Genomic DNA, 288358 nt, shown 5'->3' with positions numbered 1-288358 from the left:
TGAAAAAGAATAAAGACTTTTCCTCCTCTCCATCCTACAAAGTTAGCAAGAGAGTAGCATCTAACAAGAAAACAGTCTTTGCAGTGCTAGGTGACACAGAGATCTCCAGGCTACAGCCCATGCTTTTCTTTGAAGCGAACATAAGTGCTGCAATTCATACTGGCTGAAGGGCTGCATTTCACTCAGGCCAAGTAGCTCAGGAACCTACATTACAACAAAATCTAAGTGGAATCATGCTTCTTCCAGAGTTAAATGTGAGATATCTGGTTTGGGGAATCTTCTACTTTTGAAGTAGATGTGGAATGGGAGGCAAAAGCAGAGCTTCTGAAGCAGAATTGTGTGTCCAGCGAGCTGCTTGAGAAATTAAAGGATAATTAAATTAAGCTTAGCTCTGCTTCATATTATATACAGGCAATTTGGATAATGCAAATATGTACGAATGACTCTTCCATTGCATGCTGCATTGAGATATTGCTTCTCAAACATTTTCTTCATTGCATTTTGCTTAGTGTGCTGTCACTTGCGTTAATAATAATATCACATCAGGAGATTTTTTACTTCATAATGAACAATTGCATAAAAATGTTTATAAAAGACATCTGAAGGGTTCACAATGACCAAATATCTCTGGAAATAGCATGACATGATTTTGAATGAAACCTGCTTAGAGCTGAAATGAAATACATTATATCATACTACACCATACTATAAATATTTGCATTGGGAATGCTATTTTTGCCATTCTATCTTTACTACATGAAGCATCCATAGAATCACAGAATGATTTGGGTTGGAAGGGACCTTAAAGATCATCTTGTTTCAAACCCCTTGCCGGGCCAGAGACACCTTCCACTAGACCAGATTGCTTAAGGATACATCCCACCTGGCCTGGAACATTTGCAGGGATGGGGCATCCACAGCTCCTCTTGGCAAGCTGTGCCAGGGCTTCATCATCCTCACAGTAAAGAATTTCTTTCAAATATCTAATCTAAACCTACCCTCTTCCAGGTGAATGCCATTATTCCTTGTCCTGACACTGTATACCCTTTTAGAAAGGGTACCCTGTGCAGCTCTCTTGAAGGCTCCCTTTAGGTACTGGAAAATGCTAAAAGGTCTTCCCAGAGCCTTTTCTTCTCCTGGCCTAAATGACCCAGATTTCCCAGGTATCTACATTAGAGAGGTGCTCCAGTCCTCTGATCATCTTACCAGCTCTCATCTGGACTCCCTCCAACAATTCCATTCAAAATTGTTTTCACGCTTAAATGAATTACCTCAAAATAAAGATTATATTACACAACAACTAAATTCATGTATCTTTTTCCTGAGGTTCTATTTATGCTTTAAAAGTATGCCTCTGTACAAACACAGAAACACATGCTTTCCTATTAACAGCTTTAAGTGAAGTTTGCTTCTAATTAATGTACTGTTGAATGTGATTTAATGAATCGTGACTTAAATGAAAAGCAGACTTCCGGGGATATGTCATTGTCAACACATTCTGTCTCTCTGACATGTTGTCATCAGTGATCATGCTTACCCTGCATGAATGGTCTTATGTTCTTTTGTAACACATAATTATTGATATGACATGCAAACTTTAAAGAAAAAATGAACACATAACAAGTAACAAATGATGGGACTTGTGTTAGCTCCTGCCATGCCATGCCGTGCACTCCAGTTCCTTTTCCTGACTACTCATTTGTCAGCACTGCTGATTTCCTCTAAATTAAATTATGAGGTATTTGACATGGGAAATATGAGCCTACTGTCTGGAATTAACTGAAGTCCTTTATAAATTATAGATCTGATCTGAAGTAGGAAGACATCAAATAGTTGAGGATAGTAATGCATTTCTGTGGTTTATTAGATTGCTGGGTGTGTATCCACATGGGAATTGTTAGAGCTAGAAAGCATCTGTTGAAGTCGAAGGCAAATATCCTTTTTTTTTCCCCAAGTGAAATCAACTTTATATCTACTATGGAAATGGTTTCACATTCTAAGATACACTGTGCTATCCTTTCTCTAGGGAGCAAAGCCACTGACCACATCATCTGGAATATAGTCACATTGAAGTTTGAAGGGAAAAAAAGCTCGCCCAGTTTCAGTGATAATATTTGACCACAAAATTTTCAGATTTCCATGGTTTCTTTTCTCATTTATTCACTAGTGCATCTTTAAGAGTAAAAATGGCAGTTTTCTACAGTGATGCCCCCAACTCAAATAGACCTAGATTCCATAAGGATGACACCCACAATTGCTTAAATATTAGGAAATCCTTACAGTTCTTATCTAGAACTATGTTTCTCAAAACCTAAAAATTATTTAAGAAAAAAAATTGGTAAATATACCAGAGTGTAATCATTCTGACTGTCACAATTAGTCTTTCCTTAAGACAATCATATCTTTGGCAAAAAGTAAAATAGAATTTTGTAATTATTTCTAATTACCAAAGCTGTTTAGCTCTGAGGAAAGAGAATCTATAAAACTTGCTTTTCCAGTCCTGTCAAAACCAGCAGCTCAGCTCCAGGGTTTTGATCAATCATTATTCCATTATTTTCAATCCTTCAAAGCAAAATTTGCATTTTTAAGTCAATATTTAAGTTCCTAGTGGACTGAATTCTAGTAATAGAAACTGAACTTTCACAAACATGTCAGATTAGTTAGATTTTCAGAGAAATTAATCGATTTATCTGAAAAAATTATTTGGAAAGAAATTATGGTGGGGTTTTTTTTCAACACTTGTTTACATGTGTTTTACAAACCCAGAAGATGATATGGTAGAGAACAAACTGATCTCATGCTGATTTCAGTGAGACTGCTTCATCACCTGCAGTGAAATATCCCTGATATGTGCCAAAGCAAGACATGAACCTGAATTTTCAAAGTCCATCACTGCTCATCATTGGCCTCTCAGTGCTTCGGTTCCTTCTTGTCTATTTGAGCATCTGTTACCAGCACAAGCTCAAAAACCTTAATGAATCATGAATATATTTTTGCATTATATCCAAGATGTTCACCTACAAGTTTATGACTTGATCATCTCTGTATGCTTGTTTTTATTTCCCCTTATTGTTTAACACACTCTTGCTGCTTTTGTCTGTAAAGGGCAATAAGAAAAAATGATGAAGAAAAGGCTACAAGACAAGTCAAACTGGTGAAGAAAATTAGAAAGAAGTCCTGGGATTTAAAGCTAATGCATCTGTGAAAAATCAGAACAGCTATTATAAAGAAAAAAAAAAAAAAAAAGAAAAAAGAAAAATGAGGGGAAAAGAAAGGGAAAAAATCAGCCCCAAAGTACAAAATCCTCTAGATTTTACTTTACCCTAACCTTGAGTCTGATCCAAAAGACTAGTCTTTCAGTGCATGTCTATGCACCCAGAAGCAGAAACAACGTAGCCAGTAAGTGAATGTTCATACCCCTTCTGTTTGATTTCTGGTGTGATGCTCTGGAAATCAAATGGCAGTGGTGGGCAGTTTTCATTCTGTGTGACCCTATTTGCACACGTGGCTGTCTGGGCATGGCCTGGGGGTATAAGACCTAATGTGTACTCAGGTCCTTTTGTTTCTGTGAGAAATAATAAACACTTTTTGAGGAAAACTGAAAAATAAAATAATGTAAGAATATATTTTGCAAATATTGATTTAACTTTTTTTTAATTAATTGTTATTTGGGTTTTTTTTTAAGATTGACCCTTTATGTTTTGCTGTATATTTTAAGATGTAGGAGTTTAAAATATTTAGTTCACGTGAATGTTCAGCACAACTCTACTATAAACCCAAATATTTTGATTTCTAAGGTTTTTTTCTGGTTTGGTTTTGAATATTAAAAAGCTCTGTGATTTAGATAGTGGTAAGTTCTGTTTACGGAGAGAGCATGAGAGCAAGTGTTCTGCATGACTGTGCAAAAACTAGGAATCACAGGACAAAGGTTTGTGTCTTAAATTATGTGGAATGTGTCCTGGAATTTCTTTTTCATCATCTGCCCACCTGACCCAGAACAAGATAAGCAAAGGGATTTTGCAAATTGTAACACACACCCTTATTGCATATTTTGATGCACCAAGAGAAGAATGATTTTTTTTTGTTGTTGTTGTTGTTGTTTTTTTAATACCTGATTATTAATGTATCAGTAGATATTTTTACCAAAATCTAATTAATATTATAAAATTTATATTGAATGCATATGGAAATGTGCCACTTGGCAGTATGGAATCTGAATCACAATCCTGAATTTAGAAACCCCAGAAATCACAGAAATTACCTGCCATTAATAAATTAAGTGTAGTATTTTGATTCTTGAACTTATGTCCCTTATAAATAGCAAAGTGTTTGGGCTTCCTTAATGTGACTGAAATAGAAATGAGTGTAATATGCAGTAATGCATGTACTATATAGTAACATCTGAATATTTCTTTGACACGCACTTTGATTTAAAATATCTTAGTGAGAAATGGGTGTTTAAATAAATCCACCCGCATGAGGAAAAGAATCTGTAAATAGCCTGTAGAAATAAAATCAATGTATATAAATAGAAGTACTATGTAATAGTTTAAACAAATATTACTTTAAAAAATAATTGTACTGACTGGATCGTGAATGTTTGTAGTTCATGACTGGCTGTTGTTAACTCTATGCTTGTGGTTTCAGTGGACTTTTCATCCCCTCTGTCTTATATCTTGAAGGTACAATCCATTGTTTATTCTGGATATACTATATGATAAAATATTTTTTGACATGTAATCCAAACATCGCATGAAAGATAATCTTTTTAGATTGTGGGAGGTCCTTTTACTGCTATGTGTTGTGATTCAGACTTATAAATGAAGGACATGTAGCAGTGTGTGGGAATGCACTGAGAATACAAAGAAGTATCTTTGTAATAACATACCTGATAGAAGGTTCCATGGAGCTTCAGAAATTGTCTGGACACAGTTGTCTTCATTATTTTTGGATTAGAGGGGTGAGGTTTGAGATATAGGAGAAATATGTTTCCAGAAATAAAATTTATCTATTTTCTTTAACATCTGTGTTTTCAGGACAGTGTATTAAAAAGAAAAACAAAACCAACCAACCAACCAAACAAACACAAAAAACCCCAAACAAATAAAAAACCAAACCAAACCAAAACCAAAACCAAAAAAACCCACAAAAACCCACAAAAAACCCCAAAACCAAACCAAAAAACAAAACAAAACAAAACAAAAAACCAAAAAAACCCAAACCAAACCAAAACAAACAACAAAAAAACAAACAAACAAGCAACCCTGAGGTTAAAATTTTCGCAGGTGGCTTTTTTCGTCCAGTATTTTTTCCCTCTGTATTCTAAAATAAACGCTTTAGCATTGATCACAAAGAGTGCTTAATCAAATAATATATGTATGCTTTTGAATATTGGTTTTTAGCTAATTCAAGAAATGAACATTTCTCATTTTTTTTGTGCTAGAAGCAACTTAGAGGACAGAAAACTCCTATTAAATAATGTGGTCCATCTAGAAAAATCATAGATCAGTGAAATCAAGAGAAACCGATGGTCATGGGGTGTTGGTAGATGAGAAACTTGATGTGACCTGGCTAGGTGAAGGGGGAATGGCTTTAAACAGACAGAGGGTAGATTTAGATATATGAAAGGAATTGCTTACTGTGAAGGTGGTGAGATACTGCCACAGGTTACCCAGAGAAGCTGTGGATGCTCCATCCCTGGAAGTGTTCATGGTCAGGATAGATAGTGCTTTGAGAGACCTGGTGTAGTGGAAGATGTTGCTGCCTACATCAGAGAGATTGGAATTAGATGATCTTTAAGCTCCCTTCTAACACAAACAATTCTGTGATTCTATGATGATCTAGACATGGATATTTTATTTCTTAAGAGTAAAAGTAAAGATTTTAATAACTGCCGCAGTAAAATTTTCAGATGAATATATAAGAAGTTCAAGGAAATTGAAGCTATATTGCAATTACAAGATCTATATTTCATCTGTGAAAAGAGCTGCTGAGAGTGGGCTGCTGTGCAGTTAGTTACCAGGGAAGAGTGGGTGGAAAAACCAGCACAGAACAGAATGTCTATGAGGTTGCAAAAACCTATTGTGCCATAAGAATGATCACTGGAGGAAAAGACTACGAACTGTGAGGAAGTTGAAGGAGATCACTGTGAAACTGTGAGGCTCAAATAAACAATACATAAGGCAGAAAATTAAATGGAAAATATCTGCCATTTATTCAAGCTCATGATGATATTTTCAGTAGTTTCTTTTATACAAATAATTTCTCTTCCATACATTCCATTGTTTAATCTGAATATTTATTTCAAAGTGGTATTAACTTCTCTGTGTAGCTTAATAGCATTCCAGCTTTGTAGTGGCATTATCCTGATCACCTCTCAGTCTGTGATCACTTCAGGATGTGTTTGAATATTCTGGAAAATAAAGGGTTAAGACTATGCAAGAGAAAGAGCATATACCATATATGGAGACAGTCTGAAAAAGAGTCTGGCAATTATTTCAAAATAAGCATCTCCTGAAAAAAAATGTGAAATGAATTTGTAATTTTGAATCTTGATTTTCAATCCGTATTCTAAATCTGAGGTTAAAAATTTGTTGACTTACAGGATGCACTCCACCAGGGTTTTGGGAGGAAGTGAGGAAAAGATTTTTTTTATGGACGAGATCCTTCTTGTCCCATGAAAAATCTAGTAGGCATAATATTTATCTGGATTTATTATAAAGAAGAAAAATGTGTTAAAGCTGAAAATATGGCATCCATATAATCACAATTAGCTATAATTTCTATACATTTTCATTTTTAAAGTATTAGTTTCAAAAATAAACTACTCCTTTTCAACTATAAACACTAGCTCTGCCATGAGCCATTATATTATTGCACAGTTCTTGGTATTAATAGCATGAGGAATATTTGAAGCAGCAAGATAAAACACTTTATTATAACAAAGGGTAAAAAAGCAACAGTAACCTACTGTTCCACATTACAGACCTGAATATATTACTGTGACTATTTTTAAGCTCACTATTCTTCAAATTTATATAAAACTATTTTTTTAACATTCAAAACTTAATTCATGGGAAGAATTCCCAAGGAACAGGCAATAGACTAATTCTCTCAAAATAGACTCTTGAAGTGTATGGAAGGAACAAACCACCAGGAGTTTTGCCTGCACATCACATGAATTTTACTTTGTCTACAACATTTATAAACTTCTAGTACACTTTGTGTCCCTCTCTCCTCTCCAAGTCAAAGTGGAAAAATATGTAGTGTATGTCCATCTGGACAAATTGATATTTAAGCACTATGTTATATACCATAATGGACAGCTATAAATAAATGGATTTTGAAAGAAATCTGGATGAAGCTATGGGTCACATCCAAAAATGGATTTATGTGCCTTAAGGAGTACTTGGAAGAATTTTGTGCCTTATTGAACCTGAGAACTGCTAAGCTGCATCTGTTTAACTCCAGAGATTGTTTAAAAACTATATTATCATTTATTTTTGAACACTGCATGTCACTAGATACCATGAGTTCGTTCTACATGTGCCCAGATCTGCCTCAATTTGACATAGTGATTGTGCTACTGAGTGTTTAATTCATGCCCAGTACATGGTGTCTGATCATAAAATGTCTTTGGACCCTTCAAGATAGGAAAAGAGCTGTGACTGTTTCTCATGGGAATCAGCTGAATCAGAGGACAATATTCTCTCATAGGATTATAAAACCATAGAATTCTTTAATGGTTTTGCTTGGAAGGGGCCTTAAAGCTCATCTAGTTTGAATCTCCCTTGGTGTCCCAGGGACTCATTCCACTTGACCCGGTCACACCAAGCCAAATCCAACCTGGCCTTGAACACTTCCAGAGATGGGGCATCCACAACTTCTCTAGGCAACCTGTGCCAGTGTCTCCCCATTTCACAGTAAAGAATTTCTTTCTAATATTTAATCTTAACCCATCTTCTGTTCATTTAAAGCCATTACTCCTTGTTTTATCACTATACGCCCTACATGTAAAAAGTTCCTGTACAGCTCTCTTGAAGGTCCCTTTTAGGTGCTCAAAGGATGCCATAAAGTCTTCCCAGAACCTTCTCTGGGCTGAACAATTCTCTCAGCCTATCTACATAAGAGAGCTGTTACATCCCTCTCATAAGTTCTGGGCCCCTCCTTGGATCTCACTCCAGCAGGTCTATGTACTTATATCATGATTTCTTCTCTGTCCATAGTAATATTTATAAATGTCTCAGTTTCAGAGGAAAGTAAGGAAAATCCTCCTGGGCCAGCTATCCTGGTGAGGAGATCAGACACTAAGGAGAAAACAGAAGTGCCTTAGAAATAACTCAGAGAGCAGAGAAAATCAATGCTGCTCTGCCCATCTTCTCAAAGTGCTGCAACACCCAAGCTACTGTGGAAAAGGCAGCTGCAACATTTCAGATAAAGTTTTAAGAGAGCAACAATTGATTCATCTGAGAAGGAAAGGACTGCACTTTAAACTCCACAAGAAAGGCCCATGGGTGAATATCTAGGCAAATAAAATATTTTCTTACAGTCCTGACTATCACATATTGTGTGGGAAAATTAGTGTTCCACCCACCACATGTGGCACATGTGGCAGTCAGATCTGATTAACTGTAGAGAGCACCCTATTGCCCATGTGGGTGCAAGACCCTACTTTATTGCTTAGAAACCCTCGTTTTTTTGTCATTGAAAAGATCTGCATTTCAGTTTTTTACTCCATTTTCATCTACAATCTCATGACAATTGCTGATTTAGAGTTTTGTCTTGGCTCACCTCTGGTTGGTTCTTTAACAGATCCTGTAAAAGCATGGTGCTGTTCCATGATAACCTTTTTCTCAATGGCATTGTTTCTCCCTTAGTCACAATGACACCCCAAAGAATATTCTGTTTCTGTTGGATTTTAATCATAAATTAAGAACAAGAAATTTGATATATTGTGTTTGAGGACTTTTATTCAGGCTGCCAATTCTGGCAGTGCCTAACAATCTTCAAGGGTATCAGTGAATGTGTATAAGATGGCTGAACTGTTTCCTGAGGAAATACGTACAGAGGGAAACATGCAGAAATGGGCATTTTTGTTGTATTTGTGTTGAAGTTTTGTTCTTTGGTCCTTGAAAATCTAAACTGTATGCCAGATAACTTCAAAATGATCCCATGTCACAGCAAAAGATATATCAGAAACAAATCAGCCTGATTTTGAAATGTTTTTTCCTATTCTTCTGTGTCCCTGCATTAATGGAGCTCTTTCCAGCCTCTACAACTTACTACATTTGAAAAATTTACTTACAACATAATTATCTATTTTAATCAACATAATGCTTCTGATATTGAAACAGTGTCATGAAGACCTATTTTAAACTCTTAATTTGACATGAAATTGCTGCATCTTCTGTTGCTATACTGGGAATTCAGGCAATTTAGAAAGACTGAGATTTTAGTGTCTTCATCACAGAAATTTTTAAAAAAACAGTTCTGCACTCATAAAAAAGACATGCCCAAATTCCAACCTGGGCATAGCACACCCATGAACACTGGACTGCTTGCATTAACAGAAAAGTATAAAATGTCAAAAAGACCATAAAAAGCTTTATTTGGTCCGAAATGTGTCCTTCTGTTAATCCAGTTTAAGAGCCTTTTTTGAATTTTGTGGAAGCAACAATTAGATTTAGAAAACAGGAGCTTTCACCTCTGAAGTGCATATAATTAATCACTTCATTTCCTTCTTCCTCTCCTCTGTTGCCACTTTATGTGAATATTGCAATATATCAATTCCAAAAGTATTTTCAATGCTGTTTATTATTTAAGCATACAGCCTACCAAACATCTGGACAGAAGAGGGCATTTCACAGAACACTACAGATGCAAAGGTGAAAAAAGATGATCACAGATAAGTATGAAGAATGTAATTTTAATATTTGAATTACCTCTAAAGTGTAGCTGCCTTTTCCTGATGGTGGACTGGTATGCAGGGAAGTCAACGAGATAAATTTATTTCTGAGTGCTAATAAAGTTTTGCTGCAAATCTAAGTAATATTAAATAAAATCTTTACAGAATGTCTCATAATACAAAACATAAATATTTTATGTGAGCATGCCATGAAAATTTATGCAAAAAAATTCAGATTTATAATTCATTTTGTCGAAAGCAATAATTTCTTTTTCGCACAAAAGAAATTGATTAATTCAGAGTACTAGTTCACAAATAGAGAATAAAGATCTCTTTACAGATAAAAAAAAATACACTCTAGTAAAATAAAAAGAGTTAATTAGGCAGTTTCCCATTACTTTTTCTCATGCCTGGAGAAAAAAGAGGGGAGACTTTACTGCTCTCTATAACTACCTAAAAGGAGAGTGTAGTGAGGCAGGGGTCTGTCTCTTCTCCCAGGTAACAAGTAATAGAAGAAGTATATACTTGGATACTTGTGTATCCGAATATCCATGCTTCTAGTTTTACTGTTTTTTTCATTGTAAAGTCAATTGGAGTATATATAATGTAAAGGCTTTGTATATTTTAAGGGGTTCGGAGCTTTCATTAGCTTAGCCAGATCTGAGGGGTATTTTGGGCGAATGAACTCTTCGGCAAAAACAGAAAACCCTGCCAATGAGATAAAGCAATAAAACATTTCTAAGCTGGCAAGTTGGTTCATTTGTCTAAAGAAAAGGCTGCTGAATTATCTCCTACTCACTGCTAGCCAATCTATTCTATTTCTGTTGTCTGGAAGTGTATTATCTTCAGGTTACAAACAGATTTGTTTGAAAATATGCTCAGGTGGGTTTGATTAGGTCTTCAAGGTCTACTGGAATAAAGATGTCCTATATGCAGATGATGGGTATATTTTAATGGTAGGCATTAATCATTAAGCTTTCCCACTGCACTGTTCTCTAGAACATCTTTTTTCATGTAAGGCAGTATCTTTACTCACTTCTGTGATATATCACAGGGTAACTGTCTCAACAGGTTGTTAATGCTAAATCTATCCTAAAAGAGTTTAATTAAAAACCATATTCTGCATCTTTAGTTAAAAGCAAACACAATGGTGCTTGAAAACTTGACTAGCCCATTAAAGTATACAAGCCATAATAGGTTCTTTTTCAAACAACTATGATGTTTTAGTTTGATATATAATTTATTTACATGGGTTAGAAAATACTTGTTACACTATAACCAGAACTCAGTAAGATACCCAAAAGTAAAGAAGAAAAAAATGAAATACAGTTCTCAAAAGTATTTTTTTCTTATCTTCAAAGTGGGTGTACTACAAAATATAATTAATGGGAAAAAAAGTCAATTGTTATTTTTTGAGAATAAATAAATCACTTCTTCCTTAAAATCCCTTTCAATTGCCTAAATGGAATATTTCATAAGAAATACATGTCAAATAAGAAAGTACAAAAGAATATTTCTAAAGGTTTTACATATATTCATGCATACTTAGAAATAGATTGAAATACATAATACTGAGGAAAATACTGTGCAGTCAACACAATAAATGTTTTGATATAAACTCTACACCATTACACTGCAAAACACGAAATACTAAATAATGAATTTGACAGTAAATCACAAACCTAAATTGTATCTAGGTTAATATAATAAAAACAATTCTAAGAATAAATGTAAAAAATAAATAAATTAAGAATCAGATCTGCTTTAAGTCTTTGTACAAGAAATTCAAACAATAAAGTGAAATCTATTCTAAGACAGAGATATATATTTAGCTTGCTATTCATAGAAACCAAGTTGGGTGTGGCTTTAAGTAGTGGGGATTTTGTCCCTTTTAATTTTTGATCAAATATCCATTCCAGATGCATAGAAGTGGTTCATATCATTCTCATAACATGAGGCTGGAAGAGATTAGTAATGTAATTAGTATTTTTAAGCATTTGAAAAATGCATTTTTCTGAACATAGGTATGTTTAAAATTTTAAAAAAACGCATAGTGAAAATTCAGGAGATAAAACATGCTATTTGTTTCAGAATTGAGGTATATACTGTAATTTAAAAATAATAATTCTTTTTTTATGTTTCCTTGCCAAATGTTTTCTCTCCTACCCCAGTTTCCAGGATTCATAGAATCATAGAACATACTGAGTTTGAAAGGATCCACAATGGTAATTGATTCCCCACAGGGCAACTTAAAAAATTGGGTACATTCTAATATTTTTATATCCATCCTTTATTTTGGAAATCAAGGTGCACACAGTACTTGAGGTGAGGCTGCAACAATGCTGATTGCAGTGTGAAAATCACTTTTTCCAGTTGGTTAGCTGTTCTGGACCTAAGGTACCAGAGGATTACAGTTGGCCCTTCGTCCAGCAGGGCACATTGTTGATTCATACTGAACTTGCCAGAACTTCTCTTTCTGCAGGGTTACACTCCAGTCTTTTGCCTGCAGCTTATACCTACATCCAGGGTTACACCACCCCACATGCAGGATCTGCCATCTGCACTTGTCAAAATTCATATGGTTAGTGACTGATCAGCCCTTTAATCCATGTCTGCCTCTCGGTAAGGGCCTCTCTGTCCTGGAGGAGGTCAATAATAAGTCCTCCTAATTTAGCTTAGTTGACAAGATTAGTGTGCATTAAATTCCAGCATCCAGGTCTGATAAAAAATGTTGATGGGAACTTGACATAAAATTGAGCTCTGGAGAACACCACTAGTGACTGGCCACCAACCAAAAGGTGCCCCATCTACTACAACTCTTTGTGTGAGTCAGCACAGGCAGGCAGTTGGGATAACCACAAACTTGTGGCTAGAATGGATAAGGTAAATTTATTTTCATTATTTTGTTAACCAGGCAAAGCAATATCTGGGCAGAGGCTCACAAGCAGAGACACAGGCAAAGGTTGAAAAGGGTCCAAGCTAGATCTCTGGCCTGCTGTTTACACAGGCTAATCCAGAGTTTTTCCTAATTGCAAAGTCACTTGAGTAATTTCCAATCTCTTTACCAACCTCTGCTTTTTAACCCGCACCTCCCAGCATTTTTCGGGTCCAGCTCTTCTGGCCATTGGTCACACATTGCATTGTATACATGACTGGATAGTTTTATAGAAGGATACTGTAAGAGGGAGTATAAGAAGCCTTCACAGAAAAAAAACCCAAAACACAAAACCAATTATGTCTGGTACCTTCTCTTTGTCCATTAGTCAGGTAACCCTGTCATAAAAGGAAATTAGGTTAGTGAAGCATGATTTTGCCTTCATGAACCTATGCTAACTTTGAGTGATGATTGCATTGTCTTTCAAGTATTTTTCAATATTTTCCCTGACAATCTTCTCCATAATTTCACCAGGCACTGAAGTGAGACTGACAGGTTTATAACTACCACGGTCTTTCTTGCCCTCTTTGAGTAACATTTCTAGTTTCCAGATATCTGGAACCTCTGCATATTCTCAAGACCATTGATAAATAACTGAGAGAGGTACCTCAGCAGCATGAGCCAGATCTTTCAGTATACTGGGATGAAATGTCATTATTTCCAAATTAAACCATTAAATGTTAGAAAACTATTCTAGCTGTGGTACTTAATTTGATCTTGCTGAGGAAATTGGACAATGCTACTCTTATCCCAACCCCAAATGTTCATTCTCTTATCTGTAGAATTATAAAGCTACCAGGAGTACAAGTACCACAGGTAATCCCATCCAACTCATCAGGATATACCTAAATAATTTCTGACAGAAATCCATCTAAAACAAAGTGATCTAGACTCTCCAAGCTCATCAGAAAATCTATACTTGTTCTATGATATCTTTAGAATGTCCTTTCCTTTGTAACACCCACATATTTCTGGTAGAAGTTAAAACCTAAATATAAGTAATGGTTCACAGTCCTCCAACATTTGTTTGAGTAGGCAGATATCATTAATGCAGCTCTTGTAGGCACCAAAGAACATCAGATGCTGAGCATCTCTTAAAATAAGTCCATCCCGTGTTCAAAATTAACACAAATTTCACTACCAATCTGTAATAACCAAATAAGTAGTTTTCATTTTATTAGTAGTAATTTTTCACTCCACATTTCTACAAGTAAGTAATCTCTAGTGAGGCAGTGGAATATTGAAAGAGATCCATTGTACAGATTCAGTTTTGGAAGCCTTGGCTATGGTATCTTATTAATATTTTATTAATGCTGCCTTTTAACTCCTCGGAAGTTACTGAATAGTGAAAAAGTTGGCAAAAACTAAGGAACTGATATAGGTATTGCCCAATCCTTTTTGTGGAAATGCTGGATATTTAAACCTAAATTAGTAGAGTTTGAATAATTTAAATATGCTCCACTGTTAAGTAACGTTCATTTTTGTAACACCAGCTTTTTGGCACTTGCACTGACAGAGAAATTCTTCATACTGAGAAGAACTTATAATGCTTTGTCTCAATTTATTCAGATGGCCTGGTGGATCCTGCTGGTAACAACAATATCTAACTTGTGCGTGGAATCATCTTCCAAAACCATGTATAAATTTCAGAAATTCTTACCTTATACATATGGAAACAAAACTAAGACATTCCACCCCAAACATGTGGAAAATGTTTCTATCATTCCTTTTCTATTCTAGCTTCTCCATTAGGGTAGACCATTAAGGAACAAGGATTTAAGTGGTTTTTTTCCCCCAAACTTCAGAGCTGTGAAGTTAATGAAAGTCTTCCCTAACCTAGGAGCTGCCATTTCCTAGCCCAGGATGCTCAGTTAAGGGGTTGCTCACCCCCTTTCAGTGAGGTATTGGCAATTAATGTAAATGTTAGATGTAATTACTGCTTAGGTCTGCGATTGTGTGAGTTCTGAAATTATTTTGAATAGTGTAATTTGAAAAAAACCAGTATTTTCCTCTGAATGAAGTGCTTAAAACCCAAATACCCTTTCTAGCCTCTATCTGAAACTTAAATAATTATTCTATGACTACACGTTAATTGATGACCAAGTTATTATGACAGATATTGTTTCCTATTAGTCAGATAGTTAGTAGATATTCTGAAAATTTTATGCTTTATAAGCCTTTTAGAAATGTGATCATTTATTTCTTTTTCCTCTTTCTACTCCAAAAGATATAGGGATATTGTATTTATACAAAAAAATTGTGTAGAAGGTCTGTTAATGATTCCTTTGGCAAAGAATTTTAATGTTTCTCTCTCACTGCATTATTCCAACTATCTCAAAAACCATTGGCTACTAAATAGGGCATTTTGCACTACAAATAAGAATAGTCTTTCTTTCTAAGAGAGGACTTGACTATATCACTACAATTCCCATACTGTTTTACACCAAAACTAATGTCTGCATTTTAAAGCAATATGGACAAAATATAGTGAAAATTGATTTTCATGAATATATATTAGTAGTTTTCTGACTGTAGGGCATCACTAGATGATCTTCAAGCTCCAGCCTCTTCAAAAGAATATTTTTTAATTATCAGCTTTACATATAAATATGGTACATTTCCAGTGAGAAAGAAGCTGCCCTACATCACTATTTTGTTTTCAGGAGGTATATTTATGATTACACTTTTGTGATTTGAAATTCTGTAAAAAAGGAAATTTCTTCCAAGTGAATGAAGTGATTTTTTTTTTAATTTCTTTCCCAAAAGGAAAATTTTAAGGTGGAAAAAAAAAGAGATAATTTTGATGTGCTTTCAGTATCAAACAGCTTTTCCTGTCAATGATAATAATAATTTTGAGATACTCATTTGATGGGTGTTTTTTTTCCATAATCCTTTCTCTGTACTTTTCAAATGAGGACATATGTACGAGAAAGTCATGTTTTTAAGGTCATGACGCCAAACTACCTCAGGAGTGCCCTCATAATTTTGTTTCCTTGCACAATTGAAAACCATTTACTATAATAAAATATACATAGATGCATTTTAAAAATTGTGTGAAGTTACCTGGCAGACCTAGGGAGGGAAAGCAAACCCTTGGCTTCTGTGCCATTTCAATGTTCTCTTCCCATTTTGGGGCATGCCTGGTGCATGTTAAAAACATTCCCTGAAGCCCTTGAGATCAGAAAAGCTACAGAACAGGAAATGTCCAAAGGTGAAAAATAAAGAGCAGTTAAAACAGGCCAAAATCTCACTGCTTGATCCAGAAGACAGCATCTATCCATGCTATTCTGAGCCCTCCGATCCACAATTTTTCTGGAGAAATTATGACTAAGTATTTGCTGGATCCAGCTTCTAATTACTTCCCAGCACTGTTGGCTTAGCACAGCCTTCACCTGTGGGATGTTCTGAATTGAGTAGCCTGGATTTCATTTACGTCAGCATTTGGCCTGACTCATTGTATCCGAAGAACTGAAGGAAGAGAATAAATGGGTACATTTTCAAATGCAAATTTACTCAGCACTCAGCTGCCCTCATGCTTTTAAAACACTTTGTCTAAAAATTAATTTTGTCATGGCATTAAAGCTCCTGCCCTGTTTATGCTTTCCTTACTTTGTATACTGCCCTGCTGACACCTGTTGAGAGGTGTGTGGCATGAAGTCTTTTATTACAATATGTGCTTAGCTGTTCCAGGAACTAGGAGGCATGAACAACAGAATATGATTTCCATTAATGAAACAGTTCAAAATGAGACAAATCCACCTAATGTCCACCTAATCCGCCTAAAATGTCTATTCCTCAGATTCAGATAAATGGACTTTATTTTATAGAGAAAACTTCCAGTGGCATACTAAAAAAGACCCAACAATTCAGTCTCCTAGATTGTTTATTTTTGCTTCTTTGTAAAAATTATGTTTTCAATACTTCTTTTTCATCTGTTTAATTTCAAAATTTAGTATGTTTTAGGGATATAATAAGTAAATAGTAAATAGTAAAGGCATTTCAATAGAGAGCTTAGCTGAGTCTCACAGATTAAATAGGTTTTTCTATGAAATGTGTCTCACCTTGTGGGGTATACACCCAGCAAACTCAAGGTCCAAGGTTGGATAGGGACATCTTGAGAAGAGGAAAGATGCACAGTCTGACCATGTAACCCAAATTGTAAAGACACCATTGAACTTGCAGAGAGGTTTCAGTGATTAGAGGAATAAATCAACAAATCTGTGGAAGGCACTGTGTTAGTTCAGGGTGATTGTGTATTAAAAGGGAACTAGATCCTGAGGGTAAGCTACGCCCCAGTGAATGATATAATCTGATTTACAAACTTCCACCATTGACTGATCATTATATTGCCCAAATAATTCAATCTAACTGATAATTGAATAGGTGTCCTAAGAGCATATGTTGCTGAATGATGAGAAATATGACCCCAAGTGAGAAGATGACTGAAAAATCTTGAGTTTTGTGAGAGAAGCTCTTTTTTCTTCATTTGCTCCCCATCAGCCTTGTCCAGCTTTTACAGTGTAAATTTCTGAGTTGATGCATTTAATTCTGCACATACAGGGTAACAAGTATGTTGGCCAGAACAATCCCAGGCAGTGCTACAGGCTGGGGGAAGAGGCACTGGAAAGCTACCCAGCAGAAAAAGATTCAGAGCTGTGGGTCAACAGCAGCTGAACATGAGTCAGCTTTGTGTTCAGGTAGACAAGGAGGCCAGTGGCATCCTGGCCTGGATCAGCAATGGTGTGGCCAGCAGCACCAGGGCAGGAATTGTGCCCCTGTACTTGGCACTGGTGAGGCCACAACTCAAATCCTGCATTCAGGTTTAGGGTCCGCACTACAGGAAGGACATTGAGGGGCTGGAGCAAGTCCAGAGGAGGGCAACAGAGCTGGGGAAGGGCTTGGAGAATACATGTTAAGAGGAGTGACTGAGTGAGCTGTGAGCATTTAGTCTGCAGAAAAGGAATTGTGAAGAGACCTTATTGCTTTCTACAACTGCTTTAAAGGAGGTTGTAGCTAAGTGTGTCTTTGTGTCTTCTCCCAAGTATCAAGCAATAGGACATTGCAGAAATGGCCTCAAGATTCAACAGGGATGGTTTAGATTTTATCAGGAAAGCTTTCTTCATGGAGAGGGTTTTCAAAGGCTCCCCAGGGAAGTGGTAGAGTCACCATCCCCAGTGGTAGTTAAAAGACATGTAGATGTGCCACTGAGGGATGCTGTTTAGTGGTGGACTTGGCAGTGCAGGGTAACAGATGCGTTTGATGATTTAGAAGGTCTTTTGCAACCTAAATATTTTTATGATTCTAAGGATATGGGGATCCTTGCCTAACTTTTTTTGAGCACTATCTCAACATCTTAAGGATCTGCCTACTTATCCTGTCTTAAAAAAAGAGGAGATCTAGAAGTCTGTGCAGCACAGGATTTTGTAATCTAGGGTAAACAGATAAAATAAAATTCTCCTCTCATATATTTTTCTTCATACCTAGTCTGTAAATTCCTTGAAGTGAATAGGGTAATCCTGGTGTAAAGAGAGGAGAAGAGTACTTCTTTAGCTCTTGTAAAGAGCCCTTTTAGAAAATACTTTTAAAGTGTAGAGCTAATTGAGCTTTGAATGCTCAGATGTTTTCATTATGGAAGAAATAGTCTTTGAAAAAGGCTTTTAAACTTTTTCTCTGTAATATTCAAAATGACTCGGTGGGAACTAGCTCTGTAAAAAAACCCAAAACAAAACAAAGGAAACTGAACTCTCTTTCTCCCCCAGAACCTTAGGGGTTCAAATTAAGTCAATCAAAATCAAGACCTTTTGTGGGCTGAGAGTAAATGCTGTTTTCCTCTGCAATCCATGACCTCAAATAGGCCCTTTTCTTTCTAATCACATACTTTACATGCTGTGAAGAATAAAATGCACTTCATTCTTTGCCTCAGCCTTCCTTTATGCCTACGTGAAAGAGCTGCTGAAAACTGCAGGTGAAGTTATGTAGAAAAGAATAAAGCAAAAGTGGTTTCATGCACATTCCCCTATTCCTAGGGTCCTTGTAAGTGTACACACAGCATGTGAGACTATCCACAGTGATAAAATTGAAGGGTTTGAAAGAAATTAAGTTCTGGAATAATAAGGAAGGAAAAGAACTGCATTTTATTTTCTCAGGGTAGAAGAAAATCTTTGCATGACTCTAGGGCTGCCTCTTCAGTGTCCATTACAATAGAATGGTTCACTTGGGAGGGGCCTACAGCAATCATGTAGCTCAGCTGCCTAAACAGCAGCACAGCCTTTACACCAGAGCAGTTGCATCATTTCCCTCTGACATTTGGGAAACTGCAACTCTTTTTTTATGCCATTTGGCAAAGCAGATTGCTGTGTATATGCCATGACTATTTGGGTTTTTCTTAGGGAACTGTCTCCTGGACCCTTTCCTATGTGCCTACCTATGGCTAAATCTAAATTTTTCAGGGTTTTGGAAGAAAAACAATGACTTCCAGTCACTGCTGCTCTTCAGAACAAGATGGATTGGTTATATCTATAGTGGTAAAAGAAATGTGCTCAGGACTGCAATCTGGAACAAAGCACTTCATAAAGACTTGATGAAATATTTTTATCTCCAAAACAGGATGTGTGCATGAAGACAGCTTACTGAGAGCAGTGCTTGATACATGGTAAGCTACTGAACTAGGAAATGCATTAAAGACATTCAAAGGACCATTTAAATTATTTAATATATACAGTAGTATTGCTAGCACCCAGGAAAGTTTCTAGATACTGTTTAATTTACTACTAGAGGTGCAAACCAGAAGACCTGTGGATTACCTATCTGTGACAACTACCTATTTGCAACCTGTATTTTCCTCTTTTATCCTCAACATTTCCATATAAACATCAATCACCTTCCTGTTCATCAACAAAATGCTCAATGCTTGACTCCTCTACTCCCTAATACTAATATCTTTTCCCTGCAGTGCTCTTAGTATAATTCTTTTTCTTCATTTTCTTATCAGTTCACCCTTTTCAGCCATATGCAACTGTTACTGTACTCCCACATATGTATGATCTTTTTCCTCACTTCTGCCATATTTTTCCACAGCCTACAAAGAAGAGGTGGTTTTTTCCATTTTCACACTTTCAATACATGTCTTTGACATTGCTGGCCATTTCTTTATCTCAGTGCACAGCGTCTGAGATGCATAATTGAGAAAATGAAAATGTGTTATAAAATTACTCTAGCTGTCTGCATCATAAAAGATAAAGACTTGACAAGGAATGGAGAAAAATCTGATGGAAAACATCTTTCTAAGATGGTAAAATAAGTGTTTCATGGAACATTATCCACTTTCTTCAGTAAGGTAATGTCAGACATTCTACAGCTGTGTAGAGTTCTGCCCATCACTCCAGCTGACATGGCAGTGGTTCTCTTCATAATGACAAAATTATCTCCCCAGTCTATTTTTCCTTCATTTTCACATTAAGATATCCAGAGAAGCATGAAATGATTTGGGTTTTAAAGGACCTTTAAGGAACACGTAGTCCAACCCCTTACCGTGGATACAGAAATCTTTCACTAGATCAGGTTGCATCAAAGCCCCATCCAACTTACTTTAAACACTTTTAACACTTTCAGGCATCCACAGCTTCTCCAGGGAATCTGTTTCTCTGTTGCACCATCCTCACTATAAAAATTTCTTCATTGTGTTCATCTAAACCTAGCCTTTTCTACTTTAAAACCATTGCCCTTTGTCCTGTCAATTGCAGGTTGCTAAAAAAGTTTGTTCCTACCTTTCCTTACAGGCCCCCTTTGGGTACTGGAAGGCTGCAGTATGGAATCCCTGGAGCCTTCACTTCTTTAGGTTTAACAGCCTCAACTCTCCCAATTTTTTCTCATAGGAGAGGTGTTTCAGCCTTCTGATACTTTTGTGTCTGTCCCTCCTCTGGGCTCACTCCAACATACCTTTGCCATGTCTTTCACCTACTGGGAAACCCACATATGGATGCATACTGCAGGTGTGGTGTCAGCAGAGCAGAGCAGAGCAGAGGGGCAGAATCCCTTCCCTTGACCTGCTGCCCACACTGCTTTGGATGCAGCCCAGGATGTGTTTGACCTCCTGGGCTCAAGCACACATGGGCACCTTTGTCTTCAGCTGGAACCTAATGGAACAGAACTGAACTTTGCACATGGAGGCATGCAATAAGCAGAGAACAGGAAGCACAAAACATCAGAGAGAGATTTTCCATTGCCAACACCAGTCGAGATTTCATTTGAGAGGAATATTTTGTGATATTTCAAGAATAATAAAGGTTGATCACAAGCAATCTTTTTTAACGAAAAAATGAATGACTTTTGTTTTATTCTGCTCTACATGTTAAAAAGGCTTTACTCATCTCTGATTTATTGATTACTTATTTTTCAATATAGTTAGTCCTTCTGTCAAGAAAAAAAAATGTAACATAAACTAAAATTTAAATAAAATTTAAAAGAAGATTTATTGTAGTTATTGATTGAAGAATGAAATGAAGGATTAATAAAACTTAGTGACTGCATATTTTTGTTCTGTACTTTCAAAGCTTGCATTATTCTCGCTGTTTTTTTGTTTTGAGTTTTTTAACATAAGATGAACCTGTACTTCCTATAATTGAAACCCATGAAAAATTTATAAGGTATGGAATACTTTAAACTTTAGGAAAATTAAGGTAAATTAAACAGATGTTTATAATTTCATGATCTTTAAAAACCCAAACAACTATTGCATATGTATTTGAAACCTGTATTGCCTTTCTATGACCTTAGCAAAGTTATTTTAAGTATTTATAATATAGGAGGAATTACTGGCCTTCCTACTGCTAATGCACCCAACCTGCTCTTACATGATTGTCTTCTAGAGTCAAATATGTTTTGCTTAGGACACGTGTCAAGGCACATAATAAGGAGTAAGTGAACAGTTGACAAATGACATGGAAATATTTGTCATTTAGAAAAATAAACCTTTTAATGAATATTTTTTAGTAAAAGCAATATATAATATCTTAATAATAAGCAATCCAGTAATAAAACATGATTATTTTACTTTATGGCACATTCAGCTACCAAGACTTTAGAGCAAGCCCATTCCAGCCTCTGGATAGTGTTACGTATTCAGGCTGCCAGGTCACAATGACAGTTTTCATTCAAAGCTCATTTCACTTAGTTATAGGCATTACAGCAGAGAGAAAATAGAAAACCTTGGGCATATCCAGCAAAAGATTCTGCATTCTTTTGGAGACATCTTGTTGAAGCAGTCAATCTTACTCCAGGATCAGGAAATCCCAGATGACCTTTGGCTAGATGTTTAACCAAACTGCACAAAGCTAAATGCCACACAAAGCTTAGAGAGCAAATAAGAGTGGTGACAGTACACAAGAAGAATCTTACGTATATGTAAGTAATTTAAAGTACATATCTTTGATAAGCAGAAATGGAAGCTTTCAATACAGAGCCCTGAACAATATCCTGAACTTTTATTTACTTATTGTCTTTGTTCCTTTTATGTTTATTCTTTCATCCATTCATTTATTTTAACTTCCAAAACATAGAAAAATCTGCATTCTTTCTTATCAGAAATCAGAAATCAGAATCAGAATAATCTGATTCTCTTCTTATTTATTCATAACTTCCTGTTACTGATGTGATTTGGTGAACACTCACTTTAGTCTAAAAAGAGACTGCAAAATACAAATGGCTTCTTATATGAGCATTAACTTGAAATCAACACAAAACTCTATCTGATCATTACCAATTCTCAGGTAGTCCTAGGTCAATGACAATGAAGCAAATTGTTCCAAATTATTTTCAAATTACTCCCTAATTTATACTCATTTCTATTAACAGCTGCATCTTTTGTTTCAGAAGAATAATAAACTCTGAAGCACTTGGGTCATCCGAGGGTGCAGAATGTAGTAAGCTAGACTAAACCTCCTACCAGGCTGATTCCAGTACCACATTGACAGCAGATGTCAGTATTTCTTAAGGACCATGTGTATTAGAAAGAAAAAGTGTCTTGAGGCTTTGAACAGAATTCGGGTACTTATGAAGACTCCAAGTGATCTAAATTTGTGAGCAACAGATTTTGTTGTCTTCATCACCCTTATTTTTAAAATGTCTTGAAGAAGGTGTTTGCCACTGGAACCAAAAGAATTAGCATTTAACTTATGTGTGGTCTCAGTTCTGAGCAGTGCTGAGTAGCTTGAACTCAAACATCTAGCTGGGGCTGGAGGAAGAAGAGCTCTCATGCCTAAGCAGCTCCATCACAGAACAGCCAGTAGGGACATGATCTTGAGATATGGAGGAAATACTCAGGTCATGATTTAAAAGGAAACTGCTAATCTCAGAGTGAAATGAAAATACTTTGTAATTTTCCATAGCTGGATTTTTGAATGGAGAATAAAAGTTGAATATAAACTTTTCAGAGAATGTGATATAATTATTAAATAATTTCGAACATATAGATGTAAAAAGAGATATTTGCATACAGATTATTTAATCCTTACACCATTTACTCAAACATACAGCTGTTGAACTATTTGGGACTACTCACAAGAGTAGTTGCATATAAATCACTAAAATTCACCATAAAGGTTACAGAATCTTTCCTTATGTCATATAGCCTTGAGCAAAAATTGGAAAAAGAATCCCTCCTATACAAACTAAGGAGTTTGCACAATCCTTGATCTTATCAAAAGAAGACAAATGTTTATTTTGATCATCTTGAAGGTGCCCTAGCAGCTGTTAATATCTTTCTAACAGTAGGGAGTCAAGAACGACAAAGCCTCATGTGACGCATTCAAAGAACAGTTACAGAATGAATGTCGGAAACACTGTGCACTCATGCAAAACATTGTATAATTAGGAGGTTAGCTGTAGAAGCATTGAAGACACATTGTAGAAGCAATGAAGACACAGTTATCACATTGGAGGTCAGTGGTAGAGCAGGTATCCATCTGCCAGCCCATGGTAAGGACTCCACACTGGAGCATGTGGATGCCTGAAGGAGGCTGTGACCCCATGGGAAGCTCACTCTGGAGCAGGTTTGCTGGCAGGTGACTTGTGACTCCATGGGAATCCAAGCTGGAGTAGTTCAGAATAAACTGCAGCCCATGGGAAGGGGCTCATACTGGAGGAGCGCATGGAGGACTGTTTCCCATGGAAAGGACCAGACCCCAGAGCCGAGGAAGAGTGTAGAGAGTCTCTCTGAGGAGGAAGGAGCTGCAAAGACAAAATGTGAAGAACTGATTGGAGTCCTCATTCCCCGTTCTGAGCCACTGACAGGGAAGAGATAGAGAATTCAGGAGCAAAGTTGAGCCTGGGAAAAAGGGAAGGGTGGTGGGGGTGGGATTTTTTTTTAAGATTTTATGCTATTTCTTACTACACTACTCTGATCTGATTAGTGAAAAATGAAACTTATTTCCCCAAGTTAATTTTGTTTTTCCTGTGACAGTAATCTGTGAGTTTTCTCCCTGACCTTATCTTGACCCATGAGCCTTCTCTTATTATTTCTCTCTTCTGTGCAGATGAGAAGTAATTCAGTGAATACGGTGGACACCTGCCATCCAGCCATGGTCAACCCAACACACCAGATAATAAAGCATCCTAAAATCTTCTCTCCGAAATAATTACTTTGAAATATTAAATATAATATTCTGGTGAAGTATGCAACAGAAGTGGGAAAATGAGTCACATTTTACTGTGTTTCGAAGCTGCCTAAACATCTATTGACTGAAATTTTAACTTGAGCTATTGAGGGTAAATGTGCAAAAGAATTCAAAAAATCCAAACAAACAAAAAATGAGCATAAATAGAAGAAGAGTAATATGAGGACACTGTTCAGTAAGCTCTGAAATGAATGCTATCAAGGGCACTCAAAAGTGACACCCTATCTTGATGGCTATATCCTACGCTTAATACATAGACATGGTAAAAAAAAAAAATATTTACTAATCCTAAAACAAAATCAATCTCTAAGTCCCACTGGCTGGTTCTCCTTATCAGGTACAAAGTTCACCATGTGAGTTCAGGTGATAGGAATATTAAGGATTTACACATTTGATTTATTTTTAAAATGCAGCAAAATATTTCCCCATGCCTGCACTTACCTCACCTCCATGAGCTACACTCAGTTCTGCTTACAAACTACTGCTAAGATCCTGCTTCTTTTGTCTGGGAGTAGGATTAAATCTTAGAATATTTAAGGGCATTCCTCTAGGCACTTTTAAAGCAAGTGGTGATAGGGGAATGGTTTTATAAACAATCTGTAGATGTTAATAGGATCAGAATGATTACCTCTACTATCGTACTGAAATGTGCCCTTAGAGAGATTTTTCTTCATCCTATTTATACTTAGGTAAGCCCTCTGCAGGAGTTTCAAACCAACTTTGAAGTACTGTGAGTCTGCACAGGGCAGAGATGTTATAGCCCATACAATCTGCAGTGAAAGAATAACTTTTTACATAATCTCTTTGAAATTTGGTATGGGTTATGCACCATCCCACAAACCCCAGTTCCTCTTTGTATGGAGTGGCAAGAAACAATTTTCAGAGAGCAGAGAGTTCTGAATAATTTGGGGTAGTAGACAGTTATTGATCAAGCAGCCCAACTCTAGTTCTTAAATGCAATAGATGCATTTAAGAGAATATTGTCTTGCTGTTGAGCTATTCTCATTACATTTCATGAAAAAAAAAATCACAGGAAGTCTATGGGACTTGTCCTAACTCTATAGGACTTCAGGTTTCATTACAGCAACATTGAAGGATATGCTAACAGTCAGATGCTTAAATCACTTTAATTCAGGTTTTCAGGTCAGCAGCTCTCAATACTTAAATACTACATTAGAGGGAATGAGAAGCCTGTACAAAACCTGGAATTCAGCAAGAACAAAGAATTGCCAATATCTGGAAGTTATTTCACTTGTTTTTACTGCTAATCTAACCTTGTTAATACATTGATATTTACTTCCTTTTAGGTAGAGAGCAATTGAGGTCTCTTCTGAGCTTTCTTTTCTCTCAACCAAACATCCCCAACTCACTCAGCTACCCCTTACAGAGCTTGTGCTCCAGACCCTCCATCAGCTCAGTTGTCCTTCTCTGGGCAAGCTCCACCACCTCAGTGTCCTTCTTGTAGTCAGGAGCAACAAAACTGAACACAGGATTGAGCTGTGGCCCCACCAGTGCCTAGTATTGGGGACAATCCTGCCCTGGTCCTGCTGGCCACACTATTGCTGGTACAGGCCAGGGTGCACTGGCCTTCTTGGCCACCTGGGCACACTGTGACTCATGTTCAGGCTGCGTTGATCAGCATCCCCCAGGTCCTTTTCCACTGACCAGCTTTCCAGCACCTCTGAGTCCAGCTTGGGGTAGCCCTGCCTGGCGTTGTTATGACCCAAGTGCAGAACCTGGCTTCTTGGCCTTGTTGAACTTCACACAATTGGTTTCAGATGCAGTTCTGTCAAGAACTCTTGCTAGAGCCTGCCTTCCAGAAGATCAACTTTCCCAACCAGCTTGGTGTTCCTCTACAAAGTGACTGAGGATGAATTCCATCCCCCTCATCCAAATCAATCAATAAAGTTGTTAAACTGAACTGTTCCCAGTAACTGAGCCTGGGTCACCAGCTGCAACTGGAAGAAACTCCACTCACCACCACCCTCTTGGGCATGGCCTTCCAGACTGGTTTACCCAGTGCAGAGTGTAGATGTCTAAGCCACAGGCTACCGCTTCTCCAGGAGAATGCTGTGTGAGACGATTGTCAACACCTTTACTGATGTCCAGGTAGACAACATCCACAGCCTGTCCCTCATCTAAGGGGGTCATCCTGCAGAGGAGATCAGGTCGATCAAGCAAGACTTGCCTCTCACTCCTGTGCTGACTGGATCTGATCCTCTGGTTGTCCTGCACATGCCATGTGCTGGCACTTAGGATGATCTGCTACGTGACCTTCCCTGGTACTGAGGTAAGGCTGACAGGTCTGTATTTCCTCCAATCATCCTTTTGACCCTTTTGGTAAAAGCATTGCATTTGGTAATTTCTAGTCAACTGGAGACATCCAATCAAAACTAGATCAAAACATATTTGTTAATGTCATTAATTTAAGAGATATGATGATGATGATGATCTGAAAAAAAGGGTGCTTGGGACATTCAAACACTGAGAGGAAAGGACAAAGAGACAATAAAAGCTTTACATAGGGACATTACAATACCACATTTAATAGAATATTTCAACTGCGTACATCCAAAAAGTACATACAAGTTCTTAGTTTGTTTTCTTAACACTTTGCCTTAGTTTTTATATTCATGGCAAACTGAAATCATGGCTTAAATGGGGTGTAATTGAAAATATTATATGAAATATTTGTAGAGTATTGTAACTTCATAGCTATGTTCTTTTAATTAACTCCAGATATGGAAAGCTTTTCAACACTACAGTTTCACAAAATTGTGAGATACTTCTTGAGTATTCAGGGAAGATAAATTTAATTTCACAGAATTTGCTAAAGTGAACATTTCTTTGTTTGTACACCTGACAAAAATATATGCATCTTCCAGATGGATATTCCAGGTTTGCAGTTGTTGAAATTTGTTCTTCTGAAAGATACTGTCTGGAGGAGAAACTGAGATTTCTCTGAAATACATAAGTGTTGTGCCAATACTTCAAAACATGAGTGAATTGGTCTAGAAATACCTGTCTCCACAATATTTTCATTTATGTCTTTGTAAAAATAGATGAAAAGAAAGCACACACAACTCCCTATATTAAATATGCATGAAAACACGTAAAAGTAGCTACCATGACAGCGAAGACCAAAGCCTGCCTACTGCCTAGTTTACTTGTCTCTCTGTTCCGCCACCATCAATTTTTTGTGAGTGATTTTTACTATTTGCTACAGCACTGGAAAATTTTATCACAGAAAGGGCTGAGACCCAGACTGTCTAAGGCAAAAAGTACACAACCCATGCTGAGCTCTGACAGATCTAAGTGCTATCAAGGATTCAGGACTGAGAAATTTTTCAGCATCTCTGAAAAATTTCCTTATACAGCATGTAGTTTCTTAATGGATCTGCTGAAGCATGAAAAAAGAAAAGTTAGATGGAAACCATCAAGGTGAATGAAACTTCTCTTTATTTAAGCATATAGAACCAGAACAAAAGGAAACACAAAATGTATGTGAATGAATGAGCTCAGTATCTGTAAACTGCACTGTATTAAGCCTGCTGATTAAACAAATTAGATGAGACATTTTCCTAAGATTTTAATTATTCATAGTGAATATATGCTTCAGCAGAGGCAAATCAATATTTTTGGGGGGGCCTGTCGAATCTAAACATTCAGAAAAAGGTATGGATGATACTTATAAAATACTGGCTGTTCTCTGAAGAGAATGTTCTGCTGAGGAGGGAATGCATATTTCTGTGGGCAGATTCTGTCCATTAACATTTTCTATATGGAATTTTACACTGCTTTTCTTCTTGTAGCTAACCTTATACCAGCAAAAAAAGATTCCTAGACATCTAAAGTGGAATGCAAAATCATTTCAATTTTAAGCCTGATCACAATGCAGGGAAAATTACATAAATGTGTTAATTTTGAGTTAATACCAGCTAATTAGCCACACAGAAATCAAATATATCAGAATTAATGAGTCTTTGTATCGTCCCTGTCTTCCATGATGTCATCATTATTTTGAACAAAGTGAAGTATTCTCAGTTTTTTTTCCCACACTCTGGGTTTCTTTGGTTGTACCACATACTGACTTTCATGATGAATGGAAATACCCAAGTCTATAAATCTGAGCACATCTTTATGAAGAAAGCTGACTAAGACCACTACGGAGAGAATCATAACAACTGTAACTAGCATTTGCACTGGTTGTTTTCCCCAGTTCTTCATTCAAAGCTCTGCCTCACATACTTCAGTCCAGCCTTCCATGCACTCACAAGTCACCAAGAGACAGTGCAGTGAAAGGTTCACTGGGAGAGGGATCCTTTTCTAATTAACCAAACCCCGTTTTCTTAAGGTTTCTATGAGAAACCTTCTCATTTGAAAATTCTCATAACTCTGAGTTCCATATTATTATATCCCAGTATACTGACACTGCAGGAGGGTTCTTACCAAAATCAATCGATGGACAATCTGGAAGGAACAAACACCCCTCAATAATAAAACTAAGCCCATAAAAAAGCAGCAAAACTATTCAGGAAGATATTTTGGAAATGTTATCAGTTAGCATTTTCTTGGTGGCCCCTGAGCATACCATAAGCCTCAAAGAATTCATTTCTGTAAGATAAATTGCATGATAATTCTCAAGAAACTTTAGCAAAAGACTTCTCTGTAATGTCTACTCTATCACACAACAATTGTGAGTGCATCTTATTAGTTAAATTAATAGGGAGTGCTCAGCAGTGTGAGGCAGCTTCACTAGTCAGTTACTTTACCTTAAAATCAATTTTGCATTTAAAATAGAATGGGAAGTTTGAGTTAAGTAATTTTTTCTCCTTTGATGAGTTCCCTACTTCAGCATACCTTGAAGATGGTGATCATATTTTAAAGCTGCCCTTCAATAAACTGCTCTTTTCTTGAATCTCCAGCGCTTCTTCTGCCCACCCCAGTTCCTGTTTTAAGTCACCATTTCACAGACATATGAAAATGAAAAATCCTCCTTCTCTGCCCACCTGCTTCTACCAGGAACTGTGAATGCCTCCCACATTCCTTATTTCATGCTATAATTAGAACAAATATTTGAAATACAAATATTCTCTACTTCTTCTCCTGAAGTCTTTGTGGCTCTCCTGTCACTCTCCTGTCATTCTTCTGCACCACCTAGAAAGACTTTGAGTACTGAAAATCAAGCTTTCTGCTTTTTTTATCTAGGGCTTTGATTTAATCAGCACAAGAGGCATTAAATTTCTTAGTTACACATTCTTTCTTGCGGGTCTCTACAGGGCCTGTATTAAATTAATGCAAAGTTTCCAGAAGACCCTTCAGCTCATTCTGCGCTTCACCTTTTTTCTCTGTATTTGCACCTTTGTGAACCCTGGAAAGCAGATATCCATATAGTAATTATTCCCTTTGAAGCAGACAATAGACACTGGGATGCATTTCAGTCTTACTAAAACATGTCTTTTATTGCCCCAGAAAGATCTCTGGAGCTGGGCCATAGAATGGGCCATGGAAAAATGTCCATCACGTTTTTGTTGCTTTTAGCTCATATGGCAGTGCTCTGGATATGTCAGAGGCTATTGCTGAGGGCTGTTCCCTGTAGAGCCCTCCTTTGCTGCCAGACCCACACCAGCATTATGAGCCAAGGGTGGAGCTACAGCCTCTCACAGGCTTGCTCTTTGCTCTGCCCACCCTGTGCAGCAGAACCCAGTACTTCACCACAGGGACAGACTAAAGATGGCAGTTTTAGCAACCTGAAGTAAGCTAAAACGCAGCAACAGAGCTACCAGAAATGAGCAGAGGGATAAGTTTGTATTTTTCCTGTCAGTCATGTTTGCTTGAAAACAAATAGCAATCTAACAGCAACATACCGGGCATCCACTGATGCTTGCTATGTCTTCCCACCCCCATTATGATGACTTTTCTACAGACTACCCAAGTCCCACAAATCTGCCAGACTATGAGCTAGCAATAAGATATTTTAGGACAGCTGGAACTGTTATTGTTAGGTGTGGTTCAGGGAATAAGGCTACTTTTTATTCCCATTATGCCTATAAATGGTTACAATTTTTTTTTTAATGTTTCTTAGACTTTGACACACTTGAAATAGAATTATTGAATATTCTGAATTGGAAAGGACCCACAAGGATCATCGAAGTACAACTCTTGGCTCTGCACAGGACAGTCCCAAAAATCACACCATGAACCTAAGGGCATTCTCTAAAATATCTTGAACTCTCTCAGGTGTGGTGAGGTGTCTACTTCCCTGGGTAGCCTGTTCCAGTGCCCAAACACCCTTGTTATGACCCACCCAGGCTAGCTTGCTTAAAGCTACCTTTGCTATTTCACTGATAACCTTCAGCAGCAGCATCTATTAAGGGAAGAAACATGTATTCATCAGTCACAAAATATAGAAGACAAGTAAAACTTAATGTGTTTCCATTAGTAAATTAGCAGACAACACTAACTAGGAGCGGTGTCATTCTATTGGAAGGTAGGAGGGTTCTGCAAAGAGATCTGGAATGGTTGGAAGGATGAGAAGAGTCCAATAAGATGAAGTGTAATAAGTCCAAGTCCAAAGTCCTGAATTTTGGCCACAATGACCCTCTGCGGTGTTATGGGCTGGGGACAGTGTGGCTGGACAGTGCCGAGGAGGAAAGGGACCTGGGAAAACTGGTCAATAACCGACTGAACATGAGCCAGCAATGTGCCCAGGTGGCCAAGAGGGCCAACGGCATCCTGGCCTGTATCAGCAACAGTATGTCCAGCAGGAGCAGGGAGGTCATTCTTCCCCTGCAGCACTGGGTCAGGCACACCTCAAGTGCTGTGTCCAGTTCTGGCCTCTCGGTTTAGGAAGGACATTGAGATGCTTGAGCTCATCCAGAGGGGGCAACGAGGCTGGTGAGGGGCTTGGAACACAAACCCTGTGAGGAATGGCTGAGGGAGCTGGGGTTGTTTAGCCTGGAGAAAGGGACACTCAGAGGTGACCTTATCACTCTCTACAACCCTCTGAAAGGTGGCTGTAGTCAGGTGGAGTTGGTCTCTTTCTCCAGGCAGCAACTGAGAGAACATGGTCTTAAGAGGACATGGTCTTAAGCTGCACCAAGAGACTGGATATTAGGAACAAGTTTTTCACAGAAAGAGTGATAAAGTACTGGAATGATCTGCCCAGGGAGGTGGTGGATTCACCATCCCTGGATGTGTTTAAAAAAAGACTGGATGTGGCACTCAGTGCCATGATCTAGTTGAGGTGTTAGGGCTGGATTGGACTTGAGGATCTTGAAGGTCTCTTCCAACCTACACATTCTGTGATTCTGTGAAAAAACCTATTACTGTAATAGTGAAGACCAAGCAATTGAGCTGATAGAAAAGGGAAGCAATTTGAGAGTGGCTGGTTGCTGCCAGGGAGACTCATCCTGACCTGCACAGAAGGGCAGAGGCCAATGGCTGTTCTCTGCCTGATTAAGAATGTGCCTGCCCAGCTTGAATTTGATCAAGCATCTCAGACGGCTGCTAAGCATGCCACAGCATGTGCCTTATTTATATGTATAGGGCCTGCAATTCAGTATGGAGGATTGAAGGATAGACAGTGTTAAGAATAGATAAATAGGTATGAAAAAACCCTGAGTGTGTGTGTAGCAAAGATATTCAGAGATACCTGACCTATAGTAAATCAAATAGATTTTTCCCCTGCCGCAGCAGATAGATGCAGAAAAAGGAAATATGCACTAGGTTTCCTGTGCCATGTATATTGCTTTTAGTGATAAGTTCAGAGAGAAAACCTTGTCTCTAAAAACCTGTCTTGCTAATGGGGTGTTCACACAAGAAAGCCTCAAGAAGACTGTTCAGAAGCATAACACTGAGGGCAGAATCGTTATTCTGTTTGTGTAAGAGTGTACTGGCCAAAATTCCCAAGCAGGGCATTTGAGTAGACTACAGGAATTGTGATCAATCTTAAATCGAAGTGCCATAAATTATTACCTCAGCTTAATTCAGTAAATATCTGCTTATTTTACTGTTACTGTCTGGAATAAAATCACATTGTAAAGCTGCTAACCAGCATGTAACATTATACTAGAGGAAGTAGAAAATTTCAACAAAGTCATCCTTAAAAGTTTGAGGTTTCCTGGGAAAACTTTACCACGATAGGAAAGGAAGCTCGTTCAACAAGCTTCAGCTGGTAGATAAAGAAACATCACAATCATTAATTTAATGTACAGGAAAGATGAAATAGTCAGCAATCAGGATCAGTTTTGTAACAGTTGGATTCCAAAGAAGTGTGACTGGTCTGAGTGTGTGATCTGCCAGTTGTTCCTTGTGGTGGTACTCTCAGTTTCACCCAAACCTTGTGAATTAAAACAAACAAATAAGTACAGCACCATAATTTTTTTTATATTCAGAATGTGGTTAGATTTTGACTGCTGAGTGCATCTGTCTGAATGCCTATTTTAACAATAGGCTATGTCTAAAGGATTTTATTCTTTATTCATTCTTATCTCCATAATGCCAATTTCACACTTTAAAACATTAACATATATTTAAAAATTGCACTGTGGGCTTAGGCATTATCTCATACCTCTTCCAAAATTAGTCTAAGGCTGTAAAAATAGTTTTTGCAGTGCTGTAAAATAGCCCAAAAGAGGTAAATAACTATCTGGCTCTACATGGTAATCAAGGATGTCCTGGACTAAAGGGATGTTTTCAGAGATCATAACTCTACTGCAGTTAGAAGTAAAAGAAGTCTTGCCCTTTGGTTTCTCTTTACCATTCATATGCGCCATAGAAATTATGTCACTAATTTCCAATTTTAAAGTTTAGGCCGAGTAACAGGATGGTCAAAGACCTACTTATTAGTTCTCTTGGTGATTTAAATAATCATTACACATCAGGGTGCATATAAAATAGGTTCTTGGGACGATAGAACCCTGAAGACAAATAGCTATACAATTCCCTTATGCTGCCTTCATACTAGTTTTCAAAAAGACAAAACAATAAAATAAATAATGGTAGAGACATCTAAGAGACATTTAGTATAGTAAGTAAATGCATTTGTTTTTCACCTTAATACATTTTTATGAGAGACTGCGAAAGGATTTTAAAAGCTTTGCTTTGAATAGGTGTCCCAACATAGCTGTCTGATACAACCAGGATTTTGACAGGACCCCAAAATGCATCAACCCCCACAGAGGCATACAGAAGCCATTACTAAAATTGTTCAACCATTCAGATCAACAAAAGTATAGAAAAAAGGTGTATTTCAAGAGACAGTGCATGCACTTACAAGAAATTGTTTTGAAGACCAAATTATTGAGTGGCTCTAATGAAGACCATGAATTTTTTTGGGACTGTGGTGCCCATCTTGTTGAGGCAGCTGTACTGATTGACTGAACTAGGATCTCAGTTGTAGCAAATACGTGCTGTCATCTGTGTTAGCAATGTGGCTCATCAGCAGCATGGTTTAGGCACCTGCTCAAACATTGGAAGTATTCCTGGAGGTCTGAGCAACCTTTGAGGATTAGGAAGAGGGTAGCAATAGTCTGGGACAGAAATTAATTTTTAAGGGGCAGAAAGAAAATCTAGAATGTCTATCAAAGAAGACTTTGTATACTTCTGAAGAAATTTATTTTCTCACCTATATCCAGTGAATTCAGTGGGTGCAGATCCAAGTTCATTAAAAAAAGAAAAAAAGAAAAGAACAACAACATTGGAAAGACCTCCTACTAAACTTTTGTGATTTCTAAAAAAAACAGTATGAATAATCTCATCTTTTCTGGAATATATGAATAGGTTTACATAGTTTTCTGATCTTGCTTTGTTTTTAAGTTGATACTGTGTTTCTTATATAAATGATAATTTGAGCATTTTGTATTTATATATATGTATCAATATATACATAATAAATCTAATCGATTTTCTTTAATTTATAAAAATGAAAATCTGCCCCTTAAGCCATTGAGCTCTTATGCAAGTACAAGAAACTGCTTCCAGAAAACTCCTTTGTATTGTTAGTCATCAAGCTTTCTTTCATTATTCTTTCTTCTAGGGTGTCATTACTTGACATTTCAGACAATATTGCTGCCCTAAGTCAAATACAAATAGACAAATAATACAAAGGATGCATTTTCTATTTTGATGTTTTACTTGAGAAATAAATCATAAAATCTCATTATCTCATTGATAGATAGATGAAGCAATGTGTGTATTTTGGATTTTAATTAAATTCAAATACCTCTGAAACAGTTTAAAATTCAGATGCATTCTGGCTAAATATCCACATGTTTTAGGCTAGTTGGCTTGGTACATTTATTCCTAATTCTCTGTACCATACAAGAATTCATGGGTTAATCTGCCTTGTCAAGGAACTGGACATACCTTTTTATTTCTGTGATGGATGGATACAGTCCAGCAGCCCACACTGTGGGTAAGTTTATAGCCAGACACCAACAGCAGCCCTGTACTGTTTCCTCCCTAATCTTACAAGCAGTGGTGAGCACAGATTGGTTTGTGACTAAAAGGTTTGTGATATTGGTAGTGAAGGTCAACCTCTGTCCTCAGAAAAGCTTCACTGATTTAAGCACTACCCTTCATAAATTGCTGGCTCCTCCTAAGCTTACTGGCAGTACACAACTTGTGCAAGCTGCTTCCCCAGGGCCACCGTGTCCACTGGACCTGCAGAGGAAGATGCTGCATTTGCAGCAAAAGAGATTTGCAAATCTCTTGGGACAAAGCTGCGGTGCACACACAGCTGTGACTGTGTGACATTCTTCTGGGCCAGGCACACACTGCCATCCCTGCACCTTCTTTGTCAGTCTTAGCAGAGAAAACTTCAGGTCCATATAGATGTTTAGAAAAAAATATTATTTCAAGGAGCACAACATTTTTTTGTAGACCGGGCTGCCCAGGCAAATTGCTGAAATTCACTCATGTACTGGAATTGGTCTGTCCCTTTTTTTTTTTTTTTTCCCTTCTAAGCATTATCCTTGCTGCCAAGGAAACCTGGTGCAGGGAAAGCAGTTTGGATAGCCCACATATGGCTCCTGTTGCTAAGGAAACGTCTGATGATGCCTGTAGACCTCTGTGCAGAGCTCCTAAGTGCAGGTGAGCACTTGGAGGACTGAGATCCACATGGATGAAGTGACTATGGAGGAATCAAATTCACTGGTTTTTGTTTAGTTTGATATCATTCAGGTCCTAAACATTTAGTGTCTGAGATAATTTTTGAAAAATCATAACGATGAGAGTAATCTCCTGCATTCTGTTAGCACTGCTGCCTGCCTGTGCCTGTAATCATTTGTGCACAAAGCAAATAACCAATTAACTCCTGTAACAGCGATATCCAATTCCCTCACTCTCATATTCAGGGATTCTGAAGAGATGCATATCAAGGAGACATAAAGAGATGTTATCTGTTTGGAAATGCAAATGACTCTTTAAAAGTTTTTGCATATCTGTCTGGCTAATATATAAAAACTTCCTAAGAACAGTGAAAATTATATTAATTTGTTAAAAACCACATGCTGGAAGGATATTAGAATAATTCTCAGGAGTCTCAATGATATTTCAAATGCATCTATTTTGAGCTGAGCTTATATATGCAAAATCACATAACTAATCTGATGACATTTCCAGCCTCCCACAAGGACTGACACTTATCTGTTCATTAGTTGACCTTCATGGGCTTCTCATCAGATATGCATGGGTGCATTTTTAAGGCCCCAGAAAACTCATTCAATGAGACTTTAAAAAGGGCTTGAGGTTGTTCATGTGCTCTGAGTGATATGCAAGAGAGAAATGCTGACAAGATATTCTGAAGAGGTCAAAACAACAAGAAACTTTACTGGAAACTTCAGGAAACTGGACAACTTTGGCAAAAGTTTAAGACATAAAACATTTTTGAATGCATTAACTTTGCTTATTCAAATTAGAAGACTCCAAGGCTTTCCAAATTTAAGTTAGTCAAAACTTGGAGAAGAGGCGATTGGAAGAAGAAAGAGAAAGAGATAAAGACAGAAAAGATATAGAAAAGAACAAGTCTGGTTCCAGCAGTGTTCAGCTGATAGAAATTCCAAGAGGAGGTAGGGTTAAGACGTGCTCACCACATGTCCTGGGTTAAATACATTTTGGTTTCCTGGGTCCTTCCCAGGTAGGACTTCAAGCCATCTGGCCATTCTGGGGCTAGAATGGGATTCCAGAGGTGGGTGTAGAGCATTTCCTCCAGTGTCCCAGTGTCTGGTGGCTATGGCAGGCTGGGATATATCGAAGGCAAGGCCCAACCAGCCCCTTCTCACCACACACACGTATGAAATGTTTTGAGACAGCAATCCTTTCAGTCCCTCACAGCATTCAGATATTTTACTATACTGGTATTTATCTCATTTCAGTTTACACTCCACAGAAATTGTTCACCTTGTAACTTGGTCAGTGATCTCATACTAAGAGAGTAAAGATTCAAAACCGATTACTCAAATTAATTATTTATCAGAAATAAATTGAACACAGAAGGCAAGAAGCAATTTCCAATGTGACATTGACAAAATTTTATAATCAATCCAGTGTGCTCAGTACACACATTGAGTGTAAAAGGTACACAGATCCTTAAGTCATCCCTGCACATTATTTGCAATATATGAACTCTGGGTGTATACACTGTTGTAGCCCCCTCTCTGCCTCAGTCTTTGAAACCCTCAGTAAAAATGCTGACAGGTACACAAGACACTGTGCTCCACATCTTGTGGGTCTGGCCAAAAAAAGGGGATGCATAAATTAATGACTCATATGGAGAGTTTTATGACGTTAGGGATGACATTGACAGCAAAATAGGAAGCAGCAGCAGGAAATAAACTGAAAGACCAACCTTTACCTTACTTATTAAAAATGTAGTTAAGATTACAATAGCAGAATGTTGTTGTTCTTTTGTACATTTCCAGATACCAAAATACTGACCACATCATGAATGATGAGATTAATTAAATTAATCTACATGTTCTCTCTGCTTGCCCAGCAGAATTCTTGAAGTTCCTTGAAGACCTGCACACATGAACTAATCACAGGGCAGGATCTCACTCAATTTTCTGTTGTACCAACCTAAACTATAAAGTTCTCATGATAAGACTTTAGCAGGAGCTGTCACAGTCCAGCAAAAACTCACAGAAATCAATACAAAAGTTCTAAGAAGAAAGAAAATAAAGGTTTGTTGAAAGCAAACCCCAGTTTCTCTGAACCTTTGTAAGTAGAAAATCCTGAGCCACTTCACATTGCATATTGTGAGATACTCCCTTTAGGAGAGAAGGGGCTATATGAGGTTCAAATTAGAGCTAAGATACCTGTGCTTTTCTCTCTTCTTCCATTCCTAATTCTCTTTAAATCACATGTAACTATCAGTTCATAGAGTCAGATGTGCAATACAAAATGATGAAGCATGTGACTAACACAATACAAAGACAGGAAATACAGGAGATTTGGGATGGCACTAGGAACATGATTATGCTCCTGGTGATGTTTTCTGTCTGACAGGATGATGGATACACGGACCAAGTAAGACTGGTCAGAGTGACCAAAGGTTAAACGCCAGAATAAAGTAAAGTGTAATGAAAAAGATACACAGCTCTGCTTAAATATTTGTTGTTGTTGTTTTCCACTATTTCAAACCTCCTCCACTGACTTCAAAGTTAAATCTCTCTCTGTAAAAAGAACCCTCTTTTCCTGCTGAAGGGTGCTTTCCAGAAAAAGATATCATGACCAGTGTACTCAGAGCAAGCCTGTGGAGAAATGACAGCACAGCAAGCCCTTGTCAGCCAGGCTTAGGGGCCGCACACCTACCATAAATGCCAGGAAGACTCCTGGGAAAGCTGTTGTCATCTCTGTCTTTAAAAATCACTTGCTGACTCAGTCTGAGTCTGATGGGGGAGACTTTTATTCAGTTAGTCATTGATTTCTAATTAGTCAGCACTGTGAAATCATAGCAGTGACACTTTTTAACCCCTGGTGACCTGAGAGGTCCAAAAATGCAGTTTCCCACAGCTGTGAATTCATAGGTTTTGAATCTGGCTGGAATTTATAAACAATGAAAATTAAATACTCTTTTTGCTATAGTACAATGATTTCTAACACGGATAAATTTCTCGTGTTTCTTTAGTGGTTTATCCAAAAATTTCTTATTTTCCTGAATTAACAGAAATGGTAGTTCTACTTATCTACAACAACTGATTTTAGTTTTCAAGCACACATCCAAAATAAAATTCCATTTCCACTATAAAACTAGGATCTAGAGAAAAACAAAAATACAACCCAGGAATATTAAAACAGGTGTTTCAGAACTCCTCTGGTTAAAGGTAAATATAGTTATCTAAAATTATGATCAGTTGTGCTCTGTTTATGTTAGAACATGATTAGGAAGCAGTAAAACAGAGCCTATAATGGCAGTGGGGAAGTGTATTTCTCTGACAAAGCCAAACTAAAGTTCTGACTGGGAAAGAAAAAGATGTTACTGTGGTTGAAGTGGAAACAAAAATGAGGAAAATGACTAGCTCATGATAATTTTCTTCCTTGATTTTCAATTAATTCAGTATTTGAAATTTTAGGGGCCTAAAGAGCATTCACATTGAAGCAAATGTGAAGCTGCTTTTATACAAAAATCAATTTACTCATCTTGGAAAATATCCTGAAAGTATAGCTCAAACACACATTATGGAGTCAAAGCTACAGAGAGAACATGTCTCAGAGCCCTCTCTTAACAAAGAATAATCTTGCCACACAATATAAGGTTACTTACATTTTTTTTTTCAGTAATCACATACCACTGATACAGAAATAGTGGCTCTCGGCAGATCAAATCTCAGTAGTTCACAGAATCTCGGAATGGATGAGGTTGGAAGGACACTCTGGAGGTCATCTGGTCCAAGCCACCTGCTCAAATAGGGCTGCTTGGCACAGGACCATGCCTAGATGGTTTCTAAACCTCTCTAAGTCAGAGGCTCCAAAGCATCTCTGGGTAAGCTGTGCCAGAGTTTGATCAACCTCACAGTAAAAAGGCAACAGACAGAGCTTTGGTACTTAAGAACCTTTTATAAAACTCCATGCAACAAAGCAGACTGGGGTCCATCTGAAGAGAAGCAACTTTGCAGAGAAAGACCGGAAAGACCTGCAGAAGCTTGAATCAAAATAATTGCCCTTTCTCCTGCAAGGACTCATTTTCATTGCAAACCAACAGAAAGCCTAAGTGAGGCATATTTCAGTCAGATTTTTTCATTCTCAAATATTTTGCATTTGAAAACACTTACATGTGTACAAAATATGTGGAAATGTTAGTTTAAATTTTTGCTTCATTTTAATTTTGTTTTTATGGGCTGTTGTCAAGTTTTGTCCACTCATATGAAGCAGAGGGAAGTATGACTCTTCTTGTGCTGAAACTATAAGGATTGCAACTGTCAGCAGACAGTAGAAAAAACCAACTGGGAATTAGGTGATAAGCAGGAAAAAGCTAAGAATACCAGCTTTGGCTATGTATAGAAAAGAGCAGACATATCTTCCTGTCGAGATTCCTGAAAGTGTATCAGTGTTTTTACATGCAAGATATAAGGTTTCTCACATCTCATCATGAGATTGAGATAATGAAAAGAGGTACAGAATAAAAGACAATATGTTGTCTTGATTTTATCTCCATTTATATCTTTTTTTTAAACTTTTTGCTCTGAGATTTCATCCACAGGAGTGAAAGTTAGTCCGACAGTTAGTTCTACTTGTGAAATTTGCCTTATGTCAGCACTTCTGTTTGAGAACACATTTCAAAACTGCACCCAGCTGGTTTTACTCAGAGGATTTGACTTCCCTCCCACTGGCATGTAACCACCAATTAGGATATAATGACTATGCAGCTACCCTATTTCTGTACCACTATAAGTTCTCCTTAAGTAGAAACTCAAGCATCTTTGACAGAGGTCAGTTAAGACACCATTTTCAAGGGATCACAGTGATGGGAAACTTGTCTTTTTGGAAACCCTCAGTATTTTCTAAGTATGCTGCACTCTGTCTGTAGATGCACAGGTCTGAACAGTGAGATGATGATAACCAAATTATGGCAATGTTTCCTGGAGAGGAGGATGTGATCAAAACTTATTTATTTCACTAACTCATGATTGTCTCTGTGTACTGGACTTGGCCTTGACTTCCTGCCAGATACCCATCCAGTTGCTATATCCCTTTCCCTGCTCCACAGGTGGAGGAGAGAAAATAAGATAAAAAATCCTGTGGGTTGAGATAAAGACAGAGATCACTTAATAATTACCATCATGGGCAAAACAGACTCCATTATTTATTGCCAATTAAAAACATTGTAGGATAGTGAAAAGTAAACATAAACCTCAAAATCTTCCCTCAAACCCCCCTTTTTCCCAGGCTCAGATTCACTCCTTTGCTCCTTAGCTCTTCCATGCAGTAGGCAGACTGGCACAGTGAGATGAGGAAGGGGAGTTGTGGTCCCAGCATCTCCTCTCTGCTATTTTTCTTCTCATGTCTTTCCCTTGCTTCATGTGAGATCCTTCCCACTGGAGGGAATTCACATATTGCTCTAGTGTGGATTCCCCATGGGCCACAGATCATGACAGTAAACCTGTTTCCTTGTGGACTCCTCTCTATGTTCATGCATGCTGTCATCATGGGATGCACCATTTTTTAGGGCATATGCACCTGCTACAGCATGGGGTCCTCCATGGACTGGAGTGTTGAGATTACCTCCTCCAAAGGCTGTGAGGTAATCTCTGCTCTGGTGCCTGGAGCACCTCCTTCTTCTCCTTCTCTGACCTTGGCATCTGCAGGTTCTTCCTCTCATATTTTTCTCACTCCTGTCTCACAGCTCCTGTGCAGGGTTTTTATGCTTTCTTAAATACTTTCTTGCAGCAGTGCCATCAGCCTCACTGACGGGCTCAGCTGTGTCCTGTGGTGGGTCAGATGGAGTGGGCTGGCACTGGCCGTGTCTGTTCCCACAGGGGGCCACCCCTGCAATGTCTGAGCTAACAAAACCTTGCCACATAAGCCAAATGCTCTGTGACAGTCATTCTGCTATTACAGAAAAGTTCACTCTTCACGTCACCTGAGCCCCCCTTGTCACCCCATTTTCCCAAATATGGAATGCACACAGAATCAAAAAGATCCTGCTGGAAAATTCTGCTCTACAGTGAAGCATATCTAGCACACATAGTAATTTTATTAATACCTTTATGAAATTCTCTTTGATGGTTACATATAATTTCAAGAGCCTGTCCAGCACCTTTTCGTGCACTGCTTGCATCATCCATTTTTGAAGTGTTCTCAGCTTGAGCAATGAAAATTTATATTCTTGATATGAGAAATTTGGCTGACAGAGGAGAATCAAAATCCATGCCTGTCACAATGTGAGAATTTTGCCTGTTTATCATCCACAGTTTGGATAAGGAGGCAGGTGATGGAAGATTGGCAACTGACATTAAGTTATGAAATAAATAAAAAAACTTCAATTTGAAAGACTCAGAACCAGAAGGAAGAGTTTATTTTTTCACTTACATATGATCTGTAGGACTCTAAGAACAGCAGGGTGAAAACCCCAATGTTATTCTTGAAACAGAGAAGTCATGATGACTCCAGCTGCAGAGAAGGCTTTGATCTAGTTCACACCGTAGCGGATATGAGGTATTTAAACTCTAAGTTACAAACCTGCCAGAGCCCCAGCTCTGTTAGTTCTAGTGGCTATCGAGCTAGCTGTTTTTCTCTCTGATATGAATTCTCTAATTCTAAGTTTCACATTCTTCTTTATTCCAGAAAGCAGATCCTTTATAATCAAAGGCTCTCTAAATTTAAAGTAATGAGAAATACATTTCAACTGAGAATGACAGAAAATGTTCCAAAATATCAGCCTTGTGGCAACAGGCTAGCAAAAAAGGGTGTGTCTGCTGGTGTCCCATTAGGGAAGAGTTGTGCAAGCCCAGAATCAGGGGTCATTCAGGCAGAAAAGCTCACCTCTGCATAACAATTTTCTGTGAAACTGGGCTTCTTTGGGTCTGAGTCTCATAGCACCACTTGCAAACCTGATACCATGAAACCCATGAAATGTACACTGTTCTGTGGGAAAAATACTGCTGCTGTGCCCACTTGGTGACACAGGGAGAGACACACACTCCCACATCAAGGTGTGCAGCATAGGATACCACTGAACTGCACCAGAACAGACATTACAGACCCCAATGACATCACTGCTCCAAGAGAGGGGTAGTCACAGAGGCCAAAGGGAACAAGGTTTCACTCTTCATGCCTCAGTTTACCTCAAAGACTTTTCATCTCTGGGACAGTGCAGCCTCTGTAACAACCATGTTTTAGTCTGACCTTTCCCCACACCCATGAATACAGGGTTTAAATAAGGAACTGCTACTGTCTCTAAAGGAAGGTTGCAAGGAAGACATCTGTGCCCCCAGCTCATACTATACTTCTCAAAGCATTCCTAGGATGTAATGTAATTTTTTTTTATTATATATGTTTTATAGCCTTTTAAAAATATTTGCATTGCAGTATCAGCACCAGTAATTTGTTAGGTAGGACATGAGATAAAATGAAACAGAAACATCGCTACAAATAAGTGCTGTCCAGCATTTCACCCTTTCTAAAATATGGTTTTCCAGAGACCACCAGCTTGGCTGACAGGTTCAGCTGTGTCCTGAAGGGGGTCTTTTTAGGAGACATCTGCTCTTGGCTAAATCCATCAAGTGGCAGTCCCTGGCTATTCCTTGCATACGTGTTTTCCCCACCTGCTACCATAGCCATGCCACCAACACCTTACAAGCATGGAAATAGAAGACGGGCACGTCAAACTTCATTTCTTTTTAAACTTTTATTCTTTCTAAAAACCTCCTGAATGCATCTGTGCATTCAGGATTGGGAAAACTAAAAATGAATGAGTTGCTTTAGGTACCTGAAAAATCCAACATGTAGAACCTGAGTACTTTTTAAAGTTAAATGATGAAAGTAAGATGATAAATGCTAATTATTTTTCTTGTCTTTTTATGAATAAAACAAAATGTCACATAATGACCTCACTCAAAATGTAAGATTTAGTTGAGTAGTTTCGTTTTGAAGTCTTTGTTTAAAATAATTTTGAAAATGTTTTTCTTCTTTTAGTGTCAGTTCATCTTTACACAAAACTTACGAAGAAACTTCCTATGAAGAATAAACTAGTCAGAGAAATGACCTGCTTATACAGTCTGTCAACATTTATGTTGGAAGTGAATAGATAGAAGCAGTAAATTTCACCTGTAAAGTCATAGTTACAGCGCTAAATAATGTTCCTTATTGGTGCAATTAGATCCTAAAAATAAATTTTTACAGATTTTCCTTTCTATTTCTAATGCTGGATATCCAATAAAATATGCTATGCTGAAAAATCAGTCCTCAGTTTTCAGCTGAGAATTCCAGTAATATCCAGGCTAGTATTACCACTGAAATAGAAGTTGACATAAAACATCTGTATTTATCTTTGTTTAGATTTTCATAATCATCATCACAATGTAATTTCTCTAAATATAAGAAGGAAAGTCTTTTGTATTTTCTGTGCTCACAGTGAGTAAAATGCTTTTGCAAATACAGCACAGTCAGTTCTAGCACTGCTTTTTCTTTGGGGCTCTATTCTGACATTCCTGTTCTGTTCATTTTACATATGGCATAACCTCATAAGGATTTTTACAGTTTCCGGATGCTCTTTTTCATCATCTAAGACAGTCTTTACAGGCTGGTTGAAACAATCCGTTTTGTTTTCTGGCGAAGTTACCACATCATGTTACAGGGAAGTCAAGGCGGAGGATGGCTGTTGGGAGGTCCTCTGCTCAGGAGAACTAAAAAATGGATCAGGAACGAGTGGTAGCAGGAGCTGATGAAATGATAGCTGATGCTGTTAGGAGACACACAGAGTAGAATGGATGATGGACATGACCTGGAGCATGGATAAATATGCAGATTTTAATTCAGGTACTGTAATGTGAAAGCTTTTTGCATTTTTTGCATTTGTGTTCATGCCTTTGTGAGAAAAAGGCTTTCTTTATTGTTGCTGCTGCTTTTGCAATAGCAAGACATGACATGCTCTTTGCTTATTTCAGTACCTAAGGAGCTTGCTGGGCCAGAAACACTGAATTATTTCTGTGCTGTGTATCTTGAGTGCTGTGACATGACTTCCTGCAAGGTAAATCACCTGCAGCTATCAGTGGTAATACATTGCAGACAGCAAGCAGCCAAGACAAGACAGCAGCACGGTTAGCACAAATCCCACCCACACCCTTGCTCAGTGTCACACCACTCCTGAAGCCCCTGTATTGCTACAGATTCCATGGCAGCACTTAACTTTCAGGTAATTCACAAGTGAAGACCATGCCGTGAAATATTAAGGATATCTCATTAAGGATTTGTTTTACTCAACAAACTAAACACAGTCAAAACAAATTCTATTACTAACAAAAATAATTAACTGCCTCTTAGAAATTGTTCCTCCTCTACTCTAACTCTTGGCTATTTACAGGTATTGTCTGAGAGATCTGAGAGGACTTTATAGAACAGTCTTTGCTTCAATGCAAGACTCCAGTAATTTAGCTGGAATTTGCATGACAACAAAGAAATAGCACTGCAGATGCAGTGGCAGTGTTGGGACCAAGCTGAGAATAAAACCAAAATGACAGTGAGAGATTAAAGAGATTAAGGGCTCCACTAAAGGTACTTGTGTGAAAAAATGGTTCCAGCAGGTCTTTTGGTGTAGTCAAAATTCCAATCAACATCTGAAATTTCAGTAGGTTTGGTTTTTTTTGTTGTTTTTGTTTTTGGTTTGTTTGTTTGTTTGTTTGTTTGGGTTTTTTAAATTAAGGAACTATCAAGTCCAAAATCACATTCAGGGTTTTAACCTGATCATGGGAAAATACTTTGTGAGTTTTTAAAATCTTATATTGTTCTGCAATATGTATGTACTGTTGCAGAGAATTTGTTTTGAATTTTAATATATTGGGACTTAGAGGTTAAAATTTCTTATTATACTCTGCTTTCCGATCATCTCTTCAATTAAACACTAATCAATGGCCGAAAAAAGATGAGTTGGAGAAATAAAAAATCTACTTTCAAGTGTAGTTAGTAGTGCAAAGTTTCAGCTTTTGCTGAATAAAAAATACTTACAATATTAAAGAACCTATGGTGCTGATAAATCTAGTAGTTTAAAACAGTGATTTAAAAAAATCCCAGGATGCAGGCACACATTCGGAAATAAAAGGTTTTTCAAAGAGAACACTACATTTTAAATTATTTTTTGAATCTACACTTTGAGTTTCATTTTGAAGTGATCATTAACTAGGACTGATCAGAAGCTGATGGAATTAACTTATATTTAAATAAATTAGATTTAGTAAAAAACCCCAACTCTTTTCACAGTCAAAATCCCAAAACTGGCTCAAGAAGAAACATAAATATTCAATATAAAGATCAACATTGTTGGTTACCTGTGGATCTAGAAATTATGGGGTTTTAAGCTATAAAATCAAGTTTTTATTTATAACAGAGATGACTTGCATACGACAATATAGCTTCTACTATGCTGCTTCCAGCAGTGAAAGTGACTCCTGAGAACTTAGAAAAATGTCTATATATACATGTTTCAGACCAGATCCTGTTAAAGGCAGTATCTCAAAAACAGCCACAAAGGTAATAAAAGCTTTGAAGTATTGGAACAAAAGGTCTGCAAGGAAAATTATGCAAGGGTAGGTGCCTAGGAAAGGCCTAAAACAGGAGGCCACTTTGGAAGTGCAAAGGTATTTCAGCACTTGTCGCCTGCTGGACATCCACTGCTAACAATTAATTAAATTTAGATGAAACCACACATTCTTTAAAAACCTGTTTCTTAAAAATGCAATCAAAAAAACTAAAGCACCATTTCAACACTGACCAATACAGACAATTCACACACCCTTCACCCCTAATTCCTTCACTACAGCTGCAAATAAAATTCCTAACAATGATTTTGTCCTCTAGCGTTATTCAGTCCATGTTTTGCCCATTACCTTTCCCAATTATTGTTCTTATATTCAATTCCAAAGAGTTCCCTATTGTGAAACACAAATAACTGTGGTGAGTTGACCTTGGCAAGAGCTCATCAAGCTGCTCTGTCACTCATCCTCCATCAACAGGATGGAGGGAAAATAAGACCCAAAAACTCATGGGTCAAGATAGGGACAGGGAGGTCACTCAGTAATTACCATCATGGGCAAAACAACTCAACTTGATGAAATTAATTTAGTTTTGCTAATCAAACAGAACAGGATAATGAGAACAAGAATAATTGTAAAACATCTTCTCTCCTCCTCTTGCTTTTTCCCAGGTTCAACGTCATTCCCAATTCTTCTACCTTCTCCACGTGAAAAGTGCAGGGAGACAAAGAATGGGGATTGTGGTCAGTTTGTAACACCTCATGTCTTCTCTTTTTCCTCCTCCCACTCTTCCCCTCATTTCATGGGAGACAATCCTATGAACTCATCCAGTGTCCTTCCCAAAGGATGTAGTTCTTCATGAACTGCTCCAGCATGGGTCCCTTCCACAGGGTGCAGTCCTTCAGGAACACCTGCTCCAGCATGGACTCCCTCTCTCCACTGATTAACAGGTCCTGCCAGGAGCCTTCTCTAGTGCAGGCTCTCACAAGCTGCAGTTTCTTTTAGGAGAGCTCTACATGCACTGGTAAGAGAAATTCCATGGACTGCTGAGGTGCAGCTGCCTCACCAGGGTCTTCACCATGGTCTGCAGGGGAGTCTCTGCACTGGTGACTGATGCATGTCCTCCTTCTCCCTCTGTGGAGTTGCTTTTTCATGTTTTCTAGCTCCTCTCTTCCAGAATTTTTAATCCTTTCCTAAATACATATCACATACAAGGTTCTGCCAACACCACCAACAAACTCGGCCCTGGCCACAGCCCTGGCCAGCAGCGGGTCCATCTGGGAGCCTCTGGTGCCTTCTCACAGGAGCCACGCACCAAAGCCTTGCAGTGCAGTCACATCTGTGCCGCTGCCCATCCAGAGACAAGGTAAATCAAGGTAAGGATAGATTTCAAACATGCCACTTGTCTGGGGACCATTAGTGAGTTTACACATGAATTTAGAAAAAGGAGTCTTTTAGGAGTCCAAAAGTGGGGCTCTAAACCTTTTCCCCAAATGTAATGCAAAGCACTGAATGCAGCTTGTTTTAAAGAGAACATCATACATTTATAGTAGTCTGTTCAGTTTGTCTATGACACAGGGTTGAACTTGGTGACTCAGAACTTGCTGTGAAATTCTGTGCTTTTATATTTGCCGATGGCAATAGGCTAATGATAAAATCTGAGTTAAAAGTGTTATCAGCAGTACGCTTTCACTAGAAAACAAAAGGAGACCATTTCATTCATATTCATCTTTCTAAAGAAAGCTCTGCTTTGTACAGCTAAACTAACATTTTAAAAATAAATTAAATATCTACCTACTGAAGACAAGATATTTCTAGAGATTTTTTCTTAATAGGCATTTTAATTAAGTTTCAGCACCCACCTCATATCAGAGCTCACAAGGGAGCCTGGTGTACAAAAGAAAGAGGTTGCTGTCCATCATCCAGACATCTCTACCATTTAAATACGTGTGGAAACTTAAATGGTTCTTAACAAAAAGAATAAGTAATTTCCAAGTATACATTTGCATGTAGTACTGGAGAAGAAAAATTTCTTCCAAGATGCATTTCAGGTGTCAGGATGCTGTTTATTCCTTTTACATTAAACTACATATTAAGAAAGATGGATTAAATTTATTTATAATTATAAGTTTTACTTTTGGATCATGAGCCATGTTCATGTCTCTCTCTCACTTTCTAAGGATGATCCCATTCACTAAAAGAGTTAATGGTATGGCCCTCTCCCATGACTGCAGCCTCTCCTACTATTATTTTCAACGCAAAAAATGTCTTGCTTTTCCTCGTATAACAATATATTTCGTAAACTCAAGTAATTTGCACACTAAAAAAATTCTAGGATTCATAGGATCTTCTCTGATAAAGTATTTCATCTTACTACTTTTGATAAAACTAATTTTCTGAAACTGTGAGTGAGAATAATTAGAAGACTTTGGAATAAAGAAGGTTTCAAACAGAAATGCTCATTTAAAAAAATAAAAGGAAGAGAAACAAAAAGGAAGATGATGCACTAAACATTAAATACCATAGCATCATAGAACCCTTTAGGTGGGAAAATCTTTTAAAAACATCAAATCCAACAGTCAACCCAACATTTTCAAGTGATTGTTCATTGAATGAAACCTTGATTTTGTTTTTCTGCCTTATTTCTAGAAATAATAATTGATATTTTATTTGCTTCATCAAGTCAGTATTTAGAAAATACTGACATGATAAAGTTGGTCTTAAGATTAAACTCCTGATCTATAGCTTTTCATAGCAAAGAACTTACACTTCTTGGGCAGTTGAGAGAAAGAGGGAATTCTGTCTTATTACAATTCATATTTACACTTTCTTGATTATATCCTAAAAAAATAAATATATGGATTAAAAAAATAGTATTAATAACTGGGATGTTAATTATACGGTTATACAGTTAGCCAAGGTAAAATAATGTAGCCGTCAGTTCACAGCATATGAGAATGTTACAAACTGTTCATCAAAAATGTCCATCTCAGACTGGTTATGCATTGGTGAGAAAAATCTGTAAATGAAGAGTTGTTTAATGCAACAAATCTGCACCTTGTGCTATGCTGTGTTTGAGATATAGTTTATATAGGCTGAATCAAAAAATTACAATTAAAACTCTTATCTGTCCTGCAGAACATGTATTCCCACTTTGTAAACTCTTTTTGTGTGTGCAAAAGCTCATGAGGCTCATAAATTAGCCCCTTTGAAACTGAGGATATGGAGTTAAGAACACTTTAGGGTGTATTTAAGAGAGCTGGTAGCAACAAAGACAGACAAAAGCCTGCAAAATAGACACATGGCAGTCACTTAGGTCCACATGCAATTTGGGAATTGGGACTATTTTCAATCGCTCATATTCTTGCTCTTCTTTGCTGGCACAGCCACAGCACAAAGCCACGGCCACAAAGCCCCAAGCCCAGCACCAATTTGGAGACAAATTATACCCCAGGCTTGTACAACACTTTGATGTAATGCTGATGTTTACCATGTAGGGTTCTGTCTTTGAAGAAATACAGTCATGTTGGCAGTAGAGAGAAGTCCTAGGAGGGCATTATTTAGCTCTTCCTAAAGCTGACATTTGAAATAGGCCAGTGAAATAGGCACTTCTAAGGAGTGCCCATTTTTTCTCGAGTATGGGATAATAATAAGAGAATTGGCCCACATGTAGATCTCTTCAACTAAAATAGGAGAAATAGATCACAGTTTTGACACACTATTGTAAATCATAATCAGTATGATATAGGAATTGCTGGTGTTTCTCTGAAGCATAACAATCCAAGTTGGCACATTACATATAACACACATATAAAAGGTGGCACACCTAAAAGATGTCTGAAGACATCTCTATATCATTAGCACATCAGATACATAGAAGACTCTACCTCCCTAGTTTAATGTTGAAAAATAAATTTAAGGTATTCACTAGTTACGCAACATTAAAGGAGAGACAAAGAACTTAGGTTCTCTAACCAAAGAAGTAGGTCGACATATTCCCAAATTAGAATGAGAAAACGAACCATAACGAGACAGCTAACTAGAATAAGCCTGATTTTCCTACAGTTTCATAAATTATGGAAATCAAGGGCACTAGAGAATCACTGAAAATTAGCTCTCTCTAGGATGTATCAATCATTGTCATTTCTCACACACAAGCATAACACTGCCCCCCTTTTGGGCTGCAAAATAAGAAAATGAATATAGAACCATGAATTATGAATAAATTAAACTAGTGTCACGAATAACCCTATAAATTTCTCCAGCTAAGAAAAGGAAAGTCTTCACAAAATGCTCTTCATTACTCTTATCAGTCCAATTCTGCTTGCCTTTCCGATGGCAACAGAAGGTCAGTTTCATGGCTTTGAAAGATTCACCAGTGATGACCCATAACCAAACTAAGCATCACACCATTAGCAGTCATTCAGCAGACAATGAGCAGGTGGAAGATGATTTTGTGGTTCAGACTCAGATCCTGTAAATGATCCTTAATTTCCTCTGAACTGCCTGAAAATAACCTGTAGAAGTGTTTGGAAAGAGATTAGGGAGGATAGACACTTGCAAGATACTACCTTACTCATCCATGAATGGACTTCTGTAAAGGCATTCCAAGATGGAGAAGGTGGACAGCCAACATTTAGACCTAGTGTCAAAACAGAGGTGTAGCAACATGATGTACAGTTCCAGAATAAGACCCAACATCTACAGAGAACTCTTATTCATCTAACTCTACTGTCTATCTGTGGCTAAATCAACTTTAATAAATACTGGTTTGCATTGAAATATTGTCAAGCATATTTAATTTACTCCTGTGGACATAACCTTTTCCTGTATCCGGGTGAGACCCTTCATTCTCTACTCCGTTCTTTTTGGATGTCAACACCTTACTTAGAAACTGTAGAGATGTTGCCTCATATGCATGGACACATACTTTGGATAAATATAATGATATAATGATCACTGAAATAAATTTGTAAATTATTTCATCACCTATACATTATTATGTGAATAACTTAAAAAAAAAAAAAAAAAAGGTGGAAGTGCCTATTTAGAACAATGCTATTCTAACCTGTAAAATTAAAATATCATATTGCATGTTTTCTTAAAAAGGTTTTTTGGAGGAAAAAAGGACTAGAAAAATAACTTTCTGTATACTCTGCACCCACTTGTTAAAAAAAAAGAGTGACAATTCTGATCTGAGGGGTAAAAGAGGAGTTGTAATTTTCATACTTAGTCACTTGATTCCCATGAGAAATGACCTCTGTATGATTTTCTGTACTAGAAGACTCAGCTGTAGAAAAGCATCAGTTCCTGCAGGAGATTTCCACGCCAAATATCTGTATTGATTCCCTGTCTTCCTTCAGTGCTAATTATGGATTCTCAGATACCTACCTTTCCACAATAATTAGATTTTTCTGTTTTAAATTAAAAAAAAATTAATAACCCCAAAAGCAGAAAAAACAAAACAGCAACAACAACAACCACCAACAAAAAAAAACCACCCCACCCCCAACAAAAACTTTTCAGAATATTTTGCAGAAGTAACAATTTGCTATAGCATAGCTAAAAGGGGCCAGCAGGCAAAAGTAGCTGCAGTGTTCTGCAGTTTGCAGGGTGTTATTTCAGAAGAAAAACTTGAGGTGTAATATTTATACTGCTCACAATGCTTTTTTTGGAAAATGTATTGCAAATTTATACATGGGAGAAAGCAGCTGTTGGATGGCTGTGATTGACCACAAACCTCCACAGTGGAGGGATGTTCAGAGACGAGGCAAATCCCCAACGAGCTCAGGAAAAAAGCATCATAAAGAAAGCTAAGCTTATCTCAACACGAGGGAGAATGAAGGGTAATGCTTTAGATAAGACAGCTGCATTGTTGAATCATCAGGTTCCCTGAGATAATTAACACACAATTATGTCTTCCTGAGCTACCCAGACCACTGTGCCAGGGCTGAGAGTACATGCACATGCTTCAGCCCAACATAAAGTATAAAATCTGGTCAACTACTAGAGCAAAATTGGAAAACAGCTCGATCTGGCTTTAATCCATGCATGCTTTCCTGGGGACTGGGGATGCTCAGCATCCTGACAGTGAGCACACAGAGACCTAATGAAAAACAGGTTTGTTCTCTGATTCAACCAGTAAGCAAGTGCTGTATTATTTTTCTCTTATGAGTTCAGTACATTGCTGCAGCACTCATTTAAATCAAAATCACAAATACACCAAATTAGTAGATTTGATAATAAACACTGAAGCCTCCTCCTGGTCAGAAAGTATTGAACTCTGACAGGGTAAATGTGGAAATGCTTCTCTCAGGATACAATTAAACAAAAGTTCAATCTGCTGCTGAATTGTGTCAAACGAAATTTCAATTAAATGGTCAGAATCGAAAATTTACAGAAAGCAATGCATAAGAAATGTACAGTACAGGCCTGGTTCTTATCCCAACTTTTAAGCTACAAAATGGATCAAGTCTATCTCTGAACTAGGAATTTCCATGCTCCCCTCTTCCATTGCTTAGCTGTAGGCTGGCAGAGTTACTCCTGAATACACAGTCACCTTGAGAAATGTAGACTAATAATATGGTCCAATTAAAAATCGCATGGCAAGTTTGTCAACAATGCTATTATAGATGAAAAAAGAAAAATCCACAAGGAGAAAAGGAAATAAAAGTAGAAAATAGATAGGGATGCAATGCATATTCGCCTCTGCAAATCAAAGTGATATAAAAATAACTTCTCAAAGCATAAAGAACATGCTTACAAGGACATTTTGGAGTGAATTGTTGGAGAAGATCAGTCACTGGGAAGTTAGTTTCTGAGTTTCTTTAGTTAGGTGTGTACATTTTCTATACAGATTAAGGGATTTTTTTCCTTCGGGGTGTCAGGTCTGGTTTTACAGTGGTCTTTAATTAAGAACTTGTTAGTCACTTCCCATTTTCAACCACTTCCCTTTGTAAAAGTGCAAAGCAAAAGCAAAAATAAACTTGAAATTCTTTCATTCACAGTCTTGGACACCAAAGCTGGTGTATGAAGCCAGCTGAATTTATTGCGTGTAGCACATCTCTTCCCACACTTCAGTGAGTGAGCAAGCCACAGCAGAAACAGGGTGACTCATTAGTGAAAGCAGCAAACTGAAGCACACTTTGACCAGATGAAATTAATGAGAGAGAAACCCATCTCAGTAATGAAGTAAAACTGCTCTGAACAGATAAAACCCTCGATTCTCCGATTTTTGGTCATCAAGACATATCTCACAAAGTGAACTCACAAAGCAGAAGTTTACATTCCATACTGCAGTATGTGGGGTGGGATTCAGGCACACAAACATGTGTCTGCTGTCATTTAGGCACTGGCAACTTCCACCTGAAGCTGGAGAAAGTTGTAACCTGCCTATCATCTTCACTGTGTCTTAAATCAAAGAGGGCATCCAAACCAGCACCAAATGCTTATAGGACAAGTCAGGCTAATCCTTATCTTCCTTCCTTACCTTCTTTGCTGAAGTACCTATGTTGATGTGTTTCCCTGTGTATACATGCACACGAATAAGTGCACATGCAGCCAAGTGCCAGCTGAGTCCAGAGCAAGGCTCTCTCCATCTGCTGCACCACTCACACCTTCTGTAAGTCTGGAGTCTTCCCATGGCAATTAAAAAAAAATGCTTTTTGAAGTTACATAGTAAGCATATTAGGACAAAAATATTCTCTTTTTATATCTAGATGACCTGATGTTCCAAAGGGGCTGACAGGTTCTTCCAGAGAAGTTTCAAGCACCATCTGTTTTCACAGACAAGTTCCCAGTCATCACTTCCCTGTTGTTGAAATATTGTCAATCATTTCCTAAGGTCTAAGATTTTTAATAGCACTGGAGTATTTAAAGATCTGCAATTTCTTCTCTGCCAGAAAGCTTTTTTTTTTTTTTTTAATAGATAGCATTTCGCTGGGGAAAATTCACTCCTCATTACTGGACATGTCTCATTACTGAACAGAGCTTCTTACTCATCATAGATCACATTTTGAAAGTGTGAATGCAATGAATGTGTGCATCAAGTGAGAAACATAAAAGGGTACTCGGCTCCTTGCCACAGGTGCTGCATTGTGTTGATAGCAGCAGGGAGATGGCAATGACTAATCAAGTATGTCAGCTGCCTTCTCCTCTTTACCAGGAGTGAATTGGCCTCAGTCTCGATGTTTTCCTCTGTCTCAGAGTGCTAGACAGTGTGCTTGGTTTGATGAGAGAGAGGAATTTAAAAAGCAAGGGAACTTGTTTTCTTTTGGGATGCAGGACTGCTTCTATTTCATAGAATAAGAAGAAACAGAGTCAAGACTCTACTTTAGAAGTATGGGGGCCTTTTTCCTGAGGGACAATCTCCCATTAAGCACATACAGACTTAAATGTAAATTTGTTCAGTTAACAGTTTCAAATGCACACTACCTTCCTTTTAACAAAACCCCTGACACACAATCATGCAATCAAATAAGCATACACTGATTATAAATATATACTGATTTTATCTAGGAGGGATGATTTGTTCTTATTAGAGAGACATTGTACAATAATTGGCATTTCTGTAAGGGTTACTTTCTGTGAAAAGCCAATTAAAAAACCTAAATGTGGAATGCAGGTTACATTTAAACTGACATTTTATTCTATTTCAGTAAACTCTGGTCTCAATTGGAAAGAATTGGGCAATGATTATATTTTTTTACAAGATATAAGGAATGTTGAAAATTTTGTTTTGTACTGCAGGTTTCCTTGGATCAGCCATGTTGCATGGAGTTTATTTCTACTGTCTTTAGCCAGATAAGTGTTAGTCCCCCTTAACCTAATTTCCTCAGATTGCTAGGAGACAGATGGGCACCCACAAAAGACAGCTGAGCCATCCTCAACTATTCAGCATCTGTGGGATGATTGTACTACAATCATGTCTTGGGAGTAGTTATAAACAAGGCATAAATGGCTATTTTAGAAGATATGTTTAAATTTTACATAACTGAAGTTATGTTATGAGAACCCCAGTTTCTGTCTCAATATGACTCAATTCTTTGTAGCACACTAATTTTGTCATTTCATTCATGTTTTCATTGGGTTTGCCTGACAAGATTTTGATAGTGTTGGGTTTCACATGGGTGGCTTCTGAGAGAAGCTACCAGAAACGTCCTTCATGTCCACAGAGAGAGTGACAGAGGTGTCCAAGGCAGACCTGATGCTGGCCAGTCAGTCCACCAGAGACAGGGGTGTTCACTTATCTAACTGGAGAGGGGAGAAAAGGGGTAATGATGGCCTCACAGTGTTACTCAAACAAATTAAAAATAGACCAATTTGCCTAGCATCAGTAAATACAGGAATGGCTGGCAGTCTGTTAATGAACAATTAAGAAAATGATTAATGCTTCAGGAAAACCCGTTAGATCTTTTCCAAGTAGTTTGTTCTGTTAATGATCCCAGTTTGGTTAATAATGGTAATGGATGGTGGTGTAACCAACCGTCACTTTTGTAAAGATCATGACTCAATACTGCTTGACATTTTGATTAAAAACTAAAATGATATGATATTAATATGAGGCACCAAGACTGTATTAAAAATAGACATGGCATATCTCGAAACTAATGAGAGAATCAGCCAGTGCATTTCTTAGGGACCACAAGGATTCACAGAAGTTGATCCTTGGCTTTATGAGACATGCGGTTCTTTTGAACAACTTAGAATAAAGCCAAACAAAGCAAACTGATAAAGTATGCTGATGGCAGGTATTTCTGAAAAATAATAAGAATGAAGGAGAGGATAAGTTTCCAATTAAAAAAATTGATTGCTTCATCTGATGAGTGGAAGCAGACAACAAACTTTTTTTATTCCATCAGTGGAAGTCAATACCTGGAAAATAGGTGTTATTGAGAAAAAAGGAGAACTTCTGCGGTTGGCAATGTAGAGAACTATTGTCCCTTGAGAGGGCTCTGGAGAGAGCAGGAGCAACAGCTGAACCTCTTGCAGGATATCTGTAAGACCAAGATACAGTACCAAGTAGGATACTGTAACTACATTTCGTTTTTACTGACAGAGCTGCGACTGTCACCATATCCACATTTACTGGTCACAATTTATGAGGTCCGTTTGACAATCTGGAAATTGAGAAATCAAGCTGTGCCTTGTAATGGCATCCTGGAAGCTGAAGCTATTTAGAAAATCAAAGATTCTAGAGTGATAAAGACTTCCCTTAAGTACCTATATTGAGTGTAAAACATGGATAATGGGTATTTCAATCCAAGTGCCAAAGTTATAACTACATCCAACCCATACTGAAAACTGGATTAGAAAAGTGAAGGGTGAAATAAAAGTGTAGCTTTAGAGCTTTCAGCCTAGTTACTCACTGAGGAGAATTTACAATAGCTTTACTGAATGCTTAAAACTAGAATGTGATGCTACTTTTTAAGAGAGAAACTCAATAAAATTTTGTGAGATGTCCCACATGATGTTATACACAGCCAGTATTTTATTCTAGAAACTCTTAGTTGAGTTTTTTAAACAGTAGTGAGTCAATGAAGTTGGACAATGGATGCGGCATATTTACTCTTGAAAATGTTTTAAAATCTTCTTAGTATCCAATGTTCAGTCACTTACCCAAGGTCATGAAGAGGAATCAGAGACTAACTTGTGGTCTGCAGGGCTCTCAATATACTCTCCTTTCTCACAATCTGGGGATCGTTCTAATTCAGCAGCGTCCCCATTCCAAAAATTATGTATTTTGAAAATAAGCAACGGAAATACAAATGCAGTAGCAAAGATTTTGTTTCTGATTCATTCTCAAATCCCTTTTAAACCAATAAAACAGACTTCAATCCACATTGGGTGCTATGCATGATATAGTTAACTCAATTCATGTGGGGTAGAAGAATTTATTACTTGAAAATCAATTAGTTATACCTAGCTTCGAAACCATTAGTTTGCATGCTTTATAGCTCTAATTTTTGTTACAGACTTGCTAAGACATCTTGCCATGTAGGCTATCCTATTTTGTGCAGGAAAGAGTCTACTTAAATTTTGTTGTGCAAAAATTTCCCTGTCATAGCAACAGCCAACACCTCAATCTCCAAAACGGCCCATGAGACCAGGCTCAGAGTAGCACTCTATCTTTTTTATATATATATATTTTTTTTTTTCTGTGTTCTGGCACTATCTCCTTCTCTTAAATATAAGGGATTGTCATTCCTTGAAGGACAGCATGCCTTCATGTTTTATATTTGACTTGGCCTCACATCCAGGCATATGACAAATATAAAATAAAAGAGAATTGCATGTAGAGCCCAGAGCTTGAGATCTGGACTAAACAGGATAGTTCCCAAGGTCCTTGTGGCATACCTGCCAAACACATTGGCTTGGACAGATGGAAACTGAGACAAGTGTCCAAAGACAATAAAATAAATGGAAAATTGAGCTTTAATGCTTTGTTTCCTCAAGTCCACCTACACTACAGATGCTCAAAAAATAAGGTCTCATACACCCTAATTATCTATTTGCGCAGATACAATGATCCATTTCACAGGATCTTCTTGTCACTTTTTAAACCTCAGCTTTACTCTTTTAATCTGTTTAAAAATGAGCTGCTTTTCCTAATTTAACCTGAATGACAACTTGAAACAAAACTTAAGGTATCTATTGTAGGTGTTGAGGGATTTTTCCTCACTTCCTAACAAGCAGTAGTTAAGAAAGAAAGACAGTGGTAAAAGAGAGTGGGACAGCAACATGTTTTTCAGGCATGTATAAAATGCTCATCTGGTGCACTGGTAATGGTGTAGGTGGCTGAAATCTGTTAGGTATGTAATACCCTAGCAAGAAAGGGTTACTCAGTGTCTCTCCTCGTGTGGTGCAAATGTAATTGCTCAGCTCTTTAAAATATTACCTCAAAACATCCCAAATATTTGTTAGTGTGGGTGTTTCCTTCCCCATGAAAGTGGGTTCAAATCAGAACCATTCATCCACAGGCTTCACAGGCTTCCTGACAAGGAAGCTGGAGACATGAGAATCCATGTGTTAGCCAGACTGCAAAACAAATCTGGCTCATTAGGATGGGTCATATACAAAAAAAAAAAAGGTCCTTATTTTTCGCTATCCCAGACCCAATCCACTGAACAATTTTTTATTGTGGTAAGGAGGGCTTTCATAATTTAGGGCTTGTTTTTTTGGTATTTCAATCTAGCACAGCATAATCAAAACATACTGGCCTCATTTATTTTATCTTCAATCTAAGCTATTACATTGCAAAAGCATTACAGAGATATAAAAGTCTTTGGGATCTGAGCATTCTCTAGCATTGTTGGCAGTGCAGGAGACTGATTGTGAACATCCCATAGCAGAGTTCATATCAGTCCATGTTGCTTGTCAGTGTGTATTAGTCAAATAGTGTACTAGTCAAAGCAATGCTTCCAAATGTTCCAAAAATACTCAGTTCAGCCAGGGGCCAAGACTTTGCATCCAGAATAGTCACCTTTAACATTCCGTGAGCTGTGTTACCTGAGGAGTGGGCCTGCCTCTTGTGTGCCCAAGAGGATCTTTTTATAACCAGATCTTCAGAAGCACAGCATGATATGTGAAATAGCAGCTATTTTGTCCTTTTCACAGATTTTTCTATCCTGACAAGTAGCACTGGGGAAGGAGACTGAATATTTCTGTCATGGCAGATGTTTTGAGGGGGATGGGTTTGGTGTTGTCTTATTTTACAAGGTAACAGATAGGATGACAGAAGTATCATATAGTATGGGTACCTTTGCATCCGCTCCTAATGCCCAACTACTTGCAGGGCCCACATCCACTGTACATCTTTAACACTTGAGAAAAGCAGCACTGAAAGAATTAGGGGGAAAAAAAAGGTGTTATTTTCTCTGGGAAACCAAATTTAAATCAAATCCAGGATCTCTTGCACTTGAAGGATCTGATGTTACGTGGGGCTAGGGCTTAGCCCCTTACTCAGATATGCTTTTCTTCATGCCCTTGTACTTTAAGGCTGTCAATCCTGGAATAATCTGTAGCTATCCCAGTGTCAAAACCCTGTCATTCTGTCAGACTAATATAAGTTTAGAAACATACTGATTCCACAGTTTTAAAGCAATTAATTTTCTTTTCCAAAGCAAATGTGCCTAATTGCTTAACACAGTCTAGAAACACTGAAAACACGAAGTTTTTTGTAGAGAAGTTCATTAAGGATCCAGATAAAAATATTTCCAACCTGACATGCTAGAAAGTAAACATTTCAGGCTCAAAGGACTAGAATTTTCTGTCAAAACAGATTTATTCTATTTTTTTTTCCTACTGTCTCTAACATTTTAAGTCATGAACATCGAAGAAATTTGCAACACTGATACGTCAGCTTGAAGCATTTCTGTAGGGCAATTAATTTCTTGGGATGTCTGTTTCAGTGGACAACATGTAACTTGTAAGTAAATATTGGAGTAAGATTTGAATAGCTGAGGCACTAAAGCTTTAGCAGGTTTTAAAATTCTTGTGTTTTTGTCAATTGCATCTGTTTCCCTTGAAATATTGTGGGTTTGGGTTTTCTTTGTTGTTATTTTTTGGTGGGTTTTTGTTTTGTTTTGTTCTGCTGTGTCTGAGAAGTCTGTGACATGCAGCCAACAGTATTTGTGGTTTAAATATCTTCCTTAGGGTAACACACATCCAAACTGGAATAATATGGATCTCTATTACAGCAAAAGGATCACTAATAAGTATTCAACATCTGAACGACAGAGTTTATGCAAGATTTGTTACAGAACCAGACTTCAAAGCAGCCTCTCTGTGTGCCAAATCTCCTAATGAAGACAATTTTTCATGTTACTGTGTACTGTACATGATCCAAAGCCCTGAATGCGCTTCCAGAAGATTAGAAAAAGAGTCAGCCATATCATGTGCTGTGTATAAAGATAGCAGTGCAAAATGACAAATCCCAAACTCATAAGATACATGTGATAGTTCTGACACAGCAGCAAGGATGAGTTACTCTGCGTTTGTAACCTGACCTTTGTGGCACCCCAGTGAAGACAGAGGATTTGTTACTGAAACTGTTCCCTGCCCTGGAGTTGTACAGTACATTTTTAAAGTGAAACGGCATGAATTTTGAAACTACACCCTCCAAACTGTGGCATTTAAAGAGACATTTCACAAGAATCAATATGCATAGTTAAAGCAGCAAGGGGAGCTGAGAGGCAAAGTTGTTCAGCTGCCCCACTGTCAGAACCTCCCGCCCTTCGAAAGCCAGCCTGCAGTGGTCTTAGAATGACCACACACTTCCATACTGGCATATTTAGATTCTAATTCTCACTGGATCTCTTCCCAATCTTTATATTGCTACAGACCAGGTTTTTGTTCCAGATTATCTTAACAACTACAGTACTCAGAGCATTTTCATTCCCAAGTATTTAACAGTACTCTGAAAGTGCCATTTGCCTCAGCACAATTACCAATTGCAAAGTAATGCAGTCAGGACCTGGATTTTCTTTTATTTTAAACTGACAAAGGCTGTGCCTGGCAATAGTCTCCTTTCCACCGACTTACATCCTCCTGTGTCTCAGTGACCATTTTTATGTCAGCTCTTGAGATATTTTATTTGGTCTGGAAATGGTACATTCAGCAGAAATCTATTAGTTATAATTTTTAACTAGCCCACCTGACACTGCCTAAATGGTTAACTCATCCTTGTGAAAATACAAGTTTAAGGAATGACTTCAGAAAAATGGAATCTCTAGATCTTTTAGAAGTCAAAAGTTTATACATTCATGTCTCAGAAGAGGCTCAAACTATCAAAGGAACTCTTAACTGCTTTATTATTGCATATAATTCTTCTGTAAAAAATAGGTAATTTATTGAAAAAGAAAATGGGTTTGTACCTGTGAGTATAAAAGAAGTTTCCAAGGAGACAACAGGTGTAACAAATTTGAACACTTGGACAAGAAAAATCTAGCAGGTAGTGTGGATGATGACCTCTTCCGTAAAACCTAGGCTCAACTTCTGCTAGTTTTTTCTTTTCCTAGTTACTTTTTACATGCATTAGTAAACTGACCTTATGGCTGGCTTTCATGACAACAGGTCACGTTGACTGGAATATCAAGAAAAATTAACATATGAAGTAAATAAATACATAATTCTGATGTTGGCATCTCCAGATTGGTATTCCCTCAGGACTTCAATTCTTTTTAATTACTGTTAAACAGAAAGTATAATTTTCAGGGTCTTGATATTTTATGTCCTTTAAGAAACATTGATTTCTAATTAAAATACCAGTTAACAAAGAGTTTTATAAAATTTTACTGTTTAAAACTGAGTCTAGGATAACTTTTATTTTGAACTCTGCCATTCCTGTAGCACTGGGTGACAGCTGAACTCTTCAACATTTGAAGAGTCGAGCCAATGAAGAATGACCCTATGGATAGGGTAATGTGCACAGAGTGATATCAGATTTGGAGGCAGGTTTTCATGACTTTTCTTCATACTGGAACAGCTGTAGATGTTTCCCAAGGAGTCAGACCTTATGTATCCATCAGCAGAGTAGAACTCACAGACACACACCAGCTGGCCATAAATTCAGTATCCTCCACTGAAACAGTGTTTTTCCCAGTGATAAAATAACAAAATCCAAAGTTGTTTAGGAACTTTTTCATTGCATTTTCTGGCTGTATGTAAGTAATTTTCTAAAATAATGTCCCATTTTAAAGTACAAATTTTAAACTCTGTAACTATAAAAATTATTTTTTATAAAATCAAATTTATTTATTTTTGCCAAAAAATTTAAATAAAACATATTTATGGATTAAATGTCATTTAAATTTGAGCTTTATTGATAGCTAGTGCTCAAACTCTCTCCACAAATTTATGTTGTTTTAATAAAGAGAATTCATCTAGATGAAAATCAAAATATACTGTCAGACAACTTAAATAGAAAGAGAAAAGGAAAGGATTTTGAATTTCTGAAAATAAAAACATATATTGTGCAGACCTCTCCTGTAGTTTCTACAAGCAGTCTGGGTTGTATTTTCTAAGATATCAGTTTTAAATTGAAGAGAGAAAAACCTTAAAAGCAACAAGTTGGAGAATTTTTAGGAATCATGGAAGCATTTGTATTAGAATTTCAAATAAAATTATTTTAAATACTATTCCTGTGGAGTCAAAAAAATCTTTAGGCTGCAATACAATCTTTTTGGTTTTGCTCAGATGATTCTAGAAATTTAATTAATTAAAAAAACTCTCAGAAACACAACACAATATAAATAAGGAAACCAGAGGGAATGAGTATGTCAGAAAAAAATAACTACCATACTTCTAGATGTCTTGAAAAATAAAAACTTCTTTAATGAAAAATGCTACTTCTTTCAAGGTAATGATTTGCTCGTTTTAGAGCAGTATACTTTAAACTTAAGGAAGAAAAGAGAACTGTATTTCTGGCTCATGGGAAATTATCAGTTGGCTTTATTTTTACCTTATTTACAATAAAATAAGACAAAAAATACCACAGCCTTATGAAACTAAATTCTGATGAAAAAAAGCAAAAGTTGCCACTTTGGGCTGATAGCATGGCCTCCCTGCCAATCCTCCCCATCTTTTAAACTTTCTCACTTCAAATTAATTTTTAAAAAAACACTTGCCAGTCTGAATCTTTCATAATGCTCGGCCCCACCATCCAGTGATTCAAAGTGAATGTTGCCTTTTTCAAATTGCTGCCTGAAAAAGAAAATCTTTTGTTAACAAGGATGGAAAGAGAGAGAGAAAAGAAGATCAAAAGGAAAAGACAGACAATAAACAGAAATTTCCAGCAACTCTTTCCAGAAGATTACAGAGTCTTTATTTTTGCTGCTATACCTGGTGGATAAAACCAAAGTTTTTCACTCATCTCAAAGCTGCTTTGCCTTCTACAGAATGATCTGTAATGATGAAAAACCTGTTTTCAAATTCTCAATTTATATTAACCTCCTAAACACCCTTGAAATTAATCTGGTGCTTTCCTAGTAATCTGTCACCTTTACACAACTGCCTGTAATAAATCTTAGCAAACCATTTCTTCACTGAAGTACTCTGGATATTTGTGCTCTGACTTTTATTCTTTCAAATACCAGTGCTTCATGACAAAAATCAGGCTCACAAGCTTGTGGTAGTTCACAGCATATCGCGTCCTCTGTACACAATAACTGGCTCTGTAAAATCTTCCAGAAAAAGAGGCTTTTGCTTTTTCATTTCTCAGCACTCCATGATGCCTTCTTTATCTCTTCTGTCCTCTCCAAGGGATAAAGGCATACAAAACTGAGAGCCCTTAGAATCTTTGCCTATTCTTTAATCTCCAAGGAGTCATTTCTGCTGAATTCCACAGTGTAGAAACATCAGAATTTCAGTGCAAGGCAGCCTGCTGTTTCTCTACCATCTCCCTCCAATACGACCTACCCCTGTCCTCTAGCCAGCTCCACACTGCCACATAGTCACCACCTGACCTGTTGCCCTAGTCAAAGAGGAGGAGGCAGGGGTTGCTGCCTGTGATTCTGATTTCTGATGACAGTCCCTCTCCCCCATCCTTTTCCTTTATCAGAACAAACATATGGGAATACAAAAGTTGTGGGGACCAGTTCCACTGTCTCTTGTCCCCACTGGGCAGCATTTCCCCAGGATGTTCTGAGATGGGCATTTGACAGTGAAGTTGCAACTTGGCAGTGCTTCAGTAGATCAGTGTTTCGGTAGAAACACCAGATGGGTGTTTCCCAGGAATTTTATCATGGAATGTAGAGAAATATAGGGCAAATACCACAGCAGAGGATTTGAGAAGTGGAGATGCAGGATGTGTCAGAGGGATATGGGAATGGGATGGTAAGAGATGGGGCCATGGCTGGCTCTGGAGGCCTTATGGCTATAAATACCCCAGCAGTGGTCACTGACAGAAACACAGGACTGGGTTTCAAGGGAAGGGAGCTACACAGAGAAAAAAAGTAGTCACTAATGAATTCATCTGAGACAGAGAGCTGTAGATCGGGCAAGAAAGATCATGGCATAAAAATGTATTACCAAACATACAAAAATGACCCTGTATGTCCTAGAGTGAGGAAGAAGAAACTGTCAACATGGGCATCCTATTCTTCCCATCAAGGACTCCAGATGCTGAAAATTTCCTGCAATATCCTCACTGTCAGCACCAGGATGAGACCAGCAAGTTTATGACCCATAGGAGCAGAGGAAGAGTGAGCAGAAAATCAGGAAAAGGCGTAGAAAATAAGAAGTATCTTCACAATGATTTTAACTGAATTATAATTACTGGAACTCTTTCTGCACAGGTGTATTCTTTTTCTTTCTGCAACAATTACTCCTGGATTAGCAATGATTCTTGAATTAGACTATAATAAAATATAAATATTTTTGAAATACTAAAAATTAATATTTGACTTAATATTTTCCTCTTAAAAAAAAAAAAAAAAAAAAAAAAAAGTGTTATTCTGGGTCCATATCCCACTAAGGTGAAAAAGTAGAATCACAGTATCACAGAAAATGCTGACTTGGAACGGAACCATGAGGAATATTGTGTCCAACTCCTGGCCCTGTACAGGACACCTCAAGAGTCGCACCATGGGCTTGAGAGCATTGTCCATTGCTCCTTGAATTCTGTCAGGCAGGTACTGTGACCACTTCCCTGGGGAAGTGCCCAGTTCCAGTGCCCAGCCACCTCTGGGTGAAGAACCTTTTCCAGATACCTAATCCAAACCTCTGCTGGCCCAGCTTCATGCCATTAATCCATTAATAATAAGTACTTACTAAGTTTTTTGTTAATGATACTAGTAAATGACATAATTATGAAAAAAAAAAGACATGGCAGTTGTCAGAACAACAAAGCTGCTTGTAAATTCATACAGGGACAGGCCACTACATGAATCCCTCAAACTTTTACTTTGACCTTGTTCCTGAATATTACCTGCTTCAAAATGACAGAACTAGAACAAATGAGCAAAACATATGGTTATATAGAGCTATGTATGAAGCTGTCTGCTGTTTTGCCTTCTGCTGAAAAAGTCTCAGGTGACATTAAAAATCAAAAGTCTCTCTTAGCTTAAAGATCTGCAAGATATGAGCAGTGGATTCAGCTCATTCCTGGATTTCCATGCCTACCTGGATGGAGAGTCGTTTCTTTTCATGGAGAAGAGTTTCAGGACCTGTATTTTGAATTTTGTTACTCTTAAAATTTTCAGAGTTTAATGTTAACAGCAAGGCTCTAATTTAAAATTCTAGTCTTTCTTGAATGTGTAGACTCAAATAAAATGGTTAAATATATCAAAGGATTAGTTTACAGGCTATAATCCATTACCCCTTAGAGTCATCATCTACTAGCCAATGGCAATTTTTAATGTCAGAAAAAAACCTGGCATTTCTGTGTAAAGATGATCATACTTCCCTAAGCATCAAACACTAGTAAACAAAGGGGGAAAATCAATATTTCTTTCTTTAGTCAAATCAAATGAGAAAAAAAAGGCTACATATATTAATTTGGGTCTGCAAGGGACATAGTACACCAGTGGATGTCAAAGTAGTGTGTGTAGCATTTATTCTATTGATCTGTGAGATAGGACACCACCAGAAATTAAGACAACTGGTCTAGTTGCAAATGAGTTACATTGGCTGATTCTCTGAGCCTTCGTGTTTTCAGCCTGGACTGCTGCAGGACCATTACTTTAGATGCCATCATGACACTGAAAATTCATGCTGCAGAAAGTGATCAAGTGATCCTCACTATACTCCCTCTTTTAAGATTTTTTTTACAAGGCTAATTTGTTACCTCCATTCCTTTTTGGGTGGTATTCTGCCTCTGGTTAACCTAATCTTACAGATGTAAAGGACAGACACATTTCCAATGAGAAAAACTAACCCAGTCTCAGAATATGATTTTCACACCAGACTCAATCCATACTCATAGGTTTTACAACCTCCATGAGTAATTATCTCTCTTCACTCCTCACAGGAAAGTAAAAATTAAATCACGTCTTTGATTTTAAGTAGATCTTACTTCAATAAAAGTAGGGGAAGTTTAGACATTTTGGCAACCCATTTGTCAGAATACATGTGAGGACAAGTGTTCTGTTTCCTATGTAGTTCCTTGAGATGGGGGAGAAAAATCTTTCAGAAAGGAACATGATGGGCTGTCCACTCAAAGGTTGGTGCTGGAAGGAAACCACCATCTTATTTTGCACTGAGGAGGATGTTACAACTGGCATTTCTCAAATAAGCTCAATGTCTTGGACTTTAAAATAAAATTTTAAAGAAATTAATTCTGTTTTGCTTAAATCCCTAGCCTGCTTTTTCAGGTCTACCACTGTTCCCACATTGTTTTGCTCATAGGCTCACAGTTTGACTAAGCTGATGAATGGCCATTAGCATACATGACTATTTCAAGGCCTATTATGGCTCTAACTTGGCATATTTATAGGAGGTGGTCATCTTCCTTTCATTGCCTCATATCTCATCTTCACTTGACCTCTCCAGGAGCCAATAAATTCACCATAATATGAGAAAGGATTTAATTTTAGTCTGAAAATGATTTCTTTTCCTACGTATAATGGATAAGCTTTGCTAGAAATTTATTCTGTCAGATGATTTTTGGAAGGAGATGAAAATCAAAGATAAAAATTTTTCAGCTTCTGTAGAGCCATCAGAAATGTTTGTTTAAGGGGGAAGTGTCAAAGGGGACACCTTTTATGAAAAGAGTGAATGAAACATTTCTGGTTTCCCCTTTTCTTTTTTCAGAATTAAACTATACAGAAAGGGACATTGTGAGGTGAAGCAAAGCAATGTCATATTGATAGAAATGGTTTTGCTTTTGATAAGTACAGTAGGAAATCATGTAGCATTTTGAATATTATCCTGTGAGTAAAGCTCACAGAACACCTTGCCTAACTTAAAAGACTTTGTACATTGTAGAAAGCTGTGGCAGAGATGAAGCTTTCTTATTGCAGTACGTCTGTTCTAAAGAAGAGAGAATATTTCATTGATTTAAGGAGTTTGGGATGGTTGTTTCGTTGGGGTTTTTTTTGTTGTTGTTATGATTTGTGTCGTTTTTTAATTTCAAACTCTAAGATGGGACTTTGTGCCAAAAAATTTTTTTTGTTTTTCCAACTGCATTGGTTAGTCTAATAAAAGCCCTCTACAGCAAAAGATTTGGTGGATATAAATACTGAAGGTTACTGATACGTGCATCAAAACTACATTTATGCAACTCAGTAAATAATCAATACATTGGGAGATAAGCTGATATAATATTTTACCATTTTTACCTCTAATTTAAATATTCAGTTCTACAATGCACTCAGAAATGTTAATTAATAACTGAATCTGATATGAATTATCATTTTCAAAAAAAATTGTTCCCATTACTCATTTGCAGACATGAAGACAATCCGCCATATGTCTAAACTACAGCCTTTGATTTTATATTGCTTAAGAATAAACTGTTATCTGAATCAGCCTTTTTAATCCTTCATGTATAATTGAAGATCAAAAAACTGATAAATAATCCTCTGATGTTAAATTTATTCACAATGATAAATAAATGTTCAGCTTCTTTGTCTTTCTGCCAGGAAGTGAGAAAATAAATCTGATATAACCATGAATAATTTGAATTATTTGCATGTTTGGAAAACTATTAAACTTAGAGAAATTGATTTATTTGCACAGTGAAAAGGAAATATTTGCATTCCTTTAGAAGCATGGATCATTTTTATTCCAGAACATAGGAGCTTGCCATTAAATCAGCACTAAAAAGTAATTGAAAAAACTCATTTTGAGAGAAAAAGTATTTCTACAGTTACTGTATTGTAAAATGTAAGAAGCCATCATGTTTAACTAAACTTAAATATTACTGTGGTACAAAAATAGGTCAGCCTCTGAAATGAGATTGCATGATATTATGAATGCATGAAAATGAGTTTGAGGGGTTAATAACTACATTTGGAAGCAAAGTAGTTACATGCTGTAATTGGAGTGTTAAAATACTGGCTTCCTTCAAATGTCTATGAAGGAGAAAAAAGCATGTGTGTTCAGAAGGTTTTTTAAACATTATTATGTCTAGTATTGTCTAATTTGATTAGGGGCTCCATCCTGCTAACCTTCCTAATGTTATTGTATTTATTATAAGGGACTTTTCCAAGATGGATCCTTTCAGCCTGGCTGAAAGCATTAGTTTACATTTTGCAGAGTATTATTATCTAATTTTGTATTTCTCTGTAATGCTCTTTAACATGAAAGCAATGCATTCTTCCATCCATATATTTTTGACATTTTGTATACTATATTATATTTTTACTTATCATTTGATGTTTTGTATTAACATTTAAAATAAGACTATTAGTTATCTGAAAAGTACATTAAGTGCAAATGGAAATACAGATAAATCTAGACAGAAGCTACATTCAAGCTATGCAAAAGATGCAAATACTGGGGGTTTTTAAATCATGGCTGTGTAAGAGGAGTGAGAGCCTTTCCTACTTTTGATGTGCATGCTCTGATAACATCTCACATCTCAGTCTCTGAGGCAGAGCCATCCCATTATTTACTGTAGTCACAGACCACAATTCCAGGGCATGTTGCCATATCCATCAGTCAGTAATACAAGAGCAATCTATGTGACTAGCAGGAGATACTAAATTTCCTTGTGGCAGAAATTAATGTTCTGACATAAAAGCAGCTTTCAAGACAAATTCAGCATTGGATCTAGATGACACCAATTTCCCACAGACAGGAAAGCATATAAATCAGTGAAATTCAGAATTAAGACTGCTGAATACACTGAATTCAGAGCTATCATACTGTCTACCATAGCCATGGTAATAGAACAGCATGATAGTAATAGTATATTGCACTGTGACATCACAGAACAGTTTGGAGAATAGGCCTAAACAAAGCTGTAAATTCTGTAAAGCTCTGGAAAAAAATATAAGGAATGAGAAAAGACAAAATGTTTTGCCCACATCACAGCTTGTCTCTTACAAGCACCATTTCAGCCTACACACCAGCTGTTGAGCTTTTGCCCTTCTGAGGTCTAGAAAATTTCTCCTCATTTGTAGGAGAGGGCTGCCCTCCTTTACCAGGTGGTGGCAGAAATAAGAAGTGAGGATGTGCAGAGCAGAGACAGGAAGGCCCAAATCTGACCTATTCCTGTTATCTATTAGTGGCAGTTGTACCTAATACTTCACACATTTCATCCTCAAAGTGCTTTTTACAACAGATTTTCTTCATTAAGTCAACTTTCTTAGGAAGTTTACCAACCAGAGGATGAAATGAGACACCACTTTACTACTAGGTTCTCAGTCCCCTCCTCTGAGAGGAATTTCTCTCATAAGCTTGAAACAAGTGGGTACCAATACACATGTGCTGGGTAAGAACATCACTGAATCTTCCCTCCCCTTCCTTCCCCTTCTGCTAACAAATATGTAGACAACCAGAAAACTGAACTAAACTTAATGGGACATGGTTGGTTACCTTTTTAACTGGATTTACACTAAAAAAGGTGAGCCAGTATGTTGTGAAAAAATTATGACAGGCTGTGTAACCTCACTTAATCTCTGTTGATGTTCAAGTGCATCCATGTGGAGCAGCTGTCCTGCTTTTACATGCCATTTTCCTCGAACATTTCTCTCCAATGTCTTGCTAAGGCTTTCAGCTTTAGCTATGTGCTATGTGAATCCTGTCTGCAGGAGACTGCCCTGACTAAATCTTTGTTGTCCAGGGTTACCAGGGAAATAGTTGAGACTGAGACAGTGTCAACTGATATGGGATGCCCCCAAAGCAAGGAGCAGGCTGACTCCTGCCCCAGTAAGGTGACCTACAGACAATGTGCAAACCCACACTATGACCCTGCTTGCTTTATGATGCACCTACACTCAGGAATTTCTTTCACTGTTTTCTGCTCCAAGATTTCTGGTGATAAAACAGTGATTGAACAAAAGCTCTATCCATCACATTTGAGATGACAGTTTAAAGCTATAGGGGAGGAAGAGACAGAAGAAAGGAAGGAAAGAAAACCAAGCCCTGAACACCAACAAATCAAATGGTAAAGACAATTATATATGGGAGGCAGAATTCCACAACTACAGAGGTTTGATCACTTAGGACTCAGTTCATACTACTTCTTTCTGGAAAACTAGGAGATAAAGCCTTTTTTTTTTTAACTAATGAGAAATGAGAATGTTTTTGAAGTCTTCAAAGTTTTAATGGGCTGAGAAATACAATCATCTGTGTTCAATAATTTGCCCAGCACAAAGCCGTTAACATATGAATGTTGCCTTAGAAGATATCTTCCTGAAAACTTTTAAGGCCATTCCTTTCATTTTAAAGTTGTAAAACCTCTTGGTTTTATCTCCCAACTCAGATGTAAACAGCGCTTTTAAAGTCAGAACCAGGCCAATTTGAAACATTTTGTTCTCATAGTCAGGACGGACTAAATTTAAAAGTGCTAGTGAGCCAACACCTGCTACAAATAAAGAGAGGCTCAACTTCATGCTCCAAATTTATTTTTCACTGCATATGGGAGATGTGAAAAATCTCCAATAGACTGCTTGACAGTTTGAAGGAGATAACACAGATAAGCAACAATATTAGGAGAACACAGTATCATTATATGGAAAGAGTAATTCTTTCAATGGATTATTGCTGAAGGTCAGTCCAAATTTTCAAACATTTAGAAAAGGAATTTCTTTCTACACAGCCTGATTAAATTGTGGAAATGAAGATCATAAATCTGCTTCAGAAAAACTGAATGTAGAGAAAGAAAAATCAAGAGGCTGTAGCAATGTTTGATTCAGAGACTTAGCTGATGAGATCAGACTTTTATTTGTACTTCTCAGAAATAGCAAGGGATAGAATCATTACTCTCTTCCTTCAATGAAATATACATTTACTTCTATTATATACCCAGAATAAAATTTTTATGTATTGTATATGTTCTCCTGTTTTTCTGCTTGAAAAAGTGAATGTCTCACAGAGAGGACCACTTCTTGTGTCAATAGTCAAAACCCCCATTTTTTGCTTTAGATACAGTTTGAAACATCACTGTTAAAGAAATTATTTTTACATACTCAAATATTTAAGCTTTTCTGTAGTTTTTGGGTTTTTTGTTACCAATTGCTGTATATACCATTGTTGTATACAGGACTCCTACAGAGTGTCATGATCCAAAAAAAAGACAATCTGAATAAAAATACAGCTGCATGCAATCACTGCTTTATTATCCCTCCTAGATCCCTCCCCAAAATACTTTCTGCCAATATGTCTGCCAAAATGAGAAAAACTATTTAACAGGTTTTGTATAATCACTTTCATCATGTTGATGAGTAATTATTTATTCATTCTTGTATTCTCCATATTAATTTGATTTATCTACCTGTGTTCAGGAAGCTGTGCTCCAGTCAATTTTAATACAGGCATGATGGCATAGACATCAGTGAAATCTCTACAAGCATAGCAACAATCCATGCCTACACTACGCTAGTGTATGCTGAAATCAATAGTGAACATGATTTTGCTATTGTTTTGAGTGCTGATTGTATTGACGTGGCCATTGTTATGACAACAAGAAACATAATTGTGTGTTTTGCTCCTGTGAATAAAATCTCTGAGTCAGTCTTCAAGACAGAGGTAATCAATTCCTTAGACATCAGCAGAGAATCTAGTTTTGACCTTCAGGAATCACAATACTACTACCAGTGTCATTACTACAGCTAAGAAGTACATGAAGATGTTGAAATCTGAAATCCACAATCTAACAAGTAATCAAGAAAGGTAACAATGTAAATCCATTCCAAGGGCAGCAAGGTCTGTCAGACTGGAGGGAAATTATCTATACAGATTTTACTTTTATTATAGTCTCCTGACCTCAGTTTCAGAAACCCCTGGAGTTGTCTCTGACAGGGAAGTTTCTGGATGGCATCTGTTTAAGTGGTATTGGAAATAAAACAGATTATTTGTTTTACTGCTATTCTAACAATGGCCTTGACAACACGCAAATTACACAGTTTGCAGAGCTAAAAAGCAAAGCATAGCAAAGCTAAAAAGCAAAGCAAAGCAAATATAGACATATCTGTCCTTTTTCTACTTCCCTGCTGCTTATACTTTGCAGACTGTAGTTAATGATCCTGTGCCACCAATTTTAAATTACAAGGCTCTTTCTTTGTTGGGATCTGTTTTTCATCATTATTACTCTCTTTTGTGGAGGACAACAAACAAAACATATTCAGGCTAATAACTGAAGTGATGCTTAATGTACTAGAAACTTAAAGAGTATTCCCCATCAAAGTAGGGAAAGCCAGACCATGACGCTCCTATTTCACATTCTAAGTCCAAGAGGGACTGTTTATCTTGGCTATCCTTTTCTGCCAATTGTTTTCCATCCATAATTTTGCTATGGCCTGTTTTTTATAAGGTTTCTAAAATCAGGCTTACATAAAGCTCCTCAGTTAGATATTCACAGATCCCCTCTAATGGAATTTTACTGTGTTTTCAACACACTTTAATCACACACATTTTAGGTGCATATTTCACTGTTATCATAAATAGGCAAACATACTGGCTTCATAGGGTCAATAAAAACCTCTTGGCATTGGCTCTTTGGCTGTAATTTTGGTTTATGGGAGCTGTTACACAGTTTTAAAAGTTATATATTATACTTCTCCACCAGACTTCTAAATCTCCTGGCTATGATGAATATGAAGAACAAATTCAAATGGAAAAATCACCTCTCAGCTACCTACAGAAATGTCTGCTTCAACATTCTGCTTTGTAATGCCTGGATTTCAACTTAGATGACAATGACATGCTATCTAAAAGTTCTCATGCCTTCTAAAAAGTATAATTAGAGCAGACTTACCATAGCTGCTATATATTTGGGCTTCATTCATTCCTATATGGATAAAACATTCAAACTTAGGTATTTTGTTTCAGCAGATATTGATGACAGCTGTTTTCCCCCCTCATAACAACTGTTTATGTTTAACTAGAAAATCAAGTGATGAAAATACTTAAAAATTCGAAAACAGACTTTTTTACACAGAAAGACTGTGACAGCTTTTACCCCAGACTGATAGTAAAAGCACTTCAAATGCTTTTTGTTATTGCCATCCTCCATATGACAGATTGGATAGAATAGGTTTTCTGTAATGCACTATTGCTTCCTGCTCCTGGGACTTCTATCTTTAGTGAATCATTGAAGACTGAGTATGACTGGGGAATGCAACCAGAAGGAGAAAGGAGTGATAGCAGGAAATCACACTATAACTTCTAGGACAGAAGCATTTCTAAATGGAAATCTATGTTTTCAGTGATTTTACACCAGATTCCCATGTGTAGAACTCCAGTTTTTCAATTAAAACTTTTCATTGAAGACTTTCTGGTTTTAAGAAAAACACAATCAAAACTCAGTTTCCACTAGGAAGACGTAGGGTTTGGTTGTTCAGGTTTTGTTTTTAACTACAAAATGTCATTGTAGAATTCAAGGAAAAAACACGGCAGAATTGCTTTGAATTCTGTTGAACTCTATATACATTTGCAGAGGCAGAACAAGCATAAACCATTCTTTTTCACACTTACCTGAATCCCCTTTCCATGGCAACTTATTTTCAATACATTCTACATCCTCAGCTGTGCTTCACAAATCCTACAGGGCCTGAAATCCCTTCTTTAACTTCTTCACTCTTCTAAGAGGGATAAAACCTTGCAGGTTTTTATGGTCATAACTTTCAAGCAATCAGAATTTAAAAAAAACCCAAGACATTTCAAATACGTGAAAGAGATGTTCCATATCAATGCTTTCTACTTCCACAAAATAAAACAACAACAACAACAACACAAAACAACATTAACTCTGAATCAATTTAATTTAAGGAAACTATTTTTAGACTCAAATGGTATGATTTTCATTTTTTTATTGATTTAAGAAAACAATTAGGACCCATTTCACACTGTTTTTTCAATTATTTGATATCAGATATTTAGTTATAAGCCAATATTATGGAATTCATACTTATCAAGGATGAGTTCACAGAAAGTATTCTCTTTCTTTTTAACTGCAGCTCTTACCACTGTTGCTTATTCCTCTGACTGTTAGAACATTTATTTTTCTATTAGTTTCTGGATATAAGAAATTTTCACAGAATTGTGCAAAAGCTAATCTGTAGTGTAGTCCTGGATCTACTTCAAGAGCATTTGTGTAAGTAAAAAAAATCTGTTAGTCTCTGTGGTCTTTGTATCAGAGTCTACAGAAAGTATGGCACTGTAGATTTTCCTAGCACAAGAGTAATAGAAAAAAAAAGCTTATTTTAATAAAACCCTTGTACTCAAACCTTTGAAAATACATTATTTTTATTTCAGGATAGGATGGTAGTTGATTTTATATGAACATGAGGTGGCTAAAATACTCGTGACCATCAACACTTGCAAAGAATCAGCAAAAACCTCAAAAGAGCTGGGCAAAACACTTCATACAGAAGCTGGAAAAATGGATCAGTCTTTTGCTGGTTTAGATCTGATTCTGAGGAAGAGATTAAGAATATGAAGATGGAAAGCTATTAATATGAAAGAAGTTCCAACAGAACTGTTTGTGATTGTAAAAGAGGAGAAAGAACCCCTTGAACAACAATTTTCCAAATGCTCAAGAGAAAGGTGAGAGCTCTTGAGAGGCTGTTCCAAAGGACAACATGGTTCAGGTGAGCAAGCAGATTTTAAAGGGACATAATTTCCTTGAACTCTTTATATTTGATATTTGATCAATCTATTGGTGCCCCCAGGGAAGGCAAGACCCTTGCACCCAACCAGTGCCCCGTTATGGGGATCCAAGCTGAACAGCCCAGTGAATCCCAGGGTGGTTGACCTAAATCCCTTCAAGGTCATTCACCAGCAGCATCCCACTGCTCCGTTGATGTATTACCAGTTTTGTCAAGTTTGGTGTCAGTCTATTGAGAGTCCTAAGGCTGCACAGGAAAGCCCTGTTGTGAGAAAATCATGGAAAAATGAAGTACACAATGAATATACAAATAATAATATAAAATTAAAAGGTGAACAAAATACATGAGGAAAGGCAGCTCTTGGTAAGGAAGACAAACGAGACTGAAAGCAAACAAGTATAATAGGTAAAAAGCAAAGAACAAAAAATGGATGGGTTGTAATTTTGTGTGACTTGGAAAAACAACCAGGAGACACAAATTTGTCTTGAAGAGAGGAAAATGACGATGGGTTATTCCATCTGTTGTGTTTCCTTAGGTCAGGATGAGCTGTACCAACTACTTCACAGAAAATCCAATTTGAAGAAAATATTATTAAATTAGTAAAAAAAAATCTTTCTGATTTGATGCTAGCTAAAGTACTTAAGCAAACTACATCACAAGGCCAGCAAATTCTATAAAATTGGTTTTCAAGAACTAATTAAGCAAATATTTTGAAGGGCATCATTGTAGTATGTACTTAACTCTCTCTTACAATCTAAGATGAATTGCAGTGCCTCTTGCAGATCTCTCTAGTCCTCCATTTTTATTGTTATATGTATATATCGAACTTCAACATCCAAACTGTTTTTCCAAGATACAAAACAATGACCTAGTGTCAAATTACTTACATCAATTCATGCTAAAGTAATCAGATAGATAACTGGTGTTGCTCCTGATAAGAACATAACATGGGCGGGAAAAGAACACAATTTTGACTTGGTTTGATACTAATTAAATGCAAAATATATACACTTGTCAGTGTTATGATTATTTATTCTCTGTCTGTAGGTAAACATTCATCTTGGAGATCTGAGAACATTGTTATTCCTTATTCACAGTACTCAGAATGACATGAGGACCCACCTTATTTCATAACAAGAAATAAAATGATTGCAATGATTTAGGATTTGTTTCTGTTATTAGTCATTCTTCCCTGCTGTTTTGTCAACAGCAGAGGGGAGCACAGGAGCAGGGAAGAATCGACACTTCAGCCTTTCACGCACCAAACAAAAGCAAGACTGAATGACAGAGAAGTTCTGAGCGATTATTTTGTTGTGTTTTTCTAAAATTGATTCCTAGGAAAGAACAAATTTCTAATTCGCTATCTGTGGTATTATGATATACTTTGAATTATTATATAATTATGATTATAACTATGATTATAATTATGATTATGATGTAATTTGAATTATCACCAATTCAAATATGTGCTCCTGTCATTTCACTGCAAATTTAGGAATAGAATATTTAATATTATCCATCACAGTCAGGAGATGAAGTCATAATAATTGTTACCAGCATAGTACGAGCTTCTCTGTCAGTAAGTGACAGGATATAACAAGGCATGCTTTGTTGATCTCTATTATAGTGCATTGACTTGCCAATAGTTACTGAGAGACTTCAGGAGGTTTTGGTTTTTTTTTTTTCCTTTCTGTGTATAAGTTGAAATAGCAGTTTTGATAAGTTATTGAAACTCTTTTGGTTCCTTTCTGTGTGCTCATGCTGGCTTCTAACTATAACCTTCCAATGCAATTTAAATAATCCACAAAACATGACACCTGCTGATACCAGGGGAGGATATGCCAGGGAGGCATTGTGGTTTCCACTGGAAACCTTACAAAGCTCTGCAGTTTTACATGGTAACATAAATATTACCCTATGTTTTCCTTTGAGTGTAAAGAGTTTTATGAAGCAAAACTGCCAGAGCGAGTCTGAGGAGCAAATAAAAATTTTACATGAAGCTTAGGAAGCCGTTTGATGATTGTCATACAATTCTGTTAATGACTACTGAAGTTTTCAAGACCTTGGATGGGAATCAATTCCACCAGTTCACGTGTATTTTCCACTGGTATCATTAGTGCTGGAAAGAGGAGTGTGGAATTCCACTTATATTCCAGTATTTTGATACTGCATGTGTGATCTGTTTGTTTTTTTTTTTCCTTTGGATATGTCCTACTTTTCCTTCAGAAACTCAGATGAGCATATTTGGAGATGATTTTTTGAAAGTGAATTTAAATTCATTGGCTTCTGTGTCTTTGGTCACTAGCAAAGAACTCATTTTGTGAAAATTTGAATACCCTAATTTCTAGCCATCATATGAATTCTCTGTCTTTGGGAATATGTAACACTATTGCAGTTTAGAAAACTTTCAGGTGGGGTGAATAAAGCAGCTTTGTCTTCACCGTTCTCCTGGATGAGGAGCACCATCAGTGGATCCTGGATTGTTGCAGGCTTTTTTTTCATCTGCCCCATAATTACCTTCATAAGAACAGATTTAGGTTTTTCTACAATAGCTGCACAATTTATTTCATCTTGCAACAGGCTCCGCCACAGCTCATAGAATACTTTGGAGTATCAGAGATGGGAAAAGGACCCATCACACCATGCAAATGTGAAAATTGATTCCTGCTGGTTTATGGAGAGAAAGCACCATTGTTTGAAAAACAACCAGATGTAGGATGCAGTGCTGTAAAAACTCCCATCAGTGGAACTGTTCATAGCAGTGGGATGATAGACCCTATTCTCGGTGGGAAATGTGTTGGATAATTGCATTCTGCACACCACAAATATCTTTGAGGTTCAGTTGAGTGTGGGATTCTTCTTGTCTTACTCAGTGGCATATTACTGTTATATTCTGTTTAATGACTGCTTCTAGCTCCTGTTTTTAATACAGAAGTTTCTATTTTATTGGTAAGAAATGTTTTTCTCAGTGAATTCTTGTCCAGAAGCGTGAATTTCATTAACATGTGAAGCAGTTTATCTTATGAAAGATAAAAAAGAGTATTTTGTTGCTTTGTTTTGCTTCCCCCCTCCCCCCTGCCCTTGTAAATGAAGGATTGTTATATTAGTTCTGGATTTTTTCACCAAATATAAAATATAAGTAAACTAAAAAAAACCAAAAAACAAAAAAACAACAACAACAACAAAAAAACCCCCAGTGTTCAGTAAGGTCTCTACTTTAAGTAAACAGAGAGGTGATAAGCAAATTCTTTCAAAAGGAAGGATAGAAATCATGCTTACTAAATGAATGTATTTTCCTCAATTCCTTATTTCCATATTTCTTTTAGATTAAAGAAGAAGGCCAAAAAGCAGCTACAGTCATAGATATGTTAAGAAGATTTTTTTTTCTTCAAAGAGGTGCTGAACCAGAAATTAGTTTCTGCAGAGATCCTTGCCCATGGCAATAGCAAAATATGTAGCTCCAATATTTGAGAGATGCAATGGATTTCCAGAAATCTTTTGTAAAATGGCTATGGAGACTATTTGAATATGATCTTTACCAGCAGTCTTGAGGGCTATAGTTCATTGCAGCACCCTGCCTGTACCAGAATGAAAAGCACTGTGCTTCACCAGTCAGCAGACTAGAAACAGAGACTAGAAACAGACTAGAAACATCCTGGTGAAACTCATGCTCGGGTCAATTGCAAAAATTCATTAGGAAACAACCTGATCCACAAAGGACAGGCCAGTCCCATGTGTCTGGTATTGCACAAGGGACTGGGACAACACCAAACTCTGGGCTTAAGCTACCAAGAAAGAACCACGTTCACTGTGATGTCCCCTTCAGGTTGGTTGATCGCCCTCAAAAGGCTAATTCTAAACACATATTGATAGACCATCTCACAACTGCACACAGGCTTAAGTCAAATGATGACCATTTTTAAATAAAATGCTTTGAACAGAGGATTCCTTTCTGCTTCTTAAAAAACAGCACTCAGATCTTACATCTGCCCCTGCAGTTAACATTTTTTCACAAATGGAGGCAAGGACTCTCTTACTACTGCTATCAGTGCTCCAAATTTTTATCTCTAGAAATTTTTAAAAAGCTGAGTGTTAGAAGTAAATAGAACTCTACTCTGCAATTCTACAAAAATACAAATTATTTCTGTCAAAAAATTGACTAGAAAACAAAATAAATTTATTTCTGTGAGCATATCAGTTATAAGTTAGAGCCTTTCTCACAGTGCTGATCACTATTTCACCCTTGAGCAAGCTGCCTCCCTGTCAATCTGAGAAAGAACTTATTTCTATTTCATTAGAAATCTTCATCATTTAAGAAATACCTTTAAAAAGCGTCATTATTTTGGTATGTAGGACTGTTTAATCAAACATTGACCAGAAACTGTAAAGTTTTTATCCATTCTAGGTTTTGTATGGTATCACTGGTGTCTTCTTTTCTTTTTCCTCTTTCTCAACATGTTATTTGCTATAGTTTTCACTGTTTCCCTGAAACAGCCTTGGGGCTGATATTGTCTGCCAGACAGCCCTGTTGTGTACTATACAGTTTGCCTGGGGCTAGATGATGATCACTTATTCTTTCCAAGTTTCTGTCACAATGTTTGTTCTCTGATTGTGCTGAGATAAATAAATTATTAAGAGCTACTGGATTATGTTCTCTGCCACATTTGAGTGAAAGGCCTCACTTCCCTCAGCGTAGAGCAAATAACAGTATTTGTAGTTAGGAGATATTGCATCAACCTCCTCACTGTCCTCGGTAAGGCCGTAATTTCACCCAGTTGCTGACATGCTGACTGCTGCCAGTTTTCTCAGTTTATTCTATCCTCCTGTCTTTCAATGGTATTTTTAAACTGGCATTACTCCCCAAATTCACAGATAATGAGCTTCTTAAAAAGATATAGTGAATACGATAGGCAGCTTTATAAATAATAAATAATTTAACATAATTCTGTATAAATATTTGTAATCACCACTTAATCATGTATGAACACGACATGTAAAATCTGATCTGAATTAATCTTAAAATAACTTAAATAAATAACTTTTAAAAAATAAATCAAGGATTTTAAATGTATAAAATTTGAACATTAAGCTACGCAAAGTAAGGTACAAAAGAACAGTTAATCATAGACCAAAATGTGCTTTAAAATGTTTGCAATTACTTTCACGTGGATATAGATTACTTATGCAAAAATAGATCTATACAAGTATCTAGCAGTGGATATTGTTGACATCCAACATGAAATAAATGAAGCTTACTTTGGCTCCCTCAAGCATTATAACATCTATTTTCAGGAAAATAAGGCATTTCCATGACTTTATTTTTGAGCATATTTGTCAAGTGACTAGGAGAATTATCCCTCCGGAAAAAAAATCTATTATGAAACAAACAACAAATATATTTGTTCTGAATTTCAATAAATGAACAGAATGGACAACTAAAATATACTATGAATCAAGAAGTTTCAGCAATAATCAAGTCCAAAAAAGAACAAGAGTAAATGATTGTAAGAAAATGAATGTCAGTAAATATATACTGTAGAGCACATAAACATTGTTATTATAGCCAAACTATGCTCATTCACACCAAGAAAATTCATTTGTTCATCTCATATTGATGTAATAGATCAACATATATAGCTTTCTTACAATAGGCACTTTCCTGCTAAGAATACAAAATTAAATGTGCAAGTGAAAGGGGCAGTAAACACTCACTGGCATTTGGTGTTTGTTTCATATCTAACCAAAGAGGTTTGGAAAAAAAGCCCTAAACTGTATGAACACTTGATGTCCAGTGTTCAAGTTCACTCCTTTACTTTCTTAATTCAGTATATTTTGTACCATGGTTATATGGCTTTAAAAACAATAGAAGGAAAAGACATATCAGCTTTTACATGGCAGCTGTGAAGCTCTGGCTATTTTTTGCAGTCAAATTTTCCAGTCAAGTCTTTTTTCCAGTCAAAAATTTAGCTTTTTATTGCACTCCTGGGTCTTTCTCCACATATTTACATCTAGCATTTAAGTTGGTTTGTGTTAGAATTTCTTTTCTGCATCTTTTCCACAACAGAACCCAGCATGGCAGGGCAGGTTTGGTGACACCTCTCCTGGCTCCCTCGTCCCCTCAATGACACGGTCCCAGCAAGGTCTGGGAGACTGGTCTGCAAACACCCACCCACAACTTCATGTCACACCCCTGGGTATTCACCTTACACCTCTGTTTCTTCCCATAAAAAAAAAAAAAAACTAGTACTGAGGCACAGTCCTCTGAATGTTTTGGATGCTTTGTATGGAAGACGGAAGGGAAGATGACAAATAAGAAGAAAAAAAAATCCAAAACTTCAGAACTAAACCAAACCCGAAACAAGTAAAAACCCAATTACTGTATTTTAGGTTTGCCAGTATAGGCACAGATTCTGTGGTTGTGTCCTCTGTTTTAAAATGCAGATGCACTCTGTGTGTGCTTATTGACATAAAACGAAACCTTACCCAACTCCATTGTAAAGACAAGGCTATTTGTGAGCAAGACTGTTATAAATAGTTTGATGCCACCCATGTATTCAAGCAGATTGGGTACTGGACCGGGAAACACATTTTTTAGTGTCTTGGTGTTTCATAGGGCTGGAGGTTCCCTAATGAAGATTTATGAGAAAAAGATAGTAGGGGGAAAAAAAAGCATATTATTTATTGCTTTTAACTAGAATATTTCATATGAGACACCAAGACATAAGAGAAAATGCTACAACTGAAACATTATCTCATTATTATGTTGAATCATTAATCACAGGAAGGAAGACTATTTTTTTCTTCACCTTCTGTCATTTTCTGAGATGAATTTCTATTTTATTAGGCACATGATTTTACAGGCAATAGACAGAAAATTGCCAGTCATTTCTTGTTATCACAGAAGATCTATTTCTCTCATGAATCTGGCAAGGTGCAGCAGATGGAGACTGAGACCATTTTTTGCCAAGAAATAAAAAAATGTAAAAATCTATGTACAGTATAGGGTTAACTTCCTATGGGAGGAAATTCTGTGTTAAGCTAACTTCCTCCAAACCTTCATGTGAGCTTCAGTAGCTTTGAAAAAACATTTCTGAAAATACAACTGAAAAATACTTCAAAGCAACACGTCAATCAGCAAAATTAAAGAGTATTTTTGGAGCACACCTAGTAAGGTCAGGCGAGTTTGACTTTCAGAATTATTAGTTCTGTTTCTGCTGAAAAATTTCTTCTCTAACCAGCTTTTAAACTTTCAATACAAGTCAGATAAATTGTGAGAGAGGATATGACTGCAAAAAAAAAAAAATTCCTTTAAAAAAGTAGTTCTGCATATAATGTTTGAATCCAGAATTAAATATCCAGGGAAGTTAAGGCATGTCACATGATTTAGTGCTCCAAACAGGGATATTAATTAAACATTTTGGTCTTCTACAATAGTTTCCTTCTATCATCTTTTGGTAGGAGAACAACTACAGTATGGCGTACACTGCCTACAGTGCATGAGGGTCTTTTTAGAATCAGAAGAGATAAACAGAGGGAAATTTGGATGAAGTCTATGTATAGAAGATGTTTTAAATGCTACAAGCTGGTAGGAGGGTGTAGCTTGGATGGCGGTCTGTGTGGGAGCCCCATGCCGAGCAGGCAGCTGAGAGCTGTCTGGGAATGCTGGAGAGGGAGAGAGTGACCCAAGCAGCAGGTCCCTGTGCCCATGCCTGTCCCCAGAGCCCCGAAGGGACAGACACCTACTGCCAGCCGGGCTGGGGGCTGTGGATGGAGAAGCCTACCCTGCTGTGCTGGCACAGCCTCTGTGGGTATGTGCTGCCCTATAGGAATCCTAAGGGATCCAGAAAATGCTTCAGACCCATTCAGCTGTTCGACTGCCACTTCCTGTGCTTGGATGATGACTGGCAATGTTTTAGCAGGCTTCAAGGGAGCAGAGCTACAGCTATGTGTGCCATTAAGCTGATGTAAAGAACACGAGACAAAAAAGGCGACAAAGGAGAACTCTCTTGAATATCTCAGGCTGCCTGCATATTAGTGCAAAAGATGTTTGTTATAAAAAAAAAAAAACACCCACCCTTAAGAAGATACAAGCACTACTTGAACTGACTTATAATAATGGAAGTGTATAACTTGGTCAGAAAATGATGGAGAATATTTATCGTCGTGCCACTCAGGGCTGTCACACACCGTCTGGCTCCAGCGGCCCTTGCTCACAGCTGAAAAACAGTAATTAAAATTACTGCTAATTAAGGACACTTTCTCATAGTTGGTGTGGTCCTGTTTCCTGTCCAATACCAGAGATCAAAAGCAATGCTACCTGGCACCAGCACTGTCCTCTCATGGGGCAGAGAAAGTGGAAGTACAAGTCGGAGAGGTATAGCTGTGCTCCATAAGGGAATTGCTACACCATTCCCCTCCTGCAGGGTTTCTCCAAAAGCCAAAAATAATCTAATCATATATTCTTCACTAAATCTGTTTATTTAAAGATAATAGTGTTGTGTTTTCCCTTTTACTCTACACAAGTTATTTCTTTCACTCTTTATTAAGACTAATCATGTAGCAGGCTACTTTTCAAGATTTACTTCCTCTAAATTAAATATATTAATTTCATGAGCCATCAGATCTTGGCTTTTTTTCCAGATAGAAACAAGATGTTAAAGCATCATTATATTTTTTTTTAAATTACTTTCAAATTTAACATTTTAGAATGTTGATATTGACTGGTTTGGCAACCATTGTTTAGGAGACAAAGCATGAAAAATGTACTTTATTCATGTGTGAAGTAAGAAAGCACAGAGTGACAGATGAAATGGCCCTTAAATTATAAGTGATTTGACATTAAAATTAAATGATGACAAATACAAATATTTTAGCAGAGAGAAAGGTCTCTATAGACATAAATTATTACATAGAAGCAAATTATCTAGCAGCCACAGGATTTAAGTGATTAGAAAACCTGATTTTTTTAAGCAATCTCATTAATTTTGAAAAACTATTCATAAATTTTAACATGTATAATAAACCTAAAAATTCTGGAAAACCTTGACAGTCACTTGCACAAAAATACAATTACACAGAGAAGTATTTCCACCCACAAAATTATCTAAGAGAGTGGGGGAAAAATGATTTATAGCAAGTCATTAAATACTACAATTTTGTATTTAGGCAAAGTCATTGGGTAGCAGTGGTAGAATGTGTATAATCTCAGTGAAAATGCCAGAATTAGATTGTATTTTAAAATGAATATGTTATCAACCAAACTCCAGAAGGCAATTATTGATAAAGCTTTTGGATTTTCATATTCATATTTTCCCATGTCTGTAAGCTCTTTCCATTAAGTCCTACTGGGCAAAATCATTGGTAGATTTTATAAGTCATTATTGTCAAGAGATTTGTGCTTCTTTACACAAACCCACAGCATTCCATTGCACTAAACATCCTAATATCACTAAATACACTTCTTTATTACCACTCTTTTACATCAAGAACATGTATAAATTCAGCAGCTTTGCTAATAATCATTAAGCTCTACTTTGTATTATCTGGCCAGCTGTTCCAAATATTCTCTCCTCTAGAGAAACAACATGAGTAAAGTTGAATGACTATTAGAAATATATCCTCATTATCTCTCTTCTGATAATAAAAATTTATTCTCCTGTTGTGCGTTTATCTGCATGATCATTCCACTTATTGTACTAAAACTCATACATTTTCATAGATTTGATGAATTTAAGAGAATGCAACAGAGTATTTGCAAAATCTAAATACTCAAGAGTGATCTGGAATGGAGTTATTGTAGAGAAACATTAAGGAGGTTATCTTGAACAAACAACTTCAAAGAAATAAAATAGCTATTTCAATATTTTTCTCAGTTCTCCCTCTGATATCTGGACAATAGTGATTGTGACACTTGGAAAACAAAAGAAATCAGCTTATCAAGAAAATTTGAATTCAAGGATGCAGCTAAGATGATACAACTCAGTTTGTGTCATAATCTCATGGACATAATGTTTGCAAATTCCTCCTTCCAAATTGCAACATTGCTTACATGTCCTTTCCCTGAAGGCCACAGCCAGTTGTGTCTCTGTGGGTGATGAGCATGAGATCCTCTGTAGATGTTTACAGAGGGTAAAGTGTTCGGTCTTGGTAGTGAGTGAGGAGAAAATGGCATTCCAACAGCGAGATGAATCCCATCTGTGAACAGGCTTTGCCCAAGCATATTGTCTACATCAGCTGCAGTGTGGCAATTTGTAAGAAGGTATCTCATATGGCACTTGTATGGTAGTGTTTAACACCTGCTGATGTGGATCTCACTGGAGTTCTTAGAACCTGCATAGAAGGCATCCATGAAAGTAGGATCTGAGCACCAAGTGCTGAATTATCCTGAGGTAGAGAGGCTTTGGGTCTGACTGTTATAGATCTCTACTTTCTTGATCCTCCATAGTGGTCCCACCATAGCAACTGATGGAAAGGAAATTTTTCTTGTGTAGATCCTGCCCACAACAAGGGCAGCAGTGTGCCGAGGCAGGGCACAGACAGAGTAAAGCTGTTCCCCTTCTCTCCCATGGAGTCAGTAATCAAGTGATAAGAGGCTAAAGCTCTCTGCACAAATACATACCTGCATGAAACACCCAGAGACATGACATGCTCTACTAAACTTCCACCAAATAAATCAAACAGCTTTATGGCTATATTATTTATGGCAGTGCCAGAAAAAGATACTGAACTGACGTAGAGTCATGACCAGCTTCCTTCAATAAAAAGTTCATATGCATGCACACAAAAATATGATGCATGTTTTGTAATAAAATTGCAGCCGTTATTAGTTGACTTAGAATTTACCATGGAACTCTATAAAGCATGTGAGAAAAGAAATAAAAGAAAAGGAAGGGTAAATTTAATTCTTTGTGTGAGCCTCTCTCATGCCTCACACAGAAGCCTACAAGGCTATGCACCTTGCAGGTCTGTGCCATGACTGCAAATTGTCTCCACAGCACCATCCAGTGGCTTTTTCTTGGCTGGAAAGCACTACAGAAAACCCGTGCCCCAAAACTCCATGCCTCAGAGCTGAAGTATACAGCAACATAGCCTTATCCTCGGCGTGCTTGCTCTTCCCTCTGCCCTGCCCAGCTTCTGCCACTTCTCTTCAGCTAATAACCATGGGCACAACACACTGGAATAATGGAGGAATATAATGCCATCTATTTATTTTAGGATAAAGAGAAGCTTGGTCTCTCAGAATTAATCATTAAGCAATGTTCTGGAAGTCTATGCAACAAATTATCTTGCATTTCTGTTACACATAATCAACCATGAAGTAAGTTTCAGTCATAATTTAACATCACTTGGAGAATGTAATAACAAAAATGTAGCTAAAGATGCATTAAGCACTTTGAAATCCAGGAAGCCAATTTCATACTGTGCTGTCACACAGACAAAAGAAAAAAAAAAAATCAGAAAGCTACCAGAGCACTCTAAAATGGTAACAATAAAAACATGAGTCAATTCTCTTTATTTTTGCCTAGCTACAAAACCCCATAAAAAGTATGGCAAAAGAAATTGTTTTCAACTGCTAAAGGAAAGAAGCTTGAATCTTGAAACATCCTTTGATATCTTCTTGATACCCTTTGCCTCTCTCAATGTCACCAATATGCCATAACAAATATAAATAACCATTATTCTTATTAGTGAGTCTCAATATGCGCAGGAAGTCTTATTACAAGCAATCTTTTATATATATATAAATAATTCACTTCCAGCACTTTACATTAATGAAAACAATTTTTAAAAAAGAGATTAACTATTTTTATACAAAGTTCAGAATCAGTGCAGCATCCATTCTAAGCAAACCTCTTATGATAACTGTTGTTCCTTCTTACAGGTTCTTTAATGGTTTTACAGCTATTGATGATTTCTTCCTTGATGCTGAGGACACAGTCATAACGGAGTGATAAAGAAAGAGGGTTGCCATACCATAAGTAAGAAAAACTGAGTCTCAGGAACAGCACAAAAGAAGTATTTACAAGGCAGGAAGAGAAGTGATGACTCAAGCCTGAGTATTGCCATCCCCTACTTGTTCTAGTGGCTGTCTGCAAAATGAGTGAATTTTATATGCTCTCAGGTTCTACACACTTTCAACACAACCCACCACCAAGCTGAACTGCTGTCATTCTGCCATTTTATGAGCCAGATCACTAATATACTGTAAAAGCCACACAATTTAAAAAAACTTCTCCCTTTCTCAGATGTTAAAAGCATTCCTGATGTATTTGTCTGGTGGAGAGAGAAGACTAATTATGTCGGGGGTTTTTTTGAAAGCTTGGGTAATTAATGTGTGATTTAAATTTAAAACAGAGTTCCAAGTAGAGGTTAAAGGAAAAAAAGATGTATGCTTTATCACAACGCTAGCTGAAAGAAAATATGAAGGGATAAAGCTACCAAAAGCACCTTCAGGACAGGAGCTGGTTTCCTGGTGCCATTTTAGGCTCCATGGAACTCCTGGACAGTGGAATATCCCTCCTGCTCTTTGGGTGCGTGCAGACCTGCTGTTATGCTGGGGTTACACCTACTTAGACCTTTGGGGTACCTAAGGAATCTAAAAGACTGTCTATGGTTAGGCAGCTGAACTCCTCATTTAAACCTATTGTTTTAAACAAGCCAAATCCTTGCACTTGAATATCCTGGTACCTTCCTGGCTTTTATAGGGCTCTGTCCAAAAGGGAAAAATTCACCCTTTTCAGATGTAAAGGCCAGGACAGAAACTATGTTTGGTCTCTTAAGCTACATATGCCTCCAAAGTTGAATCACACTCTTCAAATGGCATCTGAGAGTGCAAACAGATTGGTTGCATGTCTTTCTTAGAAGCATGAAAACTCAGTTTCCCAAAATATCATTGATGAAAAGGGGTGCACTAAGTTTTGGAGAAAAAATATCTCATTACAGACACTTAGAGAATCCTAAAGTAGAAAAAATCCTTACTCTTAGAAAAAGGTTCATATGTTTCAAAGATATGGATTCCACAACTGGGAGATGTGAAATAACTCAGTATTTAACTCTTTTTATAGTTACGAACATCCTACTTATGTGTAGTTTAAGTCTTCCTCACTAAGATGAAAAATTGATTACTACTTCTATTTCTGATGAATATGCTAGCTGTCCCTTTAGTACTCTCTTTTTCACAACTATAAACTACATGACATAACTTAAGGGTATCTTTTCTTAGGCAGAACAAGCCCAGCTGAAAGATCACATTACCTCATTATCCATGATGCCGATCTCTAGGCTCCCTGCAGGAGGTTCTTCTTACACCTCTGTCAAACATGAAGTTTGAAGCTGATGTAAACTTCTGCTCACCTAGAGCAAAACAACAGTTTCTCACATGTTACATTCCTGGTAATATATTCTGAATGTCTACTAGCTTTCTTGCCAAAATAGATTTTTTTTTTTTTTTTTTTTGTAACAGCTTCTCATGGCTGACTCTGTCTCAGAGTATGTTCCATTAAAATCCTCAGACTTTTCCTACCAGTCATCTACTTGTGTCATCACTTTTTTTTTTAAGTGCCATTCTCTATCCTATTATTTCAAACTCACTTTTACCAGATTTCGAGGCCTTCATCTTATATTTCTCAGCTATTTCACACCATTAAGAGTGAATAAAATCTAGCACTCTACCACTTAAGGATGTAAAATAACAGCCCCACAGCTCCAAGAAATATCTCCTTTTGTGTGTGTGCTTAAGATGTTCAGTCACCTCTTCTCCACACTGATTTGAGATAGACCAATCTTTTAAAATCTTGTTTTTAGTTCCTTTAGAGACGTTTGATTATCTGCCTTCTCTTTTAAGAAATCATAAAAACATTATTGGTAATGCAGTGTTGCCTTCCCCTTTTCCCAGCCTTTCTTTCTTGAACAGCCTGTACCTCTCTCTACCAACACTCCAATCCTTTGATTTATGTTACAAAGTCTCTGTCTTGCTGATTTAGTTACAGCTTTGTTTGTGTAGCAAGACATTTTGTTCTTTCTGTTTATTCCACATCCTTAAAGACACCTAAAATGTCTGGCTAGTTGCCCTGGAATCCTGCCTCTTGTTTTCTTTTATCTCCTGATTCAAATATGCCACTTGTTTCCAGGATTTCAGGTCCTCTACTAGGATACTCCCCCTATAAACACAGGTAAAGATTTCAGCTCTTTCAGAAAAATGTAAAAGGGATCCTTCCTTACATTTACTTTCTACTCTTTTTCAACAAACTTTGCTGTCACAAGGCTTTTGCTGTGTTATTTTAAGGATGAAGATTCAAACATCTGTGTGTCTGTCATGCCAGTGTTTATAAGTGAGATTTTATCTCCTATTAGAGCCAAAAGGGGTGTAGTGTGGATTCATGTGGCTGTGCATAGGTGTCCAAAGCATATAAAATTTCACAGAATATTTGGTCTAACATACAGATCATACAGGTCACCTGTAAGGCAATTTTCTTGGCAATGTAATGCAAGGCAGGACAAAAACCATCTATTCACCTTTTGCAGGCACCTTGGATAGTCTTAGGAACCTCAAACAGCACAAGGCACCTCTGCTTTGGGGTTTGTCCCCTTCAGTAGAATGCTTAGACAGGATGTAGCTCACCCAGAAGTCAAAATGCACATTCAAAGCTGAACTTTTCCCTATGACCCCATCACTGTATTGAATAAATTTCCATTGGCTCTACAGGGAATTGAGGACACTTAGGAGTTCAAATGTGTACACCCAAATTTAGATGTCTCTAGTCTGTAGGCACATCCCACTCCAACAAAGGGTTTGATTCATTAGACCTTTCCTTCCTAAAACCCCAACACTGAAAGACTGTGCCAGAAAAACCTCAAAATGAAACAGCTGAGTATTCTGACGAAAATTAAGTGCTTAGTGAGAAGCACAGACATGAAGTGGAGAAAAATTAAATTACTTTGAAAAACACAAAAAACTTTAGTGATGGTGTTCTACTATTCATTAAAAAATTGCAAAAGAAAGCAGTGAACCTTACTGCATCAAGTTCCATCTTGATGGAACATCAAGAGCATCTTCTGATGTAAGAAAAACAAGCTTAAATCATTCAAAAACTCTGGTTAGGAGAAGAAAAAAAGAGCGAGCTTGTAGAATGTCAGTAAAAATAACAGATGTGAATTCTGTGAAACTGACAAATGTAGGCAGGTAAAAGAAGTTTAATTGCTTGCTGTCCACCAAAAATATGAATTATTGAGATTTAAGTAGTAATAAAATGAGAATCTACATAGAATTCTCCATACTTCCAATGTAAACTGCAATAATAAAATGAAATAGCAATTTAACTGTCAATAAACCTAAGCAACTTTATTCCCTGTATTGAAATACAAACCCCAAATGTATTCTTAGCTGGATAACTTGGAAGTCTTGAGAAAAAGTCAGACAAAAACCTGCTTGTCATGAAATTAAGGTTGAGCAAATACCAAATATTTGTGTTGTAATTTTTTTCTAGTAGTTCACTCATCTTTGACCTGTTCTGTTTTTTTTTTTTTTAAATTATTATTATTATTATTATTGTTATTATTATTAACCTTTTAATGAAAACAACAGCAACAACAACAAACCCACCCAATCGAAGATAAACACAAAAGAAATACAGTTCAGTATTCTAGTCTGGCATAAAAAAACAACCTGAGTGAGAGTCCTACAGCTGAGGTCAGTACTTGTTTGCTTAAAAGAAAGTGTAACTAGTGTTAAAATTTATTTACATCCCTGGATCAATCTTTTCCTCTACTTCTCCTTTCCCTTGTGTGTTCCTGTCTCTCCACTCACAACCCTTTTGCCCCGCTAAACCTTCACAACAATGATATTCTGCCAATAAATGTTTCATAGGAAACGAAAGATTTTGACTGGGGTTCCCCACCTTCTTCCACAGAATCCACATTCTTCAATCAGTCAATAAACAGAATCACTTTTTCTCAAGTCTCAGGAACTTGAGTTTTGTCTCATGGTATTTAAGTACGTAAATGGTAATACACTGAGTTATGTGGAAGGAAAGACTTAATAGTATGGAATGCTTGGTGTGGGCTGGCAAGAACCATTTGCCACTTGCAGAATTCTGTCTAGGAGAACTGCATGATCTGTAACAATAGAATTAATGAAATTAACTTGTTACAGATTTCATGAATTAGATTAATACAGAGGAAAACTTGGTAGCCTTATTCCGTGTACAAGTCTCCAAAACAAACATAGAAAAAAATCTAGACTGCAACAAGAGATACTATTGTACTGTGTGCTTTGTACCAATGTGACATCATTGGTAATGAGCAATACATTGGTGGAAGCATATTTAAATTTAAATGAGAATAATAAAAAGTCTGAGAAAGTCTTCCTCCATTATTCTAAATTAAAAAAAACTAATACAAATACTTTTTTACTAAATGAAATAAAATTATTTCAAATAATTGGTATAAGTTTCTTTCTTACACATATAAATCTCTACCTTGGAGCAAATTTCATAATCTCTTAAATGTCCATGCTAGTAAGAAAAGTTTTTATTAACACATAAGGAAAAGGAGCTGAGACATAAAAATATTATGGGAACCTTTTACCTGGTACTGAATGAGCAAACATAGTTAAAATTTCTGCATTGTTTTTTTCCTTTCTTCTTGAAAAGCAATGAGACAAGTCAGTTTAACTGATTTGGGCAAAGTTATACTGAATCACAGCTTCTGCAGTTGTTCTTACCTGTTCTGAGTAATATTAGAAGGTGAAATGAATTAGTATTTCCTAAATGGTCCAACTCTATCTTATTTTTCAAGCTGTCTTTAGCCTTGTGTTTTTCTGTTCATGAAATAAAACCAAGAGTCTATGCACGATATTTACGCAAACTGCAGAGAGAAGGGAAAATCCCAATCTGCTTGGGTTTTTTGGATATACAAGATTTGACTGAATTGAAAATGGTCAGCACCTGGGCATGTGTCAGTAGGTGTTCTGAGAAGGAGGATGTAACATGGGAGGTAGAAATGGAGAAGGTCCTAAGGGGAACTTATTTTGGTATGGCACTATGAGCAGATTAAAAGAAGGCCCAATCATGCTGTTTGTACCCCTAAAACCTCAATATGTGATACAGGTTTCACAGAATGTTTAATTTTCCCCCTTTACTTCTCTCTCCTGACCACAGCATTTACTGCTGAGAAACAACTGGCAGTAGCTACATGTTAGGAATAAAACATACTAGCATACACACAAAACGTTGCAAGGATCCTGACTCCACTGTCCTGAAACTGAGGTAAAATTCTGTTTACTCAATTCTCATCTGAGTAATACCACAGAGATTTTATCTGAACATTAATTTAATAAGGAATTATAAACTTAGGAAGACCCACGGGAGACTGCTAATGGGTTATGATATGTAAAATGCCAGAAAACATAAAACACATTGATAGTGCCATGTTGCACTCACCCCTGCAGAGTAGAAATGTCACAATATGTATAAAAAGGCATAGGAAATACTGTTAATTATAGAGGTATTTGCTTGTGAAAGATTAAATATTACACTCAAAACAGAAGTTGGCTTCTCTTGATCTAGTAAGGAAATATATGGGGGAAAGAAAGCACTCTGCTCTGGGAAGTGCCTCCAAAAGTAAGCTGTGATTACACTTCCAATCTGTAGCAACACAGAGCAATACCAATGCTGTTGGTAGCCTGCATGAGAGATGCAAATGCTCCAGCAATATTTTGATGTGCTCACATTGCCAATTCCAATGCAATGTGATGGAGCAGCCATAGCCTTCATTGCAGGCTCTCTGGCCCTCTAGTGTGCCTCTATTTACCCAGCTCTCTCTCCTTGCCTTGGTGTGTCTATGCATGCATGGGTCTACACAAACATTTGCACACATGTATGTATAGAATGACTGGCTCAGCTTTCCAAGCAGCTGCTTTTGGTATTTGATCTGTATTTGAACTGACACAAGGTTATCTCACGTTTTCCACTGAAATCTCTTAGGAAGAGACCCGCAGAGACCTGTTACAGCCTGCCTGTACTGCACACTGCTCAGTGGGATAGGGCTGCTTTCTGGGCAGGTCTCCAAAGGCAGTATGTTTCTGCTGAAATCTCAGCAGTGCCTAACATGGGGCACACCTAAAATACGTATGCCAGTGGTTCACACAGCAGCCTGATGCAGAGACTTGACGCTGCAACCGTGGAAGACCCAGAATCCATCTGGCATTTTCACTGTACAGCTCAATGCAGATTAATTGCATCACCTCTGTTACCCGTGGAGGTCTGGTGCTCTGGTGCCTGTTCTCACAGCTGCCTTCGAGTGTGGCTGGCGGTTCCTTCACGTCTGCTTTGGCAAGCGCTTCACTCCTCGGTGTGACCCAGCGAGGCAGGCGAAACCCAGCTCGAGGGACAGGCCCGTCCCGGCGGTCAGGAAGCAAAGGGGCTGCTGGCGGCTGGGCTGCCTGCGCGACACTGCCCGCCCCGCTGACACCCGGCCCTGCCCGGTGCTGCCCTGGGCTTATTTCACCCCGCTTCCCCCTCGAAGTCTCCAGGTGGAAGCTATTCATCCAAAGAGGCGGGCAAAGAGTGAAACCGGTGGCGTGCTGCCCGGCGGTGCCAGGCGGGGGCCAGCCTCCCGGGGGCAGGGGAGGCAGGAGTGGGCCGGAGTTGAGGGATGCTCGCCCGGGCACGGCACGCTCTGCATATGGTGGCAAGTGGCCCTCATGCGCGCATCGTGTCCAGACCCCAGAGGGCTGAGTCCAAACAGACCTCAAATCATTACTGTTATTGTTATTATTAACCCCAAACAAACAAACAAGCAAACAAATTCGGCAAAGACATGGATGTTCTGTTATACATCTCTGTCTCTGCACTTTTTATCTTTTTTCCTACCATTTCTAAGCTCGTGCGTTTAAGTTCTGTCACAATTTTTCAGGGAAAGGAGAAGTAAAGTGAGGAACTGGGTGTTGAGCAGCCTCATTCCCTCTACTCCTCTGTTACCAATCTTGGCTGCGGCTCGGTCCCGTTAATGTCCAGGCCGGGCTGACCCAGGGGCACCGGGCGAGGCTGGGGCGGCGCAGGGGCAGGGACCACCCGGCTGGAGGCTGCGCCGGGCGGCGGAGCCAGGGCAGGGCGTTTGCTGCGCCCCGGGAAGGATCGTCGGGCGAGGCACCTGGAGCAAACCTCGGCTGCGGGCTCGAAGCGCGCCGGGCGAGGGCCCCGCGGAGGCGGACTCACAGAGCCCCACCGCGGCTGCATGGAGCGGGTCAGGGCTTTCCCGAGTGCGGAGCGATGTAACAGCGAACTTTCTGCGGAGTCGAGGCCGCTCCTTGGTGCGTCCGCCTCCGAGCGGTCCCGAGCGGTGCGCGTTCTCGCCTCGCCGACGAGCTCCGCTCCGGGGCCCGGCGGGCGCCTTCTCGCTCCTCCTCCCCGTGCCCGGCGCGGCAGCCGCTGAGCCCCGCGGAGCGCCCGCGGCCGCCTCTGCGCGGAGCCCCGCGGAGCCCGGCGCGGTGCGCGGCGCGGCCGCAGGGGGGCGCAGGCGGCGGGGGCGGCGGCGGCCGGGCGGGCGGGGGGCGGCGGGACGGCGCCCGGCGAGGCTGAGCCTGCGGCCGGATCAGGAGAGAGCGTGGCGGCGAGCACGGAGAGACGCGGCGTGTGCCGCTCCGCGCTCCTTCCGCCCGTATTGGGGTGTCTTTCGTCCCTCCCCGCGCCGCGCAGCCCGCGCTCCGGAGGGGACCGCCGCGTCGGGAGGAGCTGTTACTTTTTGCAGCCGGTATGAGGCTTCCCGAGGGAACAAGGAGACGCCGCGCTAAGCAACCGGGGAAGAACCTGCCTCTCATCTGTTGCAGCAGAACCCGGCGGCAGGCGCGGTCCCCTCGGCCGGAGGTGATGGGCACCCGCTGACTCGTGGCGTGCGTCCGAGAGTGCCTGCATCTGTGGCAAACATGGAGAAAATAAAGTAAAAAATGTGGATAGTGCCTGAGATGGACGGTAGCCGGTGAAATAAAACTAACACCTTCTGAGGGGATTTAATTTACAAACGGGTAAAAGGGTACAACTTCCATGGGAAAATGTGACTTGTTAAAACTGCTGTCGGAAGATGCCGGCTGTCAACGCAAGCACCTAAACCAAGTAAGTTCTCATCATCTTTGATCTATTCTCTTTCTGAGCCTTTGATTACCTTTTTCACCCTCTGACAAGAAAAAAAAGGAAAAAAGAAAAGAAAAAAGAACTCGCTATGACTGTCTAAGGTAACTTTTTGCGCCGACGCGAGCGGCATAAAGCGATATCGTGCACGCCCTTGGTGATAGTCCGGAGGAGTATTAAGATCTCTTCCTTCCTCTTGTATGTATTAAACGTGTTTTTCCCTGGATGCCGTGGGCAGCGGCATCCTTCGGTGGCTGGCTGACACCTGCAGCACAGCGGAGCGCCCGAGGGAGCCGCTCGGTGGGGCAGGAGGAGGCTCCGCATCCTCCACCCGCGCCAGTGGGAGCCCCGCCGGCTCACCCTGGGCCCCGCGGCTGCTGCCGGCGCTGGAGCACCGCGGCCCCGGCAGCGCCACACGGGAGTTGGCGTGTCGCGGACACGGGAGGGTGCGGAGCCGCGCCGCCGACCGCCCCTGGGCCACACCGTGTGTTCCCGAGGGGACCGGGCGCGCAGTCCGCAGGAACCCTCCGGGGAAGGCGGGGGTCCTGTCAGCGAGCCTCCAGGTGGGACCTGGAGGACGCCGAGATGCGGGTGGCGGCGGCAGAACAGGGTGAAGTGGGCCGCGGGACGGCTTCTGGAGCAGAGGAAGGGACTGGTGGGTTCATCCTCCGTGGGGTTTACACGGGCAAGGCCCTGCCACTTCAGGTGACGGGAGAGAGGCTGTGGTCCTGTTGGGAAGAAGCAGCTGATGCTCTGGAGGTTTAAATGCCGAGAGAAATTCAGCACTCAGCTGAGGCACACAACTGTAGTTGTGGCTACAGTTGTCAAAACCTCCAGACTTGTTAATCTAACATTTCCCTGCTTTCACGAGAAGGCATCATTTATGCACTTTTGTTTTACTGGACTTTGTTGAGTGACTTCTTGTTAGCATGGCAACCAAATTTTAGGTCTCTCTACACATGACTTGTGAAATGGCTCTTCCAACATTACAACTCCTTTCAGGTGGAAGTAAATAAAACCACTTTTTATTACGTGTTTTTGTTACAGGGAATGTTTAGTCCACAAACAAAGAAAAAAAAAGAAAAAAAAAAAAAAAAGGCAACAGAGATCCGTGTTGGTTTCATCTGAGAAATAAGTATTTCTAAGAAACAGTGACATAGAGATTTTCTATAAAATGCAGAATAGAAAGAATGGGAAATAGTTTAAGTTCTACTAACTAAATATCAACATTACAGTACCTTTAAGTCCAGTTTGCTTGAAATTTCAAATTTAATTGTGTTGCAGTGACATGGAACGTTGCAGTGACATGGAACGTTTCAGTGTTTATGTTACTTGCTTCAAAGCCCACACCCAGATAGCTTAGCAAGGTTTTCTGTGCAAGCATACTGAATTTTCCATCAATTAACCTCATTCACTTAAGCAATAGTTTTGTGTACAGTTGGAGAAGCCAGGCACCAGTGAGAGTGCTTTAGACCTGTTTTAGAATAGCAGAAATTCTGGAAGACCTGAATTTATGCCCATATTTAAGGCATAAAAAGACTCAGAAATAAGCTTTATCCTTCAATATCAAAATAGCTGAAACCAAACATGGTTTTCCTTTAGTGTTGCCTTCTACACTGAAAGGCCTTGGTTTTGTTTGCAGGAGGATGGCATTCTTTACTGTGAGGGTTTTTTTGTTTTTGTTTTTTGTTTGTTTGTTTTTTTGTTTGTGTTTTTGGGGGAGTTTTTTAGGTGTTTGGTTTTTTTTTTTCTGTTACTCAGATTTTAGGAACAGATGAGACTCTATTTGGAATCAGGAAAACAAAAATATGTCTGTCTTTTAAATTTAACTTCAGCCACTTACTCTGACTCTATGTATAGCAGTCATTGCCCTTAAAATAGCTCCAGAAAAAAATTCCATTTCTTCTTATCTCATGCTATTTAGAGCCAAATACTGCTAGCTGAAATGTAAGTGAAATTGAGGTCACTATGGTTTTGATTATCTTTTTGAGATATCTTTGCTTATCTACTGAAAATGTTGGGTCCTGACCAATGTGGCTCTGCTCTTGGGGACAGTGGGCTTGCATTTCTTCAGTATGGAGAGACCACCAAGTAGATATTGAAAGACACATATAAAGAAAATGGTTAAGGGATTAGCTTTCACCTTTGTGTGTGTGTGTGTTTGTTGCCTGACTTAAATGACAAGGAAAAATGTGCATGACTTCTTCTCCCAAGACCTGAGACCTGTCTCCATACCAGTACACTGTTTAATCTGTCAGCTTTTTCTGGGATTTGATTCACTGGAGTGAGGTTGCAGAACCAACAAGAAAAATCTTGTGTGGCATCTCTGCTTGCCTCTGGTGGTGCTGGTAGTCAGTGTAAAAGGGACTGAATAAATTTTGAAAATGATGAGTAAGTCACCATAACTTATCTTACTGAAAAGGCAGAATAGAAGCAGGAAGAAAAGACTCTGTTATAAACTGTTTAAAGAAAAAGCAGATAAGAATAGATGGAGCATTGTTCTATTCAGACATTTAATGGCTTTATGAGTGTCAGATTTATCATTACTTTTTCTATTCCGTTTTAAGTCGTGTTGGATTATGTTCTTGTAACTTTCTCAAATACAATCTTCCTAATTACTGAAGGAAGGTTGAAGTAAAACTGTGTGTGAAAATCAGTCTTCCATCACCATGTTTTGTGACAAAACAAAATTCCAAAAACCATCTGTTTTAGAAGTCCTGAATCATTGAGAAAGATAAGCCAAACTTGCCCTTGCTTTATTACACTGACACTGCTTTAAGTTGTATAGCATAGTGTTCGTATAACACTATGAACAATGGTGCCAGGATCTAATGTCCACTGTGATTTGTTACTGGAAAAAAAAAAATCTCCTGACCTAATAGATGTTAATTAATATAGTTTTATTAAGTGAATACAGGGAAAGGTTGAGCAAATTAAATCTTTCTGTAACAGATATGCATGAAGTCCTTCAAAGGGGCATTACTTTTCAGTTAAATAGAATTTGAGGCTGTCAAAAGAGGACCAACTAAAAATAAGACAATTTCTTTGTACGGTGAAGTTTTCAAAGGAATTAAAAGGTTTTTAGTGTGCCGCAAAGACTAAAGTAACAAATAAATGACTTCACTATCGCATCATGTTCTTCTTGGAGTTGTGGGCTGTTTTGGTTTCATTTGAGCTTTTTCTTCTTCCTTCGAATGTCTGTCTGTTTTTGTTTAAATTCTCAAATATTACTTCTTCCACTCTTTTACAACCACACTTCTAGTTTAGATACTTACTGGTGTGACACACAAACTGAAAATAACCTTGGATAAAAATTACTTCTTTTTTTTTTTTTTTTTTTTTTTACAGCTAAGGTATTTTTCAGCAAATGCGGGCTGAAGTGGGACAGGAAAACTTCCTTAAATTTGAGTGAATTGTACGTTTGTCTAAGATTATGAACCAGTCAAATCTAATTTCTAAAGTCTGTGACAGTTTCTGCAGATTCTTGGTCACTGAGTCTGTGCTTGATACATTAATCTCAAAAGCTTGTGACATACTTGTGCATGTCAGATGAACCATTTGAATGTTATAATCATATTATCTGGTATATTATACAGTGGATAGAAAGGAGAACAGTAGATGGAGAAAAATTTTTCACTGGGCTTTTCGGGGAAAGAGGTTATAAGATTCTTCTGGAGATGCTTTCCTCATATCATTGAAAACACCTGAGGATCAAGCAGCCTTTCCTCAGGAAGAAAAGGCCTCCATTCCACCCTTGGTGCATGGACAGCCCTTGAGCAGTCAAGCCATGTGGTGGTGCCCTTAAGCTCTTCCAGTCCTAGCTCAGCATAAGCTGGTTTTCCAGGATAAACAAGATTTTTTTTTTTTTTTTTTGAGTGGTTCTGGTACCAGTGTTAATGACCACAAGTACATCCTTCCTTGGCTCGGAGAATCAGAAAGTTTGTGCTACCTGTGTTGGCACCCAGGACCCTACTGGCAAAAGAAGTCCTGGGCTCCTCTTATCCTTGTGCCAGCTGGATCATTTGATTGAGAGCTGGCACTTAGGAGGACTCCAGCCTCCTGTAGGTCATGTAGCATGCAGGATAACTTTCTGTTCTGCATTTCATAACCCTGAACTGACATGGAATACCTGTTTGCCAGCTATCAGGATGAACCTGGAGTGTCTCTCTTCCTTTCCTGGGAAGAGAAGGGCTGGAGCAGAAAGTAAACCATTGTCTGTATTTGTCAGAGGATATATGTTCTTTTATAACAGAACAAGCATCCTCCACAGGTGACTGTCTCTCCGTGTTAACCAAGAGAAGGAACCTTCCTTCTTGAGACAGACTTGCTGAATCCCAGCTGTGCAGAGCAGGCTGGGGTAGTACATCATAAAGGCTGAGTAAGCACAGAGGTCAGTACATAAAGGATACATTGTTGCTATAATCATCCTAAAACGTACATTTAAATAAAACAAAACAAACCATGCATACACGTGCACATGCTCCAAGCTGCTGTGGTAAATTTTAAAAAATCTGTAAATAGCATGAACTCAGAACTGGGAGTTTGCCAGCTGCCACCTCTGCAATCCAGTTTCCTTTCACAGAATTCTTCAAAACATAGAGTCTTATGCAAACTCTCAATAGCTACTTAAATTTTTGTCACTTTTCAGCTCAGGTGTCTGGTTCTCATGTCTGTCAAAGAGAGGCAGCTGCTGCCAAAGAGCCCAGCAACTTTTTCAGTGATGATTAAGTAGTGGGGGTGATCATCAACCCAGGTCATAAAGCATGAGAGGAGCATTAATGCAGCTCTGTATCCAGCCCAGAATGTATGGTGAGAAGTGTGCCTGACCTGAGAGCCTCGCTACTCCTTACATCTCACATCTCCTAGAGAGATTTAGGCATTCTGCCAGTAAGGACCTTCCTACAGTAGACTCTCTGTGAGATTCACTAAGTATTCAGATTTCTTCTTCTAACCATCATTTAAGTACCCACTCACATCAGGGTACTAGGTTAGCAGTTCTAGAGTCAATTTTATCCTGCTTGTTAAATTAACGGATAAACTTTCATCAGTGATCCTCGTGTAGTGCCCTAAATCAGGGGAAGAATATCAAAAATTTGAAAATCTGAAATCTGAATTTCATTTCTTGAAAATGAAATCTGTACTCTTCCCTAGCATCCAGATGTTTTTAACAGATAAGCAGTTTGATGTCAAGCCAGAAAGTACTGGACTAAGGAGATAGAGCACCAAATTTACATTCAGTGATATTTTCTTCTATATTTTTTTTCTTCTAAAAATTCATATACTTTAAACTTTTTTGACAATAAATATTGCATTCTGTGCCTTGATTTGCTACTTTCATTTCCATTATAAAAAGTAAGCCAGACTAATTTATTTCCTTTGAGTAAAGGAATGAACAATAGGATTATAGCAGAAGATGAAGGGTCATATTGTGTCTGATTTAAGATTACCCCTAGTACATTTCTATATACTAATTTCAATTAAAAAAAAATTGAGTAGCAAATTTTAAAAAGCCCTAAAAAGGGATTTTTGCAGTGAAGGCCTGTGGTTTTTTCACATAGGTCCCACAAATTTGATTGTAGTTGTAAACACCAACCACCTACGTTCTTTGTACAGTCACTGGAGAGAGACAGAAACCTCCTGTGAACAAACTCATCCATCCAATTTATACCTGACACAGAGTGGAAAGACATCAGATATTTATTGTTGCTGACTGTTGTTTGATTTCACACAGTTGAAGTAAGACAAGAAGAACCTTACCCTAGTGGTGTCAAAAAACCCAAACAAATGAAAACAGTTTCAGAGGAGATAATAAATAAACATTGATTTTCTTCTAAGGTGTCTTAAGATCCTGTTGATGTTCCTGTTATTGATGCAGACATCATAACAATAACAGATGTCAGTAACTTAATTTAAATATCCTGTTGTCTTGTCTCAAAATTTTTAGGAGTCTGTGAATGGGTTGGGTAATCTGAGAGACAGCTTCTAGTTGTGCCAAGGGAAACGGTAGTGTCAGCTGGACTCTTGTAAAAGAAGAACACACAGTTCTGGGCACTCACATCCTGCCTCCTCCAAGAGCAGGGTGTCTCTTTTCCAGAGAGAACATTGTATCTGTGGAGCAAGGGAAAGCAAGCACAGATTCTCTCTTCAAGTGTTCTCAGCTTTGCCAGTGCCACAGTGTGCCTTAGTCCACTGAATACAGAAATTATCTCTCAGTGATGGCATGGTTTTAACTGATGTTCATGTGGAAATGCTCATTATTAGTAAACACTTCTAAAGCAATCCTTCTGCTACACTTCAGAATTAATTGCTGAATGGATCCTGCCTCTCTTCCACTGAAAAATAGCTAAAGCATCCCATTTGTGTTTTATTTATACGGACAACTTTTTATTTTTTTAGGTTGGGAGAGGTACTGGGCATTCCTTTCTGATGGTAATGATTTAAAGTTATGAGAGCTGCAGTCAATCCCTTGGACTTGTTTATGCTGGCACAGTGAGTTTGTTTTTGAAATTTGGTGTGTTCCATAGTGCACTTACACCTGCAACCCCACATGGAACACCCCTACAACACCACCACAACAGCAGGAATTTTGGCCATGAATAAAACCAAATCCAGGCTTCTTATGGAACAGTTGCCTAATTTATCTTAAGCCTCTTAGCTACAAAACTGTCATTCCAAAGGCAGTAACTAACTGTTTGTCTTTGAATTCATCTAGACACCGTTGCATCAGGCCTCTGAGTCTGTATAGCCTTTAGAAAGAGCTTAGTAACTTCATAGGGTGATTTATGACATATCTTGAAGGAAATTAATTGCCCTCTGCAGGGAGTGTATTTCTTCCCATTTGTAACGAAGTAAAATTGGGATGACAAACCCGATGGATGTCAGCATTTTGGGTTCCTGGCTTAGTGAAGATGCGTCTTGGCTTTATTTTTCGCGTGTTTTAAATTGAAGTACTTTATTGTGTCACATAATGATTAATAAACTTTCCTAGGTTTAATGTGAAGAATGCGTTGCACTATTTTTTTTTGATCTGTTAAGTAACCTGGTAACTACAGCACAGAGATCATGTATTTTAACTTGATGACATAGGCAGGTATTTGCACTAACTCCTAGTCTATAACTACACTTGTATTTTCTCATAAAAGGCATCATGCTTCCTACAGAGCAGTTGGAAAATAATATTTTGGTTTGTCCACTTACATAAAAATATTTTATTCATGATTGTTTAATTTAGTGATATTAACTTTGAGCATATTTGTTTATGCACTGAGGCCAGTTGTACTAAATACTGATGCGATTTGAGATGATTACATTTATTTTGCTGCAATGTCTTTATGTAGAACTAAACTTCCACATAACAATTTTTGTTTTTCTTTTTCTTTGTAATTTAAAATTTCTTTTTTTCCAAAATACTTAAACCAAGCAGGCTGAACAGGGGTTTGAAAGTCCCTTCTTCTCAGTGCGATTTTGCCCACAGAAGAACGAAGCAGGAGGGGATGCTTAGTGAGCTGGGTTGCATTTCGGTTCTTGGCCACTAGTCCATCCTCAGAGCTGCACTGACTGACTGAACTGGCGTGACTGCACAAACTGGATTGTATAAGGATGGGTTAGGATCAAAGAAGGATTTCTCATTCATCCCCACTGTGTTTCCTGTGCACTCACTTCCTAGAAACTGCCCTCATTTTGCTACTCCGTGTGCTGGCTTTAAGACAAGTGGGGACTTGTTTTCCATCTGAAGAATTCCTTTGGATTAAATGTAGACAGGATTTAGCTTTATAGGTTGTTATAATTAAAAAGATTCTCCAGTGCATAGGATCTGGATGTATGTCATCTGGATGTTCTGTTGTTTTATTTTGTTAAAGAAACATTACTCTCATAGCAGAGTATTTCCTTGCTTAGCACCCTTAGTGAGGGGCTTTGCCAGTGTCACCTTAATTGATGTGCTCCTGTGCATTCACCCATGGCTCTTACTAACCTCGGATTTCCCACTCACTTGCTCAGTACTTTAAGTCCAGAAGTTATAGGTGACCTCTTGTTGAGACTGAAGAGGATTTCATTTGGCTTTAATGGCAGCAAGCTCTATGGGAAAGAAGCAATCTTCTGTCTCTGAGGAGAGGTTTGGGCCAGCAGTACTTGTGTGTGGGTCTGTACATCTGTATGATGAAATATGTTCAAGGAACTCATTTTCTGGTTAGTCCTCAGAGCCTTTGAAGTTCTTCAGGGCATTGCTACTAATAGCCAAGAAACAAGTAATTTAGGACATAGTATCTTGCACTATGCAAACATGTCAGGGTCCTTATTTTCAGAAAGAATCATTGCTGATTAGTGATTCTTCTCAGTGATAATCTACAGCCAGGCTTCTGTTAAAAGGTTTGCGGAATTGGTGCAAGATAGCAAGGGCAAGATTGGGACTTTGAAGAGGATAGAAATAAGTTGACATTTCAAAACAAAAGTGGAAAAAACAGTAAGTGTTGTCATTTCAGAGCAAACAAGGAAATAAAGGACAATGAAGACCATGACTCTTGAGAGACATTAGCATGCTCAAGTAGGTCAGCTCATGCTCATCTTCCCCATGATACTCCCAGTGACAGTAGATAATAGGAGGTCTTGATTTTCTTTTGGAAACATAATGGATGGGTTGACATGTCTGCTGGGGCAATGTGACACTTTATTCATCTTACTCCATTAGTGTTTTCTTGCCTTATTGCCTACTTACTGTTATTTTAACACTCTTAAACCTATTGCTGAAAAACAAAGCCTACAATAAAAATTACCTAAACTAATCCACCACTCATGATAGCAAAGATTTATGGCCAGCACACGATGGAATTCATTTTAAGAAATAAGATGCTTCCTTCTGATTAAACCTTAATCCAAGAAAATATTCAAGCAAAAAGAAGCTCTGGTGTTCTACTGAAAGCAGCTTCAGAAGATGCTTCCTGTTAAGCATTGGCTTCATTCCTCTTCTCAGTATGAGACATTTTCACATTTTCAGTTCAGGTTTAAGGAGTATAATTTGAAAATTCAGGTGAACACTTTATATATGACAACAAAGAAAAATATCAATAATGCACAAACAACATCTCTTTAGCAATTTCTCAGGTGTTAGAAGCATATTAAAAATGTTTGTGCTTTGCATGTTTGCATTCTCCCTTGGAAGTATGACTTTGGTTCAGATATTCAACTCATTGTTCAAAATTTCTCCCATTTCTTTACCACAACTCCCTGAGAAAACTCTTTTTATTACATGCTTCTGTTATATAAGTAGCTGTCATTTAAGAAGGCCATTTTGTAGCCAAAGATGCCATGTTCAAAAACTCTTTCAGCCACTTTTGCATATCATAAAGGTTCCTAAAATCCCAAAAGCTTGGTGCTTTTTCATTTGTGCATTTATTTGTCATACTTGCAACTATGTGTGCTCTTTGGTCTTAGGGAAATACTAAGATCGCAAATGAGTTTAAGATGGTGATAATGGTCAAAGTAATTTGAAATTACACCACTCTTATGTGAAATTATACAAAATACAAAATAAGAAAACTATGCCTTCTTATCAATCCTACATATGTAAAGATGACGTAATTTTAGAAATTTTTTCCCTTTAGTTTCAAGAGAATTATAGTGCTCTGGCAGCTTCTTGTTTCTTCTCAATAATTTAGCAGTTTATGAAAAATATATTGTGTTTACTTTTCCACTCTGATGCAGTCAATGCAATTACAAGTTGTGGAAAATCTAATCCAAAATCTTTTAATTGCTGAGTATTTTAGAAAAATATGTACTCTTGAAACATTCATCTGTTTGCAATTATTGCCATCATTGCAGCCAGCATCTGTCCTGTGTAATACAGAATTTTCTCCATTCTCTGTCTAAAGACCTTTTTTTGTTGCCGTTTACAGATGCATACATGTGGAATATTCATGGAGAGAAGCAGTCAATCTTTGTTTTAAATATACTGCTGTAGTTGACAAGGCTAAAATCTCACTGCATCTGATTATAAGAATTCCTGCATCTTTCTATTGCTCGGAAGTTGACTTTAAGAATGAAAATCAAGTAGGGAATGACATGTACAGTTTTTAAACCAAACTTTTTTTAATCATTTGTAAAACATTCAGGGGCCATTCTGAACAGGATTTTATAGAATTGCCAACAATCAACTTCCATTTCAAGGTTGTAGCACATCAAATGAAAAAAAATCAGTCTTGGAAGTTTCTACTATAAGCAGAACTCTAGTGTACTATTACATATTCAGAATATTCAAGCTCTTATGGGTTTAACATTTTTTCTACTTATGTCAACTGTGAAACCAGACTTTGTATTATGATGGAATGATTTCCAGGTTTATGGATGCTCCAACTGTATTTTGTGCCAAATGTATAGATCCTTACAGTTTTGTGTGTATATGCATGTAGAGCTTTCTACACACATATAAGAGAAGACTTCTATTTACATGTAGAGAGAAACGTTTATGTGCTATGTATTTATGTGTGTAACTGACATGTGAAAAGTTAATATTTGCTCTGGGGAGTGAAAGAGAAGAGCTACCCAGAGTTCAGGAATGCAGCCTCTTAAAGTGTCTATCTTGTGTGAGCACACACAGACTTACATCAGTATTTCGTTGCCTGGGAGTATTTGTCTCTTGGTGCTTGTTTATAAGGTTTAAGAACTAAGTGACTGAGTCCAGCTCTTGGCCAAGTATGGCTTCTTTGCCACCCCAAACAGAGAGGAGCTGTGAACTTAACTTAATGGCAACCTACCAGGACATGGAAAATATAGAGGCAGTTACTTTTCTTGTGAATTTAGAGACTCCCAGGAAGTAGAGGCTTCTTAAAAGCCAGCAACTTCTGTCCGTGGGGCTGACAGCTTTGACACTGTGCAAACTTAGACACAGCTCCTACAAAGGAATTATTTTTCTCAAGTCTAGTAGCAAATACAGCTTGACTAGGACTAATCTATTATCTTTCACTTTGTTTATTATCCAGAAGGACTTTTTTTTTTTTTTTTTTTTTTTTTTTTTTTTTTTTTTTTTGTAGGCCTTATTGTAGAAGTTATAACTCACGCAATTAAAAGCAAAGCAGTCTATTAATCAGATTCATGTAAGTCTAAAAATAACATTTTTAACTGATCCTCAGGTGAACTGCACATGGCAGCTGTCAGGGAAAGCATCTGAAAGGAGGCAGAATCCTCTTGTGCTACATGGTTTCAAAACCTCCTCAGAAACCTGCTTTTGAGTATAAAGACAGAAGTGTACGTAATAGAAAAAGGAAATGTAGCCCAGAGAAGTTGTGTATGCCCCATCCCTGGAAGTGTTCAGGTTGGATGGAGCTTTGAGCAACCTGATCTAGTGAGTGTCATCCTCTGTCCATAGCAGAGGGGTTGGACTAGATAATTTTTGATGTCCCATCCAAGCCAAACCTTTTTGTGATTCTGTGATGTGATCCCTCAGGATCCTGCTGGATGTTTCACATGGAGTCATTGCAGTGGCAGAAGTTTGGGACCTGACTGTGTTTTGTGATCTCCTTCATCCAAGTGTTAGAGTCGTTGTGAGAGCAGAGGAGGAGGATAGCAGCACAGTGAAAAAGGGGGTTGCAGAGTAAGCAGTGTATATCATCTAAGCCAATGTAGAAAACATCATCCTGGCCTGACAGTTTCAGCTGCCCTGGGACATGCAGCTGGATATGGTCCTTGTTGATTGATTCAGAAAAACAGTAACTTGAAATCCCTGATAAATCTCCTTTGTTGGTAAAAAACATAACCAAGATTCTATCTTTTTGTCTTAAATCTCTTGATCATCTCTGCACTCACATGTCTACAAAACACTGAGTAAGTTACTCCGGTTTTTTGCCTGGACCTATGAAGTAGCTGCACAGGGTGTCTGAGTGTAGGAGAACTGGAGGGATCAAAGCCAGCCAATCCATTTGACCTCTCTAGGTAACCATGTATGAGTTAGTCACAAACTGGTCCACAGAAATTACTTTTCAGTTCTTGATCTCACACATTTAAAAGAATATTTTAAAGTTCTCAGAATTGTCACACAAAAAAGTTGAATTTCTTCTGAGTCGTTGATTATTAATATCTGTCATCTGCAGATAATTTATCCACTTTCAGTGCTGGCTGGTATCTTATGCATTGGAACTGGTAAATTCCTCGATGAAACAAGGATAAGTAGTGCTAAGTGCTACCAAAATTAATGAAGTGCAAGGATTTGTTTTGGGCTGCTAGGTGAGAAATTAAGATGGCCAAAAGCTGCACACCAGATAAATTTGCCAGCTTAAGTGAAGCCAGTAGCAGCTGTTCCGAAGAGCAGATAGTCCACACTCATGTTTGCCGAGGTCCTTAAAGCAGCTCCTTTCTTCATTGCTTGGGTGTTAGATTTTCACAGACATGTTTTCACAGTTTGTTCCTTTAACAGCTTAGTGCTTATCTCCTTGTTTTATAATCATATATTCAATTTTTTATAATCAATTATTTTCTGTGTTGTACAAAATCCCCCAAACTATACAAGGTCTGTCCTAGTTCTGGATGATAAACAAACCTGAGTATTGGGGTTCCTTCTCCAGATGTCTAAGCTTTGAATGCCAGTACAAAATAACTAAATAGTCCTCTTCAGATAAACAACTTTGCTCAAGTATAGGAGAGTCTGTAACAACACCTCTAAGTCATTTATTAAGAAGAAGATCCTAATTCATCATACCTTATTATCTCTGGACTGCTGAAAATGTATCTGTTGCTAATCAGAGGGCTGAAGTTTCAAAAAGTGTAGCAACTGAAACCCTCATCTTTCCCATTTTCCTCTGCTGCCTTATGGGGTTTCAGTAGTGGTCAGAAACGTGACTGCAATTTTGCTATAAAGGTAAAGCCAAAGAGAGGACATATCCAGAAATATCTATGTTAATTTATATTTTTAAAAATACTTAAAAAGGAAAAGAAGGTGCTGCAGGATTAAAGATATGAACTGGATTAGAGGTGCAATGAGAAAGCAATAGCAATTAACACCTGTTTGAAAGAAGGTTTAACAGCTTTTTACTCCCAAAAGATTAAGAAACTGTTAAAGTAAAAGACGCAGACTAGGAGGAAGCATACTAGGGAATAGACAAATACTGGCAAGATTTCCAAGAGGTTTTAGATAAAACCAAGGTTTGCTGAAGGGGAACGGGATCACTACAAGTAGAAGGTTTAAGATTGAATAGTATAGTAAAGCTATGTCACAGTGATTGAAAAAGGCACAAAAATCACTTTCTTTGTCATTTCCTAGTGCCAGTTAGTGAAAGAGCTACTAGTAATTTGAGAAAAAAGAGGTTTTGAGCTATAGAGTAAGTAAAGCTATTGAGCTATACCTGTAGTCTAGCAGTACTGTTGTACTTTTACACATGTTAACTCTTCATTGCCTTCTGACCAAGAGTGTCTCACACATTTAAACAGAAATCCTATAGTACTTCATTTAATTATCATTTCCTTAACTCCAGCCTACCTAGCTAAGTCAAAGTTTGCTTTGCCATTGACTTCAGCTGTGATATTACTTAAACTACTGGGTAGTTGTAATGACTTTGATATTTCAGGAGCAGTCAAGATTGAGAGGCACTGTGAGTGGTGGGACAAACTGGCTTGCTGGGGTGTTGGCAGTAGGGGATGGAACATTTTATCATATACCATTTTGGAGACTTCACATCAAAAAAATCAAAGGGGACATGACAATGTGCTTAAAATGTCCTGGGAAAGCACAGAGAAAACAAAATATGATAATACCACTGGAGCCTTAAATAACACTATCTGAGTGACACCAAAAGTCAGCTATGTAGTATTGTGGATGTAATTGCTGAACTGTAGCAGTCCTGGCAGCTTTTGAGAATCAAATGAATCATGTATTTGGGTGGCATAAGATTCTTAAGCATATTTAATTTTCTCTGGCTGTTGGATAAGAAGCAACACAGACCAAGAGCTACACGGTGTCTTGGCAGTCAAGTAGGAGAGACTCCAAACAAAGAAAGAGTTGGAAGAGATCCCTGAAAATGAATCTACTGTACTGGAACAGATAGATTAAGCTAGGCAATGAAAACAACCCCTTTTTTTTTTTTTTTTTTTTTTTTTTTTATTCCCAAATAAAATCAATTGAAAGTGAAAGACTACCATTTGAACTGTCAACTGATTCTGATAATTTGTCTCTGCTTCTGTAAAAAATGTGTTGGTACTTCCTCCAGAGAAAAGTGTTGATTTCCTGAGTATTGGATATGTAAATCTCATTACTTGTATGAAGTAACACAATGAACCTGTAAACTGTAGTGGATTACAATCTGGAGGATAATAACTTAAATGAAGAAAATAAGCTGTGTTAATGTTATTGGAAATTTTTCAACTGATTTGTATACAGTCACAGTCTTACTGCCTGCATCTAGATTTTTTTAAGCCCAGTAACCTGTGTTTAAGAGCGGCAAAAAAATGTGTATCTGTAGACAGGAGAACAGAAACAGAGTACCTTCACTTGCTGTAGTACTTGGCAGGGTCTTTCTTTGCCAGATACAGTTTCTGTGTGTTTGCAATCCTCTGTGGGTTTCTGTTTCATCAAGTCTTCCAATTGTCTATGTAGCCCATGGAAAATTTTAGCATCTTCACAATCCTTCAGCAATGAATTCCTCAAGTAATTGCTTGAAGTCTCATCAGTTCTTTCTTTCTTTTTTTTTTTTTTGAACTTGACTTTTACTGCCTGTTTGATTGCTTCTGGATCTCATACCTGAAAAGCCAATGAACAATTAATCCATGTCTGTCCTTTTCTTGACACTCATAATTATACAGACCTGCATTACACCTTCCATCTGTCCTCCTTTCACAGAGTGAAGATTTGTACCTTATTTAGTCATTCTGCTTCTGAAAGGTCTTCTGGAGGTTTAGTCATTCTGCTGCTCTTGGCTGAAGGTTTTCCAGTACTACTCCATTTTTTGAGATGAGGAGCCTAGAAATGCATGTTCAATGTATGCCACTCTGAAACTAGACACATACACATTTGCATTAGTATGAGTGTTTAACAGGAAATGGGCATGGTAATTAGAGAAAATTCATCTCAGCTTATGGAAACCATGACTCTGAATTGTTTGTCCTGTCCCTTTTTATAAAAGAAGAGTTACGGAGTACTTCTTTTCCTGAAGCCAACTTGGCAGAGGCAGCTGAGCCATGTAACTGGTCATAACTCATTTATGCATAGACAAGAAAGGAAGATTTATAAAATATCTTATGTTTTGTTTATGTCAGTCTGTTTCAATGCTGGGACCATAACTTTTATTCTGCTAATTGAAATAAAGACCAAACACTTCTGCAAAAACCTGAGTCATTACCTTGTAGAAATGCTTGCTAATGCTAGTAATCAGTCCTTTAGTTCCTGTACATGTGTTAAAATTCTACTGATTACTCACTGTAGCATATGGACCTAAAGGAAACTGTAGAAGAACTTTTGTTATTCACTTGAATTTTCACAGTCTTAGCTCAGCTGAACTTGTTGTTTTGAGTTTATTAAAAATGTATTTCAGGCTGTGCAACTGTGGAATTTAAGAGAATAGGAATTTACTGAGTCATATAATACTGAAAGTATGAGTTGGGGGACTACTCACTGAGCCATGCAGAATTCACTGTTCTTTTGTGTCTTTCACACTCTTAATGATACATATCACAAAGTGAAAATCCCTCTTTTTCTTCAGACTTGAAGTTTATAATTTAAGTGTGTTTCTCTTCAAGACATCCAAAGAAAATAAATCAGAGACCTTTTAGCAAAAGGTTAACTGTTCAGTTGTTTTTTTGGTTTGTCTGTTGGGAAAAGGAGTCATCATTTAATCTAATTTGTCTCACATATTCACAAAAAAATTACAGTTTATATTATAGGACTGTTGAGATGCATTTATAATCAAGTTCCCCTCACCTGTCAGTGACAGAAACATTACCCAGCCATGGGTTCAAACAATTCTGATTTTCACTAGAGTAATGTTTGAAAGCTGCCCACATGCCAAAGGGTGATGTCAATTCCTTAGCACTGAAAGGTGCTATCTTTGTCATTGTATATGAACAGCCAAAGTGGAGGGAAGACTCAGTAGGCAGAAAGCTCATGGTCAATACATTTCCAAACTTTGAGCAACTATTAAACTTGAAGGTGTTTCACTGTATTGTAATGGATTTTTAATTACAAGCAATACAAAAATAATTTGATTCTGTCGTGCTTCTCTGTGACAGGGCATTAGAGATGATAATCTGGTAGTTCAGAAATGCCACAAAATCTATATCTCATGTCACTGTGTAATCTGAATACAGCACCACTGTGTTTTACATTTTGTCATGTTGCTGGGTTCTTTGCTCAGCGACTACTCTGCAAAGCTTATTCTGCTCTAGATATATTTTGATATGGGATTGACATATTCACTCGATTCCAGCAGTGCTCTGCATCTTGATCTTACTGACATAGATCACACCCTTTGACAACTTTGCAAACCCTTGGGATGTCACACATTTGCATTACTCCTTCAGAAAGAAAAAGACAGCCTCCATTGGTTTACTTGTGTCTTAACCCAGGCTGCAGTCCTTCATGCACTACCCCAGCATGGTCCTCCCATGGGGTGCAGTCCTACAGGAAAAGGCTGCTCCAGTATGGGTCCCTCACAGGGTCACAAGTCTTGCCAGGAAACCTGCTCCAGTGTGGGCTCCCCTCTTCATGGACCACAAGTCCTTCCGCCAGTATCCCAGCCTCCTTTGAGCACATCTACCTGCCCCAGTGTGGGTCTATTCCATGGACTGCAGGTGGGTCTCTTGCACCCTGATGGACCTCCCATTAGGGCTGTGGAGCACAGCTGCTTCACCATGGTCTGCCCCACTGGCTGCAGGAGCATCTCTGATACAGCACCTGGAGCACCTCCTCTCCCTTCTCTCCACTGATCTTGGTGTCTGCAGGGCTGTGCCTCTCACTCTGTCCAGCTGCTGTGGTGCAGCCATTCTTCCCCTTCCTAAATATATTCTCACAGAGATGTTACCACTGTCACTGATGGGCTTGGCCATGGTCAGCAGTAGGTCTGTCTCGGGACTGGCTGGCACTGGCTCTGTTGGGCATGAGGGAAGCTTCTGGCAGCTTCTCACAGAAGCAATCCCAGCCATTTCCCCCCACCCTCATGAAAATCTTGTCATGTAAACCCACTACAGCCCAAGGCTTAGCTGCCCTAAACTCATTATGCTAGTTCAAAACCAGCATTTCTTACATTGCATCTTGATGTCTCTCCAAGTAAAAGGTCTCGGTTCTGATTAACCAGTTTCTTCCTTTTCTTCTTGATGTTATTGTGCTTACCTGCAATGGTCCAAAGCAGATGTTAATCACCCTGAAGAATCACATTTTCTAATGGCATAGTTATTAATAAAAGCACTTTATAACACAGGGATTACTCAGTGATTAGTTACATCTTATCTAGTTTTATGAACATGAATAAAGAAACAGACATCCAAAATTTTAGTTATTCATTGTTGTAAAATTAAAAGTAGGTATTTTTTCATTTTAAGGCTGCTGGGGATGAAAAGGTATTTACACATATATTTTGTATTATCAATATAAATTATTAGATTGTGTATGAGAATCAAGAGTGAGTCATAAAGAAATGGAGGAAGAGAGAATTTCTATCAGCCAGACTAAATAGACTTCTCTGTTTTATCAGTACTGCAGAAGTGTATCTAATGAAGGAACAAAGCACAAAGGCAGACATTGGAAATATATTCCCAAGCAAGGCATCTAGATCTTGCAATTGCCAAGTATGGTCTGTTTATACTTATCATAAATGTTAATGCTATGACTGGAAGAGAAGAGGGAAGAAGAGGGCAGGAAAATGAGCAGGAGTCATAATAGTGACAGAATGTGGAATAAGTATTTTTTCCTGAAATGGACTGCTCATGTTACTGGATATGAGCCTGTATCTCATTCTCATTATCAGACTGTGCATTTGCAAGGTGTAAATAATAACTACTGCCTTGGAAAAAATTATCATACTTTATAAAGGGACATAAAAACTGCAGATGAGTATGGTTGGACTGAACATTTCATGTAGCTGGCAGTAAAAAGACAAAATACCAAAAGGAAGAGTCATAACCCATGCTGAGTTAATGGTGGGACTCAGTGATCTCATCTTCTGTGAGTCTGTAATTTGGATTTTTTTGTAGTGCTTTTGGTATGTTGTCAGAAAAGTTAAGAACTGAAAGACCATATATATATAAAATACTCCCAGGAGTTACTTCCAAAACAGAGACTGTAGCAGACTTACAGCAGCAAACTGTATAGTAAGCACTGTAGTATGTGGGTGGTGCTACTTCTGCCATTTATAGGCAATAAATACTATTCACTTTTGCTTAAGAAAGAAAAAATCACACAATAGTTGTCATAGTGTAACCGAGAAGCCAACTTTTAGAAATTGTACTACATTGCTTGCTGTTTATAGCTAAAGAATCTAACATTAAACAATTACTTCTTATGGACAAAATTTCTAGATCTTTTAGCCCAGGGCATATTTAAAAATGTGGGGAAAAGGTGGCTTGCGATGAGAAAAAGTTTAAAATTTTACACAGCATTATTTTAAAATAATCACATCTGTGCTGCTTACACAGGTGATACTAAGTACCAGAACACACCTCCTATTTTTTCCTTTAAAAAATATAAAAAGGATTCCTTTTTTTAATTGAAATTCTTTTTCTAAGGCAAGTGCTGGCTTGTGAAATTGATACCATTCAAGTATTCTGGGAGAAGACATTAATTTTATGTAGAGCTTTATTAACAATTGTTACAGAAGGCCAGCATTTTTTCTTGCATGGAGTTACCTCCCAATGTCTGTTCATCTCTGAGTGTTTTCACTTAATATTCAAAATTGTTTCAAACATTTCATAAGAGCAGCTGGTTTGTAATTTTGAAAATCTGTGTGTGTTTGTGGTTTAATTCGTATAACAACAGAATCACAGAATAGTCTGGGTTGGAAGGAGCTTTAGAGATCACCTAGTTCCAAACCTACTGCTGTGGGGTGGGACACCTTCCATTAGACCAGGCTGATCTAAGCCTGCCTTTAAAACATCCAGGGGTGAGGCATCAACAGTTTCTTTGAGCAACCTCTTGAGTGCCTCACAACCTCATAGTGCAAAATTTCTTCCTAATACCTTACTTAAACGTACCCTTCTGCAGAAATCAGTCTCCAGCTTCTTTATAAGCTCCCTTAAAGTACTGCAAGGTTGCAAAGAGGTCAACCCTAAGCCTCCTCTTCTCCAGGCTGAACAACCCCAACTCTGTCAGCCTGTCTTCACAGACAAGAGCTCCACCCCTCTGATCATCTTGATAGCCCTGCCTGGGACATGCTCTTGCAGATCCATGCCTGTCCTGTGCTGAGGACCACAGAGATGGATGCAGAACTCAGTTTGGGGTTTCAGAAGAGTAGAATAAAGGGGCAGAACCACCTCTCTCATCTGCCGTACATGCCTCTTTTGATAAAGTCCAGGATTATCCCAAAATAATGAGGCATATGTAAATACCACAAACAATGAATGCAATTCCTTCAAAGCAAAATACTGCCTTGTAAAGTGGCCACAGTAGGTGGTCTCATATGACCAAAAACATTCATAGTTGAACAGAAGCTTCAAACACTAGATATGATTTGTAGAGGTCACTTTTTTATTTTCCTTTTTTTTTTTTTTTTTTTAATAGGTAGCACAAATATTTTTGATCCAGACTGGTATGTTTGTGTGCATTTTGGATGTATATATGAGTAGGTCCAATGTCTTCATCCTAAAAGTTTTCTAATTTGTGAATATTGACTTCCATTTGAGTTTTGGATCAGGTCAGTATGCAGGTTTTCATGAAGTTCAGCAAGAGCTGTATTGGCATATTTTCCACCAGCTGGAATGAGAGTAACATCTCTTCTGTATGCAGCTCTTGTCCCAGGTAAAATCAGTTTCACAACCCTAACTCTGTGAGTCACTGGACAAGGTGACTCACCCAGTATCACCCAATGGTATCTTGAGTTCCAGCCCAAGGCTTTGCTCACCAGGTAACTGAACAGAAGTACAGCTATTCTGAAATCTTTTGTTCCCCTTCCTAAGAGTCTCTCCTAAGCATGTTATATAAGCACGAGCTCACCAGCACAAGAACAACTGTGGCTGTATATGAGTGTATATATAGTTCTGTGATGTGGAGCTGCTTGTAGGAGTTCTCTAACTTCGTTTTGCAATATTTGTGGCTTTTTGGCCCTTTGAATGGAGGTGCAGGGGGTATGAGGTATTCTCAGGGGGTATTCTTCTGGAAATAAATTTTTCATTCCTAAACAAGGGCTTGGGAGTTAGTTTATGTACACAGTGATCTCAGAGGCTCCTTTACTTTTAGTCGTTCAGGATGAATGTCTTACGGAGGAGGAAAAAAATAAGATGTAATGTGATCTGTAAGTTCAACAATTCCACAATTTTTTTCATTTTTTTAGAGAGGGCAAAGTTAGATTTACTGACTACACATTTATTTCCTTTTAATTGCCCTCACTGCTTGCATTTCAGATGAAATTAGCTTTTATTTATATTAGAAGTTGCTTTTATATGATGGTTTAAAACAATAAGAAATCTCCACATGCGCAGAAAGAAATTCTCCTCTGAATACTTTATGTCTTTTAGCATTCAAGGATCTGAAAATGTGGCACATTTCTTGACATCTTATACATAATTTTGTACCTAAATTCTGGAATTTATTATTCAGTCTATCTGAGATCCTTGTGTAGGGCAGAGTATGATGTAGAAGTGAAACAGAAAATTTGTAAGTAGATGTAGCCAACAAAATGACCTGAAATAATGGTCTCCTTAGAGGTTTGCTTCATGTAAAATGGTACAACTCTAAGAAAGATGATAAACCTTTCATAAGCCAATTACATTCAATCTTTTATATACCCTGTGCCTTCACAACATCACTTAGAATGCTGTGTAGGGCAAAATCTTCAGAGTACTGTTAAATCCCATTAAACCTCATTGAGATGTAAGTGCTGGAGTGCTTGCTGAATCAAGGATAGTCTTCTAGCTCTTGTCTGTAGGACTGGTTTTTGTGAAAATACATTTACTATTTATAGTCCTACTGATGTCTCTCCTCTAAATTTAATTCATCACAGGTGCCATTTTAGACAAAAAAATAACTGGCCCTACTCCTAGCAGCCATGTGCGAGCAAATGAAGAGAAGAACAGAGAAGAACAAAGCAGGAGTGTATCTTTTCTGCAGTGTCCCCAGCAATGCTTCAGTTCCACTGTCCCTTGGCATTTCTCCCCAAAGTCTCACACACTTCCCCACAAGATTCCACCGAGGTAACTCGCTCAGGCCGAAGATCTGCTGGTGTGTGAATCTCAGAAAGGCAACTGGCATCTTACTTCAATGATACTTAGCATCCTTACTTCAATGATACAGGCAGCAGAAGGCTCTGGCTTTTTGTGCCATGCTCCTGTTCCAAACCTGTCCTTCACTTTGACAGATGTAGTTTAGATAAAATAGGAAATGTGGAAAAACTCAGGCAAACATCAGGCTTACTGGCCTGAAAAAGGGCATAGGGCTTTTTGTTTTTCCTTATTGGAGAAAGTAGAGGAAGGAATGTTTCCCTGCTGGGAGGGGATTTCTTTTTTGTTGCTTTTTCCAGTGTTCTTAGCAGCTGAAGAAATCATGCTTGGTAGGACAGTCTCATAGGGCGCCATTTGGCTTTTATGGATGAAATTCTAGTTAGGATAGGATCAAATGCTGGCATGGCTGCATAATTACTTTTGAGGAGTCCTAGGGAAGTCCATGGTTGGACAGCTTTTCATGACTTGTTCAATCTGTCACTGGTTCCCTGCATCATGATCTAGCTATCTAAAATCCAGCACCTTCACTACAGATCATTGGCAGAATTTGTCTCTGGACAGTGCTGTGGCTGTTTGCTAAATTGTCATGGGCACTGTGGTCATGGAAACTTGAAGAGATGTGAGCCTGACTGAGTATGATGAGTAAAAGCTTTTATCATCTGAGTTGGTAGTCTTCCATATTCCTTTATCAGGAAACATCATTCTTGGTGTTCCACACTGACATTGTCTCCCAAGCACATCTGCTCCTTTGTTCAGCACACACAGCCATGAGAACCATTTTCCCCTGTCCACCAGAATTAGTGTGTCCCCTCTGAGCCAGCCTGGGATGGTTCCCAAGTTCATTCTGACACGTCAGCATAGACATAATAAAAATTCATAAAATTGTGTTCCACCTAAAATCCCAGAGAGATGCATATTGATTCTAAGCACAGGTCTTAAATATGCAATTTTAAATTCTTTTATAACTGGTAAGTCTGGACAATTCTGCTTTTATGTTCTCTTTCTGCTGCTTTATCACTGTCTGGACTACATACCCTTATTTAATACCTGTAGAATTCTTGTGTCTTGTAAGATGATGATGTGTTTGGCAAATTTCATCTAGCGTGGCTGGTGCAGTCTTGTAATAAAATATAATTTTGTCTTTACAATTGGAGAAACAGATCTTCCCAGGTAATAGTTATTTTCCTTTGCTGTTGCTGCTGCTACTAAATTGTTTTTGCTGTCACTGCATGCCCAAGAGTGTCTGTAGATCTTAAATGTAACCAAATACAGCAAAATAGACTCATGAATATCTTGTAGGCTTTGAGGGTGAAGGGAGCCAAAAGGGCCGTGGTTCCTTGTGGTGGTGTGATTTGTGAGATTCCACAGGGGTGAGGGAGGAAGAGAGGAGGACATGGCCCCTTTCATGGTGTAACAAGAAACATGGAGTCTCAGTGCTGCTGATGGGCAGCTCTGTGACTCTTGGCAGCTTTCCTTGTCCTGCCCTTCTCCACACAGCAAATCCATGAGTGACTGAGTGACTCTTCATATGAATGATGACCAACACTTTCAATCAAATAAAAGCTAATCTCCCCTGTCACATTTGCACTAAGATAGCAGAGACAGGGCTTCAGTCCCTCTCCCTGAACCACCAGCTGCCTTGGTGCCACTGTGAAAGTCAATAAAAATTCATCCTCAGACTTCATCTGTAAAATAGAGATAATCTTTCATTCCGGGAACAATTTCAGGTGAGGTTTGCTGTCAGCACTGTGACTCTCTGGGGAGGGTGTGCTGTCCCACTGGCACTGCTGCAGCAGAGACATAGTGCCATGCACTTGAAAACAAACCTGAAATTGAGCATGTTTGTTGTTTCTATTTACAGCTGGTTTTTAAGACTTCTCACAGGGGCTGTGAAGTCCAGGATTGTACTTGCTAGAAAACAGAGTACTATAATTCTTTCATTATTTATAATGTTTTTATGACTAGTAACAGCAGACTGTAGAATGTATAACTTGCAATGACTGTACTTTGAACTCATCACTGTCACATTACTTTAGAGTGTATATGAGTGTCACTGCCGTATATCACAAACAGCAAAGTAATTTTCTGTCAATCAAAAGAATAGGAATGAAAATAAAATGAATGCTACAGGTTTTCCCTTTCAAGCATCTAGCTTGTGCCTCTTCTAATGTCACTTTTTAGAGAGAAGTGTTTTAATAAGTGTATCATAGGATTAAAAATATTAGAATCTTATCACTATTTGAGCTGCAATATTGGAGTAAACTAGGAAAAATAAGGAAAATGTAGCAAGTTTTATTCAATATTTCTTGATTTGCTCTTCTCTCTCTTCTCTTTGATTAACCCTCAATATGTAATATAAAACTATGTAATTTCTGATTAGCTTTTACAGTTAGATAATGTTTAACTGTTACATTCTTCACAGAACTGTGAGAGAAAACTTCTGTCTTTTGATGACATGTTCTCTGTGAAAAGACTTTTAAATTTACTGAGACTGTTTATTATTCCTGCTTTCATTTAGCTGATTAACAGTTTGCATCATCCTGCAGCCTCATCTATCCTTCATGCAATGAAAACCAAAATACAACTGAGGTAAATTTTTTACTGAGCAAACCAAAACCACACAACCAAACAAAAAGTAATCTTCACACCCAGCTGTCAGCAAAAACCGTGTGAAAATGTTGTTCTCAATTCAATATGCTTGGCAATTTGTGGTGTGCATTCCTCAAAAATGCAAGTAGGGAATGTTTAGAGGCATTTGCTCAAAGCCCTTAATAACGTAGTTTAATGTTAGATCGGAACTGGAGTGTTCAGATAGTTGGACTAGATGATTGTTGTAGATCCCTTCCGACTGAAATACTTCTGTTCTATTCTATTCTACTCTAGACCTGCCCCAGTGGTTGTGTCTCTTTGACCAAAAGCAAAAGTAGAGAAAATAACACATAGATCTCATGGCTATCGTACCTCAGTGCAAGGTTGAATACAGCTGAAGTATAGTTTTTACCCACCTCTGTAGACAGGAAACAGGACATTGAGGAAGATCAAAGCCTCATTTGTATTGTAGAGGTCAGGATACCCAGGGATGACAAGTCATGCACTTGTATAGAACTACTTACTGGGCAAGCAGAAATCCAGGTGGACATGAGCCATGTCTGGCCAAATGTGGGCAGTGTGGTCCCCAGCTCTTTGTTTCTGTGCCTGGAGCCCAGGACTCAGGAGGAAGTTGCAAATGGTTTCACTCCTACCTCTCAGCATGTGTGAGTGGGACAGTCCAGCACTGGCTAAATTCTCTCAAAGCATGAGGGTGTTCTCTGGCCTCAGTGGGTCGGAGTCTCTCACTGCCCATAAGAGGGTGCAGCATCACCTGTGAAAGCATTTTGCAGTGAGCAGCACAGGATGGTTGGCAGATGTTCACAAGCAGCAAGGATGGTGGCAGACCTGCACAGTTAGGGCACAGTAAGAATCAGTGAACTACTAAATAATGCCTGAACCAACATTTCTTGTGCTACAGAGATCATTTAGTGATGCAGCTTTGGTGTCTTTTGCATTGTATCTGGGTTCTTGCTTATTCTGTCTTCTGTGTGAGGGTCTTTACATGAGCAAAACAGCTATTGAGGAAATGAATCAGCGTTGCATGGTTTGGCTCTTGGCTTACTTCAGGCAGTTAAACATGGGCACGTGGGACTTCTTAAAAAAATTTCTGGTTCCATTAAGGTGTAATGAACCTCGCCTGACTGTGCTTTATGCAGATCACCTGAATCTTTTATAGCTGCCATTTGCATATTTCATATAAAGAACCCTGAATTTCTATGTGGCATTTCTCTGACGTTATCAAAAAAATATGAAATTCTTCCTTGTGAGACCTAGTGTGGAAATATATGAGGGACAGAAATTTCTTTTAATATGATTTGGTATGTGTGGGACTTAATGACTATGTGAACGTTTTTATTGAAATCACATACTTTGTAACTTTATGTTCTGATCCAAAAATCTGTTTAGTGTCTCTATTCCAATCTTTTGTAATGTAATTAAAATCGATTTTTGTCTTTAAATATGTAATCCATAACAGAAATGTAATAATGCATATAAACATTTATTGATAAATATTAAAATATAAATATATATTATATAATATAAATAACTCAGTAGGAATGCAGACCTATATATGTATAAAATGCACCTTATATGGTAGGAGCATCTTCAGTGATCACCTTCTCTGAGGTATTTCATATTACAGTTTGTTCTGTGTCCACAGATTTGATATTGTGTGCTTAGAACTGAAGAGTTAGAAAAGTTTACCTCACTGCATCTGAAATCTGAAGTAAAAAAATATTGAACATAATTATTTTTGCTAATGAGATTCTTGAGTTTTCATTCAGTGTAAGTAAAAGTCAGTAAAGCTAAGAGATAGTAAAAACAAGACAAATTAAAATTTCATCCACATTTAGCAGAAAAATTGATATCAGAATTTTATTTTGGATGAAAGCTTCAGCGAGACATTATTATTCCAGAATGTGGAAATAATCAGTTTAGATATCTTTAGAACAATGTCTCCAAAAGTTTTAGTTATTTGATTTTTTATGTTTCATTTTAAAATTATTTAAATACACTATTAATGTCAAAATTGTAACACTTTTTAAATTTTTTGATTCATCAATGTATTCTCTTCCCACACTTCCATCTCTCAGCATTTTATCTTCTTGATTAATATTGAAATTGCCTGCTTTGGAACATGGTTCAATTTTAAAACTTTGAAATTCATAGTAAAATGGCATTTTGATCCTTTGCAAAGCCTCAGTCTATCATTAAATAATGACCCCAAACTAAAAGACTTGTTAGTATTTCAGCATGGAGAATTCATCCTTTTCTTTTTTGGCAGCACATTGTTTAATAGTCTTTATCTAGTAGGAGATGATTAGCACATTCATTAGCTGTTAGAACAGTTTCTATGATGACAGATTTTAATGCAATCTGAGTTATGAATTATTGACATAAAACATGTTAAGTATGGAAGTCTGCAAAGAGGAGATGGGCCAAGTAGTACAGTCAGACCAACCAGCTATTACAAGTATTGTGTATTTCAGGATGGCTTTCTGGGCAGCTGGCTCAAAGTTGCCACCTCTGGCACAGTCTTTCCATATTATTACATTTTCCTGAAAAACTACTTTGTGATGAGTAATAGAATAGATAAACAGAGTAGTGAGAGTCAAACTGAATGCAAATTGCTCTAAATTTGCATGAGTTTTCAAAGAAATGGAATACCCAGGGCTCTGTGCCTCTGAGTTGACGGTTTTCTGTACTGAGAGAAGGAGAGAAAGAAAGTTCCCAGGCAGCAGTCTGTTCACATTAGCTTTATTTTCCTGAACATTTCCTTGGGTTGTTTCTGTGCTGGGTAAGATAGCAGAGATTAGCTAGTACAATTTATCTTTTATACACTCTCTCTTCTCTTAGAGAGGTTTAATTAAATAGTTCCTGCAGCTCTGTATTCCACGCTTGGAGCTACACCAAGGTGGAAGACTACACTGGGAAATGTAAGAACAAATTATCTAATGAAACTCTAACTTTGAAATAATATGAAGAATCATAGAATCACAGAATATTCTGAGTTGGAAAGGTCCCACTGGGATCATCAATGTGCAGATTCTGGCCCTGCACAGGACCATCCCAAGAGTCCTGTGCCCTCATATCCCCAAGAGCACTGTCCAATCCCTTCTTAATTCTTGTCAGGCTGGTGCTGTGACCACTTCCCTGGAGAGCTGTTCCAGTGCCCAGCCACCCTCTGGGTGAAAAACCTTTGTCTAATATCCAACCTAAACCTCTCCTGACACAACTTTAGGCCATTCCCTTGAGTTCTGTCAACACAGAGAAGAAATCTGTGCCTTCCCCTCCTCTTCCCCTCCTGAGGAAGCTGTAACTGCAGTGAGCTCTCGCCTCAGTCTCCTCCAGGCTGAGCAGACCTAGTAACCTCAGCAACTCCTCATTCAGCTTCCCCTCAAGACCTTTCACTGTCTTCAAATCCCAAGAACGAAAAAGAGAGAAAAAATACCAAGAAAGAAGTTTATTTTATTGGCAGGTTTGATAACACTGTGTCTCAGCTATGGTCTCTACAATCTGGAATTGTGCTGATAATCAGACATTATTTCCACTATTTCTTTTCAAGCTCAGCTGGTTCCTGCTCCACACCATGAGGAACTACATATTTGTATCACAAGCTGGAGGTCACATTTGATTCAGTAACAGCAAATAAATCCAGCAGCAAACATAGGTCTGACCAAAATACAGAGGAGAGAAGAAGGTGTGTGCCCACACACTGCTCACATGACATTTGCGCTACACAGGCACTGGTAGAATCCCTGGGAAAGAGCTGTACAGCTGTGTGCTGGCATTCCCACCACCCAACACAAAGACAATAGGTGCTTCCTGACATTAATGGAGGACTGAATCCACTCTTAGCCAACCAGCACAGCTTCACTGTCTTCATTCAGAAAGGCTACAGGGAGTGGTATTTATTTTAGATTGTAATTGCTGGGTTTTTCTTCTTTCATACGAAGGAAATCAGCAAAGCAGAGATTATTGCTCCAACTTTAATTAGGTATTTCCACACCATCTAGCTTCAGGTTATTGTTTTCCCAGTAACTTTACCAACCTCTGCTGCTCTTCTGTTGAAGTAGAGGTGGTAAAAAGAACTTGAAGCATTTGGAGATGACGTACAATGTGCAATCAGTGAGTAAATGTCACTGATTCATTAACAAAGCCCCACAACAATCTCAAACAAACATGAGAAGTAAAGAATTTTCATGTGATCCAGAGAGGGAAGAAAACCTGTAATTAATTAGAAGCCTTCAGTCATTCCACACACTTCTTGTTTAGCCTTGGAGAGATGTCTTTCAAATATTTTCCTCAGACACTTAGATTATTTAGCTGGATGAGAGAGGCCATACTCACCAGTAAACACAGTATACTTTTAAAAATCCTATGGCAACAGACACGTGCTTTTGTTGATGTTAAATACATCATTGTGTATTGGAATTATTTTGGAGAGTCCCCTGCTACATGAGACTTATCCCACATCCCATTCTTTATGAAGCATATTTTGTCGAGAATGCAATCTTCTGAAGGGAATTGGTGATGGTTCTGGTGCTCTCCTCCTAAACCATTTTATTCTTCCTTCCTGGTAGTGAAGGCTTTCGTTCTCCATGCTTTCTCCAGTCTGCAGTGGATTGCACCCTTTTTCTGCTAGCTTTCTGCAGCTGGTTTTCCTGGGTGCTGGCATCTGAATTTCCCACAAGCTATTCTAGTGGATCTCATGATTCCCCTCTCTGAAGGTCTGGATCTCCTGTAGTCCTGAATTAGTGACATCTTCCCACATGAGCACATTTCCTTTGTCTCAGTCTGGTCTCATCCTTATTGTTGATCAATGACCTCAATTCATTACTGACTATCTTGTAAACTAAACTAGCTGTTCAGTAGAATTTCATCATAAAATCGATGGTGACATTGTGTCCTGCTTTAATAGAGGTAGATGCTTCTCACAGTGAATTTGCTGTCTGTGGAAGAGCTTTCTATGCTTAAAACCAAACAGGAAATACACAGTGGACTAAGCAGCTGTTTTCACAGCTTATTGTCAAGGGTACACATGTCATGTGGTCGACCATGATCTTTTTTTGGATGCACAAGGAAGAAGCTGTGATATATTAGAGGTGTTGAGGTTCTGTTACATGGCAGCTATGCTTTGTGTACATGCTGCAAGGTTGGCTGTTTCTAAACATTTATTTTTGTAGTTTCCTATGTGTTTATACTGTCTCTTTAAGGCAGTTGTGTGGGAATGAAATGTTTAGTGCTGAAGGATCAGATCCAAAAATAGAAAAGAAATAGTTCTGAACATAAGCAACGTTCTGAAGTACAAAGCCTAATCATAAATATAATTGTTAAAAATAGGAAATGGTGGTAGAAATTCTAGTGAAATATTTGTTTCTAGTAACAACTTATTTCTTCTGTCTCTAGGAAGATAAGTGTCCTGGAGAAAGTGTATGAAATAATGTGAAATTAAAGGTTGTAAATTAAAGTTTCACTCTACAAGGTTTTAAAACCTGTAGTGCACTCTCCATTGCAGCAGAAAGTCTGGAGAATCCTGCTTTCTGGCTGCTCTCATGGCCAAATTATTTGCAAAAATTAAAGCAAAATTTGCAGAACCTGACATCTGGAATTTGCTCTTTCTAAGCTCTACCAGCTGAAAGCCCTATTAATAAAAGTATAGGATTTTAAAATCTAAATAATTATTTACAAGTCCTGTGGTAGTTGCAGGTGGCTCTTCCTAAATAACATGTAAGAAACTTGTGAAGATGTTTCATCCAAAGTGCCCTCTTTCTGGAGGGGTGGTACAGGGGGCAGTTGTTGATGTTTCAGTTTACAAGGCAAAAGGTTGTGGAATGTTTTGAGTCTTGATTTAGGCCCAGGAACAAACCCTGCGGCTGCTTGGGAAGAATATTCTAAGCTGAGAAGCAAAACATTCCACGGTCCTTAACCAAGTCAAAACATCATCTGACCTTCACAGTGGCATGAATGAAAGATTTAAAATCCAAGAATTGTACCGTTTTAGATCTGAGTTCTCCAATGCATCTGACATTGTCATATGGTGATGCTGTAATTTTAAGTTACATGTTGTACCAAGGACATTATGTTCACCTAACAAGAAAGGGAAAAACAAGTTTTCCAGAGTTATAATTCCTTTTGTATAAAGAGTATGTAAATGGCTATAGGGTTTTCACTTAAAGTTGTTAATATAAATTCACTTTATAATAGATGAAAATAAAAAGAACGTTTCCTTGAAGAAATTATTTTACAGTCTCACAAAACTGATAAAATGTGTCAAGCTTCAGAGCAATTGCTTTAAAAGATGAATTATACTAAGATCTATTATAATTAAGTTTTAAGTTAGAAATAATATATCAAGTGTAAAAACTGGGCATGTCACACTTTTTATTTTACAAATATAATTGTTGAAGTTGTTATAAATTTTAATATTAATTCCAATGTACAAAACAACTCTAAATCTATAAATATGTGTAGTACAGATCTAAATTACCATCTATCCAAACACAGTTTAATGCATAATTAAGCTGTCTCCTGCTGCCTTTCATTACTCATGTGTCCCACATGGAAAGAATTTGTAGCTAAATCCATTTTCTGGATGACATTCCAGAAGTCTTTCTAATTCATTTACGCATGTCTAAATCCAAACAGATCAGCATCAGCCTCCCTTGTAGCCCACAAGGTCTCCAGGAGGAATTAATCTGATCCTAAAGAAAGTATCTAAGATATGCATATGAGGAATCTGCTGCTGCCTATTTCACTAAACTGTCTGTGAAGGAGGACTCCCCTTAGTTAATCAACTAAATTTAACTAAGGCTACTGTGGACAACTAAATTTAGACAACCAAACTTAGGTGGGAGGAATTCCTCCACAACAGTTTACATGCCAGTTAGAAATGATGATCTCACTGTCGTGGGCAAAGATGAAACCGACTGTTTGTCTTGGTGCTAGTGAAGAAATAGTATCAGGACATGGGAAGGTTTCACAATTGCCCAATTTTGTGTCTGTCTTGAGAAGTTACTGGCATTAGTCACTCCACTATGTTTCTCACGCATTTCACTTTCAAACTTACTGATACTCATTGCACTGTCATCTTTTCATGGTTAGATTTTTTGCTTTGCCTGTGTCCTCTCATTTGAGTTGAAATATTTTAACTAATAAGTTGGTTATGCTCTTAAACTGGGTGGCCCTGGGTACACTTGGATATGAATTCATGGCCAGAGAGCCATCAGCACAGAAAAAGTACAGAAAAAAAGTCTCAGCTTTTTTCCAAATATGTTTCTTGCATAGTGTGGGATACAGGGCACTTGTAGTTCCATTTGCTCTTCCTTACATCTTCTATTGAATTCCAAACTAACTTGTACAACCATGGTTGCTTTGTGTTTCAGGTGTTATCTTCTAGGTCTTCCATCAAAATCAATTGTATAGGTAAGGAGGTATGTTTTATTTGTTGGTTAGACCATGGTGGAAGTTGTCATTCAGAACATTTTATTTTGGCCACATTTTTTCTGGATCCATAAGCTTGGGGTTGAGGAGCTGGAACTATTTACCAGCTGGCTGCCAAAAGCTTAGAACTTTGCACTTGGCAAATGATTTGTATAAGATAGAGGGTAATGGTGTTTTAGGAGTGGTAATTATTTGTAGTGCATTAACTTGATGCAGCTTGGCAGCCTTTTCCTTTTATATTGAAAGTGTGATGAAATCGTCCTTGGAGTTTGATTATTCTGCAAAAGTCCAACTATTTAAAAAGTCATAACTAGATTCACTTTGAAGGTTGTGTAAGCAGCAGGAAATATCTTAGATCCCCTTTGTCTGACATCCTTATCTCTATCCTCCACCTGCGTTTTGTAAAATAAGCAAGTAGAAGATTCAAGTCATATGAATGTATTTTCAGAGGAAGCGTCCATGGTGAAGATGGGTTTGGTCCAAATGATCCCTGCAATTTAGAATATTGCCATGTCTCCTGAAGCAAAGATTTGAGAAGAACAAAGCTCTCTCTCATGTGAGGAGCTTTTTTTAGTTTCTTTTAGTAATAATCAGAAACAGTATCAAAATACACTGTAGCTCTATTTAGGCATTTGTAGGTGGTATGTGGAGAACCTTGTCTTAAGAAAAAGAATATACAAAGCATTTTTATTCACACTCAACATAGTGGTAACAGTTAAGCAAATTTGCTTCTAAAAAGGCCACATGTTAATTAATTCAGGAGCTCTCACAATTTCCTAGATGACAGAGGTGGTTCTGACTTGCAGATGAACATAAGCAATTGGAAAGCCCTCAATTATTGTTCCTAGGAGTCTTCAGATATATTTGTAAATGTAAAATCATTTTGTTTTGTCTTGTCATATGAAGCAATATTTCTCTATCAAGCTTGACTTGCAGAATTTCTGAAGAATAGTTATAAAGCCCATAGTACTCTACACTTGTTGGTCCATTATGTATAACTGCTACAAAATCAGAGAAACAGCCGCAGAGGTTTGTTTTCAATCAAGAAAGAAAAAAGAAATGAAGTAGCTGGAGACAAATCATTCTTGACTTGTTGAGGTCAGTACACGTCATGGATAGAGTTTAAGACTATAATTTTTAAAGTCTGTAGTGGCATCCAAAATAGAGTGACTTTTCTTTTATTGATTATCATGTTTGATCTGTAGTATAGAATACATAGAAAGCATAAGTCTAAATTCTTTCTAATGCATATTCAAAATTAGCATTATGCACTGGCTGAACAACATTTTTCTATGGCAAATTATAGTCAAAATGTTTATATGGTAAAAATTACATTGCAATTGTCAATTCATATTCTTCATTTGTAGACCATGTAATACATTTTAGCCTACTCTCATTACAGTCCTCTGTTATGATTCTGACTTTGTGTTTGGTAAAAAGCCTACCAGAAAGTTTCTATTTTATCTCTTGAGCCTTTATTCTAGCCAGTCCTGAGTGCAGAACTGAGCATTGGCTCTTTCAGGCAAGTGCTCTGAGCTAGTCTTTGGCATCATGCTCTTGTCCCTTCTCCCTGTTGAAGTCAGTTTTGAATTTTTTTTCAGTGGCAAAATTCAAAAGGAATACTGAAAAGAATTATGTTTCAGAACAACATTGGGATTGGAATATATGTCTGTAAACAGTCTCAGAATGCTTTGTTCAAGATTTCACCAAGTTCTCTTACCACTGAATTATTTTATGAACATCAAGAATAACGTGTCTTTCTGGTTTGAAGGCAGTGATTCAAGATAATTTTCCTGAAAAATGGATTATAATATTTTTACTTTCAAGAGAAAGACTGAGTACCTCACTTGAAGGAAAGCAATTTTCTCTAGATCTATGAAGAAGGGTGGGCATGTGGGTTAGGGGCAACAGTCTTTTCACAAGGAAGTGGAGTTTAAATCACAGAATCATTGAACAGTTTGGGTTAGGAAGGACTCAGCACAGAGAGTAAGAACTTAAGCATAAATAGATTAAGATCATGCTGTCAAGATCATTAAAGATCATGGTGTTATATAGGTAACTGAACCCTTCCCTTGATTAAGTTAGGTGCATCTTGAAAAAAATTAACTTCATGTAGCAGCCACCATGACCCATGGAAATAACTGCAATACTGTCAAATACCAATGGGCTAAGGGGAACTTTCTCAGGTATTTAATTATCAGAGTAATTTATGTCAGCACTAAAGTTTCTAAAATGAAGGTAAGAGATGGAATTATGGTAGATGCATCTACATTAGTCTGGTATCATAACATCAAAGTACCTGCTTAAGTGACTTTTCCCACTTCTACCATGTTTTGTTTGGCACTGCAGAGAGGCCTGGAGCCTGTGGATTAGTTTCCTCTACAGGATTTAAAGACAGATCATTGACTCTAGGTGTGTTCCTGCCACACTCCACCTGCTAATGCTCAGCTTGCAGGACGAGGATAGAGCTCATCTGAGGTAAATCACCTGAAATACAGTGTTCTCAGCAAGGAGCTCTGCTCCTACTGCACTGTGATATTTGCTGAGGCAGATGCAGTCTTAGGGTATTTATTCCTCTAGGAATGATAGCATGAAAAAATAGTGCTCAGGCTCCAGTGCACTGTCATGACCCACTCAAGTTTTGCACATGCTTTTCAGGAGCACAAAGCAAGTCTCAATAAGCAGAACTGGTACCTTCCTTATGCCTTGGTTCTGTCACATGCAGATCTGTGTTGTAGCAGGTGGTTTTCCAAATATAGCTGAGACACCAGGGCTCATGTCATGCAGGCACAGGTACACCTGCTCCTGTGCTTCCTCTTTGGTGGTTGCTCTTGATCAGCCTTGCTTTGCACAGTTAAAAGCAATGTGGCAGAGATTTGTACTTTAGCAGTCGCTCATCTGCTCTCATCAAATCAGCCAGAACTTGTAGAAGTAGAGCTGGTCACCAGCCAATTCAATTCCTCACTTCTACCTTCTCACCCGACACAAATTGAAGCTTTGCAGATAGCCTACTAACAGTGTTCTCAAGAAAGCTAGCTTAATTTCCTTTATACTTCCTCTTTTTGGTTTAGTCTGGTTTGGGTTTGGTTGGGCAGGTTTTTTGAGGGAAAAGGAGTTCAGGTTTTTGGATTTTTTTTGGAGTAGAGGTGTGGATAACATAAGTTGATTGAAGAATGTGAAGGAAAAGGTGAGGATAAAGACTTACTTTGAGGATGAGACATGCCATTGAAGCCATCTGATGCTGTCACCCCTGAAAATGTGACAGCAAGAAGTTGTGACTGCAGTAGAAATCTACCTGTTGTCCCATAGCAATAGGCAAATATATAGCCAGTTCACCCCAAATCTTTCTAGTTGATAGATGCCATAGACAAAAACAACTTGGATGAGTGGTTGTCAATAAGCAGCCTGTTAGCAAAATTTGCTTAAACAGGTCAGGGTTGAGTATAATTAGAAGTTATGGGGTGTGAGATAGCAAAGTGAAATACCAGCAAAATATCGGGAAAGCATTTTGAATAGTGAAGTGTGTTGAACTGTGAAACATTCTCTCCTAGTGTTGAAATACATGCATATGTGTCCATCATTTATATTATGTGCTGTTTTGCCTTTCTAATGTGATATGATAATCATGTATCTATGAAAGTTATTGGGAAATCTTGGCAGCTCTGATTTAACCCTAGCAATATATAACTCTACTGGGGCAAGTAGTGAGCCAAATATCATAGATTAGAAATAACCAGATGGCAGCCCAGAAGGGCTCTGACGTTTGCTCAAATGTGGAGTAACAGGGTAACAAGCTGTGGGATGATAACACCTGGTTGCCTGTTAGCACTTTGTGTCAAGACAAAATTTTGATTGTCCCAAAAGTGGAGCAGTGCCTGCAACAGCCTCATCTGTGCCAAATGATGGCTGCTAATGTATTATATCTTCATTTTCTCATCAGATATTGATTTAATGGGAGATATTCTTGATTTTACTATTAGTAGCAACAAGTGCATGGTAAACTCCACCTGTGCAATGGGGTGAAACTGCACAGGCATCTCCCATCCATTGCCAAATGTTGCCAGCAGCCTTGAAGTCTCAGTTTTTGCTGACCCTCTGACACGATGGGGAGAAGAGACATCCTCCTTTCCATCTCTCTGCCCCCATGCATGGCTTTTCTACAGACTGCACAGTCAGAGAGCAGTTTGACAGCAACCCCCCTGGTGCTGCAGCTGCCTTAAAGCAGATGGTTTTCCTTCTTCCTTCCCCAGCAGACATCTAAATTCAGTGTGCTCCTGGGCTCCTCCTAGTGTGTAACCTGGCAGGTGATACCTGCCCTAGAGGCAGCCTGTTCCCTGCCTGTCATAACTTTCACCTGAAGTAGATCATAGCTAAACATCAGTGTATCATCTTGTGGCCCTACACACAATATTCAGGCAACTGAATTCTGCTCGCCTTGGGGCATTTGCATCCAGGCCCACACAGGGTGTTCATGCACGTGTCCCTAAGTGTGCTAGGTGAGAAAACAGTCTTTGACCTGTTGATTCCTAAGGCAAGTCAAATCACTTTGCAAGTGCTGCTACTTTTACTGACTAAAGCTGTGATAAAGTTGGCTAACAGGTATGAGTCTGGTGACATCTCATATGGCATCCTTCTTGGATTCTACCTGTGGACAAAGAAGGTCATTTTCTATTTGGCACCTTCCCAAGGATTTCTCAGGCATGTAGGATATCTTAAAGGTCATTCTCTGTTTAGAAAACTAATCCCATCCTGGTTATCCACTGACAACAGAGGGAGTTTGGAGACTTATCTCAAATATCGATGTCTACATTTAGACATTTAACGTAGGTGTCTTAACCCTGAACTGAATCCCACCCACAGTTTTATTCTCCCAAAAGAAGTAGTCTAAGGACATGAGACTGCCTGAAGCAAAAACTTGCCAAAAACTTGCCAGTAAATGATTGTGAAATATATGCAGCACTTTGACACAGCTCTCATCCAAACAGTTGGTTGCTTTTCATAAATAAATGAGAGTATGCTTTTAGGGTCCACTGCCACTGGATGTAATTCTCAATTCTGTGATATTTACCATATTCCAATGGACACATTCTGTTGCATGATCCACTGCCCATCTCTTGTTTTTATGTTACAAGTTCTTTTCTGGCCAGGTCCTACCAGTTGCCTCTGCTAAAAATGGTGGATGTTTTTCACTCTTACTGATACCTGTAAAATTCAGGATCCAGATACTCTTGTTCAGTCAAACTGAGTAACTGTTTCTGAGGAGAAGAGTTTTATTAACAGCTGCTATTTCTACCTTGAGGTTGACCTTATGTTTTGAGACAATTAGCTTGATTAAGTTCTCACTGATATGCCACTGTGCAATGAGCTTTGGAACAACTCTGTAAAGGCAATGTCTAAATTATACTAGCCTTGAATTAGTCCCATTTGTCTTACTATTTTAGCAAATGAGTGTGATTAGTCTAGAAACCATTCTACCTCTGAAAAACAAATAGCTTGTTTTATCATGAGAATTGTTACTGTAAACAATATTAAAACCTCAGTCAGCATCTCCTTACACAACTAGCAGTAAGTGAGCACTCAAGCACAGTATGTACCAATGGCAATTTAATTTTCCCCCTTGTTCCAAGCAGTGAGTGCAAAGAACTGAGCATGTTTCAGTGACATGCTGTCCCTGATATCAGACAGTCTGAAGTTTCTGCTGCTGTAAGAAAAAAATCACTTTAATATTTTGATTCTTAATAATTTCTAAAAAGGTCTGTTCTTTCTATTTACAAAATTTAATTTTAAGTGGAATTATTTTCAGTTGTTTGTCTGATTTTTCTCCTTAGAGCACTGGTAAAATAGTATCAACTCTTTTTATGATGGATGGTATTATGTTAACAGTTCCTGATTATTTGTTAAGGGTTATTGCATGTCTGAAGCTGTAACTCTCAATGGAAAGAATGCCATAATTTTAGATTTCCTTGAATAGACACTTGAATAGAAATTGTTTGTGGTGCCCATAACATCAGGGCACTAACCCACTTCAGCAGTGAGCAGTGTCCAGCACAGCTGGCTGTGGGTGGCCTGGCAGGTAGTGTGAGCCCTGGGAGGCAGCACAGCCCACAGGGACCAGTGGAGGTCCCTGCTGAGGAACCCACTTCAGTAGCAGGGAAGCAATGGCTGGAGGGGATGTTGCTCTAAGAACATGTGAAAACTAGACTGTGCTTTCAGGGAAGATGTTTCTGCCAGGCCAGAATAACCTGTTGCTTATTTAGTTAATGCATCTCCTGTGCATGGAATTCCTATCAGAGTCAGTCATCATTAGATTTCCACCACTGTTTTTGATCCCATGCATCTGCTAGAGTATCAACTATGAATAGTTTTAGACTGAAAATTAGTATTTTAAACAGTGCATTTTGCAATGATATTCTAGCAGATGCATGGAGCCAATAAAATACTTACTTTCGAAACAGAGCATCAACATTAGTAGAAGTACATGGCCTTGTTACTAACAGCTGGTTTTATCTTTGGGTTATGCTCAGCTTTGTACATACTCTCATCTTTAGAAGAAAAAAACAAAATTGCAAATGGAAGCTCCATCACTAGCAGCTGAGTTTGAAAGAAATTCCTACACTCACATGTAACTGCAATGTCAGCATGCTGGGAATTGCAGAGAGTGTAGGATACCTGCACAATGAAGAATAATGTTAAGTTTCCACTATCTATTTGAAGCTCAACTTTTTTTGTGTAGCTTGGGGTCAGTTTCATCTTTAAGAAAACCAGTTTCCCTTAGCCATTTATAGTGAATTGTACATATATACCCGTAGAATATCTATGATCTTCTTTAATATCTCAAGACATTTAATAAGATTTCTAGTTGCCAGCAATGGTTTGATATAGCATGGCATCTGAAAGGGAACATCTGCCACAACTCATGGTGCACTGCCTTATGTGCAGGTATTTGTGTTCTTACTTAGAACACTCTTAGGTCATTAGAGCAAATAAATTTCCTGCATAGGGAAATCTTCCCAAAATAAATTTGGCTCATAATCTGCATTTTTGCAGGCCTAACTGGCATTATTGCTGTATCTGGCTTACAATAGTGACAGGCTCCTGCATAACAGGAGATATTCCTGATATTTTTGATCAAGGTAGGGTGTGTCTTCCTTTGTATATTTGTATTTATTTGGTTTTGACCAAATGAAATTTATTATTTTCCGGTTTTTTATTTTTAAAATTATCTTTCTGAACATCTTTGGTTCAGAGAATTCTTCAAATGCAGATGCTCAGGCTTAGATTCATACCCAGCTGTGTCAGTCAAAAGAAAGAAATGGAGATTTTATTGAATTGCTTGCAGCAGGATTTTCCTTCTCTTTTTCTGCTAGGTCTAGAAGGAGACCAAGATAAATACATTCCAACTTAGAAACCTTAGTAGGCTGTCTAAATTTAGGTAGGTTGCATCAAGGTATGGCACTACCGAATGTGTTTAATATCTAAAATGTTTACCACTTATTTTCACTAGTAAGAGGCAGCAGTGGGTGCCATTCAACTCACTTGGAAAAAAGAGTAAACAGTAAAAGCTTCTTTCTTAGCCACTTGATAATTGCCTTTGTTTTGCCTTATTGGTAAATATGAGCAAAAAAATAGAAAGAAAGAAAGGAAGAAAGAGAGAAAGAGAGAGAGAGAAAGAAAGAAAAAGAAAGAAAGAGAAAGGAAGGAAGGGAAAGATAGAAAGGAGAACGAAAGTCTTGTATTTATATTCCACCTATCTTAATAAAATAACATGGTGGTGGGTATATTTAGCACAAAGTCTTCAAATACAAAGTTCATGATGTTCACAGGGAACATTTGACATTCTTAACTACAAGAGGTCATGGAGTCAAGGACTTAGTGACTACTTACAAACAGAGGCAGAGACCTGTGTGATACATCTAAGTAGAGAAAACTGACTAAAGCTCAAGCTCTGGGGAGGAAGATGATTACTGGAAGAAAATAAGTTCTTATATATGTGCATCTTTGCAAAATTAGGTGCATGCTTTGCCCTTGAGACCAGTTATTCCACTGTTGCGGGAAGCAGAGTACAAAAGGTTATTCTAATCTATCTAAAAGTGCAAATTACATGGGCATTTATAGAATAATTTAAAAAAGGATTTTGTTGGTGGTGGTGGTAGGTTTTTTTTGGTTTTGGTTTGTTTGTTTTGTTTTTTTGGGTTATTTTGGTTTTTTTGTTTTACCAGGATTTTATTGACTGAGAACAGCTGAGGAGGAAAAGAACACATTATCAGCAGATTAAAGGTTGATGATTATGATGTAGTCTCAAAGAAGTTGATTGTAGATCTGGAACTTAATCAAGTGAAATATCTAAGCATGAGATAGAGATTTATTGAAATCATATAAGGCAGGAAAATGTGTCTTGGACTAACAAGTACACTTTGGTCACTCATAAAAAGTGGTCTGGCAAAAGAGTAGTGCCAACACAGAGAGTCTGAAGGTTCAACTCGGCTGACCACTTGTAGACATCTATTACTAGTTGAATGCCTGAGGCTACCAGGGGTTTGGGCTGTGACAAAAGAGCTAGAGGTGCCTTTTCAGGAAAGTAACTGGGGACAGCATCCTGGGGTGTTTCAGGTGGTACCAATGTGCAAGGAATAAGCTGGGGGTGTAAAGGAGATCTATTTGTGCAGCCTGGCCAAATGAAGTCTAAAGAGGGATAACTTTTTCTCCAACTATGCTGGAAGAAAGATAATCCTGTCAGTAATCCTTAACAGCTGAACATTATTTAGGACTGAGGAAACTGTTGTCCTGGAGGAATGAGTCTCTGTCCACTACCACTCACAGAAGCAGTGGATCAAGCTGAGGGATCCCAGCTACTTCTGACAGGAAGTCTGATCTTTACAGGGTCAGACTGTTGGTGGAAATTGCCTGTGTGAGAGGTGAATTTGGTTGCTCAGGAAGCATTTTCCAGTTCAGGTTTTTCAGGACCAGGAAGCCATGCTGATTTGCCCTCAGCCTGCCTTATGCCAGAGTTCAGATGAGGTATTTATAGTAATCCTTAAATTTGTGAATCTCTTAAACATCTGAGTTTCTTGATAGTTAAAATATTGTTTCAAAGGGGTTTTGATAATCAGCTCTCATTTTCCTGAAATGTTAAGGTTACTTGCTGCTCTCTACAGCTTTTATTTGGTTGTCTTGCCAAGGAAGTATTCCTACAATGAGAATCCAAGTTAGGCTGGCTTGTGTTTAGATGAACTTCTACCCTCTGGCTTAAGATGAAGAAAGCATAGCACAGGTGCTTCAAAATGAAGTTTTTTACTCACTATTTCCAGGCATAAATCTCGGTGATTACTTTTTAAAGTAGATGAATAAAAACCTTGGCAAAAAGAGTGCAGAGTTAATCTTCTGCCAATTGGAAATATTGACAGGATGCATTTTTCACAGTGAAAGTTTTCTGTATCAATTATTTCCTATTTTCTTATCAGTCAAATATATTTTTTCTGTGAATAAGATGCTGAAATAATTAAATGCTTGGGAGAGGATTCATTATTGAGGAGAAGAGGCATTATATAATACTTCAGAAAGCAGTTCACAAGGAAATGTTGAGGAGATAGATTTGTTGTTCAGGTTTTCAGGTGATCTATTTTTAAAGTTTTTGTGTTGTAATGCAGCAATGTACCTTCTTCTGACATTCTCCCACACAAGAATATACAAACTTCCTGAAGGGTGCTCGAAGTATTTGAGCTATTACCAATTTCACATAATTGCTGCTGTGTCACAGATCTATAGAGAACTGTAATAGACATGCCTTTGTCAGCCAGGGAATCCGCATGACAGCTTTCTGGTGCCATCACTCCCTAGCAGTCTCTTATTGTTACTATTTATATTTTTCACTCCTGTTGTAATTTAGCAGGAAACTTTTAATCCTGAATTGTTATTTGGGCATATGTGTAAATGACAATTTGGCCATGCAGGAAAGTTTCTGGAAAGAACTGTTCCCTTAATAAGCCTTATATAATACTTCGTCAAGCTATTCATTAGGGCATGTTCTGTGCTATACATTTAAAAGTCCTGAGTGACATGAAACTGTCATTTTATGACTTCTGGCAAATAGGCCCTGTCACTTTGATGTCTCTATTGCTACAAGGGCAGGAAGGGGTTAGTCATCACAAAAGTGTACAATTTCATGAGGAAAAAAAGGCTTTGGACCAAATAGTAAATAGGTTTCACTGTTAGACAAGTTAACCAACCAAATTACACATTTGACTGATTTCAATCAAATTCTTTTGTTGGGGTTAATTACCAATGGGTGATCATCTTCTTATAGACTTGTATGCCCACATTTTGTGTTATCTAACTAAATAAATTGTGGAACATTCCTTGCTATTGAATTTAAGTGGTTTGCTTTTATGTCAATTTGATTTCAATTTGATTGATCATTATAATTCCTTCTACTTGAGTTTTTGGATTATTATGGTAGGTGAGCTAAGGTGATAAATTTTCCTGATCTTATTTGCTTGATGTCTTTTAGTAAAACTATTACAATGCACCAACTCAAGTGTCTCTAAGCAGTGTGAGGGCAGGATGTGGGTGGAAACAGGTTAATAAATTCCAAAACTTGAACAGTTTTCCCTAACTAGCCTTTATTTATTGTCAGCTTTTGAGGGTTTTTTTTAGGTTCAGCCTCTTTCGAGGCTCCCCACAATATACACATACCACTCTGAGGGGAGCAGCCAGTACTGAAATGCTTATGTGAGGATATATGTATGAACACAAATCTCTTCACAGCTGGCTCTCTATTGGCCCTAAATACTTGAGAAGTGTTTTAACTTATCCTCGGGCTGGCTCAGCTTGTACATCTGAAAATGGACCCACAGGGGAGTGTTTTTATTAGTAAGTCTTTACTAAAAGTATTTGGGCAGTCTGCCCAAACTCTCCCTTTTCTGGCCAAACTGCATGCTGCCTTGTACTTCATCATGGGAAGACATGTGGTTCTGTGTGAAAATATACTCTGAAACTTAGAAAAGTCACTGCTACTTGTAGCACAATTCCCACAAGTAATGCTCCTATGCTGTATTTCCCAACCTAATCTGCATCTTCTCTCCTTTCCTCCTCGAGTGAACTTGCACAGTCAGACCCTTTCTGCCCAGCCCTTCTCTCAACAGACTGTGTACAGGTTTCTTTTCCCATCCTCTTCTCATTTGGAGAAAGACCACCCACCTTCTTCATGAGCAGAGATAGCCCACTCCCCACGTCCCCTGAGAAATGTTGCAGTGCTGTGTGGCTGCTGCAGGATCACATCCACAGAGCATTAGGTCAGTGCTACTGTTGAAAATGCTGGAAGGCAGCCTTCTGTGTAGCCAGATGACACTGAAGTACTTTTATCTTGAAAACTGTTTTGGAGAGCTCCTTGAATTTACCCAGGAGAATAACACCAGCCAAGGAGACAGGAAGGTCGACTCAGCTGGATGTTGCAAGTCACTCATTAAGATCATTATCTGTGTTATTGCCTTCCCTGTCCTTCCCACCTTAAACTGACTGCCTACTGTGAGTAGGCTGGACTCACATCATGTATGCTCCATCATTTCAAAGAAAAAGTTCATGCCAGTCAGTGGAAAGCAGTCTTTCTCTCCTTTGCTCTGGTAGCAGGTTTAAACATGTCACTATTTCCCTCTGAAGAGCAAAGAGTTCAAGCTTCAAGGACATTTGCATACTGCTACCCATCAGCAAGAGGTAACCATATGTCTTGTATTTTTATGAAGAGTGCCTTTTTCTAGTTTAAATAAACGGGGAAGATGAACTAATTTTATATGGTCACCTAATGATACTTCCATGATGACCTAGTGATGCTTTTTTTTTTTTTTTTTTCTCTTGGATGAGCTATCAGTTTTTTGTCCATAGGGTAAATGAAATTAGGCTTAGTTTCAGGTGTATTTGAAGAACCAAGTTGAATATCTCCTATTTAAAAAAAATGCAGATTTGCAATACTGTATGCTTGACCCCAAATCATTCTACCCCTCAAAGATCTGATAATCAATTCTAATGTGTCTCAATGGTCTTTTAATTATTTTTTGATATTTCTCAAACTTCAATTAGATAGTAGTCTTGTAGGCGTTGAAGGTCACTGTTATAAGAATTTGTCATTCTTGACTAAGATTTGGTGTCGTATCAGCCCTATAAGGGAAAAGTTTCCTCCCATTTAGCATTAATTAAACTTGCAGACCAGCTTTATGCTATATATGAAGCACCGTGCTTTAAACCCCCCAAAAATGCAATGAAATTGCATCCTTTCTCTTACAAAAAAAAAAAAAAAACATCAAAGTAAGCAATCTATGTCACCTCATCAAAGGTTTACTACATTCAGTGTCTCAGACTCAGATTTTTCTAGGTCTTGGTCTCTTAAGATGCTGATATAAAATGCTGATGGATTTAATCCACCATATAACCACTGTACCTTGGACCCTAGAAATTGTTCTTTTTGGTAGCTGATGTCCTGCCTTCCTGACTGTGAGGCCAGAGCACATGTAAACAGATGACATGACAGCCTGCTTCATCCACTACAGCTGTATACTAGGTCACGTTCTTTACTTTACTGAAACTTTGATTATAGGGCATTTTAAACCAGAGCAAAACCATCAAGTTCAGCTCTTTTCCAAATTAACAGCCTTATAGGGAAGGCTGTTATTATGTTAAAACCATTATTCAGTTTACATCCTGCATGCATGAATCAGTGTTATAGTCCAAAATGCTACATTTGCTATTGTTAGCTTTCAAATCTGAAACTGATTGTAGTTCTAACAATGAAAAATTGCTTTCAGGTGAGGACCCCACATGTTGTATTGGCAGCTATGACAATTGTAAAATAAACATGATCATGAATGATGATGGCATGATCAGTGAAACTCCATCACCTGCAGCTGAAGTTGTTCAAGCAGTCCCTGGAAGCAACCCAATTGCTGGCTCAATACAATTAACATCTTCCTACACACTTTCCAGCACAGTGCAGGAGTTAGCATGGACCCCAAATTATTCCCAGAAGGCAGTTCTCATTCAGCTGTCCTGTTTTGGGGTGAAGTATGTTTAACAGCATAGGCACAGTTGACCCCAGTGCTAGAGCATGTTAAAGGTGCTGTCTAGATATTTGGTTGTAAGTATCTGGACTGATGCTGGGTTCAGAAATCAAAGGCTTATCTGATTTCTTTTGTTCTTGTTGAAATGAAACTGTCTGTTCTGGTGATTGACAGAGAGGACACTTTATGCTTCATTTGGACTGGGATTTATCAGAGCTTACTTTCCAAAATTCACTTTGAACATAATTTTTACTGTGTATCAAATAGGATTCTGTGTCAGATTAAAGCTGATATGTCACAGATCTATTTTAGAAGGAAATTTTCATTTTTTCATGAACCTAGAAAATGTCAGAAACTTTTCTTTGCCATGAGAAATGCATGTAAAATAGCTTCAGAAGATCACAGAGAAATCAGCACGTTATTCACTTGTCATAAATGTTCTCGTTTCCTGAGCAGGGTGATGCCATAGTTACTTGTGAAGTTTCACTTTTTTCTTTTTCTCATGCAAATAGTCTGAAAAGCAAACTCATGAGCAAAATCAGAAGTGTGCTTTTGATGATATAGAAGAAGCTGTATAGGATAAGGCTATATTTATCCATCTACAGATACTAGAATGCTATAGCATGTCTAACATTGGTTAATGTTGGAAATAAAGTATCTTTAGAAGGGTTGTGCCAGTGAGTCTTTCAAAAGTTTCACATGTGGATATTAAGAAGCATATCCCTATTCCTCCCACTGCCCATCTGCTGAAGTAGATGTGTTGTCACTGGAGTTTCTTTCTGTCTCTGAAAGGTTTGCAGTGGGTCTGTGAGCAATGATACAAGTGACTTGTCTCAGAGGCCCTTGGGACCTGCTGGTGCCTCACTCCAGTTTTCCTCTCACACCTGTTTTGGGGTAGGGGGAGAGCAAGCAAGGGAAATGCAAGTCAGGGTCCCCTGGAAAAATTGTGAGGATATGAGCATATATGTAGAGGAAGCAAATAAATGAATAGTTGAATAAATGCCAAGGAAATCTGATTGCAGTTTTTCTTGAGCTTTGGTGGGGAAATATCTGTGCCTGTGATTATAATATGCATGTTTATGTACATATACACAATGATGCAGCAGCAGAGAAAAAAAAATCCCAATTATTCGTTTAAGATTATTAAAATTAACAACACCAGCTTTTCTTAAGACATATGAAATTATTAAATAAGGATAAAGTGGAAATGGTGAAGGTTTGCAAAGGTGGCAGCATTCCTCCCTGAAAAACAACATATAAAAGAAACAGTCCCATATAATTTGAAATAGTGGTCTGTAGCAGATGCAAACAAAACTGCCTGTTAGGAAAAAAAATGTTTTGTCATAGAAATCACTTTTCTGTCAAAGTATTATGATTCTTTTTTTTTTATCTATTTCTCCTGCTTAGGTGCTGCTGCTATTTCCATGGCATGGCCAAAAGCACTATATAGAGTTATTTTGTCTTTATTTCTTCTCTGAAGTATTTTTATTATATGTCAGGTATATGGACTCTGTAGAAACTATAATTACACTTTTTATAAGTTTTTACAGTATTTTTTTTCTTTCATTCTCCTCACACTGGCCTAGTGTATTTGACCTTTTGTTTCTTTAGACTTCCTGCAGAGACACTCAAAGCAATTGGACGCCTTTGTACTGTTGCTGTCTGTTTCTAGGTCTTACAGCTCCATGTAAATGTCATATGCATGCATTTGCATGTGACAGCACAGTAACAGTTGTTACACAACACTATCTACCAGTAGATAAAATAAAGATAAATGTTTTATTTTTGTAAATACCCATGGAGCCATTATGTTTGATGTTTATATCGCCTTTCAAGACTGTACTATATCAGCAAATCAATCTGTATTTTCTAATTGCATGTAAACATAGACTTTTACTTGTGACAAAACTTTATTTATGGATAATTCTTTTCAGGAATTGGTGCAGGCAAGAAATAGAGATTAGCAGGGGACAGCTATTTAGAAGAATGAAAACGTGTGTTTAATATATCTCTTCTGAAAGAAACAAACTAAACCTAGATCTACTTCTCAAGAATCATGAAAAAGTAAACAAAAAAGGTCCCAACTGTAAGCCATTTTCCTTATGGCTTACAACAAAGCAATGGAAGATCTTCATCAGACTTAACATAAAAAAAAAGAAATAAGAAACCCCCAAATCATCCTCATGAAATCATGATAGATCCCATCTGTAGGTGACTGTACTCTTCTTCTACTGTCAACATCTCTGATGCCCAGTTTCATTCATGCATGTTAATTCACGGTTTAATAAATGGAGAGACTACGATCTGTTTATTCATGTGCTTTCAAGAGAAAGGAGCCTTTAGCATTAAACCCCCAGTTGCAGTCCCTCAGTTTTCCTCAAGGGTCTTGGGAAACTCTGTAGATAGTAAGAAACTGAATAATGTGTGTACGTTGTTGTGGGTTAACTTGACATCTGCCTGACAGATATGAAATGGAGCCAGTCTTTGTCAGGTGGCAGCTGGAGTCAGGCAGGACGCCCTTCCACACACATCCAGCACACAATCTACTTGAGTTTGGGAACAGGGGAGTGAAACTCAAAGTGTTTGTGGCTGTCCATGGAATATGGCAGGCCACCTTTCTTGTAGATACCTCCTTGTGAACTACATTTACATCTGTTAATTTGGATCTGAACATAAAAAATTTCACCTCCTTGAATTGAACTCACAGTTTCGAAATGAAAGGATTAAAAACAAAGCAGTAAAATACAGTGCATTAAGAACGTGATATCGATTCCAGGGGTATAAAACTGTGCAATGGATATGAAATTTATTTTACTTAGAGTGAGACTAACAGAACATAATCCACAGACTGTGCAACCTCTAGTAGCCCAGACTGTAGAGTGATACCTTCCTGTAGGGAGAACTAGGAAACATCTTGCAAAGGATTGCAATTCCTCAGCTCCTGTACATGGATGTGGAGGAGAGTTCTTTCTCATCTATCTTCTTTATCTTTTCCTGCCTGTGTCAACCCATGTTGATCTGCTCTGCAAAACAAAATAACTCAGTAACAACCTTTGCACACATCTCTCTTTGCATTGCTTAAGGAAAGAGAGAGCAGATTAATTACTATGTTACTCGCAGTGTTTAGTGGTTCTTTTTGATGAATGAAGACTTCACAATAATAAAAATATGTATTAAAGCTTGCTACAGAATCTCAATAGAGATTTTGTTTAAATGATTGAAGAATGTGGAGGAAAAGGCAGAGGGTTAATGCAGCTTGCATTGTCAGCTAAGAAAATTACAAGAAGCTACAGTTCTTTCTCTAATAAGGTGTTTAACCCCCAACTGAGCAGCAGAGGGAAATATTTTTTGTCCACCTTTTTCTTTGATGTCAGTTTTTTTCTCTTGCCTCTTTCCCCTTTTTTATTTTTTTTCTTTTTTTCCCAGGTGAAAGATAGAACCAGGAGAAAATAATTTTTAGAAGGATTTTTTTTCAATGTCCTTGAATAAAGTATACAGAACAAAAGGACAGACATTATATACTTTCCTATATGTAAGACTATAGAGTTGTTTTACAGCTGCAATGTTTCTGTATTAATTCTAGTTTAGAACTGAGTAGTTCAGAATCAAGACTGTGACTTTTATCCACCAATCCTTGGAAATCTTTCTCCTATGGATTTTTTTTTTCCTTTTGAGTTCTGAGTTTTAATTTATAAGTTAGTAAGCTCTGGTTGCAAAAACATTTTATGTGAATGCTTTTCTAATAGCATATGAGATTGAATCAATATCTTAGTAGGGAAACTCACCACTGAGCTGTGCAGTCTGTTCCTGCCCACAGATAAGTCAGGGTATTTGAGCAGAGCTAGGAAGATGTAAAAGCTATAGTCAGTTGTCCACACACAATCCTCAAGCAACACATGGCTTGTTGTGGGATATCAAGATGATCTGTCCACCAGAATTGCATTTTACCCACTGACTCAGAACTGATTTCAGCACAGCTTTTTAATTGCTTTTCCTTGTGACCCATAAATTCTACATTCTTTATGTCCATTTTGAATGATCCATTCTTCTCCCCAGGTTTTGTTAACCTCCCTCTAGGTCTGAGACAACACTTGCACAATAGTACTACCTTTAACTTGTCTCACATCCCTGCAGTAGTGGTTTATCTTACAATCCACAATCAAGATACAACAGAGATATTTGAGGGGTAGAGGGAGGCCTTGGTGATTGCAGATGCCATCTTTCCCATAACTTGGGGTGATCCTCATTTGACCAATGATACATGTATGAGGAGTTGCCTCTCTACACAGTTTGCGGCAGTGGGAATTTTGTGTCTGGATGTGCTGACCAGGATATGCTAATCAGATCTCACCTCTGTCAGACCTGGGGTAGTCACCATCCTGTCACTGCCTTCTGTTCATTTCCCAAGGCAAAGTCTTTCTGTGGACTTTACAACGTTTGAGACAGGTGAGTGTGCTCTTTAAGTCTTTACAGAACTGAATGAAGAAACTGAGGATGAAGCGGAGCTACACCTGTGGTGGTAAACTATGTTGTATCATATAATTTCTTGTTTGCCACGGATTTTAAAAAAGCATATAATCAAATGGTATTTTGACAGAAATACTTTGACTTGGTAAGTTACAAGTAAGCAGTGTTCTGACTTTCATTTTTGCTTATGTGTTTTATTGATAAACAAAATGTTTATCCATATTATCGACATAATGTTTATCAATCATTATTTTGTACATATTTCAACATCACTTTTTAGTAGGAGTTTTAAATACTTACATATTGCAAATATTAATTTGGTGCACCAGGCTCAACTATTGATTTTATCTTTATTTTTATCTTGCAGAGACGAAGTATTAGAATGGCATAAAATATGGCCCAGTTCTACTACAAGAGAAGCGTCAATGCTCCCTACAGAGATCGTATCCCTCTTCGCATTGTGCGGGCAGAATCCGAACTGTCTCATTCAGAGAAAGCCTATCTGAATGCCGTGGAGAAAGGAGATTATGCCAGTGTAAAGAAAGCTCTGGAGGAGGCAGAAATTTATTTCAAGATCAATATTAACTGCATTGATCCCCTGGGAAGAACTGCACTCCTTATTGCAATTGAAAATGAGAACCTTGAGCTCATTGAGCTGCTCCTAAGTTTTAACGTGTACGTGGGAGACGCTCTGTTGCATGCCATACGGAAGGAGGTGGTTGGGGCTGTGGAACTGCTGTTAAATCACAAGAAGCCCAGTGGAGAGAAGCAGGTACGTGCAGGGTTTCCTGAGTTTGTAGTCTGGTCTAATGTAAAGAGAAGAATTGTCCAAAGGGAGTAAGAAAAAGAAAAACAAAACCAGCCATCATTCTTGCACACAGTACTAAAATCAGAAAATCGATTACTTTGATGCTGCATGCATTGTACTCATCTATATTTATACATCATGGAGTCAAAAACTGTTTTGAGTCAGAAGGACCTTTATGTCTAATTCCAATATCTTGCCATGGGCAGAGATCTCTTTCCTTAAACAAGGTTACTCAAAGCCCCATCCAATCTGACCTTGAACACTTCCAGGAGTAGGACACCCAGAACTTCTCTGGGCAACCTGATCCTTGGTCTCACCACCCTAATTGTAAAAAATGTCTTCCTTCTGTCCATTCTAAACCTATTCTCTTTCAGTTTAAAACTGTTGCCTCTTTTCCTGTCACTACAGGCCTTGGTAAAAAGTCTCACTTTTTTTTTTTTTTTCCCCATAACTCCCCTCTGCATAATGATAACATTATTCCTGCAGATAATGTGTAGAAATCTTTAATCATTCAAAGAAACAAATAATTCAAAAGAGAATAGTAGTGTTAATATGTTTTCCATTTGAATTAATTATGAAACTCCCATAAAAGTCAATGACTGTTTTAACTCGTCCATGTAGAGGTCATATCTACATGTATCATATTCCAACTCAGGAAGGCAAAAGTGGTAGACATGACCCAGTTGATCAGAACTTCAGTCCTGTCTCAAGTAGTCGTCCATCCTATGAAGTACAACTAAAAAGGTGCAAACTCCCCTCCCTTTCTCCCTGTCTCCTCTCAAAGAAAAAATCATTACGTATAGTCTCATTCTTGATCTGATACCTACTCTGCTTTTGCCTGAACTGCCTTGAGACGTGTCTGTCTACTTCTATGGGAAGTATCTAGCCTCTTGCAAGTCTTTCTCATTTTAAGAAAATAGTGAAGACAGGATAACATAGCCCATAAATTCTGATATTCCTAGGACTTTGCTAGGAAGAAAAACCTTAAAAGTAGTTATAGTATTGTATTCTATTTTTATAATTTTCAACTTTTGTGTGCTATAGGTACTCTATTAATGTATTTCAATAGTATGTTGAAATGATCACAGCCCTTTTACAGATAATGCATACAATATACTTTAATTACAGTATAATGTACTTGCCATGGATAGAATTGCAGATAATAGGTGAAAAAGTATAATTTTTGCTGATAAAATAGCATGAATTGTATGCTTCTTTGTTATGAAAAGAAAGAAATATACTAGGTCTTTCCAAAAATGTGTGACTGTCTTCTCTTCTAGACAGCAACAGCAGAGCTCCTGTAAAATGACAACAGATTTATGTCAGAGAAGGTGAAAAAACTATATTCGCATTATATTTGTCTCATTTCATTATTCCTCAGCTGACAGTGTAGATGAGAATACTGTGCAAAAGAATTTCTCAATGCAGTGTACCAGGACCCTGCACAGTCCCATCTGAAACCAGTTCAAACACCTGTGTCTCCATTATGCAGCCTCTATAGTGGAAGTTGCCATTTGCAGGGCAGAGTTCATGCCATTTGATGGTAGCCATCCAAAGGTGTGTCTCACCTCTGGTCTGGCTCCCTGGGCTCCCCTTAGCAATGGAGAAAAATGGAGATCCCCAGACAGCTTCTCCTGCTGTCTTTATCAGTTACTTCTTTTAGGACACCATAAGCCACTTTTCGGCTTTGGGAGCCTACAAATTCACCTTGCAATAGCTGCCTAAATTTTAGACTGTTCTTCAGATTTGCAGGACTTCTTTTGCTTTTGTGCCACAGCTGCTGTAATGAAAATGTTTGAATATGAACACTAAAACTTGTACTAGGTGAGCTTCATGCTATAGCAGACAAAAGATAGGCTTACTTTTTGTGTGGATACTACCATGTTAAATTATCTACAAACTGCTTTGCTCCAGTCTAGAGGATAGTTCTCTGTGCTGAAGCTTAAGCACGTTGTGTCAGTGCCAGAGTCCACTGGTGCCTGGTGAGAGGAGTGCTGCTCCTCCTACGCTTTCTTGGTTTCCCTGGTTGCACTTGCTGGGGGTCTTACTGTAAAGTGTGAAGAATAATCATGAATCATTTGAACAGGAACATCTCCTTCTGTGTCTGCACAAGGCTAGGTTTGCCCACTGCCAGTGCAAGCACTGCTTGCAAGCCAGTGCTTACAAAAATGGCTTTTTAATGAACTGGTTGCTTATGTGTGTTCTCTGTTTTGTGCACTGGGGATCCTAACAACAATTAAGTTTCTGTGAGTGTCTTGTGTGTAATAATGCACTGATAATCACACTGGTTCATTTTTAGGAACATGGAAGGCTGAAGAGAATGTAAATGCCAATGGCATTTTTGCAGTGATGTCGTAATGAATATAATAAAAAAGTACCTTCTGTCTGAAAAATCATCCCAGTTTGCTAAAGATAAAAAAATCTGAATATTCAGAGTTATATACTTTTATATACTTTTATTATATACTTTTTTCTTCCTTCAGATTTTTTTTCCCCTTCAAGTTTCCTTTGAAACTGTTTCAAACTACAACTCTACTCTTTGATTACTGGTATTTATAAATATTTAATATATTGTTTAGACAATGATTCATTTTCAGACTCTGTGCTTTTAATAACATGATGTCTTTGGCTGTTTGGTTTTCTTTCTTTCTATAAATCTGGTCACATGTGGTAAAATCCTGGCCCCTTGAAGTTAGTGAGAGTTTTGCCATTGATTCAGTGAGGTTTCACCTTTTTTGCTGCTTTTTTTTGATCCCTGATGAAAAGTTATGTTTCTCCAGAAGGCAATAATGAAAGAAAAACAACTTGCTAAATACTTCCAAGCACAAGAAACAGTTTCCCAAATATTAAATTAGTCATAAAAGTTATGAACATTGAAATTCTGGAAAAAAACTGATATGATTCAGAAGTAAATTAATTAGGTCTCACAATTTTTTATATTCGTGAGATTACATCCTATGTATGATGCGTAACTAATTTCAGCTTCACCTCATACAATAATGTAGCTATATTTGTAAAGTGAAATAATTTTAAAGCATAGAATTTCTTATGTAATTCAAGTTATCATTGTCAATGTCAGAAAGCTAGAAGAAAATGTCCTCTTGTGCCAGCAGAAAGGTATGATTCTTCAGGACTGCTGAAATGTATCTTTTTAAAAAAAAAGGTTATCTTCCAAAATTAAATTCTTTAAACATTTTAAGTGTTGCAAAAGAAAAGGTGGAAAATGCAACAATATGTTAATTCCCACCACGAATCAATGCATATAGATAAAGTAATCAGTTTTTTGCAATTTTAGGAAAGTTTTATAACCAACATCTCCAAATTAGAAGTTAATTTCCCTAATTTCTTTAATTTCCACTTTCTCCTAAAAGAAAAACCAAACAAAAAATCCCCACCAAGCCAAAATAAACAAAACTCCCATTTCAATAACAAAAAACCCTAACAAAACCCCAATATAACTAACAAACCAACCCCTTCCCCAACCCCCCCCAAACCCTCAAACTATAAAATAATGTTCAGATCTTGTTAAAGTTAGATCTAAACTCTCTGGTCCATTGATCCTTCAGCTGCAGAGCTCTACGTAAAGGCCATACATGATGTGCTCAGCATTTCAAAGACAATGGTTGCAGTGGTTTTAACCTAATTACCAATATATGGATACATCTGGTGCCACCTGGTGACTACAGATGAGGTGTGTAGGTTTAATGGTTCTGAATTGTCTTTGAACTCTTTCTGTTTCCCAGTTTTTGAGTGAGTTTTTTTGCACTATACATTAATCCAACTCAGGAAAAGGTTTTTTGGTTTTTTTTTTTTTTTTTTTTCTGGTTTTTTTTTTTTTTTTTTTTTTTTGTCACTTGCATTACATTCATTATATTTTCTATACTTTTTTAGCTGTACCAGCTGCTATAGCACAAGTAAAAGAGAATAGCACAAATTAATGTGAATGAGTTGAGGAAACTTGTCCAAGTACTTTTAAATTACCATTCTTCAAAGCCATATGTCCTGAATTATCTGCCAAGTCACTTGTTGCTTACCCTGATGGATAGCTGAATGCCAAATTAAGTGAAGGAAAAAAAAAAGTTGTTCTTTTAAATTTAGTGTCTGCAGAAAACATTTTTGTCTTGTTAAATTGCATGCAGCATCCACAGATGGGCTGGGGGTTAGGCAGCATAAAAAGTTAATACCTTTTTCTGAATCGTAGTGTGCTCTACTGCTTAAGGAACCCAGGCACTGGTCATTAGCTGGGTGGTTGACCATCTGGATATTTGTGTATACTCAGGAAAACTGAAGCAGAGCTGTAGTTGCCTTCTAAGGATGCTGCAAATCACATAAGAGAAGCTGAAAACTCAGTTACTGGACTTGAATCCATGTAGCATTACATTAGCTGACAGACTTGCTTTAGGGCTTGGAAACCTTACTGCATTGTCTACAGCATTGTCTGACTAGCAGAAAAAAGCACATGACAGTGCTTTTATGCCTTCTGCTCACTATTATCTGTCAGTCTTGTGATACTTGAGGGTATTTTTAATGGCTGGACACTCTAGGAATAGATGTGCAGATGCGTTAAAGAAATACTGAACTAATGCCAGACTGGTATTTGCAAATACAGGGGAATTACTAGAGGAAGGAGAACTTTGGGATAGGGAAGGATGTGATCACTGTGATATGTGGTTGGCTCACATGCAGAGAAAAGTAGAAATCACTAGCATAGTGCTGGAAGTAGGAAGCTGAAAATGAACTATATCCACATGCTGCAACACTCAGAGACCTTTTGCTCTCCCAGGACAAGCAGTAAAGTCACATCATAAGCTACTTTATGTAAAAGCCCTTCCACTAATTACTCTGCCAAAGTCAAGCCAGGAAGCCAGGCTTCAGCTTATCAATGTGTTGGCCTCTAAAAATGCAAGTCCATGGCATATACAACTTTTTTTTTGTTGGGTTTCGTGGATTTTCCTGGCAATTTCTCAAAGGTGCAAGTAATGTTCGATCAGTTGTCAAAATATTTGGTTAAAAAAATACTTGTTTGAAGAGACAAAACCCCAATCATCTGAAACTTTAAATACAGACATTTCTGATGGACTGAAAGATTCAGCATTTAGGTCATCACTATTTTCTCTTCAGACAAACTGTGAGCAACCGTTCATCAGTATGTAGGGGCCTCTTTAGTATTCTCTCTGGTCATGGTAGACTTTAGGTATGGTATGTTCTAGCCTTTATCTGTAGGGAAAGAACTGAAAGGGAGGAGAGGAACATTTTTGTGGCAGGGGTAACCACAGCAAGCTGTGGTTTTGTGCTTTTGTAAGGAATGGCATCTGGAAGAGATGAGTGAGGTGAGAATTCACATGCAAGAAGATGGCAGCTCTGATATCTCGAAAACCAGGTGTGAATTCAGAAATGCTGTGGTATTTATATGCTTTTCAGTGTGCCAGCAGCCATTGTGAACTCTTGGACAGGAAGAGTTATCAGGTGATTGCTAGAAAAGCTTGTTATTGTGGGACTTCTTGGGAGGTAGGGAGAGAAAAGGCATTGTTTTACTGTCAAATGCTAAAGTTGTATTTTATAAATCTTGACGCATCTAAATGATAATTATTTGGAGTGTGAAGATAGAAAAGAGGAGGTAGAAAAGAGGAGGACAACAATGCAAGTTGTCTTTCACTTGAATCTGTTGATGCAATTCTCATCAGAGAAAAACACTGACTGATCTTATGCCAAAATGTGTCTAAAAATCTGTTTGTTTGGTTGTGGGTTTTCTTTTTGTTTTTTGATTTTTTTTGGTTGGTTGGTTGGTTGGTTGGGTTTTTTTATTATCAGTGTCTCTATGTAGTTTTGGAGAGAATGAAAGACTGTAAGAGAGCACCCAGGGTGGGGAATGGTCCTGTGTGAGAAAGTGTTAAGGATGTTGTACAGTATAGTTTCTAGGCCAGTGGAACAGACTTCTGTGTGGATGTTCAGGCACTCACCTAAGTTAACTGGGAAGGAATACGGACAACAAGGCTAGACAGCTTCATAGGCAAAGTGCCTTCAGTCTGGCAGCACTCCCAGAAACAGAGGAAAAGTCTAAAAGTGAAAAGTCACGAAACAGTATGAAAGTAGCACAGAGCCTGCAGAGTCATTTTCCATTCCTGAAATACTGGCAGCATAGATGCTGCTCTTCTGACAGAGCTCCTATCAGGCCTGACAGAGTTCCTATCTCCTAGGAGATTACCTACATGCGGCCACGTCACCTACTCTGTTCTTTTAATGTCTCTCAGTATCTTTGGACTTCTTGAAATTGCCCTTTGAGGAGTCCCAGAGTCATGAGATAAAGCCAGTGCTCTTCTTTGAAGCTGCACTTGTAACCCAGCTTCAGTCTCAGTCTCCCTTAATGTGTGCAGAGCATTTAGGAAGCTTTGGCCCATTGTTTCCTTTCCAAGCCTCATGGGATATCAGTTTTCCCAGTCCTGCATTGCCACACAGACCAATGGCATATGTGGGAAAGCTGCTATGTCAGGGTTGTACTTCCACCTGATGACAGATGCAGAAGGCCAGGGAATGTACACAGATTGTAGGCCCAGCATGCCTGCAATGGACTTTACATAAATGTTAAACCTGATTTTTTTTTTAATGTTCTTCAACATTTTCCACCAGTAACTGAACTGGGAGTTATAGTGATCAGGAGGAGGCAGAAGGAAAGATTTATTGAGCACTGTATGATGCCTGGTAGTTTGCTAATCTAAACATCCTTCTCCAGTAACTTTGCAAAATACCAGTCACAATCTCATGTGGGATATTCTTTGTCTATTGAGATTCAAGCATCATTTTTGCTTGAAGCATCTGATTCAAGCATCATTTTGGAAATGTCTCCCACAGACGTTTATGAACTAAATGTCTTTTTTGAATGTTGTGATTAATGACAGTCTAGCTAGTAATGAGTATGGAGGAGGCGTTGCAGAGATTCCTTGTCGGGCTTGAAGTACACATTTTTGAAGTGGAACGTGAGGGCAAAAAGTTGTTTCTTTCCACTGCTAGCTGCCTGAGTGGGTAGCTGAATATTTTTTTCCCAGTGGCATCTGATTAGTTAGAATTTTCTGACATATTGGTAGACGTATGAATGGGCGAGGCTCTGTAGGGGATATTTCATTTTATGGATGAAATTGATACAGCAGCCTATTCACATAGTCATTCATATAACCATTTGGGCACATGAAAACAACATGTAGCACAGGTGCACTATAGGAGCAGAGCTGACTAATTACATATAGGATGGAGATAAGAATTTACAGAAGTATTGTTCTTAGGTTTTTAGAAAGTTGCTGGCTGTTTTCAAGTTGAAAAAAAAAAAAAAGCTGCACATAAATGTCATTATGTCTTGGCAATAAACCCAAACTGTCTGTGTTTATATGTATCAGAGCTAAGGTGGGTGGATGAGTAGAAAAACCTGTGACAATTACTAAAGAAATACTCCAGAAGCTGGTATGCCTATGCCATCAAACAGAGCTCCTAGCAATTTCAATATTGAGGTAGGAAATGTGTTCTACAATATGCATCCATCACCTTGTAAAAATGCTAAATCATAATATTCCGTGGCTAAAGCAATAGCAAAAGAAATGTTTCCCCAAAATATGGGGAAACATGACAATTTCTTGACCTGTACAAAACCATGAGCCTTTTTTTTTATTGGCAGCATAAAGAAAAATTCTGACTATCAGTATCCTTATAGATAGATTCCCAGAAGGTAATGTTATTGAGGATGACTTTTCCCAGCCATGAATCTAATCCTCTGGTTTAGCAGTTTGAAAAAATCCAGAAAACTTTGGTGATGACAAATATAGATTTATTTTAAATATGAGTGGTGAACCAAACTTTCATCTAAACTTTAAGAGATATAGATTTGGAAATATTAAGTACTTTTCTGTCATTATTTGCTGACATTTTCACATTTCTTATTTTAAGCTCATGCTAGAAGTGAAAGTACTTTCCTACCATGAGGAGATGAGTGAAGATTACCAAAAATATTTGTAAGTCTAGATTGAATCAAACCTTTTATTAAAAAAAAAAAAAAAAAAAACTCCAAATCTTTTGAAAGTTAATTTAAAAAATAAGGTCTGGATAAAGGTCAGATTTCTCTTCAAGAATTCATATTTTCTGTGCTGATTGCTTTTCTCTTCTTTTCATGCTTTTTGAGCTCCTCTTTACAGCACTCAGCCAAACTTACAATCAGAATAGGGACAGCATGCAAGTTAAAAAAGAAGATGTCCAAAGTTCCTGCCTTCAACAGTCAGTGGTCCTGTACTGTCATCTTCACAAGCCTCCATGCCTGGCATCCTGCCTGCCTTCACTTCCTGACAACTGCAAAGATAGTTTCATGTAAAGATTTTAACAGTCTTTCAGGGCGTGAAAACAGGTTAAGAATCAGCCTTGAGGCCAGTGGTATGAATTTGTTAAGAGTGAGAGGTTCAACAAACAGAACCTTTTTGATTGAGGTAGTCTTGTCTTTAAGGTCTAGAAATCCCCGTTGCAAATTATTTGTACACTTGGCGATGCAGTTTAGCTTAGCAAGTTAACAAATTTATACGCATTTAAGGAACAATATAAACAAACCAGTATCCTTTCTGGTTAGAGCAGCCTCTCAGGGAACAGTTAATGTTTTGGCCCTTGATATAGTTGATTGAGATCTGTGTTCTGTATAAATATATGCTATGTATAAATATATGTATGCAGATACATGTATGTAAGGGGTTGAAATGAGCCCCCCATTCAGATGCCTGAAGCTGAAGGCAAGGCAGCAGTGAAGCTCAGAGTCTGTGCAGAGATGTCTGCACTGCAAAAGAGGGAGACTCTCCAGTAGGTCTCATGTCATGTCTGTGTGTAGATCTCTCTCATTCTCTACAGTGTCTTAAGAAATAAAATGCTGTTTGAATCAGTCCATTTACTGCTCACATGTAAGCCAGATGGCTGAGCTCCTAGTAAGGTCAATGATGAGCAAGAGGATTTGCTGACCAAATGCAAGTGTCTACTGTAAGCTAAGAAAAAGACTTCTCTGCACTCCACTCACTACATCAACCAGGGGCCCAGCTCAGTAGCTCATCTGTAGTGGGTGAGATATGAAGCATCTTAGAATATCTGTGAGACATGTTGTGGCCTTGCAGTTATGTCCCAAAACCTGTGGGAACTGAGACGAGCCCTAGATTTTCCTGGATATAATGGAGCTCAAAACCATAATTCAGATATAGACCTATCATTAGGTGTTTAAATCTGAAGAAAAGAAGCCTCCTGTACATTGTTCTGCAACATATCCTCTTTCTGACAGTGCCCAGTGCAGTATTTTAGGAAATATTTTAGGAACAGAACCACCTACTGTTGAAAGAAGCTCAAGGCAATGCAGTTGCTGATGGGACACAAACCTCCAGGCAATCCACCAGCTGAACAGTGGTCCACTGAAAAATATTTTCAAAGAACCACCATTTTAGAGTTCTGTCTTTGAGGAGCCACTGTGCTCAAATGCAGTTACCTTGAACTTCTCTTTGGTGATACTGCTTAAATACAGCGAGAGTAGAAGTTGACAGACTTTTTCCAAGTGACCATTAGTCTTTGAGAGTCAAGCATGCAGTCATACATAATAATCTATAAAACCAATTACTTTTCAAACCTTCAGCCATGGGAAAACCTTAGGGAAATTTAAAAAAATGGCTGAGAAGCTTGTTCATACATGGTCTTCCACACCCCACCATAATCTTTCTTTGTGTCACAGGGCATCTCTTGTCAAATTTCTCTGTGAGCAGTGAAATATATGAAATCTGATTTCCACCTAAATATATGCATCATGATTGAATTTCCTCTTTTTTGAAGTTATGAGCATTCATCAAAGCTTTTGAAGAGGCTGATAAACTCATAGAATCCTGGTTTTGTAAGAATTCTCTGGAGTCTAGTAACATAACTGTGCTCACACTCCAGATTTTTCTTCATATCTCAAACATCCATATCTTTTAGGAAACTTGCAGGAATTTAGTATTTCTAATATTCCTTCATGTTAACACCCACCTGGAGCAATCCAACAAATTCAAAAGTCACGACTGACAAAGCCCATTTAATGTGATAACAAGGGCTTATGTGTCTTGGGAGGCTACCAGTTTAGCTTGTCAATTTACCAACTGTTTTCTGGATAGAGGCTATGTATGTCACATGCCGCACTGACAGAAGTGTTTTAATTGTACTTTGTCCCTGTACCAGGATCCGTATCTTTCATATCTTCACCCCAGATTGGCAGGAGGCAAAATTGATTCCCCTTTCAACTCAGCTGCTAAAACAGTACTGAGGGTTGGTAATAAAATATTATCTAAGTTTGCAGCCTTGTCACAGTGTGTGAGGCCTTCTGGCAGGGAAAAGGAAAAAAAAACCAAAACCCTGAAATATCTACCCTCAAAGTGTAACATTTCATATTATGTGCTGCTGAGATACAGCTTAATATTTGCAGAAAATGCAAAAAAAGTCTGCCACCATTTTATTTGCTACCGACTTGTTTTATGACATTTACTGTAAGTACAAGCAATCTGGCTGATATGATTAAATTTATCTTCTCTGCTCCTTGCTCATTTAGACCTTTGTTTATTAAGTCTCTGCTTACTACCATGCCCTGAATTTAGTAAAAATATACTTACATACACTCAAAGAAAAAAAAAATATTCCATATCGTAAAGCACATTATGAATACCTCTTTATGTATGAATTGACCATCATAAAATGATGTGTAAAATCTGTACAGAGCAAGATCCAATCAGTTGGTGAACTCAAGAGGAGTACAATACTAAGTTAAGCCTAACTTGAAATAAGGAACATTAAGGGCTTTGAACCAATCCGTTCCCCTTGGCTTTAGTTTCAAAGGCTTCCTTCTAGCAATGTAGCCTTAAATACCTCTAACTATCTCTTCTGCCCTGGTCTCTCACTGCGTAGGACAAGTTATAGTAATGCATGTCTCTCCCATTTCTCCTTTGATATCTTTGCAGTGGGAATTCAAAGGGATAATTTTTATTTCTAGCAGTCTTCTGTTGTTTACTTACAAGTTTCCAAAACCTCAAAAGCAGGAGGATTGTTCAATTGATTCTTGTATGCAAGGAGGATCTTAATGCATCTATTGTTAAGGAATTGAATTCAATTGAGAATATCATCAACCTGTAATAAAATTCAGTTTTCAATTCTTTGCCTCTCAAATGCATCTTTCATTCCCATTATATCCTAGCATAGTTGTGTGATCCTTGGTCTCCTCTGTGTACTTCAGAAAAGAAGTTCTATTTTGTATCTGTGAAATATGGGAAATTTACAATATGGTTCAAGATGTGGAGCAGCTGCTAAATAACAAACCACTGATTAACATACTGGGAATAATGCACTTATGAAGCAGCTTACTGTGAAGTTCCTCTGCATCCTATGAAGATACAGGTTTCTTTGTCTCTGCCATAATCTCTTGTATTCCTTTCTCTTAATATTTTTCAAATAGAAAAAACATTTTTCTGTGTTTTGCAAATTTGCCTGTTTCCCGCTTTGTTCTTTGTAACTATAACCCTTTTAATTTTCTCAAACATTAAATTTACTTCCCAGCCATGAAGATATTACAGTTGCAGTCAGCTGCAAAGTTCAGCTAATTCCTACCCTCTGAGACACTTGTATCTCCTAAACAGCTTGTTGATACCAAGAGAGGCCACCAATCTTTTATTGTCTTTCCTGCAAAAGCTCCTTTTCAGAAACGTATCTTTATAATTCCATAGCTTTTCTTATTTCTAGATCTAGGAAGCTCAGGGATAAAGAAAGGATCCTGCTTAGATTCTAAGAACTCCTTTGTTCTGACAGTTCTCTGAAAACCTCATTGTCGAAGCAAGCCAATTTCTTTCCACCTCTCTAGGTGACTATTGGAGCCATTTTGGAGCCACATTTTACAAATCAGACCAGAGACACATTTTCTTAGGAAATGGAACATCAGACCTGAGCTTCATTAAAATGATTTTGTCTTTAAGAACCATTGTGTATTTGGGAAAATTATCTATGCATCCGTTTAAAAAATTCAGAGGGGATACCCCCCCCTAGATGTACTTTGAACATTTCAGGATATTTCAGCATGGACTTTACCTATTATGAAAACTCTGCGAGAAGTATATATGAGCTTTATCATTATGGAAATAAATAATTCAGATTCCCCTTTAATCCCTTCCATAACATCTTTCTTTTTTCTCAGCTCTCATGGTTTTTCCAAACTGTTTTACTTTTCTTCTTCCACTGTCCCTTGAGTGAAAACAACTTTTGCTTGTCACTCCTCATTATAAGCAATCAAGCAATGCCCAGAACTCCTACTAGAAACACTCCTTTACCTGTTTAAAAATTGTATGTGGACAGAGCAAGTGTTAGTTCCCTAGCTGAAAATAAATTCTAAATATCCTGGCAGTCTTCTATTGAGTGTCTAGGTTTAAGCAATTTCCCATCCTTGCTCAAGCTACTGGCATTGACTGATGAAACAGCACATCCTTTCACTCATAATGCTCACATGAATTAATTAATTGGGAATGAGCAGTTTTGTGTACAGGCAGTATTTTGGATCAGAGTTCTTTCAGAGATACAGGGAGGAGATATTAAAAACAAAACAAAACAAACAAACAAACAAAAAAAAACCAAACCAAACAAACAAACAAAACAACGACACAGAAATAAAGCACTGAAGTCATTTGACGTCTGTCCCACCAAAAAAAACATGTCCTAAACCTATCGAATCTCATATATTTTCCTCTTCTTCTATCTGGTCACTGTTATAATTTAATTTTACAGTGTTCCCTTCTATTCCATATTCTCTCTTTTTTAAATAAAAGAAATCTATAGTTTTTTTACAGCAGGGGCTATCCTGAAGAAAATAGTCAACCATTCTGCTTGTAAGCACCTAGAAGAAAATATAGACACGAATAGCAGTCTACTAAGATTTGTCAGGAACAAAGCTTGTCATAACAATATAATTATCATTCATCACCAGATAGCAAGCTCTGTATGGTGGGGAAAAGCAGTACATATCATATAGCTCGAGATTTGTAAGATTTCATAAACTGTCACTCAAAATACAGTCTAAGAAAACCACACTCACAGGAGTTGCCAACAGTGAAACAGGTGAAACAGGACATGGGAATTCAGCAGAGGGATGAAATGAGCAATCCTGCAGGGGTCAATCCCCATCAGTGCAATTATTCATGACATTTTAAATGAAATAGAGGTTGTGTTAGTTTTATAGACAGCCAGCAATGTGGGGGGATCTCAAAGCTGTTGCAGGACACAGTTATAATTCAGGTTTTGGCAAGCAAGAAATTATTTGTATGAAAAAGAAAAGAGCTCAGTAAGAAAAAAAAAAGTAAGGTTCTAAGTGGAGCAGAAATAAGTAAATATGTATTGGAATTGAAACAATTAAGATAACAGTTCTTCAGGGAAAATTAGAACAAGACTAACATAAAAAAACCGGACAATACCATATTCCTGTTCAAAAGTTGGTATCGCATCTAATGACATCAGAATGAGCACAGATCATACAATTGTAGAATCACAGAATGGCCTGGGCTGGAAGGGACCTTAAAGGCTGTCCTGTTCCAGCCTACCTAGGGAAAGTCTGAATGAAAAATTAGCAAACAGAAACAAAGCAAAGATAGAAAGTATTCTCTGTATTCACATTCAATAGAACAAGAATTTATGGGCCTAAACTGCACAAAGGTAAAGCATATGAAGTATCAGAAACATTGTGAGGAAATGGTGTGACATATCCACCCACCACTGCAGAGCTTTAGGAACAGATGGGTCAAATTCTTTTCCTTAATGTGCTACATTAATGCTTTTTGTGCAATGTGGCTGTCATGGAGACTGGAAGTGATCAGTCCATGATGTGACTTTTGTGACACACAAATTGGTTCTGCTGTAATAAGATGAGAATGAACAAGCATTAGAAAGCTCGCATCTTGGGATAGGTTAGGTGTAGCTGATTAAAAATAAAAAAAAAAAAAAAAAAACATATCCAAGGTTTTGAAAACTCAGCTTGTACTTGGAAAATAAAAGGGATGAAAATAACTCAGACTTGTAAATTTAAATTTTCAAAATCCACAGACTTGTAAAAAGGCAACCACTGAAGCCTTCTTAAATGTGACAGGGATTCTGTATTACTACAAACAACCCTGCTCCAGTCGTGTCCCAGCAAAGCTAAAAGTAAATTTTCAGCAAAATAAATGGACATGATATTACATAAAACACTCTTCTAAGTGGGGGAAGATATCCTTTGCTAGCAGTGATTCATATTACCACCAAATGAGGGCACTTAGGCCTGAGCCTTGGAAATATGACATGATGTACATTGAGGAGGGTTTAGGCGTAGGCAAGAATGTTGCCTTTGCCCCCTTACCAGTAGGAGACAGACTAAAAGCAGGCTCCTAAGGTAACACATTCAGCATATACTGTTCATATCCTCTTTTCACACATCCTGGAGAGCTGGCCAAAATTATGAATGCAGTGCTTTTGAAAATTACCTGTTGTGTATCCCAGCAGTGCAGGTTAGGAGACAGAGCCATGGTTAGCTGTGAGCCAGGACCAGCATGAGATAGCACAGTGATCAAGCTTTGACCTAGTTAGCACATGGCTTGTGTCTGAAGAATAAATTATGTTGAACTCTATGCTAAGAGGAGTGTTTATTTTGCCCAATTTCAGCTATATAAAATTAGATATATATCTTGGGTTGCTTATCAGAGCTCCTCTTTGCTAGATACCTTTCTTGCATGACATGAAATATAATATTTTCATAAGAAAATATTAGGGACATTTTGTAAAATTAATAGGTAGAATTGTCATAGTCATATGGTATAATCACAATAATTTAATCTGGAAAAAATGTTAGATTATAGGGAAATATTGGAATAAAGGAACTTTTCAAGATAAACAAGAAAAAAAATCTCAGATACTTTATTAAAAAATATCTGATTTTTAATTATTATTTTTGGCTATATCTACCTTTAATTCATAACTGGAATGACATTAGACTCCAGAGAAAAGAAATCTGGAAGACAAGCATTAAACACCTTGCCAGCAGTGAGGTAAAATATGGGTATGAAATTGTTAAAGGAAACAATTTGTAATTAAATCTTATGAAAGTATGCATTCTAAGGAAGTTACAGTATTAATAAAACATGTACAGTTAGTGGTTACCCTATTAGTCAGCTTACAGTGCCTGAGACCTCTGTTTTCTAAATCTGTTATGTGTCTGTTTCCTACAAAAAAAGAAAAAAATAGACACAGAGGTAGAATATTATTCAATGAAAGATAATAGTTCAGTAGCAGATTAAGAGTGTGGTACTTACCTTTAGGAAATGCAAGGAGTTCAAGGAAAATAAACAAGTAGAACCTGTGGCAGGGAGGCCAGGGATGTTGCCTCTGGAAAACAGCCAATGATGGTGCACCAGATGGGTGTTGCATGGCCAGTGTCACGCACACTGCTCAGAGATGATGCTGTCCCTGAGCTCAGCCTGGCCACTTCCATCCAGTTGCCTGCCCTATGTTCTTGATGGCCACACAGCATTCCAGCTGTACAACGCACAGTGAGCACCCTGGGATGAGGAAAAGCACTTTCAGACAATCAGGAACCACCACTGCAGTCCTGATGTTTGCCTGGTCCTGGGAGGATAGTTTCAACGTGAGTCCCAGGACCCCTCCTGTAAGTTATTCAATACATCTGGATGTTTATTGGTGACTTAGATCATGGTAAAGGAGTTGTGGCAGGAGGAATTTTTGAACCCTTCCCAGGGGGACTACTTCCATTGTCTTAATCATGATGTATTTTAGGTGAAACAATAATGACACAATAATAACAAAGCAAAGAAGAGAAGAATTCAACAAGCCAGAATGTAAAGCATGGAACTGTGTTTGCATAGGGATAACTCATGTGCTGTGGGCTGTACAGAAACGTAGAGTTAAGCATTTTCAAGGTGTTTGACTGATGACAGCTGTAGAAAAATAGCGATAAAGCAGCTGAGACTTTGATGACACACTTTTATAATAATAATTTCCTTATATAACCTGGTACTGCATGACATATGTATTCATCTTATCTGTCATATATTCTCTTTTTGCCTTTGCTTTAGGTTTTTCCCCCAATCATGCTGTCATGATGGACATGACTCAGAAATTTATTCCCCTAACTGCCCAAAACTGAGTGGGATTTGCTTTTGTTTACAAAGAAAAGAGAAAATCATTGCAAATAAATAAGCAAGGATAAGAGCCAGGGAAGATATCTGTTTGCCCAAGAAGACAGATTTTCATAGGTTCTGAGCTCTTGCATTTAAAGAGCAGGTAAATGGACTCTTCAGTTTTCAGTCTCTGGTGAGATATTGCAGTGATGAGAGCTATTATGAGCAGTCTAGATGGAAAGAGTGTCCACATATGGGGTTTACATTATTCCTTGTCCAAACTGACTGTTACATTTTTCTGTTTCCTGGATGTCTAAGAGATGATCACTGATTGGTCTCTCCTTTGATGTCATGGGGACAAGAAAATGTCTCAGACCTACCTGGCATTACTTTAACCTAGATTTCCTGTCATAGCAAAGGAGGAGCTTGTCTTCACCCAGACCATACAGGGAGTATAAACACATTGAAGGGGATTGTTCCATTTGGTATCTAAAAGAAGTGTTAGATATCCAAATGAGACTGACTGATTCCCACTACACTGAGTGCAGAGAAAATAAATAAGACAAAAAAATCTCATGCCCTTGAGCACTGAAGTGTTCAGACTTTGAACTATCCTTTATTTTCTGCTTTGTTTTCTTTTTGTCTACTAATCAGATAGACATTCATAACAAATACACATAGGCACCAAACCTCTTTGTAAATAATGTTGAAGTAGAAATACTTCACAAAATATAAGAAGGCAAAAATTATGTGACTTTGCCAAGTGTAAGCAGCCTCAAACTTAGCACACTAACTCCTAAATGTATAATACAGTTACACTACTGCTGAGCCTTGGGAAGCTGGTCACAGTCAGTGATTGTAAGACCTATATCTTTGCATCCTCCAGGATTTAAGGAAGACTCAAATGTTTCCTGTGAGTGTTCTGTCAAAGCTTCCAAATGTATGGCTAGTATCAGTGTGTGCTGGTTGTTTGGTTTGGTTCTCTTTAAAGAGAATTATTATTAGTAGTTTGAAAGTAAAATTCATTGTAAGTCTGATAACTTAAGAGCAAGTACTCTGGGTCAACTGTTAGATGTTGAAATTTTCTGAATGCTATGAGAGCGCTCAGTTCTTCAAAGATGAGTACTTCATTTTGCTTTGGATGAGGGAATAATTTGACCTTATTACTTTGATATTCTCTCTTTCATTTAAATTAGTACAAAATCTTAAAATAGGAGGTAAAGGAGCAGGGGTTAAAGTCATGATGTAATTAAAGTTGTAGTCTTAGGGTTTGCCCTTTAAGTTTAAATGTTCCTATAAGTTAAGGCTGAAAAGATTTAATAAATACTTCTATATATGGGTAAATTCTGATGCAATGAATTCCAAAATGTGTGCATTAGCCTTGAATTTGAGTTAGCTTAAGATGAAAGGTTTTGATATGCTATGAAGAAAAGCAAGCAGCTTTGTAAGGAAACAGACCTCATGTACAAGTCAGTCACTGTAAGGCCATGTCGTTTGAAGCTGTGTCTTAATTTTTCAGAGCTTGCAGCTGATGATATGTTTAAGATAGCTTTCAGTTCTGGCAAGGCTTGAAGCAAATGTTACTTTAGCACTGTCAGAAAGTACAAAACTAGCGACATGTGAAGTGACAGAGTTGTACTCAGAGCAGTCAGTGAGTTTGAAGTTACAGCTTTCTGACCTTGAGTTTTCTGCCCTTGCAGCACTCTCCTTCACTCTCTGGTACCCTGAATCTGAGGCCAAGGGGGAGTGTGACTGCTTGTAGCAGACACTGTCGAAAACACAACACACACCTCTCTGTAAACCTTTTTCAGTTCTATGATAGCCCAAAATCTCATTTCTACTAATGCAAAGTTTGAATCTCTACCACCATTTTCATGCCATTCTAGTTTCAAAAGCACTGGCCACAGCTGCAATTTAGAGACCATGAAAAGTATGTGTCTGTATGCATGCAGTTTTATCTTTTTTTTCCTATATAATATGTAAGTCAAAGAGAAGACAAATCTAAGACTGAAATAACCTTTGAGAAGTGGGGTTGGAAATAGGTCTCACTTCCCCCATTGACACCAAAGACAGGAGAGAAAACATACATGGGTTTCAAGCCCAGGTCACACTGGACAGGAATGTGTTCTGGGCACCTGGGCATCCCCAGGAAGGCTCTGTGCTGTGTCCAGCCAGGAGGTGACAGATGTCCCAGAGGAACCTGGAGGAGACCTGACAGCAGCATGGGCAGAGCCACAGAGTGCTCTGGGAAGTCACGTGTGCAGAGTTGTGGGTATTGCCCTGAGACCAGGCACAACACACAGAGCTTCTATTTGTTCTTGTACCCAAATGTTCTCTCCATCCATATGCACCTTCAGTATATTCTCATCTGGGTTCCTTTCCTCACGAGTAATATTGAACCCATGTTTCTCTGCACATGCTACACGTGTATGTTTGTACCTCAGAATAGAGAAAGCAGAAGTGGAGTTGCACAGAAGCTGCTTGGCTCAGAACCACTGGTTATGAGCATCCACCTGTGAGGATAGCTGCACTCTCTGCATGGGATCATGAGGGTGTGTGTGCCAGCTCTGTCAGCCCACAGTCCTGTGCTAAAACAAACTCAGTGCCAGCCTGACTCAGTGCCAAGCCAAGCATGCATGTCTGAGTGCATGAGAGGGGAGAAAAGGGATTTCTGCCTGTTGACTCCATATACCTTCTCAGAATCTGGCACAGCTACTTAAGGTCAGCAATACACTATGGCCGGGCAGGTTTTGATTCCCTGGGGATGTGTGATTAGAGTCCTGAATGCTGGATCTCCAGTCTTGATTCTCCACCCCCATTTTACCACTCCAACTCCACTTGTGTTTTTTCACCTGGCTGTGAGATCATGGTGCTGTCATGAGACTTACATCAATTTTTTTTTTACTCCCTGCAATGGCAATCTATTTTTGCAGCCTTTAGATAATTTTGAGTCAAATGTTTTCCTTTTTTCTTCCTCCTAAAAAAGCATCACTCAGAGCACCTCTCTCTGATGCCCTGTGGATTGGGTTTTGTACTTGGCTCTTGAGCTGTGGACAGCATTCTGTAAGTGATGACACCAATATAATTTTTTTGATTGATATTGGCTAATTACACTTACATTCTTAATCATACTAATTGAACAAATTATGTTGGCCTGGGAAAGACTTTAGAGCCAGGTAGTGTAAAATAAAGAAACAAGCTTAAAATTAAATACCTTACAGTCTTCTGATAAAGAAGACTGACAAAACAGAAATTCGTATCAGAAAAGGCTTTAAAAATGGTCTCTGGGGATCTTTTTTCTTCTAACTCCTCTGTTTTCCTATAAAAAGAATATGTTTCTTTGTGCAGGTGAATGTACAATTGAGCCTTAAGACATTAAGCTCTTTGCAGCAAGTGCCTTTGTTTCTCTACACAGCAACATTATTATCAACATTCTCTTTCTTTTGACATATTTTCTTGTCATTTACTTGACCCTTTTATTATCTAAATCTAACTTGCCTGTGTCCTGGTCATTGTTTCCTTCAGAGATTCACAATTATGACCCCCATTATTCTTTCTTCCCTATGAAACTGAGATAAACCAGTGAGAGACCAGAAAGAATTTCCATCTTGCTCACTTCAAGGGACAGGGGGGAGCATTTATGTCTAACTCATCCTTGTTTATCTAATAATTTTCTCTAATAAATCATTGTCCATGGGTTGTTTAGATATAAATGAGTTCTGTGGAAAATAACACCCTGTTTACAGCAATTCAGTAATTGGAAAGATACTATCTTAGCTAATTGAATTGTTACATTTAAAGAGTTACCTGCAACTCTGGACAGAAATAGATCCATCAGTAAGTGTATTACCTGGTAAACCATCTTTAGCCTTATTTTCTATAACTCTTGTTCAATGAGGAGACCTGTAAGGTTTTTGCCTTCTTTCACAGGTGCCACCAGTGCTTCTGGACAAGCAGTTTTCAGAATTTACGCCAGATATCACGCCTATTATTCTGGCTGCCCACACCAACAATTACGAAATCATAAAGCTCCTTGTGCAGAAAGGGGTGTCCGTGCCCAGGCCACACGAGGTGCGCTGTAACTGTGTCGAATGTGTCTCAAGCTCAGACGTGGACAGCCTCCGCCACTCTCGGTCTAGACTCAACATCTACAAGGCTCTGGCGAGTCCATCATTGATTGCTTTGTCCAGTGAGGATCCTTTCCTTACCGCTTTTCAACTGAGCTGGGAGCTACAGGAACTGAGTAAAGTCGAAAATGAGTTTAAGTCAGAGTATGAGGAGCTGTCACGGCAATGCAAGCAATTTGCAAAAGATCTGCTGGATCAGACACGGAGTTCCAGGGAATTGGAAATTATTCTTAATTACAGAGATGATAATAGCTTGATAGAAGAACAAAGTGGTAATGATCTTGCAAGATTGAAACTGGCAATTAAGTACCGTCAAAAGGAGGTGAGTGTGCTGAGAATATTTAAGTGTATTCAGTAGTAGTAATGTGATAGATAAGAGCCTGAAATATATCCTTTTAACTGAGACAAATTTCTGCTTATCTTTTTTTGTTCTACTAGATTTCTGCTCTTTTTATAGTTTTAATTAGATGAATTTGAACTGTTGTTACAGTTTGATAGTATCAGAATTTAAACTATTCTCTTCTAGCACAGATTCTGTGAAACCTTTTTCTCTTACACCTGAATAGACATAGTCTTTAGTAGTTGTGCTCTGAAGCACTCGGCAGTAATAGGGTGAGAAATGTATAAAGCATACTTTAACTGGACCGCGTCTGATGGAAAAAGGCAGCTATGTTTAGACACATACTACAGGTACCTCTGCAGAGAGGTTTCTTCAAAAAGTAGCTGCTATAGGTACTCAAACTGAAGTTTAATAGCCGTGCGTGACTCCCAAAAATGTTGACATTCAGATGCTCTTTTGTAAAGAATTCAAAATGGAAGCACCAATAGGTATTGGTGTCCATGGCTGTTAAAAATTCATACATTTGCTTCACCAATGTGTAAATTCAGTTGGAATCAGAGATGTCTGCATATCTTTTTAAAAATACTCCGGTTCTTTTGAGCATGCAAAAGCAAAAGGAGCAAGATACAAAAATGAGTTAGGAAGTCAGTTCCCATGATAATTCCAAACCTTCACCTGATCTCTGCACATGACATCTCATCATGTCAGAATACATTGTATCATCTTACTAGGAAATGTACCAAGTCAGCTGAGCTATAGAAGTTTATAGGCAAGACAAATGTAAGTGTATAGTATTTGTTCATATTCATTGCAGCAAATGCTTAAGAAACTTCTGTGTTAAATTGAGTTAGTCTATCACTGCTAAATCTCGGTTCTGCAAAATATAATAGTAAATGTGTTAAGTTATTAGGTATGTTACAAAGGTTTGAAGAAATAATGACCAAACATTTAATGATTATTTTTTTCATTTGAAATACAATTTAGTAATCAAGAAGCTACTGTGGAGGTAGGGAACTACTGAAGAAAAAAAACCTCAATTAGTCTTTGACTTCATAAGTCTTCTAAAAAGTATTCTTTTCCTTTGGGAAATGTATTGCATAATTTTATATTTTACAGTATAATATTTCAGGCAACATATTCACTGCCTTCATAAATTATTTTCATATCATACTTTGCCAGATTTAACAACCACTATTTCTGTTTCCTGAAATGTCAGTCCTGTCGTACAGTCATTTAAGAAACTGAAGCTTGGACTTCTATTTTCACAAGGATTCATGCATTGAAATAAAATTCTGACCTCTGATTCTTTGGTTTTTTTTAAAAACTTTAACACAAAGCTTGAATATTCTTAATTTGAGATAGAGACAGTGATAGGCACTTGTAGGGTGAAATGTTTTTTATAGTTGCATCTGATTGCTGTGCCTAATTAAATTGTGGCAATACAGCTGTTTACATGACTGATTTTTCATAATGGAAAACATTAGGCCATACTTATTTAGTGAAACAATTCCAAGTCAGTGGATCTTTTATATTTTGCACACATTTTTTATTTCTGTAAATATATCCCACTATCCTTATAATTTGATTCTCACTGAAGTAAAATCAAGGTTTACTAAATGTGTTCCAAAATGTATTCCATACTAGTTGCTGAAACAAACAGTAGCCCTGTAACTGTTCAGTTATTTTATTTCTGATTATTACTACAGTATTCTGGTAGGTACAGCTCTAAGATCAAGAAACTTGCCTCAGGCATAACAATTGCTTGGGTTCTGGCTGTCCTGGTCCATATAGATCATGATAAAAATACATCATCAGGGTCTTTCTATTTCTATATCAGGGTCTTTCTTGCGTTAAGGATGTTGCAGGAGACACAGCCTCCAGCTGAATCCACTAGCCTCCAGGATCAGAGGATTCTTTGAGCTTGGGCACTGGAATCCAGCCAGGAGCTCTTGATAGAACAGTATTTTGGCCAATATATTCACTGGTTTTGTAAATTATTTTCAGATGGTACTGCTCCATCTGCTACTATTTCTGTTTCTTTAAATGCCCCCCTGCAACAAAACAGCAAAGCAGATAAGAGTGCATTGTCTTCCTCTCTTGTCTTACAACCCATCCCTAACATCTCAACCTTTATTCATGCTATTACCAAAGGACATTCTAATGCCATATTGGGGCCGAGGTCAGAACTCCACAAGTAATCAGTCTGGTCTGGTTGTCCAGAATGTCCAGTCTCAGTCCAAAAATTGCAGATAAAAGTGACAAAATAATGACACGTGTGTCCTTTTACGTTGTTTTTTTATGATTAAGCATTCAGGAGTTAAGTATTACTTTTTTCCTTTCAAGTTGAAAATAATGCCAAAAAATTACTCGCAGTAATTCCTTTTGGCATTTTAAGCAAGGAAAGATGAAGCATATTAGAACTAAGTCTCATATAAGGGTGAAGTAGGCTTTGGATCATATAACTTAGTTTAATCTTAAGACACAGAATGGTGTAGACCAGCAGATTGAGGGTACTTGTAGGAGCAAACAAATGGATGGTGAAGAATAATCATTGTGTAAAGAAATGAAAACTGACAAACACGACTAAAGAAAATTACCAAGCTCAGAGTTTTTGAGTTTATAAATGACATGACGTTTGAAATGTTGATCTAGAAATGCCTGAGAAACTGAGAAAGCTCCTTGAAATTCATATAATTAAGCAGTGCTTTGTGTCATGGTCTGCAAGCCCACGGTGCCACCCTGTGCTTGTGGAAATTGAGAAAGTGCATTCATTTTTAGAGCTCTCCATATTCTCCACTTTGCTGCTGAAGTGGGCCTTCCACAAACCAAGAACACTATGCCAATTGGATTTGAGATTCTACACTGTGAAAGTTGCTCATCTCCCATTTCCATTCCTTTCACACTTCCCATAATATTGTGATTCTCATTCACGTGCTGTCAAAAAGCATCTCAGTGATATTGATTCTCAGTCCACAGAGTGAGGTCAGAGGTAACCTACAGTGTATTATCAACAAAGAAACTTCCCTGATAAAATCATCAATCTTCTTTATTAATGACTAATGAGGTTGAAAAATATATGGTCTCAAGTTTACCTTGCAGGATAATGTCTGGCAGGACTGTGGTAATATCTGTTCAGAGTTATGGGCAGAACCAGGAGAGTATCTGCCAGAATATGTGATGTTTTCTAGCATAGCCTATGGAACAGAATATCCAAGGTGCCATTTTTTTCTGTTTTCATTTTGCACCACTGCAGCCATTTGACTGTAAGCGCAGACGTTGCTGAAGCCTGTGGTGCCTCCTTCTGACACCTGCTGTTACCTGGGCCACAGCCTGCAGCAACTGAGAGGTTTCCTGAAGTCACACAGCCACCCTGCACTGGGAAACATTTTGTTGTCCAGTTACATGCTGTTTAGTATTGTCTCAAGTAAGGGAGAGTTTGGTTTTATGAAGGCTGCCACAAGTTCATAGTGGTAGATTCTCAGCACACAATGAACAGTGAGAAATAAGTTTCCCTGGTTTCTGAACTGTTATCTGAATTGACTGCAGCTCCATGTAAGGATGTAGAAGGCAAATCCCAAACCCTGTATCTGGTTCAGCAAATCTGAATTCAAGTCAATTGCAAACCTTGCAAAATTGGTGCAGCAATCCAATTATGTAGACCAGAAAAGTAGATCTCTTTATTGATTAGTAGATAGTAATCTTTTCCACTCATTTCAAAATGTGTGTTTTCTTGTCATATATATTCAGTGTTTTTAACAGAGATAGTACAGCAAAAAACCCAGTTTCTCCCACTGTTCAGTTTACTTAGTTTTAGCTTTGGTTCTGTTTAAGTTTTAAGCATATAACCACGAAAATGCAAAAAATTATTTTATTTACTTGCTTACTAATTTTCCCTTACATATGAAATAAAGAAGGGGAGATTAATAGGCTTAATCAATATAATCTGGTTTCACTGAATCAATATAATCTGGTTTCACAGTAAGTTTAATTAGTGCAATTTAAGAACTTATACTGGTCATTTAGATCTCTATTTCATTTTTGCTTCATGCTAAATGTCTCATTTCGTTTAAACTATTGCTATATGAGCTCAAATACAGTAACAGGATGAGGTTATAATTATTGGTAGTACTGTCTCATTTTGCTTTGTTATTAGACATCCTCATATCAACAGTTTTTAAGTATGTAACTGTTGAGCTTTTCTCTCTCACTTCTCAAATGAGTGATCACTGGCTGGTTTGGTTTGGATTTACCTTTTTCTTTTTTTTATCTTTTTCATTATTAAGTTATGCTGATCATCTTTCTCTTTCCCAAGAAATACAAAATCTACAGTAAATTCGGAATACCTTATATTGCAAACAGGTTAAATTTCTACTTTTATCTTTAAAAACCTGAAGTAAATCTGTAGTTTATCTAGCCTCCAGTGTTATGTGTCATGTTAAAACCTATCTAAAGAAGCCAGAACTAAGTTTTCTAAAGTTTTTCTGATCCTAAATTAACTTTTTTAAAAGTTTGATTAAAAAAAAATTCTAAATTTTAATTTCTCTCCCTGTTTACTAGATATGCAGCTGCTTAACTACTAAAACTCTCCCAAATGCCTCTAGTTGGACCTCTAGATGCTCTGTCTTCCCAGGGGCATGACCTGTTTTTCTGAGTTGTGAGCAGCTGCAGAATGTGTACTAGCAAAGTGCAGAGTGAAAAAGGGACTAGGTTTAACAATTTGACATATTTAAAGAATTAACAAGAGTTCAGGCCTACTAGAAAGAATTTCATGGAAAATGTTTCAGGGAAATTAGCTTCAAACTAAATTAAATATTAAATATAATAATAGGATATTCAGATTTCATGGATCAATTCATGTTTTCTAGGAAAGTAATGCTGCAGGATAAAAAAATTGTTTAGTTTTGATAGTAAAAACCATCTGTTTGCTTCTGCTCAAAAGATGACTTTTTAAAAAGTAATCATCAGTTCTTCCTAGTTTTCTATGCAAAATACAGCCTCAGTGAAATGAAAATGTTTAACAATCATGTCAGAAATTCAGTGAAATTTTCAATGAAAACATGCCTAATAATTTCAAATCTGTTATTTCATGTCAGTGTCTAAACACTTCATTTGTTTGTCTGCAGTTACTTCTAAATCCACTTGGACTGGAACATGTTTGCCAGTTAAATTCTTATAGCTAATATCATCCATATCATATTATTACAGAAACCAGTATAGGCATGATAGAAAGCAAGAATTAATGATTTTCAAAACTACTTTAGCAATTCCTAGAGAAAATAATTTTAAACTACTGAAATGAAAAGTTGCTATGTTCTTAGTAATGTTTTTAATGTTTAATTATAATGAATTTCTCATTAAAAGTCTTTCAGATGCAGAAACGTGAATTACTAACTGTAAGCAGGAATGACTTTGGAAAAACAGTATCTTAAGAATTGTTCTGTGTTTAAAATAAACCCACACCTGAAACATAAGCAGAAACACAGTGGCCATGTGTAGCAAGTCACTGTGTATATGAATATTTGTCAAAAGGCTACAAAGGTGCACTCAGAATTCTTCATGTAAAAAATAACAAAACCTCACAAAAACCAGACTCTGATAATATTTGGACATTTTTGACACCAAAGGAAGATGTGTTTAGTCTAAGAATTGCATAACTGAGAGGAGTGATATATGCACGTTTGGGTCCACGTCTCCAGAAGACCCATTTCTGCAGACTCTGAGCTATAGTACTCAAAAAATTGGATAAACATTTTTCCATGCAAGAGTCAGGTACTCTAAACTAGGTCATATATTTGCTTTGTAAAACATATAAAAGCCTCCATGTTTATGGATAAGAAGTCCACAGGTTGTTAAAGAGTATGAATTAGGTCAGTAGATTATCTGCTACACATACAAAGTCTTCTACTAATTGGTTATAGAATCCTCTCAGTTGGAAAAAAAACTTTAATTCCAATGATTAACCCAGCACTGCTGAATCCACCACTAAACTATGTCCCTCAGTATCAACTCACTTCCAGGGATGGTGTCTAAACCATTTCCATGGGCACCCAGTTCCAGTTTTTGACTACCCTTTTGGTGAAGAATATTTTCCCAGCATCCAATCTAAACCTCCCCAATGCAACTTGAGGTAATTCCCTCTCATTCTGTCACTCATTACTTGGAAGAAGATCTGACCCTCACCTCACCACAAACTCCTACCTTCCAGGCTAAACAATTCCAAATCCCTCAGCCACTCCTCATCAGACTTGTGCTCAAGACCTTTCTTCTGCTCCATTGCCCTTCTCTGGCCTTGCTGCAGCACCTCAATGTCTTCTTGTAATGAGAGGCCCAAACAGAACATGGGATTTGACACCTCATCAGTTCTAAGTACAGAAGGACGATCACTGCCCTGGTCCTGCTGACCACTCTATTGCTGATACAGGGCAGGGCCTTCTTGGCCACCTGGGCACACTGCTGGCTCAGGTTCAGCTGCTGTTCACCGCCTCTTCCACTGGGCATTTTCCCAGCCACTGTGCCCTCAGCCCACAGTGGTTGTGACACCTGTGTGAGACCTGGCACTTGGCCTTGGTGAACCTCATACCCCTGGCTTCAACCCACTGATCCAACCTTTACACATCCCTCTGTAGAATCTTCCTATTCTCTAGCAGAACTACAGTCTTTCCCAGCTTGTTTTCCTCTACAAACTGACTGAGGGTGCAGTTAATACCCTCATCCAAATCATTGATAAACATATTAATTAAGACTGGCCCCAGCACTGAGCAGGGGGCCACCACTAGTGACCACCTACCAACTGGATGTAATTCAGTTCATTACCATTCTCTGGGCCCAGTCATCCAAACAGTTTTTTTAAGCCAGGAAGGGTGTTCCCATCCAGGCCATGACCTTCCAGTTTCTCCAGGAGGAACACTGTGGGAAATGGTGTCAAAGGCTTTGCTAAAGTCCAGGTGGCTGATATCAACAACCTTCCTTCATTCACATCACTTTGTTATAGAAGAAAATCAATTAGTCAAGCAGGACTAAATGAGGTGTAGGTGTCCCTGTGGAAGGGGCACTTATTGCTGCTAGGAAAAAATGTTCTTAAATCACAGGGTACATCTGCTTAGTTCAGCATTAAATTGTGGTGAAGCAATTTTCCTAGAATATGCGAACAAATTCCTTATACAGTCAGTAGACAGAGGTATGCACAGAGGGAGATCCTGTCTGTTCAAGATAAGACATCTAAGTTCATTCCAGAGACATCTCTCTCTGCTTCTGTGGTTGGGAAAGGAAACAGTGTCCTTCATTTCGAAGAATTACTTCACCAGGCATTGAAATGCCTGGTGAATGCAAGTTAGACAATTTACTGCATCAACTGCAAATTCTACCCTGTGGTAACAGAGACTGAATTCGGGAGGCTCAGAGCCCATATAAGGGGAAATTATATTCAGCAAGAAGTAATTAATGATGTCTCAGAAAGCATCAATAACGTTTAAATACTATATATGCTACACACAGGTTGCAACCCTCTCATCACAGTTCTAGTTAAACTATTCATGAACTAAGATCACCATCTTTTTATTTCAAACACTTGATGGAAGTAATTAACTCAAAGAGGAAACTTTCAGTTAATGAAGTACAATGTAAATCTCTCATTTCGATTCCTTTTCTGCGTCTTCATTATAAGAAATGTTGCTGGGATATCTGCCTCAAACAGGAAAAACCAGGAGTGAAAACCTCTGACCAGCAGTGCACAACTCTTCTATGGAGACTGGCAGCATCAGAAGTTGTTTTGAAGGAGTCGCTGCTAATGCACCTACAAACTTCCCTACCATCCTGGGGTAAATTTAGGACCATGTGTGCTGGTTTTGAATTGATTGACATTTGGTGAGCCTCCCACAGAAGTGATTTTCCTAAGAAAAGCTGTGACAAAACCAATCAGTTTCTGCAAACAAACTGGGCGCTGCTTCTTTCCCCACCCCACCCCACCCCCCGTTCCCTCTCAGAACCAGTCTTAAAGGTGTAGAACTTAATATCCAGCATAAATAGAACAGACAATTGGGGGTACAAGCATCATAAAGTCCCCTAGGACACTGTGTCACAAAATGTTCTGTCCTTCTGTCCAAAAACTAATCCATGCGTGTGTCAGATTTAACTGGCCTAAAATAAGAGCAACTGAGGCACATTTGAACATTCTGACGCTGAAGCTTCTGCGTGCTGTTCCAGTGCAAATTTTTCCAATCCCTAACTCTCTCCATTGAGTGTTTATTGAACAATAAAACAAGACACAAAGCAAACTTGTTTTAGGCCTGCTTGTTCTTTTAATGTCTTCTCTTTTTTTCCACCAGATGTCCACAGTGAAATCTTCACTTCCTTCCTTACCCCTTCCTTGATTTGGTGTAAGCCTTAGCTATCAAGATTAAAATAGCAAAGGGTATTTTCATCCATTGCCTCCATCAATATGTGCACCCATTGTCAAACAAAAGATTTATGAGAAAAACAAATGCTTGTTAGATGAATTCACTCTTGTGCCTCCAAAGAGATCAGATCTATATATATTCAGTTGAGCAAGAATATTACTTTCTAAACTTTCCAGCTCCAGGAACTAAAGTAGAAAATTTAGGAGAGATGTCTAGTATGGCAGTGGTTTGACAAAGTGGATCTTGCATTTTCAAAGTCATATAGGGGTCAATTTTGAGAGCTGGCATTTGAACTTCTAGGGTATTTTTCAAAGACGAAGGAAAATGTTTACACAAAACTATCAACAAGCCCTCCTTGCAGAGACACTTGGCTTTCTTCTATAAATAATAGGGCAATATTGTTCAGGATTGAAATGTGTTTGTTCTTGAGATATTTTACAAAAATAAGACATTTTAAGAAAAGAGAATCTGTGGGAGAGAAAGACCAATACAGATCTTCAGAAAGTAGAAATTGCTGAATGTCTCCAAAGTGCAACATGCCTAGGTTGTGTTTGTCAAGTACAAGGTCTGGCTTGTTAGGGTTTTTTTAGGTGAATGAAGAGGACATGTTTTACTCTCCCTGCTGTGCATAAAAGACAATAATGTTTAATTATCAGGGTAATGCAGTTGTTTAAATTAGTGGTTGTTCTAAATAGCTGGCCTTAAGGGCTTTATTAGCAAGCCTGCTATGGTTCACAAAAAGACAGACTCAGATGCCATTTGACAATAAGACAAGCTGAAAGTGTAACATCATGTAAAAAAGGTTTGACACATGATTAATAAAATTAGTTCAAGTATCTTTTTCTGCTTTCTTAATAGCACACAGAAAGAATCTAGAAATAGCCATTCCTGTAGTGTGCTTATGCTGTGAGTTCCTGACTCATTCCACATAACCTCAGGTATTTAAGTTCAGTACCTATGTCAGCAGCCCAGCCTTGGGTTTCTTCATCATTGATGGGAGGAGACAGACATTTCCAGACAACTCAGGCCATCTGATAACAAAATAATTTTTGTCACTGCCTATGTTGCTTGCAATTATTGTAAAGGTGACAAGGGATGACTAGATGTGTTATACAGGCTAAAAAGAATAGCATATAATTTCTGGAAGGTAACTAGCAGTGGTTATTCTTTTAAGTCTTGATATTCTGTTTCTCTGAGGCTTAAGGTAAAATAATGAACCTGTTTACAGGAATCCCTTCTAGTGCATTCTAGTGTGATCTAAGGGTCTGCCTGGAGAAGTAAGCATAATGCAAATCTGCATTTCAGAGTTTTGGTCTGAGGGAAAAATCCTCAATTTTACATAAAGATTCTGAAGATTAGATGGATGGTTTTGCAAGAGACAACTGTTAGAGTTGTGACAGCCTGCAAGATTGAACTTGTGTTGAGATGCTTCATTATTTCCAAAGCTGAAACCTCTAGTGAATTTATTCAAAGTTAGTCAAATCCTGAAATAAAGAATAAAGCTTTTATATACACTAAAAAAATACTTTCTTTCACTACATGTGGCCCTATTAAAAAAAAAAATTAGTCAAATCACATTAAAGATAAGTAGCATAATAACACTTAAATGAGGAGAAATAATCATTTTCATAGTAAATTGAAGCTGGAAGTCTCTGCCATCAAATGTACAGAGGATGACACATACTTGCCTCTCTTCTCCTGTGGTGTTAAGGAATCTGGCCACCTTAATCTGTCTCATATGTGTTTGCCAGTGTATAACCTGGCATCTCTGCTGAAAGCATAAAGAAAGACCCTAAAGAGATTTTAAGGGTACAGAAATAGTATTTTTTTCTTATTAATATTGCAGCAGTACTCTAGGGATATTTAACTTCCCAAATAGCTGAGTGAGTTTGAAGTAATCAAGTAATATGAATTTTCAAGTGATTGAGGAAGGAAAAGTGTGGATCACTATAAAATTATTTATTACATCAGAAGATAGAATGTCAAAGTGTTCAGTTTACAGATATTCTTTTCACAGGAACAAAACACAAATACCTATACTAGGAAAAAAAAGTAGTAAAACCAACAACATAATTAAGCAATTAACTATTTAGCAGATTTATACTATTTTTCTTATACTAACTTTTCAACAGATACGATGATTCACTTCAAAACATTTAGGTGAAAAATTTTTATCCTATAGTTTTCAAAAAGAAAAAAGGGAAAAAAGTTCTCTTCCTTTCTGCTTTCCTTCCTTCACAAATACAACCAATGTAAATTGACCCATCATAACACTGCCAACATAAATATATCCAATAAAAATATAAATATTATTCTCTCAGCCTTGGGTCTTTTGCCTTCTATCCTTCCTCAATTTTCATGGAAAAGCTGGGGTTTGTAACAAGTTTATCAAGCTCAGTACTTCAGAGAAAGAAAAATATTTTCCCAAAGCAGTGGTGATAATGTATCTGCCATCAAGTCTTCTTTTCCAAAGAGGAGGTGAGTTTTTACCTTTGTGAGTTGTGAAGGTTAGAGAATTAAGGGGTTTGTGTGTCACATCCTTTGTCGGAGTTTATAAAATTCCCCAGAGAAAAACACTGATGTTGGATTATCTTTGAAGTTCTAGTATGAAGCACTATGAAGGAGATCATAGTTAAATCTTAGAGACTGCTGCAGCTGTTTCCCTGCACAATTTCAATATAATTTAGTTGACTTTATAATTTGGTTATGAAGTATGGAGGCTGTCATTCCTCTCAACCTCTCACTGAAGCATTTGGATGCTGAAGAAATCACCATTTTTTTGTGTTGATAGGGGCTGGATTTGGGGGAGCTATGGATTCTGTCAGGGTTGGTACTAAATGGCACAGTGGGAGCAGCAGTAAGCAATAAAGAGAAACTAGAGTCTCACCATCACGACTTCATCAAGTAGGTATTTGGGGTGTAAATTTAAAAGGATTGTTTGGTAAAGATGAGATTTTGCATTCTGACTACAGTGCATGATGGTATGAGACCTTGACAGATGAAGGGTGGATTTTATGGAGGAAAACATGACTGAGGATGACATTAGCACAGGAGGCATCATCATAATGGACTCTGTGGACTACAGCAGAAGTCTTCAAACCAGCTGATTCTGTTAAAGCCTGTATGTTATATATATATGATAAAAGTACATATGTGATCTAAATTTAAGTTGCATGTCACATAGGAGCTTCAGGGAGTTTTGTATGTTTACTTGGGCTTTTTCCTCTCTGTACTCACTTGTGTCTTATAATACAATAAGTTTCTTTATTCTTAATTGTGATGTATCACTGATTTTCAAATAAATTTTGGGTTGAAGAATCATGCTTTCATGCATGTGATCAGGAAACATAACAGAAGAGTAGAAAAAAAGCAAAAGAAAATATTTCTTCAGAGTACTAGTATCTTTCACAAGGATTAAAGAGCAGCTCTTTCTTAGAAATGTATCCTTTGTGACTTGCTGGAGCAGAGGCCAGGGCATGTATGTCATACATGCAGTGACAACAGCCTATGAAGTATATTTCTCTGACAGTGAACAAATGGCCTTTGATTTGTCAAGGAAGAATGTAGCCTCAAACCTTCAGGGACTGAAACAACCTTTGTTTACATCCTTCCACATATGCTTCTTCCATCTCTAGCTTTTAAAGAATGGTCATTTTCTTCCAAACTTTAAAAGAAAATATATTCCTTTACCTGGTAGTACAAACTGATGTATTATGCCCTATGTCCATAAGAGAATGCTATGGAATCTGGCCAAACAAACATCCCCTGAGATATCTAGTTACTAGAGGCATGCAATAGATTTTAGAAACACCAGTCTAACACAGAAATGTATAATGTAAATCAATGAAATATTGAGCGAGGCACTGGTCTTTGAAAGGTTGTCTGTACTGCTGAATGCAAACAGACCATAGCCTGACTGCAGGACTGAGTGACACTAAGGGATTTGTATGCAGACTTCAAAAAGTTGCAGATTTTCCTTGCACAGACCTGTCTGGAGAAATAAAAAATTGAACCAGGCAAGAGACAATAGGTAGTGGGGATGACTAGGGTCAAATGCTCAGACTCAGCCACTGATTTCTTCAGTTTAGATGAGGCCTGAACATTCTTAAAAGTGATGTTTATGTAATTGTCAATTAAAATGGGCTCCTGATTGATTCCTTTGTCACTCTGGTTCTTCACCATGAAAGAAAGCAGAAGTGTTCAGACATCTTTACAACAATAGTGAGAGTAACTCTAGGATTTTATTTAAGATACCAAACTCTAATATTTTGCCACAATTTGCAGAGCTTCATAAGAGAAAAGAACTATCCAAGGACTGTAATTCTTTATCCAGGCTGGCAGATGCTGGATACACAGATTTTCATTAATGGCTGTAGGAGCTACCTTGCCATTACATGAAAGCACAGTATTTCTTAGGTCTGTTCACAAGAGAAGGTAATTTTCTTCAGCCACAACCTATTCTTAGGTGTAAAAGAGCTTTTGAAAAGCAAGACTTTGGAGCAAGCATTTATAGACCCCTGAAATGCTTTCCAAGATTAAAATTTTTTGTTTAAACTGCAGAAGCTGCACATGGCTGTGCTTGACTGATAAAACTGATGCATCTTTTAGAGACTCACATGCATTTCTCCTGAAAATGATCTCAGAATAATGCTCACTGAGCATCCTTGCCAAAGATGTATCATTTCAGTTTAGTCTTTCTGCAGGAACTGGGTGATTAATCTGATTTCTCTTTCAACACTCTTATATAAAAATACAGCCAAGTTAAACAAGAGGAACTTAAAGATAAAAAGCATTAAAGTATTTGAATAGAAAGAAAAGCACATTAAGTGACTGTATACATTCTGTTCCTAAGTATTTATGAAACTGCAAAGCCAGATCTACACATTAGTAGAGAAATTTCAACAGAAAAGTATGCTGTTTATTGCATTATTTAGTTTGAATACCTGTGGGATTTTTCTTCCCTTATCCCTCTAATTTTGTATTCAGTCAGCCTTCAGATGTGTGTTATGCTTTCCAGGAACTGGATTCCCACTAATTTTGGGGAACTTCGGCCTCTTCAGTTCCACGCAAGCCTCACATCATAAACAGTCATTTCTAAAGAAAGTGAGAAACCTTGGACTTCAACTCTCTTATCTCTTGGCTAGAACTGTATAAGCATGGAGTCAAGAACAGTTATGCTTAATATCCATTTTTCACATAGGGATGCAGGATGGCACCTCATAAAGCTCAGCTAACAGAGTGAAATCTAACTTTGCCTGGTGCTAATGGCAGGAGGTTAGCATTGTTTTTACAGAAAATATTAAGTAGTGCAACAAAATATCACTGATATCTCTGTACAGAAACAAAAAAGCCTAAAAATGAAGAAAAGAAGGCATTAAAATTTTTGCATTCAGGTTTCTTTCAAACAACCCAATACCGTGCTCCAAGCTGAAAGGGCTGTCAGAAAAGGAAAGCAGAACTAAGAATGACTCACTGCTTTCTTTTGGCCTGTGCAGCAAGCTGAGTAAATGAGGAACAGGGTGGTCTTCAGTGATGCCAATAGAAATTCTCACATGAGCAGGCAATGCCCAGAGGAAGAATCTAACTGTTCTGGTTGCTTTCCTACCCATCCCTTACTCAAAGCTCTTGTTAGCTAATTTTTCTCCAATTAAATTCTCACTATGTTCTATGCTTTAGTTGCTTTCAACATATTTCCAGCTCCCTCATGAATTTTGAAATGATTGTTTTATTAATTTGTGACTTTTCCTTCTGGCAGTATGGCAGCTACAGAAGTAGACAAAGTGGTAGAATGTTCTGGGTGAGAGGGAACTCACTGGTTCTGTCACGTAGTGGAACTGTAACTAAGTTGGATCCTAACCCCTTCTGGGTGACCAGCTAATGCTTGGAGGCCTTACCAATACAGGACCCAAAACCAACTTGAATGCAAGAAAAGTAGAGTCATAGAATGATTTGGGCTGGAAAGGAGATTTAATTGCTAGTTGCACACTGGACCAGAAGTGTGTTTTTTTCTTTTTACATTCCCTGTTTTGTTATATGAAGTTTTTTAGAATACATATTGATTTTTGTCTTGTAAAATGAACTTGAACTTCTGAGATTATAAACAAAACATGTTTATTGTCTCAATTAATTCAGTGTTAGAATGAATGCTGAGAGAAGAGAATGATCAGCCACAATTTATATTCTCTTGTGAGGTAGTGTATTTTATAGAAACTATTGGTACAGACAGGAAACTTGGTGTCAGAGGTATATGAAGAGTGCCTTGGGAGTAATAAGATTGAAATGACAGAGACTTAACCAAATATTGACCCAGTCATATTTATCTTTTTGCTTGCTGGTGTTGCCACGTGTTGTCTGTGAAGTTACTCCCTAAACCATGAATTCTAGCTTGCATTATTGCACTATGTCCCAAATGCAGGACTTTACATAGAAATATCAGTTTTACTTTTCGTTTGCTATGCATGTAAATACACCAGCTAGGTATGCAAAAACAGGGATCCAGTACAACAGAAGTTCATATGTTATTTTCTCTTCAGATACTTATAGGGACCTTGTAATTATTTTGTTCCCTACAAAAATGTATTGAATTATGGTGGTTCTTACACTTGCAGAGAGTGGGAGCTTGAAGTATTATACCAACATCACAATTCTTAAGTTTTGGGCTATTTTACAGAGTCATCCCCAAACCAAATAACTGGTTAGTTTTTCTTTACCACTGGGAAGTCTAACAAAGCTATTCATGCACAGCTGGTTCCTAACAACTGCATTTTAGTTTCAGTTGCCATTGCCTTTTCTAAGCAATTAATTAGAATAACTACAATTGTAGATAAGTCTTGACTTATTTGATAGATATTTAATAGGTTTTCTTCTGTACTGATTCATTTTACTGAGAAGGATTAATGAATCAAAGTAAGAGCTTCTGCCTGTGTTGATGTAGCAAATGAGAAATTTAAAATGCTCAAAGCTGCAATATTATTAATCCTTCTGGCAACACATTTCAGTTTTTACTTTCTAAATTTCATTTTATTTTGTTTCCTTCCTCCTCATATTTGAAGTTACACAATAGAATAATTAAAATAAACCCCCCTGGGGTTGTATTCTGTTCTTGGTGAGAGGAATGTAAACCCTGGATTTTATGATGAGGGCATCTGTGCTGTGAATTTGCTCTGCTGTAGGGATCTGATGTGACTTGGATTGCCCTGATTGTGTACAAGGTGGTGTGGTCTGGTGCTCTGATCCCAAGTGTCCTGGTTTTGGCTGGGATAGGGTTAATTTTCTTCTTAGCAGCTGGCACGGTGTTGGGTTTTGGGTTTAGTATGAGCATAATGTTGATAACACACTGATGTTCTGGTTGCTGCTGAGCTGTGCTCACCCTAAGCCAAGGACACCTCAGTGTCCCAAGCTCTGCCAGTGGGCAGGTGCACGAGAGGCTGGGAGGGACCATGGCCAGGACAGGTGACCCAAACTGGGATATTCCATACCTTAGAATTTCATGCCCTGTTTACAAACTGGGGGAGGCTGGTTATGTGGGGCCAATCTCTTCTTGGGGATGGGCTGGGCAGGACTCAGCAGTGGGTGGTCAACCTCATTATGCATCATCTGTTTCTCTCGGGTTTTATTTCTCTCCCTCTTTTTCTATATCATTATTATTGTTGTTGTTGTTGTTTTACATTACTTTAATTCAATTGCTTAACTGTTCTTATTTCAACCCAAGTTTTTACCTTTTTCCAGTTTTCTTACCCACCCCGCTGAGGCGGGTGGGATGGGGAGTGAGCAGCTCTGTGGTATTTTGTTGCCAGCTGGGGGTTAAACCATGACAGCTAGGGAGCTCCCTGGTCCCCTTAAGGACACAGCAAATAGAGCTGAGTAAAAGTAGACCAGTGGTTTGCATCCAGCACTAATCATGATTATTGTGATAGTCTGCTCCAGCTGGCACAAGATTTAGGAGGGATAGACCTGAGAAGATTCATGGGACTCAGTGCAGGAATCAGGGTTTCTGGCCTGAGGCAGAAAATACTCAGTATAACTGTACCCAAAGGAATCCTGAGCACGGTCCCTAGTTTTTGGAAAGGAAAATGTAGAGCTGATCTAGTCAATAACATTAAAACATTTGAATTGCAATTAAATGTTGTTTGTCTTAATGAAGCAGTCCTCACAGAGTAAGTGCTGAAATTCTCAAACGCAGCCTTTGGGGGAAGATACAGAAAAGAACACACAGTGACTTCTCTAAAGGGAGAAACAATCTACCAAATTAGGAGTCTTCTTAGTGAAATTGAGACTTGAGTCTGTCATTAGTCCCAATTCTTTTCACAAACAATAGATAGAAAATACTGACATGTGAATTTGAAATTAAACTATTTCGTTTAATAGATTTTCATCAAATATCCATGGAAAATTTGTAAAATATGTTAAGTAAAGTATTCTAGAGAAAGAAAAAGCTATTGAGCTTGAGTCATGTCAAATGGGAACACTATCATTGGGAAGTGTGTGTGACGAAGTAGCAGACCTCAGAGCAAACCTTTCCTACCTGTGTGTCTCTGATGTCAGTACAGCACAACAGAGCATCTGGCCATGACTTCAAAAAAGTATTATTAAGAAAGTTTATGATAAACGTTTTCAACTCTTTCTTCCTCAAAAAAAGTCTTTAATCTGTTGAGAAAGCTATCAGAGATAGTTCTTTGTGCTACATCATAACTCACTTGTATATGTAAGAAAGGAAATAAGTTCTCTTTGACAGCTTTCATTTCTCGATGACAAATTACATCCTTTTTTATATAACATACTCAACCACCTATTGATGTCAAAATGAGAATTTAATTTGGACCTCAGATTTTGTGAGACTGCTTTTATAAATGTAAAAATTAGCACCTTGTTACTAGTGAAGGCTTATTATCTTTTTTTGTATTTCATAATACAGTGAAATAAATACTTGAAGGTAACATTGTGGTGTGTAATGAGCTGACAACTTATTCTGATGATATTTTATTTATAAAAGTATTATTTATTTAAAGAAATAATAGTTAATAGTATCAGTTGTGTTATTTCTTCACCATTTTATTGACTGATAGATGTATTCTAGCAAAACCAAAGGTCAATTAGAAGTGAAAATTAAATTCTGTGTTTTATATATATGCTTGGATAACACTAGAATCAGGCTCTGTTATTATTTATACCAGATTATTTTTGCTGGCACTGTGTGTAATTTCTGTTTTTTAATGGTCTCAGGGAAGAGCCAATTCCCAGCATGACAACTAAGAGAATTAATACCAAAACATTTTCAGATGGGCAGACTCTATGAAGGAGCTAAAGATGTGAAATCAGGAATAATCATATAGCAAAATCCCTTATGTAATTACAAACTGCTGGAAGCTATTGGAAGCCATCATAATGTGAAAATATAAACTTGCTGATTGCTAATTATGTGGAGACAATGTCAAAGTCAAATAACATAATACTGACAGTACAAAAGATACTCAAGAGTAGTAAAAGAATACCTCCAATCTCTCCAATTAAGGAAGAAAATTATACTAAAGTGAAAATATTTTGGCATAGGCAATGCAGAACTGTCAAATTAATGTCACAGAATATTTCTTTTTCTGCTAGTCACAAAATATTTTTGTAAAATATTTTTTTAATTTTTTTTAATCTCCAAGTTCATCAGAGGACTTAAATGTCTACTTAGCTTTAATATGTGATCATATTAGATGTAATGCTATCCAATTATACAGGAATTGCTCTATGCTGGAGCATGTCTTTCTTTCACCAACTTTTACTCTTCCTTTCTAATAGAAAGGTTTCTAATGGTTATAGTATAAATATGAATTGACCAGAGAATTTTGTAATTAAGACTTTTTCCTTATATTTTTCTGTAGAGAAGGGCTTTTCAGTGGATAAATTAAAAGTGTAATAAGAATTTAGAATCAGTAATAAAATGTATTAATCACAGATTAAATTACTTGATCTATTTAACTGTTTGTTACCTGTGAGTAATGTTTGTGAGACAGGCTATATGGTCAACATTTACTCTGGGAGTCCCAGTAAGATTTCCCTGCCACCAGTTCCTGTATGCTCTCAAATATTTACTTAGGAAGCATGAAAGCAACATCTTCCCCTCATTTCCTCTGGTCCTCCACAAGGACCAGAAGGGATAAAGTCACCTTTTCTGTGCAGCTGAGGAACAAGACCGTAGGGTTCACCACTGTGCACACTTTTCTTCCATCAGGATATAACTTGTCCCTGTTCAAAACCTTCCTTCATTTTATAGCTAATGTAATAAATATCACTATAACTACTGAACATATTTCACAGCATATGATGACAATCTTTTGACCTCAAAAATGAAAGTAGTCAAATCTGTGAGAATTATTTTGGACATTAATAATGTCATACAGTTCACTGGTAAGTTAAACTTTAGAAGAAATTTCAGCAGCAGATTTAGGACAATTTTCCAAATATCCAAGGAATACTTTGGATTGCTCCATAGTTAGTGTTATATGGCAAATGAAGCTCAGAAGCATAAAGGAAAGTCTTCAGTGAAGAGTGAAGAGAATATTTTTGTTTGCTTCAGGACGTTGCTAACCAACCTTTCCAACATGTGGTTACATTAAAAACACACCAGCATGAAACTGGATATTTGGACCTCTCGGAAATGCATTGTATCATCTGTAGATAAACACAGCATTGTGTTTTCTGTTGTAGGCCTTTGCCTGCAGCACTAGAACTGCTTCCCTATGCATAAAGCTTTTAAATGCAGACATAGTATTTGATATGCTTGCTCCATACCATGCCACGCCACGCCACGCCACGCCACGCCACACCAGACCATACCATACCATACCATACCATACCATACCATACCATACCATACCATACCATACCATACCATACCATACCATACCATACCATTAGTTGTTTCTTACGAATTTTATGTCAAGCAAGTACTTTAAAGCACATTACCAAGGCTGCTCCCTCTGACTCCAGCCATATCAAATGTATAGTCTATGTAAGTTTTCTTCTGTAATCAGAGGATCCAGCCAGTGCTAAAGCTCTCTTGTCACAGTCATATTTTGAAGAAAAGTGATTGCTAATTTCTTAGGAAATTATTACTTTAAAATTATCTCTTTGGTGTCTGGAATCTGAAAATCTTTTGCACTTACTGAAAAACTTTCTGTGCCTCAGAAGACCATCTTTGACACATTGTACCTCAGCCACACAGTCTCAATACCATAAAATCTAATATGGGTATTAGAAGACAAGAGGCATTTTTTTAACGCTGCTCAGAAATGCTTTTTCTATTTACACTGTCAGTTTTGCATATTAATCTGTTTAAAGATTAGAACTAAGCAAGGCAGTGCCCACTCCATCATGGAGCATCCTCCAGATGGTGCATTCAGCAAGGATCTCCTCATGGCGTGAGGTACCTCTGCATCAGTTCTGGTCTGCCCAGTCCCAGGGCAGCCCAGTGCTTGGACAATGGAAAAATTCCTGCCTTTTACTTAACTTTCTCTACATTGCAAACAGGAAAATTAATTCCCTTTTTGCCATGCTTGGCAAGGAGTAGGTCCTCTACATCTGTCACCAGCCTTTTCTGGCCACTGGCAGCTGCTCCTTCACCTACGTCCCCAACACTGTGGGGGTGGCCAGGGGTGTTTAGAAAGGAGCCGCAGGCAAGACTTAGGAACTGATTACTTTAGGTGAGAGGATATATGTAATGGGAAGATATTATGAAGAGGAGGAAGAGATTAGGAAGAGGAATGCCATAGACCTGGAACTCTCTGGGGCAAAAAGAGAAAAATATTTATTGAGGTATTATTCCATGAGTCACACTTTTTCACTAGTCAAGCAAAGCACTAATCTGTACTCAAGCTAATTAAGTTGAAAAATGTTTTAGAGAAAATAAACTTGGCAAAAACATAACTTTGAAACCATCTGCTCTGAATGCATACACTATTATTCCAGACATTTGTACCTTGAAAGAAACAACCTGAGACCTTGAGAATGCATCTTTCCTAATGGAGGAGTACACTGTTGCTCTTCTTTAAGATTATTTTCAAGATCCTTACAGTATGAGTAAATTTTCTTATCTTTCACAACAGTCAGAGGCAGCTTCACTGCTGGTGTCTGGTAGGCACATTTCTCTCTACTAAAGACTCTGACATTTCTTCAATGTACACCAGGTTTGAATTTGGCTGAGGTAATCAATTCTGACAAGATCCAGATATATATAGAAAGATGCATGCTGACTCTCATTTCATTCCAATATAAAGAGCATTTTTTACCGGTAGTAATCCCAGTGATTTTAGAAACAGTTTGAGAAGTGACCTGTTATTCATCCCCAAAGGAACTTGGCTCCTGCAGTTATGAGTATTATCAAAATAATCTAAGATCCCAAAATAGGTGCATTTGATTCAAGTTTGAATCTGAAATTATTTAGTAAAAAAAAAAAGATTTTGTAATAAGAGAAGAAAGTTTCTGCATATCTTCAGTAAGTATTCAGCCAATTATTTAATCCACTTGTATGTATGTAGTATGCTCATAGATGTGTGAGTGTATTTGGTTTGCATTACAAAATTTTGATAGCTGGGCTGCTTAAGTGAGATGCTGCCAGAAGATTCCCACTTTTCTCCCATGTCCAGTGCCAGATACTCCAAGATAGACATGCTTCTGGCCGAAGTTGAGCCCGTCACTGGTGATGGTAGTGCCTCTGGGATAGCAAATTTTAAGGAGAGGAAAGAAGTAAGTGCACAGGAACAATTTCAGACAGGGTACAAGAGAGTGAAAATACGTGAACAACACAACTCTGCACCCAGGTCAATAGAGGAGGAGTGGGAGGAGGTGTTCCAGATGCCAGAGCAGAGACTCCTTTAAAGCTGGTGAGGAAGACTGTGGTATGGCAGGCTGTTACCCTGCTGCCCATGAAGGTCCGTGGTAGAGCAGAGATTCACTTGCACCGCTGGGTAACTCCACACTGGAACATGTGGATGCATGAAGGAGACTGTGACCCACTGGGAACCCTGCACCAGACCAAGCTCCTGGCAAGACCTGTGGTGCTGTGGAGAGAGGAGTCCAAGCTGAAACAGGTTTGTTGGCAGGACTAATGACTCCCATGCTGGAGCAGTCTGCTCCTGAGGTACTGCACCCCATGGAAGGGACACAAACTGGAGCAGCTTATAAAGAACTGCAGCCTGTGGGAAGGAGTCATCTTGTAGAAAGCTGTGGAGAACTGTCTCCCATGGGAAGAACCCCGCAGTGAAGCAGGGGTAGAGTGTGAGAAGTCCTCCTCCTGAGCAGAAAGTAGTGGCAGAGACAATGTGAGGAACTGACCACAGTCCTCATTCCCATACCCCTGTGCCGTGTGGGGGTAGAGATGGAGAATTCGGGAGTGAAGTTGAGCCTGGGGAAAAGGAAGGGGTGAGAGAAAGCTGATTTTAAGATTTGATTTAATTTCTGATTATTCTGCTCTGGTTTGATGGGTAATAAGTTAATTGCCCCAAGTCTATTTTGCTCATGATGGCAACTAGTGAGTGATCTCTCTCTGTCCTTATCTTGACCACAAGCCTTTCCTTGTATCTTCTCTTTCCCCTCCCCAGCTGAGGAGTGGAGTGACAGAGCAGCTTTGTTGGGCATCAGGCATCCAGCCAGCATTAACCCCCAGAGTAGCAGAAGGAAAATGCTTATTTTCATTCCTTTTTTTCTTTTCTTTTTTTTTTCTTTTAATGCAACCCTGGCCGTCTTTGATATATATGTTGCTTCTATTCTATGTCTTTTATGTCAGCTCTTGTGTGCTGCTACTCTGTCACCTTTATAAAAGAAAACAATGGGTAAATAGGAACTAGTGATCAAAGAAAATTATGACATAAAACTTGAGTACATACTTCTCTGAAAAGATATCTGAAAAATATTAAATATTTACTTGGTTCTGGGGAGTTTTGGTGAAATTCAGTTTTAAGGATCATATTCTAAAAAATAAAACTCTGTCATGCTAACAGATAGACCATGAAGTATTGCACAGGGTAGATGTGTATCCTGACAAGGGTTAGTGGAACATTGGGGAATGCTAGTGCTTGGTTCACATGGTGTGAGCATTTTATTTTGCATCTGTAAGAGTTTTGTCAGTATTAAAGCATGTAAACCTAATTTTTAGAGAATTAGCAGGGAACATACTGAGAACAGTTTGTTCATGGCTGTGGAATTCAGTTTTGTTGTTTGCAGACCTCAGTTGTGCTCCTTAGTTTCATATCAACTTCAACCTCACGTTCTGTGAATTCTCCACGAATGTTGCTGATTAAATAATAGAAGTATTTGTGAACAGTTTCAAGTCAGGTTTTGAAGTCCATGTGTTTCACAGTCTGTTGACTCCTTATGTACTCAACCAATGCAGAAGTGAAGTTCTGTTGTGAAAAGTAAATGTTTGTTTCTCTGCACTATACTTTTGGCATTGAAGGAAAGGCAGGCTGACCCAACCCTCTCATGCTGGTATAGTCAGTATGAGTGGGCTTCCACAGGCTGTGGATTTATTTCAGTTTGTTTAATCTCTATTTACTACAGATACATAGAGTGAAAAAAACTTTACAGAGGTAGCAAAGAAACTAACTCTCTTCTTTTCTTCTCTCTGTAGTTTGTTGCTCAGCCCAACTGCCAGCAGCTGCTTGCATCCCGCTGGTACGACGAGTTCCCTGGATGGCGGAGGCGACACTGGGCAGTGAAGATGTTGACATGTGTTGTGATAGGACTCCTTTTCCCAGTCTTCTCTGTGTGCTACCTGATAGCTCCCAAAAGCCCGTTGGGGCTGTTCATCAGAAAGCCATTTATCAAATTTATCTGCCATACTGCATCGTACTTGACTTTTCTGTTCCTGCTGTTGCTTGCCTCTCAGCACATCGACAGGTCAGACCTCAGCATGCAGGGACCCCCACCAACCATCGTCGAGTGGATGATATTACCGTGGGTCCTGGGTAAATGTATTACTAAAGAAAATACAGTGAAAAGTATTTTGACCATTGTGGTTTTGCCAAGCGTTTCCAAGGCAGGATACAGCAGAATTCTATCATGAATTGTTGACCTACCAAAGCAGGCAAATTATCCATCTCCTCCAATGCTTAGCAAGAGTAGTTGACAATGTAAATAAGCAGTAGAGTTTGAAAATCCAAAGTGTCACCATCTGATAGATTACAGTGAGGAAAGACAAAAGGTATCAGGGATTCCTTCCTACGATTATGCAGTGCCCTGAAACACATATACTGGTTTTTCTTTTTAATGTCTATTTCCTCCAGGCCAGAAATTGTCCTGGTTCTTGTAGGTGTCCTTTTTTAAAATTTGCTAATCTATTTTTAAAAAGAATCCCTTTTCTACAAGGATTATTTTTCTTGTAGGGAAATGAAGTATAATGTAATTTCTGTAGTGTTATTACTAATCTTAGTTACCTACAGTATGCTTCTTTCTAAATTTTTAAATGACAGATGCACCTATTGCAACTAGGGATGATAAGCATTCTTAAGTGAGTATCTTCATTAAAATATGCACACAGAGTATTTTTCAGTTCAAAAACTTGTCACTCAATTCAAACCAAATATCCTATATCAGAAAGAATAAGAAATTTCCCTAGCATTTTTAAAATGTAAAAAACCACCTTACTTCTCTATCCTCATAGATTAAAATAAAAATTTTGGTCTGGGATTATTGAAAGCTTACTTCCTGTGGGCCATGTCATCCTAAAATGTGATTCTTCCTTCCTGTGATCCGAGTATCATCCTAGGTGCTCCCTAACTTTGCCTGCTAGATGGTAATTTCTCTCAGTGTGCTGTGGTCTCTCCCCTTTTTCTTATTTTAAGAATCAACACAAGTTGGACCAGGTCAAGGCAAATATATCTGTCTAAAATAAAATTATGAACAGGGGAACTTAGTAATCTTGAGTGTAAGAATTTAGATTTGATGTATTCATTAAAATCGTCATCACATAGGTACCTGCACAAAAAAATCTGAAATTTTGGTGGGATTTTGATACCATTATTTCTCCCAGAGCTTTTCATTAGGATAATGCGTATCTTCCATTTTTCCAAAACGAGGGTTTCTTTAGAGCAGTGTAACTTTTGGCCCCATTGGTCCCATATAATTTACTACACAGTGTTGAATTTGTAATGCACTAGTTGGCTGTGCCTGATATTCTGGAGAACAATAATTCAGTGGTTTTTCCACTGTATGTACCTTGATAGTGCACTGTGGGAAGCAGGAGGCAGGTGTACATCTGCTTTTCACTTAGAAAAATGAGTGTGCATGACTGAAACCCCTGTCTACACTTATTTGTCAGGCACCTGTCAGAAGGACCTGGCTTCTGAATTGCTTTTTGGGATTTCCCCCAAGGTAGCACAGCATTCCTCACCACCAGCCTTCATTGTGAAGTGTGTTTTCCATGGCTGGGTAAATATTTCTAATACATTAAAAAAGCCAAAATCTAAGATTATTTCAAAGAAATTATTCAGTCTGCGTCTAAACTGGTATTTCTTACAGACAAGTCAGACTGAGTTCTGTAAGCAAGTTTCACATTTAAATATTAAAAGAAAAATTTCCTCCAGGTAATTTTCCCAGTTTTGTACCATCAAGAAAGGAGAAACTAATATAAAAACTATTACCTTTATACATTACCTCAGAAATAAATGCTACAATGCTGAGGAAGAGCAGGAGGCTCTTCTGTGCTGTGCCATGGTCAGAGGAGATATTAGTGTCTTTTCTGTCTGGCCTTCCAAAATAGCGGGTGGTCAGTATCTAGTCAGCTTTCGCAGTGTCCTGAGGCTAAAGGATAATAAGAACAAATGCACAGCTCACACATGGACCTTGACATGCCACAGTGGATTTTGTCATTAACCTGTCTTTTAACAGAGCTGAAAGAAAGAGACACAACTTGAGAAGGGCGAGAGCTAGTTTCTGGTAAAGGCAATTCAAAAATTTTAGTGACTAGCTTCTCTCCAGAAAACACTCAGTGGGAAAAGGAAGAACCTCTATTGCCCTTAACCTCTGACATAGTTGTTTACTTTGGAAGATGTTTAAGTAACTCAGCATCCCAAAGCACTTGTTTGAAGATGCCGTTAACCCTGAGAATTATGGCATTTAAGAGACTATCATTTCTAAAAGAAACATTAATATTTTCAGTGTAGACTCATATGGCTGGATTATGTCTGTGCTGGCCAAACCCATAATCTGCAAGCAGTACAGGTCAAGGGAGCCACTTCCATAAACAAAAGTTCATGAGCATGGATGAAGATCAGTATTTTGATGCCACTAGTTAAATGGCTTGTAGTCAATCTAGACCGTGCTGTTCAGAAAAACCATGCCTTCCAAAATCTCTTGCACCCAAAATTATGCATTTTGCATACTGATCTCTAGTGTTTCCTAACTAGCAGTTTCCTGTTCCAGTTTCATATTTTCTGTGCTCAGCTTTCAGGTTTTGGTTGCTGTAGTGTCTTAGCCCAGCCAAATTATGAGGCCTCAGATTCACCCATCATAATTTAAGACAATTAATTTTTTTACCTGATTTCCTCATACCACTGAAGGAGACACACATCTTCACAGGACATTCCAGCTCACAACATGTGATGAACCTGTCTATTTTAGCTTTTCTGTTTGTATATTTAGGTCTTTTTCATGTTGTGTTTTTGCGTTTGGTGGCTTTTTGTTGAGGGGGTTGGTTTTGTTCATTTTATTTTGATGGATTTTGGTTTGGTTGGTTTTTTCAGTGCTTTTTGGTGGTGGTTGTTTTTCTAAAGGAATGAATCTCAGCCAAACCCTACTCTTTTCCTATTCACATACATACATACAAACTGTAGTCTAGTCATCTTTTAATAAACTTAATATTTTTCTTAAGTTTTTATCAATAAGCTAAGGCTTGTTTCCGGGCTGCAATGTAGTTTGTTGTCTTACCTCTTCAAACCATAAAATTATACAGTATCATTAAAAAGAGTAAATGAAGCACCCTTCAAGAGAGACTATATCTGAGGTACATAGAGACTCTTGTATTTTCTGGATGTAAACAAAAATTTTTGTCATTTGAGTCAAAACTAGTGTGGCTCTCAGGTTATAGTTCTTCTCTGAAACCTGCAACACGACCAAGTAAACACTTCCATGGAAAAGGGTATCCTGGAGCAGCAATTACATGTCAAAACTATTAATATTTTAAACAATAGAATTTTTTTGGTTTGTCCTAATTCAAATAGCTCTGGATGTAGTTTGCATTTTAATACAATCTCTCCTAAAATTCAGAGAGGAAGAAGAGCTCACTGTTGCAGGTTACTCATCAACATGAACTTCAGGACACAAATATTTCATGCAACTTAAGAAGTTTCAAGACTGTCCATAGTGACCTAAGCTCTCTAGTGAGCAAATAGTAATTAGCATTTGCCAACTACTATGTAATAGAAGGCTGAATGTGCATAATTAGCACCTATTAAAACTGTCACTAGAGTAGGAGGCTCAGAGGAAAAACTTGTATTGGGCTACATTTCCATGGAGACTATCGACTTTACATTTTAAAAGTCTCTTGAGGAAAATTCTGCATTAATTTTGTCTTTTACATGATTAGATGATTACACAAGGGGTGCTCCAGTATGTGGTGATTATCTGTGGAACAGTAAGTCAGTGTTACAAGGCTGTCATAACCTTAAGAAATAGTTGTGGAAAAATTTCTCAGTAAGAAGAGTCAGAGTCTCCTGCCCTTGCACTTAAACAAATAAGGAACAAGCTTTGGCTCATAAGGAAAATTAATTGTCATCTTATTATTAGCTGCTGCTTCACACTACAGAAACGTAGGCCTGTTTACTATACTTGAGAATCCATCACCACTGAAAAATGAACAGGAAAATCAAGAATATCATCTTGGGGAAAACACGAGGAAGAACAGCTTTTTCTATCATCATATTCCCCATCCACTTGCTGAGTGTCCTCTGAACATGATAGCAGTGATTCAGAGGGGAAATCAAATAAGACCCAACTTCATCCTCTCTGTGCCTTGACTGCAGCTCCTGTAAGGATCAGGTTGATCCCTGTATGTTCGTCATAGCTGTTCTTCAGCCCTAAACCATGGCCTCAAACCTAGCAGTGACTGTACTGTCTTCACCAGCAACTGCTACGAAATTCAGACGAGAAAGGCATCAACCAGAAAAATTGAGTGTTCAGTAGTTATGGCGAAAAAGCTCCCTGCCAGTTTTTCAGAGTGGCTGCAGCAAAGGACATTTTTTAGACAATTTCTTTTGATGAGCTTTTTCTCTTTTATGGTCATATTTAAATGTTCACTTTAATTGCATTGTTCAAAAGCCTGCCTGGAGCAGGAATACAGCCTTACTGGATCTCTTGAACAATGTGTTCCCCACCCTTTCTGTCAGAATGGTTTATACATTTGGAGTACATTAATCTATAGAGAATGTGGATGTTTGGGAATCATGCAAAATTGCAAACATTTGTGGTTAGCAAACTGCTGGTGGGATATATGGGAATGTATGGTCTTGTCAGTCCTTAGCGCAGTGTGCATCCAAACTGATGGCTCAGCAAGACACTTCAGAATAACTCATCATAGAGGGGGCAAGTACGCCGAGCATCATCTTCTAAATTAGGTCAAGAAAGTGCTGTGTAAAAAATTAAACATTTAGTATGAACTGACATGTTTCAGGGAGCAGATATAGAGGGTAGAATGGCTGGCAAGATCAAACAGTACATAACCAATAGTGACGTATATAGCACAGAGGAGAAAAACAAGCCAGACAAAGCAGCAACCCAGCTTTTTTAAGGAAGGATAATGCACATAATGGCCACAAAAGGCCATTAAGTCCAAACTACTCCTCAGCACAGACTAACTGCAAAGACAGGTCACATTTTTCAGGTGTCTGTGCAGTTAGATCTTTCATTTCCCCAGGGATGAATATTTCACAGCCTCTCTATCACAGTGCCTCAGTCTAGCAACTGGTAAACATTTTTCCTAGTCCTAATAGCAGTATTCCATGCTACAACATGCAGCTCTTCCTTTCAATGTGCACCTCCAGAGCAAGTCTGGCTCCAGCTCTTCAGAAACAACAATTTCATTAGTGGATGACAGCAGCAATGCAGAATCACAGAACATTCTCTGTCGGAAGGGACCCACAAGGAACATCTCTTAAGTGAATTCCCCAATACAGGAATCAAACCTGCAACCTTGGCAGTATTAGTACCATGCTCTAACCAACTGAGCTTTGAGACTACTTACCTCCCATTAGTATTCTCTTCTTTAGCCTGAAAAAAATCGGTTCCCTCAACCTCTTCTTGAACATCCTGTGGTCCTGACCTCATTTAACTTGATGGCCTCCCATTAGGTTCACTTCAGCCAGTTAATATCTCTTCTTTGCTAAGTATTCCAAAACTGGACTTAGTAATGAAATTATTCAGGAGAGCAACTTCTTCTTCAGACTGCCTGTATCTTGACATAATAGAGCCTTTTACTCGATCACTTTTAACTCAAGTTGTAAGTTGTAAGTATTTAAGGTAAATATTATCTATATAGGTTATTTTATTTTATTCTTTGGTTCTTGGGGATGTTGGCTGATATGTGGCTTTTTGGACTTAAAGATTTGATCTAGAATGGTCTTGTTACTTCCAAAATGAAGGCCAAAGAAAAATGTTTTTATTATAATAAAAAAGCCAGGTGTCTTTTTCCTTGAGAAGTAGTTTTAATGGTACCTCTGGCCATGTCATTAACATTTTTTTTTCCTGGACCTGACACAGGACCCAGACACTGTGCACAGTTGTTGCCCTCACAAACAGGTATTTACCCATCAAAAAGCCAGAGGTGTGTGTTTGATTTTGTGCATGTTCGCTTGAAATAGTTGTACTCTGTTAACAAAATACACCCCAGCAAGTGGACACCTCTGAATTATACCAGGATGTTCTTGTTGTCTTCATATGCCTTCAGCAGAGATCAGTTCATCAACCCAGATGCAAAACAGAAGAGCTTTATCAAGCCTTATCAATACTCACTGAATTCTCTGGAAGGACTTTGCTTCACTGAGCTTTAGATCATCAGCAGCTTGTTTCACTTCTTCTTGTATCTGTGAAAAACTCTGCATCACACAGCAGAGCAAATCTGAGTTTGTCAGTTAAAGAGTTTCACAGCCCAGCAAAAATATGTTTTCCAAGAAACATGCTAAAAAGCTGTTGTTGATCTTGGCACACAAAGATTGACCCCAAGAAACCTCTTGCTTCCCATCACTTAATGGTAAGGAACAAAAATAGCACAGAGCAAACAACCTTTTGTGGGAAAGGTAAGGCCAAAATTAGCGAAGGATCCACAAAACTTTTTGACACCAAACATAGTTCAGGATGTTGCCTTTCATATCTCTGTCTCACAAATTGCGATGTTATTGTTTCCAGTGGGACTTTAACCGTAATTATGAACAACAAAAGGCAGTGTTGTAGAGATGGCATAAATCTTTGTGAGTTTCTACAGTTGCTGGAAAATTTACTTTGCAGTTGCTCAAGTTTCAGTACAACACAGGAATTTAGACAGGCTGTGTCTAAGTCTTTTTCTTAGAACCCAAAACACCTTTGAATGGATTTCAGAAGGAAGCTATTTCTTTGTTGTTTGTTTCTTTTGCATGAGACTAAGAGATGTGTTCCTTAAGAGTAAAATTACAGGTCTAGGTAGCTATAAAGGATCAAACAGGATCAGTTCAAAATGTTTTCTAACTGAAAGCTGTCTAAAATATACTGCCAGCACTAAAATATACTGTGTTTTACCCAAGACTTTATTCAAAGGAACAGAGAATTTTTGGAAAAGTATTGAGCTGCTGCCCTGCTCAAAGTTACAAGGTTTGCCATCAGAGTCTTAATTTATGAAAGAAAAGCATGTCCACTTTTTTGAAAAGGCATTTCAGTATCTTATATCCAAAGATTTCGAGACAGGAAATGCAGCTTCAAAATCTATAGATAAATATTTAAGATAAAAGCTAATCTTAATCAGTGTATATTTATTATGCATCTGCGCATTAATCATATGCAGTATGAGATATCTATTAATAAATCCTTAAGGGTTTTTTAGAAATGTTATGAGAATTTTAATGAAAGATGTTATTTTTCTAAAAACATTTTTATTTCAGTGCTTTTTGTTTGTCTAAGATGTATTCTCATTTGTTTTATGATATGTATTTTATGATATGTAGGGTTTATTTTAGAAGAAACAATTTTTTAATTAATGTTCAGAAAGGTTTGCTGCAAAAAGAAAAATCACAAATTAATTTTATTTCTTTGAAATAATTTTATCTCATCGATTTCAGTTTCTTTCTTGCTTCAGGCACTCTGGACTTCAGTCAAATGGTTGCAATTGATCAGCTTGCGTGTATAATAATTCACAATGCTTTCCAAAACCTCTTTATGGTGTCTGTCATTCCCAGGGCCTCATGTGGTCTGTAGAATTCCTGCCCTGGATTTATCTATTTCATCCCATTAAAACCATGGGCATTTAATGCAATTTGTCTCTGTCATCTCAGGCTGCTTCAAAATAGGCATGCTGTTATTTCTCTTTTACTGCTCCAATATGTGGGTATAAACAATGCAGCAAGTATTTGAAAGTCTCACCCTCAACTTTTTAATTTAAGTCCTTGATTAATGAGGTGGAAGAGCTTCATAATGTTGATAATTTCCTTGCAAGTGCAATAAATGATAACAGCATGGAATGGATAAGTGAGTGGCTAAGAGGCAGGTGTTAAATCTGGCTGGTGTGAAGAGATAGGAAAGACACAGTTGGAGCAAAGAAACAAACAGAATATAGCAAAGAATATCCAGCTCAAACAGTGAAATCTGCTCTGAGTGGAATTATTTCTGCTAAATACAGGCATCTGGAAGTTAGCCATCTGTTTTAATTAAGCCTGATCCTACATGGCTCACTTTTCAGCCACTGGCAAGACTGACCTACCTGCAGATGACAGGATTATTGTTTCCTCCCAGGGAGCTAAAGAGGGCTTTGGGCAAGAAACTCATCCCCAACCTGACTGTCTAAAAGGCTCTTGCTTTTAGATCTACTTTGGTTTTGGTCTTTGGCTGGTTTTTCTTAGCTGTTTTTACCCAGTACCTGTGTGCAGGCTGGCAGTGTCGCCTCTGTTTCGTTGAGATGTCAGCTTTCTTTCTTCTGAATGTGTAGCTCTGACATGAGCTCTGTCAGTTTGCAGAAGTGTTGCTGCTTTGGCACATTAATGATCAGGCAGTGCCTGGACCCAGTGCCTCTAATAGACAGTCTTGTCACTGCGTGTCTTCTCTTCTGCCGTGTGTTTGGAAATGCCCTAAAGCCTCCTTGCATAATAAAATCAGGTAGTATCCAGCTATCCATAACCAAATAGACAAGTGTACAAGGCCACAGAGATAATTCTGCTCTGATCTCTGGATGTATTTTTCTTTTGAAAAAAAAGTACAACATAGATTTTCCAAGTAATTTCTTGATTCTCCCAGTGAATGTAACAGAAGAAAATTGGCGTGTTGTGTCAGAGCCTGTGGAGGTAAGGGTGGTCTGACTTCTTTCCCTCAGACTCTTGCTTCTTGTAAAAAGATACAGTTCTGTTCTACAAAAAGATTTCAAGACCTCTGGCTGCCGTAAATTAAACCTAAACAACACAGCTAAACCCTGAGGTTTTTTGTTCAGAATACCTTCATCATGTAAGCTCACCAGGCCTTAGAGACATCTTCAGCGTTGCATAATGGCTCTGAGATTTCAGAGTACACTTTTCTGGGATAGCCCTACACTTGGGAGGATTTACAGAACTCAAGGGAGTCCCTTTCTTCCAGCATTCATTTCTCCAGATGAGCCCCACTAAGAATCCCTAGCCATGGAGACCTGGTAGCTGCAAAGACTCTTCACAACTTTCATGGTGAGGTTGCCCTGGAATTGTGAATTTCAGCAATCAACCCTGGGACTTGGTACCAAGATTTGTTTTCAAACATACATGCATGGGCAGCTCTTCTCTGCATACATGGGCTGGGCATCTTTCACAAATGTATCCATCTATCCATCTAAGTGAAGCTTCAAGTTCTCTGGACTGACATAGGATCTCAGTGACTGGATTTTTGCATTGAGTTTGTACTTAGGTGCTTCAGCTGGCAAGAGCAAACTATCACATCTCCATTACAGTCAGCAAAAATATGGGACTTCTAGTTTTTCATTACTATTTGCTTGAAAAGACCGTGCATCAGGATGAACATAAAGGTTTTCTTGAACCAAGAAAATAATTAAAACCACCACCTTTACTATGTTAAAGTATACTCAGAACTTTCAGCTGCCAGATGACTTCCAAATTGCTTGGATTAATTGTGTTTCTAATTCAAAATGGTCAAATTTACAACACCCATGTACTCTTTTCCACTATTTTATAATAGATCAGTATTTCTCTGCTAATGTCAACTTTAAAATTAAGTTCATTTTCTGAAACCCAGGAAATGCTTGGAAAATCATTCTGGCTTTTTACTCACAAAACACATCAAGGGCAGCAGCATTAGTCAGCATTTCTTCTTCAATCTGTTCATAATACCTTTATATTTTAGGCAGTGCTGTCAAAGCATACAATACTGAGAAACAGTCTTACAGAGAACAGCCCCATTGCAGTTTGTGTCAGTTCACATCTTTGGCTGGTTGTGAACCATAGAATATCTTGGCAGAAGACTTCAATTAACCTAAAGCCTCTTGTTAAAGCATTAATCATATTTTGCATTCCAACCTATTACTGCTGTCTTTTCAAAGCATATTTTAAAGAGAATTATTAACTATGATGCGTTACAAAAAAAGTTTATTTCATTCTATGTATGTGTGTATTGATTTCTGCAAAGCCTTTTTATTTGGGGATGTCCTGTCAATGCAGCTGTTTGCTTTCTGTGCCATAGCAGTCTTGTCAGTGTTAAGTGAAAATTTCTTAAACAAAAAAGTGCAAGGCACTGTTCTGTGACACTGAGACTTAGAGGCCATAGCTGTATTACACAGACTTCAGCTCAGAGCCTGGAGCTAGGTCTTCTCCTGCAGCACAGGGGTGATTTTTATGTGCTATAATGCTGGTGGAGCAGCAGTGACTGAGAGCAGTGTCTGAAATGTGAAGGGGATATAGCAGCACACAAAATTATGACCTGATGATGGATAGGTCTTAACAAGTTATGCCCTAAAGGTAGTGGAAGAGCAAGCAGGGACATTTGCAAATTCACGGATTGTGTGATGAGGGTTGGAGAGGATTGTGGAGAGAAGGGGGAGGCAGATCTGCTGCCAGCATGTTCATACCTCATGCCACGAGTGGCCAGATCTGTGAAGAGTAAGTGGCTAAGTCATTTCACTGGCTGAAATGGGCAGGCATGTAGGAGCCTGCCCTAGTAGCCTTGGGGAGGCATGTTGCCTTTGTGATGGCTCCTGGGCAGCTGACAACAGTGTAGCAGTGTGTGCTGTTAGAAGACATTGACCGCTGCTATACAATCATGTTCAGCTGTTCTATATCACTGTTACTCAGTGCAATTGATTGCACCTTTAAAATAAGTGCTCACTTCGTAACAGTGCTATATTTTCTTGGTTAGTTTTATCTCATACACTACAGATAGAGTTGCCATCAACCTATCTATGCTGTTATAGGCAGTAAAATGGCCTATCCCACTTCCTGACTATGTGTTGCCAGTGAGGTCCTTCCTTGGAGTATTACCCCAGGTCTGCAGAATGCTGAAATGGTGATGGTGTCATGGCTGAAAATTAATCCTATGAAAATAAAAATTGCTGCATCAATCAGATGATTTAGGTACTCCTCAAGCTTGTCATTACTGGTAATGGCACACAGAAACAAGATGGGGCCATATGTCTGAGGTTTGATAGTGAAGTTAATGAGGAAGAGAACTTTTCCTTTTGAAAGCAATCAGGAGACAGAAAAAACAAACCAACAAAATTAAATCATAGTAAGTCAAAAACCTACCTGGCACAAATGAGAGAAGGCCAGACATTACTTCTTAGGGATCATGTTTGAGGAAAACCACAAGTTTTCCATCCAGTCGACCAAAGACCCATTGAGACAAAATGTTAAGGTTTAAGGAGAATTAAGCTCATACTAAAAAAAAATGCAGAACTCTATAGGCCCCTGCATGAAATCTGTTTATCATTTTTCTAAAAGAGCAGGTGAAAAAAAGGCATGTTTAATTAACTGGATCTCAGCACCAATATGTGAGAGTTTGGCCTTAATTCTGGTAAATTCTGGTGAATTTACCCCTCTAATGAGCAGAAAGTAAGAAATTCCAACAAGAAAATAATTAACTGTGAAAAATTAAAAGCTTTAATGGTATTGTTATCAAAAAATCTCTGTAGATAATAATGTGAAATATGTATCTCAATGTACCATGTTGTCTTATTAGCATATACAGTAATGTGGAGTATCTTCTTCAGAGTGGTTTCAATTTTTATAGCATTAAAGAGTCACCACACAGTTGTCTCTGAAGCTGTTAAACCAAGTTCATATCAAGACAACTTGCCAGATTTCTCACTTGCATTGACTATTTCTGTTTCACTGTGTCTAGCACAATGTGTGCTCTGCACACCTGAAAATGGTTTCAGTTCCTTCATGTCCCAAAGGAAGGTGTCAACAAAAGACTTTCTTCTGGAGATACTACTCTTTCATATGGAAAAGAGAGACTTTAGTTCAGCATTGACAATAACAATAGAAATTCTCTTCCTTTTTGTGTGGGTTCCAATCAAAATTTTGTTGCATTGAGTTCTGCAGTCATAAATTTTCCCGTCCTGAAATACATTGCATCAGATGCCAGGGACTGAGTTTACACTGATAACTTATTTTAAGACCCCTTTTATACTTTTAGGATACAATGAGAAAGAGATTAAAGAAAACCAAAGAAATTGTTCTTGTATAAGCAGATTTGGGGAGGGGGTTGTTGGATTTTGTGTGACAAATTTGTTTCAGAAACAGCAGAAAGATGAAATTTCACCTAATGAGATATCTAATTTAGAACACTTATCCACCTCTCCTTTACACTTGATGTAAGGAGAATCAATCTATTATGAGTTAAGTGTCTAGAATAGTCACAGCCTTTTTTAACTTAATATTCATGCCTAATGAATTATATTCTATTATTATTACAGGTTTTATCTGGGGCGAAATTAAACAGATGTGGGACGGTGGACTACAGGACTACATTCACGACTGGTGGAACCTGATGGATTTTGTAATGAACTCCTTGTACTTGGCAACAATCTCCTTGAAAATTGTTGCATTTTCAAAGGTAAACTAAAAAAAAAAAATCAGCAACATTTTTAAAATTAATTAAATCAGGCTTCTTCAGTCTTCCTTCTGTGTTTGGAGGTCCCGAGGCTTAGCAATGCAAGAGACGTATGATGTGGTCTGTGAATCTTCTGCAGCAATGACAAGAAACTAGACAAGTATAAGAACAAACAAAATATTAGGTTTTATGCTTTTTTCTTCTTGGTCCATGCAACCTTTTCTTATTTTTTCCTGAACTGTCATGAGATAAATTTCTTGAGAAATGAAAATTACCTGTAATATTTTATACTGTTTGCATTTTATGTTAATATTTGATTTTTTTAAGTGAGAAATTATTGCCCATTAGACAACTTTACACAACTTTCAGAGAGGTCTACTGGCAAAATATGTAGTCAAAATTTGTGGGGAAAACTAAAGAGCAAGATTTTAATTTCTTTTAAAAATGTATTATAAGTGCAACCTGAAAAAGTAAAACTGAAGGGAATAAAATGGTCAGTTGAGGCTGGGTATGTTCATTTTTACATTCTTTTCATGGACTTGAATAGTCTTGTGTTTCCACTATTTCAAGTATCTTCCAGCAGAACAAACCTTCTTTTCAAAGGTGTAGAACATGCTCTGTGAACATTTTGTATGTATTCCACATGAATACATAATATGATAGAAATTCCTCATAAAATGAGATATTTTGAGAAAAAAATGGTCTCAGGTGTAGGAAAACCACATATGAAAAGAAATCGTCACCCAAGTAAGGATAAGACCATTTTTACTGGCCACTGGGATCAGCATTGTACTTCTGCTTTCTCAAGTTTGCTGCTGGCAGAGATAATTTACAGCTGCAGTGGTACCACTGTGTAGGCATGGAAGGAGAGTCCCTCCTCTGCCAAGATGCTTTTGACTAGGCGGAGGAGAAAGTCATCAAGTAGCAAGTTATGACTTCCCCTCCTCAAACAGCAGCTGTTCTTGCTGCAGCCCTGCCACAGGTATAGAGGAATTTAGGAACTGTCATTTGTATTATCTTGTGTCTGTTTATGAGGGTCCATATGTCAGCCACTCAGAAACAGGGATGAACAAAGACCTGGGATGTGTTGTCACATCAGCCTTCTTTGACAAAAGGTTTCTGACATGCTGGATCTCTGGCTGCAAACCTTTGGAAGTCTTCTCACTCAAAGAAATTTGGAACCTGAAAGATGAAGGTGCTCCAAAGAGTGGTGAGCTGTCACTTAAAAGCTAATGAAATTTCTTTTTACAGACAAAGGTGCCTTATCATAAAGTGACTAGAAAATAAACAGTCATTTCACTGTCCCTTGTAACAAAGCACACAGTTCATTAAAATCGATGTTTCCAAAGCATTGGAGGTGGCCAATTATTCACTTCAGAATAATACTAATTAGAAGACATTATAATCCTTTCATCTCCCAAATGGCTTCTGCTTGCAGTAATCGGATTCCAAGGTGACAGTATCTGGGATAACGTGAATTCATTACTCCCCAAATTAGTGCTTACGTTTTAATTATAATGAATACTGTTCTTAAAAAAGCTGTGCTAGTCAACTGAAACACATGATGAAGTAATGAACAGAGGAATACAAGTGTGATTTAATACCCTGCCACATTCCTTCATATGCCTGCAGCAGAAATACTTTCCACCATGCCAGATGAGATTGAGAGGACGCCAAATGTAACCAATATGTTTTAATGTAAAGCTTTAGTTTTCTTTTCCTAAGCATTGTGAGTCAGGTTTTTCTAAGTTACAGTTCTTCTGTCTTGATTGAACCAAATATATAAGGTCAGTTGTTTGATTAATTCTATCTTCTATGGATCATTTCCAGCCACCTAAGACAACACTTTAACCAACTCCCTTGAATAAAATGAGTGTCCACATGCTACTGTCCTCTGTGATAAAAATTCCCAGAGCAAAATATAGTGTTTATTGCCTGTTTAAGGCTCTCTGACTGATGCAAGTAGTTAAGTAGATGGATATTATCTAGAGTAGCTGATAGGGTACTGTAAAATTCACTGAAGTGTATAATTTCAGGATGAGAGAACTGCTAAAATAAGTCAAAGTTACTGGTTTCATTGCCAGTATACAAATAAAATAAGGACCTCCTATAATTTTTGATGGCCTATATTGTGGGTTTTTTTGTTTCTGCATCTATATGTTAGGTCTTCCTAAATTATCCAGTATATCCACTGAAAATGCTCTCTCCTCCATAAAGATATCATTATATATAGTACATTGAGACAGTTTTTGTAAAATACAAGATGACAGATTTTAAGCAACACATTTGTTTTTATGGAGCACTTTAGGTAGAAATCATTCAGTGTTAAGAAAAAATTGTTCCTTTTATGATTTTGAATATAATCTATTTTGTTCTGATGTGTAAAGTTAAGTGCAGTGTCACCATGTGTGCAGAACCTGCTTGCTTTATCCTAAATACTTGTTAAATCTGAGCATTGGACCTAGTGCTGCTTGTTTTCAATTCTGCTAGAAATCACATACGATTTCATATTGCTGATAATGTGCCTCAGCCACTGACATGAAGATCTAGTAAGGAAACAAATTCCTGTTCAGGGGAAGAACTCTGAAAAGTAGCTAAAGTACATTATTTCTCTCAACATTTACTTGCTTAATGATCACTGTGTCAGGTCTACTTTGTTCAGGAGTAAATAAGGTTATACATCTCCCCTGCCACCAGTTCTGCAGAAGCTAACATCTTCTTACATGTTTGCATTGTAAAATGGTTTCGATTGCTATTTTACCAGATTCACAGACTAAATGTTCATTTACATAGGAGGATTAACACCTCTCCACCCCTGAGAAATTATGGACTCAATTCCTAAGTGTAATTACCATTTTAAAGCTCTCTGCTAGGCTGTCCCTCTGTCCCTTTCCAACTGCTGCTTTTAAATTCCACATAATGAATGCAAAGATTGGTACATACATTTTAAAATAGGAAGAGTTCACATTTACATATGACTTTTCAGGAAAGGATTTAAAGTACTTTTCCTGAAATGGATATTATTTAACTTGTCTCTTTGTGACCTTGAACAATGGGGTCACCTTAGACTGAGGTCCAACAGCCCATTAAACATTCAGGTAGCCTGATCTACATGTCTGTTTGATCTCTTGTGGTGCTTCCAAAAGATTGAGAGTTCATGTCTTTTGTTTTAATGGGAAAACAGTGATCACTCAGCTTTTTTTTTCTCGCAAATGGTTCAGATACTGAATTTGCATTTTAATCCCTTTGAGTAAGGATCAAGAATTATTATCTTGCATTCTCTGGCTGTTATCACAAAATGTTTCAATTTGCCTTGAAACTCTACTGTTTATATGCTGCTCAATTTGTTTTCTGCTTTTTTTTGTAATAGGTGTTATTTAATCAAATTAAGTGATGGTTGGCTTTCTTACATGTCAAAACTTGGTGTTTGCATTTCCAGGGGGGACAGAAATTCATCAGGGTCGCCAAATAGAGGGCTGCAGACTATCAACACCATTTAGTTGATTTACAGTTTGATTTACAGCAAATTCAGTGTTGCTATGCTTTCTCTTACCGTTTTTCACTCCCTAAAACACTATTAATTTATTTATCATGTGTAGAACAGAAGGACTTCAACGAACACTAGTGAGTGAAAAAATACTTCAATTCTCCATGGTTTGGCTCTAAGATACATTTTTTATTCTTTTTCATTGTTCCTGGTTTTAGTATACCTAGTCATTTAGCTAGTCTTCTGTATTTTCCTTTTCAGATGAAAGCTGCTTTGTTCTCTAGGTTTTTCTTTAATATTTCCAGATTCCTTTTCAGCATCCTCTGCTCTAGTTAGTGGAATAATTAGGGATTTGTTGTTAGAGACCTCTTGTACTCATTATTTTCTTTATAATATTTACTGTCTTCTTGAGTTAGTATATTTCACAGGCAATTTCCAAACTTATCTCTCAGGCCTTCACCTTTCTCAGGGTTTTTTGCCAAGTATTTCCAGTCTCCTAAATTATGTTTCTTCAACACTTACATAACAGCCATCACTCTTTGCTTATGACTGTGACACCTCTTGAATTCTATCCAAACAGGCAGGAAGCACTTGGGCCCAAAAAAGGAAGAGTCTGTATGATGAAATATCACAATCGTGGCTTTAATTTCCCTTTTACAAATAAAAGGTCGTTTGATCTTTTCTGAATGTTTGAAAAAATCATTCTTGTGTCTTTTTCCAGGACATCATAGACAAAGTTGGTTTTTTCCCCACCTTTCTGGTTAACATCATTTCTTCTAGAAAAAGTGACACTGGATGTGTGTTACTAGACTACAGCTGTAAGTCAGTCTATCCCCTTCCCCAACAATCAATGAGAAAATGAGAAAGTTAAAGAGCAACTCACCTGTGGGGGAGTGCTTTCCCTACTACTCTAGAAATTCTCATTTCTCCTTGCTGACTGTAAAAGCAGGTGGCAGAGTGCAGATATGGCTATCCACACCTGACTTGTTAAACTTGATTCTTGTTGTCTTGGTATAACATGTGCTATGCTTATTCAATGTTCTGTAGTTCCATGTGTTTCTCAGAAGGGTATTTCCTTAGATGTCTCCCAACTCCCCCCCATCTGTAACTTCCCTGAAATCTGCCACTATTTGCCCTCATTTAAAGTATGTCTGCAATTGGATGCTTTTGATTCTCTACCAAAAACTACATCTCTTCCGGGTTTCATATATGTTCTATACATTTCTCCATGACTGTATTTTACTTTATTGCCCCAAAACACCTTGTGTACTTTTCCCTAATTTGAGTGTCTACTGCACTGTTCAGTACCAATCCTTGCTTGTACAGACAGTTATTCCTACTTATTTAATACGTGCAAGTTTTCAGCTGTGAGGGTTGTAAAGTGCCATGAGAATTTGCAGTAATGTGCTGTAAAATATTATTCAAAGAAAAACATTATAGGAATCATGCTGAGGAATTCTCAGCTCTCTCTTCTAAAAAACACTGAAAATATTTTCTTCTGTTTTTTCTTCTTGTTTTATCTCTTAGGTATTGTCTCTGGTAACTAAATTCTGTTTTCTACTGCCTGTTTGTCATCACTGATCTTGAATCAATCAGAACTGGATTAAAGGGCCATAGTAGATGGGGCAGATGAGCATAATCATTAGGGAGAGGTAGTCTAATGGAGAGAAGACTAATCTATGATTCCAGCAGGTCTAGATTTAATTCACTGCTCTGTAGAAAATAAATATCACAGGTGAACAAAATACAAGGCTGAGCAATTCTTAATGTTTTAATGGGATATTTTTCAGTTTTGCAGTTCTCATCCCCAAATCCACAAACCTGTCAGCTGCTATGGCTGCTTGTATATGAGTAAATGGCATTGTGCCAGGGATTGCTGTCAGGCACTGTGACAGTTTCACATGCACTACCATTTGGTTAGAGAAACCCTGGTGTGGGGCCTGTGCTAACTATTAGCATCCAAAATAATGCCCAGTTCCCTTTCACAGTTTGGATTTTAGAATTACAGAATCATAGAATGGTGTGGGTTGGAAAGGACCTTTAAAGGTCATGGAACCCAGTGCCTCTGCAATAAGCACAGACATCTTCAACTAGATCAGGCTGCTCAGAGCCTCATCCAGCCTGACCTTGAATGTCTCCAGGAATAGGTTGTCTACCACTTCTCTGGGCAACCTGTTCCAGTGTTTCACCACTCTCATCATAAAAAAAATATTCCTTATATCTAGTCCAAATCTACCCTTTTTCAGTTTAATTGCTCACTGGTATTGCTACAAGCCTTAGTAAAAAGTCTATCTCCATCTTTGCTATGGGGCCCTTTCAGGTACTGGAAGGCCACAAGATCTTCCCAAAATCATCTTTTCTCCACACTGAATAACCCAAACTCTTCTAGCCTTTCCTCAGAAGAGAGGTGCTCCATCTTTGTGACCATTTTTACTGTACATCTCTGGACCAGCTCCAATAGTCCATGTCTTTCCTGTACTGAGGATGCCGGAGCTTCATACAATACTCCAGGTAGAGTCTCACCAGAGTGGAGTAGAGGGACAGAAACTCCTCCCTTGGCCTTCTGGCCACACTTCTGGTATAGTCCAGGATATAGCTGGCTTTCTGGGATGTGAGCATGCATCTACCAGCATTTCAAGTCCATCTCCTCACCATCCCTTCATTCCCCTGACTGCCCTGACCAAGGTGCAATGCCTTGCACTTGTTAAACCCCATGGTGTTCCCATAGGGCCACTTCTTGAGCTTGTCCCAGTCCCTCTGGATGGCATCCTGTCCTTCAGGGGTGTCAACAACACCACTCAGCTTGGTGTTATCTGTAAACATGCTGGCTGTGTACTCAATCCCTTTGTCTATGTCATTAATGAAGATGTTTAACAGTCCCAGTCTCTGTACAGATCCCCGAGGAATGCTACTTGTAACTGACATCCATTTGGACATCAAGCTGTTGATCATCTCTCTATGGATGCACTTATCCAGCCAGTTCTCTATTCACTGAACAGTCCACCTATCAAATCCAGCAGTTTAGAGAGAAGGATGTTGCAAGGGACCGTGTCAGAAGCCTTAAACAAGTCCAGAGAGATGACACAAGCCCTTCCCTTGTCCACTGATGCAGTCACTCCATCATAGAAGGCCACTAGGTTGGTCAGGAAGGACTTTCCCTTGGTGACATTGTGCTGGTGCTTCAAATCACCTCTCTGTCCTCCACGTGCCTTAGCACAGCTTCCAGGAGGATCTGCTCCATGGCCTTCCCAGTCACAGAAGGGAGGCTGTTGGGAGGCTGACAGGTTAGTTGTTCCCAAGGTTTTAATTTGTCCCCTTTTTCAAAATGGATACAATGTTTCCCTCTTTCCAGTCACTGGGGACTTCACCTGACTGACAGGAGTTTTTAAATTTGATAGACAGTGACTTGGAAACTACATCAGCCAGTTTCTTTAGGATTCTGGGATTCATCTGATCAGGTAGGTCCTACAGACTTAATGTATGTTCAAGTTACTCAAGTGTTCCAGAACCACTCTGAGACTGACCACCTTCTTTGCTGGGCAAGTGTGGTGAAATGCTGTGATCCCTGTTTATGTTGTGTCATCTGGCCCCAGTGACACATGGAGTCCCTTTCCTTACTGCTCGGGGAATGCCCAGCAGCTCTGAAGGTGCACCTGTGTGGTCTAGAGTAGGTAAACAGAGACAACATGATAGTCCCTCTTTGAAATCTGCTTTATATTATATTCTATTATCCCCTTTTTAGAGGGCTTCCTAGCATAGATTCTGTCCTCTGATATGTTCTATAAAACAGATTAATGAGACCAAATAAATAATAATGAGTCTGCCACACTAGTTAAGCCTCAATTCAAATATCTTTCATCTTCAAGAATTTTTTTTGGTAGAGCTGGAACAGAAGTCACTGTTTCAGGCGTCTTTGATAATTAGACACATAAGCAGTTTGCCATGGTTCATTAATAAACATCTTTTTCATCATTGGTCCAGTATTAGTGATTAAGTGATATACTTACTCGGTGATTGAATGTTTTCTTCCTACTTGCCAGAGTTTTTGTGGGTTTCTATCCATCACTGTCAGCCCTGCACTTTTCTTCAAAGAAATAATTTACCTGCTTGTACAGCTGGAAATTTCTGCAATTCTAAAAAGCAAGGTGCTCAAAACTGTTTATTTCACAGTGTCAGAACGTTTAAACTGTGAAATTTTTGCTAGTGTTAAAATTTATTGTGATATCTGCAAATTAATTGAGCAGCTTATAAAGAAACTGATATGCTTGTTTATGCATCAAAATAGAAGAGTAATTTCTTCCCTTCTGCTTGTTTTCAGTATAGTGGGTTAGTTCCACGGGAGAGCTGGGACATGTGGCATCCAACCCTGGTGGCTGAGGCCCTGTTTGCAATCGCAAACATCTTTAGCTCCCTGCGCTTGATCTCATTATTCACTGCAAATTCTCACCTGGGACCTCTGCAGATATCTCTAGGAAGAATGTTGCTGGATATTTTGAAGTTTCTCTTCATATACTGCCTTGTGCTGCTCGCTTTTGCAAATGGATTGAACCAGCTCTACTTCTACTATGAGACAAATGAACCTGGCAACTGCAAAGGAATAAGATGTGAAAAGCAGAATAATGCATTTTCAACGTAAGTAGCTATTTTTTTCTATCGTCCTTCTCTCCCCAAATATTTTATACACTTAGATGCTGTTTACAGAAAAGAAGCTCCATTTTCTGTTGTGATTACAGTGGTGTCCTGGTGAACATCTAATATTACCCTAATAATAATTAAAAAAAAATTAACATTTCATCATTCTAATAATGTTTACCTCATACAACAGTGAAGTCTGTACTCTTCAAGATATTATAAAAGATAAAAGGTAAAATAGAAATAAGAGTAAGATAAATGAGATTAGAAGTTGCATAAGGTCACCAGTTAAGACCTTGCTCACTCAAGCAGCTGTCACTCTGCATTTCTTCATGTTTACCTGTGGGCATTAAATAACTCTGGTGTTCTAAAACATGAAGATTCATTGCACATGTGATAGGCTGTAAAAAAACCCATGCAGTCCAAAATTCTACTGACTCTACTCTGTACAGTCAAATTTCTAATTTCTGTTGTAAACGGTTTCTTTTTCTTTCACTTTAAAATCAATTTTACTTCATTATAGTTTTTAGTTCGTCTGTAGTACCAAAACACTACCAAATGAACACTAATTCTCTTGTCTTTCACCTTCCAACCTGAATCAAACTACTGCTATAAATGTCCATTCTGTATTAACTTCTGTGTATCTAGGCTGTTTTTAAAAATGTATTTATTACCAATGGCTTCCTTAGAGGAAATTATTTTATAAAAATAGCAGCCTTTATATCATTTTAATCAAGTAACTTTTCTCAGGCACAGTGTATTTATGTTGTATATTAATAACACCTATGCAGGTCTAAACTTTATGTGATCTGAACAGAAAAGCACACTGAAATTTTTCAGAGCTCAGCATTGAGGGAAGCAATATTCATTTGGGGAACAGTGGGGAGTACTGCTACTAGTGCCAGAAGGTGGTGTCATGGCAAACTGTGATGCTTTATGTGCTCCACGCTTCCAAGGAGCAGAGTCTAACCAGGACCATTCTTATGACAGTACAGTGTAGCTGAACACAGAACAAAAGGGAAAATTTTTCAATCTATCAAGCTGCAGAGGATTGCTTTTTAAAGTTCATCATTGTTACTGGCTTCCTAGCTGTTGTACAAACTTCTCTAAGGGAATATCATATGCTTTAGGCAAAACCCCACAAATTTCTTTTGAGAACAGCCTGTTTGTCTTTTTGTGTCTCCCTTCTTTATAAAAACGTGATGATGTTTTTTAACATGATAACAATGTTAATGCTAACAATGTCTTTCTAATTATTCAACTCCTTTTATCTCAGTGGCTCTCAACAAACCAGAATTGCATAATATGAGCATACCATACTTCTTTCAACATCCTCGTGAACACAATCATTGAGTTACTTTTGGATACTTACTCTACCCTTTATAGTTAAAGCGAAGGGTGAAAATAGTTCAAAAGAAGGTGTCCAGCGTAAGGTCTCTGAAACTGTATTTATCTCTCTGAGGTTTGAACAAAACTAACAAAACTTTCAAGGGAAATAAGTCTTTTGCTTGCAGGCTTATTTATAGATTCTGTATTGTATATCTCGATGCCCAGATTTGATTCTGTGTTGTATATCTAGAGGCCATTTTTTCACCGGAAAGATACTTCTGTGTTGGCTGTATTGTGATAACTGTCATTCATCTCAGTCAAGTCCAGAACTTTTGTGTGTTTTGGGAGAAAGTGAGCAATCTAAAACTAAATGTGTTGTTATTATACAGCTATTCCTTCTGGGTTTTGTTTTTCAGGTTATTTGAAACACTGCAGTCATTATTCTGGTCTATATTTGGACTCATCAATCTCTATGTGACCAATGTGAAAGCAAGGCATGAATTCACTGAATTTGTTGGGGCCACCATGTTTGGTACCTATAATGTAATATCTCTGGTTGTTCTGCTTAACATGCTAATAGCCATGATGAATAACTCTTACCAACTCATTGCTGTAAGTTGTTCCTTATATTTAGATCATTTGTAATATATACCCTCTCTCTGTTCCTACATTCAAATTTTCTGGCAATAAAACATTTCACAGACAGCACGTGGGGACTAATACAGCAATTTAATTCTTTTGCACTGTTCTGGAAGGACAAAGAAACCAGATCCAAGCTGGACTGGGTAGAGGGAAATTTCCCCACAAAACAAATGGGGAAGACCTGCCCCTGAGGAAGAAGCCAGCTTGTGGGTTGAGAAGGGTGTCCTGATGCTTCTGGCAAGTGATGTGGGCCACAGCCCTGCCCAGGCTGCACTGTGCAGGACCTCTTCTTAGAAAAAGACTGCCCAGAATTGTTCTGTTGCTGCTTCATTTTTAATATATTATATTTATTAGCATCTGAAAGGCTAGTTTGTTTTTGTTTTTTTTGTCTGACATTGATGTACAGTTAACAGAAATTGGGTGCCTATGTTCCAAGGACACTAGCTATTCAAACAATAGGTCATGTCTTCTTGTTCTACAGTGTTCTGTTTCTTGCTTTTATGAAAACTGTCTTTATCCTTACCAGATTATTGGTGTAGTTTTATTTCTAAATGTCTATTAAGGAGACTAAGGAAAATAAACACTGCTTCATCATATGATAATTCAAATATGGCCATGCAGAAAGCAAACAAAAGAAATATTAATATTTCCTTTGTTGCCTAATATTTTAAGCAAGCAGTCTTAATATTTTAAAATGTGGGGTGTTTTTTTTTTCCAAACTGGAAATTATAAGTGTTTCCACAGAAAAAAAACCTGACCACCTGTGTTTGTGTAACTCTGATTGTCAGAGTCTAGTGAGCCATACCACAACATACCACTCACCAAAACTTGGGCTGTCGATAGTATACTTTTCCTGCTACAGCTTCTAAATTGTTGCTTTTGTTACTGTGTGGCCAGGGCTAGGCCTGTAGCTGAAGTTCTTGTCTATCCAAATCTAGCATTAGTGATTTAAACTTCTTGTTCAGCTACTTGGATTTAGATATCTTCGTGGCCTTTAGCTTTCATTTTCTGAAATTTTTCAGAATTATACAATACTATATAGGTTCCAAAAGAAATAAAATTTCAAATAAAAATAAAACTCACCTCGCAACCCATCCCAAATATAGAATTCTGAAGTAGTAGGAAAAAAAGATACTTGACTCAGTAGTTTTAGTAGTCTCATGTTTTGTTGGGTAACATATTTGTGAATTTTGGGGACTGGTAATTTTTAAGAAAATGCATGAGCCTTACTGATTTGTTGAAGCTGCTGCAGAGCAGCATAATTAGGAGAATAATGGCATAATTAGCAGAATAAAAGTTTTGTTATAATAGCAGAGCTCCTATTATAACAAAACTTTTCTTCCAGAAATGTAGTATTTCTTTGCTTGTAATTATCTTTTCTGTTTTTTAAGAGACTTTCCATAATTTAACAGCTTTTAACAGTGAAAGGAGTGCTTATAAGTAGATACATACTTTACATATCAAATATCTCCTTACTGAGGTAAAGCAGCTTAGCTTGGCTTTGTGTTAAAGACCTTCTGTCAAAAGATGGCAGTATTTTAACAAGACAATTCATTAGTATTTCAAGGTTGTTCTAGTTTTAGGTTTTTTTCAGATTTTTGTAGAGGTTTATTTCTTCTCCTTAATTACAGCAACATCTATGCTGATGACATTCTTCTTTTGTGCAGGATCATGCAGACATTGAGTGGAAGTTTGCTCGAACAAAACTCTGGATGAGTTACTTTGAAGAAGGAGGAACTCTACCCACTCCTTTTAATGTCATACCAAGCCCAAAGTCTTTGTGGTATCTGATCAAATGGTTATGGAGACACCTTTGCAAGAAAAAAATTAGAAGAAAGCCTGAAAGTTTTGGAACAATAGGGGTAAGTTTTGTGGTTTACTCTGCCTGTAGTCCTCCTCCTTGCTATATAGATGACTTTTTCTCAGCCTTATAGGGCATCTGAATTGGCAAATAGTATGCATATGAGTTAGAGAATAATTCCAGCATAGAATGTTTACTTTTTACATTCATGTCAATGTATTTAAAGAAAAAGCATCATCATATCCCTGTACAATGACTGCATGAACCATGACTGTGCTTCATCTACAGACAGGGCAAGAAAGATGAAGAGCAATAAAAAATACAGGAGATCAAATGTGTATACTTGTCTGCCAGTGTCGGAATTGTTGGTTGCTAATCTCTAGCTCAAGTGTCACAGTTCAGATATAACTGAATACCATGAAACCAGAGACTCATGAATGAAGTATTCATCATGGGATCTTCTCTGTGTCTCTGTCTCTCTACATGTAATGAAATGAGTTTACCATAAAAGCATTCTTACCAAAAGCTGTTGCCATTAAAAAAATATTTCGAAAGCTAACAGCATTTTCTTGAATTTAAAGGTAGAGCTATTTCAGAATCACATTCTGAAATTGTACCATATTCCAATACTGCTGATTAGCAGTGACATTTCTAGGGGAAAAAATGAAGGGAAAAGACACACAAGGTGACCAAGAATAGTCCTGCGCCTGGATTCAGCTTGTGTAATATTTCAGACACTTACTTTCTCTGGTAGCTGCAGTGGGTAAAGCAGATTTGAATTTTTCCCTCTTAACTTCCTCTGCTAAAGATACCTCAGTCAGTAACATTTTTTCTATACTGTCAGTGCAAATATTCAGGCAACATCCTAACCCACCAACAACTAATTCTCTCTAGTTATGTTTTCTTCATTTCCCATGAGCAAGTCAGTGCCTCAGTAACTAGGCTGAATTTGGCCTGCTCTAGCATGAAGAAGACAATTTGGGATAAGATGTGGATAATGGCATTTTTTGTATACCATAGCGATTTGATGAAGATAAATGTTTCAAGTCTGTTAGGAACTCAGATTGCCAAGCATTAAGTGAGTATGAGAGTAAGTGGAAAAAGACAGGGGTATAGCCCTTTTGCTATTGGTTCTTATAAAAAAAAACAAAACAAAACAAAACAAAACAAAACAAAACAAAACAAAACAAAAAAAAAAAAAAAAAAAAAAAAAAAAACACCTTCCATACATTTCAAAGAGGTCAGGAGGTAAGATACAATTCTTTGGTGACCATTACCATATCAACCTTTTCTTTGTATTTCTTCCCCATTTCTTGATAAGTGAGTAATAAATTTTTCCTACCTATTCTGCTGTCATATTGTGGAATGCAGTTTAATCTCTACAGGTACTTGGAAGAACAAGTTCACATGCATGTACAGATACATGGTGAAGAGGAAAAGTGACATACAAAACTAATTCACAATTACTATGTTGATAAATGGATTTTGTCCTCTTCCTAGAAAGCTTTAAATCAAGTCTTGAAAGATACTGATATTGTTGGCCAGTATATAAATTGTGAAAGCAAAATTGTTTCACTTAGCTGTCATATTTGTACCAATAAGAAAGAGACAGCCAAAAAGAAAAGAAGCTAACAAACATGAGGGTGACATTGAAACAAACCAGTAATGGACTACAAGAAACACACACTGAAAAAATACTTTAAGTTAAGAAAGACTAACAAGTGATTCATATAGAAATTTTAAAAAGAACATGAACTAGCATGAATGGTGAATAATTTTAAGAGTAAAGCATCTCTGTGTAATATAGGAAGTGAAAAAAGTAAATGCAAAGACCAACAGAAGGAGAAAGTATGAGATGTTGTTAGAAAGAAAAAGTCAAGAGAGAGAGTGATGTACTTGCGTGTGTGGGAGAGTGGGCAATGCTTCTAGGCATTTGTTAAACATTTGGTAGGGATGATTAGCTAGTGTAAATTGAGAGAATGATATTAAAATTAATGGTATGATGCCAGTGTATAGCAGAGGGTTGATTAACACAATATTCCTTTTTGACTGAGACAGATACAGAATACCCTTATACATTCCAGCTAAACCTTCAGGACAATATTTCTTGTCATACCTTCCATCTGGGGTAAGGAAATATTTTTTCCTTTTTCTTACCCTCTCAAACTGCGGATTTGGGAGTAAACTCATTTGTGGATAAGTGGAATAATAAAGAAAGATATGGGGTGCTCCCAGCCCTATGCTGAATGCTAGGGTACATAAATACCACCTCCAAGAAACCCATATCTAAGATATAGGAAAACTGGTGCAGCAAAGGGTTAGAGGATAGGGAGTCTATGCACCAAGCTGCTTGAGAAGTTTTCCAAACAGAATTTTTTGTTTTTAAGTTAAAATCCCCCAAAATCTCTAAGCACCAAACTTTTTAATTACTATATTTCAGTTTCAAATAAGCTTTTGTTGGGAAAGACTTTTAAGCTTCAGGATGAAATTTCTGTTTGAAGAAAGGAGAAGGTACCATTTAAAGCAAATATATTGGGCTGAGAAGACACAGATTTACTTCTAGTGGATATTTAAATATTTACCTCAAGCATAAAAGCTATGGCAACAGAAATGTCCTTCACAAGGTCTTTAAGATACTGCAGAGGCTGAGGTGCTTTCTTGGAAGGACAGAAAAGGAGCTGAACCTCACTTCCTTATGGTTTGAATGTGAACCACTAATTACTGAACTGTTTGGAAGTGGAGGATATCAGCGAGGGAGAGATGTGGAACATTTTTAGTTGATTTCTGTAATTTATTTTTTTATTATTATTATTATTACTTGCAAGTGGAAACCCTAAAGCATGTGGGACAGTAGGGCCATATCCATCACTGGCTTCCCCTGCATAATAGATTCTTAGTTGGAATTAGAGCCAAAACCCCTCTGAAGGAGAGAGCTCACCAGCAGAGCCGTCATGGCAACCACGCTTCCAGCTGCCTGAAAAAAGAGAGTGGCTGTGAGTGACCAGGCAGATTCAGTCCACCATGTGGGCAGCTCATAAAACTACAAAGTTCTTCAGCTAATTTCTCAGCATAGCACAAGCCCCCTTAGGGTTATGCGAATTTGGAACATTTTGCAATTTCCATACCCAGTTATTCACCGAAGCTCCAAAATAGAGTAAGATGTGCATATGTACTTTGTGCTCTGATTTCCACATTGGATAGATGCAAACCGGCAGATAGGTGCTGTTAACTGGACATTCTCCAAGAGGTTAAATCATCAGTCAACAAATGGGCACACCATGGTGATGTCATAGTTTGTTCTGAGGGAGAGCACTTCTGGTTTTGATAAACTTCCCATCACCCACACCTCAGCCTCGCTTTCCTAGAACTTTTCAATTGTCCCAACAAGCTACATCACAAATTAAATTTAGAACCTCTATGCCCTTTCAACCAAAAGTTAATGAAGAGTTTTCTCTGCCTTTTGTTCAAGGATCTCAGATTACTGCAGCTCACTTGTATCTCTCCTGTAATAACTTTGGCCTCTGAGCTACAAGATAAGCTTTGTTGGGATCTACTCCTCTTCACTGAAGCCTGCATTATAAACTCTGTCTCCTTCCCTACATTCAGGATTGGGAGAGAAAAAATACTATAACATTATTTTCTTATATTGGCTCTATGGATGGATGGATGCCACATTGTCTGTAAGGCAGAACCCAGATTTCAAAACATTCTGTTCTGAAATCTCTAAATGTTAACTTTCCTATTAGGAAGCACTAATCAGCAGTGACGTGCTGTGGTGTTTTCCAGTAGAAAAAGCAATAGTGTGCATCCAAAGAGTGAGTCAGTGCTAGAGAATACAAAATAGATGACAGACAGAAAGGAGCAGGCAAGGATTATGCATGATCTCTGCAAAAAGTTCTCAGTAACAAGAAGCCAGAAATCACAAACTAGGACTGATTCAAGGATCAAATCAAATGTGTAAAGAACCCACTGTAAAATTTTTATATGTGTACACTTGAGAGTTCAGTATATAGTTCAGTATATGCAGGCACAACGTATAAAGAAAGGGTTCAGGGTCAGGATAGTTTACAGCACATATTCTAGTGAAACCTAGGCCAATGGGAAGAAAACAAATGCCAGTAAAAATAAGTATGACATGGTTGCTTGGGAGGATCATCTGCATTGCTGTTTATAACAGAACTATCATGGGCAAGAACTCGATAGTTCTTGTAGTGATGTGAAGTGCCTCTGAAAAAAGCCAGTGAATTTGTTTCTCCTTGGATGTCAGTTCTGTGGTTCTCCTGTCCTCTGTTTTACTGGGATATCTGAAGCAGAGGGTGGTTAAGTCAGGGGGAGGTTTTTCAAGGGAGAGGCTTTTTTTCCAAAGCAACACGGTGCCCAGCCTTGCTGATGGCAGCTTCTGTAGCCACAGCTTCAGCTGAAGGAAAGCCAGGATGGTACATGTGATTTACTAATATTTCAGCTCTGCTGTGAATCAGACAGAGCTCTTCTACCATTCAGAGTTCAGTATATTTTTATATTCTGTCATTTTGACATATCCCAGGTATGCAGCATTTTCTTCAGCTATTATCAGTTACCTCTTGCACTTAAAATTTTGAAATAAGTGCCGGCTTGTGTGCTGCCCTTTACATATATCATCTGTATCTATATCAGTTATATTAATTTTGTTAGCTCACCTTTGCAAAGCTGGATTACTAATACAATTCTATTAATTAGGCTGAGGTTTTCCTGACTGCACAAGGCTTATGGGTGTGTCAAGGCTAATTCTGTTGGCCATTTGACATCCATTGCTACTTCAGAAAAAAAAAGAAAAAAGATACATGGGAAAAGAAATCCTAGTCCCACTAGAAGAAATGGTACTGTTTTCCTCAAATTACATCCTACTTTACATCTGATCAGTCAACAAAAAGTGTTTTAGGTATAATTTTAAGAATTTCAGAAGTGAAAATGGAAAGGATTGCCAGGGATAGCTTCAGTATTTTTTTTTAATCTGATGTTTAGATAAACAGTTGCCTCTTTTCTAGCTATCCAGATTTTTTATGCCATTTTCCAAGCAACCTACATGATTTTATTACCATTTGTCGCAGAAAATCTCCTTTTCCCTTCTCCTATTCTTTTTTCATCCAATGGAAAATGATGCAATTTCTAAGTCAGTATAAGCATTTTGTATTTTCTCTGTAATGTGTGCTATTGAAAGTTGAGTGAAGAAATAACATCTTCCATCTGGCGTGGAAATCAATAATCTGGAGTGTTCCTTGTGTAGCCAAGAATCATTTCATGGAGAAGTCTCTCTATCAACACAGATAAGTTCTAAACCTTTAAAGGTGATACTTCTATTCAAGATGCCATAACTTCAGACAACAGTTCCATTTTCTAGACCTTTATTAAGCAGTTTAAGGTCAAATGCAGGCATTAGATTTGTATTCCTGCATTAAAAAAGATACAATTTTAATAAAACATATCAAAATAAATAATACAATTTCATTAAATTTTTGACTGCTAAAGAGACATTTTTTTCCAAACAGTACAAATTAGTAGGAATGGCATAAACAGGAAGACCAAAATAATTATCACAAGTGGAGCTACTATTAGAGGTTCCTAAAGGACATTAGTGCCCCCTTTTGGAAAGTGACAGCAGCATCCTCCTCAATTATTGTATTCAACATGCATAACTGTGTTTCCCACCCTTTTGCTATTTTTAGTCAAAGTTTCATCCAATTGCCAGACATAATTTTCAACTTCTTCATGCACACAGAACAATGGTTACTTGAAACAAATTTTGAACCATAAATTACACTACAACCAAGTAGAGAAAAGCAGGCCAGCTGAGAACTAAATAAAGGACAATATGAATGTTAATAACATTTTATTTCTAGTGAATAGACTGATTTTCAGAAATGTTTAGGCAAAGATTCCCTCTGCTTTCAAAAGCAAGCAAAAGATGATGAGGAACTGGAGATGGAACCTAAACATTTAAACGGGAGATAGAGAACTGTTTGGTGATAATAAATTTGATAGGTTACATCTGTGTGTAATTCCCAGTGGAGTAGGTATGTAGCTGTGCATGAAAACATACAATTAAATTAATTTCCTTTCAGCTTCTTGGTGGTATGGATTGAAAACAATTCAGTGCAGTAGAACTGTTCTGAAACATTACACAAATCTTTTCACATTGATATCCCAAGTTGTACTTGTTGGCATTCCATTAAGTGAAAAGCCACAGCCTCTGATAAGTGTTATCTAGGTAGTTCATTACAGGTACAAAATTAAACCTATGTATTTATTTCACATTTCACTGTACAATAGAGCAGAGCAGACAGCAGCTGCAGGAAGTATTGTGCAAGACAAGAATCAGATTTTTTCTTTTTTTTTTTACTTAGGAGTAAAAAAAAAAATATTCCCTTTACCTGAAGTGTGTTTCAATTATACCCTAAAGTGTTTTTCCCTTCACCTGTGAGTCAGATCTGTTGTTGAGAGCTCTTAGCCACAGATTCCCTTACTGCTCTCTCAGCACAATGAAACATCTCCACCGTGTGGTTAACTACAAGAAAGCTGAGATTCTTCTTCTTCTTCTGAAAACCAGCTAGCTTCGGGTGTTGTGAGGGTATGAGCCTGCCCACAGCTGCATTTTCCCCTCCGGCCCTGGTGATGGGCAAACTCGCCCATCGCTCCACCCTTAAACACAAGAAGTATCCATTTTCTCTTTGAAGAGGCATAGATGGAGAAACACAGTCTGGAAAAATACCGAAGAAAGCATTCTCATGTACAAAGCCCTACCCCACAGCGACTGTTCAGACTGATTAGGAAAAAATTACTTTCCTGCTTTCTATTATTTTTTGCTAAGCCAACTACAAAGCCACTGCATGTGTCAAATTAATTGCAAACAAGAAATCAACCCTGAAGTGTAAACTGATTCCAAGTACAGGGAAAAGGTTCATCCCTTCTTTCAAGTAAAAAAAAAAAAAAAAAAAAAAAAAAAAAAAAAAAAAAAAAGGATGAAATAACTTGCAGTGCCTGCCTTACTTTGCAATTGAGGTCAATTTTAAGAAGTCCCTTGGATGTCTTTTCACTTTGTTTTAAGCTACTGTTAAGGGTTCTGTTTTGTAAAAGTACAATCAGTGGTCAGACACATTATTTTCTTGTCAGCAGCAGATATAAGAGTCTAAGTTAAAGCTGTGTTTCTTTCACCAGTTAGGGATAATTAAGGTAGAGGATGGAGATATGTTTCTCATTATGCAATTGAGGACAAAAGGAATTCAAGGGAGAAAATAATTCAGGCCATTTTTTCCCATCTTTTTCTGGGTAGCCCTTAGATATGGCAGTATAATCTAAAACAAGACCTGCTTGAAACCTGGGCTATTCTTTCATCCTAACACACTTTTTTTTGCTGCTCCTCTTCAGAGGTACTATCCCTTTTACCCTCCCTCCTTATCAACACCAAACTGTGCTGGAAGCTGTTTCTTTCCTCCATACACCTCTCTCACTAAGTGTTTTTACAGAGAATAAGGGGGAATTTCTGATTAACATCGTTTTATAGTGCAGGTTTTGGTTATTTTTATCTTAAATGAGACATTAGGAGCCATAACAAGTTTCTTGCTAACACCATGGCTTTACGAACCCCACTGTGCTGATGATTTTCCAGACAGAATTTCCCTTCCTGTAACTCACGTCCATTGACTCCTGTTCTTTTACTGTGTACCTCCAAGAGAAATCTAACTTGACATGAGTCAAGCTATTGTCGATTCAGTAAAATATGCTTCATTCTGTGCAAGTGAGTGACATGAGCCATTGTTCCACTTCTATCTGAGATCATTGACCGTGGGGCCCTGCAACCTGTGACCTGGCTGCCCCACCACATCCATGCTGATGCAGGAAAAAAAGCATTTTGACAAAAATGTAGAAAATACACCTTGCCTTCCCCACAGCAGCCTTCTCCTTTCTATAAAGCAAATTATAGGCTTTTTTCAAACACTGTCATTTTTCAACAGATTGTAAACCTTTTCTCTCAGCTTGCTAGATACCATATAATGCACAGGCCAGTTGTTTTATATGGTTAAGTATTTTACTTCCAGACAGGGATTAATTTTTTTTAATTCTTTTCTATTTTTCAGAGACGTGCAGCTGACAATTTGAGGAGACATCATCAATACCAGGTACAAGCCTATGTTTATTCTTTGGGCAATTGTTTTTTTATGCCTTCAGAAGAAAATCTCTTCTTTATGAAGAAAATGAAATGAAAAAATTTCATGAGAAAGTGGAAAAGGACAATAAAAGAAAAACCATAAAAACCATAAAAGCCATAAAAACTGCACTTACTTCCTCTTCAGCAAATAAACTTAGTATTTTTGTTCAAACAAAAGCATTTGAAGATATAATTGTCTTCTTTTTGGAGCAAAAGGACATTTTCTAGAGCAATAACATGCTATCCAGTATTTTGCCCATCGTTTCATGGATTGCCTTTAACAAAAGCAAATTCCTGTCTGCCAGGAATCATCAGGACCATATGTGCAGTGAACTGACATGCTCCATCAGAACCTGCTCTTTTTCTCTCCAGCTTTAGCCCCCCATAGACCACTTCCTTAATAACCCCTCTGCCTAGTTCCCCTGTAAGCAATTATTTTTCATCCTTCCTTCTTCAGCTTCTACTTTTTTTTTGTTATTATTTCACAATGAATAATTTTTTAGCTTTATTTTGAATTTTTGTCCTTTTGAAAGGTCTGCAAGTTAAACAAAGTGTGAGCTGTAGGCTTGGTAGTTAATGAATCCCATATGGAAAATAACTAGGTAAGCTGGGACTTTCCCAACCTGAGCAAGAGGCAACTGTGGGAACTACAACAGAGATCTATAAAATCATGAGGAAGGTGAACACAGAGCAGCAGTTTGCCATTTATCTGTGAACTGAATACCACACATGTACCACGCAGTGCATTAGTGAGGCTGTATAGGCAGCCTTTTGAGAGAAGTGATTATTCTCCTCCAGCCCTCACTTGTGAGACTGTATCTAGAGCAGTATGTCATGTCTGGACCCCACGCTACAAGAGAGATGTTAACAAACTGGAAAGGATCCAGCAAGGGGGCACCAAGAAGGGTTAGAGGACTGTCATATAAGAAGCTCACATTTCAGCCTGGGGTGGGCTGGGGGGGAATATAACTCTTATCTTAAATCACATAGTGGATAGTTTGAGAGAAGGAGCTAGATTTTTCTTCAAGGTACAATACAAAATGGACACAAGTTGAAGGAAGTGAAATTCTGTAAGGTAAAGAGAATTATCTTCAAAGTGAGGGTAGTAAAGAACTGGAAAATGTTGCTCAGGGAGGCTGCAGCTTCTTCAGCCATGGAGATATTTAGCACTTGACTGGGCATGGCCCCGAGATGACTCAGACAGCCTCCAGGTATCTCTTTCAACCTAAATAATTTCTAGGATTCTTAGAAGACAACAATGGAAAGTACCAGACCGAAGGTTAAAAATAAAACCCCAAATGGAATCTTACTCTGTAAGGTGGAATTAATTGGCAGTGGATTTCTGAAAGTTTACATTAGTTCAAAATGCATAAGAAAACCTGTCATGGCCAATTAAACCTCGAACTATCATTCCTGTTCAGAGTCACTGCATCTCACAGCACAGGAGGCTTGAGAGAGACTAGCTGGAAATAAAGTTGTACAAACATACCACACTTGCTCTCCTCATGAGGCATCAGCAACTGCTCGCTGCCAGGCTAGATATTACTGGCAGGAGATGTGCCTTGGCAGGAGACAAACCCGAGATATCCCTTCTCAGGACAGTAAGCATTAGCAGTTCCCATCAAAAAGCAAAACAAATTTTCAAACAGACCTAAGGTTTATATAGTTTTTGTCATGCTCCTAAAGCGTGAAAAGCCCCAAGCAGAGCCTGTGACTGTAGATTTACTAATACCAAGAAAACTAACACAATACTTTATATTTTTAGGAAGTTATGAGAAATCTGGTAAAAAGGTATGTTGCAGCAATGATAAGAGATGCCAAAACTGAGGAAGGATTGACAGAAGAAAATTTTAAGGTATGTGGGTTTTTTTACGTTTATGGGTGTTTTAGTAATTTAGTAAGATACTTTAAGACTGTGAAGCATGTTTCTTATCCTCAGTTACTCAAGTAGCATATAACTTGCTCCCTAGAGCAAGATCTTCAACCTTGAAGATGCCAGGTATGCCAATATCCAGACAGTAAAATTTATTACTGACCCCAGTATAAGCCCTTTTTTCCCCTTTTCTTTATCTTTTCTTTTTCATTTCAAAAGGAAAGTAAAATTAGCTTTGATGTTCTGATGTTTCATCTTTCTTCCTGATTTTTAGGAGTTAAAACAAGATATTTCCAGCTTTCGCTTTGAAGTCCTGGGTTTGTTAAAAGGAAGCAAGCTGTCTAATTTGCAGACTGCAAAGATGAGCAAAGACACTGCCTCTCTCTCAGAAAATGAAGAAAATAGTGAGAGTGAAGGAAACAAGAAAGGAAAGAAGAAACCCTTCAGCCTTTTTGACATCACAACGATGATTCACCCACGATCAGCCAATATTGCCTCTGAAGGACATAATGTAAGCAATGGCTCAGCAATGATGGTGTCAGAGTCCACTCAGGAGAAACAAAAGCGTGTGAATTTTGTAACAGACATAAAAAATTTTGGGTTGTTTCACAGACAATCAAAAACAAACTCTGTGGGGCAGAGTACAAATAAAATATACACCGTTTCTGAAGAAGTTTCCCGTCAACAGGCAGAAGAAAAATGTGAGAAAGCTGATGAACTGGAAGAGGGAGAATTGATCATGAACTGTGAATTAAACTTCCAAAGTCCTGGCAAAAAATGTGTGTTAGCCAAGTCACAAAATACCAGTGAGTCTTTGGACTCAAAGGAAGAGGGAAGTATTTGTGCTTCAGAAACAGAGAAGATGGAGTTACAGAACTCAGAACCTGCCACTCCGCAGGATCAGCTGGACAAGGCATTGGACGTTAGCATTGACTCTGATGGGAAACAGGAAACAATTGTTCAGGGTGACTATGTGATAACAAGATTGTGATGCTTACAGGAGGAAGCATTTACAAATATATATATTTTGCATAGCGCTTTGGGGGGGAATGTTTTAAGAATTATATTAGCTAATGCAGAATTACACTTTATAGTACTCAACTGTGGCACATGATCTTGTAACATAGTAGTCAAGAGAAAGAAAATATGAGGACCTTCTGTTTTGTAGCCTGCTTTAGCTTTCACTATTTGTTTTACATTTTTTAATAAATGGAAGCATCTTGTATTCTTGTACTGTTGCAATAATCCACAGAAACTTTTTAGCTATCTTTTTCAATTACAACAAATGGAATTTCTCTCATATGATAGTTGACTCCTATGATAAATATTTTTCTATGCAAATAAAAATAGCTTAAGAGACTTGTAAGCTTTTATTTAACTTTGTAGGTTCTTAGAAGATTCTGTGCACCATAATAATCATATGTGGCTCTTGCCAGCATAATTCATGTCAAGTTCTTAGAATCATTTATTTAAATTGCTAGAAAGTTGTGTCAAAAATCTGTAGAGAATCAGAAGATAAATTATATTCTTCTATTTATTGAAGGAATATGAATACCTGTAAATTATGAAAAAAAGGTCTATTTGATTATTTAATTACAACTTTTCCCTTACAGCAAGAGTCTGACTATCCTGATACCATTGTTAGAAATGCATTTGCAAGTTTTGAAGACTGTAGAAATGTTTCTTACAGGAAAAGAAATATCTGTGGCTTGCTACAAATTGACGATGGATTACTCCCCAAGAATCCTTTATCACCACAGATACTGCTTCTTCAACCATTTAGTTTTCCTCATGTGGGCAACCTATGCACTTTAGTATTCAGCTGCTTATTAGCTTCTGCCTTCACAATACACCTGCATTTGCTAAGGGAAAGAAACTTCAGGAATAAACAAGCATACAGTGATTCCCCTGAGTACTTGAATAAATATGGCAATTTGTTGAGAAGTTTTAAATGGCACGCCTTAAGTGAGTTTCTTTGGCAGTTTTACAGTTTGGGGGAACCTGATTGGATGTTTTATAATAGATACCTAAATGTATAAAGAAAACCTAATAGTATTTTTCATAACTGATGAGTGACTTACTGTCTTAGTTAAAACCGGTATTTTTAAAATTAAACATTGTGGGGTTTTTTAATCATTGGCTGGTGTCCTACATTATTAAAAAATTCATTTTACAACAGACATGAGAATAACCACTCCCAACTTTCAACACCGTTCTTCCCCACTCTGAATATACCACAAAAGTGCTGTTATTTCATTCATAACTTCCACAGCCCTTCCATGATAGATCTTGTAGTTCATATTATGTTCATGTATTAAGGAACTTCCAGATCCATTTACATTTCTGATGGAATCTATCCCATGTAAACCTGTAGGACCTGACCTAAAACCATGTCATTCCGGATCTAAATTGTCCTGGTACTGAACTGTGTCTTGGAAATCCAGGCAAACCCCTCTCATCTCTCATACTTTAAGGTGAGTTTTCCAGCTCTACTTACACATGTGCTACTCTCTCTGATCTCACACATTAAAAGCTTTCTTCCTCCACACCTGTTTGTGTGATGGCAGATACAGTTAAGCCAAAATGGGAAACATGAGTTGTAGTTTGAAAATAGTTTGTATAGCTTTGCAACAATGTGTTTGAATCATATTTGACTGGTTAGTTTCCATCTTGGCCTCTTGACTACTCTGTAGACCCTCTCTCTTTCACGCCTCTTTCCTTGTCCACCTTTAGATTGTAAGCTCCTTGGGGCAGGACCTGCAGCTTTTCTGTCTGGAAAGCACCTGAATTATCACAAGTATAAAAAGAAATAAATAATAATAATGGTGGAATAACCTCATATCATTTGTATTAGGTCAGCTCTTTCAGAGAGTTCTTTTTTGTACTGTAACATTTTTGCTAAAAATGCCATGAAGCAAATGTGCCAGGTTGTCACAAACTTTTCTATATCCCAGTTAACAGTCCTTCTCTACTACTTGCTTTCAGTTTCTCATTCTTCATCACGGTTTATGATGCCTTCAGGTCCTAAGCTTACTCCCTTTACACTAGTGAAATTCAAAACAGACAGTGCTTGCTCAAAAGAGTTTTCAACACATTCCATCCACATGGTTTCACTCCAGACAGAAAGTGCCTGAGCAGGGTATTTGTATTGCAAATATCACCATTATCAGAACAAGTTAACTACAACAGGTCTAAGAGTTCTGCATATTATTCTGGCATCATAAGAGGCTGTTTCTCCTGTGCATGAAGGTCCCAACACAGTCTAGTTAATGTGAAATATCAGCCACACCATCACATGATTACCCCACTGTGATGGGCATCAGTCTAAGTCATGGAGTGGATACAGGAGAGAACAGCAAAGACAGTGCAGGTGGGAAGGGTACTTAACCATTGGGACCCAATATATAGCAAAGCAACAGGTGGTCAGTCTTTTGGTGCCTTTTTTTTTTTTTTTTTTCTGACATCCAAATACTGAAACATAGGTCTATTAAATAAAGCATACTTAAAATCAACATTTTCTCTATTTTTATGTTATTCTTAGGCATCAAAGCTTGACACTAATAAGGACCTAATATCATTGTTCCATTTAAAGGTAATGCCAAATAAGCACCTCACTCTGTGACGACAGATGAACCCAAAATATATCCAGAATTGAATAGGTGATGAACTTCTATTGCTTTGCAGGCATGCAAAAAAAACCCCTTTCTCACTGCATGCCTCCGAGAGGACACCTGTGCCAAGAAAGATCAAGATATGGGCAGAGCAAAGTTTGAAATACCACAGCAGAGGCATTATTAAGCTTTGTAAAGCTGAGCATACTTTCTCCTTAATAGAAATTAAAAAGTTCAAACCTATCCATCCCTTCCTGCAGCTTCCATCAGCATCAGTATAGGAGGAATACAAATGAACCAGGATATGAACCCCTATAAAAGACAGTCTTCTGAAGCAGAGCTTAAAATAGCAAAATGTTTCATGCAGCTAGAAAATTGACCAAGTACAAAGGTGGCTAATACCAATAATAGACTGCTTAGTATGTTGAGAAAAGATTTTTTAAAATTTTTATCTTTTTTATTTTTTAAGGACAAAACCTGACTGCCCTTTGTATTTTCTTCAGTTCCTGGAGAAACAGAGTGCAGACAGACCAGCAGGACTTTGCTACTTTGGCATAGCTGGATAGGAGGCATCTTGAATTCATGTAAGACAGTGCTTTGCATTGATTCACAGTCAGAGGTCAGGGATGCAAGTACTGCATGCTTACCTTCAAGACAAAATTGCAAAAGCTCCTTCTGACTCTGTGTGCTTCAGTAGCCCTGAAGTATCAAGTATTCTTTTGGGAATATAAAGGCACAAGTTGGACAAAAACACAAATCATCTTCATTTTTAAGTCTCTTAAGAGATACCAAAATCTTAGTGAGTAGGGTAACCTCACAAAAATAATAGTACTGATAAATAATAATAGTAAATAATAGTGCTGATAGTGATAGTGGTAATGAATTCAGTAGTACTAGTAAATGTGTGTGTAACAATAGCAATACTTTGTATTTATCCCTAGGGAAGGAGAACTCCCCAGCTCTAATCCCTGCTCAAAATTTGTCTATTTTCCATGTCAAGCAACCATTTGTTAACACCAATAAGCTGTCCTTGGGCACATCTGTCTTCCAACATAGGCACTCTAATCTCTGTTGAGAAAATATTACTTCTCTGTGTTAAAATTCTTTCACTAGCTGAAGTTTTAATTATGGACCCTACATTCACTACAGCATGAGCAGGTTAGAGATCCTTTGAGACAGTTTATGGCTAAGTAGTTGGATAGACTCCAAAATAAATTGCTGCAGTTACGGATGAATTTCAATCCTCCAGATACGAAAAGGAGTTGAATTCATTGAACTACGTCACATCAAGTTCAGTAACCACTGATTTAGTACTTGAGAAGTTGCCTTATTTGTATAAGTGTAAAGAATGAGGCAGAGGTCATTTTTCATTAATGACAAAATGACAAAAAAAGGTTGCAACCTTCAACTGTTATGAATTCAGTAATACAATTTTATCACAGGTCCCTCCAACACATAATTCTCTTCCTAAATTATTCAAATCCTCTGCTGTTGCTAAATGCAGTTATAAAATGTTTGTACACATGAATAATTTCAACTGTTTATATTTGTACTTTCAGGAAGCCACTATCATTTAATGATATAATTTTTTTCTGACTACTGTTTGTTCTGAGTACTCATTCACTTTCAGCCTTGGGTTTCCTTGGGTGTAGTCTAAACAAATTTTGCTAATTTCATTTCAAATTAACTTTCTGCTCTCTTTAGCTGAATATCACAGTCACAGCCAAGTGCTATGCAGCAGTAGGTGTTGCACTGCTCATTACTGCCATGGCCTTTTCATTCTGGCCTTCAGTTCTTTGTAACCCAGTATCTTTCTACCGTGGTACCACATTGGTACACTCAAGGGCCAGTGCAACTTTCAAATTCAGACACTTAGCATCAGAATAATTGTCCCTGATAGAGTTCCTTGCCTCTTCTGCACATTTAAGAGGGAGTCTATGTCATTATCTATGACTAGAAACCAGTTTCCAGTAGCTGATAGTTGAAATTAATATGAGTTCACCATGGTGCTTTTTCAGTATCTTTTCTCTCACTTTTCCTCTTTGACAATGCATTTAAAGATGTCCTTGTTAAAAAAAGAAATCTCTTTAAGGCAACATACTCAGTGTTGCACTTTGAGAGTATGAGAGCCGTGCTTGCAGTGGAGACAGAGGAAATGTTCAAGATGTAAAACAGGTGTTTCCAGAAAGCCTGATTCTAGTCTGAAGATTACTAAGATAATTTCACACAGGCAGAACTCATTGCAAACTCTTCCACTGCATGGAATCAAGAGTTAATTTGTGATTCAATGGCATACGTGATTCAATGGAACTGAAAAAGCAGGAATAGCCCCATCTAAATTTGCTTTGTATGCTCAGCTTTTAAAGTCACAATTAAATTATTTCAGAAATGTTTAAACAGGCAATTAAAGTCCATGGTTAGTGAGCAAGATAAAATAATGTTCTAGGGATCTGTGTGTTTGAATTTAACTGGTTAATAAAAAGACTTTTTTCTTCTGTTATAGCAACTCTTTGCAGATTGAAATACAGTATTCCTGAACTCCAATCTCCATTTTAAAAAGAACAAAACATACAACAAAACCCTACCACCCCAAACAAAAAAACCCAGAGATTTTTCAGTTTTTAGAGATTCATGAGGCTTTGTAGTACATTTAGTACCCTAAGAACATCTGAAAGCATTGAGCTAACCTTTCATAAATTCAATGGACAGCATAGACTGCTCCTTAAATGTGGCCAAATGAAAATGTCAGCTGCAAAATAACCTATTATGGTTAATAATTTATGCTTTTAGCATACAAAATGGAGTTTACAAGTTGTGTGACTCATACTTCATCATTTTCTGAAAGTGTCAACTTGTCTCAAATACAATAAATTCAAAAACATTCAGAGAAACTCAGAAAGTCCTACACAGATGCTCATTTGTGCAATAATTTTTATTCCTTTTTCCTCTGCTTATCTTCCCTGTCGAATGCTTTGTTTTTACAGAGAATGTGTAATTCTACTAATAAAGATAAAAGTCTTACAATTTTCTGCTACCTGTTTCTAAAAGTAGGCAGTAAGACCAAATAATGCAAGATTTTTTGTTGCCTTTGGGTCCATAGGATAAAAAGATAGTTTACTAAGGAATACTAGAAATAGTTTAATTTGGATGAATTACATGGGGTACTCAGGTATACTGATCAGTCATATCAGTAGCATGAATGCAGCTAGAAAACCATGGAAATAATCTTTCTCTGACTAATTTAACAGAGTTCAGTTCTACATCAAGGAAAAGAAGCAGAGAAAATAAAAGTGATCTATTTTTATGAAATTAGAATAACAACTATCAACATTCTTAGTTTCTTTCAGTTTTATTAAGTAAAATTAGAGGGACCTTTTCTCAGCATTTTTTTTTTTAATTATACAGTTGGTTCTCTGGGTTGCTTTGCAAGACACACAGAAGTTTAGTTACGAAGAATTTCATTAACTGAGAGATTGTAATCAGGAGAGATTATGAGAGATCTTATCTGAGTACTGGTTCTACTGATTTTGTTTTTACAGGATTGTAACTTCCCAAGATCTAAAACCCTCTGACCATTTCCCAAGTGAATTTATTGTCCTTGAATTGTGCAGCTCTGATCTGAAATCAGATCCACATGGAGGAACCATCAGGATTTCAGCCACAGAGAAATGTGCTCTACTGCTTTTAAGAGTCTATAAAAACTATTTGTTTACCAAATCATAGGGTATGATTCAGAGCATTTTACAGCCATGTCTAAACAAGAGTAACAATAACACAAAAAATATAAAAGCACAATATATGTGAGAAAGTATTTCAGTATTTAAGCCTGTCTAAAACATGCAACCCAAAACATCAGTCTGAACACCCAGAGTTTTAGGAAGTCGAACTCTAACCCAAATCTGGCTCATATTTCCCCAGAGAAATGAATACTGAGAAAGTTTATTCATTAAGGACCATGTATGGTGGGGAAAGAGCACTTCATTTTGCTTGTTTGTTTGTTTTCTATTTCTGCAGAACATGAATAACTTCTGAAAACTTAAGTATTCCCACACACTCACACACTGGAGCTGATGAAGAGAGAACCAGATGTATGATACTGATCCAAGATTTACCCAGCATGGTCAAGAGAAGTAAGTGATGAAAGACCAAATAAAAGCAATTATAAACCTGAAACAAACTGCTAGTACTGCAAAAAACCAAAATCCTTTACAATAAACTAGAAAAGAAACATTTTCCATGGGAAATCTATTTCCCACATAAAGACAGTATTAAAATACCATTTTAAGTATTCTCATTAGTCGACTTCTGCAATCTCACCTGTGATTTTCTTATTGATCTTCTGTGACATTGTCACCAGTGCCAAGAGAGCATAATACTATTGACCTGCCTGCTGATTCTGTCAAAATTACAGAATCACGGAATGAACTGGGTTGGAAAAGACCTTTGAGATCAGCAAGTCCAACTTATGACCTAACTTAACACCTCCTCATCCACCAGGTGGGTCACCTGGTCCCAAAAGGCAATCAGGATAGTCAGGCAGGATCCGCCCCTCCTAAACCCTTGCTGGCTGGGTCTGATCCCCCTGCCATGCTGTAGGTGCTGTGTGATGGCACTCAGGGTGATCTGTTCCATAATCTTGCTGGGCACTGAGGTCAGGCTGACTGCCCTGTAGTTTCCTGGATCCTCCTTCCAGCCCTTCTTCTGGATGGGTGTCACATTGGCCGGCTTCCAGTCATGACCTCCTTAGAGAGCAAAGACTGATGAAAAATGATGGAGCAGCTTGGAAAGTTCATCTGCCAGCCCACTCATCATCCTAGGATGGATCCCATCCAGTCCCATAGACTTGTGAGCATCTCAGTGGCTCAGCAGGTCTCTGACTACTTCCTCCTGGATAACAGGGGGAACATTCTGCTCCCTGATGCCATCTGCAGCCCAGGAGGACAGCTGTCCTGCAGACAACCTGCCTTACTGTGGAAAAATGAGGCAAAGAAGGTGTTAAGTATCTCTGCCTTTCCCTCATCTTTAGTTACTAAATTCCCTCCCTCATCTAACAGAGAACAGAGGTTGTCCTTTCCCTTCCTTTTGCCATTAATGTATTTTTAAAACTATTTTTATTGTCCTTTACAGAAGTGGCCAGACTGAGTTCTAATTGGCCTTTTGCCTCTCTAATTTTTTTCCTACATGACTTAGCAACTCCCTTAAGGATTTCCTGAGATACCTGATCCTCAAGAGGTGATACACCCTCTTTTTCCTTAGTTCCCTGCCCATTCAGGCCAGTCGTTTTCCTCATTGGCTCATCTCTTGGCACACAGAGACAGTCTGCTCCTGTGTCTGTAAGATTTCTGTTTTAAAGCATGCCCATCCTTCCCAGATTCTTTTGTTTTAAAGGGCTACTTCCCAAGGAACTCTCTGAATAAGTATCATGAATAGGCCAAAGTCTGAGCTCTGGAAGTCCAGTGTGAAAGGGATGCCCCTCTTTCACAAAATATTTTTCACCAAATGTTGAAAATCTATAATTTCATGATCACTGTGGCTCAGTTGGCCACATTTCCCATCCAGCCCATCTCTGTTTGCTAACAGCAGGTCTAGTGTATTCCCTCCCATGTTGGGCTCACTCAGCAGCTGTGCCAAGAAGTTGTCCTCTATACACTCCAAGAATGTCCCAGACCATCTCTTCTCTGCTTTGTTGAGTTCCCAAGAGATATCTCACAGGGTAAAGTCCTGAAAAAGGGCTGATGATCTTGGAACATCCTCCCGCTGCTTGTGGAATAAGTTGTCCACCTCTTCATCCTGGCTGCGTGGACAACAACAGACTCCCAGTAGGATGTCAGCCCTGTTGGCCTTCCCCCCATTCTTACTTATAGGCACTCGGCTTTATCATCATTAGTCTCAATTTCCATGGTATCATGAGCCCCTCTAATATAAAGAGCCACACCTCCACCTCTTTTCCCTCTCTGTCTCTTCTGAAGAGCTTTTAGCCATCCATTGCAGCACCCCAGTTATCACCCACCACGTTTCTGTGATGGTGACTATGTCATAGCTTTCATGCTGCACCATGGCTTTCAGCCCTTGTTTGTTACCCATGCTGCATGCAGTGTACGTGCACTTCAACTGGGCTGCCGATTGCATCCCTGACTCTGGCTTAGCACCTTTGGGCTTGTTTCTGGAGAGCCTAGTTGCATATCCTTTCACCTTCAAACCTAGTTTAAAGCCCTCTTAATGAATTCCTGCCAATTCATGAGCTGGAATCCTTTTACCCTTAACAGATAGAAGGAGCCTATCTGGCTCCAGCAGGCCAAGTGAGTAAAAGTTGTCCCAAGTTTTGTGGTCAGAACCCAAAGTTCTGCTGATGCCACTTGTTGATTGTGAGGGTTTGCCTATTCCTTTCATCATTTGTCCCTGCCCCTGAAGGGACTGAGCAGAACACAACCTGTGCTCCTGCCCCACCAACCACTTGACTGAGAGCCCTGAAGTCCCTTAAAATTGCCCTAGTGCTTTTCTTTTCAATCTCATCCCTCCCAGCCTGGAGTATTATCAATGGGTAATAATCAGAGGGCTGAATCAGCTCTGGGAGTCTACCGGTGATATCCCACACCTGGACCCCAGGGAGGCAGCAGACCTCCCTGTGGGATGGATCTGGTTGACATACAAGGCTCTCACTTCCCCTCAGAAGGGAGTCACCTACTACAACTACCTTTCTTTTTAATGCTAGAGCCTTCTGTCTCACAAAGTGTAGTTGGGAGGCTCACTGGACAGATTATTTTCTTCAGTGTCATCTGGCTGACCGACTGGGTCCAAAGCCTCATACCTGTTTTGAAGTGGCACTTGGATAGGTGATGGACATCAGGAGGAATTTTTATGAACTCTCCAAGTAAGGACCCATTTCTACTCTCCTTCATCTACTAGGCTGTGGAAAGAGAGATAGTGCTAAAGGCAATCCTGCCTCCAATATGTTGCAGCTGTATTAATTACCAAAGAGTGGGAACAGCCTTGCCTTTGCAGCTGGGTGTGATAAAAGAATGAATTAGTTGGCAGACAGCTGGAGTCTGCTAGCCATGCTGTGAGGAAGAAGGGGCAGGAGGTTGTGTGAGGGACAGATAAGGTGAGCCACTGTATGAGGGACAGACAGGTTAGGTGGCTGTGCCTAAGAGAAAGAGCCAGAGCTGTGGGGAGCTGCCCATAGAAATGGTGTGAAAGACTTCTACATAACATGATGCTGATTCTTGAGGCCATCTGAAGTTTTTATTGAAGCACTCTGAGTGCAGTGTCCATCTTGACTCTGACCTAGGTCTCCTCTTTCTGCCTGATAGTAGTAGGCATGGGAGTTCTATGACACCTGGCGGTCTTCTCTCAGGATGGAAGGGTGAAACTCCACCAGTCTATTTCCCTTTCATTTCCCCTAATACTCCTCAGTCCTTCTATTTCCTCCTTATGCTTGGCCAAAGGAGATCATTGACCTGTTTGCACCTCATGCAAGTGTCTTTTGCACCATCCCTTGTTATTGCTGACAGCCTCAAACACTCCCTACAGGAAGTGATCTGGAGAGACATACCCTTCTTGGGGGGTTCTGTTTGGGTTGTTTTACCAACTATAGCTTTTGGTCAATTGGGGACCATTGCTGAAAAAAAAACCAAAACCAACCAAACCCCAACATAAAATACCTAACATGAAATAAAATACCCAACTAAAATAACATAACATAAAATAAACATAGTATAAAACACCCAACATAAAATAAAACCCCCACTAGCAGGAGGATGACTGTAACCCTACTTGCACTGCCTCCTGTGCCATGCCCCCAAAGATGTGCCACACCCTTGAATTCCTGCTCCAAGTCACCCCATTCACTAGAACATTCTTGTAATCACACCTCTGGTGACTGGAGACAGCCTCTCCCAGCACCTGAATGGCTGATGAGAGGAAATGAACTACCTTTTAACCAAACCTGCAGTGGCCTGAGAAAGCCCTGCCCTAGACCTGAATGGCTGATAAGAAAAAGGGAACCACCTGCTCAGCTCCCATTTAATTGCACCTATGATGGCTGGAGGAAGCCCTTCCTACCCCTGAATGGCTGAAAACAGGTAATTCAGAAAGGCTTCATCCATTTCCCTGCACTTCTTGTCATCTTATGCTATTTCACTCTTTTTCACTTCGGTGCAGGATTTTTTTCACATAGTTCATTCGTTCGTTTTCTATGCCTGTCTTTTCTTTTGAGTTGGTTTCTTCATTTGGGGATGTCAGTAAGTATATTTTTGGCAATTTTCAGTTGTTTTCACTGTACCTAATTCACAGTCAGTACATTTCGGAGTGGTCACACCTCTCCGGGATTTTATGCTTTTGTTGCACTTGCATTTTATTTGCTAGTATCTCCCTTACCGAATATATGTGAAAGTTTCTCCTCCGGGTTCGAAGTTTCAACACCTTTACTGAAAGGAAATAATTGATTTCCTGTAAATAAAAGAAATATTATGATTTCAATGAGAATAAAAAAGCAGAAATGTGTGGTCAATTTGCCTGTGTGTAATATCATCCCATTTGCTTTCCTTGTTTTAAGTTTGTATCAGATAATTTTTTTTTACCTCAAAAACTTCATTATTTCGATCATCTTCTGTATTTTACTTCCTTCTCTTCAAAGACTAAAGGGATTTAAATGGGAATAATTTTGAATTTTGCACCATTTCACTGCATTTACTTTCATCACAGCAAATTTGAATTTACTCACTCCATTTAAAATTTTCTGGTGCTTTCCATTTCACACGTGATTGAACATATCCCTGTTTCAGAGTGTTCCTGCAACACTGCTCCGCAACTTAGAGATTCATTCCCATTCCTGAAAACAACCTCCATTCAGGAAAGGGAATGAAATCTTGAGATTAAAATTAATATTATTGGGTAAGCTTCAGTCCATTTCCCTGCACTTCTTCTCATCTCGATCACATTTATTGCTTTAACTAAGTTTAATATTATTTTCAATAATTTTTTTGAAATTTCATTCCTTCAAATTCTTCTCCTGTCTCTTTGCTTGCACTTCTTCCCTGATTGCAGGACTTGAATTGGAGTCACTTGGGCAAGGCTGGTCCTCTGCAAAGCCCCTCTTTTCATCTCAGTCCCCTGGGTTGGAATCGGTGCATTTCCAGATTTTCTTGGGTTTTTTCACTCACATTGTTTTTGCTCCTATCTCTTTTCCAGAGCTTTTGGGAGAATTTGTTTTCCAATTTCAAGATTTCAACGAAATCTGGCGATTTCAGTCAGACATATTTTTGCACACTTTGTTCCATATTCCTTGGTTTCTTGTCATCCCTTTGACTTCAATATTTTCACTTTGTATCTGTTTGGGGTTTTTTTTAATATCCTTTTTACTTTTATTTTGTCTATTTTTTCCCTTTCTTCCTAGATTTTGATGATTTCAAAATTGAACAATTGTGTGAATTGTGTGAATAACTCAATTTGAATAATTGTGGCTCCTTTTTTTTCTTTTCACTGCACAGTATTTTTTCTCAGTTCATTTTTGGGCATTTTTTCAACTGTATTTTATTTCATGAGATATATATATTTTTTTTTTTTCTTTTTTAACATTTTTGGCGGGGGGGGGCGGGATTTCACCAGTATCAATTATCAATTTTGGTGAGTTTCAGTCTATTTCACTGGGGGTTTTTTGCTATGTTTCAGTATATGGCAACATTTCTTCAACTGTAATCTTAGTGTTAGCTTTTGAGTTCAGTCTAAGGAAATCACAAAGCCCAGAGATCCCTGCCTGCTGCAGCAGAAAAATGAATGCCATGTGGAGCTCGACAGTGCCCTAATATTTCTCCCTCCACACTCTTCTGTTTGTCATTTGCCCCAGCCCAATGCTGCTTTTTGTGCTTCACCTAGGGTTAGGGTTACACTTAGCATTAAGGTTGAAAACAATTACAAATCCCAGAGCTCCAGGGTCACCACAACTTCAAAGGCCATGTCAGGAGTGGCATTGCAGTGCCCCAACATTGCTTCCTGTGCACCTTTCTGCTTAGCACCAGCCTCTGCCAAATGCTGTTTCTAGTGTTCCACCTGAGGTTAGGGTTCAGGAAACTACAAAAACCCAGTGCTCCAGGGACACAGCAAAAGGCATGGCGAGAGGTGCATGGCACTGCCCCAACCTTGCCATCTCCTTGTTTTTCTGCTTGGCGCCAGCATCAGCTGAAAGCTGTTTTGAGAGTTCCACCTAGGATCAGGGTTATGGTTCAGAAAACCACAAAGCCTAGAGCTCCAGGCATGCAAAGGGGAGCACTCCATGTCAACTCATTACATCTGATTACAACGATTATATTTCAGAGTGTCTTGGTTTGGGAAGACAGGTATCTGCCAGGGAAAGCCGGAGCTTCCCTTGGAACGGAGAATGTAAACCACCACTACCACCCTTTGTCCCAATTATAATTTTTTCAGTTAAAAGCTTTTAGGCAAAAGATTTTGGAAATAGAAATAGCAGCTCTTTACTAATATATAACAAAACAAACAAACAAACACAACTACAGCATTGATAACAAAAATAGTACCAAGAACTTCGAGGGCTTTGCTTCACAAAAACCCAGGGCAGTTTGGTCCCGGCGACCCCGCAGGATCCCCAGAGCACCAAGCTGGGAATAGTGGAAAAAAAGAGTCTCGGGCTGGCAATTGCAGAGTGGCAGAAATGTCCTGGCAGAGCAGAGGCAAGGGTCCGGCAGGACAGGGGATGCAGGGTCACGCTGTAGCAGACGAGCAGCGCCAATGGAACTACCCCGGCAGGGCAGAGCTGGCTCAGCTCTCGCAGGGCGGCAGAGGAGCTCAGAACTCAAGGGTGAGCAGACGATGTCAGATTTGTCAAGACTGGACTGCAGTGAAATCCGCCAGCAGGAGCACCAACCAAGCCGTGCCTTCTCCCCGAGCACCGAAAACCCGACAGCCTGGCTACCTGAAGCTCTGTCCTTTTTCTGCCCCAAAACCCCACCCCCCTCCGAGCTTCGACCATCCCTTTGTTTTGTTAAATAGTCTTAAGTACGACATTTAGTCTCCTTGGTAATTTATGGGGAAAAAAAAATCTTTAGAGTAAAAAGTAAAAAACCTAACCCCCAACACAGAGTTTTCCTTTTTTTTCATTTAATTATATTTCCACCCCAGTCAGTTTATGTCACTTTGATCTCTGACTTCGAGATTGTTTTTTCTAAAGGGAATTTTTCATTTCATGAAAGTGAAATCATGTGATTTCAATGAGGATTAGTCTGGCAACTTTTGATCCATTTCCCTGCACTTCTTGTAATCCTATGCCATTTCATTGTGTTCCCTTCGGTGCAGAATTTTATTTCCTGTAAGCATTTCATTTCATCCATTTCTTCTCTTGTCTTTTCATTTGACTTCATTCCCTGATTTGGAGATTTCAGTGAAGTGAATTTTGGTAAGTTTCAGTTCTTTTTCAATGCACCTAATTTCATCCATTTGCTTGTAGTCACTCCATTTCCAACTTTTTTTTTTTTTTTTCATGTCTTCCTTCCAGAGTGTTTGTGAGACTTTGTTCTCAGTTTTCAAGATTTCATTTCCTTTCATGAATGGAAATTCTTCATTTCATGAAAGGAAATCTTCTGATAGGAAAATAAATTAAGCAGTGTTTGGGAACTAAACATGCATGCACCATTTATATATTTACTGAAATCTATTTATATTTTATATCAATATATTTCATTTCAGAAACCATACAGCTCCAGGGCAGCTGCAGAAAAGATACCTCATTAGAGCCTCTGTGAGTGAGAAAGTAAAATAAATCAAAATTTTAAGGAGAAGAAAAACCCTTAAGACATCTTGCTATTCATCCAAACAAAACTACTCTGACCTTCAAACAACAATCATTAAAAGACTAAAACTTTTATCAGGAGACCCATACTTTTCTTATTGTGTCAAACATAATTTTTTAGACAAGTAATACTAAACAAATTTTGAAAGTTCGCCATGAATGCTCAAGAAAAAAAAAAAAGGATGCTAATTATATCCCAACCTTTACCTTGATCAGTAGGTATTTAAGGCCTGAGGTTTGTCTGCTGCCAAACTGTTTGGAGCCAGCTAGTAATAGCTGTGATTGGCAGAGGGCAGCCCCTGGCTACTCTGGCACTGCCCAGCCTGCACACCCATAGTCAGATGTCCACTGTTATTTAATTTAATCACTTCTGCTCAAGGATGTTCCTTCTGGAGATGAAGGGCAGCAATGTTCTGTATACAAGCTTAGTTATCTAACACCTAGTTCTCTTAAACTTCTGACTGAACTATTAGCTGTAGAGGGAGTTCTGCACACAGATATCAGACATTGGAAGGGCTATTCAGTGTGAATTTCCTGAAACTAGACCAAAGTCAGAAGCTGTTGCTGATGGCACCTTCAGCAATGAGGAGTTTCCTAAACTCAGAATGCAAAGGGCTTCAGATGATTAGTCGTGCCTTCTGTCACATACCTTATGTCTATACCCACTTCAAGGGTTGTTTTTTTCTCTAGCTTTGATGTTATCAGCCAGAACTTTAAGGCAAGTCTGAGTAAGGCATCACAGTGAATGTGCCATTGCTATGCAATAGTAAAAAACCCACATGTAGTCACAGCTCTCATTAAATGTTAGCAGTATGTTTAAAAGTCTGCTATAAACTTTAAATACAGCATGGACTGATTATAATTTATTGTGACAGCCTCATTCTCAGTTATACATCTTTATTTTTACTTGACTCAAAGTTTTATGGGATTCCCTAAAGAGCATGTAGGTTTATTTCCTTGCCATCCTTATTCTGCCACAGGGAGCTTTATGAAACAGAAGGAGGACCTAAGTGCCTTTTAACAATGGTGTGACAAAAGCCAAAGCATTTGGAAGCCCTGCTAAAAATGGCAGAGTAAAGCATTATGTTTTTCAGTATTAGACTCCATGCCTACACCATCTGTTAGAAAGAAAGATCAGTCTTAATATCCCCAGGGCTGTTCTCCCATTTTTTGCTCGTTATGCTCTTTAACTCCAGGGTTTAATTACAGATGGGAGAATTATCACAGCCAAATTAAAGTGTGTACGAGCAGAACACAGGAAGAAACTCCAAATTAGTTTAGATTCAGCCTTGTACCAAAAAGAAACCTTGGAACTGATTATTACTCATGCTAGAATTATCTACTATTACTCAAGCTAGAACTGGGGATTATTATTCACTTTGATGTAACATAAGATATAATATTGACCAAGTATTTGCTCCATACATCTTTGGTGACATGTCCACATCAAGGAATGTTTGTGTCAAATATAGAAGTCTGAAAAAAAGCAACAAACCTCATTCCCAGGGCAGGGAGGCACATGATGCATATCACATGTTCTCTTGAATGAAAGTAATCCTTACATTTCTCAGGCTTTATCAAGACCATATAGCTCAGTAAAGAATTTTCCCCTAAAATGGGAAAAAAAACCCACCAAAAACATAAAACTTATCTTTTTCCAGATACAGAATAATCAAACAGTAAGTCTGGTCATCACCATAACAAATCCAGTCATTTTATGCACAATTTTTTTACATGAGCTTTTATTAACCTTATTTTTATTTTTCTAAATCTCTGATCTTCTGAGGACATGCATGCTTGTTTTATTCCATGGTTTTTACTTCTAAAAGCCAATGTTACAGTCCAGTTTCTATTAATTGATCTTTAATACTGCAAGAGCTCATCTGATAGTGAAATACTTGCTTGTAATAAATGCTAAACAATAATGTGTGTTACTGAAAGATCTATCAGGCAAGGTCTGAATTTACATATTGCACTTTTTCTGACTGATTTGACCCAAGTGTTGATGCCAACCCATACCAATGAGCTGTGTCATTTAATTATAATTTCCAGTGTTCCACAAACACCACAAAATAAGTAAGGCTCACTCAAATTCGTGGTCCTTACGATGTGAAAAGTGACCACTCAAGTGATTTACTCTTGGTTCTTCACTGTGCATTCATGTGTTAACTATAGAAGTGAGGGTGATTTCAAGTGATGGATGTGTAATCAATAAGCTTATTTTGTGAAGTTTGGGCTATTCGTTGTAATTGTGGTAAAATATATTATTCTCTCATTTTGATTCAGCTTGATTCTGAATACAATAACCTCTCCCCTCAGTGACTAAGATAAATAAACTGTTTCAAAAGCCAGTGGATTGTATTGCTATGGTAACTCACTGAACCAGTGAAATAATTATTGTGTGCCTGACATTACACGTAAATGTTTTAATTTCTCTCCAAAATAGAATACTGATATTTTTTTATAATAACCTTTTTTCTCAAATCTCTACCTGTGTCAAGGAGAAAATCAATTTTCTCTAACCTTGCAGCCTTAGATGTATGGGTTTGTCAGGGAGATAGTGTTCTGCATGATTTTGTTTGAGTAATTTTGCCTTGAAAATCCTAATTTTAAACAGAACAAAATTTCACTTTAATAATAAAAGCTACAGTAGGTGTCACTTCTTATGAAAAATCACATATTCTAGAAAGAATAAATAAAATAAAACTGATGTGCAAATGTGCAAAAAACTGCATTGAGATACACATAGTACAGATCAAATCTGATTGTGTATGCTTTGAAAATTCTAAAATGCAATAAATGTGCTCACATGAATTGATGAATTGAAATTTGAATTTGAAAGTGATATCCATCTACTAGGGCAACAGTCTTTCTCTGTAAGTGTGAATCTATATGAAATCCAGTTAAAAACAGGTTTGATTTTCTTCAAGCTGGTGTGTATGATCTGCTTTAGAAAGATGACATTACTCATATTTTCATGCTATCTTAGCCCTTCACAAGACAACCTGTTTATTTTGAAATATTCATGGTGAAGACAGTCACATTTTTTTTGTGATAAAAACATTAAAGTTTTGACCTTATCACATTGTATATGAAAACTAAAATCTGGTCACGTTTGAGGTCTTATTCATTGTCCATTGTTTTATGTTCAGTGCAGGGTCTCACTGGTATAAAACAATACCTCAGCATCGAGTTATTATTAGTAGTTATTATTTACCAATCTTATTTAGTGAACCCATAATTTTTTAAAAGTTAAAATCTTCAGTTCCTGGAAGAGGTATTTTGTTTTCTAGATAAGTTAGCATGTCTTAAGGTTCTCCAACTCAAAGAAACTACTTTTTGTAGTGAGTATTTATATGGCTAATCCTTGATTTAGAACCCATACTGGTTGGGGTTTTTTCCATATTTACCCTACTGTAGCCTAATCACATACTAAGAAAGTCCTAAAATTTGTGCCATATACTACAGCTGTTTGTAGGAAAGAGACACCAGACAATTGTCCTGTCTCCAGACAAGATATATAGGAATGTAGATGCAAGAAGGAAGACAATATGTCTTGTCATGTCTAGAATTGGTTACCTGACTTTTATTTCAGCTCTGGGCAGTAAAAAAAACCTTGAATGTCAGACACACAGAGAGCCTGATATTTTACACTGTGTGGGAAGACAGGGTCAAATCCCTGTTCAGTTGGAGAGGAAGCTATGGCTTTCCAGTAGCTCTTGAAACTCGAGATTTTAAACTATGTTTTATAGTCAACCCTGTAAATAGAGTTATATTAATTTTTGAGATACATTTTTCATTTATTAATACTTTTATCTATTTTAATATTTATCATTATTTTACCAGAGTTGCATTCAGCTTCATATTGGTTCCATTTTAAAAAGATATCTGAACAAGAAGTAATTTTAGATTTTGCTAACAATATTAATGATTCTGTTTCCTGAAATTTCTGAGAATCTGACAGATAATTATCAAAAACTTCATGTAGTTTCCTATTCCCACATTCAGCTGACACTACTACATTTTTTTACTTAACAAAAGCTCTATCTTGGTATGTTATGTGCACTTGAAACTTGACAAAAAAAATCAATAATGAAAAAATAATTTTGATGTCAAATCCATGCCCAAACCGAGCAAGTTAAGTTTAAAGTTTCACTATACCTCAATTTTGGAATTTTTTATTTTCACATCTTTCAGAATGTTTTTCTTGTGTTTAACCTTATAAAATCTGAAAGAATTTGTTTGTCTTCGAGTCACTCCTAAATATTTTGATATTACACTTAATGTAAAGCAAAAGTAGGTCTTTTTTCATAGTGCTATTGATCAAAGACCTAACTTAGAAGATCTCTTTCATCATAAATAATGATTATTTGATTATAATGTTTTTCATACCACACATCCACCATACCACGACATCCATAAATTCCAGCATCTTTCTTACAGTTTTGATTCGTGCCCTTGTGTGTTCTAGGTTTCAAAGTCTGTCAGTTACAGGAAAGACTAGTGTCATTCAGGATTATACAGCTTGTAAATAACAAGAAGCTTAGAATTTTGCCTTGACTTGGCAGTAGCCATCATAACATTCAAACCAGATGAAACAGCTACCATTTGTGTGGTAGATTTTGTAGAACTGTGGTAGATTTTAGCTGTACTAGAGTAGTTTAAATGACTTTTGAAATCTCTAAAAGCTTTCCAGCAGAGTGAATAAGCATTTAATTGGACCATTTAGGATGCATATTACTGACAATTTACAGTCATTTCAACCTCAACCAAAAATACATTGTTTGCAAGGCATGTTCACTATCTAAATAAATTGGATAGCGCTGGCAAACTCACAGGATTTTTTTTTGTTTGTTTGTTTGTTTGTTTGTTTGTTTGTTTGCTGTGATTTTTCCTTTAAGCAGCAAAGAATAGAGAGTGTAGACACACAGTGTAGTTCATTATCACACCATATAATTCCAGGGCAACCTTAAAAATTTAGTAGTGCCCCACACAAACACCCTTCAAGTTTCTACCACGTCTTTGGGACCCTTTACTACATTCTCCTGATGCCTGAATGACTTCTTAACTCCTATTGATTAGCTCCCGCAGCTCTTATCTCGCTGTTGCACTGACACTTGCCACGTGCTTTACAAGCACAAGAAGTCCAGAATGTGTTGGATTTTATGCAGGTTGCCTTGTCAGAAGATGTTCTCATTCTATAAGGAAGAAAACGACTGTTTGCCAGTGGAAACAGCATCACCTGCTGTTGGATGAGAAATCAACATTTCTTTTTCCTGAGTAACGCTTATCCTTACTTAATTTTGTCAAGGTAACTGAACTGAATACGCAGATCAGGATTGAGGAATCAGACCATATAATTTATGCTTTACTGCTATGTTTTAGAAAATTTTGCCATGTGCACATTACAATTTATATGTTGGGATTTCTAGTGTCACTTGGACACAGAAAAAGCAGAATATTTGATGTTGCAGCTGTAGATTTTTCCCAAAACTCATTAGAAGAATTGTTCCATAAAATGAAAAATTTTGGAGAGATTTATTAGCAGCAATTCTTCCCTGGGTTTACAGATCACCATTAAATATAGTTTTCTAAAGAAAAACAGATCCAAAAATAGGCACACAAGATACTTTAAGTCTTAGTTTAGAAAAACATCTAGGAACATCACACTTTAATCATTCTGCATTAAAATGATAGAGTAAAATCATAATATACAAAAACTGGAGTATGTACATGGTACTTTAAAATTTAGGAAAATTTCCTTCCATCAAAATTTGACTATAAAATAGCTTTCTAAGAGATCTGGTAGATTTTACAACTCCTGTTGACTTGCTTAAAACCAGATACCTACAGCTTCCAAGGATATCCAAAGATGCATGTTTCCTTATAATGCAGAAGGAGCCAAAGTATTAATTAGTATCTAGAGCTCTGAACCACCAGAATGACAACTTTGAGTCTTCATTTCTTCCTTTCACCATTTTTTCTCTTCTAAATTCAGATGACTATGAGCTGTCTTCGTGTTTCTAGCATCTAGCAATGCTTTCTGTGGTTTAATTCCCATGTATGTTTGTCTATACATGCTATGTCACACACTGACTGGGTGATGTCATGGTGAAAATAATATAAAGCTATTTTGGTAAACCCCTTAGTGTTGCTAAAAACTGGAAAATCTGAGCAGTGAATAGAATAAGTTTAGTTATTGAAAAAAGGTGGAAATATGAGGAGAAAATATATTTGACGATGCGTGAAAAATAAAATTTAAACTTTAAAAAAAAATTCTATTCAGGAGTAGAATTATTTTTTTATTAAGTCCTGCAGTAAATGACCAGAGAGAATTAAGTCCAGAATTAAGAATTAGTACTGGCTTCTTTTGAATCATGTTGCTTTCATGTTGAGATTTTTATGGATTGGCCACAAATAACTAATAGATGTTTTTGTTGCTTTGATTTGATGTAAAAGGAGTTATTCATAATTCTAAATACTTGAATAAACAGAATTTGTGTCATATAGTTAAACTAATCCTCTTTAGGAATAATAAAAGGAATTGCTTATAATAAAAAAAATTCTAAATGTAAACACTTAATAGAGGTTTCACAAAAAGACTACAGATTTCTCTCCACTAGAGGTCTCTAGAGAAATATAATAAACTTTTCAGAATAGCAGATACCTTAGACTTTGGTTCTTGTCATTGTTTGCATGTTCTGGAAGATGAAAATCAACACGTGTTCTATTCTTATTCCATGTATTTCTTTAGATATATTCCTTTTGTTATGGATACTAATTCCAGGCATTTCTTCAGATATACTCCTTCTCTTGTGGATAATAAAGATTCCTATTACTACAATAATAAGTCAAATCCATAAGAGATTTTAATCAATCTTATAAATAGATATTTAACATTTATAATTAAAACTTCCACATCAAATCACTTAGGAAATACTATAACACAAAGCACTTAGCTGAAGGAAGAAAAAAAACTAAGGTGGCAGCTTGGTTGGGTAGCCAACCTGCTAAATAAACAGTCAATTAAAATAAATAAAGTAGCCACAGGTGCAAGTGAAAAAAACATTAGCTAACTAGAGCAGTACTTTAATTGGCAAATTATTAAATGGTTACTCTGTCATGCCATTATATCACAAGCAAAAAAGAACCAGGCTCCAATATTGTTCTTTATATCTAGTTTACCATAAACATAAATGAAGAATAAAATTCACGTAATTTGACTCTTTTTCTTCTTTATAATTTTTGCTTTGTTTTGTTATTACTAAAAGTTGTTAAACTGAAAGTGTGCCATTTTTCTTGGATTGGTATTTTCAAGAAAGTAATCTCCATTAAAAGATAAGCTCTATCCATTTTAGGATCTGTGCACTTATATAGCACACACCAGAATAACTCATTCAGGATTTAGATATTTTCCAGAAAATGAAGCATGTGTTAATTTTATTTCCTTATGCTACTTTATTTCCATGAATTTTACCTCCGCATTTACTATTTTTTTACTAACACTTGACTCATTAAATATAGTATAATGATGTCACCAGGCTTGTTATTAAACATTGGATTATAGCTTATTTTACTTAATGCAGAGATCAAAAGGCATTCTCTGTGATTTTAATTCAGTTTTCTGATTTATGAACAGTCATTAATCAGAAAACTGGAAAACTATGGAAAGAAAAATGGTCATCCTGCTCAGATCACTCCGTCATTATCTGTGGTGGATAGCTCTGTAAACAAGACCTCAATGCATCCAGCAGCATTAATTGCTACCTGTATTTTGGTGCTAGATGGTAAGTGTGGAAAAGAAGAATCTGAGCTATGCTGAGATCTCAGAGATGAAGGAGGGACTTCTGAGAAGATAATTACTGGGACAGTTCTGGGACTTTCTGAAGTTTTTCAGGCTAATTTTACAGTACATCTTCTGATATTTTCACCTATAAATTGAGAACTGCAAAGACTACTCAAGTAAGGCCAATTAGCAACTTGACATATCATAGCTAAGCACTTAAGAGGTGATGTCTCTCAGAGTATTTCTTTCTGCAAAGACCAGCAAGAAATAAAAAGCTCTGAGAGGAATAAGAGCACAGCACTGATATTCTCCTAAGGCTTGTAATACGAAATCTTATTGTAATACGAATTGACCCGTCACCTCCATCAGTGGATCTGTCAGTGAGGTTTCAGGCATGGAGCTCATACATCAGGAGGTGCTGACACTTCCATGAGATATCCTGAGGTTTTTACAAGTTGGGTATATAGAGGTCATGATAGAGCAGAAGCCCACATAGCATTTAACCAAATGTCTTGGCTCTCAATGTTAGAAACCATGAAGTGTTATGCAAACACATCTATAAAAATGGCAGAATTTTTCTCCTTGACATGAAAATTTCAAACTCCTAGATTGCAGTTCAAACACCAACTGCCCCTGGATCCTTAAGACTATGCCTTCATAGAGGACTTGATCCTGTTGCTTCTGCCTCAGTGTCCCCAGTTACAGCTCAGAATTACATTTTCCATTTACTGTACAAGAGCCTTTGAAGGACTGAGTAATAATTACAGAAAGGTATGCATTCAAATTTTCAGATACTCTGAGATTTTGGTATGATATGTAATCACATATTACATAAAGCTCTCAATGAAGGCATTGTGTAACAGTGCTTGCTATCATTAGAATTAAAATGAATATTTAAACTAATACTGCATTTGGTTGAGTGACTAGTTCATAATCAGAATGTGTACTAATACAGCTTTTTTTTTTTTTTGAGACAAAAATGCTGTTCCAAGCAACTGTATTTGAAACTTTCATCAACTTCACTAGTTGCACAGCTCATAGCTGATAACTGTGAGCACATGGAAAACAAAGGAAAATGAAAACAATGCAGTTCTTATGGGAACAAACAACAGCTTCCTCTGAATAAAATCAGAATAAGGATTGAATAAAACCACACACAATGATCATGACCCCTGGATGCCTCAGCACTATAAATACTAAACCATAAGTCAAAGTCTAAACTTCTCAAACTCTGTGTTTGTCATGTCAGCAGAATAAAATGTTAAGCCTTCTGTAATAAGGAAGAAATTAATCAGTTGGGGATTAAAAGAAATTATTTATATGGTTAACGTATGGTACTGATTTGAGTTACTGAAGCTGGCAGCAAAAGCTGCTGTTCTAAGGGGGGTGGAACAAAGTTTCAGGTTGATCCTGTGGTTCCCTCCCACCACCTTCTAACATGTATATAAATTGTCAGCTCTCCAGACCCTTTGCCAGTTCTCTCTTCTAGACTTGCCAGAAGCAACAGAGGACTAAAGATGAAGATCTTTTACTTATTCACCTTTTCGGTTTTTTTGCTGTCTGCTGTTGAACGAGCAGCTGCTTTTGCTCACTATGACAAGATTTTAACTCATAGTCGAATAAGGGCACGAGACCAGGGGTAAGTAACTGGCTTTTATTTCTAATTTTAAAGGAAGCTTGTTAATCTTTATTCTTCCCTTTCTTCTTGAATTACATTACATGTAATGTTTTACTATGAATTTTTACTGTCATTCAAGTAGAATTTTCTTTTAAAATTCATTTTACAAGAATTTTTCCTGAATAAAAAGCTTTTTGTATAGTTTTAAAAGGAGACAGAATACTTTTAAACTTCATAAAATGGAAAAAAATCAAAAATCACCACTTCTTAATGGATAAAATGTGATTCAGAATCACCAAAATTAATTTCAGTTCATAGCTATTGTAACAGGATATCAGAAATGTTTAATTTGTGTTTTCAAACTTTTGCAGAGTTGGTAGCTATCCACAGGATTTGCTCTCTTTATTCTCTCCTGATGAAAATCGTGAACTCTATTTAAAAGTTTTCTAACATAGGAATATATACTGGGAAGCCTTTGAGAAACTTCTGTTTCCACTAGAGCAATGCAGCAAGCTGCTCAGCAAGGTTTCCAAAAGGCAATGCTTACAAGCCAGGCTGCCTGGAGACATGGAAATAATTTAAACAGCTGGTGTCAGGGAGACACATGTGCCTAAAGATATTTTCCTCTAGCCTTCTTAAGCAAAAAACATTCTGTGAATAAGAGTTGTTTATCATCGAATCTTCTCACTGACTGCTACACGCACACACTTTTCAAACGTTTTTAGCTTTTCAAATAAAAAAGCTCCCTGGCTTCCCAGAGATGTAAAGTATATATTTTAACTTCTAAACTGATGAATTTTTTTAATTGCAGAGATATAAAAATTGGGGATTAAATGCCTTTGCTCCATGGAATTTGACCATAAAAAATTCATCTTTGTACACCACGATGCTAAGGAATTCCTCCTGTGAAGTCTGTGACTCCTTTTATTGACATGCCAATTTACCCTTTGGTCCCCAGTAATTCCCAGAATGTTTATTTAGGTGCCTGCGGTACTCAGAATGGTTGGTAATCAAAATAGCTGATTGATTTACAGAAGACAGGGCTTCCTTCTCCATAAAGAACAAGGCACTTTTCTTCCCCATCTCCCCACAACTTTTAGCTGCACAGATGTGTAAAAGACAAAAACTTTAATGAAAAGAGCCTCACGGTATTCACTGGTCCCCAGCAGCTGGTAATTCACTTCACAGGGGGAAGGGAGAAATGGATATCGAGTCTTGCCTAGGCACAGCTGGTGATCACTGCCCATCAGAGACACAGGATCAAAACAGAATGAAGGGGAAGCTTCTGTCACTGCGGGGAGGGTGGACTTGCCAAGGAATCCAGCTGGGTAGTCCCAAGATTGCGCTGTGGCTACTTCAAAACACACCTGTCCTGGGAACTGAAGCCAGATGTTATTTTCTTACTTGACAGGAGTAAGAATTTGCTACCTTTTGCTACTATTTCATGTAGAATTTTTCATATACAAGAACTCCTTTTTAAAATGTTTCTCATTGCACCCACAGCCCAAATGTCTGTGCTCTTCAGCAAGTTATGGGAACAAAAAAGAAATACTTCAGCACTTGCAGAAACTGGTACCAACAAGCCATCTGTGGAAAGAAAGCGTAAGTATGCTCTGCTTCCAAACTATTCTCTATTGACTGAGATAATAAAATGTACTATTAGAAAACTCCTTTTCTCACAGACAAACTGTTTCTAGTTTATATTAGAATCTTTACTTCTCCTCCAGGTGGCATTGCAATACTGACTTCCCCTTTCCTTCTCTGGGCACACTGCAAGTCATACAAAATACTTCACCTTTTCAGTAAAGTTTGCCATACTACTGACAACTTTGGCACTAAATTTTGTTCTACCGCAGACACATTGGGAAGAAGGATATTTCCTGAAAATGCTTAGAGTGGAACTTGAATATTCTCACAGGCAGTTTTGGAAAGCAACCTACTTATGTGGTTTTATTCCTAGATAGTTGTCATGTCTTCTGATGAAAGAAAGTCTGCCCTCAGAATGAATCTGAGGGAATTCATTACTTTGCCAAGCTCCAGAAGCAAAATGTATTAAGCAGTGATAGAAAACTTCATGTATTAGGAAAGATAGTTTGAAACAATAGGCAATTTAGACTCATCGAACTGAAGTCACGTGGAGACTTAGTTCCCCTCCTGACTAGAATTTAGAGGAATGTTAGTTGTAAAACATTTAACAAATCCTGTGCAAGACCCCAGGGAGTCTAATACAGCCAACCAGAGGAAGACATTGAGCGGCAGGGGTGGGTGGATTTGGTCATGATAGTCTACACAAAACTGTCACCTGCCCTTCCCCTTCATTTTAATCCCCCTACCATTGTCCATGAACTCACAGAGCAAGGCTAGATGAGGAAAAGAATGTGTGTGAGAATAAGTTGAGTCATAGAACTCCTGAGGGTTGTCCAAGGGGTTTTTGTGGTTATAATAAAGCATCTGTTATGACTTAGTCTTAGCCGTTAATGAGTTTTATACTCTGCATATTAAAACCATGAATACAGACAAGACTAAAGAGGTTACTCCAATAAGAATGCTAATGCAAATGACAACAGCTCTTCTCATGTCAGTATCTCCACGTTAACAAGTCCTCCCTAACTTATATCTACAAAATGTTGAAAGTTTTTATTATGTGCAATTCCCGTTTACAATGGGAGTGCAACACGCAAATTTCCTAAAATCAGCATTTGTTGGACCAAAAGTCTTTCCACTGTTTCTCAGCAGTATTTTATCTCCATGCCAGCAAAAAGTAGAAACAGATGAGTCACAGAGCTGATTTGAATAAACTGAAAAGTGGCTCTATTAGCCAAGAATAACAAGGATTAAGGTAGTGCTGTTCTGTCTTTTTCCTTTGGAATATACTCCTTTGGATGAGGTCAGGACAATGTTGTTCTAAAAAAAAAAAAAAAAAAGACAGTAACAAAAACAACAACAACAAATCCAAACAAAAAAACTCCACCAAACAAAAAACCACCAAGACAAACAAAGAAAAAGCACACATCCCCCTCAAACCTCAAGAACACAACATTGGTTTCTTAAGTGAATAATTGCTGTCTTTCTTCTTTTGGCCACAGGCTTATACTGAACTAGTAGAGATGCATGTGATGATTATTTCTGGTCTGGTCTGAAGTGACACTTCCCCTGTGTGCTGTGCCTACCTACACACAGGTGGTACTGAGGAACTGCATCTTGCAATGAGTTTTATCTGGTTCTAACCTTAGTGTGGGATGATGCTCCAGGCAAATCTCTCTTCTCTTGTCCCATCTTTCTTACATTTTGAGCTCAGCTAAAGAACCTTCTAACTGCATAAAACTGTAAGGGAATAATATGATGAATAATAAAAGTAGGAACTTGATAACTGAAAAGAAGCCTGGGCTGTGCATAACAAGACACATGGTAAGAAAAGCACTGACGTTGTAATGCTTGGCTGAAGAAGCATTTTCTTCTTGACTATGTTCTTCAGCCAATTTTCTGTCTTTCATTAATTGTATCATTGTTGGATGTGGTATGAGGATGAAACTTGCCATGTCTTACTCTATGATTATGACTTAGCCTCTTTCCTTTTTCCAAAAGCTAATTAAACTGCAATCTTTCATAGCTTCCCATGGGAGGAGGGGGAAAGATTTTCTATTTCAGGGAAGGAAAAAATATTTTCTCATGACAAAGCAGTTCACACAGTGGGGAGAACGTTTTGATTCCTATTCTGCTACACATTTCTTTTTTAATTAGATAATCAGATTATTACATTTTTATTAGCTTCTGGCAAGGATGCAGGAAGGACTAAGAGTAAAATGTTCATCATTAGCATAAAAATCTGTACACTAAATTGTATTCTATCCATGCATTCCCCAGAACTGTCCTTGAGTGTAATGCTTTAAAGACAGAGATATGCTAAAAGAACCATACAAATACTTTTAATATGTGGCTTTTCAGTTGAAAATATGCACATGGCAGAAGGGTGGATATGTCATGTATGGATATGCATGTCAGGCAATGGAGAAAAAATATTTTCATGGTATGGAGAAATAAAAGACTGTGCTAAAAAAAAAATCATCTTCATCAGCTCTATCAGATCATCTTCACCAGCTCTCTTTTATGGAATGATAATCCTCACTTTTTCAATCATGCTGTTTATTGCTAATTTTGTTCCAATCTGTTTTATTTTGAAATCTCTTGAAGTAGTTTGGATGTTGAAGATATTAAGTCCAACTTTTCATTTGAATAAGCTGTTTATTTTAATGTGGTTGTGCTTAATTTTTGTCAGCTTTAAATTATGAAACATGAGAGAAATTTACTCAGCTACCACTGATGCTGAAAGATTCTTCAAATTAAAAACTGGACTGCAGTGGTTAAAGACACAGCAAAAAACTTTAAGGAATTAGTGTTCAGAACTTTTGAACTGCCAACATCAGCCACACCTATAAAGAAAATCTATTATTTAAACCAGTGATGTCATTATGGTGTTCCATATACTGTTCAGTGTACCATCGTTGAAAAGAAAAACTGAAGTTTCATGTATTAAATTTCTTCCAAGGAGCCAAAATTACCTTTGTGATAACCTTAGTGAATTTGCATTTTCCTGTAAGAGAGAAGAATTTTTCAAAGACGTCAATAGTAGAGCTCTTATTTCTGTCTATTAATTAAGGAGACATTATATATTATAAGAAACACAATGTTAAAATGAACATTATATTACAGAATCATCATTCAGCCCTGGTTTGTTGCTATGTGTAGCTTATATGTATTTGAGAATCAGAGTATTTTATTGACATAATTATACAACATTTCCTGGCCCCTGGCAATGCTAGTCTCTCTAAGCTGTGATAGCATGCTTTTTAAACTCTGGTTTTGATTTCTTGTATTTTGGCTTTCATCCTCACTACATTTACCTGTGAACTTTCCCTTGTGTCAATCTCTCCAATTTCTAATGACTTCCTTCTCAATAACCAGTTTTATGTCTGTTCTTAATTAGTTCTCTCCCTCATTCCTGAGCTTCTTCAAATTCTTCCTTGAAAAACAGAGGCTCTCTTATCCCACTTTTTATCACCATACAATGCACAGGACCTTCTCTGAAATACTTGTTATTTCCTATAACCAGTAGGTAGGTGACCTCATGTAGTTCTGTCACTTTAATTTCTATTCTGTTCATTTAAATTTGTCATTTTCCTTTGCAGCACTTCATCCAGGATATTATTTTAAGGTCATCATCTTTTTTTCCTCTTTGTTCAATGTCAATCTGTTCAACACACAATAGATAAATTAATGTTCTTCAGCTGCTGTTCTAGTCACGCTATCTTTTTGTAACTCTATATGACTACCACAAACCCATCCATGTTCCCTCCCAATGCTTAAATTTAATGATGGCAGTCATTCTTTAAATTCAAAAATTTTACATTTCGTAAAATACAACCATTTTGTAATCAATACAGAAAAGGCTGAATGACAAAAAAGGCTGAATATCTGGAGAGTATGTGCTAGCAATTAAAAATTTATCATAAAAATTAAATTAGACTTAGCTAAAATGAGTTTATTTCTCCTGTATATTATTGAATTGTGGTTTTGTCTATATCCCACAGAACTGTCTTATATGAGTGCTGTCCTGGCTATATGAAGATGGATGGTACGAGAGGATGTCCTGCAGGTACGAGCTTATTTTCTTATGGATAAGTCAACATATGGAAAGAATTGCAATTACAGCAGAGTTTCAAAGGTGGTCATTATGAGAAATGATTTCCTCCTTTTTAGAAGTGCTGCCTAAGAATGTACAGCTTCATTTGCACACAGCAAACACAGGTAAAAATAAGCTAGCACTGAATTTGATCAGAGAGTTTACGTTGAATTTTCCAGCTCCTTCCAGATTCTGGATTGGTGAGAATTGATGGTGTCTTCAGTTCCCAAAGCTGCCAAAGAAGAATTTTAATTCCTATTCCCATCAAATCGAAGACTAGTCTAAAGCATACCAGTGTGGTCAGAAAGCCAGGACACAAGCTGGAGCATATTTAATTTTATATTTTCCTTTCTCTAAAAAAAATTGAATCTAATTTACCTAAAGAGTCTTATTTCCTTATTCAAAGAAAGAGTGCAAATGAGGACAGAAATTCTTCATCTCTCCTATTTATGCTGTTCTGCTTTGTAAAAATAAAACTAATTGCAGCAGGAAAGAGTAGTATGAGAAGGAATACATTTCATAGTTTTTGATCTCTATGTCTGAAATAATCCTTTTATGTTCAATAATGCAGAGTTAAGTTTGTTTAGATAATTTAATCTCCCTTCAGATGCTGAAATTAGGGTGAGATCAGTCACACACTAGAATCACTTGTTCTTCTCCATAACCATAAAAAGAGCCAAGGACAATTAGATTGCATGCAAATGTATCACTTCTAGATGTTTAAATTTAAGAGAGATGAATGCTGTTCTCATGTAGCCATGTGAAGAGACTATGAGACTATGTACATTCTTACTCTCTGGATGAATCACCATATGCATAAACCAGACACTGGAAGAAGAGTAAGAGGCCTCACAAGAGGAATTCTGGTCTATCGTGACTCAATGAGACCCACTCCATTTTTTTGTGATTGTAAATGGACAGCCTCCCGTTTTGTGTTGGGTTGATGCAAAATACAAAATACAACAGCTCTTCTACAAGAAACTTTATAATATTCAGTATTGTTGGATGTAATTTTTCATCAAGAAAAACACAAAAAGCAATAGCAAGCAGATGTGTTTAGATGATTTTTGAGTATATTGACAATGGAATTTTTAAACTAAACATGTTGTTTAGTACTGGCTTAAACAGTTTCAGAACTATTATGCATCCAAAAGACACAAAGAAAATTTGATTGTGATAAACTGGAAGACTGAAGAGTTTACAGTATTCTTACCTCATGTTTATTTTAGTTGCTCCTATTGATCATGTATATGGGACCCTTGGTATTGTGGGAGCTACCTCCACGCAGCAGTACTCTGACATATCAAAGCTGAGAGAGGAGATTGAGGGACGAGGATCATTCACTTTCTTTGCACCAAGCAATGAAGCCTGGGACCAATTAGACTCAGTAAGTGTGTGTGTGTGTCTATGCGCATGTGCATGAGTTAAACATTGTAGCTGGAGCAGCTAGTGTGGGATAAATTAGATTGGAAAAAATGTGGAGATTTTAGACATAGAAGGACATAATATAAAAAATAATGAAATCATCTACGTGTTTAACATATGTTTCTGGAGCTAAAAAGGCTGAGTTTACTTTCAGGAGTACTAAGCAACTGTAATTGCATCTTATTTAAACACTTGCTTAGCACACATTAGTATTGTTAATTTTATTGACATAGTTTCAGGGAAACTCCTAGGAATTCCAGCAGCTGCATGGTGTATGGCTGTACATTGTCATTAATTCAGGTGTCCTTCTTTTAAAATTTTTAGTAATCCAATAAGCATTGAATTAAAACTCCTCTAATGATTTGTCTGTGATGAAGCCTTGTCTTCTATTTGTGAGCAAATTAGACTTAAATATCATTTAAGTAGAGCCAGACTTACAGGCATCAAAGGCGTCTTCCCTAACACGTGCTGAATATGTTGAAAACATATACAAACATAAGATAATACATACATGTTTCTAAGTGGAAGAATGTTTTGAAGCTTCTAATTAATGAAATTCCTTTTTTTTCTTTAGGAAATTCACAGGAATTTGGTTGACAATGTAAATATTGAGCTGTATAATGCTCTCCACCACCACATGTTAAACAAGCGAATGTTGACAAAAGATCTTAAGAATGGCATGACCCTGGTGTCTATGTATAATGACCAGAAATTGCTTATTAACCATTATCCTAATGGGGTAAGTCTATTGTCTTTTTCCCTTCTAAAATATGTATTTAGCTGTAGCCTTTATTTCCTTTATTTCCTTATGCAACTAAGAAAATACATTATCAAAGGTTTACCATCTACCAAGTCAGTTGCCACTGACAAAAATAAATATTTTCTTGAAGAATGTTGGGTTTCCTGTGTAGACTAATCACTAAGAAAGAATGAGTAAACACTGTGTTGTTTAGAAATCAAAGTTCAAATGCGAATGCACTTTCTTCATAAAAGACAAAGCCTTTTGTGGTCAAAATACATGATCATAATAAATTTGACAGCAAAATCTACTATTAATTTTCATAGTTTAGCTAAATAACATTAAATCAGATCTTTTATTTGAATTTGAGGTAGGAGCACTGAAAGTTGTAGGAAACATACATCCATTATTTGGGTTTAAAAAAAATAAATTTATAAATGCTAGAAACCTCCCAGTTAAGTCACTCATCTTTGTTGTCTAAAATGGATTAAAATGTTTATTTGTCTACAGGCTGCATCACTAAAAAACAATACAATCACCATATTAGCCAGATAATTAAAAAACAAATCAAAATAATTGCAGTAAGAAATTAAACATGAATATTAAATCAATGTAACCTGGATTAAATCTGCTGCTATCTTTCTAGAAGCTTAGTCAGACTTTCAAATTTTACAAGGCTTTACTTGAAATTTTGAAAAAAAACAACTGAAATAACAACAGCGGATACACAATGTACAGTAACCTACATTGCCAGCCTGTGAGAGTCAGGTTCCAAACTCGTGGTCAAATTAATGTTTTATCTTCTACTACTTGATTCTTCAAATATAGGTTGTTACTGTAAACTGTGCCAGGATCATCCATGGCAACCAGATTGCTACCAATGGTGTTGTCCATGTGGTTGATCGTGTCCTGACTTCTGTTGGAAATACCATTCAAGATTTCATTGAAGTCGAGGATGACCTTTCATCATTTAGAGTAAGTGGAGAAAAATTAACACTCTTCTCTGTTTATTTAAGGAGGGTTTTTTTTATTCCTTTTCTATTTGTTTATGATACCTTGAAGTAAAAAGGGTTAGCTCAGTAAGAGAGATAAATAAATTAAATTGAGAGCTCCAGGTAATATTGCGAATCTAGTTATGCAAAAAAGGAAACATCAATAGGACACAATGTGTCCCTGTACATAAAAAGTTTCTCCTCTTTAACGTGGAGAAAATTAAATGTGAGCATGAAGTTACAGTGTCTAGTGCTAGATAAATAACAACAAATTCAAAATGGATTATAAAAAATGGTAATGATGCCAAATAAATTTCAGAACCTCACTCACAGGAAGTTTTAGAGCACCAGTAGGTGCACACAAGAATGATTTTTCTTGCAAAGAGGAAGCATGATTAGAAATTTTCCAATGTTCTAATTTTTCCATCTTCTGAAAATTTTGTCTGCACAATATAATGGGATTTCATGCTGCATATTTAAGAAAATATGCCATTGGTTTGCAAATAACTATTGTTCTTTTCCATTTTCCATCTCCTTAATAAATGCAAAAAAAGGTATTTTAAATGCAGAGGCATAAAGATGGAGATCAACTCTGAATCACTCCAATCCAGTTCATGACAGTTACAGGCAAAAACAACATTCAATTTCTTTAAAAAACTTAATATAAAACCCAATACTTTCTAGCTTTCAGTTAAAAAAACAATTCCTCTATTGACTAATTTTTTCATCTTTCTATAACATTCATGATCTATCTTTTAAAACACTGTGATCCTAGTCTAGCATTCAAGTATCATCTATGAGGTGAAACTAGACAGATAATGTATTTTGATAATATTTCAAATAATCAACATTAAAAGAAAAAAATATATTTTAGGCTCCTGCCATTACATCAGGTGTCATGGATATTCTTGGAAGACCTGGTCATTACACACTCTTTGCGCCTACTAATGAAGCTTTTGAGAGACTTCCAAGGGGAGTTATAGAAAGAATCATGAGTGACAAGGTGGCTTCTGAAGGTATTTAAAATTTTTTTGCAAATGAGGAATATGTATGAGTGGATCAGCAGGCAGAAAATACATAATTCTTATAGGTCTGGAATTAAGCACCTCTACTTTCATGAGTGTAGGAGGAGTTATTTCTTCAGTCTTTAACGTTTTCCACTTGCCTAAGGATAGAAAGTCACTGAAAACTTAGTCTCCAAAACAGTTAAAAGGGAACTGTGGAAATATAGTCACATTGACTTTCTAATAACTCAGCTGCATAGGTCTGATAGACATTCCTGTCCCTAGAAATTCAGGGCTATCTGAATATTAAATTCTCTTTTACCTTTGCATAGTCTATGGAGTTTTGTACTCATATGTCCTTCTGGAGCATATCATATGCAGTTGCCAGCAGATTGTGTCACAATGAATATAGTTTTAATAGTTATTTAGTGGCCTACAGTATCATTAAATCTAAATAAAGAATCTGTGAGTGAAATTAGTTAAAAATAGTGTTGTTGGAATAATATATTACACACCTATATGTGAATTATATGTATATGACTATGTGCCCAAACACCTACATCTATTAAATTCCTGCTCTTTTCTCTTCAGCTCTCGTGAAGTTCCATATATTAAATACTCTCCAGTGCTCAGAAGCCATCACAGGTGGAGCTGTCTATGAAACCTTGGAAGGACACACTGTTGAAGTTGGCTGTGATGGTGAAAGTCTGACTGTGAATGGAGTGAAAATGGTGAAACGCAAAGATATTGTGACAAGCAATGGCGTTATCCACCTCATTGATCAAGTCCTAATTCCTGATTCGGGTCAGTGATGTGTATGAAAAACTTGTTGCACTGAAGATATTTTCAATAACCTTACCCAGATTACCTCAGATATATAGTTCTGGATAAGCATGGAGAATCCAAATCAGGAATAAGAAGATGTTGTGTGTTAAAATACCTTTTCTTAATTCTTTATTTGCAGCCAAACAAGTCATTGAGCTTGGAGGTGCTCAGCAGACTACATTTACAGACCTGGTGGCACAGCTAGGCCTGGCATCTTCTCTAAGGCCAGAAGGCCAATACACTCTCCTGGCACCTCTGAATGGTGCTTTCTCAGGTTAGTAGCCCTAAAAATTTATCAAAATAAACAAGAATGTGTACTACCCTGACAATTTTCCAAATAAACCCCAGTATTTGTTCTAAGTCTCACTGCAAGAGCATCATAGACACATTGAATGACATCATCCTTTCAAATTACATACCTTGTCGCAAGACAAAACAAGCCTAACCATCAGACTGTGCAGCTTGTTTTCAGGCATATCCTTTGCTAATGGCAATAGTAACACTAAAATAAGATACAAAATATGCACAGAAAGACTGTAGGAATGGGAAGATATTAATTAAGAGCAAATTTTCTTAATCTTTACAATACTTCCATTAGATTCAAACTTATTAAATGTATGCAGTGGTTTAATTCCAGTCAACAGCTAAGTACCACAGACCCACTTGATCATTCCCCTCTTTCTCCTACTCTGGGATTCAGAGAATCAGAGAAAAAAAAAAGAAAAAAAACCCTCATAGGTTTAGATAAGAACAATTTGCTAAGTGTAACAAAGCAAAATAATAATATCAATAATACTAATATTACTAATGGCAATAATAAAAAATAAATTTGAAAATAAAAATAGAAGACAAAACCTAGGAGAAACTGGTGATGCATGATACAATTAGCTACTACGAACTGGCCTATTCCCAGCCAGTGACTGGCACCTCCCAGCCAGTTTTCCCCAGTTTGTAAACACGGCATGACATTCTAAGGTATGGAATATCCCAGTTTGGGTCACCTGTCCTGGCCATGGTCCCTCCCAGCCTCTCGTGCACTTGCCCACTGGCAGAGCTTGGGACACTGAGGTGTCCTTGGCTTAGGGTGAGCACAGCTCAGCAGCAACCAGAACATCAGTGTGTTATCAACATTATACTCATACTAAACCCAAAACTCAGCACTGTAGGACCTGCTGGGAGAAAAATTTACTCTATCCCAGTTAAATCCAAGAAATACAAGAAAATTAGTATTTCTCAGTACATTACAGCAGAGAAACTGCTTTAATACTGTAAACCAGGTGTTTGTATATTCGCAGAGGTGACATCATGCACATCTTGCCTTTTCTCAAAGAGGTAGAGTGTTGTCTCACTATCACAGAAGCAAATTTGGATAGATTTTAGGTTCACATGTAGAAAGGACTTGTTCTAATACAAAATATAGCAGTAATTCAGAGGATGGAACAGGCCCACATATCAATCATCAGACATATTAGTTGCAGTAATTAATCATGGCTGTGTGAAAAATTCTTCACTGAATTTGAGGAATGGTCAAAACAATTTGCCTTCTGTATACACAGACCTGTCCATGCTTTAACTGAAGCATTTTGAAGAAAGATTCAGTATTACCAAACTTTTTTAACTTTATTTGAACAAAAATTCACTATATAAATTGCTATACATTAATATCTAAATGGCTTTGTAGATGACACCTTAAGGCTGGATCAACGTCTTCTTAAAACAATCCTGCAGAACCACATCATCAAAGTGAAAGTTGGGCTTAATGAACTGTACAATGGACAAGAGCTGGAAACAATTGGAGGAAAACTACTTAGAGTCTTTGTGTATCGCACAGTAAGTGAATAAGTCTTTCTAAAAATATCCAACTATGAAAATGAAAATTCAATAAAAGGCAAAGCTGAATGAACTCCCCAACATTTACCATTATGACTACCAAGAGAAGAATCCTTAAATTTTTAAGATAGCAGAAAAGGAAAATCTGATCTTTCCTTGATCCAAGTTTTGTTTGCAATGCAACAGAATTTCAGTTTGGGTGCTCTGTTGACTACAAATTTTCAAAGCTTGGTTTTACAGCTAATTAGGAACATTCTCAAGAGAAAAACATACACAAAAAATCAAGTTTTGAAATATTTGCACCATGCTGTTTTATTCTAGATTTTACTATTTCTGTTTTCTCAAGCAATACCAAATTTCCTGTCAAGAATACACAATTTGACTGTAGTAAATACATATGGTTATTATTTTTAACACTGTGTAAACAGCTACACTTGTTTCTCTTTCAATAAGGCTGTGTGTATTGAAAATTCATGCATGGTCAGAGGAAGCAAAGAAGGAAGAAATGGTTTTATTCACGTCTTCAGACAGATCATCAATCCAGCAGAAAAGACATTGCATGAAATGCTGAGAAATGATAAGCGTTTTAGGTGAGTAACAATATTGACAGAACTGAGATTTTCCTGCAGAGGGTAACTTTATATACAGCACGGTTGGTCTGAGAAAAAGTTTTGACCTGTGAGCAAAGTGAGTTGTTGGGGTTTTGAGAGCAGGGATGGCAGAGAAGGGTTTATTACCTACACAAATAACGTAAAAGGAAAGAAATGTGGGGTAAGAAAAGGTGTTCAGCTGTATGCTGAAAAGGCTTCCACACTGTTTTTTTACGGCACAAAAGGTTGTAAGACACTAGACTAAAATGAATAAGAGGACAGAAGGAATTGAATTATATATCCAGAGCTATAAATGCAGTGGACTCTAGTTTTAATTAATGAAGAGTATCATTCCATACGGGTGCTGTAGGATTGTATATCTTTCCTGTACTTATTTCTGTCCTTTTCCTGCAAGTATCTCAATACTCCTAGGGCAAGAACTATTCTTTGCATCCTCCTTTTATCTGTTTGATCTGCAGGGGTTTTTATTTGACAAATCCTGCTCTGATCCAGGCTGCCCACATATTTTTTTCAAATAGTTTTCCTCTGTCTGCTACTTTTAAGACTATCTTTTCCTATTTTTTTTCTCATTTTCCTCTTCCACTATCTTTATTTCTGGGAAACAGTGAAAGTGTTTGAAAATTGAAACATTATCAGAAATAAAGATGGGCAAACTAAGTTCCTGGACCCAATTATAGTTGCCATATTTCAACAAAATGCATTTGTGGTTTGTCTGTTTGTTGTAAACAGCATTTTCCTCAGTCTGGTGAAAGCTGCAGATTTGGATGATGTTCTGTCACGGCCTGGACAGTGGACTCTCTTTGTTCCAACTAATGATGCCTTTAAAGGTTTGACTGATGATGACAAGGACATACTGATAAGTAAGTAACATAAAAATCTTGAATTATAAGTGAAGTAAAATTGATTGGAAAGGAGACTAATGCACCTCTCAACAAAAGCTGTCTGCTGAAGCAGTGTATCTTTTGCACAGAGGAGATTATAGGAATTCCCTAAATTATTTCCTTCTTGGGCACAGAGAAAATGTCTTTTTGGCAAAAAACTCCAATTTGATTTTTAAATTTAATTTTCACTCCTCAATATCTTATCCTGTAGCGTTGCTTCCTTCTGTTATTTTTGTCTTCAATTCAGAACTTGAAGTTGTCCAATGCCGTATTGGACTAATTCTGTAGTTAACAAGACAGAATTATTTGCCCTTGTTATTTGCCCTTCTACTTTTCAAGGGGCTTTATGCACCATTTTTTCTATCATTGTGGATCAGTTATGCTTTCCTTGGCCCTCATAATATTTTTAGAGCAATTGTTTGGTTTGGTTTTATTTTTTTGGCTTGGTATTGTTTTTTGTGCCAGGTTACTTTCTAGAATTCTGTCTTGGTTTTCTTTTAAGTTATTATGTTGCTTCCTCCATAAATACTAAACGTATATAACTTCTAACAAATATAAAGAAACACTTTGTTTATCTTTAAGAAAGATACAAACCAAGGATTATTTTAACCAGTAACTATAGTGGCATAGTTGCAATGATAACCTGATAGTTTGTGCAAAATCTTTGGAGTGGCCATGTTTAGGCTTTTTATGTAACTTAATGCTATCTGTGAATGGTCCAGTCACAAAATATCGGCTGTAATTTTTCTAGGAAAAAAAAAATCATTTAATTGGATTTCAGCAGTGAAGTAAGTAACCAATAACAGCAGTGTTCAGAGTAAAACGCAGGGATAAAAAGGAAAATGTTTACTGAAAGAAACATCAGGGAAATAATATGACCAGACAGGATTCTCATTGCAGTTTCATCAAGGCTGGGACTCCTAATAACAACTAATATCAGCATGTAATTCTAGTAATAAACTTAGAATGTCAATATTCCATGCAATGGCAGACAGATATGTTTTAAAGCTTTTCTGCTTGGTACTCTGTCTCCTGGGGATGTTATAGTTTTTCTGCACCACCCTATGACTCTTAACCTCCACAGACTAAGAGAGTCCTATCAGGATATTAACTTGGGCTAGAGGATACATTTATTTTTAAAGAAAGTCTTGAAAATATTGCACTTGTTTTTCTTTTTGTCCCACATAGGAATGTCAATTTTGAAATATGGAAATCATCCCTAAAATAGGGTGGTTTCCCCCTTTCCCAACTTCTCCAAGCTGCCCTCTGAAAGAACAGACAAATCTAGCAATTCTAATTTCTCCATTGACCACCTTTTATGTTCTTTTGTAGAAGATTTCTCATAGAATTTTGTGATTATGTTCTGAGTACCTTTTTTGTCATATAGTTGGACTTTTTCTGATTTTCATAATTTTGACAAATTCAAATAGTATGTTTTCATGGTATTTTCATACATATTATGTTTCATTCTAGTGCAAGTCTATGTGAATCCTTAGGATTCCCACAAAGAATTATCCTCTATCATTTGTTTTTTATTCCTATTTTTTTTAAATTTATTTTTACTTAGGAGACAAAAATGCTCTCAGGAATATTCTTCTTTACCACTTGACACAAGGAGTTTTCATTGGAAGTGGCTTTGAGCCTGGTGTAACAAACATTCTTAAAACCATCCAAGGAGGCAAACTCTACTTGAAAACAGTTAAGTATAGAAAATATCTCCCTGCTACAGCCTTGTAACAGAGATTTGATATTCCTTGTCTATCCGATTATAGAATGGCGTGCATTTCTCCAGATGTTATAATAGGGTTTGGGGTTGTTTTCTAATGTCCCTGATAATTTGGGTTCGCTTCTGGTCCTTTACCAGGTGAATGATACTCTTCTCGTTAATGAACTGAAATCAAGAGAATCTGATCTCATGGCAACAAATGGTGTCATTCATGTCATTGACAAACTCCTCTATCCAGCAGGTGAGTATCATTTCGTTAAATTTGTACCCACTCTATTCAATCTGTTTATGTGCTATGTAACTGCAATTACTTAAAAAAGTTAATTAATTTAAAGATACAAATCCTATGTGGAATTTGAAACAGAAAATTATCCTCAATGCTCATTTTGTGGAAGAACCTTGCTTGAAACATTGGCAAGATTTTGAAATTTTACTAAAGCATATGAAAGACAAGACTAGCCAAAGACTACCTTGTCTGATGATACAGAATATTATATATTGAGTACGCTCTTCTGTGAGTATTTGAGAATGATTGCGTATCCTTACCACTGTAAATCAAAGTAAAATGCACACAGTTGTGTATTTCCTCTTAAATGCCTCTTTCTTTTGTCAGAACTGCCTGTTGGAAATGATCAGCTGCTCACAATACTGAAGAAGTTGATAAAATATATTCAAATTAAGGTATTCTTTCAGTAATTATCCCTCTGTCTATCTGTCAGGATCTGTGAAACTGAGCACATTATAAGTCATAAGTGATTCTCTGGTCCTTTCTTTCTTCACCAGATAATACATTCAATACCTCCCAGTTACCCAAATACAGTCATGAATGATACCTTGAACTCAACAGCTATAATTTATGTTTTTTTATTCCCAAATAATTGTGGAATATTTGCATTTGGATAACTTCAGTGTGAATTGGCCCAAATCTGCTCTTTACTTCATTTTACCACTCTTGGAAAACAAATCACTTTTTTGAAAAAAAAAAAAAAAAATCACCAAGTGACTTAATTCTTATGCCATTAAAGCAAGCAGCACCAATGACCTGTGAAGAAAAGTAGACATCCTTAACTAGCTCAGCTATCCTCTTGAGATTACATTCTCCCTCAACAATGAATGAGAGAACCTAGACAAAAAGCATCACCTAACTTTTAGGTCAATGAAGCAGTGAATCCTATCCACGCTCACAAGGAAACTATAGGAAAAGTGCTACTTTTTAAAATGTTAAATAAATTGCTTTTCTGTTTTTTATAGTTTGTTCGTGACAGTACCTTCAAAGAGATTCCACTAACATTTTACAGTAAGTTCATTTTAAATACTTCCAGATGGGTTAGATATTGCTTTTTAAGTGGTGCCAATTCCAATTTGGAATTGTACATCTCTTTTTCAATAAAGAAGAAAGCAAATTCTGGGAAAATAAGATGTGCCAATGAAGAAAAGGAAGAGAAAGACTCAAAGTAGAATGTTTCTGGCTGCTGTGCTACTGTATTTTTCCCTTTCCAGATGTGTGACTGGAAAGTAACCCTGAAGTAAGCTGTTCAAACTCTTGGGGTAGACAAGATACATATGGAAAAGATTGTTTTTCAGCTTTTAGCCAAGGTTCAGTGATTGGTGCATAACAGAGTTGTATCTCTCTCTAAGATGTAGCATTGTACTGTACTCACTCTCCAAGATGCAGCATTGACTGTGCACTGAGATACTTTCTTTTTCATAAATATTTCCAGAGGGACAATGTCCCTTTTGTCCCTTTTTCTCATATGTGCAAATATGAGGCTTTAATGAGAGACAGTTGTTCAGAATATTTTCTCTTTAGGGAATAAATGTAAAAAAAACCCAACCCTTTTAGATCTCTTGCAGCCCTTCTCAGGGTTTGCATTTAATTTCTAAATATAGAGTATGTGTTGAAACAAACTGTCAGAAGACAAAGATCTTGCTGAAACTTTGTGAGGCAATATGAATTTATACAAATGATTAAATTTTTATGGAGTTCTACCCGTATTTCACAGTAGAAAGTGAGATCATCACAACAGACTTTTGAAAATTGGGAATGTCCAGAGGAGGGGGAACCAATATTGTGAAAGGTTTTGAGGTCAAGACTTATGAGGAGCTATTGAGGTCAAGTGGTTTATTCATTTTGAATAAGAGAAGGCTGAGGGGTGACCTCATTCCTGAGCAGTGACCCCATTGCAACCCATGCCTTCCCCAGGAAGGGCAGTGGAGGGTGTGCAGGTCTGCTTTATGGTGACCAATGATGGGACACAGGGAAATGGAATGAAGCTGCTTTGGGAAAAGTTCAGACAGGACATTAGAAAAAGATTCTTCACCCACAGTGTGGTTAGCCACTGGAATAAGCTCCTCAGGAAAGTGGTCACAGCACCAAGCCTGACAGAGTTCAAGGAGCTTCTGGACAACACCTTTGGTCATATGGCTTAGTCTAAGGTAGTCCTTTAAGGAGAAGGAAATTGCACTTGATCCCTATACATCACTTCCAACTTGAGATATTCTATGATTCTACCTCCCATGGCCAGTGAGAGTAGCACAGGAAGCAACGCCTGTAAAAATTAAGCTAGAGAGGTCAATGTGGACAAATAGAAAGCTGTAGCTATAGACTTAGTTGAATGAAAGACTGGGAAGGCTGGAACCTCTACCAGTGTGGGCTTCTCCAGTGGATGAGTATGAGTCAAATCACTATCAGAGGTGTTCAATGAATACTAAAGTCTGTCCTGGGTGTAGAGGGACAACTTGATCTCCCAATGACATATTTTCTGTGATGTTCTATCTATAGTTCTGAGTGCCAGAAGGTTTCCTGTGTGTACATGATCAGCTCCCTAATGGAAAGGGCAATACTCAGGCCTAAGGCATATCAGGGAACTGCGCAAAACTTTGTGTGGGTAATTGTACAAGCCCTCTCTATTATGTACTATACATCATCATGAGTTCCATGACCCATGGGTTTCATCAGGCTCAAAGGCAAATACCATATCAGCAGATTCTCTCTGCAGGTGACCCAAGTGGATCACCATTCCATAACCAGAACCAAGATTCATACTCTAGATCCGTTTGAGTAGCTATTCCAACCATTAATATCTATGATTTTATCCACATCCTTATCAGCAGACCAAACATAATTGATCATTGACTCAAAGAAATTGTAAGAATGGAATGCACTGTATATTCCATTTTTTATATTTTCAGAAATTAACATAATTGAAAGCAACGTCCAGCCTATCATCACAAAGGAAGGTAAATGAGGCCTGTGGTATATATTTTTTCTGCATATGTTCATATACATATTCAGAATATATATATATTAAATATATTTCTTCAACAGGATGCATTTTATACCTAGCAATTCCAGGATGCTAAGCACTTTGCTGGAAAAGCAAAGATACAAATATTGCAATTAGAACTGACTGAAATATTTTGTATAAAAAAATTACCCATTTTTTGTCCTAAATGAGTTTTCTCTTTTTTCTATGGGTATTTAAAAATCTCTGAAATAATATTTTTTCAAACAATTAATTTTATTACCTTTGTTTTTCACTTAAGACATTTCCTTTTTTAAAACAATTAAAACAGATATTTTAAAGTAGATGTGTTTCTTATACTTTGAAGAAAAAAAAAAGTTCATTTTTTTTATAATTTTCAATCAGTTCTAACTACCAATATCTGTTGGATGCCTGAAAATTATATCTACCCAATCTTTGGCTTTCTTTATTTCTCCATAAAAAAGCATGACTTAAAGATTAGTGGTGGGACTTAAGAGAACAAAATGTGGGGATGGGGCTGCTAAAATCACTTGTGATTTATAACTTAAGTAAGGCTGATGAGATCCAGCTTCCCATTGAAATAAAAATGGTGTAAGGTAATTTTTTTTATCTCAACTGAGAAAGGCAGTTAAAAACATCATGTAAAGAATTTGATCCAGACTGTTTAATCAGTGTTTCTGGGAGGACTTCCTTCCAAAATAAGTGACAAATGCTTACTTTTTCAGAGCTTGTCTGTCCTTCATCCCATTTAGGATTAGAGGCCATTTAACATGTATGCTGATCTTTGTTGCCTAGTCTCTGTCATTAAATCAGATCCACAATGCAATATAAATGGATAGATTATTTCATATGGTAATTCATCCAAGCTATTTTAGAAATCTTCCCATGGTGAGGGTGAATCACTCTCTGCAAGTACCTCTTTTGCTCTGTTAAACCCAGAGACAGAGTACAAAGTTTAGATGATTTACAGGATGATTAGAAGCTGAAAATTAACTGAAATAAAATTGTCTTTTAAAGAAAAAATGCCTGAGCACTTGTATAGTCAAATGTAGAACTAAATTTTATTTACCAAATAGAGAAAAAAAAAGTCAATGAATGTTGAAGGGCTACTCCTTTTCATTTCAAGTACAGTATTTCTGCTTTGGGACACACTCCAGGGAATGATCTCTGGACAGGGTAGCCTTTCTGTTGATAATTGATTCAGATATTTATCAAATAAAACCAATTCTGTCACTTCTGAGCCTTCTCAGTAGTTGCAGATTGGCAGATTCCATCAGAACGACATAAATCCACAACAGTCTGTAGATAAAAGCTGGCAAAGTTAAATGTTGATTTTTGTCAGGAAGTTCTACTAGATCATGATGCAAGGGCGATTTCACAAAAAAAACTACGTCTCTCCCCACCAAGTTTAGAGGGGGATGTGTGCATTTTCCTGTCTCAGTGTTGTCTACTTGTGTTGTGCTTCCATTTTTTTGTACATGGGCATGTATGGGATCTAAAAGATTAAACAGATGTAAAGAGTTATATCAGACTGAAACCAAGTCTTAACAGATAAAATATTCGAAGGATTGATCCTAGACGAGGCAGTATAGCTGGCTATGCCTTCACCTTTTGGTTTGCACACTTCTGCTGTATCAATCACATGAAAAGGTACAGTTATTGAGAAATGCAAAAATAAAGCATTTATAAACATTCATAGATAAAATTTTACATAATTTCATTTATATTCATCACTGGTATCAATGTAAATTGGTGTTTAATGGATTCTCAACATGCAAAAATTCCTCTAAGTTTAAAACAGAAGCACAGGAATGAGTCTTCTAAGACAGTTTCTTTAAAGTATTTATAAAGGTTTTTTATTCAGACCTGTTAGAAAATAAAAGAAATTATGACTTTTTCAGCTGTTTATAACTCAGAATAGATTAGTAGAGGTGTATAATAACAGGGAATTTTTATGATTCTATCACATCATCTCATCTGCAGCAAATAAATGAATATTTACCTCCAAATTTTAATTTATGCAACCTTTTGCTACTGAAAAAAAAAGTTTTGTTCTTTATTATTGAAGATAGCTTAAAATTACTGTTTTCAACAATTAACAGGAGGTACACATATTTAAAAGCTGTTGTTAATTTCTGATCAATAATTGTGGAAAAAAATTAATGCACCAACAACTTCTACAAAAATTCATATAAAGATATTTAAGGGATTTTTAAGGAAAGTAAAAAAGACATATTATGCTAAGTTTCTGTTTCTGAATAAGGAATAAAGAAATTTTCTTTTACAGCAACTTCTTAAGTAGGAGTCCCACAGCACTCATTAGAGAAAAACCATATCATTACTCCTAATTGATGGTATATTCCTAATTTATCCAGTATCTCCTGTTTTAGCATGCTAGACAGAGATACATTTGGATCAGCATGATCAAGATGACCTCACCCATGATAATGATAGCCAGTAATGCTGATAAATATCCTTACAGCCATTCCAGCTGATCTCAGAAGTTAGCTTGCTTTATTTTTTTAAGCTGCATAACCACTGGCCAAGTATTAAATACAAAGGGGAAAAAAGCCATGTAAAAAACCTCAAAGCAAAAAATAAAAGAAACTCCAAAACAACAAATAAAAGAACCTCAAAAGCAACCAATAATGAGAATAATTTTAAAAATAAAATCTCTCACTATGTAGATTGCATGCTGATCACTAGTGGAGCAATAGCTATAAGACACTGCAAAGATGCAGAGTAGCCTCCTTACAAATATATATAGAAAAAGACTTCCTTTCCTCTGCTGAGGATCTGATTTATTGCCTGAAACTCATCAACAAATATTAAAAATATCATACGCACAAAATAAATTAATAAAAAAATAAATTACAAAGAGTAAGTGCACCATGGAATCTAAATGTAACATCTTGTGTGAGGAAACACAAGACTGTACAATGTTGCCACAAATGACCTCTCAGATTTAAACATCCCTCTGCTGCAATTATCTGGAGTAGGGGAAGAAAATGGAAGCTTCACCTCACCCCTATGAAACACTAGAAGTATTTTAAGACTATTTGTAACATGTTCTTTTCTTTTTCCTATGTCACAGACCCATCTATCACACAGCTCACTAAATTAATTGAAGGGGAACCTGAGTTCAAAATAGTCAGGGAAGGGGAGACAATAACTAAAGTGATTCATGGAGGTTGGTATGCTTTCAACAACTCAATTTGTATTAGCATTCACTATTCCCCAACAGTTTATACTTCATTTAGGTAGTTCATGTTAGACAGCTGTTCTGTTTTTTACAAGGCTTTCGTGAAGTGCTTCAATTTTATTGCATGGTATACTTTTTAATTCTCATGAATTTCAAAAAATTGGGAGTTTTTCCCTAGTTGTGTCCCATAGCTGCAGTCAAGGCAGTTTAGAAATACTCTGCATACTGACATAACATACATCTCAGTCAAGAATTATTTGCTTATTGCTGTCCTGCAATCAAATATGTAGTATGTGATTTTGAGATTAAAAGGCAATTTTGTTAGAAAGAAAGGTAAACTTTGCCTTCTCTTTGCTAAGGGCATTGAGATGTTCCAGGATGGTTTTAAAGGAAAAATCATGAAATCACCATAAATTTTGAGTAGATTTATTTCCTAGTCTCTGAACATCTTTATTTTTCATAAAATATTCGGCAGTATTTCTTTCTGTGCTTCAGTCAGTTTCCACATCTCAAAAAGAACACTTGAAAATTCATCACTTGATTAATGCCTTGAATTTAAAAATCCTTGTAGAACCAATTATTAAGACATACACCAAAATCATTGATGGACGACCTGTGGAAGTGACAGAGAAAAAAGTGACAGAAGAAAGAATTATTCAAGGTAAATTAAGCTGAGATATTAATTCTTAGTAAAGATCGCGTTTGCATACAAAAGTAACATATCTTAAGTTCTGTCCTAGTGCCTAATCTGCATTTCCTTGACAGGCAAATTTTCCCAAATACTTCCTACTGTCTCTGTTAGGTTGGCCATGTGTTCTACACACACATCTACATAAATGGCAACAATATTTTAACAGCATGCAACACTGTGAAAATTTATCTTCTTTTTCTAGTTTTTATTTTTATGTATTTGCCAAGTGTCTACTTTTGTAAGCTTCTTTTTCATTGTGTTTTTGTACTCTGTCTTGCTTTAGAGGGAAGCCTTTTTTTTTTTTTTTTTTTTTTTTTTTACTTCAGGATTATATATCTCCATGAAGGTTTCATTTTTTATTGAATGTAGATGTTTAATCTGTAGATGCCTACTTTTTTACATTATCCCAGGCTCTCCTGACAGCCATTTCAGAAAAAGATTTCTATTTCTCTGCAAGGTGGGGACTTGATCTGACATTCACAAGTTAAACACTTGGATACAGCTAATGTAATATAAAATAAATATTCATCTGAATCCCTTAATTTTCTCACACAAAAGGTCCCAAATTCCTTGGCCAATTTCAATTTTATTTGACCTATTACAGGGCGATTTCTTTAAGCATCCTAGAAAGTGATAAGTGGAGTGAGGCATATTTAAGCATAGTATGTGATATATGGGGTTCTTTATTGATATTTTTTGATCACCTTGCATAAATATCTGTTTGAATGCTGCCTTTTAAATTCTTTCTGCTAGAGAACTTTTAATGAAAAGACACTGTTATAACAACATATTGACTTAGCTGTAAGTCCTAATACTCAATTTATTTAGAAAATATTGAAATTCAACCAAAGTGATTTGAGAAAGACAGAAATAAAAAAAATCATACTTAAGTTATTATCATGCAACTTTTTACTACAATGAAAATAACTGAAAGAAGGCATTAGTGGTGTCTGAATAAACCTGGGACAATTTTTTGGAAACAATTTTAGGGGATAAATAAAATACAGTTTTCTCAATTCTTGGATTCAAGTTTCACTAATATCCTACATGAAATGGTAAATATAATGTAAAATTCCAGCATTTCAGACCTGCATCTTCTCATTTTCAACCTGTAGAAACTGATAAGGAATCTCAAATTTAAGTCCTGAAATGATTCATAGCAGTAATAAAAGCAAAAAATGTCTATTTGCAACAGTCAATTCAGACTAATCATGGACTTCAGAAATATCTGATCAATGACCTAATGCAACAGTGTTTAAAATTGTGTCTTAATCTAAGAATGTAAGCAGGTAATTACTCTAATTATGATAAATGTGCCTAATTACTTTCACGACTAGTTCTAACTACTGTTTTTAATGCTCTTTCAGTTTAATTTCGGAAATGGTAAAATATAAAGTTATCATATAAACAGATGACAGCATGTTAACCATAGAATCACCATATGTATTAAATAGGAAAAAAATAATTTAAAGGGCAAACCTTTTATATCTGATAAAACCCACTTTTTTTTTTTTTTTTTTTTTTTTTTTACAGGTCCTGAAATAAAATACACCAGAATTACTGCAGGGGGTTCAGACAATGAAGAGAAGTTGAAGAAAATCCTTGAAGAAGGTCAGTATGCTTGTTTAATTCCATTTCTTTAAGACATATATCTCTCCATATAACTCAAGTATTAACTGAATGGATATTCCATGTTTTAAAAAATGACGCTCATACCGCAAAATCTTACCCAGAGATTAAACCTCAGAACCCTCCAAATGTAACATTCTAGTTTGAGTCCTTGATCTTCAAGCTCTAGAGTTGAGGCTGCCTGGGTCTAACATATAGCATGCTATGTTTGTCATAAAATATGGTGTTTTCAGTGTCTATGTGGAATTTGATAACATAACACGAATCTTTAAATTCCAAACAATGGTATGACAGGAATATATACGCTCTTGTGGGATTTCCAAATGTTTTCTGTAAACCAATTTTTTTTGCCATTACCTGTATCCTATCAGAGGTTACCAAAGTGACCAAATTTATTGAAGGTGATGGTCATTTACTGGAAGATGAAGAAATCAAAAGACTTCTGCAGGGAGGTAATTCAGTGTATTATAACTAACATTTTTGCAACAGGTTATGATAACTGAAACCCCTCTCAGATATGTTAAATTCAACATTTTAAAGACTGAATAGTAGAAGTGGGATTTTAATGGAAAAAATAGAACACTGTATTCTAGTGCCAGATATCTGTGAAATGGAAGTAAGTACCAAAATTTGAGTAATGAATTTCTTAATGCCATTGATCACAGAAAAAAATTATTTGGGTTTTCTCAGTCTTTAAAAGGTTACCTAATTAAACCTCAGGGGAGCAATGAAGATTTATTCCAATGTTTTTTTAAGCAAATCCAAATCTGTGAAAAATACTTACGAAATGGAACATATTGTAACAGGCCAAATTCATCTTACTTATCAGTTTTTCAGAAATGAATGTTCATTGCCCTCAAGTTAATACTTAAAGGCATGTGTAACATCTTCTTTAAATGCTTACAGGTAATGGATATCCAGACATTAACTTTAATTCTCCTCAAATACAGCATTCCAAGGAATGGTTTTCTTTCTTTCTTGCTCTCTTAATCCTAACAGTTTTGGCAGTATATAACCTGCTGTAGAAAACTAGTAAAAGAACTTTTGCTTATGAAATTAATCTTTATCTATGAATTTGGAATGTGTTCTGCTTAATGTAGATTAGAAAAGCTATCTATAATAGCAATGGGGAATAAAAAAAGAATTTAAGTGATATGGTTTTTGTAAATGTTTGTTAAAACCTGAGTCAGAAGATCAAAAATATGGATGGATGTTTCTCTTGACGTAAGTTTAATGAATCCATTTAATTTTATGTTCACTTTTCAGTAAGTTACAAAGTTGTATACCAGTAAAGTAACTTACAGCCGCATTTAGTTCACTGAACTAAATCTCAACGTTTTTCAAAACGCTATTGCATGGATGTGACTTAAACTTCAGTCAAATAAAAAATTTCCAGATGGCTGAACGGCTGAACAGCTGACCACCAAACTTAAATATGCTAGTTGATAACAGAGCTAGTCTTAGAGAAAAGCTAAGATATGGCTATGACTCCTGCTGACCATAATTCTTTGTTCTAACATCTGAATCTTAGTTTTACAGACCTAAATTCGCCTATCATGTTGGACAGAAAGAGAAACTTCCAGAGAGATTTTCATTTTATCCTAAGTATCCCAGCTATGTGAAAAACTTTCTCTCTGGAGATGCCTAATTCTGGATTGACTAGTTAAAAGAAAAGCTGGAAATTAATAAACTGCAGCAAGAATATTCCTCTATATACTGCACTATGTTCTACTGGTTTAAACCAGTCAACAAGGAGCAAGATGAAACTTTATCTGTAGAACTGTTCAAAACTAATAGATCTGATGCCAGAATCTAACAATTATAGCTGTACTGTAATTACCTTCAGATGCAGAGGTATACAATTATAGAGGCATAATCTGTAGAGATACATCTTAGAGCATATAGGTCTATGGAAAACAGATAGTTTCTCTCCCGGAAATTTGAAGAAGACAATACCATCTCTTGAATTCTTTCTATTTTCCTTGCTATTATATGTTAGTTTGTATAAGCATCCTGCTTTACAGAATGGACCAAGTAGGCAGATTTTTCTTTTGCTTTAATTTGATTTTTCTCTATGTTTTCCATGATTTATTCAGTCAACTACCCTTGGCTGCCATGATAATACCTTACTATACATGTAGCCAATAAAAGCAGATACACATGCTGCTTTAGGGTTGTTGGTCATAATGGTGATAATGCTCTATGGCCCTCTTGTCTATATAAAATTACTTTTTACTGAAAATTTCATAACCATTAAAATTTGAGTACAGTCACAAACAAATGTATTATCACTGTCTAAATAAAGGAATGATTTCATAAGGGCTTTAATTCTACTCATAAAGTATCTAGAACTGTTTTAAAAAATTATCGGTCTGCTGAAGCAAAAATCTGAACCAAGATTGCAATGAATGACTCATCTCTAGAGATAACATGCCTTATGGCATGAATAGCATGGTAGCCTGCAACACCTACACCCAAAAATTACATTGTTTCCACTGAGGGTTCCTTGCATATGGAAAAATGCTGTGCCAGATTTAACTCATTTGTTTTTGATGCTTATCATAGCTGGAACTGAGTACACCAAGGTTACTAAAGTAATTGAGGGAGAGCCACAGATTATCGAAAGAGAAATCAAGAAAGTTCATCTGGAAGGTTAGTTTGTCAAAAATTCAGTATCACTAAGACCTGCTTTGTCCAAAGTGATCATTCCAGGTGAGGTTTTACTGTACCTATTCATAAAAATTATTAGGTCTGAAGCCAGCATTTTAGCATAATTGTTTTGGAAAAGAATTCTTTTGCTGCTATTGCAAAGAAAAATGTTGAGGCTTATCTTATGGCTAAAAGTAGCTAAAAGATTTGGCAAGCATAGTAGACAAGAGGAAATGCCTTACCACAAAGTTTAGATAAAACATTTGAAGGAACACATGCCATAAAGAATTGACTTTTCTTTAAGCAGCATATACAGAAGAGGACCACGTGAGTTGATTTTAACTTATTTCTTGTCTATGTAAATGTGATCTGTTGCTGCCAGGGTTTCTCAGTGTTGTGAAGGAGTGGGTGGGGTGCAGGGAATATAACCTCTGGGGCTGAGTAAATATCTCACAGGGTCTTGGAATTTCTCTACCTTTGTTTTTAAACAAGGGAAGCTCTTCATTTGAAAAACCAGAATGGAATAAAGGTTCAAAAGGAACCAAATAGAACTCACTCTCCCTTTATACGAGCAATTTGTTCTTCAAGTTTAACAACTATTGTTTAATAATCTTCATTAAAATTAAGAAGTAATTTGTTTAAGGTTTCTTTCATATTTATGTCTTATTCTAATTGTAGTAATGCTGAATAGGTTATTCTGTCATCCTTTGAACTAAGTACATAGGAAAAAATATTATGGCTTTTGGAGAATGAAATTAAATAAATGTGTTTCTGCCTTTTAAATGTTGAAGTCTGTGCCAAATAGTGAAGCTTTATGCACAGTGTTTGTGGAGCTTCAGTGCTGAGTAGTACAAGGCATGCAGGGGAGTTTCCAATTGCCTGAAAATGACAGATGGGTGTGATCTTCAAACACGAGGCTTATCTGAAGCAAATTTGTATGGACAGCAACTAGGTATTGGAAAGCATACTGTGGATGGACTGTATTCTGTCCTCCTCAGGGCAGTCAGAGCTTGGAATTTTCTGCCCCGGTGGTGCAGATACCCAGTGTTTGGTCTCAGCTGGAATGAGGTCAAGCCTGTATCTCAGGGCTATGCATCGATATATCCTGTACATCAGGATGAAAAGAGAACTGGCTGCAGCTCGTTAAGTGAAAACACAAGTACTTCATGGTTGTAAAGAAGGAAAAATTACTGCATTAACATTTCTGTGACAGTAACAGGAGAACTACTTGCTATGCTTGTGATGTGTTTTTCCTCCCAATGAGGAGACATCTGGTTAAAAAAAGAGTCTCAAGGTTTGATGAGAAAAAGGAGTTTTCCTTCTATAGTTTCTATAGTTTCATTGAGTAAGTGAAATGAAAAGGATATATCTAATAGGGATGGTACCTACCCAATAGGTACCCAATATCCTTGCTCTGCTCCACCTCTTAAAGCAGAAACCTGAGAAAATTAACTGAACCCTAAATGCGGAATGGTACCATGGGCTCGCAATTCAGTTACAAATCAAGCCCCAAACACAGCTGGGAATGTAGCCAACATCTTGTAATGGTTTCAAGCATTTCGCTTTTGAATAATTCCTGGAGTAATGTCAATGCAACAGACCTGGACATTATCTGCTGAGACCAACTCCTGTGCCTTAACCTGAGCTTGTCCTTCACTGACAGTGTCACATGGTGTTTGATGAATGAAGAGCATGGACAAAATGCCCTGACACCTGCCTGCATCATGTAACCAACTGTAGAGGACCAGCTAGGATACTGGATTCATTCATATGTTTAAAATGCAAAAGTACTTTTTAAATGTTACTAAGATTTAATGGATGACTGCACGCGAGAGAAATGTGGGAACTATATTGTAGGAATTCATATTTCAGGTGATCAAGCCAACATGCTTCTTGAACAAAATTCTTAATTTACTGAAAAATTTAAAGAACAAACTTTAAAAGTCAGCAATTATTTTTCAATATTTATAATGAGTTTTAATTCAAAGGTTTCAGCAAATTACTTCTGACTGCAACATTTCTGTTTTTCTAGAAGCACCTGTACGGAAAGCACAACCAACAAGAAGGGCACAAGGTATAAAAAAAGCCATACATTTAAACATTATAACACATACCAAGTATTATTCTCAGTTATCTTAAGAGTCAAGAGAGGGAGAGAAGACAGATTTAGAAAGAAAATGTATTTCTGTTTAAAAAACACCAAAATCTGGAATTGCTAATTTTTTTCTGATATCTGAAAACAACCTAGATTATGTGCTTTACTGAAAGAGTGTTTCAGATGAGAATTAAGCTATCAAAGTGAAGTCTGACTTTGGAGTATTAACAATGAGTAAATGGCATTCTAGGATTCTCCACCAGAGGATTTATAACTCTCAGAATCTATGTTATTTTGATTAATGAAGAAGCTGAAAGGTCAGTTTAATTTCACAGCTACCAGCACAAGAGAGAGATATTCAGCACCAGGCTTCATCTTTGGTTTTCACGTCTGTTTCACAAGTAAATGCAGCATACAGTGTTACTATGCTATATATAGTTATAGATAATAAAGTTCTTTTTCCATATTTTGCAGGAGGAGCAGCAAGAAGGAGAACAAGACTAGATCATTCCTAAAACCTTGCCAAGACAGAGTTCACAGAATTACAAATTAACAACATGGTCTTTGAGGGAAACTGTTTGGTTTGGGGTGTTTTGTTTTTTTTTTCTTAAATGAGAACATTAGAAAATGACATTGTTTTGATGACATAATGTAAACTGAACCATGAATCTACAAAAAGATGTGAAGCTGCAGATGCTCACTACCAGCACAGCGCTCACTAGGAGTAGTCCATTGGAGGTGCTTTTACTGCTCTTGATAGTAAGCACTATGAAGGGTGGGATCCTGGAAGCCCAAAAACTTCTGTAGAACCAGGATTCCTTCCTCTGCTGGTTAGTAAGTGTTTGCAGGATTGGATTAAAAATGAGCAGGGAACAATACAGAGTGTATTTTTTTATTATTATTATTTCCACTAAATAAGAAATATAAATGAAATTAGATCTAATTTCTAGGGGAAAAAAAAGTCACCTCAGGTGACTTTTATAGTAATCTAAGGAAATATGAGATGTTAACATAGCACTTTTGGTTTAGTAGTATTTTATGCTTTTGATAAGTCAAAATTCATCGTGTGTTTAAATTCGTAATACCAGTAATGCTACCTTTTCTAAGCAAACAAATATGCCTTATATTAAATGTATCATGGGTTTTTTTGTCCTACATTGCATATCCAAATACCTTCTAGTAAGTAACTTGGCTAACAGAAGCTCTTGATAAAAGAAAAAAAGCAAACATTATGAGCTTCTTGCAATGTATTAGAGATCATGTTGACTTCTTTATTTTTAAGAAATCACACTCCCATTAAAGGAATCCTATAACAATACATATACTGAGATTTTTAAGTGTTTTCCCATTTTTGCCTAAATGTGTCTTTTGATTATTAAAGTGGTTTGTAAAAGTGGTAAATAAAATGCATGTAAACTGTTAACTCAGCATGGAAAAAGGTCTTACAAAAATGAGGCCAGGTCTTAAAGCTTTTTTAACAAAACACGCTTTGCTAATGTCTGGTATTAATGTGGAGTTTTCTGTAAATTTTGTCCATTTTATAACTCTAATTTTGTACTCGTAGAAGTTTTCTGCCTTTATCAACAAAAGGTGAGAGACAATTATTCATGGAGCAGAAAAACCTGTTCAAAGTTCCTGAATTTTGCAGACTAAAGTATCAGAGGCATTGTCTAATATGCTTTTCTACTTCTGTTTTGAAACAAATACTCAATAAAGAATTTGGCTGAACTGCGCTTCCTTTCATTGGTAAATACTTTTAATAGCAAAGCAAATTCTAAATATTGTAAAGATTTTTCATCTAACTTGTAATTGTAAATATGCTTTCACAGAAACAAACTGATGCTTCCCTTTCTTACTTAGTACATGCTGACAGACTTAAACTGCACTCTCCTTAAACAATAAAAAACCTTTCCTAATTCCACAATGACATACCCTAAACACTGCTCCTAGAACAGTACAGCTGTCTGAGAATGGGATTGATAAATTGTGCAGCCTTACTGGGCTACCAGACGTGTCACTAAGGTAACCTCAGTATCTACTATGATAGTGCTTTAATGGAAGGAGAGCTTTTATTCCTGGCAAGGGATAGATGGCTTTTAGGTCAGCATCAGAGCTCTTAGAACTATCTAAAAACTGAACTGAAGCTGTCGCGTTTCTCTGGGACACTTGACTGGTATTAAACCGTTGGGTTTAGACTTCTTCATTCACTGCTGTGCTACCCTGAGGTATCATTCAAGTAAGATTTCAAATGACAGAAATTATTTTAGGGGAAGAATGGGTCTGTGTTCTCTCCTCAAAAAAGATTAGGAGATAAGGAAGAAAATGGAAGAGTAATGACAGATAAAGAATGCAGAGAAAATGGGAAGAAAGTAAAAGCTAGCAAAAAATTGATTAAAACCTATCCTGTGGTAGGACAGTTTTACCTTTTCAATTAGGAATAAATTTGTGAATTTGTGATATACCATAACTTTGGTATGTTTTCTACTTTGATAACATTTTAAAGCATCTGGTATTCACTAAAATACATTTTGTACTTCATCCTTCAATACAATCTATTTATAATATGCAATATATAATATAATACTAATGTATAATATGAGCTAAATACAATAGTGTATAAAGGCCACTCCCCCATGAAAACTTGTTTCCCTGATACATTGTCCCTCTCAGTCCTTCTTAGACCACAGTAGATGCATGCCCAGCTACAATGAACAGTGACATTTCTTTTGGTGGAGTTGCTTTTTCTAGCTATCTGAAGAAGAATCTTTCCGCAATCCAATGTAGAAAGAAAATCAACATGTTCTTTTATTTGCTTTTCATATGCTTAGCCATTTCTGCGTCAATACAGACAGTCTTTTACCAAAGAGCAAATTTGGAGAACTTACAACTTCTCCTACCCTCCTATTTATTTCCTCTCATCTCAGAGCAATTTAAATTAATGTAATGTGATTAAACAGGCATTAGCATACTACCAGGTTAGAATTCTCATTAGCAATAGAACACTTACATTATTTTGTGTTTCCTTAAAATCTCTCAGATATTTATGAACAGGAATATACAGTTGAGTTGCTGATGGAATTCTCAAAGCATTTCTTCTGCTTCCTTCGATATCCTGCATGAAAACTATTGTGGAAGAATTTTGAACTGTCAATGTTCCCAAGTCTTTCAGTTTTGCCAGCAGAAAGTGCATATGAATAATCTACAAGATCTCAAAATATGAAAGATTATCTAAATAAAATAAAATTAATAGTTTAATTCCTTTATAAGGAAAATTGTGTGAAATCTGAAAAAAACATGCCAGGAAGGATTTTTTACCATATCCATTTTGAAAACTGAAAATGTGCTAAGCAAGTGACCATCTCCAATGTAAACCTAGTATATACCATTGCATGTCATTCATCTCCCAATAGACCTGGAATAGCAAAACTAAATTAAAGAATTCCACTTCTTGTCCACAAAGTATTCTAATAAAAATAGTGGGTAGAGGCAGTAGTCCTTAGAGATCAGTTGTATTGTAATTAGTTCTTTTGCTGTCTAGAGCTCAGAACTTATAAACACTAGTCCCAGATGGAGGATCTGAGTAGTGATACCAAAGACTAAGCACTACTTGAAAGAAAGGAGAACTGATTTGTTTGAGCTCCAGAAATCCCCATATAGATAGTGATAGCATAAGACGTGTAATTGGATCATGCAGGATTTTCTAAGATTTATAAGGGCACAGGCCTTCAATGTTCTATTATTAAAGGAAGATTTTTCTTCACTTCTCTTCTGCATACACTCCAAGTGTGAAGTTTTCAAAGGTTCACCTTCTCCTTTGTGTAGCCTTCCTCCAAAGGTATGGTTTTTATAGCATCATAAGATAATGCTAGCCTCTCAATATTGCCAAGGCTTGTTTTTCAGAATAGCATTAATATTTTTTAATATATGGAAAAAATTAGCTTCAGTAAATTATTTTTTTAACCAAGACTAATTAAAATATTCAGTGATAGACAAGATTTGGGCTTCACAGTTGACACAAAGATGAAAATTAGCTGCGGATTCTATATGGGGAGAATAATTTTGTGTGGTACAAGTAATTCGGATCAGAATGAAAATATCTCATTAGGAGCCCAGCATGGAATTGACTGAAAAGTAGAGGAACTTTCTATTCAGGAGGCTCTTCAGTCTCCTTTACAGCCATAATAATTTATTCCTAATGTTTTACTAGATTAAAATTCTTTCTTTCTTGCTGTTTTAACTAGCGTCTTTTAAATACCACAGACATCAAGCTTTCTTTTATGGCTTTCTTCCTTGCTAAACAAAAATAACCTCTATGACAGAATGTGCAGGTCAGAGGAATGGCATCAGCACTTAAACTTTGGGTCATAATATTCGTCAGTCCTCATGAGTCAGGTTGCATTCATCGCTTCACTTTCTCATCTGATGCGCTCTTGTCTGCTCTGATTTATTGACTTCTGATTTTACCTTTCATCTCTACTACGAAGTAAAAACATAACTAGAGATTTTTCTTGTGTGTTTAGATCCAGTGGCACATGCAGCCTTCATCCACAATACCATCACTTTGTCCTCAGCTTCTTTTACCCTCTAGTCCCCGATGCAGGTGCAGCCCTTGCACCCAAACTTGATAACTTCATGAGCTTCTCACGGGCTCAGTTCTCAAGTTTGCCCAGGCTGCCCTGGATGGCATCCTATCCTTCTGTTGTGTCCCCTGCACTGCGAAGTTTTTTGTAGTCTGAAAACTTGCTTGAGGAGTATACCACTAAGAAACAAAAAATGTTGCTGGTCGTGGTGTGTTGGATGTTTAAGACAGGAGGATAACTGCTTTCTGCATGCCTGCCTTATATTAATTCATTTCAGGATAACTCCTGCTGATACATTTTAGGGATGTTTTAGTCATGCCTGGGTTGGATCACTGGGATTTATACCTCTAATTGCTAGTCCAGTTGTATTTTAATGGTTTTCTTAGTTAAATACTTAACAGTTTTTCCAACAGCTGTATTTCTCACCAGTGGAACATGTGGCCTGGGTCAGGAGCATATTGAAGCCATGTGATGTGATTGTAATGCTAAACAGAATTAATACAGCACGTTTGTTAATTGAGAAAAACACATCACTGCAAAAAGTCTGGCAAGAGACAGGCTTTTAGGGGCATAGACAGAAGTGTTATGGGAGATTATTTGCAAAAGTTTACACCGGTCTCTTCAGCTTTCTGAGTACAGAGAAAATTACTTATTAAAGTTGTCAGTGTCCCTGATTCCCCCAAAGCTCAGGTGTCTGCTCTGTCACCATGGTCCATAGTAAATCCAGATCCCACATCCATCTGTCTACAGACATCCAGGCCCATCTGTCTGGAGGACCTAGTAGGACTTGTTTCTGTCTTCTGTGAAGACCACGATTACAGAGTGCCTGTATGGTGGTTGAAGACATAGATGGAGTGGCAAGGAGACTGCTGAGCCTTCTTGTTCCATCTCTAAAAAAAAAAGTTGAGACTTAACTGGGAAAGTCTGTTCTTTCCAGGGAGGGCAGAAGGATAACTCATTTCTGGATCCCAGCTGAACAGAGACAGGAAATACAGTAAGTACAATTTTTAAAGAGGAGTGCTGGCAGAGAACTTTTTTTAAAAAAGAAGTATATTGCTGTTGTTTTGGATTTTTATTTTGAATTTTCATATGAAACTGGATATGGATGAGGTTGTCTATGACAAGGCTTATCCCATAGTGCCAAGAATCCAGGAATATTACTGCATGTAACCACTGCAAGACCCTCGCCTCCTGTACAAGCCTGCAGAAGCCCCAGGAACATGGCCAGGATAATCGATCATGCTTTGTGTAAAAAAACCCCAACTCTTTTGGAACAGTACCTGAATGTGTACTCTTCTCCACCTCCAGTCCTCAGAAAGGACTCTAAAAACACGAGCCAGGGATATGTCGTGCCACAATCCAAACAGAAGCAAGTCTGGAACAGAAGAGTTGCATATCAAATTTATATTTGTTATTTCTCCAGCTAGAGATTGGAGACATTGCAGATGGAAAAGTCTTATTAGATCATATTATCAGTCCACTTGCCAAGTCTGGATTGTTTCCCACTATTACAGTCCATAATGCTTTACCCAGATGAGTGGTACCTTCCCACAGGCATTCTCTCACACTGTTTTCAGAGACACTTTGCTATATTTTGTTCCCCTTTCTGCCATCAAATAAGGCAGAGGTATTCCACCAAGTAGTCCTTCAGCAGAAATGACAACTGTTTTAGCTATACCAAGGATGAACATCCCTGTTATTGTGACAATAATCCACTCACTCATATTTTCCTGAAACATCTGTACAATTGAACAACTATTCTGGTTTTGAGCAAACTACTGACTTTGACTTAGTTTGTGGATGGTCTCATAGGTCTGCAACATTTTTCTTTTTTTGCCATCATATGATGCCATATAAGTTCAGGATGCGTGGCTCATGAAATCACAGAGCAACTTGTTTAAGATTGGACGGGACCTCTCTTCTGGAAGTCATCTGGTCCAAATCCACCACTCCACTAAGGCCAGCTAGAGCTCTAAAAATTGTTTAGACACCCAGTTGTATTTGTGAATGGTTTCTTCTGAAGTGGAAATGCCTTATGTATTTCCCTCCTTGTCCCAATATCAAATTATTTTTTTCAACACCGTGCTGTTTTGAGTAATTGTGGACACTCCTCATGAATCAAGTAATGTCAACAGGAGTGTTGCAGCAGATGATAAAATTCAGCATTCTTTTCTGTTTCATCACTGAAAATCTTATTGGTCTGAAAGTCTGAATCCACTGGCAGCCATGATAGCATGGCTGTACCCATAAATCAGGAAATCATTTCAATTCATTTGGCTCTTGGCATGCAGATCCTGAGTTTCAAGGTTCAGAAACCCTTAGGCTTCTCGTTCCACAGCCAGAATTACCTGCGAGCAGGAGCACAGATAACTGACGTAACAAGAGAAAATTAGGCTGCATTAGCTGATCATAGACAGAAAATAAGCCAGTTATATAGTACAATTTAAATTAGCTTAGTACTGCAACCAGCCACGCTGAACTGCCATGTGAAAAGAAGAAAAGCTCCTCTGAATTTTATATAAGTAAGCAGAGTCAGATGCTACCTACGAGCCTGTGGCTTAGCAGTGCTAAAGTATTCAACCATGCCATTAATCATGGACTGTCCTCCTGCTCAAAAGGTAGTTCAATGGTAATTTCTGTTTTAATGATTAAATCATTTTAATCTTTAAAATGCCCTACACTGGCACTTTCTGCACTAAGGTCCTAGACCAATTGCTAAACAACTCTTTTGGATAAATTGTTTTCTCCTTGTCCAAAATTCCATACTGCCATATAATCAAATTGTGAGGTTATGATCTAACTCTTTGTGGTTTCTTTGTAAATGCTATTAAAAATATTTTTGCAGTGAAAAATTACCACATAAGTAGTAATGAATGTTGAAGATAAAAACCAGACTTTTTATATGTCCATTACTGGACTCTCTTTCATTCATTCACGGGTGATGAGGCACTATTAGAAGCCAGTCTGGCTTCACTTTCCACAGTGTGGAAAGGAAATCCTTGTATGACCTGAGCTCACCTGAACATGAGGGTGATGGCAGGCCATGCACAAGCCCTGTACTTTAGAAGTACTCTCAGGTCACACAAGAACATCATGATCAAGTTAATAAGCCTCTTCTCTAGTTAGATATATCCCTATGTTCATTTCTCTGCACTATTTAATGTGGTAAACTTTTACTTCTACAATTTAACTGTTTCATTTTTCTTCTATGATACCACTATTTCTTTTTATTCTCCTTGTCTTTTCAACAACCTACAGGAAAATGAGAGATTTTGGGGGGCGATTGCTATACCTGCAACAATTTTTCAGCTACACAAACCTTTCATTTGGGCTGAAATTGAAGTATTCCTTAATTGATCCAGTACCAGACATAAAGGTTACTTCATAAGATTAATTTCTGGTATGCAAATTATAGCACTGGGACACAGATTTTAAAAGCTGTTTCATCAGAGACAGTAGATGGATATAGTCTGGGAGGAGACATCCTAACCCTGCAGACACTAGTGGGAGTTTTGTAAATTTTAGTGGAGACAGGATTACATCATAATCTTTTTCCTTTCTTTTGGTACTGTCTCTCCACTCATAATTTATTAAATTACTTAACAAAGAAGGAGCTATGACTCTGAATCAGAATAAAAATTTTAAACACATGGTGTCAGTGGCTTGGTACATGAGACTGTCTTGCTTCCAGCTCTTGCTAAGTACAACAAAGGGAGTTATGAGTGAGAGATCCTGAAGTGTGGGTAGTTTGGCTCAACATCACTATCCTCTGGGACCTGAAACTAAGTACCTAAGCTTGTAATTTGCTCTACAGTAAATAGACAGATTATGGTTCTTGGTGTCTCAGTAGCCAGAAAAAGGAAAGTATGTAGCTATGACGATCACCTAGATGAAGCTGCAGATGTTATTGGCCTTCAAATACCAGTGTGCAAAATGGAACACCTGGGTTATGGTCTAAGATAGTGTTGGTTAAAACACAGCTTGATATAAATGACTCATATTCAGGTTTTTTTTCCGAGGGGATGACTGACTGAAACAGAAGTGTAACTGGGAAATCTGGTTTACTGATGTTGCATCTAAGAAAGGAGGAGTGTGTTTTGGATAAGTGCATTCTGGAGCTCCCTGAAGCAGTCCCAGCCAATTCACTCAGCATTAATTTTCTACCTAACCCCATCATCCTTTCTGTCACATCAGATATCCATCACTTCCAAGTTTTAAAAAATATTTTTAACAAGTTAAAGTGAACACACAATATTTACATCACAGGACACATGTGGGAATTTACCAGTTTGTAAATTATGGATGAGATCTCTCTATGGAAGTTCACGGCACATTGTACTGCCAGGCTGCAACACAGATTTCACATTTCTTCTGACACTCTGGATGGGCACAGACAAAAGAATTGCCGGGTCGAGAGAAGGTTTGGATTCAAGCACTTGTATGGATGAGCTAATCCACTGTAAAGGAAGCTGACTCTGAACAGCACAGATGCAGTGACTGTCTTCAAAGGGCATGATGTCCCTGAAGCAGATTCAATCACTTACACGTAGCCACCAGCTATCAGCAGAGTCAGAAACCTACAGGCTCAGAAAACACTGGTGCTCATCCTTGATAAAAGAGCAGCCACGAGGCTATTCTAGCAATTAGGGAAATAAAGACCTCCCTGTGGAGATCTGCCTGGTTAAACATTTCTCTCTACTACAGCTTTCAACACTATAGATGTCTGTCCAGGGATTTTTAGCACTTTTCACTTATAGAATGAAGAAATGCTTTGCTTTGGAGAACATCATACATATGCCTGAACTGAAGAACCTGGGAGAGCTTTCTCTTTCCAGACCTGGGGACACATTTGTGACAGTTATGGAAACCCTCATCTCACCAGCTCAGTTTTGCCAATAAAAGAACACCCAAGTATATGTGCACAAGGGCTGTGATGTGCTGAATTCGGTAAGCCAGTGGGGGCAAGCAAGGAAACAAGTCTTTAACACCAAAGATTCCATCCACACAGTTAAAATTTGTCTCCACCCACAAAATCAGGAAAGGAAGGCTCTCAGGGGCAAAACACAGCTGAAGAAAGGTAGCCAGAGCCTGATCTAAAGTTAGGTGAATCCTATGAGTCCTCAGCAGAAGAGATGAAGATATGATGTTCACTTGACTGCTGGGATACTTTCAGGCACATCATAGTGCAGTCAGCCAGACACTCAGTGAGGAGACCAAACAGATCATCCACTGCAATCTTTGCACACGGGGAATGTTCCAACATAATAACAGAAAACTCTGGCAGAATATTTTTGGGGGTTTTGGTTTTGCTTGGGTTTTTTGTTTCTTTTTTTGTTGTTTGTTTTTTTTTCCAGAATATATTTTTAATACTGCAATAAAAGCAAAGGAAATAGAAACTAACCATCCTTCATTGTAGGTTATATTATGGGATGTAAGTCCCATCGCTAAAGCTGCACCTACTTCCCCAAGCTTCACTTGGGAAAGACTTAAGTTCCCTCTATCCAGCTCAATCTCAATATTTTTAGATTGCTCTTATCATTATGGTTTTTGTCACTAGTTAGTTGAGACTCAATGCACAAGCTGTCTCAGCTAAAAATGCAGTGAAGGTGATTCTGGCTGAAATGTCAGTTCTGAGTGATTTGCAGATGGGTTCACATAACCATTCCCCAAAATGTTCTATTTCCACAAGCTGGTGGGAGTGCAGCTGCTGGTGCAGTCACCCTGGGTGTTCTCTGCCTGCATACACAGACACCCTGGAACACAAGAAAGTCACTGCCACTTTAACTTCTGGCAATAAGGCTTTGTGCCATGTGTAAATCTATGCAAGAGTGAAGCTCACTACCTTGAATTCAGTCTCTTTTTCAGTAAGAACAAAAACACTTGAGTTATCCAGGGGTTATTTCATGTTTCTAAATTGGGAATTTGCTTTGTTTCACTCAGCCTGAGCGAGTGTTCTTCACCCAAAAAAGGAAGAGTCATTGTAATGAATGTAAGCCTGATGCACAGCGTCCACAGTATTTGGCTATCTTCATTAAAGTCTTTTAAGGTATCCAGTGTTAGAATTAATCTTTGATATTTATACTTCATTGTCAAAACATTTAGGCAGACTCAATTTTTAACTAGACGTAAAAGCATAAAAACATTTGGGAGAGTGCTTATAGATTTCAGTTATATTAAGAAAAATAGCCAGCACATAATAAAGCCTTTACATATAATAATAAATAATAAAATGAAATATTGTTTCTGTTTTTTCTGGTAAAGAGTATAATCATCAGTGTAATAATAATAATAACAAATTTTTAGAGCCTCAAAAAATTCTTCAAGGTCACTGACACAACTATTTCACATACACACGAGGAAAAATTATGGCTGTGTCTGGTTTGTGCATTGTCCTATCTCGTTAAAGAGGAAAAGTGTAAAAGACACTGCTTGCCTTCTTATTTAAAGGAAATGATTAACCATTTGAAATATGTGAGACCTTCATACTAAGGCAGTGTATGCCACATATGAGGGGAAAAGGCCTGTGTTTACCCTCATCCAAGAAAGTTTTGATCATATTTATACAGGAAAAAAAAGTCATTTTTCCTCTTTTCTCAGATCATACCTTTCAAGTAGGTTTTTTATGATGAAGATGATCAGTTCATCCTTTTCATAAACTATAAATATTTAGCATGAATATTAACATTTTTATAAAATCACAACATTAATAGTAATACTAATACTACTGCTACTACAAATACTACAAATACTACAAATAAAATCCTCCCAAACTCTTA

General features: G+C 37.5%; 2 protein-coding genes across 7 annotated transcripts; both read left to right on the top strand.

Moving 5' to 3' along the window:
* Nucleotides 1-94532: 94532 nt before the first annotated feature.
* TRPC4 (transient receptor potential cation channel subfamily C member 4) lies at nt 94533-225781 on the top strand. The gene is made up of 11 exons (XM_066313204.1): nt 94533-95020; nt 144290-144694; nt 164824-165342; nt 188371-188707; nt 200860-200999; nt 208802-209115; nt 210861-211056; nt 212754-212948; nt 220999-221040; nt 222835-222924; nt 223217-225781. The coding sequence occupies exons 2-11, from the start codon at nt 144317-144319 to the stop codon at nt 223931-223933; spliced, it is 2928 nt and encodes a 975-aa protein (XP_066169301.1). The 5' UTR covers nt 94533-95020; nt 144290-144316; the 3' UTR covers nt 223934-225781.
* Nucleotides 225782-247589: 21808 nt separating this feature from the next.
* Nucleotides 247590-278730, top strand: POSTN (periostin). 6 transcript variants are annotated; one of them, XM_066313197.1, is made up of 24 exons: nt 247593-247778; nt 249261-249359; nt 253346-253410; nt 254667-254824; nt 255437-255601; nt 256430-256576; nt 257468-257609; nt 258189-258401; nt 258562-258696; nt 260104-260252; nt 260706-260842; nt 261593-261723; nt 263312-263442; nt 263609-263711; nt 264084-264151; nt 264722-264767; nt 266663-266710; nt 269831-269926; nt 270510-270599; nt 272163-272240; nt 272630-272710; nt 274824-274910; nt 276940-276981; nt 277477-278730. In XM_066313197.1, the coding sequence occupies exons 1-24, from the start codon at nt 247657-247659 to the stop codon at nt 277515-277517; spliced, it is 2574 nt and encodes an 857-aa protein (XP_066169294.1). In that variant the 5' UTR covers nt 247593-247656; the 3' UTR covers nt 277518-278730. The 6 variants fall into 6 exon arrangements, with proteins under 6 accessions (XP_066169299.1, XP_066169297.1, XP_066169294.1 ...); XM_066313198.1 differs by lacking the exon at nt 266663-266710; XM_066313199.1 differs by lacking the exon at nt 274824-274910 and having other exon boundaries at nt 247594-247778.
* Nucleotides 278731-288358: the final 9628 nt, after the last annotated feature.

Source organism: Sylvia atricapilla, chromosome 2, assembly GCF_009819655.1.
Source record: "Sylvia atricapilla isolate bSylAtr1 chromosome 2, bSylAtr1.pri, whole genome shotgun sequence".
Taxonomy (NCBI): domain Eukaryota; kingdom Metazoa; phylum Chordata; class Aves; order Passeriformes; family Sylviidae; genus Sylvia; species Sylvia atricapilla.
The sequence above is the reverse complement of the archived record's forward strand: the minus strand, read 5'-3'. Positions and strand labels throughout refer to the sequence as shown.

Bases quoted from the DNA above. Each gene is read 5' to 3' on its own strand.
- TRPC4 (XM_066313204.1), top strand. From the start codon at position 144,317: ATGGCCCAGTTCTACTACAAGAGAAGCGTCAATGCTCCCTACAGAGAT. The intron at 144,695-164,823 runs GTACGTGCAGGG...CTTCTTTCACAG, and splicing joins AGCCCAGTGGAGAGAAGCAG to GTGCCACCAGTGCTTCTGGA. The intron at 222,925-223,216 runs GTATGTGGGTTT...CCTGATTTTTAG, and splicing joins TGACAGAAGAAAATTTTAAG to GAGTTAAAACAAGATATTTC.
- POSTN (XM_066313197.1), top strand. From the start codon at position 247,657: ATGAAGATCTTTTACTTATTCACCTTTTCGGTTTTTTTGCTGTCTGCT. The intron at 255,602-256,429 runs GTAAGTCTATTG...CTTCAAATATAG, and splicing joins TTAACCATTATCCTAATGGG to GTTGTTACTGTAAACTGTGC. The intron at 258,697-260,103 runs GTTAGTAGCCCT...ATGGCTTTGTAG, and splicing joins TCTGAATGGTGCTTTCTCAG to ATGACACCTTAAGGCTGGAT.